The sequence below is a fragment of the Mirounga angustirostris genome, unplaced genomic scaffold (assembly GCF_029215605.1).
Source record: "Mirounga angustirostris isolate CCGP_5_RB_7025 unplaced genomic scaffold, mMirAng1.0.hap1 SCAF_8, whole genome shotgun sequence".
Taxonomy (NCBI): domain Eukaryota; kingdom Metazoa; phylum Chordata; class Mammalia; order Carnivora; family Phocidae; genus Mirounga; species Mirounga angustirostris.
The window spans coordinates 42464943-42753300 of record NW_026991716.1 but is presented as its reverse complement, the minus strand read 5'-3'; the positions used below and the strand labels follow the sequence as shown (position 1 = coordinate 42753300).

Here is a 288358-nt window from a genome sequence, read left to right as displayed (position 1 = left end):
TTGTAAGATTCCTCAGGCTCAGACCTGCTCTTCAATTTCTTTTGTGACTTTGTATTTAGCAAATGGTAGGTCCAGGGCAGAAATTTCATGAGATTGAATTGGAATTGTCTGCCCTAAAGGATTGGTCCCACTTTGGTCTTGCTCTGGGAAAAGGCAGCTCTCTGTCAAAGTGAGTCAGTCCCATGTAACATCCTACATGGAATTAAAGAAATTTTTAATCTCTGAATTTGTTGCACTGCCAACCCTATGTGTGCTATTATTTCCATAATTCTGCGTGTGACCAAATGTCCTTGACTTGACCTTGTGGGAATATGTAAACCATGAGATTCAAACAGGGATGTTTGTGGGAGGAGGGGATCATGTGATGTGGAACAATCTTTATTTGCAGTTCCCTGACTCAGGAGTGATTTCTGAGAAGTGGCAAGAGGTGACTCTGCAGAGAGCCTTGCCGGCCTCTACAAAGACAAGATTTTTTATGGGGATGACACTCTGCCAGCCTGACAGGAAATAGAAAACAAAGGGGCAGCTGACTCTAGGTCCCATCCTGACCAGCACCAGCTTTTTACAGGCTAGTTTTTATAATTTTTTTTTAAGATTTTATTTATTTATTTGATAGAGAACGGGAGAGAAAGTGAGAGAAAGCACAAGCAGGGGGAGCAGTAGAGGGAGAGGGAGAAGCAGGCTCCCCACCGAGCAGGGAGCCCAATGTGGGGCTCGATCCCAGGACCCCAGGATCATGACCTGAGCCGAAGGCAGATGCTTAACCGACTGAACCACCCAGGTGCCCCTACAGGCTAGTTTTTAGCATAAAGCTAAACTAAACTCTCCTTCAGGAGTTGAAAGCTGAGCTAAAGGAATACTGGAATGTCCCTCTGTATTGGAAGACCAAATTTACTTATTTTTATAATTAAAAACTAATTTTTAAAATGTATCAAAGAGCTTACAATTCACAATCTCAATGCACACTTTTTTCATTGAAAACTATCTGACCCTCCCCAAGTTTATCTATTTTATAAGCATACATGATCAGTATTGGGGTTTGTTCAAAGAAATATGTATTATTTTCAAAGAATAGGAAAAAGGCAGTGAAGTACAGGGGGTTTAGGAAAGTTCCTTAAGCTTTGGAGAATATTTCAACCTTGCTCTTCAAATGGGGTACCCAGATAGCTTCATGTTCAACCTCAAGGTCATTACGTGTACACATTGCTTTAAGTCAGAAAAGATGAGGGCTCTTTGGGTTGAGGTCAGGGTTGGGATAGGGTAGGGAGAAATTCTGGGCATCCACAGCTGTAGGAAGTGCTTGTTCTCTGTTAATTTTGTTTACTTAAGAGGAGAAAAAGAAGTCCACATGTCTCTTTGAAGCCCTGTGGGACTGTTTTCACTGTGAGCACACAGAGAAAGCCCGTGATTGTTCCTGGAATGCTGGTCTCACCATTTATTGTCCTTGGATTAAAGCCTGCTTTGCATTTGGGATAAAGATTCATTCATTCCTGTGCCAAGAAATAAAGAATTCTATTGTCTTCCTGCCCAAATTGTTCCGAGACAATCTTTTTCTGAGACCGACAAGCCCAGATAGCATCTTGCTTGGCTCCTTGATCTGGTCTCCAGAGGAGATGTTGTGCCCTTTTTTGTCAGAGCTTTTCCACCACAGTACCGTTACACAGAGCAGACCTGTTTCCCTTGGTCCTAGGAGGCTTGCTCCTTTCCCAAGGATCCTTGACAACCTCTGGGCATTGCCAAACCAGACTTAACTATAATTCTCCACCATAAGAACTGTTGTGTCACTTGAATAGACAGAGTGATGATGAGCCCTTGGTGGCTGCTAACTCGATCCACAGGGAGAAATGAGTGTAACTTTTTTGCAGGCTGTGACATGTTTCATCCCAGAATAGTCCTTGATTATCCACAAGAATAAAGGCTGATTTAATTAAAATGAACCTAGAAGTGTGAAAAATAAAGGGCAAAGAAATTCGAAATAAGCTGGTTATCTCTTTGGAGGAAAACCAACCCAGGTGGGCCTAAACAAATTCCTTTTTCATGTCTCACAGAATGTTCTTGTTCATTTAGAGGGTTTAATTCCAATCATCATGACAGTGGTCATTTGTCACTTCTACATCTGCCCTCCTAAACCTTCCTCACTCCCCTCAAGCCTTCCTCTGTCAGCAAACCTACTGGTCCCCGACCTGTGAGAGAAGGTTACTCTGTTCCCCACCACACACCTCTCTCCCTTCCTCCAGTTTCAGACAAAGGCAGTCGTTTCCCAGTGTACTGCTGGTCCCTCCTCTTGTGCTCTTCATCCAAACGGTCTTCTCCAGGAGCTTGCGCCAAGTTATTTCTGCTCTGTATTGTCCTATCCTTTTCTCTGTGAACTGGTCTGTTCCCGTGTCCCATGAAAACGTTCAGGTCTCTCTTTTACAAACATTCTCTCCTAACCTGTGTCTTTCTCCCCTTCTTACCCCAATCCCTCCCTTTCTCTTCCCTTCCCTTTCCAGATAAGATCTTAAAAAAGATCCTTTATATTTGACATTTGTACTTCTAACTACATTAAGCTACTATACTTTTCATGACTGTGGTTTCCACTTTAAACCCTCAACCTCCCCTACGACGACAACTTTCCCCGGCCCAGCCCACAATTCCAATAAAATGGTCCAGTATAGAGCACTCGACACTAATTGCTAGAGGCAAAGGACTCCTTTTAGCCTCACCTTGTTTGACTTTTATATAACACTTTTCTCCATTAATCACTCTTTTCTTCTTGAGATTCTGCTCTTGGTTTCCATGACACCAGCACCTTCTAATTCTTCTCTCTCCAATGATTCCTCTCCACCCCCATCCTCAAATGCTGATGTCCCTTACAATCCCTGGGTTTTGCCCCTACTTACTCTTTTCTGGTAATTTCTTCCATGTCCATGGTTCCACCTTCTGCCTGTGTACTGAATACCCCCATATTTATATCCCCACCCTCAGACTTTTACCCTAAGTTCCAACTGCTTCCTTCAAGATTCTCTTCCCCTGGATGTCACATATAGGCAGCTCAAACTCAAAATAGCCAAAATTGCACTTATCTTTACTATAAAGCCAGTTCTTCCTTCTCTACTCCCATCCAGGAAATGATAGTACCGTCCACCTATTTACTCAAGTCAGAATCCTGTGTGTGGAGACGTCATCCTAGTTTCCTCTCTTTCTATCACTTCTATAGCCAACCAGTTGCCAGTCTTGTAGACTGGACCTCCTCAGCATCTGTGATATGTCTCTGTTGCTCTCCTTTATCCTAGCTCTTGACTTCCCTGGATTATTAAAATGTTCTTGCTTTCAGTTTTTCCCTCCACAGTCTATCTCTCACAAAGCAACTGAAGGGAACTTCCTTCAATAGCTCCATAGCTGGACCATCCATCAATAGGATGAGGTCCATACTCCTTAGTGGGCCCAATAAAGCTGGATGTCATGTCAGCCTAGGTTCCTGCAGGTTCACCTCTCACCTCTACCTTTTGTATTCCACTCCCCACACAGACACGTGCTATACATACACTTTTCTCACCTTGTCCAATGCTCTTTCTTCTCGTACTTTCCTTACTCATTTCCTTACTTGTCTGTTCTCTCTCCCTTCAACCCACTTCAGTGCCACATTATCTACACAGCTGTTTTAAGACCCCATGCCAGGTTTATTCCACCTCTGAATACTAGGAGGCTTTTCTTGACTCATTCCCATCTCCTACCTCCAGGTACAACAGTTCTTCCTCTGAGTCTTGTGGCGCTCTGTACATTCTTCATCCATGGAATCTCTAGCCCTTTATTACCAATGTTGTGTTGGCACTTACTATAGTGCCCAAACTGAATCAATGTTTCTTTGAATGAATGAATGAATGAATGAATAAACTCTTACCATTTCTAGCTGGACAAGTGTAACTTACAAATCTCAAGTATTAACAATGGATGAGTTTTCCCATAGAGGATAAATCTGCAATGAGAAAGGAAATAAAGCCATTTGGCTTATCCAGTATCTTTAATAATCAAGAATATGGATTTTCTCTTGTTTAGCATTTCTGAAGTGTTTACTGAGTGTTAGGTAGCTAAAAACATACGCTGCTGTTAGTCAAAATTAAAACGGCTCTGTCAGGGTAAATGCTTTTACTGTTCTTCAATATTTTAAAAACAAAATGAGTTTTTGGTTAAAGAACACTTTAGCAATTTGAATTTCAAAGTTTTGCAAATGGATTTGTATTTGACTTTTCTGTACTAGCAACACAGCTAATTTGAATATGGACTGTGCTATTTTACTTTCTGCAAGCACAAGTTCACTCACTGGTAGCTGTGAGGAGCACATCCTCAGGTCTACCTACGTAGAATATTTGCCTACAGATGGCAGAGGAAAGACACATCATGCCTACTATTATTTACTGAGCATTTACTCTGCACTCAGCAGCTTCTACCTATCATTTCATGTAATCTTTACAACCACCTATGGATGCAGGGGTTCATTTATAAAAGAAGAAACTGAGACTCTACGTATACCATCCAGTAGAAGGATTCCTGCCTAGCAGTGGATCTTTAGCAAAGGATTTTGGTGATGTCTTTGTACAGAGTAGAGTAAGGAGGCATGGGGGCTTGTTTGTGACTCCTTGCCAACTACTGGCCTCTAGTACCGGCCAATCATCCTGAGTCTTCCTCTAGCCTGAAACTTTCATCCTTCTACAACCATCCAGCATAAAGACCTAGTTGTATCATTCTGCCGTGATTCTTACCTCACTAGTTTTCACGCTCCCTGACTGCGTAGGTGTGAGTTTGTTTCATTCTCTCAAATTCAACACCTCTGAAATTCAACTGGAGCCAGATGCTGTTTTCAAGATCAGATACTAATCTTCCAATCTTATAAACTAATCTATGTTAACAAGTAACTGGAGGAGGGTTAGAGAATCTCTGTCTTTCCCATCCATATTGAAAATTCATAGTAATTGTGTTCTTGAAACCATGTCATCCTGTGCTAGTGTTGTTTACCCAAAAGATGAGTCTTAGGTAAATTTCAAGGCATGAAGTGGGAAAGGGTCATGTCACAGCTGGCTTGAAGATATGCAGTTTTAGGAAAGTATGAGGGCTTGAGTTGGGAAAAAGCCTCAAATTAGCTAGAACAGTGCTCTCCAATAGAAATATAATGTTAGCCCCGTAGTTACATATGTAATTTAAAGCTTTCTAGGAGCCAAAGAAAGAAAGAAAGAGGTGAACTTAATTTTAATAACATACTTTAGCCTAATTGATTTAAAGTACTGTTATTTCAATATATAATCATTATAAAAAGCATGAGATATTTTACAATTATTTAGTACCAAGCCTTTGAAATCTGGTGTGTATTTTACATCCTGGACTAGCCACATTTCAAGTGCTCTATAGCTGGAGGCTCCCTATTGGATAACACAGCTCTAGAATCCCAGGGTAGAAAGAAAACTCAAAGTTATCAAATCCTTCAACTCTTCGAGGGCTGAAATCCATGGGGAGCTTCTAGGCTAAGTGAACACATCTAGTAACAGAACTGCTTCTCAACATTTGGATGCTCTTACCTCTAGCAAGTTTTTGGACTCTGATCTCCCAAGTTTAGAGAGAACAAACCTAATACCCCTTTCATAGGAGAATGTTTCAACTATCTTGGGAAGACCAATGTGATCCCTGAGTTTGTTCTTTTGGGAAGCTTTACTAATGTTTTCAACTGCCCTCTGTGTGAAATGGATTTCCAGAGTCAGAGGGCATAGGACATGATTATCTCTTAAGTGCTTTCCAGCTCAAATGTTCTATGTCTCCAAATATTTAGCTGCCAACTTAAAGACTCTGTATATAGTAGAAGTGAAAAACTTCAAAGGAAGAAATAAGCCAAGTAAATTGATGAGTCATGTGTTCCTGTCCACATGTTACGGGACCTAGAACCAATTGAAAGGGAAAATTGTGATGTTTCTATGTAAGTTCATAGCTGCCTCTTGCTATAGTTCTTAACCCTCCGTGTGATATATTTTTCTCTGTTGGATCACTATAGCCCTTCACCTGGTCTACCACTTGATCTCTCCCTATGCTATCTACATATTAGAGCCCAACTCCAAATATCTCAGAAAATAATCTGTGAGTAGTCATTTATTAGTGTGAATTCAAGATAGTGAGTTTCTCTCCTAAGGATAATTGCAATTAAAACCTTATCTCTAATTATAGGTACTGGAGAGGCAGGAACCTTTCTCATTCATGAAATCATTGGTAAAGATTCAGCTATACCTTATTTTAAGCCAAAGATTATATTTAGGTCTTTGGTTCATCTTATAGCTAGAACAAATAGCATGACTTAAGCAGAACATAACTTCTTCCTTCACTTTATCTAGGACTCTTATCTATTTATTCAACAGATGATAGATTATAAAAGCGTCACCACCCTCAGATTATGGTAAGTACAGCAGAAAGAACTCAGTGAAGAACTTGGGATGGATTTGCCCAAATTCTTCATTGCTACTGGAGAAACAATTCACATTATTATGGTGAACACAAAGATGGAGGGGCCTTGGAGTTGGAAACAGGAATCACATGGTCCCTTATCCTAAAGGAAATAGTGGTAAAATTTTGCCAAATACATAAAGTATATACTTTGTTTTTTTTGTAAAATTGATGAATTCAGAACAATTTAACACATAAATTCAGGGAAGTCATATGAAAGCATTTATTAAATTTGATCATAAAATCTTTTTGATAATACAGTTTCCTAAAGGACTTTTTTTTTTTAAGTTTTTATTTATTTATTTGACAGCAAGAGACACAGTGAGAGAGGGAACACAAGCGGGGGGGTGGGAGAGGGAGAAGCAGGCTCCTCGCTGAGCAGGGAGCCCGATGCGGGGCTTGATCCCAGGACCCTGGAATCATGACCTGAGCTGAAGGCAGACTCTTAACGACTGAGCCACCCAGGTGCCCCCCTAAAGGACTTTAAGAGATAACTTAATTTACAAAACACAATTTACCTTTTCAGAAACACGTTTTTTGAGGAGATTTAGACCTACCATTAGTACCTATTTGTATATGTTCTTACATCCCAGAATTAACATTCAGAACGCTCCAGCCAACCATCTCAACATCAGGAAGTTTTTGAAAAACAGTCCAAGAAGGCAGAGATGTAAATAAAGGGAGCTGGAGAATACTTCTGAAAGAGAAAGGATATGATAAAAATAAGGCAAAAGGATTTATTCCTTTATTCTCCAGCCCTTTTCCAGAAGGGAAAAAAAAAAGGATGGTGATAAATAACACTCTTGGATTGGGTTTTCCAAAGATGGCCACAACATCTCCCTTTCTACATGCCTTTCTATAATGTGACCTTGTTATGCCCTCATCAACAGGTGGAGTCTAATTCCCCTCTGCTTGAATGTAGATTGGTGTTATGACTCATTTGGAACCCACAGAACTGGTAGAAGTCAGTTTGCATAAATTTTATTTGTTGTTTGCTTTCTTAAAAACTTATTTACCTTGCATTGCTGCATGATGTGTACATTTGCTTTCTTTAAATTAACTTTTTATTTTGATATAATTGTAGAATCATATATGGTTTCAGGAAACAGTAGAGAGTTCCAGTATACTGTTACTCCTAATGATAATTGTAAACATATTGTAATTGTAATTTTATGTAAACATATTGTAATTGTAAACATAATTGTAAACATATTGCAAAACTACAGTTCAGTACAGATATTGACATTGATACAGTCAAGATACAGGACATTTCTATCACCACAAGGATCACTAATGTTGCCTTTTATAGTCACATCTATTTCCTTCCCATCCACACCCCCTTCTTAAGCCCTGAAAACCACTCATCTGTTCTCCATTTCTATAATTGTGACGTTTCAAGGATGTTATATAAATAGAATTATATGGTATATATGGTATATGGTATATAATCTTCTAGGAAATTCACTCAGAGGATATTGCAGGTATCTATAGTTTGGTTCTTTTCACTGCTGAGGAGTATTTCATGGTAGGATGCAAACAGTTAGTTTAACCATTCAGCTGTTGAAGGACATCTGAGATGTTTCCAGTTTGGGGCTCTTATGAATAAAGCTGCTGTGAACATTCATGTACAGCTTTTTGTGTGAACATATGTTCAATACAATTGCTAGTATATAGAAATACAATTGATTTTACATGGGGATTCTGCAAATTTGCTAAATGTACATATTAGTTCAAACAGTTGTGGGGTGTGTGTGTGTGTGTGTGTGCGTGCGTGTGTGTGTATTTTAGTTTCTTTGGGCTTTTCTATGTAGGCAATGATGTTATCTACAAATAGGGACAGCTTTATTTCTTAATTTCTGGTCTGTATACCTTTTATTTCCTTTATTGCCTTTTTGCATTGGCTAGAACTTCCAGCATCATGCTAGCAAGAGTGATGAGAGTGGATATCCTTGCCCTGTTTCTGATCTTAGGACAAAAGCACCATTTTTCCCTATTAAGCCTAATGTTAGCTGTAGGCATTTTGTAGATGTTCTTTACCAAACTGAGGAAATTTCTTTTTATTTATAGTTTTCTAAGAGGTTTAATTTCTTTTTATCATGAATAGATGTTGAATTTTAACATGTTTTTCTGCATCCATTGATGATCATTTGATTTTTCTTCTTTCACTTGTTAATATGGTAGGTTACACTGATTGGTTTTTCAATATTGAACTAGTCTGGCATTCTAGGAATAAGCTTCACCTGGTCATGGTATATAATACTTTTTATATATTGTTACACTTTATTTGCTAATATTTTGTTAAGGATTTTTGTCTATATTCATGACGGATATTAATCTATAATTCTTTTTTAATTCTGTGTTTGTCTTGTTTTGGTATCTGTGTAATGCTATCTCTATTAAACAAACTGAGAAGTGTTCACTCCTCTTCCATTTCTTGGAAGAGACTCTGTAGAATTTATGTTAATTCTTCTTTAAACGTTTAGTAGAATTCTCCAGTGAAATCATCTAGATCTGGAGACTTTTTTTTTGTGTTGGTGGTGGTGGTCTAAATTACAAATCCAATTTCCTTAATAGTTATAGGGCTATTCAAATTGTCTATTTCAAATTGGGTGAGTAGTGATTTTTTGAGAAATGATCCATTTCTTCTAAGTTGTCAACTTTATGTGTATAGTGTTTGTAGTGTTATATTATTATTCTTTTATTACTTTTATTATTCTTTTAGTATCTGCACTGATATCCCCTGTTTCATTCCTAGTATTGGTAATTTATGTCTTCTCATTTTTTAAATCAGTCTTGCTACAGGTTTGTTAGTTTTTTGATCTTATCAGAGAACCAGATCTTTGTTTCACTGACATTATTATTTTTGTTTTTAGTTCCATTGATCTATGCTCTTATCTTTATTATTTCCCTCCTTACAATTGCTTTAGTTTATTTTGCTTTTCTTTTCCTAGATTTTTGAGATGGGAGCTTAGAATATTGATTTGTGATTTTTCCACTTTTCTAAGGTATGCATTTACTGCTATAACATTCTCTGCATCGCTCTCACTCTGTCCCACAAGTTTTGACATGTTATCTTCTTATTTTTATTCAGTTTAGTGTATTCTTTTATTCCCTTGATAACTCCCTTTTTGGACCATGGATTGTTTCAAGATATATTGTTAGGTTACCAGAAGTTTGGAGATTTTCTTGTAATTTTTCTGTTTTTGGTTTCTAGTTTGATTACAATGTGGTAGGAGAGAATTTTTTGTATGATTTCAATTATTCTGAATTTTTTGAGATTTGCCCTATTGTTCAGGATATGGGTTATCTTTGTGTATGTTCTATGGGCACCTGAAAAATGTATATCCTACTGTTGTGGAGTGGAGTGCTTTACAAATTTTGATTAGATCCTGTTGGTTGATAGTGTTGTGTTCTTCTTTATCCTTGTTGCCCTTCTGTCTAGTTGTCCTATCAGTTGCTAAGTAAAGGATGTTGAAATCTCCAGCTATAATTGTGAATTTGTCCATTTCTCCTTTCAGTTCTTGCATCACATACTTTGTAGCTCTGTTCTTTGGTCCCTATACATTTAAGATTGCTGTTTTCTGGGTGGATTAAAATTTTATCTTCTTGTAATTCTCTTCTCTGTCCTTGATAATTTCTTTTCTCTGAATTTTACCTTATCTGATATTAATATAGACACTGCTGCTTTTTATTTTGCTTAATATTTCTATAATATACATTCCTTTACTTTCAACCTGTCTCTACAATTATATTTTGAAGTCAGTTTCTTGTAGCTAGGACATAGTTGGGTCATGATTCTTACTACATTCTGCCAATCTCTGTCTTTTGTTTGTTGTTTTCAGACCATTTATATTTAAGTTAATATATTGCTATGAGAGGGTTTAAGCCTACCATTTTATTTTTGGTTTTCTGTTTATTCTCTGCCTTATCATTTCTGTTTTCTTTTTTCCTGCCTTCCTTTGGGTTACTTGAATATTTTTATAATTCTATTTTTAGTTATTTATGGTGTTTTTGACTGTGTCTCTTTGTAGATCTTTTTTAGTGATTGTGTTAGGTGTATATATACATAACACACTCGACTCACTTGTTGGAGTTAAGTGTGGAAGCTCTACTGCTTTTTATGTCTCTTTACCCACTGCCGTTTATAATTGTCTCAAATATTTCCTCTATACACATTTAGAACTACATTAAATAACAGTATAGTCTTTGTTTCAACATTAAAATATAATTTAGAAAACTCAAAAGAAGAAAAGTCTATTGTATTTATGCATATTTTTGCTACCAGATTCTTTCTTCCTTTTTGATGCTCCAAAGTTCCTTATTTGATTGTTTTCTTTCTATTTAGAGACTTTCTTTTAGCCTTTCTTTTAGCCATTCTTTCAGGGTAGGACTGCTATTGATAAATTTTCTTAGTTTTCTTTCATCTGAGAACGTCTTGATTTGCTCTTCATTCTTAAGGATATATATATATATATATATTTTTTGGATATAAAATACTTTTCTTTCAATACTTGAAAAATGTCTCCTTCTGGTCTCATCGTCTCTGATGAGAAATCAACTGTCATTTAATTGTTTCTCACCGTAGGTAAAATATCATTTTTCTCTAACTGCTTTTAAGGTTTTTTTCTATGTCTTTGGTTTTTAGATATTTGAATTTGATGTGCCTTGGTGTGGATTTCTCTGGATTAATCCTATTTATGATTTGCTCAACTTCTTTAATTTGTAAATTTATGTCATTTGTCAAATTTGGAAAGTTTTCTGTCATTATTATTTTAAGTACTTTTTCAGCCTTGCCTGCTTTCTCCTCTCCTTCTGAGACTTCAATGACTCCAATGAATATTAAATCTTTTATTATAATCCCACAGGTCCCTGAGGTTCTGTTCATTGTTTTTCCAGTCTATTTTCTCTTTGCTGTTCAGATTTGGTAATTTCTATTGTTCTATTCTCAAATTCATTGATTCTTTCCCCTGTGCCTTCTATTTTACTGTTGAACTCATACTTTGAGTTTTTTCCCCAGTCTTATTGAGAAATAATGGACATACATCACTGTAGAAGTTTAAGGCATACAGCATGATAGTTTGATTTACAAGTATTGTGAAATAATTACCTCAAAAAATTCAGCTTGCATCCATTTTCTTATATAGATACAATAAAAAGAAAAAAGAGAAAAAGGAAAAAAAATTTTTACTTATGATGAGAACTCAGGATTTATTCTCTTAATTTTTCCTGTATATCATATAGCAGTGTTAGCTGCAGTCCTCTTGTAGTACATTACATCCCTAGTACTTATTTATCTTATACATTGTGTTTTTATTTTCCTTATTTTACTTCTCCATTCTAAGATTTCCATTTGCTCCTTCTTTATATCTTCTATTGTTTTGCTGAGACTTTTTTTTCCTTTTTCATTTATTTTAAGCATGTTTGTAACTGCTCATTGAAACATTGTTATTATAGCTGCTTTAAAATATTTGTCAGATAATTCTAACATCTCTGTCATCTTAATGTTGGAATCTATTGTTTTTTTTTTAAATTTACTTTATGATCTTCCCAGTTCCTGATATAACAAATGATTGACTACTGAAACCTCGACATTTTGAGCATTATATTACGAAAAAATAGAACTTATTTAAACTTTCTGTTTTAGCTGCCCTTTTCTGACACTGTTCTGGCAGAAAAGAGGAGCCCCTCATTATTGCCCTGTAGGTGTAGAAGTCCAGGTTCCCCACTTGGTTTTTGCTGACACTCAGTGAGGGGCTCCTTGTTATTCTGGTTCCACATTAAGCTACCACTGATACCTCCCTGGCTGACGGGGGTAGGATTGCCTTGTTCCTGTTTCCAATGTGGCCTCTACTGTCACCATGGAGGGGGATGGTCTCATTACAATTGGGCACTGGTGAAAGTCCTGACTCTATACTATACTTCCTCTGACACACCCCCTACAAGAGTAAGTAAGCAATGCCTCATTACTGCCACTACCCATGTGTCTCTACTGACACCAGTGGGAGAGGGAACAGGACTTATACTACCAGGCAGGAATGTCCCAGTTCCCTACTCAGCTTTCTCTGACACCACCTTGGCAGGAGGTCTTGGGTTCCTCATTATAGCCTGGTGACAGTGGAAGACTAGGCTCCCCATTTTGCCTTTGCTGGCATGGATTTGAGGTAGGACCCGTTTTTCTGTTGTATTTGTCTGCAACAGAATGATCATTGTTTAAAGGTTTTCTGTCTTGTTAGTTTGCCCTTTTCCTGGGGCTTTCCTTGGGGCTTTTTGTGATTGCATCTGTTAGCATTCCTGGATTACCCCCTTCTTTGGCTCCATGTCTGGGATATATGAAACAAAAAGAAAACACAAGGGATTCACAACATGTCATATTTTGGGTCCGGAGGTCCCTAGTGTGTCTGCCTTCTTCTCTTCACCTTTCAGGGCCTCCTTATGTTTGTTTTATGTGTATTATCCAGGATTTCTAGTTGCATAATGCTATGGACTGAGTGTTGTATCCCTCCACATTCATATGTTAAAACCCTAATCCCCAATGCAATGGTATTTGAAGATGGAGCTTTTAGAGGTAATTAGGTCATGAAGGTGGAGCCCTCATGATGGGATTAGTGCCCTTATACAAAGAGACACAAGACAGCTGGTTTCCTCTCTCTTTCTGCCATGTGAGGATACAGTAAGAAAAAAAAAAAGTGTCCATCTGCAAACCAGGAAAAGTGTTCTCACCATGTACCAAATTGGCCAACAACTTGATCTTGGACTTCCCAGATTCCAGATCTCTAAGAAATAAACTTCTGTGTTTAAGCCATCAAGTCTATGGTACTTTTATTATAGAAGCCCAAGCTGACTAAGACACATGACTTTTGAGGCTAGGTCAGAAAAGGCTGTGCATCTTCTGCCCGACTATCTTGAAATGCTTGCTCCATCTACTCTGAGTCCACCATATGGGGTGGCCACAAGTAGACACTCCAGTCAACCTTCACAGCTGAGCTCCCAGCCAACAGCCAGTATCAAATGTTAGCCATGGAAGTGAGCTTTCTTGCCTGTCCAGCCCAGGCAAGCCTTCTGATGCTTGCAGCCCTAGATAATAATATCTAATTGCAAGTGACTGAGAGAATTACTCAGAATTACTCAGCTGCACCATTTCTGAAATCTTTGTTCACAAACACATGAGTAAAATAATTGCTTATTTTTTATACCTCTAAGTTTTGGGGTAATTGGATGGACAGCAATAACAACCAGAACACTACTTTATAGAAGGAAAAATTGAAGCAATGGAGATTATTTGACTTTCTCAAAGGTCTTTGGCAGTTGTTTTCTATTGCTGCTAAAACAAATTACCCCAAGTCTAATGACTTAACACTCATTTATTATCTCACAGTTCTATAGGTTAGAAGTCTGATATGGGTCTTACTGTGTTAAATTCAAGGTTTTGACAGGGGTTAGGGCCTGGACATCTCCAGGGTGAAAGTGGGACATTATTCTGCCTACCACAGCAGTCAACTAGAAAGGAAACTAGAACTCAGATATACTAGCTCTCACCATTTGTGTCTACCAATTTCTGTAGGGCAGAGTTAAATAACCTCCTTAAGTTCTTTCCAGTCAAAGTTTCTTAAATATACCCTCCTGATATTTTCTGCCATCTCCCAGAATGACCTGTGATTAAGCCCAAGGCCATAAATTAAGAAGAAACAAGGTTGTGTTCCGAATACAAAGACTTTCCTTCCTGTGGCTCTCTTTCACTGTTAACCTGTCTCCCTCCTTCCAGAGTGTTTCTGAGTATTTAGAAGGATCTGGCCATTCAGTATGTAACAATAGATTGGGAACAAGGAGGAGGAGAGAGGGAGAGGGGGAAGGGGAAGTGATGGGATGGGAAAGGAGAAGAGGAAAAGGAAAATGACTGGAGAATGGAGACGGAATGGAAGAAGAAAAGAAGAAGAAGAAGAAAGTCATAGCACAGGGAGGTAGGGAGGTGAGAGAACAGCCAGCTGATAGCAAGTTATGGATCTACTATTTGCACATCTACCCAGCATGTACGATAAGAGGCACAGACACACTGAGTGGACATAGGGCCCATGCTAGCCTTTACAGAGCCTTTGTTAAAATCAGAAAAGGCAGGCTGTCTAGGCAGATGTGGCACATGATTTGGCAAGTGGAGACCAGGCTGAGTTTCAGCCCTGACTGTGCCAGGTGTCTTTGGGAAGACATAACCTACATAGCTGTAAGCAGTGCCCTGATAATGGCCTCCACAGACAGCTGCCTGCCCACTGTGTGTGTGAGGTACAGCATTGGCATTGGGCTGCTGGCCACTCTCACCAGGGACCTTCTCCAGGATTGTCTAAGGAAGACCTGGAGGCAGACAGGCCTTGCCTGGTTACAGATTAGATCAGAACTCTTCAATCATAAATCACTTCCTTCTCCAGCCAAAAGAAGTCCCCAGTCCCCTCTTCTGTCTGTTTGTCATTCTTCCTGGAGAGTAGTCACAAGGTCAGTATTAAAGAAAGTCGAGAATTAGAGAAGCAGGCTGTCTCTCCAGAATCCTCCCCATTTACAAGAGGTCTAAATGGCAGGGCCTGTTTGGTCCTAGCTGAGACAGCAGCCAGAAGGAGGGGTGGCCGTTGAGGCAGGAAGGAAGAATAATGTTGTTGTTTAATACTGCCCAGCTCAGCAGATGAAAGCCTGCAGGCCTTTGGCTGAAGATAGCACAGAAGGGGACAGGCAGAGCCAAACTTCAATCATTCCTCATCAGTGTTTACATCAATGAGCCCTGGGCACTGCCCTGCTGGCAGCCTGGGTTCTAGTAGCTATTGGCGCATGGCCTGACCGAAGAGAGTCCAGATTTTGGAGGGATTGGAGGGAAGTAAGAACAACATGTCCTGTTCACTTGGAGGGTATGGAGGCCTCTAGAGAGGCCAGATGTACAGGTCACCTGGCTTTGGGGTGATGTACCCTCCCAGACCCAGCACATGTGTGCCAGGAGAATCTCAGATTGGAGGTGAAAGAGGCCTTACAATTAGGATATGGTTCAGCTTTCTGACTTTAGCTAGGGGAAATGGGATCCTGTCCATTTTATAGGTAAGCAACCAAACCTGGCCTTACTTTAGGATATATGACTAGTCAGTAGATTGAAGGGGAAAGAGGGTAAGGTAGAAATGCAGTCTTTGGTCCCCACTGCTCCCCTCTTGGGAACACCCTGGCAACCTGGCCAACCTGGAACAGCATGAGCAACACTCTGGAAATAGTGCTTGCCTGTTTGCCCCTTATGCCCCAACTCCTTTGTAGGAATTGCCAGAGTCTAATAAGCCTATTATCCAAGGCTTAAGTGGGGGCTGTTGATTATTTAAGGGAAGTCATGGAAAAGAGAACTTGATGCAAGCTTTTAATTCTCTGTAGGACTCGATGAGATGGAGAAGAAGGAAATGGACATTCATTTGAGGAAGCCTCATTTTTTTAAGCATTTATTCTATGCTAGTTGTTAGCAAAGTACTCTGCATATATTGTTTCCATTTAATCTGTGCAGCAACCCTCTGAGGGAGGCATGAATTGAAGTAGGTTTATGGATGAGTTTAGGGGGTGAAATGCTTTATTTAGCATCGTCAGCCGATGAAGTGGAATTGGCTTCAAAACCAGCAGTTGTCCCCCTGAGCCCCTATTCTTAACCCCTGCACTATCTGCTTCTCATGGTGGAATAGGAGAGACAAGAGGGAGTTCTGGAAAGAAATGGGGAGTGGATTTGATTGGCAGAATGGGTGCAATCTACATACATTTTCTATGCTCAGACATGGGTTAGGTGCTCAGTACTTCTTTGGGCATCTGCTGATCTAACACTTAGCTATTATATTAATGTTATAGAAAATTCGGCTGTAACAACATAAATGAGACCCCCCCAAATTTAGTTTCATATGATGGAGGGTCAGTTCACTGTAATGTTAGTGAAATGACCTGGTTGAGTCTGCTCATCACCCAGCAGCCTTATTAGACCCAAATTCCTGTTATGATGGGTGAGGAACACTATTATTGTTTATTTGTCCATATCCTTTATTAATTTGTATGTCCCCCAAGGGTAGGGATTGCTAGCATTTAGCTCAGTAAAGTCCCTCAGTAATTAAAGAAACTCTCTCCAGTTCCCTCAGTCCTCTCAAGAAGTTCTCAAGGTGAGTTAGTTAAATCAAATTATTTTGTGGTAATCATTTCACAATATACATATATATCAAGTCATCACATTTTACACTTTAAACTTACACAATGATATATGTCAATTATATCTCAATAGAGCTGGAAAAAAGAACAAAGAAAAAAAACTTCAGTGATATGATTTTGAATAAAGTTACAAAACAGCTAGACTCAAGGCTCCTATTGTCTCCTCAAATGGTCAAACTCCTTTTAAGAATTTAAAGCGGTCATTTAAATTTATGTTCTGGGACCCAGAGAAAATCTCTGAAGTGGCATTTCTTTTAACCAATGGGTCCAGAAACTTTTATGCATTGCACAGATGGGGGAACTTCATCCTCTGAAATATCCCAAGACTGGTAAAGTTTACTTTAAACCATATACTTAAAGTCTCATGATTTCTAAATTTGGACAGAGAAGCATTAAGGCATGATTCAAAGATAAATAAGGAAAAGCTCAGGAACCCAAGGTGGACAGACCTAATTTCCAGAGTCAGCTTTTCCACTGATTCCGTGACTTTGAATGAGCTGGCTAACCTTTCAAAGCCTTCGTTTCATCATTATAAAATAGAAGAAAAAAATAGAACCCATCACAGGTGGTGTTGTGAAATTTAATTGAGAAAATACATGCAAAGTATTTCCTGGAACTAGTGTGTTCCATAAACGTGAAATTAGGAGGTGAAATAAGCAGAATTACCTTGGTTATTTCCATTCAAAGATTATTTGTGTCTGCTAGGAAGGGGTAGGTGGCACAGGGGGTGGGTGGTTAGGGGAAGCACTGTGGTCTGTTTGTTGTGGGACAACACAGGGAGAAGCTGCTTCAGCAGATTCCATGAGTCAGTGCGGGGAATTGTACAGGTATTGTTGTGCCTGAATGAAATTCACTGCTGAATTTCACCATTAAGGTGGAGCCTCACATTTTCTCTGATTGGCTGTTTTCCTTGTTTCTTAATATAGAAACCTGTTCTGTGAATCATTACACCTCTTTTCCAAAGACCTGAAATAGTCTACTCTCAGAATAAAGTTTCTTCTCTTTCCCTTGGATTTTGTTTCTTGTATCTAGTAGGCAAGCCAATACTTTAAAGTGCCTTAATGTCGGGAAGGACTGACATTAATAATTCTCAGTGTATTCCGCCTACCCAAGTATTCACTCTGAAAAGATGTTGCCCTTGGAGACCTCTTGAAATGTTGGGTCATGGTAAACACAGTATTGATGCTTGTTCAATGAACCTGAAGTGTCCAGATGTTGTTCTAGCTAGTCAGTTGTTGGGGAGGTTGGATTTAATATAGGATTCTTCATGTATTATGTGTCCAATTACCTGACAGCTACCAAGGTCAAAGGAGTTATCTGTGGGATCTGGGTGGCTAAAGTGATCCAGATGAAGTGTCAGAAATTTTCCATACCCTTGACAAAGGATGGCAGCTCTTGATGTCCTGATGGTTTTTGGGCAATGCCCAATATCTCATTGATTTTTATCTATTTCTGGTTGGTTAAATAGATGAGTCTCAACAAAAAAAGTACAATATTATGATTTTTGAAGAATGTGATAGAAATCATGTAGAGGCCCATAAGAGTAGCATGAAAAATCCAGAACAACATGGGTTGGACCATCTATGTTTATGGCTAGTTAGCTTGTAATGAGAATGAGGGTGTTTTTGGATGAGATTAACATTTGAGTTGATAGACTGAATAGAGCAAATTGCCTGAATGGAACAAAAATACTGACCTTCCTGTGAAGAGAGAGAACACTGCCATCTGAATGATTGAGTGGGGACATTGGTCTTTTCCAGGCCTCAGATTTAGACTCTTCCTGGATCTTGGATCTTGAATTTGCCAGCTTTCAGACTGGAACCCACACCATTGGCTCCCCTAGTTCTTAGGGCTTCAGTTTTGGACTGGAACTACACATCAGTTTGCTTAGGTCTCCATGGCAGACCTTTGACTTCTCAGCCTCCCTAATCACGCGAGCCAATCCCTTACAATAAATCTCTTTCTATCTATGTATATATATATAGATAGCCTATTGGTCCTATTTCTGTGGAGAACCCCACTAATAATACACTTGGTAAATTAAACATGCTTTTGTTTTTGTTTATTCTGTTCAAGCATTTGATGAGTCATTTAAATTTGCTTTCCCACTTTAAGTAACTGCATCTCAAACTCTGGCCTGCTGCCTAACTGTGAGCTGCTGTTATGAGAGGGAACTAGAAAAAAGAATATAGGTTTATAAAGATAAATTTATACTATCCCCTAAAATCCTCTATGTGGGTTTATGTGGCTTTTTCTTTAAAAGTTTTTGTTAAAAAGTTTTGTATATGATAAATTATAAATCAGGTCTCCAGTTTGCAAAGTGTGAGTGTGAGAATGTGTTTGATCAAGTTTATGAATAAAGGCTTACAGAATATGTGAAAGAAGCATTAAATTTGAGAATACTCCACATAAGAGTCTGCTTTGAGGTCTGAAAATTAGAGTTGAGTCAAGTTAAAAGAAGTCTTTTAAGAGAGGTTGTCACTAATCAGTACCAATGCTTGCCTGGGCACTGAACACATATTTCAAAAGAAAGGTTTTGGATTTATTCTTCATCATTGGCAGTACCCTCCCCCACCATGCCTTGCAAGGCAGAGGAACTGCCAAGGTGAGGAAGAGGTGGAAGGAAGAGGAACAAAAAAAGGGGGGTAACAAAGATAGATGGATAATTAAGCATGCTCTGACCCTGTTTCCATTTCATCTATGTGCAGGAAAATAGAAGCTGTCTGCAAATGCACATATCCCAAGGCCATAAAGAAGGAGCAGCAACAACCATAAATAGCCAGAGCAGCAAAACTGAGTGTATTTTTTCGGTCTCCCTGTCTTCTTTCCTCTCCCCTGCCACCTTTTCTTTATGAGAGAAATTTATTTCTTTTTAAAGGTGTTATCTTTTTTTACCCATTTATCCTAGAAGCTCCTTTTTGCAATTTCATGGCAAACTTGCAATGGAACATCATCCTGGAGTGGAAATATTTCTCAACATCAGGTTAATTTTGTTTTGTATTTTAATGATACATGTGAGCATGCACACATACCTCACAAGCCTTGGACGTAACTAAAAAATTCTCTTTTGTGTTCTTTAGTACATTTGGAAGGTTTCTTCATATTGATCTTGTATATTTGTTGGAATCATTCCCTACTATTTTGTTTGAACAAGTAGAAAATCAAGCCATATTCTTAATTATGGGAGCTCAACATTCAAAAGATTAATTATCCTCAAGTTTACCTCTACATCTAACATCTCAATAAATATATTAATAGATTTTGGGGGTGCCTGGGTGGCTCAGTCAGTTAAGTGTCTGCCTTCAGCTAAGATCATGATCTCAGGGTCCTGGGATCGAGCTCTGAGTTGGGCTCCCTGCTGAGTGGGGAGTCTGCTTCGCCCTCTCCCTCTGCCCTTCCCCTGCTCCTGTGTGCTCTCTTTCTCCCAAATAAATAAATAAAATCTTTAAAATAAATAGATTTTGAAGGAGGTAGTGTTTGTTGGATGGAGAGACCCACAAGCTGATTTTAAAGTCTATATGGAAAAATTATTCTAAGGTTTATATAAAAATTAGAAAGAAAAAAATTTGAAGAGGAAGAATGAGGAGAATTATTATATTGGATATGAAAATGTATCATGAAGCTACAGCAAATAGTGTTGAGCTTGTTCTTGAGTAAACACAGATGAATGAAAAGGACAACAAAGTCCGTAAATAGACCTCAAGACACATAGGAATTTCATATTTAATTAAAGTGACATCTCAAAACAATGAGGAAAAGATAGCTTTTTCAATCAGTGGTGCTGGAACAAATAGTTAGATAACTGAAAAAAAGCAGTAATTAGCAACGATTTGTCTGCTACTGGCCCGCTTATACTACATATTCCAAGAAAACAACGACTGGTTCTCAAGCAGGAGTAAAACAGAGGAAAAATAAGAACAAAAATTCCAGACAGAAGACCCAACTAATTCCTACCTCTAACTAGTAAAATATATAACCGAGATGGACTTTGAGTGATTAGGACCAATTACAACTAAGCCTCCTGACAAGGAACAAGTCCGGGTATGGCCATCAAACCTGGTTGCTTAAACAACTGATTAATGTGGTTCTAAGTAAATCCTTTCAGTTGGAAAAAATTGCTCAGGCAAAAGAGACCAAAGGTGTGCCTGTCCCCATGAAGCTTGAGTCCCTCAAGGTATCTGCCTGGAAAAGAATTGGGGGGGGGGGGCGCATAGCTATTGGCACCAAAAGTTCTGTATCCAGTTCCAAAGTGGGTGGGGGGGATGGGTTTCCCCCACATGTCCAAGCAATTCTTGGACACCAGCTGGGTGACTTACAATTTAACTCAATTCTGACATTGTTTATCTGGAGATAGCACCAGATTCCGTAGGTTAAGGGCTAGTTCCACAGATTGCCCCCCCCCATCCCCCACTTCAGATGCCAATTGCAGCTCCAGGTTGTTACATGTCCTTCTGAACGACTGGCTATAAATCAGAGGTTCCCTTGACTCCCTCCTTGGGTTTGTGCAATTTGCTAGAGTGGCTTATAGGACTCAGAGAAACATTTTACTTACTGGATTACCAATTTATTATAAAAGGAGATTACTGAGGACCTGCCAGCTGGAACAGATAGATGGCTGGAGCCCTCTCCCAGTGTGCTACTGTCCCCAAATTGCCACATGTTTACCAAGCTGGGAGCTCTCTGAAACCTGTTCTTTTGGATTTTTATGCAGGTTTCATTACACAGGCATGACTGATAAAATCATTGCCATTGGTGATTGATTCAACCTCCAGCACCTATCCCTTCCCGGAAGGGGTGAGCCTAAACGTTTCAATCCTTCAATCACTTAGTTGGTTCTCCTGGCAACCAGCGCCCTCATCCTTAGGTGCTAAACAAAAATCATCTCCTTAACATGTTATGAGACAATTTTACCACATTCATTACTTAGGAAATTCCAAGGGTTTTAAGAGCTCTGTGCCAGAAACAGGGACCAAGACCAAATACATGTTTCTTATTATTAGTCACACTATAAGAAGCACATAGAGCTAACTGGAATAAAATCGATAAAAAAGCAACTATGTTTTTAAGAGAGTTGCCCTGTCAGGAGAGCCACTGTTATATTAAAAGGGATTCTAGCTTCTTTGCCTAAAGCCACAGCTTGGTCAGCACCTTACCTGCCATCCAGCTTCACACAAAGGCTTCACTGCATCCCATCTACCACCTCTCTTCTTTTCCAATAAATTTCCTTGCTTCCCATCCGCCAGACGGGAAGCAAATGCTACTTTCAGATTTCTCTTAGGAAAGCATTTGTCCCACTCTTGGTACCCATTTCTGTATTAACTTAAGTTAATTTACACTATAGTAACAATTTCAGAATTTCAGTTGCTTAAAACAAAGAAAAAAATTTATGTTTTGAACATATAACACATTTTAAACAAATATAATCCACCACATCTATTGATGGACTTTTATACTGTTTTCAATTTTCACATATGGCAAATAATTCTGCCCTGGATATATGTGTATAGATATGTATTTGAATGATATATTTGTATCATTTTGCACATGAGCAAGCTTATTTGTAGGTTATATTTCTAGAAAGACAGGCATACTTTGGAGATCCTACCAGTTTGGTTCCTTACACCGCAATAAAGTGAAGAGAGCAATAAAGCAAGTCAAATGAAAATTCTGGTTTCCCAGTGCATAGAAAAGTTACGTTTACACTGTACTGTAGTCTACTAAGTGTGCAATAATACTATGTCTAAAGAAATCGTACATACCTTAATGAAAAAGTACTTTATTGCTAAAAATTGTTAACCATCATCTGAGTTTTCAGCCAGTTGTAATCACTGATCACAAACCACCGTAACAAATACAATAATAATGAAAAAGTTTGAAATACTGTGAGAATTAACCAAAATGTGACACAGAGACATGAAATGAGCAAATGCTGTCTGGAAAAATGGCGCTGACAGATTTGCTTGATTCAGGGTTGCCACAAACCTTCAACTTGTAAAAAATGCATTATCTGTGGAGCACAACAAAGGGAAGTGCAATAGAACGATGGATGCCTGTAGAATGGCCAAAGGATATGTGCATTTTAAAATTTGATACAGAATCACTAGTTTGTACACCCAACAGCTGTATATAAGACTGTCTGTTTCCCTCTACCTACAAAAATATTATCAATTCTTTTGTTTTTTTTCCCACCTGAGAGGAGAAAACTAATTTTTCATCATTTTCATATATCTTAGAACTATTTGTGTCCTGTTTTTGGTTTATTCCTGTTTGTCCATTTGTCTCTTTGATTGTGTTCTTTTTTTTTATTGATTTATAAGAACTAATTACATATTCAAGAAGAGTCATCTATGATATAAATAAAAAATATTTTTCCCATTACTTACTTATATTTGGATGCTGTTGTATTTTTTTGCCATGAAGAATTTTTTCCCTCTTTTTATGTAGTCATATACCAACCTGTGTGATGTCTGAGTTATGATCTTTCTTTATAAAAGGTCTTTTTCATAAATGAACACATTATTTAAAGAATACAATGGAAATAACTTTTTTGTTTTCTTCTAGTATTTGTAGTTTCATATTTTGTTTTGAAATTTGTCATACAGATGAAATTAATTTTGATGTAAGGGGTGAGGGAGGGATACATTCAATCTCTAAATGGTAATAATAGTGAAGACCTTTGTAGGTGCTGATTTGTTGGCTGTGGAGCAAGGCATAGTAGAAACTAATTTTCCAATTAGTATATTCTTGTAATTCTGACTTTTGTACCCCGTTCATATGAATCTACCTTAGTTTCATTGAAATAAGTATGTTCTTTGTTGTTATGAAACAAGAAACAAGGAAGTAAGCAGCCCCTACTCATATCCAGTTAAATATCACCCTACAGGAATATGGAAACAATGTTGTCAGATCTTCTCAGTTTTCAAAAGAAGCTGAAATCTGGATTTTCATGTGAAATCCCCAGATGTTTAAATGTTAGCAACTAATTCAGAGTTTTAAAAACACCACATGGGCCAAGCAAAACACATCTGCAGGCCAGATGGGACCCACAGGGTGCCAGTCTGAGACCTGTGGTTTAGACATTTATTCTCACCCTTGGGGATTCATTTAAGTGCCTTTTCTATGGGCCACTGGAACATAGTGTGGTCAGCCCTTATCACAATGTATTTTAACTGATTGTGCTGGCCTAGTCTTTCTATTAAGCTACAAGGCCCTTGAAGGCAGTATATATAGATTTTGAGGTCCCCATGGCCTGGGAGTGTCTTGTACCTAGTCGATATTTAACACGATTGCTTGTTGAATGAATAAATGGGTGAATGCATGAACTCAGCTTGCATCTGAACAAAGTGGCTCAGGGTCTAAGAGGTTACCTGATTCAGACCATTCCTTCTTTTTCCTCCCTTCTCATCAAGTGCCCCAGTTCAGCCTCATGGCAACTAAATCTCTGTACCCTACAGGGATTTTGTCAACAGGTGGCCTCTTCCATGGATGTGAGTCTTGGCCACTAGGTGTCTCCCTTTGCTTGAAGGACATTCTGAAGCCCTGGGGTCAATTGGCGGTTTGCTAAACAGAAACAAAACACTTAGGCAAAAAAGAACGTCTTAATCTCAGGCCACATCTTCAGATGTTTGTCCTCGTGAGAAAGTTGAGTACAGCCACAATGTCAGAGCAAAAATGCCCAGGCACAGAATCAGATTTATTTTGTTCTGGGAGAGTCTCCCCTGGGGGACTGAGTGACAGTCTGTTGGGTTTTAGCCTCTAATCCCGCAGACCGTTGACTGTTCTTCTGGAGCTTTGTTTGTGTTCCTTTTTTCTGCTGCTATCGGCCAGTGGAGAAGTGTGTCTTACTGTTAAGGGTCTGGGGTTCTAGCACCTGCATCGTAAAAGCAGGACTCTTGTAAACTGTATCAGATGGGGACGCCTGGGTGGCTCAGTCGTTAAGCGTCTGCCTTCGGCTCAGGTCATGATCCCAGGATCCTGGGATCGAGCCCCGCATCGGGCTCTGTGCTGGGCAGGAAGCCTGCTTCTCCCTCTCCCACTCCCCCTGCTTGTGTTCCCTCTCTCGCTGTCTCTCTCTCTGTCAAAAAATAAATAAAATCTAAAAACAAACAAAAAACTGTATCAGATGGGGCTTCACTGAGGCTGCCCTGACGCGCATGCGCGGTTTCCCACGTCACGTGACTTCAGGGGCACGTGTTCCGTTGCCTGGCCGGTGCCTTCCCTGCCACCCCAGGAAGGTCCTCCGAGCTTAAACAGGACGGTGCTTGATGTTGCATAATTCTCACTTTGAAGACAGGCAGAGTGAAAAAAAAGCAAAGTTCATTGCTTTCGTAGTCCATGCTTTCTCTCTCGGTGTTAGCTCTGGCATTCAGATACCGTATGCTCTGAACCAATGAAAGGCGATGGTGGAATTTTGCCTGGCCCTGCTAACTTTGGCCCTTGGATTTTAGTGACACTGGAAGCTTCCTTGTTCAATGAAATGGAGATGCGCATTCTATAGGGCTTTGGTGGCTCTGCAATTTACTACGAAAGGTTAAGACGATAAGGATGCTATGTCTCATTAGCACCTAAGACATAGTGTCACCTTTGTCTTTTCTTTGGTTATTTTTGGAAGTGTTGGATACTCCTGTTTGCATTTCTCATCTGTCTTTGAGAAGCAGCAGAGACAGGTTAACAGATCACAGACTTTGAAAGCAGGCTGGGTTGGTGCCCTGGCCCATCATTTACTTAACTGCTCTGTACCTCCATTTCCTCACCTGGGAAATGGGGTTGATAGTGGTAATGCTTCGCAGGTTGCTGGGAGTATAAAAGCACATGGACACTGCTCAGAACAGTACTTGGAACTTAGTAAGTGCTTAGTAAATGTGAGCTGTTACTACGTGCTTGATCATTGATCTCTGGTTTTCCGCCCAGGCCAGAGTTCATGTGTGTAGATTGTTACACTTCTCTCTGATACCAATGGGGAAATACTTCCTATAGTTTTGTGAACTCTCCCTCTGTTTATTTGAATGTACTTTAAGGCTAAGTAGTATTACAATTATTATTAAATACCACTCCCCCAACAGTTTCTCATAACTCCCTTCAACTAAGCTTTATCCTCAAATAGCTTAGTAATTCCCTGCCCACCTCTCTTTAAGTCCTAGTTCTGAGTGTTAAGAGACTATATCTGTTTTGATAAAATCTTATCATATAAGTTAGGAAAACTTTTTCACTATAATTTATATTTTACACTCAACCCTTCTTCTTTCTACTGTTCCATTCAGGGTTTTAAAATATATAGACCTGAAATATCTTTCTTTCTTTCTTTCTTTCTTTCTTTCTTTCTTTCTTTCTTTCTTTCTTTCTTTCTTTCTTTCTTTCTTTCTTTTTTTCTTTCTTTCTTTCTTTCTTTTTTTCTTTCTTTCTTTCTTTCAGAAAGAGAATAAGAGTGATTGGGGGGAGGGGCAGAGGGAGAAGGGGAGAGAGAGAATCTTAAGCAGGCTCCATACCCACAACCCTGAGATCATGACCTGAGCCAAAATCAGGAGTTGGATGCTTAACTGACTGAACCACCCAGGCGCCCCATACCTGAAATATATTTTTTAGGATTTTATTTATTTGAGAGAGTAAGCCAGAGAGAGACAGAGAGAGCATGAGTGGGGGAGGAGCAGAGGAAGAGGGAGAAGCAGACTCCCATTGAGCAGGAAGCCCCATGCAGGACTTGATCCCAGGACCCTGGGATCATGACCTGAGCCAAAGGCAGATACTTAACCGACTGAGCCACCCACGGGCCCCTGAAGTATTTTTTTTTTTAAAGATTTTTATTTATTTAATTACATATTTGAGACAGAGAGTGAGTGTGAACAGGGGTGGGGGAAGAGCAGAAGGAGAGGGACAAGCAGACTCTGTGCTGAGCACAGAGCCCGATGTGGGGCTTGATCCCCTGACCCCAAGATCATGACCTGAGCCGAAATCAAGAGTTGGACGCTCAACTGACTGAGCCCCCCCAGGGACCCCTGAAATATTTCTTACTGCATTGAATCATTTCACACTATGAAATGAAGCCACCTGAAACAGCTCAGGGCCTATCTCACCCTTGAGTCACCATATCATTCAGGGCGACCAATTGTGTTTGCAGCCCCCAGATTAGAGCTTCTCTAAGGCCGAGGGCAAAGAATGCCTAGCACCTATGATGGATACACACTGTCCTCCAGAGTCCTCTCTAGGCTCACCTACTGACCTCATTTAGATATTGCTTCACACCCAGTGATAAGATGGGATGAGATTTAGAAAACGAGTTCCAATACCATGATTCTGTTTGCCAGCTCCTTTCTCCAGGGCCTCAGGTTGTTGCTGTTTATTCCTATGACTCTGCTTTTTCACTGGGAAGCCAAGCCATCGGACTGTTCAGGAAACCAACACAAACAAACAGATGACATGGCAGGTCTCAAAGTGCTCCCTCAGCCTCTGGTCTTCCTCCTTGTTCTCTTGGGCATCTATAGGATTCTGGACCCGGCCTAGTGAAGGAAGCTCAGTGGTCAAGATTACCAGAGAAGAAATGTAAAGTAGACCAGATGGACCAAAACACATTTGTTTAGCTGCCTTTGTATGCTCAGGTGAACACCTTGTTCCTGCTTCACAGGTGAGTGTGTGTGAGATTTCGTAGCAGAAGGAGAATTACAATTACGCCAGAGGAGCAAGGCTTCCTCAACTCTGCCTTCACAGAAGGTCAGCTCTTCTTGGGCACAGAACAATGATATGTCACAGTGCCACCACTGTGCTCAAAATCCATGCTGCTTTCTTTTGCTTTCTGTCCTCTGCAGAGACTGGAGAGCCCCATAACCTGACCAGGCAGTATTGAGAAATTCAGCATCGCATGTGTTAGCAGATCATTAAGAGGAAGCTAGAAGAGGTGAGTAAGTGGCTTACTGGTGAGTCATCAGTAATTCAAAAGTACACCCTATTTGTGAAACAACATAAATATTGGGCATACACTATGATCTCCTTCCATTAAATATGGAATTAACAAACTATTAACTATATTCATTTGTTTGGATTCAGATTTTCCCCCAAACCAATGTGCCCAAGAAATTATTGATGTCTATTGTTTGCCTAATTTTCTACTATCTGCTAGGATGTTTTTGGTCTAATAAGAAACTATAGGGATCCTTCAGTTCCTTGAGCCATAGGTCAACCCCTAGGAAGTAACTGGGCTTTACAATACAATGAGCTGGAGGTCAGTAACAGAGCTTCCGTGTGAGCTTCAAGCCCTCCCCACATGAAGCTCCACAGTGACTGGCCATTTCGTCTGCCTTACTCCTTCCCTTTATCCCTGTCCAATTCGACAACCACTTTTCTCCCTAAGTTGTCAGTAGATTATTAGTCCCATTTTATAAACACATTCTCACTAAGGTATCAGTGACTTCTGTGCTCCTGCAGCACTATACTTTAATATAGATAATGGGAAAAGAGCAGCACTGAACTGAAAAGATAGCATCTAATCCTAGGACTTCAGACATTGGATCAACTGAGTGAAGTCCTTCCGGAAGCTTTCCACTCTTGTATTTGGTCTCCACTTACAATTGGTGGATCAGGAAAGGGGCATAACCCTGCAGAAAGGGCACAGAGGAGAATGGGATTAACTTGATTAAATTATGAGGTCAGCTCTATTCTACCCAGGCTGGTGGGGGACAAAGGCTGGTTGATGCCTTTGAACAGTTAGGGATGGTCAAGTAGGCCTTGTTCTCTTGACAACTTTTCGCTGGACCAGATTTTGACTTGATCATGAAGAACTGTGTCAAAGACCAAGTGGCTCAGCTGGTGTTAGAAACAAGAGGGTCACATTGTGATTGGGCCTTCTTGGCACAAAAGGTCTTCAACATGAAATTATGGGCTCCAATTTTATTAGGAGTATTGTTCACTGTATAAAAGATATTTCTATTAGAATTTAGTACTCTGAAGATCATTTTCTCCCATTTTCTCCTTCCTAAGAAGATGAATGTTTCCTCTTTTGTGGTAAGAACAATGTACCTGATTAGCTTCCCCTTTTCTTTCTTTCTTTCTTCCGTCCGTTCTTTCTTTCTTCCGTCCGTTCTTTCTTTCTTTTTCTTTCTTTCTTTCTTTCTTTCTTTCTTTCTTTCTTTCTTTCTTTCTTTCTTTCTTTCTTTCTTTCTCTCTTTCTCAAAGATTTTATTTATTTGACAGAGAGAGAGAGAGCATAAGCAGGGGGAGAGGCATAAGGAGAGAGAGAGGAAGAAGCAGGCTCCCCGCTGAGCAGGGAGCCCGATGTGGGGCTCGATCCCAGGACCCTGGGATCAAGACCTGAGCTGAAGGCAGACGCTTAACCACTGAGCCACCCAGGCACCCCCCCCCCCCCTTTTCTTTAAATGCTAGGAAGCTTTGCTCCTAAAGTGATGTTTCAAATTTAGAAAATAGTGTAGATACCTCATAGGTTTTTATTTGCATTCTTTTTCTTAATTGACACTCTACTTTTATAGCTTCCCTTTTTGTAGTTTGTGTAGTTTATATAGAATTTTATAGGTTGCGTTTCCTTATTTCTATTCTTTTTTTTAAGGAATTTATTTATTTATTTGACAGAGAGAAAGAGCGAGCACAAGCTGGGGGAGGAGCAGAAGCAGAGGGAGAAGCAGGCTCCCTGCCGAGCAGAGAGCCCGAGGCGGGGCTCCATCCCAGGACCCTGGGATCATGACCTGAGCCTAAGGCAGATGCTTAACGACTGAGCCACCCAGGCGCCCTCCCTACTTCTATTCTAATATAGTTTTTTTAGTGCACTGGCATTGTGAGCCACCTCAAGTCATTTGCAAAACAGGGAGTGGCTTAAGACCACTTCAAGTCATTTGTAATACAGTGTTAGTTTTCTAACCAGATGGGTCCTTAGGAAGGAAAGAAACATTTATTAAAAAGTTAAAAAGGTTTAGTTCTAGGTTTTCTAAGGACAAAGAATGTACAGAAAGCATTCACCTTTAGCATGTACGCTGTTCTGTTTCGCTGGCCCCCATTCTGTATTATCCCACCAGTAGGTCTGAGCTTCCTTTGTCTGGAAAATAACCAAGTTGGTTCTTCAGCTTTGAGTGAGAAAGAAAAGGAAGAATAATATGGACCCCTCCCTTCACTCCCTTGGAATTGCCCACCTCCCCCAATTGAATGATACATGAAGGTCTCGTTCCTCCCGCTTTATGGGGTATGACCAGGGGTGTCCTGAGGCTGAACCCAAAAGCTTGACAGAGCGGCATTTTGTAGCAGACAGATCTAGGGCAGAAGTGTTCTGCATTCCCCTAGAGCATTTTTCTCCCACTTTCCTTTTGTGGTTTCAGAAATCTGTGTATGTTGGTGGTAAGAATCATTAGGTCTTGGACTCAGAGCTCCTTCCTCATACCAGCCTGGTAGTGACTTCAAGTGGGAGGGAGAGTCAGCAGCAAAGTATTTCTCTTTTCCTTCTTGAAGGGGGTGTGTCCTAGGCTTGTTTGCCTACAAGGGCAGCCGTGTGAACCAGGATTTGCATAGGTATCAGTGGACCTGCATGAATGCCCCTGGGCCGCTGTGCAGATATTAATTAGCCATGTCTTTCCAAACAGCATTAAGAAGTGATTGAACTGCAAGTACACTGGAGGAAGGGCTCCCAGAGGCTGTGAAGATAGGAATCACCAGGTAAGCCTGAAATCTGTGATTTGATTCCTTAGGATATGTATTACTGTCACCAGTACGATCTGTTAATTTGAGATAATTTCCCCTAACCCTGGGGAAAACTCTGATTTCAAGATCCCATTTCCTGAAAAAGGTTAAATAAAGGAACAGAGAATGGAAAAAGCAATGAGCAGAGACAAGAGAGTTCATCCTCTTGGTGCCTGTATTAATTGAGATGATTTGCTGATTCGCAGACTCCAAGTTCCCTGACTCAAAGCACACACCTCTCTCTATGGATTACAACCCAGGACCCCCTATTCTTCAGGTGTGCCTGGGAGGTAGATTCACTGGAATAAAGAAGGTGCCACCAGGGATACGTGTTAAAAATATCAATTTCATGACTTCCACTGGTCAGTAACATATTAGCTTTAGCAATCTCTTAAAATAAAAATATGTTTGAGCAGATTAAGTTTATTTTCACTTTAAGATGAATTCATAATTAAGCTTTGCCTGAACCAGCGTAAATCTGGGAAATACTTCCCAACTTAACTCCCTCCTTGGACTTAGAAAAACCGAAAAATTGACCTTTAAAATCATTTCCCCGCTCCTTCTCCCTAATAAATATAAAGTGATACACTGTATTTTCTGACTGACAGTCCTTGAAAATTGGCAATTTTTCTTTTCCCTTTTTCTTTTGTTTTCTTTTCCTTCCTTCCTTCTTTCTTTCTTCTTTCCTTCCTTCCTTCCTTTCTTTTTTTTAGAAAAATCTATTTATGTAAACCCGATATCCTAGATAGATGATGGGAAGTTACTGAAGAAAATACAGAAAGAAGGTCAAATTGGAAGAGATGTGGAGAAATGATGTCTGTGGCTTTTCCATGACAATATCCATTAAAGGAATCCTGATAATAACACACATAGGTGGGAAATTAGAGATAGGAAAGAAATAATAAAAATAGATAAACATATATTCTATAATTTATTTGAATATTAGCAGAGCCTTTTATGGTTTTTTTCTGTAGTAGAGCCACTGCTAATTATCCAACCATAACCAAAATTAAAAACAGTCTTATAAAAATGGCCACAAAAATAATACTTTATTCAACTATTAGCAAATATTATAACTTTGAGCACATTATTTAGCTTTTCGTGCTCTGGTTACTTAATTTGCAGAATGGTGGCAATAAGCATTAAGATTTAAAATAAGATTTAAAATACATGTATGCATGTTGAGGCTTCTCAGGTTGACTTGTAAACCCTTCTGTTTCGTGCACAGCCACAAATTGATGGGAATTGTTGTTGACATGTGTCATAGGTATGCATGTCCTACTCTCTAAAAAGAGAGTAAATTTCTTTAATTTTTTTTTTTCAAGTAGGGATAGGGTTCCCATCATAGGATTTATCTCTTGTTGTGCTGAAGGCAAGCGGAACATCAGACTTTTGCATCCATACACCCTCTGATGTCATTCATTCCACAATTAAAGGAATGCAACTATTCTCCTAGAAAAAAATAAATGAGCACATTCATTTAAACTAGGGTATAAGTGACTGATTTTAGCACTTTGGTTGGGAGCGAGGGCAAACTGTTAGCAGCAAGAGGGTCCTGGGTATTGATGGGTGTCACCAGTGGTAGGGGAGTGTCACGAGGGGAAAGAGCTCAGAAGGTGGACTAGTGGCATCCTTGGGACAATGTCACTGAATTCTCAGTTTTTCTGAACGCCACTCCTTAATGAAACCATGTTCCACCCAATCTAAACATGTATTTGCAACTTTAACAATATTCTACCTTGTTCTCTTTCTAAAGTTCTTTGGCAGGAAATACCCATAGCTACAGAAAAGGGGAAACCCTGTTCCCAAACACATCACGGAGTTTGAGTTGTGTGTGAGCAGGGAAGCGCTCACAGGATGTCAGGGTCTCCACAGTTCGAGATGAGCTAGATACCTGGTCTTAGCAGCTGTGAAAATAATCTAGAAACTTGGAGGGATAGTGCAAAAGGTCTATAGCATCATGGCCTGACACGTCCTCTCTGACACGCCCTGCAGGTTCCAGGCTTGCTGAAATCCACAACCGTGGTACCCAAACCCGTAGGGAAGCGAGGCTCTCTTACCCCCCCACCCCCGCACAAACGACAGAGCATCTCAGAGGCTCCTGTCTGATGGCAGGTGGAAACCCAGAATTCTGAGATGTTGAAAATGAAAATCCATAAGAATTAATAAGTATGAAAATGCCCTGGCATTTCATGGCATTCATTCAGTCGGTTGAATAAATGATATGTAAACAGAACAGCAGTGAGGTATGTAGCCCTCAAACTGTGCAAACTGGAGTTAAATCTTGTTGATGGGGGTTCTCAGGCCCCCGTGGGGTCTCTGTGTCTTCAGTGCAAATGCCCATTTTTAATCTCTGAGGCCCACAAACCTCGGAAACTCTAGTTTTTCATTTTGTTTTAAATAAAGTGTTTTAAAATAAAGACTTCAAATAAAGTCTAAGATAATTTCCTTGTTTGCTTACTTAAAAAGTCAAGCCAGAAGAAAAAATATAAATGGCTAATAAACATCTGAAAAAAAGAAGGCATAATCTTAGGGATAATCAAAGACATGGAAATTAAAACTATTAGACAAAAATTTTGCCTATCAATTTGGCAAACATTAAAAAAGGTGCTGGGGACAGTGTGATAAAACTTGTTGCTTTTTTATCATAAGATAAAATAACAAAACTGAATGTAAAAGTTCCTTTATTGTTTAGGGATAAGCAGGTGTTTACTATAAATTTACAGTATTAGGTAGCTTGTCACAATGGAACAGATCCATACCTGCAAAGTTTTGGGTAAAGAGACTTTGTATTAAGCAGATTATATTTTCCATGAAAGCCCTGCATACTTGTGTTTGCAGTTTAGCCCAGTTTTGCTTGAAGACTTCCCTGTGCTTAATCTCTTAGAGAATCAGGCTAATTGTTTCTCATAAGAAACTTAATGTTATATTTCTTAGGCATATAACACTCTACTATGTTGTTGACCAAAATTCCAATTAAACAAGTAAGTAGGAGCAGAAAAGACACAGCAGAAGAATTTACAAATATTTAAGTCAGATTTTAATTATATATTGAAGGTGGCCTTTAAAACTAATAAAGAATTATCAAGGAGTCTTGCTAAAAGAATGGTTTAGTCAAGAAACGTAGTTGGGATAACTGGTTGTTCCTTTGGAGGAAAATGAAAGTAAATGCTTATTTCATACCAAAACCTAAAGTAACTCCAGAAGGATTAAAAGTTTAAACACATTTTAAAATTAAAGAAGGTTTAGAAGAAAATATATAAGAATATTTTTACACTCATTCTATAAAAAAGATTTTTGAACGTGACTCCTAGTTTAAAATACATAATGGAAAAGAGTGACAGATGTGATTTCATGAGCTCTTGTGCAGAACATAGAAAGTTAAAAAAATTTTAACAGAATTTATAACAGAAGTGACAAAGAGCTAATATCCATGTTATATAAAAGTTCCAAAGAAGCAGTTCTTAAGAAAAAGTAAACATTCCAATAGGAAAACTATGGGGAGGGCATTTTAACCACCTTTTGAACCGGCACTTTACTCTGACCTGGAAAAATCCCAGTTTTCCCAGAATTAAGGATGCCCAAGAAGAAGCTTAACAGAAGGAACGTTTGAGGGCAGATTGTAGGAGTCCAAATAACGCATTTGCCGCCATAATGCGTGTGCTTTTTATCTGAACATAGTGTGGGGCCTGGGAGGTTCTGGAATATGGACTGACATAATATTTGTGGGATAGGTGGAATGCCAGGAAGCTGGTTCTTTGTCTAGAAGAATCATTTGGGGAATATGTTTGGCAAACTTGCTTTTACTCATTAGGAAGTTATGATGAAAATACTGTTACTAGGCATTGGGAAACAAAGAATGAATGTTCTTTGGTATATTTGAAATAATTAAGATTTATCAGTCTAAGCATTGAATGAAAGTTGGATATCAGTTTTACTCTTATTTAAAAAGGTACCCAAGAAGAGCTTGTAGCATTTTTAATCTGACCATTCACATAAGAAGATGCCACAAAGCTTGTTCTCTGGTTCTTTCCAATAGGCCTGATAAAGTGTTTTTTCATCCTTAGACACTGACAACACTCACATTTGCTAGGAGGATAGCTTTGAAACGTATATTATTCTTTTTCCTGAACAAAGAAAGCTTATTTGTAAGGAACTCAGATGGACATCAAATTAACAATCCAGGACCTTATTAAAATCATCTCCCAAGCAACAAAATGCACTGGCTCAGAGTCCAAGAGAAATATTAGATTCTTCGGGGAGAGAAATTGAGAGAAATAGTTGATACATTCTTTTTATTTAGAATTTAGGTCTACCCTTCTCATTTTCTGCAAGCATGAAACAGAAATAATCCCCACTTTATTTACAAGATTGCCAAAATAACCAAATCAATGCATAGGAGAGCATTTAGTAAATTACAAAGAATTTTTCTTATTTCTTATTATGTAACCATCACTTCCCTCAAGTGCTATTCAAGTACTTTTTCAAGGGAACAATCTAAGAGGAAGTTCAAATTCCGTGGGTTTTTACCTGCTCTAAGTAAGCAGAGTCATGTGGGGAAGATGGGAAATAAACCTGATCTGGGGATTCCCGGAAGGCTGGGTCCCTACTGCTGAGCCAAAGGCTTGGCTGAAAGAAACAGCTTGGCACCTTCTCTGGAATGCCATTAATCGTCCTTTAAGGCCTTGGTGCTGATGTTGGCTCTACTGAACCATAAATGACAGGAGAAAATCTTCAGTTACAAGTGGTTGGGAAAGAGCCAAGCCCCGAGGCTGGCGGTCAGGCTCTTACAACGGGACTGAGCTGGACTCGTCTGTGGGAAATGAACTCTACCAGGACATCGGAAGAAGTATTGGGTGATGAGCTAAGAACAACAGATCATCCTGTATCTTTGCTGAGATACAAAGTACAGAGGAAAAAGCTTTAAAAAGCCCAGAATCTTTGTTAGTGGGGAGCACACAGCCGTGCTAGGCTGACAGCACCAGCAACATGAGAAATGCTCTGCAGCCAAAGTTCCCATGAGTGGGAAAGGACACACAGACTTGTAAAAACTGTTTCTCAATTTTTGGATCCAAGAGGATCCGACGAAGAGGTAGGGTCACGCACTGGACTCTGAAGGGACATCCATTTAAGGAAATATTGCAAGGTTTAAAATAGGGAACAAAGAGACCCCAGCCACCCAGCAGTTGGTTTCAAAAGTGGGTCTGGGTCACTGCTTTTGGAGTTTCCCTTAATGGGCGGAGCTAATGTGTATGAATGCCCGGCCTGACTGTGCTGTGAACCACCCGTGCCTGGCACAGTGCCTGGGAAATTGGAGGCTCTCAATATTCAGTGGTTGAACAAATTAGGGTTTAGCAGATTGGTAAAGCGTCCTGGGAAGGAATGACGGAGCTAAGTCATTCCTTTTGTCTCTTCCAGCCTTATGATTTTAGGATTCTCAAAAATCACACCTCTCTTCTCAACCCAAGGACTTCATTCTTAGTAGGTGCTCAGCCAATCTCAACAGATGTTCCAGAATTATAATAACCAGTTTGAGGAGGAAACAGGTATAAAGCCCAATAAAACATGTTAATCATTCCCAGCTTAGATTTGATGACCAACAGACACTAAAGAAAAGAATAATTAAATAAATAATACCCAAAGAGAAACTGGGAAATGGGCATATAACAATAGAATCTGAATGTGAGTGGATCTGAGCTCACCTTATCCTATATTGCTTATTTTATAGAAGAGGAAACTGAATTCCAGCATGGTTTGTTTTTTTCTTTAACTTTCGTAAGTTCTGACAGATAAAAAACAAACCTGGGGTTAGATTCTAATTCATCTAGCTCTTTTCCATTATGCTGATACAACAGAAGCCACTAAAAACATGCTAAAATGTAAAATATCTGCTTCAAATTGTACTGTGCACACATATTTATGTAGATACTCACTGAGATTTTAGATAACTTTAAATTGTAGTTCTTCCAGAAGAAGTGTGTCTAGCTCAAGATTCACCGCACCTCCCAATATTTTTCTAGCTGTGAATTGGTTTTCTTCTTTGTCCCCACCTACCTTTTCACCTGACCGCTACCAGATCTGCTTACTTAAAGGAGAACAAAGAAACTCGTTTCAAAGGCAAAAGGCCCAAGGATTCCTCCATAAAGATAGATCCCAATGAAAATGTTACCAGGGGCGCCTGGGTGGCTCAGTTGGTTGGGCGACTGCCTTTGGCTCAGGTCATGATCCTGGAGTCCCTGGATCGAGTCCCGCATCGGGCTCCCTGCTCGGTGGGGAGTCTGCTCCTCCCTCTGACCCTCCTCCCTCTCATGCTCTCTGTCTCTCATTCTCTCTGTCTCAAATAAATAAATAAAATCTTAAAAAAAAAAGAAAATGTTACCAAAACTTTATAAAATAAAAGGTGAAATAAAACCAAGGCTTTACAGGCCCTCTGCTGGTAAAACAATCAGTTCTGTTTGAGTCATGATGTCCTTCAGATCCTAACTGGAGATGGGCTGTTTTCCATTAGTGTGTGCACGTGTGTGTGTGTGTGTGTGTGTGGTATGCACGTGTGCCCATGTGAGTCCAAGACAGAGAGGAGGGAGACAACTCTACTGGGAATTCTTCTATTTATAGAGGAAGAAACAATCCCCTAAATATTGGTGCCAGGAAAGCAGCCCAAGTGTGCAACAGTGTCTAAGATTAGAATGTTGCTAAAAATGCTGGCAAGTATAGGAGTGAGCAGTTCCAACTCAGAACCGCTGTTGATAAGGTGACAACTGTGGACATAAATAAATAATATTTGGAACCCATAAAGACGTAACTGGAAGAATGGAGAGACAATGGACAGCCTTCTCTAGAGGCGTAGTAGCAAATCCTAATGATTGTTCTCTGCAAACTGAAGGACAGGGATTATCAGGAATGAATTCACTTGAATGAATTCAGGGAAGTGAGGGGGGTTCTACCATGGCCAAGCCTTCCCACTGCAGCTGGTGCCAACACAGCTGTGGGTCAGGCATCATCAGCCCCCAGCTGCTGCAGAACGAGTGATGCAAACGCACATACTCTGATGTCAACAACAGCTCCTTGTCTATGCCAGGGGCACATAGATTCTGAGAAGGTTTTAATAATAAGGACCTTTTCAGCTTGGAAAGGAAGTGCTGAAAACACCATGAGGGTTGCCTCTAGTAAAGTCAGAGTTAGGTGGGATGTAAGGTTACCCTAGACACACATACACACACACACACACACACAGAGTATTTCTTGACATCCACACTGTCTAGGACTCTCTTTTGAGTCAGATAATTCAGTTACTGTAACAATGTATTTTTATCACCTTGAGGCTGGGGTCCATCCTTCCATTTACATTGTGGTGGCCATTGACCCGGGAGTACTTTTTATTTGATAAGTTAATTTGACTCACAATTGAAGGCAAATTCTGACACAATTCAGTAAGTAACTATAAATAGTGGTGATGAAATTAAAATATTAGTAATGCTAGCATTAATTGCTAACCATAATTGAGGCTTACCACCTGCCAGGCATTGTTCTGGGTACTTTACATGCAATAATGCATTCAAATCTCCTAAGAACCTCTGAATTAATACTATTTCCTCCATATGATAGATTAGTAAACTGAGGTATGGAAAGCCTGAGAAAATGTCAGAGGGCATCTACTTGATAAATGTCAAAGCTGGTCCCTGAACCCTGGGCAATCTAGCCACAGTGCTTGGGTCCCATGTACCTTGAGATACCATTTTCCCACCTTTGACTAGTGCCAAATAGAGGATGCCCAGGTAAATCTGAATTTCAGAAAAACAACAAATAATTATGGGCAATGAATAGTGTCTCAAATACTGTGTGGCACATACTGAATATTAAAAAATTAGTCATTATTTATCTGAAATTGAGTCTTCCAACCTTATCCCAGAAGGGGGTGTATGTACCAAGGAAGCAAAGAAAACATTTTGATTAGTTTGAGCTTTGGTCCCAAACCCCAGAGTAGAATTCAAATCACAGGTTTGGCCTCAGCACCAAACTCCTGTTTCCTATCCCAGAACCAGTCTAGAATAACAACTCTTAAACCTGCCTGGAGGTCAGCATCCCTGGCTGGGCCTGGCCTGTCTAAGGTTTAGTAGGATTTAGGGTGGGAGGGGGGCACCTGTATTTTCTAATGAGCTTCCAAATATATTCTTTTCTCTCCCTCCTCTTCCTCCCCCACCCTGTCCCTCTCTTCCTCCTCCTTTTTTTTTTATCAAAATCTTTTTTTTTTTAAGATTTTATTTATTTGACAGAGAGAGACACAGCGAGAGAGGGAACACAGGCATGGGGAGTGGAAGAGGGAGAAGCAGGCTGCCCGCTGGGCAGGGAGCCCGAAGCGGGGCTCGATCCCAGGACCCTGGGATCATGACCTGAGCTGAAGGCAGACGCTTAACGACTGAACCACTCAGGCATCCCTTCCTCCTCCTTTTTTAAAGTCCAGCTATTCATGATTGGCCTACGGAGCAGTGACTGGGGATCACAGGTCTGAAACCCTGACTGTAAGTAACAATTTACCATTTCTAGCAAATCTAAGGAGACAGCCCGGAATATACCCACCACATGGGAGGAAGAGGGGAAAAGAGGCCAAGAGTATGACAGAGAGTTTCCTCACAATGCCCAGGCTGTCATCCAGGCCTTCTTGATTTGGGTTTGCAGCCTCAAGCCTGGACAACATGAGGGAGAAAGATTTTTTCAGAGAGAGAGATATTGAGAGAAATGATTGAGAGAAAGAGCCGTAAAAGGGCCAGGCCTTCCATTTAGAAGCAGGCCCTGGCTCGAGGAGAGCGTAGGTCACACCCACATGCATGGTGACTGTTTCCCTCTTTGAAAGGTCCAGCACTAAAGACCATGGTCCAAACAGTGCTCAGTGTCAGGAACTGACATTAAATAGTTTTCCCTGGAAGTAGAGAAAAAGAATGGGGTTGGAAAGAGACAAGCTTCCTCTGCAATGTGGCTGCACTCAAAGAAGGTACTGGTAAATTAATTTAGTAGGATGTGACAATTTACCAAAACAAAAACTAAAAACCCTCCACCCAATAAAATAAAGACAAATAGTTATATTACAAAGCTGTAGTGATAAAAACAGTGTGGTACTGGCACCAAAAACAACAACAAAAAAAGACACATAGATCAATGGAACAGAATAGAAAACACAGAAATGAACCCACAACCATATGGTCAATTAATCTTTGACAAAACAGGAAAGAATATCCAATGGGAAAAAGACAGTCTCTTCAACAAATGGTGCTGGGAAAACTGGACAGCCACAGGCAGAATGAAACTGGACCACTTTCTTATACCATACATGAAAATAAATTCAAAATGGATTAAAGATCTAAATGTGAGATAGGAAACTGTAAAAATCCTTGAGGAGAACACAGGAAGTAACTTTTTCGACATCAGCCATAGCAGCTTCTTTCTAGATATGTCTCTTTAGGCAAGGGAAATAAAAGCAAAAATTAAGTATTGGGACTTCATCAAAATAAAAAGCTTCTGCACAGTGAAGGAAACAATCAACAAAACTCAAAGGCAACCTATGGAATGGGAGAAGATATTTGCAAATGACATACCTGATAAAGGGTTAGTATCCAAAAAATATAAAGAACTTCTAAAACTCAACACCCCAGAAATGAATAATCCAATTAAAAAATGGGCAGAAGACATGAGTAGCCATTTTTCCAAATAAGACATATAGATGACCAACAGACACATGAAAAGATGCTCAACATCACTCACCATCAAGGAAATGCAAATCAAACTACGAGATATCACCTCATACCTATCAGAATGGCTAAAATCAACTATATAGGAAACAAGAGACGTTGGCGAGGATGTGGAGAAAGGGCAACCCTCTTACACTGCTGGTGGGAATGCAAACTGGTGCAGCCATTCTGAAAAACAGTATGGAGGTTCCTAAAGTTAAAAATAGAACTACCCAGGGGCGCCTGGGTGGCTCAATCAGTTAAGCATCCAACTCTTGGTTTCAGCTCAGGTTATGATCTCAGGGTCACAACATCAAGCCCCGCATCAGGCTCCACACTCAGCACGGAGTCTGCTTGAGATTCTCTCTCTCTCTCTCTCTGCCCCTCTGCCTGCTCTCTCTCTCTCTCTCATAAAATAAATAAATAAAATCTTAAAAAATATATAACTACCCTACAATCCAGAAATTACACTACTAGGTATTTACCCAAAGAATACAAAATACTAATTCAATGGGATACATGCACGCCGATGTTCATACCAACATTATCTACAATAGCCAAATTATGGAAACAGACCAAGTGTCCATTGACTGATGAATGGATTAGGAAGATAAAAGAATATAAAAGAATGAAATCTTGCCATTTGCAATGACATGGATGGAGATGGAGAGTATTATGCTAAGCTGAAATAAGTCAGTCAGAGAAAGACATACCATATGATTTCACTCATATGTGGAATTTAAGGAATAAAACAAATGAGCAAAGGGGAAAAAAGAGAGAGAGGCAAACCAAGAAACAGATTCTTAACTATAGAGAACAAACGGATGGTTACCAGAGGGGAGGTGGGTGGGGGATGGGGAAATAGGTGATGGGGATGAAGGACTGGGTGTTGTAAGGAAGTGCTGAATCACTATATTGTACACCTGAAACTAATATTACACTGTACATTAACTAACTGGAGTTTGAATAAAAACTTGAAAAAAAACCAAGTAGAAATATCTAAGGGCACATCTCAGAAATAATTAAGCTCTGTTTCACGTAATTGTTCTGTTATTTAACCCTTCTGTTATTTATACATACACACTGATACATTTTATTATATGTGTGTGTATATATGCACATGTTATAAAATATATTTCTTTTTATGGGTCCTGATCAAAATGTTTGAAAAACACTGCTCTATGGATAAATGTCCATCACTTTTGGAAAGCACAGAGCTGGCTAGAGGAAATAGGACCCAGAGCAGATGAGTTTTGAGAAGCAAGATCTAGAAGAACAATCTGGAGCACAGGCTGTGCCCAAAGTTAAATCCGTAGATTTTTGAAGGAGCTCTGGCAAGCAGGAAGGTAGGGACAGGAGAGGACTATTCACCTAAGGGGTGAAGGGAAACACAAAAGTTGTATGTGTTTCATTGCTTACTTTTCATGCTTCCCTAGAAAGCCCTGGAAAGGGTCTCTGCTGACATGTAGGCCACGTTAGTGGTAGTCTTTACCCTGTCTCTAACATCTTTTTTCTTTTCTTGCAGATCAGAGAACAAAGTGTGGGGCAGTGCTGTCAGGCATGGCAGGGTTTTATGAGGGTTAAGGTATACCTGGGAAACAAGGGGAGGCCTGGAAGGAAGGGTCCAGCTCTGTGTTTTCTATGCTGCTAACCGAGGGCACTTATTTTAATGGTGGGTTAGTGAGTTTGGGAATTAGAGTTTTTCATCGTTTCCCATGGAGATGTGAAAGAACGTGGAGAGGCCATAGGGACGTATTCCTTCATTTCTGGCATTGCTGTCCAGTACAACTTTTCAAAAAGTGTGGTTAAAACCCTACATAACGCAGAATGTGCCATCTTAACCATTATTAAGTGTGCAGTTTCAGTAGTGTGAAGTATATTCACATCAGATCTCTGGAACTTTTTTGTCTGGCAACACTGAAACCTATATCCATTAAATAACAAGTCCCTGTTTTTCCTCTCCTCCAAGCACTTGGCAACCACCATTCTACTTTCTATTTCTATGATCTTGACTTCTTTAGATACTTCATAGAAGTGGAATCATACAAGATTCGTCTTTTTCCAATCGGCTTCTTTTTTTTAATCTAATGCCCTTGAGGTTTATCCATGTTGTATCATGTGACAGGATTTCCTTCTATTTTAAGGCTGAATGCTATTCCATGCCTAATAAAACTTCTGGCAATAATGGAAGTGTTCTGGGCCGCCTGGGTGGCTCAGTCACTTGAGTGTCTGGCTCTTGATTTTGGCTTAGGTCATGATCTCAGGGTTGTGAGATCGAGCCCTGTGTCCAGGTCCCCACTCAGTGCGGAGTCTGCTTGAGACTCTCTCTTTCCTCTCCCTGTATCCCTCCCCCTGTGCACTCTTTCTCTCTCTAAATAATAAATAAATATTTTAAAAAAATAATGGAAGTGTTCTGCATCTACACTGCCTGACATTGGTAGCCACTAGCTACATGTGGTTATTGAGCACTTGAAATGTGGCTGGTGTGACTGAGAAATTTCATTTCATTTCATTTCATTTCATTTCATTTCATTTTATTGTAATTAAAATGAAAATTTAGATTGCCACATGTATCCAGTGGCTACTGTATTGGACAGAACAGTTCTAACTTACTGTGATATTTTTTGTTGATACCAAATAACCTGGGGGTACATGATTAATTTTGTGACCATGACTATGTGCTGAATTTTGTCCAAATTATTCTGACATAAGCATGAATTGAGGATAATTTGTTGATATTTACATCAACTATAAAGAAAGGAATCTGCTGGGTTGGTTCATTATTATTTTTATGCTTAAACACTCTGATTCTATCCTTATATTCATGGTTCTAAGGATCTTTGGTTATTTTAATGCTTGTTTTTACTGAGATGAAAAGGAAACGGTGAAATATAAAAAGGCTGGATGTTAAATGCATTTGGTTGCAAAGTTAAGCAAGTCGTGATTTTAAAATAGCCTCTGTTTAGTCAAATGTGATCATTGAGAAGAGAGCTCTCGATCAGTTTTCTAGGCAGTTTGTAAAGATGGAAACTTACTACTTCTGCTACCGGAGTGGAAGTAATGGTATCTCAGGCTACGTAGACAAAGTGGAAAAATCATCAACCACTCAGGCTTCTGATCCGCTCAGTTAGCCCTACCGCTGTGTACATTCTTCAATTTTGGCTTGAATGACTTATTTTTGTGCCTCAGCCTTGCATGGTACATCCGTTGTCTAGCCACAGACTGTGGCCCCAGTTGTTTACATTGAGTCTGGGAGAAGGAGCGAGGCCAGCTGAAGATGCAAGTCCACATGCTCTGGCTCATCTCTTTCTTCACCCTCATTGAAGGCCAGGAAGATTTCCTGGGGGTGAGTTGGCATATGCCCCGTTTTCCCTCTCTACCACCACTCTTCTCTCCCTCTGCACTTTGAAAACCCGTCACTCTCTCAGCCACTGGAACTACATAATTTAATAGACTTGGAATCAGAAGTCCTGGGTTCTTGTCTCAACATGATCCACATTAGCTATGTGTAGCCTTGGACAAACAGTTTCATCTCTTGAAATTTAAGAGGACCTAACTGCAAAATAAGGAACTGAGCCATCATAGAGATCTCTTCTAGCTCAGTACATTCCTTTCTATGGTTTCTTTGACCAAGGAAAGGCATAAAAATTGGCATGGTCAATCCTTGGACTCTCTTCCCTAACTACACTCACTTTCTTGACGCTTTCATCTAGGATCATGGTTTTAATGTTCTCTATATTCTGATGGCTCCCAAATTTACATCTGCATCTTGACCTTCTCCCCTGAACTCTACACCCACCTATCTACTATCTCTGTGGTATCTCCAGTTGGGTGTTGAATAGGCCCCTTAACCTAATATGTCCAAAACTAAATTCTTGATTTTTTTCCCTCACCAAACCTGCTTCTCCTTTCCCATCTCAGCAAGTGATATCATTGTTCTTCCGGATGGTTGGGCAAAAAACTGATTTTCATGTTTGACTCTTCCCATAATCCCTATCTAAACCATTGGCTCTTGTTTTGTTTTGCTTTGCTTTATCTTTAAAATACACCCAGAATTCAAACATTTCTCACTACCTCTATGGCTACCACCTTGATCCACACCTTCAGTATCTCTCACAGTATGTCTCACCTGAGTTATTCAATAATTCCTGAGATGCTCTCATTGCTTCTGTGCTTATCTATTCCTAACATGGCTGCAGGATTGAGCCTTCCAAAAAGTAAAGTAGAGCACTGTCACCTCTGTTCAGAACTCTCTGGTGGGTTCCCATCTCACTCAAGTGAAAACTAAGCTGTTGCCCTATAAAGATCTACACAGCCTACCTCCTTGGAGATACTCTCTGATCTCACTGCCTGTCCCTCTCCCCTTACCCACTCCACTGAGCCACTCTGGCCTCCTCACTCTGTCCTCACATGCCAGGCATATTCTTACCCCAGGGCTATTACACTGCCAGGAAAGTTCTTTCTCCCGGGATCCTCACTTCCTCACCTCCTTCAGGGTTGTGTTCAAAAGTTGCCTAAGGGAGGCCTTCCCTAGCCACCTCTCCACCATCCCTGACTTGGATTTTAGATCCATAATTTCAGTTCATCTGGGAGAGCCAACAAGGCCTAAGAAGTACATCTTTACAGAACCCTTCCATAATTATTCTTGTTTTCTTTCAAACAGAGAAATGAAGGCATCAAAACAAAAAGAGGACTCAGTGTGAATAAGAAAAAACATCCAGGTGAGTCTCCCTTAGGGAGTGTGGTGCAGTAGACCTTGGTGCCAAGGGACCAAGGTTCCAACCTCAGTGGTGTTTCTGACTGGTTGTATGATCTTAAACACACTATTAAACACGTTGAATCTGGGAAATGAGAATAATTGCAATCCGTACAAGCAAAACATTTGTGAAGATTAAATACATAAAAGCATAGTATCCTGCACCATACCTGGCAAGTAGCTATTCCATACTCTTCTTTTCCTTCCTTATCTTAATCCTAACAGTGTTAATTAGTGGGCACAGCCCTTAGTCTAGGAATAGGTTGTGTTCTGAAATTTAATTTGTTGTTCTGATGTTTCAAGCACTGACTATATTTCCTCATGGAGACAATGATACACATAGATGGTTGTTAGGCTCCTGTATCAGCCCACAAAAGCCTTTCTCCAGGGCAGTGATCTGTCATACAACAGTGTGCTAATAGTGTCATTGACCTTACCACCACTCAATCCTGCAATTCTCCAGAAAATGAAATAAAAATTCAACTTGGAATGCCATGAAAACATTTTTCCTGACAGTAAAAATACAGTTAGTATTTAGTGAGCTGTTCCTAGGTGCCAGGCACTATTTTAAGTGCATTAGATGAATTAAATCCTCACAATGACCCTCTGATTTAGGCACAATGGTCATCTTTATTTTACAGATGGTGAAATTAAGACACACGGCTAGGGGGCAGGAGGAATGATTCAAACCTAGTTAGTCTGGCTCCAGAACCAGTGCCATAAGCCTCTGACACTGACTGTTCCCCCCACCCCACCCCACCCCCCGACTTCTTAACTGCTTGGGCAGTGGGAGCAGGAGTCCCCTTAGCTTTCCCTACTTAGTGTGGTTCCCAAGACCTGGGACAGAGGTTCCAGCCTGCAAGGAGAGGGAAGAGTACAAGGCGGGGCTGAGACTCTATGCAGTGAGATTGTGGAAGTTATGGCAGACAGGAAGCTCTTGTCCATGTTCTGGGACATGTCAGACTCAGCCAACTTCCTGCTACCTTCTTGACTGCTTTCTGAAAAGTCTAGGGATTAATCTGCTGGTTTCCTTCTCTATAAATTTCCCTTCTGCCTGGCTCCCTGGGCCCCTAAGGAATGGGAGAGTCTCAGAGAAGCTCCCCATCTCATCTGTCCCTGCAGAAAGCATGGATGTCTTGAGAAATCTGAGACTTCTAAGAGATTTCACTGCCAGTGGCAATCAAAGGAGACCCAGGATAAAAGGATATTCACCTCTTCCCTCTTTTTCTCTAAGGTCCTTACATTCCTAATCTGGGGTGCATAGATGAGCTTGGGACAGTCTGGAAACACCATGAAATCTTGCACTATGTTTTATGTGAATGTGCCTAAATGAGTTCTGGGAGGGAGACTACTCCTAGGATTCATAGTCTCCTGAGCCCAGAACACATAACAGCCTCTCCTTAGGGAAACAAAAGGTGCTGCTCAGGAGTGATAAGGCAGAGACGAGGATGCAGAAAGCCTCAAGTAAGGTTTGGTTTGGTTTTGCTTTTGCATTTGCATTTCATATAAGGTACTCAAAGTTGGCTAATTATTGAAACCTCTTCATAGGAGAAAAAAGGGCTCTTTGGAGAGGAAAGTGTGAGACTGGGGGTTTTATACTGAACATCCTTCAAGGAGACTGGAGCTGGGAAAGCAAGAGGGAAGAGTGACTAGGATTTTCTCACCTCTTCTCCCTTGGGTCCTGAGGCGTGAAACTTGACCTTGGATGTGTCCTGAGGAACTGTGTAAAGTCAGGAAGGTGATTGATGCCAGGATGGGTCAGGGAGAGCGGGAGCAGCTGTCCTGGCAGGATGGGAGAATAGACATAGGTCAGGCACATGTGGGGCTATCTGCAAGTGTTCCTCTGGAGGCTCATTTTTACTTAATGTCTGGATGAGCAGAAGTCAGTAACAAGCCATGTGGCATAGCCCAGCACCCCTAGACGACATGTGACAAACACTTCCTGGTGGTTTCCTTGGCAATATTTCTCTCCCAGACTGAAAAAGGAGGCTCCTGACTATCTTCCTCTCTTTAGGCCCAGTCCAGGAGTATGAGCTGCTGCTTCAGATGGCCTATAGAGATTCCAGGGAGAAGAGAGACTTGAAGAATTTTCTGAAGCTTCTGAAGCCTCCATCATTATGGTTACAGGAACCAATGAAGATTATTAGAGCAAAGGCCACTACATGTAAATCTGCCCTCTGGGGACTGGGAGTGGAAGGGGGAAGGTGGGCAGCAGTTGGGATAGGTTAAGTTATGCTATGGAGACAATCATCCCCACAATATGTGTGGCTTGAAAGAACACATGTGTTATTTCTTCTTCATGCTACATCTTTATTGCAGGTTGGCAGCAGGGTTGTGTTGGTGTGGTCACTTGGGAATCCAGGCTAATGAATCACACACTATCTCAAATGTACCCAGTTGGAGCCCAAAAGAAATAGAATATTCAAGGGTTTCACATTGGTAGTTGAAGTCTCCAACTTAGAAGTGACACACATTAATTCTGCTCATAACTTATTGACCCCAACTGGTTTCATGGCCCCATTCAACCTCAGGAGGCCAGGATATGTCATCCTACTATGTGTCCAGAAAACAGCTAGAAGTAATTGACAAACAGCACTAATGATTACAATGCTGGGTTTCAGAGATGTTAAATGATTTGTTTAAAGCGGTAGTTCTTAAAGTGTGGTGCCCACATTAGCACCAGCAGCAGTATCAGGGATCTTAATGGAAAAGCAAAGGCCCCATCCCAGACTTACTGAATCAGAAACTTTGGGATGAGACCCTCCAGGTGATTCTGACACATGACAAAGTTTGAGAATCATTCACTATATATCATAATGCATATTTTCACAAAGATGTCTGGTGACTTCATCCCAATTTTTTGGTCTATTATAAAGGATGCCTTTTAATGGGTGTTTTAGGTCAGTCAGTAGGGAATGAGCACACAGAATTGGCTGATGGAATTTTTCTTCATGACTCTCAAGAAAAGAAAAAGTCTCTCAGTGTTTGCCATCTTGCTTATGGGACCTACCCAAGAATGGTGATAGGTGGATGGGAGGAGCTTCCAGTAAAATAGTGGAAAAATACCTTCTAGAACTCTCTTAAATAACTGTCAGGTTAACACACCCTCTTCTGCTTCTCTTTCCCATTCCAAGGGCTATCTACTGGGCATCCATCCTTCTTTTGGATGGTTGACCCAGCCACTTGATTTTATGTTTGCTAAGTGTCTGGTATCAGGCTCAGAATCTATTGAGTTGGACATATCCTTACCTTAAACCTATTGCCATCCTAGTTTTATCCTTCTAGCTCTTGATGAGCACACTTGGTTCAGATTCTAAGTCAGAGCCAAGGGTGAGAACTCAGCGTTGGTCAGTTTATAAACCAGATCCTATGAGACCAAGCCCTGTTTTTTTGTGCAGACTGTGGCAACCAGAATGGGGTTTTGCACTGTGCCTGTGAGGATGGCTACACCTGGTTTTCTCCCTCATGCCTTGATCCTCACAAATGCTACCTTCACACGGCTGGAGGGCTCCAGAGCTGTCATTGTCATCTCAACAACTTCACCCAGAGCATCAATTTCTGTGAAAGACCAAGTAAGCACAGAAGGGTACTAAGAGGAGAGCTCTGGTGGGGGTGGGGGGAGGGGGGCCCTCGGCCCAACATGGCACAGGGAGGGAACTCTAGCTCCTCACCCATGTGTTAACTCTTTGTCTCCCTGAACAGAACTAGTGTTTGCAGGGTCATCAAAGGACAAGACAATATACCCCACTAGACCTAGCTAGACACAGGGAGAGCTTCACAAGTACAGAAAATTCAGAAATGTGAGTTGATGATCACTTCAACCTTCATCCAGCTCAGCTCTGCAATTCTGTGATTTTATCGAGATTGAGGGGGATTCATGAAAATCTCAAGTAGGGGAACTGCTTGAGTAAATACAGTTTTTTTTTTTTTCCTGCCTTCTTTTCATGGCTTTTGCCAACATCAATTTCCAGAAAAGAGAAGTCTAGAGAGCAGGGAGGAACACAGGGTGATTATACTGAAATGTATGTTCTAGATGGCCAACAAGTATGTGTACTGAATGCATCACCAAAACAAAAGAGAAGTTAAAGGTCTAGCTTAGGAAACCAGTGGAAGCTGAGGGAGCTAAATTTCCTTAGGTTTATGATCAGTGGATGAAGAAGTGAGCCAAATGATGTGGGCTCCAGGGCTCAAAGGACTTTAGGAAGTTTCCTCAGAGACGACTCCAGTTATCTTGAAGCTCTGGATTCTGGTAGAGCTGTGCAAAGAGAGGGAGAAACTGAAATAACCCAGCTTTCCTGGGCATTCCTGGCTCCCCTTCCCAGGACCATGCCAATTCGCGATGGCCACACGTATTTATTGAACACCATCTTTATACCCAGATCTGAGGCAAATTCTGGGAGGACACAATGAAGCATTTCTCTTTCTCTGAATTAGCAGCCTAGCTGGGGAGGCTAGGCTGTAATACAAGAAAGAAGACAGTGTAATTTCTTCAACAAATTTGAATGAAAGCCTACCTTTTGAAAGGTGGTCTGTGTCTGATGCATCTTGAGGAGATACAAAGATGGATCAGACAGGGATTACACTCACAAGGGTCTCCCCAAAGTGGAGTGGGGACATACAAACATAAATGCTCACAAACAGATATGTGGGTACAAGAGGTTGTAAAGGGATATGAAAAGAATACTGTAGGAATTTAGAGGAGGGAAAGAATCTTTGCATTTGGAGATCAGGGGAGGTCTTGCAAAGGAGGTACATTTGACTAAGCCCTGAATGAAGGATAATCGGGGTTTGTCCATATGAAAATGGGCAACAACCTGTCCCAGCACAGAAAAGCACCAGCGATGGGCAAGCAAGGGGTATATTGGAATTAGCAAGTAGTGTTTTATTGTTTTTTTTCTTTTTTAAAAATTTTTCATAAGGACGGTGTTTGAGCTCAAAGCCTAGATGGGCACACATTTCAGTGTTAAGTGACTGCCTTTCTTAACCACATGTGGGGGGCACGCATTTACCTACTTATAAGGTTGTCTTGATCACCAGCACCTTCTCATTATATTCCAAATCCACACCTGAGAAGTCTAGTTCTGTGTATGCTTCCTATATTATTTTAGGTGAGCATTCATTACAAGAAGAAATTGAAATACTGCTGTTGAATAGATGGGCTTCAAATGTACTTCTGTAATTTTATGCTGTAATAAATTCAAGTGAGTAATTTTTATGTCTATAAACCTCTTTTTATTTCCCATAGAGGTTTGGGGCACTTTCAAAATTAATGAAAGCTTTGCCAAAGACCTTTTGAATTCATCTTCTCCTTCATACTCCAAATATGCCACTGGAATTGAAATTCAAGTAAGCACTTTCTACTTACTACATAAGAAATTGTTGGCTAAACATAAGTTCAGATGTTTTCAATTCAGCATGTTTATTTAATACATATTCTTTTTTTTTTAATTTTTTATTCTTATGTTAATCCCCATACATTACATCATTAGTTTTAGATGAAGTGTTCCATGATTCTTTTTTTTTTTAAGATTTTATTTATTTATTTGAGAGAGAATGAGAGAGAGCACATGAGAGGAGGGAGGGTCAGAGGGAGAAGCAAACTCCCCGCCGAGCAGGGAGCCCGATGCGGGACTCGATCCCGGGACTCCAGGATCATGACCTGAGCCGAAGGCAGTCGCCTAACCAACTGAGCCACCCAGGCGCCCATTTAATACATATTCTTAATTATTAACGTTCAATGAGTTATTACAGAGCAGTTAATCGCATTGCCCACAACTGATGTATGTTGAACATTTTCTTTCTGGGAGAGTTTTAGCAGTTGATTTCTTTCAATTTCTCTTGTGTTCACTTTTGCTCATTTATGTGAGTCATATTCTAGCAAGGATTCTTGGTTATTTTCTGTTTTTTATTTGTCAAAAGAAAATTTTTCATGCTCTAGGCTCAATTGTCAGCATTTGGGATTCGTTCCATAAAGAAGCCTCACTTATTAGGGGCTAAAAAGAATTACTGAGCAAAATTCTGGACTGTGTAATGAAGTCTCAGAAAAACTAAATCAGTGTCCATCTGCCTAGGATGTTGGTTCAGGTGTCATTTTCACTGAAGCCATACCCACAAATACTTTCCAGATAGATTCAGTTTAAATGCACATGGAAATGTATGGCTTATTTTTGTGAAGGAGGAAACAGATTTTGGATACATTTATATTATCTGGCACCCAATACCCTATTCTAAGCCATTGGTTCTTCCATCTTTATTTGCAAACTCAAAATAAATGACTGTGTGTGTGTGTGTGTGTGTGTGTACAATTCTTAACTGTCATTTGAACTGTATTTGTATAATATGCAACTAACTACCTGCTGTGGTATCTCTTTTCTTTCTCCAGTGGTTCTGTTGGTTTATTTATTATCTGCATCAATTTTTTTTTTGCTAAAATATCTTTCTTGTATGGGGACAAAGATCAACATATTGCCTCTTTTTCTCTTTGTAAGCTTAAAGAAGCATTCAAAAGAATTCAAAATTTTGAGTCAGTTCGTGTCACCCAATTTCGGTAAGTAACACAATGACCTTAGAAGGGCATCCCCAGAGGGCCGCCTGGGTGGTTCAGTTGCTTGAATGCCCGCCTCTTGATTTCAGCTCAGATCATGATCTCAGGGTCCTGAGATGGAGCCCTGCACTGGGCTCTGAGCTCAGCAGGGAATCTGCTTGAAATTCTCTCTCTCCCTCTCCCTCTTCCCCTCTCCTTTCATGCTCTCTTTCTCTCTAAAATAAACAAGTAAAAATTAAAAAAAAAAAAAGAACGACATCTCCAGAATTGTGCAGCTATCCTGCAGAATGCCTAGTGCAGTTCCCAAATGACCTTGACAAAAAGCAGGGAAGAACTGGTCTTTCTAGTAGGATTCTTACTAAAACTGGACAAAAGTCTGTGGTGCTTCTTAAAGTCAGAAGAGGAAATTTAAAAGTTGAATGGCGTTCTCCAAGCTATAGATCAGAGTCTGGAACTGCAGACCCACAGTTGCAGAACTTGGGATGAAGCAGGAGATCATGGTATGCATGTAAGGGAAGGGATGAGGGGTGGAGGTGAGGGTTGTGGGTTGCAGAGGAATGGTTTTTCTCTGTCCACAAGCACAGGGGGGTATGATAAAAAGTTGTATAATTGGGAGCCATGAGGGGACCCTAAGGTAAACTTATATTTTTATGTAGATATGTATGCACCATAGCTCAAAACCCAGTAGGCATTGTCTACAGCAAATAAAGAGATATTTAGTAAATTATCCTTTTGCTTATGCTTTCATTCCAAAAGTTATTTGGTTAGTTAGCCATGTGTGCATTGATTACTATTAATGGTCTACTTGATAGAGGAAGTGGCTTAGAGGTCAGAGAACTTGACTTCTTATATATATATATTTTTTTTTTCACAGTTAACTTAAGGAACAGCTATAGGAAATTTTCAACAGCATTGCTATAAATATACTGTCCTGGATATTATCCTTCCAGTTATCTCATGTTCTTATATAAAGGCCCATGTGTATAATTTTCTTTATAATTCAATGCTAGAAAAAACACTGCTTTTTTCTTATACCAAGGTCTATATAATGAATTATATTTTCCTTTCTGACTTTGCAGTCACTGAATGCATAGACAAACTTGAAACTCAATCACAGTAATTTTTGTATTCAATATTCTTATTTTTCTTTACCTTTGTCCTGGTTTTCCATTTATAGTTCTAATGCATATTTCATTCCATATATCTTATGAGCTGTCTCCAATAATTTGTAGATAAAATTATAAAGTAGGCATAAGTCTATAAATTACAATTATTTAGGTTTTACTCTTTATGTATATGATTTAAAGTAAATCTTAATCTCTTAGTGTCTCAATTTACTTCTCTGTTGAACAGGACTGTTAAAGCCTGAGGAATCTGATTTAATTCATTAAGTCAAATGAAATAATAGGCAGGACAATATTTTGTAAACAATGTTTTGTTGATAGAAGAGCCATATCAATGCAAAGACACTATGACTCTCACTACATAAAAGAGTATTTGGATTTATTCAAACATCGTGAGTGGTAGTTCAATGTAGTGGATAAGAATTTGTTATTTGGGGGCGCCTGGGTGGCTCAGTCGTTAAGCGTCTGCCTTCGGCTCAGGTCATGATCCCAGGGTCCTGGGCTCGAGTCCCGCATGGGGCTCCCTGCTCAGCGGGAAGCCTGCTTCTCCCTCTCCCACTCCCCCTGCTTGTGTTTCCTCTCTCACTGTCTCTCTCTGTGTGTTGAAAAATAAATAAAATCTTTAAAAAAAAAAAAGAATTTGTTATTTGGAACATCAGAGATTCTAATCCATCAGTTAATAATTAATAATTACCTGACCCAACTTCTCTTTGGGACTCTAGCTCCCTTATCTACAAAATGGGGACAATACAATGTTTACCTCATGGCATTATTGCAGGATTTACTTAATATATGTGATTTCACTAGTTTTCATGACTTCAAACACCATGTGTACACTGATGGTTTCTAAATTTATTACTTGACCTTGGCCTCTCTCATAAAGTCCAAACCTAAATATTTAGTCCAAACCTAAATATCCAACTGCCTGTTAACATCTCCACTTGATTTTCTAGTAGGCATTGAAACATTATGTGTCCAAAACAGGGGTCCTCCAACTTTTCTCCTTAAAAACTTTAAGCTACTTCTCCCACTGCTGTGTCCATCCCAGTTACAGTGATGCTAGTCTTCCAGTTGCACACATCCAAACTCGGAGTCATCCTTTGTAATAATTTTTTATTGAGGTATAATTTACATACAGTGATAGCTCAAGCCTTATGTGTACGGTTTCATAAGCTTTGACAAATGCTTGTACCAGCCACCTTTTAATGAGACAGAACATTTTTATCACCCCAAAAGTTCCCTTTTGCTCCTTTTCAGCCAATTCCATGCCCACCCCCTACCTCCCACCAGAAATCACCACTGCTCTTATTTCTATCATTGTAGGTTAGTTTTGTCTATTCTAGAACTTCATATAAATGGAATCACCCAGTGTGTAGTTTTTGTGTGTGTCTGGCTTCTTTCCCTCAGCATAATGTCTTTGAGAGTCATCCTTGTTTTTCTGAGTGTCAGGGGTTCCTTCCTTTTGTTGTTGTTGTTTTTTTAAGATTTATTTATTTATTTTAGAAAGAGAGAGCAAGAGAGAGCGAGAGGGGGTTGTGGGAGAGGGGCGGAGGGAGAGGGAGATAGTCTTAAGCAGACTGCCCACTGAACGCAGAGCCCATTTGGGGCTCGATTTCACAACCCTGAGATCACGACCTGAGCTGAAACCAAGAGTCAACACTCAACAACTGAGCCACCCAAGTGCCCCCAGGGAGGGGGGTGGTGGTTCCTTCCTTTTTATTGCCCAGTGCTATTCCATTGTATGAATACACTGCAATTTGTTTTTCCATCCCTTGCAGTCTTTCTTGACTGGTTCCTTTCTCCATTCCCAGCAATCTTCATAATTCCTATGGCTCAGTCTTCAAGTACAACCTGACTACTCCCCACAGGCACTGCTGCCAAGTTCAAGCTACCATCACCTCTTTCCTGATGGGTCCGCCTGTTTCCCTGCTTGCCTCCCTTCGGTTCATTCTCTGCAGCAGCCAGAGTGACGCTCTGAAGCAATAAACCTGAGCATACCACTAACTTTTACTAAAGAAAGAAACCTTTTAATAAAAATAAAGTTCAAACTCTAAGGCCCTACCCAATCGGCTCCTGGCTACTTACCTAGTATCATCTCCTACCATTTCTCTCCTGCTCATTGAAACTTAGTTATGATGAAATCAAATAATTTATTTTTCTCTTCTAACTTAAACTGATTTCATTGAACTCAATTTATTCTCCCCAGGAAAATTCAAACCCACATTGAAGCCTTTCAGTATTGAGAAGCAACTCTGGTTCTTGACCTGGCAGTTAGTCTTTAACTTTGTCTAACTCATAGGCATTTTCCTGCCTCAGGACCTTCACAAATGCTGGCATGCTACACCGATGTTCTTTGTAACACAAGCCTTTTCTTCTCATGGTTTGGGCCTCAGCTTTCACCCTCTGCACAGAAAAGCCTTTTCTGACCAGCCTTATTTAAAGTGGGCCTCATTGGGACACCTGGGTGTCTCAGTAGGTTAAGCGTCAGACTCTTGTTTTCGCCTCAGGTCATGATCTCATTGGTATTGAGATCAAGCCCTGCCTCGGTATCTGCACTCAGCTGGGAGTCTGCTGGAGATTCTCTCCCACTGCCCCTCCCTCTACTCATGCATGCGTGCTCTCTCTCTGTAAAATAAATAAATAAACGACTAAATCTTTAAAAAAATAAAGTGGGCCTCATCTCCACCTGCTATTCTTATCACTGCATCTGTCCCTCATAACACTTAACTAAATTTATATATATTTTATATACAATTATATTATTACTTATATGTGGTGGTTACTGGTTTCTTATTTGCCTTTTCTTCTCCCCTAGAATGTAAGCTCCATGAAGGCAAGGACCATATCTATTTGATGTGTTCCTTTGGACCCAGTGACATGCCTACACACAGCAGGCCCTGAGTGACTGACTGAATGAATCTCATTTTTCTTTCCACATAGTCATTATAGAGATGAAAGCATCATGGCCGGATTTGAAGTCGTGGGTTCCAGCAGCACATCTGAGCTGCTGTCAGCCATCGAACAGGTGGCTGAGAAGGTGAAGGCAGGCCTTCGCAAGCTGTTCCTGCTGGAAGACGGCTCTTTCAGAGTATTTGGAAAAGGTAATTCTGAATTCCCATCCCCCGCTGAGGTTACAGGGATCCTCTACTTAGTAGCTCATTTGTGTCTTCAGGAAGTAGACTGGACATGTTTCTGATACAGAATTGTTCTAAGACTGATTTTTAGAAGACAGAGGCAGCTGTTTTCCCCCCAACTCCCACCATGATGAAACTCCATTTCAGCTGCCTGTTTCAGATCCTTGCGGACCAGCCATGTGGTCTCCAGCTCCCAGGGTAACATTGTGGAACACTGACTTCTCAGCAGGTTCTGATGGAAATCACTCAGCAAGAGTGTACTGCGACACATGCTGAAAGAGCCCTGGGGCTGACATGTTCCTAAATCATAATCCAAGGAACCCAAGAAAGAATGCATGTATCTAGATCTTTAACACACACACACACACACCCACACACACCCACACACTCCACTACTTTTCTTCAGATTTTTTTCCTCTTTCTTTTTTACATTCAATCTTAAGCCTCTTGTACCTGGATATGTGCCACTTTCAATAACATTTATTCAACAATACTTATTAAGTGCCGAAAGTGTCTTGGCACTTAGGACACAGTACTGGGAAAAACAAGCAAACATCAAAGCCCTGGAGGATCTTCCATTCAGGGTTTCCTTCTCCTGGTCCCAGTCATGGTCAGAATATACTACTTGAGGGGCGCCTGGGTGGCTCAGTTGGTTAAGCGACTGCCTTCGGCTCAGGTCATGATCCTGGAGTCCCGGGATCGAGTCCCACATCGGGCTTCCTGCTCGGCGGGGGGTCTGCTTCCCCCTCTGCCCTCTTCCCTCTCGTGCTCTCTCTCATTCTCTCTCTCTCAAATAAATAAATAAAATCTTAAAAAAAAAAAAAAAGAATATACTACTTGAGGGCCAGCTGCAAGCATAACTATTGGCTGGTCACAATGTGAAAAGCTTTTACAAAGGGTAAAAAGTAGGATGTGTCACCCTAAAATGGTGTAAACATATCATTATTGCTTTGTTCCATAGCTGCTTGCAGATCTTCTGATTTTCTAACATTTCCTGTAAACTCTTTCCTGAGAGTGATCATACCTTGTTTTTGTTTTTTTTTTCCACCTGATGCTTATTAGTTTATAGCTCACTAAAAGCAAAATTGTTGGCACAGGTCAGACACCTGAGGGCAAGGAGAGGCCTTGGGGAGGGCATCAGAGAGGAGAAAGGGTACTGAGAAGAATGAAGCTGGGCATCAAGGACAAATTTTTACTCCTGACTTTTGCCTGGGTTTTGTCTCTGAAAATATGACTTCTAAAGCACTGCTGTATACTTTACGTAGAGTGCCAGGATATTTATACATTTTTCCTTTTTGTTTCCATTTTTTTTTCCCCAGCCCAGTGTAACAGCATTGTCTTTGGATTTGGGTCCAGGAATGATGAGTATGTTGTTCCCTGTAGCAGCGGCTACACTGGAAACATTACAGCCAGGTGCCAGCCCTCTGGGTGGCAGATCCTCAGGGAGATGTGTGTGCACTCTCAGCTGGAAGAACTGAAGAAGGTAAAGCATCTCTGTCTTGTGTTTTAAGTTTCACTGTGGGCATCTCTCAGTGACATGGCTAGGTGGAGAATAATAAATCAGTTTGTCTCATTGGTCAGTGCACAGAAGTCAAGGGTATATCAGACCCTGGAAAACATAGGCAGTGTTGGCATGAGTAGCAGAGTCTAGCTAGAAGCCAAGAGAGTCAGAAAAAGTCAGAGTTGATGGTTCTAGTGGGGAGGGAACTACAGAGGAATGAATCAGTGCTGAAGACGTCTATGATAGATGGCAAAACAGCAACTAAGCTGGTCTTAGAAGTCCCGAAAGCCTGGGAAACAAAGATCCAAGTAGAGGTGTGAGTCAGAAGCTGTAAACTCAGTACAAGTAAGGATGTATACATGTCAGAAATCTGGGCAGGGAGTGGGTCAGCCAGAGATGAACCATATACAATGACCGAACTACCTTGGATCTTAAGGGTCATCTGGCTTATCAACCTGTTTTTATAGATCAGGTGATGAAAGACTAAGAGGCTAATGGTCCCTCTGGTAGCAATAGTGTTGAACTAGAAACAGTCACTTGATTTCCAGTGCAGAACTATCACCTCCACATGATGTTTTCTTAGGAAGGTTCAAGTTCTTAAGGCAAGACAGATACAAAAATGGAAGTGGTGGTGAGGAATTTGAACTCAAGTCAGGAAAAAGAGGGACTCTGAGACCAGTTCACAGACATTGTTCTGCAAATGGATGTCCAGATTGAGCAGAACTTCTCTCCCAGCCAGAGACCCTACTACTGTAGATGAAACTCAGAATGGTATTTCTGAGCTTTCTGAGGTTTACTGCTCCCTTTCTGAGGTTTTTCATCTGTAAACTGGGTGGGGGAGATTGGACCAGATAGCTTCTGGAGTCCATCCTTGCTCTTGCTTTCTTTGCCTCGGTTCCGGACATGGACCATAGCTGGGACTAGTGCAACCCAGATATGAGGGCAGGCAGATCCCATGTGCTATGAGCAGAGAATACCACTGTCAGCTGAGAAGAGCAAAAAGAAAAACAGATGAGGGGCGCCTGGGTGTCTCAGTTGGTTAAGTGTCCAACTCTTGATTTCAGCTCAGGTCATGATCTCAGGGGCATGAGACTGAGCTCCCGTCAGGCTCTCTCTCCCTCTCCTTCTGCTCCTCCCCACCCCTCTCATGCTCACACTCTCTCTCAAAAAAAAAAGGAAAACAGATGGGATCTGGTTCCTGGGTTGACTTGTTTTGAATGGAAAGGAATATCCCTATTTGGCTGCCTTCCAAGATAGCTCAGTGTAGTGGAAGCAGAGAGGAACCTCAAGGAAGCAAAACTCCAAACCCAATGACAAAGTGTGGTCAGATCTCCATGTATCTTCTCATTCCACAAGGATTTCTCAGCAGAGTATAGTGGATATAACAGGACTTAGTACCAGTAGACCCTACCTTTCCACTTCTTAGCTGGGTACTGTTTGGAAAGTCACCAAATCTCACCGAATATCACTTTCTGTATAATTAGGATAATAATTTATATGAAACACAAGCATTTCATTGTTCTGTGGAACTTAACCATTTTTATTCCTAGAATTTCAGTGTGATCACAGGCAATGCCACCGAGACAGCTGTGTCATCCTTGGTGCAAAATCTTTCCGTCGTGATTCAGCAAAACCCCTCAACCACAGCTGGCAATCTGGCTTCAGTGGTGTCAATTCTGGACAACGCCTTGTCCCTGTTACTGGAGAACCATTTCAAGGTGTCCAATTCCACAATGGAGGTATGGTCTGTGCTTATAGGACTCCCTTTAGAGGCTCAATCTCTCAGGAGGAATGACAAAAGCCCGAGTTGAAGTCTCACTAATGGGAAAAGAATGAAGGGTTATGGAACAATCGTTGTGTGAGCCTTATTGCCACCTCCACAGTGTACCAAAAACTCATGGAATCAATTATGTGAGTTCAAAGCAAGAGGGAGCCACCTCTAGGCAGGCTTAGAGGAGGGGTGAGCATCTGCACCAAATGACACTGTATGACACAGGTTCCCACTGTTTAATGTCTTTGCAGTTGTCTTTTCTGTGGCTATGAGCTCTGACTTTAATAGTGTATATTTTAAGAACTTCCTCTTTTCGACTGGAGAATTCATGATTTAGTTGGGTATTTAAAAGTTAGCTTAAATTTTATGCAAATAAAACTTGCTTAACTAAGAAATGCAAATAGGCAAAAAAAAAATGATATCGTAATCTGGTCACCCTAGAGTAGCCACTGCTTGCATTTTAGGTATCATCTCAGTGCCTAGAAAATGAAAAGTAACACATAGCAGGCGCTCAATAAATATTTGTTAAATAAAAGTCCTTCCAAACATTTTGGACGTGTGCATTTTATATGTTAAAGTGTATAATATTTTTGCAAAAGTGGATTTTAGAATTACACTGTTACATATCACATGATTATACTTTAGCTATATAAGTTGACATTATGTCAGAGATGACATTAAATGTAAATAAGTTAAAACGCTGTGAATCAAAGAGAAGATGCTCAAATTTGTTTTGTTTTGTTTTTTTCAAAAGCCTGACCTTGTGTTGTTTACAAGAAACCAACTAAAACAAAATGACGCAGAAAGTCTAAAAATAAAATGAAGGGCACAAACAGAGCAGGCAAACAGAAACCAAAAGAAGGCAGAGGTTAGAGGGCAGCAAAAGAAACATGCTATGGGATTCGGGGCCAGAAGCCACAGAGGGCTCATTTAGGGTAAGACTCGGTCAGAGTGATGATGCCTGGGGCAGAATGCCTGGGAACCAGAGCTCTAAGCCAGAGACAGGACCCTGTTGGGGAAAGCAACACATTTCAAGGACTTGTTTGGAAAAGGAATCTCTTAAACTAAGACTGACTCTTAAAACCCACAACAGTTCCATGTTTCTCAGTCACTTGTCCGGTGCTTAAGGATTTTTGCTTTATAGTCTCTTCTTTTGCTTTATATTCTCTTCTATTAATTCATAAATCCACATGAATTACAACTTGAATGTCCATGACAGGAATTTAGAACTTCCGATGTTAGCGAAACAAACATAATGTTGGAAAGCAGTTGAGAATAATGTCTCACTCTCTGAGCCTAAGCCTGAACAGTGAGACAGGCATGTTTGTCTTCTCTGAGGAAGGAAGTTGGCCCTGATGCAGTGCACATCACAGGATTCTTTCTCAGCTATGCTGGAACCCCAGTGTGCATAGGAATGCCCTGGGGAGATCACTCTGCAACTTATATGATTCCGCTGACCCAAGTTTCTTAACCCAAAGCTTTCTCTTCCACTGTACAGAGTGACTAAACTGATTTTCGCCGATGAGTTTGCTGTGGTCCTCATCTGGGCCAACTCTCTGGGCAATTGTGCTGACCCTAATACTAATGACAAGCCCCTCCTAGTGCTCTGACCTGCTTATTCAAAACACAAACTGACTTTCATCCTTGTATTTCAGGATGTCATCAATATAGCTGACCACATCCTGAATTCAACATCAATAACCAACTGGACAGTGTTACTGCAGGAAGAACAGCATGCCAGCTCACAGTTACTGAAGACACTGGAAAACATCAGTAGCCTCGTACCTCCAACAGCTCTGCCTCTGAATTTTTCTAGGGAATTCATTAACTGGGAAGGTATTCCTGCGTCCCAAAGCCAACTCAAGATGGGTTACAACTATCAGACCGAAATGCTCCCCCCAAATGCCTCCATTCCCGTCAGAGGCCATGTGTTAATTAAGTCAGACCAATTCCGGTGGCCCCTTCCAGAAACTATTATCAGCATGACCTCGTTGACCCTGGGGAATATCCTATCCGTTACCAAAAATGGAAATGCGCAGGTCAATGGGCCCATAATATCCACGATTATTCAAAACTATTCCATAAATGAGATTTTCCTGATTTTTTCCAAGATAGAGTCAAATCTGAGCCAGCCTTATTGTGTGTTTTGGGATTTCAGTGGTTTGCAGTGGAACAATGCAGGCTGCCACCTGGTGAATGAAACTCCAGACACGGTGATGTGCCGATGTACTCACCTGACCTCCTTCTCCGTACTGATGTCACCCCTTGTCCCCCTTGCCATCATCCCCGTGGTGAAATGGATCACCTTTGTGGGACTGGGCATCTCCATTGGAAGTCTCACCTTATGCCTGATCATTGAAGCTCTATTTTGGAAGCAGGTCAAGAAAAACCAAACCTCCTACACACGTCATGTTTGCATGGTGAACATAGCCCTGTGCCTCCTGATTGCTGATGTTTGTTTTCTTGTCGCTGCCCCTGGAGGCTCCAGCGTAAACCTTCCCGGAGTCTGTATAGCTGCAGTGTTCTTCATGCACTTTTTCTACCTCTCCTTGTTCTTTTGGATGCTCACGCTCAGCATCCTGCTGGCGTATCGGATCCTCCTCGTGTTCCATCACATGGCCATGCCTTCAATGATGGCTGTCGGCTTCTGCCTGGGCTATGGGTGCCCTCTGGTCATATCTGTCATCACGATTGCAGTCACACAGCCAAGCAATGACTACAAAAGGAAAGACGCGTGTTGGCTTAACTGGTCTGATGGGAGCAAACCCCTCTTGGCCTTTGCTGTTCCTGCACTGACTGTTGTGGCTGTGAATTTGGTGGTGGTGTTCTTAGTTCTCACGAAGCTCTGGAGGCCCACTGTTGGAGAAAGACCCGGTCAGGAGAACAGGGTCACTATTGTCCGCATGGGGAAGAGCCTTCTCATCCTGACCCCTCTGCTGGGGCTCACCTGGGGCTTTGGCATAGGAACAATAGTGAACAACCGGAATCCGGCTTGGCATGTTATTTTTGCATTACTCAATGCATTCCAGGTGAGAACAATAAGAATAGCTTTTTTTTTTTTTTTAAGAATGACTTCTTATATCATCAGGTGACTGGAATCATTAGAGAGAACTGAGGTTGGTAACACCACTCTGGAGGCTATCACGTCTCCCCACCTCCAGCAGGCCTGTAACCAACAATGTCTGGCAACAGTGAATAGAAAATAAATACATAAACAGACAGCAGGATCCGTATTTTCCAGCAGTTATTCTCATACTGAAGTAGAATATTAGGCTTCTTCAGGAATCCATCCTAGGATTATAAACATTTGAGTTCATAGAGCTAATATTAGTGCCTCTTGATGCCAATCTAGTCCTCTTTCTCTTGGGCAGACCTCTGCAAAAGCACACAGGGAAATGGAAAGAACTCAGGAGTGCTTGTTGACTCTGAATGGTGTGCAAGAAGTCTCTGGAGCACAACAGAGCAGGATCTGGCAAACTGTAGCCAGCTCTGTTTTTGTCAATAAAGTTTTATTGGACCACAGCCATGCCCATTTGTGTAGATACGGTCTGTGGCTGCTTTCTTTACCCTGACAAAGTTGAGCAGTTCCACCTGTACGACCTGCAGAGCCTAAAACATGACCTATCTGGCTCTTTGCAGAAAAAGTTTGCCTACATCTGCTGCAAAGCATGGGTTTTACATTCCGTAATCAAAAAGTGTTCAGAGAGTAGGTGGACAAAGTAATCTTTAGGTTTCCCTGAGTCTGGAAGAGAGCCTTTAATCTTGGTTCAATGAAAGTTTGCTGGTCACCTCTGCACAGTGATTCAGGGCAGGGGTGGTTAAACGTTTGAGCTGTGGAGTTAAATAGGTCTGGGCCCAAATATGTCACGTTATCAACTGTGACCTCTAAAAAATTACTTAATGTCTCTTTCAGTTCTCTCATCTGTTAGACAGGGATAATATTATTACCTATATCATAAAGTAAATTAAATGACATAATTTAGCTCTCAGCACAGTGCCTGGCATGTAGGAAGTGCTAATCTGTCTTCTAAAAGCATATTGAATGGAGCACTGGGTGTTATACGCAAACAATGAATCATGGAACACTACATCAAAAACTAGTGATGTAATGTATGGTGATTAAAATAATAAAATAAAATTAAAAAAAATAAAAGCAGCTGGTTCTACACCTACATCAGCACACCAGTGAACGTTTCGGTGGTAGGTACGGATGGCAAACCCCGGGAGCACGTGCCTAATGGTAGCAGGTGTAGGGAGCTTCTGCCTAGAGCAGGTCCATGGTGAAATGCTGTGGGAACAGGCATCCACTGAGGGTGTTCTGACTGGGAGGAAGATCTCCAGGTCTAAGAAAGCCTCTGCCAAGAGTTCCCCAAGGGCTGGACTTGATGGAAAGGGTGCAGATATAGGTCCTCTGCTTAGGGTTGGACCTCAGTGCCTGCTGCCGTCACAGATTTACGTGCACTTAGTAAATGTTTATTTAATGCCTGCTCTAAAGAAAGACTAAGCCATAGAAGCAAATGGAAATTATTTGTTTGGCGTTTAGGATGACACGAAGGGGAAAAGAAAGCTCCCCATGCATTTAAAACCTTATTCACTCATTTATTTGTTTATACCTTCAACAAAAACATTTTTTTTTTTTTGAGTGCTTTCTTTGTGTTACGCCAGGCATGGTGGAGTCAGCCTGTGTCCTTGCCTTCGAGGAGTCCACAGTAGGGAGACAGGCAAGAAACCAATGTTGGGTGATAGAATAGTATTACACAGCAATGCTTTCTTCTCTGAAGAAGAAAAGACCACATAGGTGATTTATTCCTTTTTTTTTTTTTTTAAGGGTTTTTTCATCTTATGTTTTGGAATGCTCTTGGACAGTAAGGTAGGTGTGTTGATTTCTCTCTTCACCTCCTTCTTCTAATCCAGGCATCCAGCCCTTCCCCTTCACTTCTAGGCTCTTACTTACATATAAGAGGTGAGACCATGGGTACTCTTGTCATCAAATTCTATAATTTTATAAAAGCCAGACTCAGTGAAAACACTCACTGTTGATAGGAAAACTATATAGAACTAATCACAAATATATAATGTGCTGATAAGAAAACAATATAGAGCTAATCACAACATATAATCTAAACATTATAGAAAAAAGGGAAATTGTTCTTACTTTTCATTTTGCTACTTTAATCTATGGTTTGGCAATCATCAAAGAGCAAAAATACTTTCTGGAGGAGTGGATTCCCTTTTGGTCTTTTATTAAACGCATTCATTTACATAGAATACGCTGAAAGATGTATCTACTTCTACATTTCTGGAGTTTTATATGGTAAATATAAATAGCCTTTAACATTAAATAAAATCTCTAATGAAGGATGACCAATATAAGGAAAAGATGATAGAAAAAATTTATATAAACTTGTTTCATTATTTTTCCCAAGCGTTGAGCAATTCTGTTGAGAGAGGGAAAGACAGTAAGCAAACTAAGTGATAGAGACTTTGTTTTTAATAAGAAGATAAGAAGATTTTATACTTAGCACAATTGTAGCACATACACAAAATCCCTTTTTACAAAGAAGCAATTTGCTGTTCTTGATTGGACTGAATAATTCTCTCAATGGCACTATTCACATGGTTAGGAAACTCTTTACTTCAGAGATAAATTTTAATTTAGCAATTATTGCCAATTACTATTGTCTAGAATCTGAATTACTATGGCTTTTGGTACTGTTTTTGTTTAAATCTAGATTTGTTTATAGGTAAACAAACAAATAAAAGAAATCTTTTCATCAGATAGCCATGCTGATGGTCTAGTAAGTGCTTCCAGGAAATACCTCTATTAAGTAACATTCCCAATCTGCAGTTTTGTTCTGGATTTGTCTATTATGATTGTATATGTGCCTCTCCTCAATATTTCTTTGTTGCCTTCTAGATGCGACAATTGCTGTTCAGCAAACTGTCTCCTTTAAGCTCTTGGAAGCAAGCGTCCAAGGTAATTAGCTCCTTCTTCTATAGGTCTGATGCAGGAAGTTCTGGTTTTACACTTTTCTCTGTGTGCAGTCCCACAGCGAGCCCACTTTTGTGTTACCCTCTAAGCCTCCGTCACCATTTTATTTAGTCTTTCTGGTGTGTGCCCAGCACAGGGTCGCTACTCATAAAGTTGAGTGAGTGAGAAAATGACCCAGGGAACGAGTGAACGAGAAGCCATGGGAAGGGGCAAAGATGCTCAAGCATTGAGGTCTGTGCGTGCTGTGGTGGGCAAATGCCTTTGAACCATATCATTTGCTTTAGTCGGACTTGCCTTCCAACATCTAAAGTCAGTGAGAACCTTTTCTCTGCCTGACTTTCTGGACCTCCTGTAGATTATTTTACCTTCGCAAAAGGAAAGGGTGAAATCTTGGTTAACTTATAATATGCGAGGGGCGCCTGGGTGGCTCAGTCGTTAAACTTCTGCCTTCGGCTCAGGTCATGATCCTGGGGTCCTGGGATCAAGCCCCTCATCGGGCTCCCTGCTCGGTGGGAGGCCTGCTTCTCCCTCTCCCATTCCCCCTGCTTGTGCTCCTGCTCTCGCTCTCTCTCTGTCAAATAAATAAATAAAATCTTAAAAAAAAAAAAAAACAACTTATAATATGTGAGATGTTCTCTGAGTTTTCCCTCTTCAGCTGGCATAACTGACTCAGACCCTTGCAACTTGAGCTCCTAAATCTACCAACTGAGACATTTGGATGGAGACAGAGGATTTCTGTTTCTTTCTTTGCCATGAAAGTGCAGTCCATTGAAGGAGAGTAGAGTTAGCAACAAAAGCCCTCGTGTTCATATTTTGTATTTTCGAAGTTGATTTAGACCTCTGCCCTTCAGCAAAACACTGAAGGCCTTTCAGAAGGAGCTCTAAGGCAGAGATTTCTGGGTCTGATAAAAGCCAACTGACTTAAGTGCCTGAAAAGCTACATGGTGTTTAGAGATTTTTACAAGGGACAGTATAATCTTTTGAAATAATAATTTTTAAAAAGTGAGGAAATTAACGTTTGACCTTAAAAATTTTCTCTGGGTCTGCATTTCCTAGTATGGGGCTCTGCTGTGAATTAGGGAGCAGTGGCCCCATCGCCCGCAGACCTGCCCTGTTATTTCTGACTCGGTAACCGATTGGCTGAGTGATCTTAGGAGATGGTACCATTCGGTTTTCATTTTTTTCAACTGTGGACATTAACTGTTGGACTAGTTCTCAAAGCAGAAGTTCTGACTTTCTGTGATTTGTGAGTTTATGTCTTGAAGAACTAAAATCTCTTGAACTGGAGAATGTGAAACTAATAAATCAGTCACTATGCTTAAGAAAAGGAGGGAACCACAGCCTATGTGACTGCAGTATAGAAAGACCTGTTGTTAATAAAGTGAGACACGACACCCCCCACCCTGCCAGGAAGTGAGGGTTTTTCTCATTTGAAAACCAAAGAGAGAAAAACACCCCAAAGTAAATTAAAACAAGAACAAAAGTAAGGATGCCCGACAGTGTTTTTTCTCTCCGTTTCTAATGTAAACTGTTGACACTTTTCTTTGCATCTTCTGGATTTGTACTCCTTTCCCCATGTCATTTTTAAATCAGATGACAAAAATGGGACTTTGTTTTCAGGTTAGGTGGCTCATTTGCGTTAAAATAAATGTATATTTGGCAAAAGAGAAGATGGGTGTTTGTAATTTTTTGAGGGAGTTTGAGTGTAAAGCAGGAAACCAAATTACAGCGGTTGAGGAAGGAGAAGGTGAGGAAGAGATACCTCAGTGGGAATGTTCCTGTCAAGAAACTTGTTGTTAGAGAAAAGAGAGTGAGGGTGGAAACCAGACGCAGACTTGGGACCAGCAGCGACGGTACAGCTGAGTCATGAGGATGTGAGCAAGTCCATCTGCCGGGAGGGATGAGCCAGCAAAGAGAGTCTGAGAGAGTCTGAAGACAAATGGGGGTTGTGGGGGGAGGAATGGCTGAGGGAAGAGGATTCCTGGAAAGGCAGATGGAGTGGCTGGACTGAAAATGGAGGGATCAGCCTCTTCCCCGGACATAGGAAGCATCAGTCTGATGGCAGATAGAGCAACGTGTGCAGATTGAGTCACGTTGTGAGACAATTCAGACCTGGATACCTTTTTGTTTTGTTTTGTTTTAAAGTAGGAGAAAAGGCTATCCACTAAAAGATGGGAAAATGGATGGTAAAATAGAGGTCTTAAAAGGGTAGTGAAAAATTGGGTTGTTGGATGAAGGGAATTAAAGAAGCCAAAAATGTTCTCCACAAGGACCATCCCTCAAGCCACCGTGACACTGTGTGGACCTACAGTGTGGTTTCTCTCAAAATCCTCTCCCTGCTGGAGGCTCAGGGCCCCTTCCTGGCCATTCCATTGTCCCTGGCCGCGTTCTCTGTAACTCTCCATCGAGAGACAGACACTGGTGGCCCCTACTGATTCTCTCTCCAGAGAGAAGAGATTTATTTATTAATGGTTCCAATGACTCAGGTCTTGTTATTTGACCAGCAGCTTAGCCCCATGTCTGAAGAGGCTGCTTTTCCCCAGACTGTGTAGAGTCCCTGAGTGTGTTGCAATCTAAGATTCTTCTCTCCAAATGGGGCGGGATGCAGTTTTAAATGCAATGATAACAACTGTAGAATTTTTCTTTAGGGTTATAGTATATGTTTCCTGAGTTCTGAATTCTAGAAAATCAGTTATTTTGCTTTGGAACTTTTGGACATTTCTCATTCCTGTCTCTATGATAATTTTTTCCCCCAGGGCTCAGTGTGGGGTAGCCATTTATATATTTCAGTGAAAATCAGGAGCTATCACCGGGCTGTCCACTGCATATAACAAGAGCCTATTTCTCCTGTCTTGATTTAGCTTCCTCATGACATCGACTATGGCAGGAAATAGAAGCTAATTCTTTCCAATATTCCTAGTGTCTAGCACACAGCGGTACTCAATAGGAGATGTGAAATTAATGAATAAACCGATTAACAGGTGGACAAAGACACAATGTATCTTAAACTTCTACCTTTCCCCATAAGTACATGTTTTTTATTTAAGTATTTTATTTCCATTAGATAATTCAGTTTTCAAAATTTGGAACTCCGTTTAGCCTCTGTTCCAGGTACTAAAAGATTATTCACAAAGGGATTTGAATGCTAAGATGAATGAGAATAAGGCGAAGTTTTATTTGAGACCATTTTTATAGAACTATTGTTTTTTTCTCAATGGGCTCCTCTTTTAGAGAGAAATGTGTGAACCAAAGAAATGTAAGCATGGGCGTGCAAAAAGGTAATGCTTTCCTTAAAACTGCTTTCTAGTTTGTTGTTAAAAGTTGTGAGAATAAACAGGAACACAAGATTCACTTAGAAATACACTCTTAGGCATTTTAAATAGATAAAAGCCAGAGGAAGGGTAAGAAAGGAGTACTCTAATTTCTTGAAAAGAGAATAGGGCACCACATAAGTGAAGTAAAGAATCGCTAATGACATTAAGATGTTGGGAAATGCAGAGCATGACTAAAAGAATACTACTAATGTCCCAACGACTTGTTTTTCTTTGATGCAGCAAGACTCATCAGATGTACCTGCCAAACCCAAATTCCCAAGACCTTTCAACCCATTGCAGAGCAAAGGTGAGTTAACAGTAAGCCAGATGTCAATAAAAAGTGGAAGAATGTGAATATATCATATGAGGAAAACTGAAGGGCTACTTTTAAATTTATTTTTATTTATTTTTTATTATTTGAGGGAGAGAGTGCACAAGTAGGGGGGAGGGGGCAGAGGGAGAGGGAGAAACAGACTCCTCGCTGAGCAGGGAGCCTGATGCGGGACTCAGTTCCAGGACCCTGGGATCATGACCTAAGCTGAAGGCAGACACTTGACCAACTGAACCACCCAGGCACTCCCAAAAGTCTACTGTTTTGTTTGTTTTTTTTTAATTTAATTTTATTATGTTATGTTAGTCACCATTCATTACATCATTAGTTTTTGATGTAGTGTTCCATGATTCCTTATTTGCATATAACACCCAGTGCTCCATTCAATATGTGCCCTCTTTAATACCCATCACCAGGCTAACCCATCCCCCCACCTCTCTCCCCTCTAGAACCCTCAGTTTGTTTCTCAGAGTCCATAGTCTCTCATGGTTCATCTCTGCCTCTGATGTCCCCCCTCCATTTTTCCCTGAAAGTCTACTGTTAAAAACCTCATGTGAGAAGTGCAGTAGAATCAGTTGGCCATGTTTCTGGAGCTCATCTGGATGGTGCTCAGGGCTGATAGACCATGGTCGGGAAGTTGATGCTCATGGAGACCACTATTGTCCCTTTTAATTTCATCACAAATGGCAGCCATTTCCTCACTTAGACATTCTATAAATCGGTGACATTGATCATTGGGGTCATGAGGTGCAGGAATGTGGTTAGACGAACACCAATTGTGTCTTGACTGGAGAGTTACCCTTCTTGTGCCAGCTGCTGAGCAGTGGGCATGGGCCAGGTATTTATCCCCAACAGACATACCCTCTCAAATGTTCCCGCCACGGAAGAAGCCACCAGCTGCTATGCGTGAGAAAGCACTCTCCCCTCCACCTGTGACATGCATTGTTTTTATGCTCATGTATTGGCTGTTGTTAAAGTCGATGATATTCAGCTCCTGGAAGACTGCTATGTAAGCATTGCAAATAGTTGCCCTATGCCTGGAGGAGAAGAGTGGAGCATGGGAGGTGAGGAAGAGTCCCTGCATTACAATTCAAGCTGAAGTCATCTTTAAGTGCCCAAGTTCCATTTCAGGTTAAATTATGTTAATATCTTTATTAAAGCAGGGAAATGGGCCTCTCATTTTAGATTGCAAGCAAAATTATTTGACTTCTAAAATAAAGTTCAAGGTTCTGAACTTGAAAAGGCACTTGCCTCCCAAAATGTTCAGCATGCTCACCCAGAAGACATGGGTCCCGTTATCACTGTCACCAACCAGCCTGAGTGCTTTTTACAAACGTCTTAACTTTTTGGATATTTGTCCTTCATCAGTAAAATGAAAAACGAAGAGACCACGAAATTTCCTTCTAGCAATAACATTTTATGATCTCAAATCTACTTTATCTCATTTCCCAGCATTACCTGAAAGATGTGATGGTTCTCTTCTCAAATGAGAGATGTCTGACAAATGCAGGTCTCTTTGGCATTAATGAAATACTGTCAACCAATTGCCTCCTGTAGCCTTCCCATCTTCCCAGAACTGGCCAGAGTTGTAAGGAGTTGCACAGGCTTATTTTCATTTTGGTCTCATGCTTGATTCCAACATAGAAACAGTAACTCTTATCCTCTCTTTCCTCTCTTAGGCATTTATACATTTTCTCATACTGGAGAATCCTCAGACGACATCATGCTAACTCAGTTTTTATCATCTGAATAAGGCTGCGAACCATAAAATCAAGAAAAAATTTTTGGTGCAACTTGACATTTAGAGCTAAATGTCAGTGAAAAAATTAGCTCAATCTTAAATGGAATTTTCTGATTTAGGAGTCTGGAATAAAATAAGAAGGTTTCAGCAGCTTCATCACTGCTCTTTGTATCTTCAGTTAAATGGAATGATTTATTTCCATGTGGTTTGATTCAAAGGAATTGCTTCATAAGTGTAGAAAAGTAGGTTTTATTGGAAATTGCGTCAGTGGTACCAGCTTTTCACTGCCACAAACTATGAGTTCCTTTCTTATAAAATAGCATTATTCATGTGGCATTTCCAGTTATCTGAACTGGAGTAAGAAAACTGCATAAAAATCACCTTAGATAAATTGATGGACCATGTGTGCTTTCTATCAAAAAGTCATTGGTGCAAATTTCCTAGAGAAAGGGCATTTCCCTCCCAATTTTTCAGTTGAATTACATGCTTTTTCTCGCCTTTTAGGTTTAGTCACTTAATTTTGAAATTTAATCAGAAATAAAATAAGAAATTCCATTTCAGACAGCTTTGTAGGCATTAGTTGGGATGTATAATAATATGATTTCATAGGTAATGCAGTCTTTTTCTGCTTTCATCTGGTCTGCAGTCCAGTGAAGTGAGGTGTCCAGGCTGATCTAGAGCAGAGATGAGGAAACAGATGTTCAGAGAGGTGGGGTGACTTGTGGAGATTGGGAAGCCAGTAAAGGGGTACTGGGGACTTTTAGGATTCTGGGTTCCTAGTCCAGTTCTACAGCCCAGAATAGCCTTTGGAAATCACCTGCAATCCTAACAACATTTATAAGGTCAGAAATGAGATTCATTACTCCCAGAATTCTCTCTATGTAAGAGACAAATTGAAGGAGATTTTGGTTGTCACCTTCCAGGGAGCTACCCTAACACATCCTGGTTTTCTTTGATAACCACTGTAAGTACTTTTGGGATTCTTTGCATGTATAGCCAGCACCACTGTTAGATGAGACACAGAACAGCAGGTGGATAGACACCACATGAAGTGACATTTCCTTTCTATACTTTTACCCCTTGGGCTCACCTGAGTTTCAACCCTGACTATTGGGCCCAGAAGAGCTGAGCCTTGTGATCCATCCCCACTTCCAGAAATCTTAGAAATCCTAGAAATCTGCACAGGTAGTGTTTCAAGCAAGTGTCCACTATTCTAAGTGCCTTGCCTGTATTAACTCATTTAAACTCTGTAATAAGCTTGTGAATGGGGAACATTAGTGCCCCTGCTCTACAGTTGCAGAAGCAAAGGCACAAAGAGGTTAAAGAATGTGAGCAGGGCAACATGTGGTGAATGGCAGTGTCAGGACAGTAGCTGTGGATGTTGAATTATAATGGGAAACAGGTTATATAAGTCAGACTAGAAGGAAATGGCATTGTTTATGTACTTGTAATTAAAATCCTACACTCTTTGGTCTGTAGAATCCTCTAGCGGTCTTGCATCATCTAGTTCCTATTTGACATGTAGCCCTGATGGCCTGAGTCTCAGCAGCCTGTGATTACAAAATGAAGTCATGTCCACTTTTAATGTCTCTCTATAGAAGTATATTAACTCAGACTGCCATAAGAAACTACCACCACTGAGTGGTTTAAACAACAGAAATTCATTTTCTCACAGTTCTGGAGGCTAGGACATCCAAGATCAAGCTGTCTTCAGGGTTATTTTCTGATGAGACCACTCTTCCTCATAGACTGCCACCTTCTTGCTGTGTCCTCACATGGCCTCTTCTCTGTATGTATGTAAATAGAGGTATCTGGTGTCTCCTCTTCTTTTATAAGAACACCAATCCTGTCAGATGAGAACCCCACTCTGATCACCTCATTGAACCTTAATTGCCTCCTAAATGGCCTTATCTCCAAATACAGGCACATTGGAGGTTAGGGCTTCAGCATACAAACTTTGCAGAGACACAGTTCAGTCCATAACAAGTAGCTAGAGTTCTTATTTGTCTGTTTAATTGAAATTAGGGTCTTTCAACAAGTCCTCCCAGTTATTTCTTGAAGTCCCCAAGGGAGTGATGAAGGACAACCTCACAGGTTCCCCGCACATGACTTCACAGGCTGTGTACTGAAGAGGGTGACATTCTCAGACCTGCACTATTAATGGTTCTACCGAAAGTGGTCTAGGCCATAATCTGCACAGTCATTTGTGGTGACCCTGACTAGGGCCACCCACCTTGGCCTCCTTTCCTGGTTCTGGTACATTCACAGTTGCTGCTTACAGAATCTCTTTGGTGAAGCATCAGCCCCACACCTCACTCTCTCATGGACATGCCAATGCCCATGCCAAGAGTTCTGATCCTAGATGTCTCTAAGGCTCCCGACGCTCATGGCATCAGACTGGCTCAGGGTAGCTTCCTCCCAGTCTCTGCCTCACTTTGCCTGTGTATACCAACAGTCAACAGTTCTTTTAGGCTAGATGAGTCTGATGTGAGTGCCAGCACTTAGTGAAGAGCAAGCCCATAGAGGTCAAACTCCAGGCTGGACAGTCCCTGCCCCACATTCTTTCACTCTTCTCCTGCTGACAAGAGAGGAGATGTGGTTGCATTTTCATGATGCCCATTTGGAGTCACTGCTGGAGGACGGCAACAGAGTATGTGAATTTGTGCCAACCATTTGGTACTCAGGCAAGGCTGTTTACCACAACATGTCCTACTCAGGACAGTGCATCTGAATTCAGTCCCATGGACACATTGAACGTTCAGTGGGCATGTTCAAGTAGAACAGAGAACAGATTTCTGAATGGGCTATTTTGAGAGTTATAAAGTCTTAAGTAACTGTTAGCCTCCCAACATGAATAGCCTTCATACTATTCAAATAAAAAGAGCAAGGGGGAACTTCTAGTTAATGGTGGTGGATGAAATAGGCATACATACAGCAAATGAAAATGTAAGGTTCCATGTGGCACCAAGACGCAACACATGTGAAATCCTAAAATGAAATATTCAAAGGAAATGATGGGGGACCAGTAGACGGTTTCATACTCCACAGAGATATACAAATCAAAAGAATTTTTTGAGAATTTCCTTGGAGAAGGCTGCTCTATGAACCTCCTCAACTACTCCAAAAGGTGAGAGAAGAAGAAATGCTTGTCCCCTGACCTCAAACTTAACGAAAGATTTCTACTCCTTCTATTAGATCACATGGCTGACTGGGGGGAGGGAAGGGGGGTTCTGATTCTTGCCTGGAACTCTGGCCACAGCTCTGGTAGTGGGGCCCTGAATGGTCTCTGCCTAAGTTTTGGCAGGGTGAAGCATGTCTGTGTGCTTCCCACACACATGGTGGATGGTGAGACCAGCAAGCAAGAGAGAGACAATATGGGTTTGTCTTGGGTACTATGTGATATAGGGCCACCCAAAGTGGTGGAGGTGGAGCAGCAAGAAGCTAGAGATGAAACCAGATTAGGAGATGAGGAAGGAGCCACAAGTGAGCACCTGCAGTACAGATGAATTTGCATGAGTTAAAGGAATTACATGTGAGAGAGGTCAGGGATATAGAATTTCTGAAGAGTTCCTGAATGCACCTTCCCTTATTATCCAGAAAGACCTGACACCGTGTGAAGGCAACCCCATCTTGTAATACAAACATCTCTTCCCTGGACTTGAGGGAAAGGAGGTCAGAAACCTCAGTGCCCAAGATGGGGTAGAAGGAGAATAAGAAAAGCTAAGCAAAAATGTCCATCAGCAAAGATGTGCCAGTGCAAGCAGCCAAACCAAAACAGGACTCAGCTGGGGGAGCAGAGAAATTTAATGCCAAGTTATTTGTAGTTATTACTATTACATGAGATTGGGCATCCTAATCACCAAACTGAGAGCATGTTGGCTATTGAAAGTGACCACAATGCTGCTTTTGCTGGAGTATGTTGGAGTAATATCTGGAACATATCTGGCGGGAAGGAAAAGTTTTCCCACTGAATGAATTTTATAAGGATGATGAGGGACAAAAAAAAAAGTGTGTTTGATCACATGTAATATGCTGTATTTATCTAACCCATTGATTACACACAACATTCACCTCAGCTCCTTTCCCAAATGCTCTTAAAAATGATAAAAAGAGTCAGAAAGAGTAAGACATTTTGCAATATTTGCTATTGCTGAATTTAAAAATTGCTACAAACTTAGGAGTTTAAAACAACAGACATTTATTATCTCACAGTTTCAATGGACCAGGAGTCCAGGTGCAGCTAACTGGGTCCTCTGCTCAGGGTCTCACAATCAAGGGCTGCATTTTCAACTGGAGGCTTGATTGGGGAACTCCAACTTCTTCAGTTTGTTGACAGAATTCATTTTCTTGTAGTTGTGGGAATGAGAACCTTGATTTTTTGCTGACTCTTGGCTAGAGGTTACCCTGAGACCCTAGAGGCCATCTATACTTCCCTGCCACATGGGATTCTCCAATATGACCAATTATGCCCTTAAGCCTGCAAAAGGAGTCTCTTACTGCAGTCTGCTTTTAAGACAGAATATGACATGAGGTAATCAAGGGAGTGACATCTCATACTTTTACCATATTCTACTGCTGGAAGTAAGTCACAGGTCCTGGCCACACTCAGGAGATGGTAGGTGAAAACAGACCCACAGTTATGTTTGTGTCCCTCAAAATTCATGTGTTAATACCTAACCCCTCCAGCTGATAGTAGTAGGAAGTGGGGCCTGGGATCATGACCTGAGCCAAAGGCAGACGCTTAACTGATTGAGCCACCCAGGTGCCCCGGGACTAGTGTTCCTATAAAAGACTCCATAGAGCTCCCCAATCCCTTCCATCAAGTGTGAACAAAGCCCAAAGTTGGCAGTCTGCATCTTCCAAGAGGGCCTTCGCCAGAACCTGACAATATTGGCATCATGATCTTGGACTTACAGCCTTCAGAACTATGGGAAATAAATGTTGTTTATAAGGCACTCAGTCTATGGTATTTGGTTACAGCAGCCTGAACCAACTAAGACAACATCATTGTGAAATTTCAGGTCACAGAAGCAAAAAAGAAGATCCAAACATTTTCAGAGAAAAAAAAAGTTTTATGTAACAGGTCAAAATCAGAATATTATCAAACTCTTCACAGTTACATTGTCAGCTAGATAACAATGGAGAATGGTTTCAAAATATTGAGAAAAAATTATTGCAACCCAGAAACAACTAAGTGGGAGGAAGAAATAAGATTTCTTCAGACACAGAAATTCTCCATAAATTTTCCTGCAATTCTTCCTTTCCCAAAAGCTCTTGGGAAATAGACTATACCAAATGTGGCAACAAGCCCAGAAAGAAAAAGACTTGGGACCCCAGAAACGAAAGATGCAAAGATGCATTGGAAGAGAGAGCAGGGAGAGCATCCAGGGTGGCAGTAAAAGAACTTGCTACCTGGACAATAGCCTGGGGCAGATCCAGGCTGGATCTGTAGGGAGATTGCTCAAGAAGATGAAAATAATAGGACACCTAATACATCCGAGTGTTATTTAGAAGAGATTTATGTACCTGGGGGTGGGTTGGGATGAATTTTTGATGAGAACACAGAAATCCAAACAAGTGGAAAAAAAAAAACAAACAAGTGTTACATCTAACAGAAACAAAATGTGCCAAAAAGAAAAAGTAATTAAACAAACTACCTAGCTCTGCTATGAATAGAGTATATAGGATACCAATCATGCAAAGTGATTTTGTTATAACTGACATAATAACAATATAAGTATTCGGGAAGATAGAGAATAGGATGTCTATTTGGGGGGATGGCAGAAGAGATCTAAATCTTCTTTCTTTGTGTTTGAAAATCAATAAAACTGAGAAACCAAGAAGCAACACTATAATCATGATACTTAGAAATATGGAAATAACTATCACAAGGATAAGCTAAAGCAGTTAACAGAGATTTTCCCTGAGAGCAGGAAATTATAGTTTTTTGAGTCTTGAAACCATATCCATGTAACCGTGGTTAAATATAAATAAATGTGGTGTGTGTGTGTGTAAATTGGAGAGGGCATGGGATATCTTAACGTTGGAAGTCCCCTTGATTCATTTCCTTGAACTCAGAGGCCCCAGGACTGTCCAAGCTCATGTGGCTTTGGCCCGTTGTTTCAGGTCTTCAAGATGCCTATGAGACCTCCAATTTGAGATGTCAAGTTGGCCACTGGGTATACTAGTCTACTGGGCTAAAGATGGTGCTTAAAGATATGGGACCTGATGAAATCACCTAGTGAGTACAGGGCAGAAGTGAAGAGGTCCAAGCACTGAGCCTGGGCACCTCATCATCTAAAGGTAGGGAGAGGAGGAAGATCCAGGAAAGGGGAATGAGAAGGAGCAGCCTGTGAAGTAGGAGGGAACCCAGGAGAATGAGGCATCTCAGAAACTAAGAAAAGCATTTCAAGAGAGATTTCAAGGATGCAAGAGACAAGGAAGATAAAGACCCTGACTTGCTCATTCCCATCTTGTATCAAGATATAAGAATATAATCAGCATGCAGAATAAGAAATCCCACTGTTGGAAAGTTTCACACTGAATATATAGAACGGAATGATGTTTAGACTTTGCCTGGCCTTATATTGGATCAGCTCTTCTAGATCTGTACCTAGCAATTTTAGAAAGATTAATTTTCTCCAAGTTTTCCTGTTGCTTTCGGAACAAATAAAGGGGCTGAGGAATAGTCATTCTGTAGCACCTAGAAGGTTTCTCAGACTGATGCAGATTTTGGCAAGATTCCCAAATCTGTGTCCTTTCGAGTGATTCTTAAGTGGAAAGACAAATTGTCTTTTGTTAAGAAGGCAGCGGGGCTCACCATAATACATGTGAATTGTGTAAGACTGATGGATCACAGACCTGTACCTCTGAAACAAATAATACATTATATGTTAAAAAAAAAGAAGAAGATAGTAGGAAGGGAAAAATGAAGGGGGGGCAATCGGAGGTGGAGAAGAACCATGAGAGACTATGGACTCTGAGAAACAAACTGAGGGTTCTAGAGGGGAGGGGGGTGGGAGGATGGGTTAGCCTGGTGATGGGTATTAAAGAGAACACATTCTGCATGGAGCACTGGGTGTTATACGCAAACAATGAATCATGGAACACTACATCAAAAACTAATGATGTAATGTATGGGGATTAACATAACATAATAATAATAAAAAAAAGAAGGTGGCGGCGGCAGCGGGGCTGTGCTGTACTTACCTTTATCAAACTTCAGGGGGCGGACTCTGACCAAGAAATAATCCTGGACAAATGGCTCAAAGCTTAAATACACCTGACATGCACTTTGGAATCTGGGGGAATAAAAGACATTTTAATCCAACTACTCTAATTAGGAACAATTTACAGTGTTTCTGCTGTGTTTTGAACAGTAAAAGAGATTAGGGAGCTAAGAACATAATAGCTCTGTTTTGAGATGGCAAACAATACCTCCATTTTCTGGGTTTATGCCCAAGGGTGCTGGTGAATAGTGAAGGCTGCCTGCTTTCCTTTTTTTTTTTTTTTTTAAATTTTTTTATTGTTATGTTAATCCCCATACGTTACATCATTAGTTTTAGATGTAGTGTTCCATGATTCATTGTTTGTGCATAACACCCAGTGCTCCATGCAGAACGTGCCCTCTTTAATACCCATCACCAGGCTAACCCATCCTCCCACCCCCACCCCTCTAGAACCCTCAGTCTGTTTTTCAGAGTCCATCGTGTCTCATGGTTTGTCTCCCCTTCTGATTCCTCCCCCTTCATTCTTCCCCTCCTGCTATCTTTTTTTTTTTCTTAACATATATTGCATTATTTGTTTCAGAGGTACAGATCTGAGATTCAACAGTCTTGCACAATTCACAGCGCTTACCAGAGCACATACCCTCCCCAGTGTCTATCACCCAGTCACCCCATCCCTCCCACCCCATCTCCCACTCCAGCAACCCTCAGTTTGTTTCCTGCGATTAAGAATTCCTCATATCAGTGAGGTCATATGATACATGTCTTTCTCTGTTTGACTTATTTCGCTCAGCATAATACCCTCCAGTTCCATCCACATCGTTGCAAATGGCAAGATCTCATTCCTTTTGATGGCTGCAAAATATTCCATTGTATATATATACCACATCTTCGTCTTTTTGTTTTGTTTTGTTTTTAGTTCTCTCTTTTTTTCATTCTTATGTTAATCCCCATACATTACATCATTAGTTTTAGATGTAGTGTTCCATGATTCATTGTTTGTGCATAACACCCAGAGCTCCATGCAGAACGTGCCCTCTTCAATACCCATCACCAGGCTAACCCATCCTCCCACCCCCCTCCCCTCTAGAACCCTCAGTTTGTTTTTCAGAGTCCATCGTCTCTCATGGTTCGTCTACCCCTCCGATTTCCCCCCCTTCATTCTTCCCCTCCTGCTACCTTCTTCTTCTTCTTCTTTTTTTTTTCTTAATATATATTGCATTATTTGTTTCAGAGGTACAGATCTGAGATTCAACAGTCTTGCACAATTCACAGTGCTTACCAGAGCACATACCCTCCCCAGTGTCTATCACCCAGTCACCCCATCCCTCCCACCCCACCCCCCACTCCAGCAACCCTCAGTTTGTTTCCTGCGATTAAGAATTCCTCATATCAGTGAGGTCATATGATACATGTCTTTCTCTGTTTGACTTATTTCGCTCAGCATAATACCCTCCAGTTCCATCCACGTCGTTGCAAATGGCAAGATCTCATTCCTTTTGATGGCTGCATAATATTCCATTGTATATATATACCACATCTTCTTTATCCATTCATCTGTCGATGGACATCTTGGCTCTTTCCACACTTTGGCTATTGTGGACATTGCTGCTATAAACATCGGGGTGCACGTACCCCTTTGGATCCCTACTTTTGTATCTTTGGGGTAAATACCCAGTAGTGCAATTGCTGGATCATATGGTAGCTCTATTTTCAACTTTTTGAGGAACCTCCATACTGTTTTCCAGAGTGGCTGCACCAGCTTACATTCCCACCAACAGTGTAGGAGGGTTCCCCTTTCTCCGCATCCCCGCCAACATCTGTCGTTTCCTGACTTGTTAATTTTAGCCAGTCTGACTGGTGTGAGGTGGTATCTCATTGAGGTTTTGATTTGGATTTCCCTGATGCCGAGCGATGTTGAGCACTTTTTCATGTGTCTGTTGGCCATTTGGATGTCTTCTTTGGAAAAATGTCTGTTCATGTCTTCTGCCCATTTCTTGATTGGATTCTTTGTTCTTTGGGTGTTGAGTTTGATGAGTTCTTTATAGATTTTGGATACTAGCCCTTTATCTGATATGTCATTTGCAAATATCTTCTCCCATTCTGTCGGTTGTCTTTTGGTTTTGTTGACTGTTTCCTTTGCTTTGCAAAAGCTTTTTATCTTGATGAAGTCCCAATAGTTCATTTTTGCCCTTGCTTCCCTTGCCTTTGGCGATATTTCTAGGAAGAAGTTGCTTTGTCTGAGGCCAAAGAGGTTGCTGCCTGTGTTCTCCTTTAGGATTTTGATGGACTCCTGTCTCACATTGAGGTCTTTCAACCATTTGGAGTCTATTTTTGTGTGTGGTGTAAGGAAATGGTCCAGTTTCATTCTTCTGCATGTGGCTGTCCAATTTTCCCAACACCATTTGTTGAAGAGACTGTCTTTTTTCCATTGGACATTCTTTCCTGCTTTGTTAAAGATGAGTTGACCATAGAGTTGAGGGACCATTTCTGGGCTCTCTATTCTGTTCCATTGATCTATGTGTCTGTTTTTGTGCCAGTACCATACTGTCTTGATGATGACAGCTTTGTAATAGAGCTGGAAGTCCGGAATTGTAATGCCGCCAGCTTTGCTTTTCTTTTTCAACATTCCTCTGGCTATTCGGGGTCTTTTCTGGTTCCATACAAATTTTAGGATTATTTGTTCCATTTCTTTGAAAAAAGTGGATGGTATTTTGATGGGGATTGCATTGAATGTGTAGATTGCTCTAGGTAGCATTGACATCTTCACAATATTTGTTCTTCCAATCCATGAGCATGGAACGTTTTTCCATTTCTTCGTGTCTTCCTCAATTTCTTTCATGAGTATTTTATAGTTTTCTGAGTACAGATTTTTGCCTCTTTGGTTAGATTTATTCCTAGGTATCTTAATGGTTTTGGGTGTCATTGTAAATGAGATCGACTCCTTAATTTCTCTTTCTTCTGTCTTGTTGTTGGTGTATAGGAATGCCACTGACTTCTGTGCATTGATTTTATATCCTGCCACTTTACCGAATTCCTGTATGAGTTCTAGCAGTTTTGGGGTGGAGTCTTTGGGGTTTTCCACATAAAGTATCATATCATCTGCAAAGAGTGAGAGTTTGACTTCTTCTTTGCCGATTTGGATGCCTTTTATTTCTTTTTGTTGTCTGATTGCTATGGTTAGGAGAAGGCTGCCTGCTTCTAAGCCAAGCAGGAATTAGCCATGGCTGGCTCGAGATTTCCACCTGATAGAAAGGCTGTATTTTATTTAAATTTGGACTGCATCCATGGGATATCTTTAGGTGCTTGGGCAAATACAGAGTTAATTCAAGCACATGGTAGAAAATAGACTGGGAATGTTCTGGATTTTTTGGATTCATCTCTTCCTTTGGGAGGAAGCAGTTTAGCAAATTTTATCATTTTGTCAGATATGAGCCATGCACTCCGTGACTGAGCTATCCACTCTTTACAGATTCCATTTTGTACCCAACGTCCTAGGGGCAGAGAGAACAAAATAACACAAACATCAAACTGACTGTATTTAGAGCCGGGATTTACTAGGCCCTCAAAACTTCCTCAGGAAGGGCACTCCTCAGCCCTCACCTTACTGATAACGCTCGCCTTAGCACTCAGCTTGCTATGAAGAAAGGGTGGAAGAGGGAGAAGAAACTAGCAAGCTTTCGATATCCAGTTTCTGTGCTAGACTCAGCATAGATGATCTCCTTTGATCCTCAAAACAACACAGTAAGTTATATATCATTTCCCCCTCTGTAGAAGGAAGTGGGGGCTCAGGGTCTGGGTGACCTGCCTGTGGTGAGAACGAACACGGAGGGAGGAGAATCTGCTCCAAGGTGCCCTACTCTGCCTCACTTCCCTTGTTCAGAAAGCCTCCCGGCCTCCATCCACACAAGCCGCAATGGCGCCTGATACTTTATGAAGAGATTTACCCCTTTGGGATAAATATTGGGCCCCTGAGGCCATCTTTTAGAAGGATACCATGGTACCAAGATACCATGATGTTGTTTATCCAGAAACTTTAGTCCAGATTCTTCTGATCACTTGAGCAAGGTTGGGGGAAGGGCTGGGACTTGAGAAACAACCAAAACCATGAGCGATGGGGGAAGAGTCCCCTGTTCACAGATGACAACGAATTTTCCCAGAATGGGTCTACATTTCACCTGGCTTGATCCCAACCAACTGGGCTAGTTACGTTTCCTTGATGGCGTCCTGGGACGGATGTGGAGGGTTGTCTCTGGGAAGGAGTCCTTATGAGGCTTAGCCTCCAGATGCCTCAGGCATTTCTCTGAGCTTCGGTTTCCCATCAGTAAAACCACAGAGCTGTATTCATTAGATAAGCTTAGACAACCCTGCCAGTCCTGCCTTTCTCTGATTCTGTGTCTCTTCACAAGTCACAGGCTGAAAGAAGAGAAATTTATCACCAAAGAGTACCAGTCCAAGTGGGTTTGGCAGGATCTTATCTAGCTGGGTAGGAATCATAGATAAAGCATTGCCAACAGCTACATTTATGCCAACCAGATGGGAGGCAACACCCCTTTGGAATTCTGACCTGATGCTTGAAACCAGAGCAGAGGAGCACCCCAGTGTGATGTGTTGCCAAGTGACACATTGCTTTTGTGGATAAGGTTTCCTGGTTCTTAGATGTCAGCCATGTCCCCCAATAGGGTAGGAGCAAGGCAGCTGTGAATTCCATGACATTGTGCTGCTGGGCACCGCCAAGGACAACTCTTTGAGGCATGAGAGCTTCGCTGGCCCTGGCGATAATATGGGTTTGTTTTCCTGAAGTTGCCTGGGTCCGGGAGCCAGCCCCACCTGTCCTCTGCTTCACCTGACTGGGGAGACTGTTACATGGCCTCCCTCCCCATCAATTTTAAAAAGGAATAAAAACGAAGTCGCAGTAATGAAATCATTTCCAGAATTTATGTTGACAATTGTTTACACATCAAAGTCTGCCATGACATGAAGTGCCCAAGTCCTGCTTTCTCTCAGACCAGAGCGGTGATTCTCCAAGCGTTATCTCCAACCAGCAGCATCAGCATGACCAGGAACTTGTTAGAAATGTCAATTGTTGGACCCACCCCAGACCTCCTAAAGCAGAAACTCTGGAGTGGGGCCCAGGGACTTATGTTTTAACAAGCCCCGCAGGTGACTCTGATGCACACTCAGATTTGGGAACCACTGACTTCGAGGACTCAGAGAGGAAATGTTCCAGATTGAGGCTGGAGATTAGCATTCCCAGGCTCTGGAACCTCCCCTTATGTGGGAGTGTAGGTCATGAGAATGAGGATTTTTTTTCAATTTTATTTTCTATTGCCAACACTTCTGAACAGAGAAGTGTTTAATGCTGGATGGCAGGATTCTGGATAATGTAATATAACTGTTAAGAAAGAAAGGGTTTGAGGTCTGGCTCTAACACTTACTAATTTTATTAACTTGTTACATTCTTAAACCTGTTATTTCATCTGAAAGCAAAGGTAATAACTCGATGTAAAGTTAATGCTGGGAGCACATGAGAAAAGCTGAAAATTCGTGGTTTTTTTTTTTTTTTTAAGGTTTATTTATTTGAGAGCAAGAGAGATAGAGGGTGCGTGCACAAGTCGGGGGAGGGGCAGAGGGAGAGAACCTCCAAGCAGACTCCTAGATGAGAGCAAAGTCGGAGGCAGGGCCTGATCCCACAACCCATGAGATCATGACCTGAGCTGAAACCAAGAGTCAGAGGCTCATGGGATTGAACCGCCGAGGCACCCAGAGAAGCTGAAAGTTTTTAGCATGCTGCCTGGTATTTGCTAAACATCCAACAAATGGTGGCTATTAATGGCATTTATAATGCTAATGTTAATAATGAAGCATGGATTCCATATGACATTGTTATTGCATCAAAACAGTGCACTGGGAGGAAAGATGCACTCTTCAGGAACCATAGACAAAGCTTCAGATCTCAGTTCTGCTACTGACCACCTAAGACAGGTTATCTTATCTCTCTTTATTTGTAAAATGGGAAAGATCCAGGGTCACTGGAAGGCTCAAATGAAGTCCATAAAACAGCTTGTTTAGTGCTGCACACTAGAGGTGTTAAATTTTCTTTTTCCTTCCTTCCCCAAATTTTAAGAGTATGAAGATCACTGTGCCAGGGATTTAATCAAGCAAAATATTTGTATTGGGACATTCTATCAGGATGGTATAGAAAATACTTGTTTAAAAGGGAGGGGAGGCCATCTGAAGTGTCTGCCTTAGGCTGGCTCAGGTCATGATCTCAGGGTCCTGGGATGGAGCCCCCCATTGGGCTCCCTGCTCAGCGGGAGGCCTGCTTCTCCCTCTGACTGCCACTCCTCCTGCTTGTGCTCTCTCTCTCTCTCTCTGTCAAATAAATAAATAAAACCTTTAAAAATATAAAAGGGAGGGGAAAGACCAGAGGAGGCCATGAAGGAGAGGGACCCATTACGTGTATTTCTTTTTCTTATTCATTATCCTATAGAAAAATTTAATGACCCTTGATTTGTCGAAAGAAAAAATCCCTAGGCAAAAGAAAGCTTTTAAAAAGAAGAATACCAAACAGTTACAAACCAAAAGGAAGTTCTAATGATTTTATTTTGCTAACATAAAACAGACTTCAAAAGTGTATCAAAGAGCATTACTTTAACTTCTAGTTAGGATTCCGAATGTGCGGTGCTCTCAGTTTCCTAAATTACAAGATCTTTCTAGCTCATCTCTCCCTCTGCCTTTTGTTTTCTGCTTTAAGGAAAACCAACCAGCAGCCTCAGATATCTTTTTCTGGGCTCTCTTGTTTTCTACCCATCCCCACCCCTGCAAAAGGTGCGCATTGTCCTCACCCTGGCATGGTAGGTGCTGGGAAGGGTTTTGTAGCCAGTAATACACACTTGATTGAGTGTTGAAATGAACCAAACTACATTCCAAGTATAAGCATGAGATGTATGGGAGGTGTGACTATGAGGTAGTGAGATTGGCTCTTTGTTCCCCAAAAAGGAATTTTAACTTGTATTTATTCGTTCAGTTGAGGACGTTTAGTATGGTGGCCAAAAGTACAGAATCTGGACTCCACATTTGCACTAAATTCTACTCAGCAACGTGTGCCTGGCAAGTGATTCAGTTCCTCCAAGGCCTCAGTTTCCTCGATGGTGAAGTTGAGGCGGTGATGTTACCTGCCCACAGGGTAATTAAGAAAATTAAATAAAATAGTGCATGTAGCAAAATTCATGGAACATAGTATGTGTTCAGTATATGTTAACTCTTCTTACTTTTAGCTTTTATTTTATTATAAATATAAAAAGTATATAAGATAGAAAGTAAAAAATCCTTTCCTTATTATACTTTTGCCCCCCCCCCCAAGTCCCCCATCCTTTCAAGAAAGAATCATTGTTAAAGATTTGGGATATATTTTTTAAGACTAACCTTGCCCACAAATGGGACCCACTGTATATATTCTCCCTTGTAAGTTTACATTTAATGTTTATTTCAAAAATTCACATAAAAGAAGTTTGGAAATTTTCTATGAGATTGAACTAGATATGAAATACAGAGGGAATAGATCTTATAAGTTTAGAATTTTAGAGTTTTACCTAATTTTCAAAATAAAAACTGCCTTGTTTTATATGGCTACTTATATCCATAAAAATTGTCTGGATGACTTTTATTTTCTCAAAAACTTCACACCCCCCTCAAAGCTGCTGATTTTGTCATCATAGCAGATATTCAGAAGATTGTGATGCTGACCCTGAAGATAACTCCAACAGAAGTGTTAACTCCACATACAAACACACCCTCTTCCTCCTCCCATCTCCATGCCAGCCCAGTAGTGCAATGAAGTCCCAATTCAATATATTAACTCTGGGATTCCCCCTCCAGTGCAGCTGATAAACCAATTTCACATGTAAAAAAACATAGCAGACATAGATGTGGGCACTGAGCAACTTTGATCAAGATCTGACATCATCTGCACCTTGGCAGGGGCCAGCAACTTTTACTGCCAAGAGGTGAGACTTCATTACTGAATTCCAGCTTTTTCTTTGCAAATGCTTCTTCTGGATAAAGTACAGTATTCGTGTGCTCAGTTATCTTACGACATTTCCAGGAGGAGGTAGTGGGAGCAGGAAATCCAGGATAAGGCGCTCATGGGCACACACACACATGCACACACCCCACTTTAAGATATAGCTCTGCCTCCTGGTTGGACATGTGCCTAGGTACAGGTAGATTTTCCTTGTGCCGCTACTGACTCGATGTTCATGGTTATCATCTCCACCTTGTCCAGAAAGAGTCCACTCAAATCAACTTATTAAAGATCAGCACCATTTAGACTCAGTAAGCCTTCTATTGCAAATCTTCTGCGTCCCATTTACATGACTCAGCACAAGATTCTTTACACAGAGAATGCGACTTAATTATAATTATCCTCTCAGTTCTATAGATGAGGAAACAGAGACCAAGTTTACCTAGAAAGTAACAAAAGTGAGATTTAAGCTCAGAAACTCTCTCACTCCAAAACCCTTGTTCTTTCTGCTCCCAAACTACTCAAGATCCAAGAATCACTGAAACACGGGTAAGAGAGAGATTACCGAGATGCCTTCTGATATCTATCACCTTATTCTACTTTGGTTAATGTCTTTCTGTCAACTGTTGATTTAGCCCTAGCAAGAAATGTCATCATTTAACCACATAAAACACTGACCACAGAATTCATAGTTGGTGGTCTTCTGTTGGGTCTACCTACATCCTTCACGGATGTGTAGCCACGCCAGGCATCACAGGCTCCAATTTTGGCTTCCCCAACCTTACCTCCCACAATCCTTGGACCGACAAGAACATCAAGAAGGTTGAATGTCCTCTGAGGAGCGTGAGGTCACACTCGCAGGAAGCCAGGCTTCCAGGCTGAATTTCCTGAATAGGAAGATAACTATGGTTCTTTCCTCTCCCAGTGGAGGAGTCAAAAGGCGGGTCACTGAGAAGCCCTAGGAAATACTCCATGTTCATTCTCTGCCCTTTTCCCTGGATCCTGGGCACAGGGGAGACCTGCCAGCAAACAAAGGAAAAACAAACACATATGTGAAAATCCGTTTTTGGGTGTTGGAAAGCATGAAGCCATGAGTGGGAGGAAAAAAAGCCAAAAGAGGGAGAGAACATTGATTTATATTCCTACTGCTGCTGAGAGTATGTTGTGGAGAAATCATAAAAGGTTTCATATTCCTAGAAGAAAACAAAGTGCAGACATTGAAGGTTACTGTATGGAGGGCATGATCTTTTCCTGAAGGGCTTGTGAGACCACAGAAGAAGAAAGAGATGCATACTGGGGAGTCTCTTTATTTCCTTCTATGTGTCAGAAGTAAAAGGTCTGGTTGGAAGGAGTGGAGAGCATGAGGGTTTGAGGACAGTGTCATTTTCAGAAAACACTGAAATATCAGTTACCCTTAGTTTTAGGATAAGGAATAAAACATGGTCTCTTTTTTATTTTCATCTTATGAATTGACATATCAACTCATTCCATGTTTTCTTAGTTGGGGCATTTCTTCCTTCTGAATATATTCCGTAAATCTTGGGACAGATCCTTTCTTTGTGTTTAATTGAAGCTAAATTGGGAATTTGACTAGATTTGAAGCTATTATGCACAATAAACTCTACCACACAGACTCAGTCCTCAGAGTGCACACATGACACAGGAAAAATAAATAACTGACTCGTTTGTAAAGGGCTGCATACTTTTGTGACCTTTGTTAACACTGGTAGTCATGCAAACTTTGGAATGAGCAATCAAACTTCATTCTTCTGGGCCTGGGTGTGGAGTAGGTCAGCTTAGAAAAGGACATTTACTTTCATGCACTTCTGAAGGGAAGAGAAAGAACATTCTTTGAGGGTTGTTTTTTTTTTTAACCTTTACTCTAATGGAGAAATGGTCTGTGTTTTTAGCAGACACTACTGAGACCAGTCCATTCGGGAAAACAAACATAGCACTCACTCTGCAGGTTTCTAAAGATGGTTTTGCTTGGAAGTATACAAACCTGAGACTCCCTGTGAGCCTTTCCAAGATTCACTCATTCATCTACTCAACAAAAGTATGCTGGGCTCCTGTTATGGGCCAAGCACTGTTGTAGGTATCAGGGATATAATAGTGAGCAAGATGAACAAGGCAGGTGAGGTTCCTGTCCATATGGAACCTATGTGTTGCTCACCCATCCTGTCTTTCCACATGATTGCCAACCCATTGCAAGCCTACAGCTTCGCAGCTTGCCTGGTCAGTTTCTTGCTGTCTCCTAGCCTCTGCCATCTTGCAAGGTGTTATTTTTATGGATTTGGAATACGTAGGCCCCATCAGTAAATAACATAACCACTCACCATGTGGTTTCACTCGCCTAAAAAGCCCAGCCAGTCTCTTCCACCGTGGCAAATCTCCCTGGCTCTTCATGGTGTAGGTGGCACCCATATCCTGCGTGAGGACATTCCTGCTGCTCATGCCTCTGTCAGCTCCCCTCTCCTCTGAACCTTGTAATACTCAAGTAGCCACCAAGATGTTACAGGGGGTTATTTATTGCATTCCTTTCCTATCATTTGCTGTTCTTCGTTTCCTTTAATCTTGTTTCACCCGCTAGGTTACTCACTCCTTCACAGCAACGACTGTGCTTTATTCTTTGTTGGTAGCTAGCCCATTGTATTAGATTTGCATATGAATTCTATACACTTGAAATATATCTTTTCATTTGCTAATTAAAGTCTTTTGATGATTGAGTTATGTTCTGAATCATTCACACATATATCCATTTAACATATTCTGAGTTCCTGTTAATGTCCAAAGTGATGTGGTGCTGGGGGAGGATAGAAAGGAAATTGTCAACACAATGTATGCCCTTGAGGAGTTCATATTTTCCAAAATGAGTCAAGAAAGGCCAAGGAACTATTCAACAATATTGAAATTAAAAATAACCCCATGTCGTAATTCTTGGTTCTGGTTATCAAGTTGCGTGTGTGTATGTACGTATGTATGTGTGTGAGTGTGCCTTCATGAGTGTGTGTGGTGCATATTACACTTGGTTGATAAGAAGAAAGGCTACTTTGCCCTATTTTGGACAACTTTTATTTATGTTAAAATTGTCTACAAGAACACCAGGTGACTGGATAAAAGCTAAAAATGATTCAGTTGATCATTAGATGCTGGAAGTGTAGAAAAGAATCAGCTAGAAGATTGACCTATATTCTTTCAACACTAGCCAACTAATCTGTGGACTAGTCCTAAGTAATTATCCATTCACAGATATTTCCCTCTTCAAGCAACTGATCAAAATGGTTTTGCTTTCTGTATTATTTGTAAATCTGGTGTAGGAAAAAAAGCTCTGCGTGTGGCAGAAAAAAATATGGTCAAGGAGATGAAGAAAGTGAGACCCTTTCATTTAATGTGGCTATATATCTACTTCAACACTCTGCGATCCAGAGTCACTCACACCTCCCTGTTCTTCTTTTAAACACGCAGATGCATGCTTCAAGCAGCTTTTTGGTATTTTCCCATCTCACTTCTCTCCACTGTTTGCCAAGCCCTTCAGGACAAGCCAAAATGAAAAGCATTTCCTTCTTGGTGGTTGGTTGGTCTGTGGACCTGTGTTTGCATGCATTTGTGTGTGCGCTGCCTGGCTTGTAGATAGAGATTTCCCCCACGCCCCTGGGCTTTGAATGGAGCAGAAAGGTGGAACTTGTTTTTGAACTTAGCAATAACAATGCTGACTTTTGGAGTGCTTAAGAAAACCCCTAACACTGCATGGAAACAGCTGACTTAAATATTAAACACAGCAGCTGTGATAGTCATTAGAAATGGTGCCAAAGAAAATTTTAAGGGTCCTAGAACCAAATCATATTGGGGGTCGAGGCAGATCTGTGTATAGGGGGAGGGATATTTTATTTCCTCAAGTCTTATAGTCTTTTTTTCTGGTGTTATGGTATTTTCCACTTTGTGTCTCTCTGTTATACTTGTATATATTAAAGAATATTTATCATTTATTCCTTCAATCAATCACTTATGTTGTTGGAAAAAAAAAAAACATGTATTTTTATTTTGTTCTATCTTGTCATTGTTTTGTTTTGCTTGCTTCGCTCCAAAACAAACAGCAAAGTCAGAAGTGGTGCCTGGTAAACCACTGTGAAATCAGTGAAGATAAAATGTGGGAACCCTGGCCTCACTTGAGATGTCTGCTGCAAACGTCCGTCCTGCCTTCCTAATGGCTTGGATAGCAATGTAATGCGCCTTTGAACATGAGAATTGAAAGGAGGGCAAGAGGTCAAACTCCAAAGTAAATAGAATGGAAATAGAATTCAGATTCTGTGTCCATAAGGTGACAGACACTTGAGTCCCCATCCTAATATTACATCCTGGGATCTGGTTGTGGCTTGGAAGCTATAGCATGGGATCCGTGGAAGAATGACTGTTCTATTGTAAATGCCCTACCTCTATGGCTCAGCTAGAGTAACCTCTCAACTATTTTCTAAGTTTCTAGATTGGAACATGCTGGAGCACTTGGGTTTTCGTGGGGTGAGAACAAACCTTTGTCATTATGTGGTAGCTTATCCTTTATATGTTTCTTTCTGTCACCAGATTCCCAGCCTTTTGGATGTAAGATTGAATATATGGCTCACTCACCTGTATAGCCCCTGGTCCTAACACAAATTCTGTAAGGTTTGTTCAGCAAATTAAAAGATTAAATTTAAGAGGCAGAGAAACAGAGAATTCTTACCAAGAAACTCTCTTCTCTGTACAACTGACTTTCCAAGGTAAATTTCCATTCTTAGACTTTAGACATTGACACAAGGCCTGGTATGGCGATAAAGGTAATAGGAAGGAAGGAGAAGTCTTTGTTATCCTGTAAGGAAATGCAAAACTTGAATGGGAGAATAAAAAAATACATTTCATGGAAACTGAATGTGGGCAACTGAAAAAATCATTAATGCAGAAGAATGTAAATAAAGCCCAGGTGAGCTAAAAGACATCACATACATACAAGCACACACACACACACACACAATTTAGAAGATATACACAAGACTATGCTCTGCAAATATCCCCATGTCATAAGTAGGTTTCAAAACATAATTTTAATGAGTTGCATGCTCTTCCATCACGTTGTTGTACTGTATTTAATAATTTAACCAACCCCTCATTTGCAGGGCTCTGTAGTAATGAATTAATCTTACCCAAAGAGAGGTTTGGCTTTTACTTTGGCTACTGGGAGATATTCTCTTGGCCTTTGGAATGTCCTGCCTGATAAGAGTGTCTTTGTTTACCTTGGGGATTTGTGCCACACTGCGCAGTCTAAGAATGTGATTTATGACAGAGGCTTTAGGGCCATGTCGCCTCTGTTTTACTTCCAGAGGGGCTGAACATGAAGTAGGATGTGCCAAACTGTCACACAAGCAGTCAGTCATGTATTTATGCTTGAGCCCCAATAAAAATTCCAGACATTCAAGAATCAGGAGGCCTTCTCTAGTTGGCAATACTTTGTCATATTATCACACATTGTTGCCAGGGGATTTCACGCTGACCATGATTCTACTGGAAGGAGACAAATGATGCTTCATATTTGGAATTTTCTGGAACTCTGCCCTATGGTTTTCACCTGTATTCTTTCATTATAATAAACCATTACCATAAGTATAACAGTTTTTGGTGAATTCTGTGAATCTTAGTGAATTATCAAAACTGAAGGTGGCCTTAAGAATCCCCAAACTCTACAGTTGGCATCAGAAGTGAGGATGATTTTGTGGACTGTACTCCCTAATTTCACAGGAGCATTCATATTTCCCTTTAAGTTGTCAATTATTTTTAAACGAAACATGGATTTAAAATAGCATTTTGTAGAATAAAGGAAAAATTACATTAGGTATACATCATTTGTAACATGTATTAGAGAGGTAAAATGTGTTATAATACAGTTCTTAGAATTAGGAAAATAAGCCAAATTGTTTCAATTTTTGTAATGTAAATAATATAGTAATATATAGGATGCACATCTGTTTGTATCTTTCATCATTTCCTTTCATTAGGTTCACGAAAATAGAATTAATGAGGTAAAATACCTGGGCATCAAACTTGAAAAAGTGGAAGCATTTGGAAGTGTAGCATGAGATAGGGAAGAGAGGGAAGGCTTTCCACATGGGCCAAGGAGAAAAGGCAAATGCATCGAGGCAGGGAGGCATAAGATTCTTTTGGAGGTCAGTAAGAGAATAATCTGGGCTGCACAAATGAAAGCTTGGACAAGTGAGTATTTGAGGAAAAGGATTAAGAAGGTGACTGCCATTGTGACAGGGCTTCCAACAGTCTAGCTGCCATGGAACCTCATTGCACAAAGGATTTGAGGGAGCTGAAACTCCTATAAAAGGTTAAGTTTAAAAGTTGATTATTCCAGAGCATGCAGAGGAAGTCAATAGCAAGCAGATTATATGTCATATGGTCAGAATCTAGACTCAGAGCCTTCTTTTTTCTAAGATTTTATTTATTTGTTTATTTGAGAGAGAGAGAACATGTGAGAGAGTGGTGGGGAGAGGAGCAGAGGGAGAGGGAGACAGAGAATCTCAAGCAGACTCCTCACTGAGCACGAGCCCAACATGGGGCTTGATCCCAGACCCTGACATCATGACCTGAGCAAAAATCAAGAGTTGAATGCTCAACTAACTGAGCCACGCAGGCACCCCAGAGCCTTCTTAAGTATTTGATACTTAATATAAGGGTACCTACTAAGACCTCAAAAGTCTTATAGTACTTATGCACAATTTGAAACAATGCTAGTCTTTCTTCTGAAAATTAATAGTAAGAAAATTGGTCTAAGCTTTCCCATGAGAATGTATTAACAGTTTTTTTTGTTGTTGTTTATTTACAGATAGAGAGAGAGTGAGTGAGACCGTGGGGTGGGAGGGGCAGAGGGAGAGAGAGAGTGGTTTTTTTAGATTTATTTATTTATTTTGGCAGTGAGGGGCAGAGGGAGAGGGAGAGAGATAATCTCAAGCAGACTCCCACTGAGCATGGAGCTCGGCACAGGGCTTGATCTCACAACCCTGAGATCATGACCTGAGCCAAAATCAAGAGTCAGATGCTTAACCAACTGAGCCACCCAGGTGTCCTGTATTAACACTTTTAATGGAAGCTTCCAACTGACTCCTCAGCTCCCAGGATAGACTCTTGCACACAGCAGGTACTTGATAAATGTTATGTCAAAAAATAAATGGATGGACAGATGGATAAACGGATGGAAGCTATCATCCAAATTGTAAGCATGGTATCAGGGAGAACATATTCACCTTCCAAAAGTATAGTGTTCAAATATTGTGAGATTTCCAAAGATTCTTTTCTAGATAATTTGAGAAGATTGATGGAAATTACTATATTTAAGAGAAAATGCTCAATGGGCCTAGAAAGGGATGGGAAAAGATGTGAGGCTTCCCTGTGATTTCATTCATTTCCAAGGATAATTCCCTGTTCGCTACCAATGTAGTCCAGAAAACAATTCTCTTCTCTAAGTACTCCCATCAGGGCCAGCTTCACTGGTGTGTGAACTGTAAGTTGCACAGAGTCCTACATTTTGAAGGGCCCATGAATGGATCAATGCTCTGCTATCACTGTCTTGAAATTCTTTGAACAAGGAGTCCACATTTTCATTTTGCACTGGGCTAGGCAAATGATGCACCAGGTCCTGGCTCCCACTGAGAGGTGATTTCCCAAAGAGGAACTGAAAAGCTGTCAACAGTGGCTAATTGCTAAAAAACATTTCAAAGTTGGTGTAACCACCTGAAGAAACAAATAGCATCTTAACAAAGCAGTTTTCTTTACTCACACTAACACTTCAAAATTTACTAAAGAGGTTTTTTTTTCAGTGACCTCCCTGTCTTATCTCTTCATATCTGAATGATTTTCACTTTGTGTTTCTCTAGTCTGCCTTCTCCTGCCTTCTTAGATCATTAAGCCAGAGGTTTTTAAGCATGGTCCAGTGATTAGAGTTTCTGAGAAGTCTTTGAGGTCAAATCTATTTTCAACATAACATTAAAATATAATTTGCCTTTTTTACTCTCATTTTCTTGTATTCATATGATGAGATTTTCCAAAGGCTGAATACAGAAGTAAATATGAGGATCCAGCTATCTTCTATTAAACACAAAGAGGTTTGCAAAAATGTAAACCAATGCCACTCTTGTCACTCAATTTGTTTTTGTTCTGGAATGCGCAATTATTTTTCATAAAAATGTTATTTTTGTTAACATGTGATGGGTAGATTATTGCCATTTTAAATGATTTACCAAAATGAAGAACAAAACTGGAGGTATCACAATCCTAGATTTCAAGATATGCTACAAAGTTGTAGTAATCAAAACAGTATGGTACTGATACAAAACAGACACATAGATCAGTGGAATGGAATGAAAGCCCAGAAATAAACCCATGATTATATGGTCAATTAATGTACAACAAAGGAGGCAAGAATATGCAGTAGGAAAAAGTCTCTTCAACAAGTGATGTTGGGAAAAACTGGACAGCTACATGCAAAATAATGAAACTGGACCACTTTCTTTAAACCATACACAAAAATAAACTCAAAATAGATTAAAGATCTCAATGTATTACTTGAAGCCATGAAAATCCTCGAAGAGAACACAGGCAGTAATTTCTCTGACATTGGACGTAGCTAAATTTTTCTAGATATGCCTCCCAGGCAAGGGAAACAAAAGCAAAAATAAACCATTGGGACTATATCAAAATAAAAATCTTCTGCACAGCAAAGAAAACGATCAACAAAACAAGAAAACAACCTACTGAATGGGAGAAGATATTTGCAAATGACATATCCGATAAAGGATTAGTATCCAAAGTATATAAAGAACTTATATAACTCAACACCAAAAAATAATCCAATTAAAAATGGGCAGAAAACATGAACAGATATTTTTCCAAGGAAGACAAACAGATGACAAATAGACACATGAAGAATGAGTTAAAGACAGTCCTACCTTTCCAGCCCAAGAACTGGAGGAATAGACATGCTATTAGCAAAAGGGCTAACATCAGAGGAAGTGGCTTCATTAACACATTCAGAATAGGCTGAAATGTTAGCATTGCAGGCAAAATCATTTTAAAGGAGGACATTTGGTCTCTGCAAAGAAATAGAACTACCACTGTAAAAGCTTATAATTTTTGCCTTAGTCCTTCTTGATAATTTAAGTGGCATGACAAAATGGCTTTTGTCTTCCAAACATATTTATTTACAGATATAAATTTTAAAATCAAGTCCAGTTGTTTCTTCTTCCATGAAGCTTTAGCTGATCCTTTCAACCAGAGGATACCTCCTCACAAGGGAAATGCAAATGAAAACCACAGTGAGATATCACCTCACGCCTGTGAAACAAGTATTGGCAAGGATGAGGCGAAAAGGAACCCTCATGCACACTAGTGAAGATACTGTGGAAAACAGTATGGAGGTTCCTCAAAAAATTAAAAATAGAATTACCATATGATCCAGTAATTCTACTGCTTGGTATTTGCTTATTCAAAAAGATACATGCACCCCTATGTTTATTGTAACATTGTTTACAATAGCCAAATTATGGAAGCAGCCCAACTGTCTATCCATAGGTGAATGGATAAAGAAGATGTGGCATGCATATATATACATATATATATATGACATTATATATAATGGAACATTACTCAGCCATAAAAGAAAATGAAATCTTGCCATTTGCAACATGGACGGATCTAGAGGGTATTATGTTAAGTGCAGTAAGTCAGTCAGAGAAAGACAAATACTATTTGATTTCACTCACGTTGAGGGATGGGTGAAACAGGTGAAGGAGATTAAGAGTACACTTATCATGATGAGCACTGAGTAATGTGTAGAATTGTGGAATCACTATATTGTACACCTGAAGCTAAGATAATACTGCATGTTAATTATACTGAAATTAAAAAAATAAAATGAGATAAAATAAAATGAATTACCAAATATATTTTTTCCATTTCAGATTTAATTCCTAAAATGGTTAATATTAATAAACATTAAGAGTATAAGAACATAAGCACAAACAAAGGCTCTAATTTTTAATGTCAGGAATTCCTGAGACAAGTGTGAGAAGCACTAGTTTCAACAAAAGAAATGTTTCCAGCAAAACTTGATAGGAGAAAATGTATCTTATCACAATGCTTCATTTGGACTGATAGACCTCTTTATTTGCACTGTTAGCATTATGGGGGGAAAAAACTCACTCAATTGAGCTTTCCAGATGAGTGACTTATTAAGCACTTCCTCACTCATGGGCTAGAGAATAAAAATGTCATTGGCAGACTGTACTCTTCCAGGAAGGTGGAACCCTGAGAGCCAGGAAGAGACAGCCAGACCACATTTGGAATACAGGTCGAGTTTAAAGTGCTCCTACTTTGTGCTCCTAAGTAACCAGGGAGAAAATTATCTTCTTAGGCATGTGAGCCCCTTAACCCTAGACCTCAGTCTCAAGGGAAAACTGTGTCTCCTCTTTTGTTTTCAGGCTCAGCTCTCTCTTGCTTTTTGAATATATTTCAAAGGGTTTGAGAAGTGATGGCTATGAGGGCTGCGGGCAGAACACAACTGCTTTTTTTTTTTTTTTTGGAAGTAATAGCCATTTATTCAATTAAAAAAAACCCTATTTTTTTATTATGTTATGTTAATCACCATACATTACATCATTAGTTTTTGATGTAGTGTTCCATGATTCATTGTTTGCGTATAACACTCAGTGCTCCATGCAGTACGTGCCCTCCTTAATACCCATCACTGGGCTAACCCATCCCCCACCCCTCTCCCCTCTAGAACCCCCTCAGTTTGTTTCTCAGAGTCCATAGTCTCTCATGAGAACACAACTGCTTGTATAAGAAAGTGATACAGCCTTGAGTTTCCCAATTTGCTTAGGCACAACAGCATGGTCCAAATGCCATCACTTACTAACTGTGAGGCTGAATATGGGCAAGTGCTTAACTTTTTAGATCCTCAATGAAAATGTATCTATCCATGCCCATCTTGAAAATTGGCAATGAGCATTTAAGTAAGAAAATACATTATACGTGAAGTGCTTACCAATGTCTGCTTTGCAATATATTATAACCATTATAATTGTAATCATTTATATTAAAAGAATATATAGAGCATGGTTCTTCATTTTATATCCAAAAATATGTTATTCCATACTGCAGGAAACCTGTTCTTAGTATGTTTCAAAAAAAAAAAAGAAGTATGATGTCTCTAAGTCTATTTAAAAAGTAAGTAGGGGCACCTGGGTGGCTCAGTTGGTTAAGCATCCGACTCTTGATTTCAGCTCAGGTCATGATCTCATGGTTGTAGGATCAAGCCCTGTGTTGGGCTCTGTGCTAGTGTGGAGTCTGCTTCAGATTCTCTCTCCCTCTCCCTCTCATTTACTCTGTCTCTCTCAAATAAATAAATAAATAAAATCTTTTTAAAAAGTAAATAATAACTATAATGATAATTACAGTCAAAAGTATTGAGCACCTACTACGTGCTAGAAACTGGTATAAGGACTTTTACATATATTAACTCATTTAGTCTTCACAACAATTCCATAGAGAGGTTTATAGTGCTTATCCCCATTTTATGGATGAAGCTGAGGCACGGAGTGGCCTAGAAACTTCCTCAATGTCACATGTGCAGTAAATGGCAGAGGCGGATTCCCCCGATGGGCAGCCCTCTTCCTACTGTCTACACAATTCAGTCCACGGTCTTGGTTTTGCGTTCCTCCTAGGGAAAAAAAAAACAACTTTCTGAAGTCAGGAACTGTGCCTTACATTTCTCTTACCGCTTACAAAATTGAAGGTGCTGTACACAATATCTGTTCTTGAATAATGGACTCTGTCTTGATGTTATATTCAAATTATAATTTAGGAGAAAAATCTGACTTTCAAAGAATTATGTTTAGTAGCCTTAATAAGAAATTATCAAACCTAAACTTGGGAATCTTTAAGATTCCCCCTTCCATACTTTGTCCATATATTTCTCACAAGCCCACTCTATTAGGATTCTAGTTTATTCCACCTCTGAATTTTGCTCACCATCATGATGCACATTCCTCTCTTTTTGAATTTTTTTTTTGTGGTCTCATTTCCTGCTAACTTTGTATTCTCTGTACCCATTGAACAAGATAATCAACAGCTCCCAAATAATAGCTGACATTTCTTCTGAAATAAAAGCAACTGAACCATCTTTCAGACAGAAAAAAAACAGCCTTTATGTTTTCAGCCATGGGCACCTACTTCTTTGAAAGCTTAGTTCTCTTTGAGTGTTTACCATCCTATCTTTTCAAACTTCCTTTAGAAGAACTCAATTATTGGCAGTGTTGTCCTTCTTAAAGCAATGTTGCTTTTCCCAGTTCTTGAAAATCAGCCCTTACAGTTTCAGTAAAACTATCTTTCTCTCCAACAGCTTGTTCCTGGGAGACTTGCTTCAAAGTATCAGGATGAACCAGTTTCATCAGAAGGTGGCAGGGCCTTCTCTTATTGAATTCAAGGTTCAGGGACTGTAGTGCTGGGCTTAAGTCTGAGAGGGAAGGTTCTCTTGTGATTTTTTATCGAAAAACAGAGGATCCAATCCTCATAATGGGATTTTAGAACTTGACCTTTTATTATATTTTCTTTCCCCTCTTTATAAATAGAATTATTCATCCTATCCACAAAGCACTTGCTTGTCTGCTCCATCAATTCATCAATTTTGAAGTAGGTAAGTGAGAGGGTTGACGTCAGTTGCCTTGGTCATTCTCATTTGTCTTTGGGGTGGCAAAAGAATAAAATATCTAAATTATCCCACATCTTTTATTTTTCTTCCAGTTGAAACCATCCCCAATTCATCTTACTTACATTTTTTCCCTTCACACTCTAATGACTAGCATAAGGGTTATTACCTTCACCGGGATGCCTGATGGTCATTCAGTCAGCATGTACATACATTTAAATATAGTCAAAATTAACTTTGAAAAATACCTTCATGAGACATAGACAGCTATGTAAAAGCCCATATTGACAGGTCAGACTGGGACAAACATGACACAGTGTCACAGTGAGTCCAACATGGCCCGTGATCTCTCAGGGTTAGACATGATGGCTGTGTCCTAGCTGGGATCAGGTGCAGTAGCTGACTTGCATTCAGGGGCTATAGGATATGAGTAATATGTATCTCTTAATCCTAAAGACACACACAATATGGCAAGAGTCATACTCAGTGTCAGAGAAACACGGGCACTGAGCAACCGGAGGAAGTGACCAACTCAAATCTGCCTTCTCCAGACCCTATCCTTGCTTTTGGTGAAAACTGGGACAAGAATATAAATAGAGGCCCACAGAACATATGTCTCTATATTTTGAAGTTATAAATCAAGCAAACAAATTGTCAAATAAAATGTATTTCATCTTTCTTCCTTGACCAGTAGACTTTCATAATAATGGTGTGGAGGGAGGGAGGGGTGCCTGGATGGCTCAGTCAGTTAAGCATCTGCCTCTTGACTCTTGATTTCAGCCCAGGTCATGATCTCAGGGTCTTGAGATCAAGCCCTATGTTGGGCTCCACACTTGGTGTGGAGCCTGCTTGGGATTCTCTCTCTTCCCCCCCCCTCTGCCCCTTCCCTACCTTGCTCACACACTCTCTCTAAAAAAAAAAAAAAAAACAAAACAAAACAAAAAAAACCCTGCATGGACAGGCATCTTTCAGACTCCTTAAAGTTTTGTGCCAGAGTGTGGCAGTGAAGGGAGAGGTCATCCTCCAGCCACATCGCTCCTTAGGGCTGAAGGGACAAGCTCCTCCAGAACCCATGACCCATACTCTCTAGACTTCACTATAGCAATCCAGGATCCTAGAACTCCTTACTAAAGACCTCAGCCTGGTTTTCTGGGCCTGTGTAGGCTTTGCCCCTAGAATGGATTGTACCACTGGTATGCAGATTCCTAACCCCACACGGTGACCAGGCATGTATGGTTAGAGTCTAGATATGTTAACCTGGATGTTTATACCCATATGTGTGAGACCCCTTGTGGAGCAGGAGGGGGCCAGGAGCATGAGGTGGAGGAGGTCACTCCTGCTCAGATCTAGGGGCTCCTGTACCTCTCTGACTTACTAGGAAGCCTCCGTCAATTGAGTGGGGTGGCAGTTAGAATCCCCTCAACTGTTTAAATTATTTCTCTCTCTCTTTTTTTTTTTAATTCCTCTGAGGATAGTGTATAGTTGAATCAGTGTAACTTTAATAGTTAGATGTGCTACAGATGCCCATCTGACTGGGCTGAGGGTACAAAAGTGGTGCTGGTGGAGTCTGAGGTATAGGGAACCTCCCACAGTCTGACTGGGAGGGCTGAGGTGTTTCCTTATATCCAGACTCTAGGCAAATGGCTTCTACTGCCATATCCTATGGAGGAATCTGTGATTCTTTCATGATCTCAAACACCAAGTAGGATCCTCCTCTTATATTTCCTTTCTCAGGAAATGTCTCCATCATTGGTCTCCTCACTCCTACCACCTCAGGCTTGGTCTTCAGCTCCTTCCTCTTCCTCACCATGCTCTCTCCCCACCAGTCTATTAGCATATCCTTCTGCCACCCACGTATTTCTCACACCTGCCCCCTCCTCTTTATCTGCACTGCAACCACCAGTTCAAAGGGCCCTGGAGATAAATGTACAAAGCCTGGTATGGTGTAAGCCCCAAGTGCTCCAGGTGAGCTCTGGGTCTTGCTGGCTGTCCCCATAGTGGTCAAGGATTGAAGAACAGTTCAAGGTTGTAAGGTTCTTGCTTTGTTCCATTGTCCTTTACAGGTGTGTTGTACTGTTGTTTCTGCAAATATTTTGTATTATGTCAGAACTGTGTGATGGAGTCATGTGTAACTCACACAAGATAATAATTGACTCTAGACTGTTAAGATTTTTAATTTTATATTGAACATTATAGGTCATGCTCTCTCAGAACCCCTTTCCTCAAACTAAGAATGTTGCGTAAGAGAAAACAGCTTTCCTTTCCTAATTTTTACAAAGTTCCCAATGTATCTGTGAATCTACTCTTTCATAACTTACTTTTCTGGGACTGATATGTATGTGGAAAATCAATTTTGTGTCAGTCACAGCTATATTTCCTGATGGCTTGGGTAAATATTTGCCTTCATGTTTCAGAGGGGTAGGAGCAAAGTGTTGAAATAAATGTATCACTTGCCTTTGATGTGAATTGCCTTAGTAAATCTCAAAATGTTTGCTTTCTTGAGGCAGGGACTTCTCAGTTTGGTCAGGTGATTCATATCTTATCAGGAGGTGTCTGTACTTTTGGGGGAAATAAGAACATTGGAGAAAATAGCCACATTGGTGAAACAAGAATGATATTTATGAGGAATGAATTAATTATCCTCCATTAACACATGTCATATTTATGGCTTTGCAAGACAATTAGCTTTAGGGAAAAAGATTACTTCCACTTTTCTCAGGCTCAGGCTTTGTTCTTTCTTTTCTCTTTCTAGAGGACAGAATGTCCCTCAGCATGAAAACAAGCGGACCAGGTAGCCCAAATATCTTAGAATATTCCCATTTAAACAAACAGGAACAAACATCCTTAGGGAGGTTTTCTCTAGTTTGATGTTGGAGTTCCGGTTGAGATTTTTCAAACAGAAATTTTGAAAACAAATATACTCCACAATCTCCTACCCCTGAAAAGCAGTAGTCATTCCTTTTTCTGCAGGTGTTTTCATGCCCACAAAAACTGAGATCTTTTCCTGAATCAGCAATTAGATTATTAATTATCCTTGTGTGTGTTCTTTCGGAGTCATGGTCTCCCTAAACTGGAGATGCTAGTAATCAGTAGTGACAGGCATAAGTGTGTACGTGAATATAGACATGGAACGGGAGGAGACATGAAACTGCTCTGTACATTCAAAATTCTGGATTCTAGTCCAGTTTCTGTCCTCTGGGAGCAATGTATCTTAAAACCAGTCATTCCAACTCTCTGAGGTCCAGTCTTCCCACCTTTACAACTAGAGAGATGAACTAGATTAAGCTCATCAAATATACTGCACACATGCTGTCCCTTCTCCTCCTACATCCTTGCGAGATACAGGTAATCCATCACCGATCTCTTTACAAACCACTATCCTTGACTTTGTAATACAGTCCTTCTCAATTAAATGCTATAGGCAACTGCTACCAATTGAGTAATTGGGTAGACCTGGTATGCTTAAGATGTGACCCATTTATTACTTCAAGGCTAGATATTATTTAATGGCTTTTTCAATCCAGGATCCTATTTTCTTGTGTTACCAGAATAAATCTTAGGAAAAATTTTAGTATATGCTATGGAAATTTTAGTGTATTATTTAAATTTAAGGAATAGTATGCAGAGTGAAGGAAATTTAAAAAAATGCCGGTTCAGTGGGTGGATGGATGGAATTCTCACTTTCCATTTACAAATCTATTTGCTTTTTGAAAATTAGCTTATTAATACCTAACTTGATTAACTTACAGATGCTCTGAGCATCATTTGTATATGGAAATATTTTGGGATCTCTTTTTTTGAGTTTTTATTTTAAGTCCAGTTGGTAACAAATAATGTTATATTAGTTTCAGGTGTATAATATGGTGATTCAACACTTCCATACATCATCCTTGGTCCATCATGACAAGTGCACTCCTTAATCCCCATCACGTATTTCACCCATCCTCCCACCCACCTCCCTTCTGGTAACCCTCAGTTTGTTCTCAGTAGTTAAGTGTCTGTTTTTTGGTTTCTCTCTCTCTCTCTTTTTTCCTTTGCTCTTTTGTTTTGTTTCTTAAATTCCACATATGAGTGAAATCAGATGGTATTTGTCTTTCTCTGACCGACTTATTTCACTTAGCATTATACTCCTTAGCTCCATCCATGTCATTGCAAATGACAAGACTTCATTCTTTTTTATGGCCGAATAATATTCCATATATCTATATATCTATATATACATATAGATATATCTATATATCTGTATCTAAAATCAATGGATACTTGGGCTCCTTCCATATCTTGACTATTGTAAATAATTCTGCTATAAACATAAGGGTGCATGTATTCCTTTGAATTAGTGTTTTTGTATTCTTTAGGTAAATATCCAGTAGTATGATTGCTGGACTGTAGGGCTGTTTTATTTTTAACTTTTTGAGAAAACTCCATACTGTTTTCCAGAGTGGCTGTACCAGTTTGCATTCCCACCAACAGTGCACAAGTGTTCCTTTTTCTCCACATCCTTGCCAACACCTGTTGTTTCTTGTGTTGTTGATTTTAGCCATTCTGACAGGCATGCGGTGATAATTTATTGTAGTTTTAATTTGCATTTCCCTGATGGTAAGTGATTATGAACATTTTTTCATGTGTCTGTTAGCCAACTGGATGTCTTCTTTGGAGAAATGTCTGTTCATGTCTTCTGCCCATTTTTAGAATGGATTATTTGTTTTTTGAGTGTTGAGATTCGTAAGTTCTTTATGTATTTTGGATCCTAACCCTTTATCCAATATGGCATTTGCAAATATTGGGATCTCTTAAATGAGATAGAATTATAAGGTATTACTGTTATCTTACCCTCAGATTTGGAGGACTGTAAATCTGTAATAATTCATCTCCACTTCTCTTCGCTTTTTGTAATGTTGAAGGAAAGACAGCTCTAAGTCATTTCTGCTTACAACTTACAAGTACCCTAATACATTAGGCTAAAAAGTTTGTCTACAGATCTGGATTTGAAGCATTACTCATACAATGGGGAGCTGTGAAGAGAGATTGCCTTCAATTCCTCAGAAGAAGTTCTATTAGAGCCAAAAATTTCTGGATATTCCAGACAAAGAAAAATTTTTCATTAAAAATTTAATCTGAATAGATATTAAAATAGGCTCATTTAGAAGAGGAAGCTTCTATAAATCTCTGTTTAATTTAATTTAGCAAATTTTTGATGATGCTGTTAGTATATATAGTATCATGTTAGGGAAACAGCAGAGATAAAGAATAGAAAGACCAAGACTTCGACCACAAGAAGTTCATAGTTTAGTAAGGGGAATAAGAGAAGTAATCAGACAACAAAGCAAGAAGAATGTCTTTCCCAGAGAAGACTAGGAGATTCAAGAGGGAGGTATCCTCTGGTTGAAAGGATCAGCTAAAGCTTCATGGAAGAAGAAACAACTGGACTTGATTTTAAAAGAATGTATAAGATATCCACAACTGAAAATCAGGCTGAGATTTTGAAGAATTAGTGTGGTACCAATGCATGGTTTGACTTGAATAGGAGAGAGCCTGGGAGAAGGGTACACAATTTAGAAACCTATTTAGAAGTCTACAGGTGAAGTAATGATGGCTAAACTAGGGAAGTGTTAGCAAGGACCAAAAGGCAGAGAACAGATAGGAAGGACATTGCTGAGCTAAGACTGCCAGGACTTGGTAACTGACATCCATCATGAGATGAAGGAGAGGAATGAGTTAAAGACAGCCCTACCTTTCCAGCCCAAGAACTGGAGGAATAGACATGCTATTAGCAAAAGGGCTAACATCAGAGGAAGTGGCTTCATTAACACATTCAGAATAGGCTGAAATGTTAGCATTGCAGGCAAAATCATTTTAAAGGTGGAGATTTGGTCTCTGCAAAGAAATAGAACTACCACTGTAAAAACTTATAATTTTTGCCTTAGTCCTTCTTGATAATTTAAGTGGCATGACAAAATGGCTTTTGTCTTCCAAACATATTTATTTACAGATATAAATATTGGAATGGATGCTAATGCACTCAATGAGAGGTGTCCTTTAAAATTTTAATTTAAAGGTATCTTTGCATGAAGGTTTCTGGGCATTTTAATAAAACCAATAAAACCTCTGCCTTCTATCTATCTGGTTTTTTTTTTAAGATTTTATTTATTTATTTATTTATTTAAGAGAGAACACATGGAGGGAGGGCGGGGGGGAGAGGAGGGAGAGGGACAAAAGGGACAAAACCTGTGCTGAGCACAGAGCCCAACATGGGGCTTGATCTCAGGACCCTGAGATCATGACCTGAACGGAAATCAAGAGTCAGATGCTTAACTGACTGAGCCACCCAGGTGCCCCTCTAATCGGTTTTTATAATGTAAGTTCAAAAACAGTGTTTTGATATTACTGGTGCATGTTGCGCAATCCATTTTCAAGGTCAGCTTTGGCCAATGAAGATATCTGTGGCTGGAAATTCTTAGGCTCTCAAAAAAAAAAAAAGAACATAAACAATGCAACTCCCCCAAAAGCAAATAGCAATTATTGTAACTAAAAAAACAAAAAAAGATTGAATAAATGGAAAACAATTGCTAATATTTAATCACTGAAATTGACCATTAGGCATTGGGTGATATTATTAAAAGAATAATGTTGTGTCCAATATTCATCCAAGCATAATGATATTTTTGTGGCAATAACAGAATAATATTTACAGAAAACACTGGAATATTTTTAGGTTAAGCAGAAATGATTTTGAAATTTGATGCTAAACTGGACAAACAGATAAAAAACACAGATAAAAAATAATTAAACAAATGATCACTATCTAGAATGGAAAATTTTAAAAGGGATTGCTAATTATGAGTAATAAAATAGGAATATTTAAAACATAAAATTTTAAAGTATGCATACCTCGGGTCAACTAGATTATATAATGATAAAAGTCTTCTTGTACACCTACATTTATCATACAAATTATGAAAGACCAATGGATGAAAAAATAAAGAAGTCAAAATTTGTAAGTATTTTGATGGTTTTTGCATCTTGTGTAATAAGTGAGAGTTCTGGCTTTTATAAAAAGCTGAAAAAACAAATTTCAATTATGGGCATTGATTTAAAACTTTGTTGAGGGGTGTCTGGGTGGCTCAGGGGGGTGAGCATCTGACTCTTGATTTTGGCTCAGGTCATGATCTCAGAGTGGTGGGATCCAGCCCCGTGTCAGGCTCCACGCTGGGCCTGGACCTGCTTGGGATTCTCTCCCTCTTCCTCTGCTCTTCCTTCCTCCCCAAAAAAGTTTGTTGAGAATTGTATTCAGGTGAAGAAAAGCATATCATCCAGTGTTCAATGTAGTTTGAGTTTGTTACCAGGAGACAAAGCATCAACTTGTGGATAACAATGGCATTCTATGGAACAACAAAAAAATTACATACATTATTGTCCATATCCATTTCCAAAAGATGGAAAATGGAAGAAACCAATGTCAAATTTGGCTGTGCAACCATCCCTAGACACGTAATGGCAAGGCTGACGGTATGCTGTTAAGCAGTAAGATTTAATTTAGACAAAATATCAGATGGATAGGAGAGTTAAGTGAAACAACAAAAGAGCTTCAAATAAACTGCAAACCATGGTCTTCAGCAGAAAATTCAGGTAATTTTGAACATGAGCTGCCCCCATTGTTTTGTTATTTGGAATGAACTTTGTCTATTCGGTATGAACAGTTGGGTAAAATTTTATAGAAAGAGAAGATCAGAGTTGGGCCATTTCACTTATAAAAGGGTCACAAATGTTTTTTAAAAGTTTTAAGGAAAAAGTGTTTCTGTTAGTCAAAAGAAACTGCATGTGACCTGTACAGAAAAGTGACCTTCCAATAAAATATAAGTTAATTAAGTAAGGAAACAAAAACATGTATATGAATATAAAGAAGATTTATGTACAAATAATTCCAAAAGAAACTCCTGTAAGGATGATTTTCTGGTCATTATGGATCAAGGTATGCTCCCTACCAAAGAGAGATTTGAACAAATGCAGCAACATCGTGCTGTTTTTAGTTTTTTTCACATTATGTCAGCTTTGAAACACTTGAAAGGAAATGAAATGTAAAAATATCATATGGATCTAAATTCGAGTTTGTGAGATGGTTAAAACTGCAATATGTGATATGATAAAATTTTTATGATAAAATTAAACTATCTTACAGTATTTTCTGTGACAACACTAATTTCTTCTACATGATATCATAATATTTGAAAAAGACACGTAAAGTTCATGGTCATTTCCCAATCTAAATATTTCTTTAAGACATTTTGTTATAATTCTAGCGTTACCTCCCACACAGAGCGAAAGCATTATTCAATCCAATTCTAATCTAAGTGTTGCCCTGAGGTATCTTATAGATAGGATTTATATCTATAATCAGTTGATCTTAAGTACAGGAGATTATCCTCGATAATCTGGGTGGGCCTGATTCTATCAGTTGAAAGTCCTTTAGAACAGAATTGAGATTTCCTGAGAAAGAAGAAATTCTGCCTGGGGACTGCAGTGTCAGAGTTTAGCCTATTCTTCTTGACCACAGGCTGGAACAGATCTCAGACTTACCTAGCCGGCTTCCACAATTGCATAAACCAAATTTTGCAGTAAATTTCTTAATACATATCTCCATCTGGTTCTCTTTTGCTGGTGAGGCCCTGATTGATACAGTTAGCTTAATTTATAATTTTTAGATATTGAAACATAGAGGATGTGGCTCTCCATATGTATTCGTGCTCAGCCCTTATAGGTATAAGCGATTGGCCCTTCTCCCCAAAATGTCTTCTCCAAATTTGACTTGAAATAGCTACTTTTCCTCTTCTTTTTATCGTCTATTTACTCTATCTGGTCTTTTTTGCCCACCAGTAGGATTTTGACCATTCCATTGAAAATCTACGCATCTCAAGCTCCTCTCTGACCTCCACCCATGTCTAGCTTTACCCAGTACTCGGGTGAGCCCAGCAGCCAATGTTCCAGAATTACTGCTCCTCAGAGGTGAGTGATGGGTGGGCAGCAGATCATCTTGCAAGCTAATTTCATTGCTCACTTGTAAACTAGGTATGAACAGTGAGGCTCTTCCTGTTCATTCATTAACTTTCAGCTCCTAATACTATTTTGCCTTCCTCTCTACCAACTCTTTAGCAAAGACACTTGAAGAATTGGGCCTTCTCCTTTCTTCGATGTCAACAGCCTTGAGCTGAGGACCTTCAGGCCACCTGCGTGTGGAACTGGGGAAGAAAAGTAAAGGCTGTTAAAGCTCCAAGGGCCAACCTTCCCCAGGTGTGCAGGACTCTGGTTGGTGCCTGGGGCCTGTTCATTGTCTTGCCCACATGCTCCCTTAATTTGGGTGACTCTCTTGGAACTGGCCAGACCTGGAACTTTGCCAGACCTTTGACCACTCACCTACCTCTATCCTCCTCATCAATTTTGAATGCTTGTTGGGTCTTGGTTCTTTTCTCCAGACCTATGCCCTCATGGTTCCAATTTTTTTTAAATCAGTCTGTCCATCTGTGCCTGCCCTCCCCAGCACTGTGCCTCCAGCTCCTGAGTCTTGATGCTTCATGGGCTCCCTGAGAGGTATGGTGAAGGGATTGCAGAAAGAGTAGGTCAGATAAGCATAGTCAGTAACATTAACAAATTAATATTTCCTCAAACTCCATGTGTACCTAAGAAATCATCAGTGCAATTCTTGATAAAGGAAATTTGTCTTGCGTTTCAGTCAGAATAATACATTTTTTAAAAAATAGCCCTATCATACTTTTTAAATAATAGAATTATTATTTCAACTACTAGCAAATGTATTTTCTATGGTTATTACTTTTTGAGCTATAGCAGTGATGTTTACTATAATATTTTTGAAATTTTTATACACTTAAAATGAAAGATTAATAAAGATCAATATTTATGAACATATCAATGTCTTTCATGGATGTAGAGGGCTGGGGGAAGTGGGATGGCTGAGAGTTTTGTTCCTATCAGGGTTTGATGCAGAGTCTCTAATAATGACAAGGGATCGTAAGATATAAAATGTGGAGAGTCCCTGCCCTTGAATTTCTGCCCCCTGTAATTAGGGATGTTTTATTTTGTTCATTTTGACACCTAAAAGAAAACTTGTCAGAATGGTAAAAATAAAAGCAGTGAAGAGAAATACTAGTATCAAGGAAAAGTGAAGCCAAACTTTCCAAGTAAAATTTAAAGCGACTAGAATTATCTCCCCAAATGGTTCGTCTCTCCCCTCTATTTGGACCAGCTCCTCTCAAACATCAGACTTCAGTGTAAAAATCTGTTTTATCCCAAATTACTGACTTTCTGCACAATTTTATTATTAATATTGTAATTAATTTTTGTGCTTATTTTCCTTTGCCTAAGAACAATTACATAGGCTGTGGGGGTCATTTCGGGAAGCCACGGGTTCACATACTTAGTCATTCTTTCCTTAATTTACTTATTCAATATTTACTGTGAGAGCCAAAAATAACTACATTTTTAAAGCACAGCTGAGTGACCATGAGTAAGTTACATAACCTCTCTGAGCTTTAGTTTCCTGTCAAAGAGGGAAGTCCTCATACTCACCTTTCAGAGTTGATACTGGAATTAAATGAAATATCATTCAGTCTAGCATCGCCTCTGGTACTTGATAAACACTCAACAAACGGTAGCAATTATTGTTGTTGTTATTTTAGGAATTCTGTTTTTTTTTTGTTTTGTTTTGTTTTTTTTTCAAAAAATACATTCTGCATATCCAAATTAATGACAAAGTTTTGGAAGAGAACATTTTTGTGACTTCTAAACTGTCTTACCCACATTTTTATCTTCTTTTCATATGGGAATATGGGGAGGAAAATTGAGAAAAGAGTAGGTAGTAATTCTTGCCAGAGTACATTAAAGTTGTATTCAAACTCTCAATGAGGTCAACGTTCTAAGTTTAGGGGTTTCTAAACTTAAATAGTTATGAAATGATTTAATCGCTTCAACTGTGAGCTGTTTGAGTCTCCAGTGCTGGGAACAAAACCTGACAAGGAGACTGGAATCGGATTGTCTAATCTTTGATGGTGTCGACAGATTTTTCTCCCTAAGGTAGCCGGGATGATTAGGAACAAAGCCTGTTAAATGAATATTCTGTGTGATTCTCAGAGAGGAATAAAGAACACGTTTTTATAAATTCTTGTTGATTTGAAGAATTAATAGCTGGGGAAATTATTTTCTGTGAAAAGAAATGACAGCTTATTGAGGCAGAGAGAATGGGAGTCATCCCCTGGGAATGAACTGAAACATTAGCTGTGCGGCCATGTCAACAATGATAAACCAAAGGAAATGGTTTCAACCAATTGCTGCCCACACCCTGACATGAGGGTTCAGTCCAGGGGGAACTTAGTGGCAGCTTACTTTTCCTACATTTCTCATTCCAGAAAAAAAAGTGGGGGTGCTGAGGGAGAATACTTCATGTCATTTCCTAGACATTCAGTATTTAGAGAATACATTTTGTAATCTAGGCCAAGTAAAGAGGCAGTGAATTCTGGAAATCACACAGAACTTTCAAGACCTTGCTGAATTTCATTTCTGTGCACTATTCTATTTCCCAGCTTTGGGTCATCTGCAACCATGAAAAAGAGGCCTTTAAGTTTTTCTAATCATTGATAAAAATCAGCCCTTCCTTCTCTTTATCCATCCTCAAAGGCCTTCTGTCCTCATGCGTTCTGTCATTCTCTGTCTTATCTATTTCTTCAATAAGTATGTAGCACAAAGAACGATATGAAGCTGGTAAAAGATACAGTCAAGATGCTAACAATATAGTATAAACGATAAGCCATGCATATACCAGGAAGATGAGCTAGACACAGGTGAGGAAAAAAAGAAAATGTTGCTATTTAAATCGATAAAAGTCCTATAGTCTTCTAAGGGAGTAGCATAAAGATGGATGCTATTTTATTTTATTTTTTTAAAGATTTAATTATTTATTTGAAGGGAGAGGGGCAGAGGGAGAGGGACTGAGCAAGGAGCCTGACGTGGGGCTCAATCTCAGGACCCTGAGATCATGATCTGACTCAAAATCAAGAGTCAGATGCTTAACTGACTGTGCCACCCAGGCGCCCCAAGATGGACGCTATCTTAGAAGATACCTCCCTTAGGTCAGTTTGAAGGCGAAAGCTGAACCCTCCTGGGCATTTGGAAGAGTGGGTGCAAAACTAAGAAGAGAGATAAACTGCTCTGCAACATGGCATGAGAAGAATGAGGAATTTTCACAGAAGTGAGAGGAGGGGACCCAAGGGAAGGAGAAGAGGGAGCTGCCAGGAAGCTCTGGGACAGAAGAAGAGTCGGAGCATATGATGTAGATGGAGGCTTCAGGAGAACATTGGCTAGAAAAATTCCCTGTGGAGTGGTGGCAGAGGGACTTTAGGACCTTGCCTCCAGTAATCAATGTAAGTTGTTTTCTGGGCTTTGATGTAACTACCCTCTCCCTTTTCTCAGACCTTCAAAAAATCTGTCTGACCCAAAGACTTATACTAATGGGGTTTGGGGAAAATGAAGGATGTGGGGTTCAAAGGCAGGAACCAAGAGCAATGTCTTGGCAACAAACCATTTTGTGTTGGTTCCAGCCCAGCCTCCAGCAAGGATGGCTCAGATGAACTCAACTCTCCCTCCTGCACACCTTCCTTGAAGATCCCAAAGGAATGGGAGGGGGGAGGGCTGGGTTTTGGTGGATTTCCCACATAACATGGGAAGGAAAGTCCAGCCATTCTTTTGGAATCATATAGAAGAGGCTGAAATCATCCCACAGAATTGTTTCTAATGGAATGGATTAATCTGTCACTGTGTTAATATGTTCACTTGGCATATGGTAAGCACTCAATGAGGTTTTGGTATTATTATTTCTATTATTTGAATAGCTGCTTTGCGAAACCATAAATAAATATTATACAAGACAAGGTAGAACTACTAAAGTGACACAGGCAATATGGGTTCCAGGACTTTAGTGATGGGAGAGATTACTTTTGGCCTCATTTATTAGAGAGAGATGTGTGAAGGGGCTGGACATCATGCTGGGCATGTGGACTTGTTTGAGAATAAGGGATGACTTCAGCTGGAAGACTAGCTCTCTACAGAAGGGAAAAGACAAGGCTTGTGGGAGATTCTTTGGGGTCTGGAGCCAATAGTTAAGTACAGAAAAGCAGAAGTTGCATTGGAAAGGCAGAATGGGCATAGACTGGGAGGGTTTGGAATGGCAATCTACAGAGTAAAGCCTCTTGTTAGGCGGTTTGTGTATGCTGTGCACGGCGCAGGTGTCATGGGAAGAACGGAATATCAAAATCATCACTTTAAGGGAAGGAACCTGACAGCAGGTGCCAATGGCTGGGAGGAGGGAGTCCAGGGAAGGAAAGACTGACGATAATTTCTCAGGAGTTCAGGGTGGAAAAGATAAATACAAGCATGGAGAGATGGCAGTGGACATGCAAAGAAAGAGGCATATGGGAAAGATGTGTCAAAGTAATAATCAGCAGGTTCTGGAAACTGACTTGGGTTCGGGCAAAGGATGGGAGCTAAGAAAAAGAAGGTGGAAGGAAAGCTAATTATCACACCCCAGATTTGAACCTAAAGATCTAGAAGAACGGTGGCATGGACAGGACAAAGTGTGTGAAATACTTGGGGGAAAGGCCCTTACTTGAAGAGGAATAAGGAAAAGTTAGACCAGGAGGGAGTACGTGGGAGGTCCGAAGATGGGGCCTCCAGGTGGTACAGAGGCAAGGGAAGAAGAGAGAGGAGGTTCAAGACATGTCAAAAGTTTCGAGATGAAAAAGATGAGATCTGAGAAAAGCCCTCATTAGCCTAAAGACATTGGTGACTTTAAAGAGGGTGATTTAGAGAGAGAGAGGCTTGTGGAGCTTCACAGAGAGGAAGAAGAGGCTGGGTGATTATCAATTGGTTTTGTCATAAGTTTGGGTGCAAATGGAAGGGAAAAGTTAGGACGGTAATTCAAGAGTAGGCAGAGCTAAGGTAAGGTTTGTTACTGAAGTGTTTGTGGAGTAAGAAGTATGGACATATGTTCAAGCACAGCGATTAAGGAGTAAGTACAAAACGAGAGACTACAGGTACTGGAAGAGGGTATGACGGGGGCAGATCTCAAGAGCACAAGTAGGCTGAGTCCTGCAAATCTTTGCCAAGCAGCTCTGAGGATCCAGCTGTGGCCCTCAGTCAGTCACAGAGAGAGCAGAGAAGATGGATAGGTAAGTGCCCCCATCCCAGTGCATGGTGGGATGTCACAAAAGAAAAATATGATGAAAAGTTGGCAAAGAAAGTATTTAAATAGTTATTCATGACCTCTCTCTCTCTCTCCCTCCCTCTCAAAGAAAAAAAGTAAAATAAAATTTAAAAAAGGGGGCACCTGGCAGGGGGCTCCGTTGGTTAGGCATCCAACTCTTGATTTAGGCTCAGGATGATGATCTCAGGGTCATGAGATTGAGCCCCTAATTGGGCTCTGCCCTGGGCAAGGAACCTGCTTAAGATTCTCTCTCTCCTTCTCCCTCTGCCCCTTCTCCCTGCTCTCCCTCTCTCAAATAAATAAATAAATAAATAAATAAATAAATAAATAAATAGCTATCCATGGTATCTAAATTTGATAGGAAAGTAAGAGTAATTTGAAGTAGCTGGAGGCTAAGAAAGGGGGTGTAGAAGAACTGAGGCAGACACCCAATGGAAGTGAGGAATAGGAGGTAAAATGGTGTGTCCCCCCACCAAATTCAAACTTAGAATCATCTGTTTTGAAATCAGAGCAGTTCCAGATGTAAGCAACACAGGGTGGCAGCTCTTATGGAAACACAGGGTAGTTTGCTAAAGGGCTGTGTCCGTCATTGGCGTGCAGGAGCTCCCAGGAAATGAGAGGCCGGAGTCTAGAACGTGGGCACACGGAAATTACAGAGAGGGATTGCAGAGTCAAGAGTGTGAGCCAGGGGCGCCTGGGTGGCTCAGTTGGTTAAGCGACTGCCTTCGGCTCAGGTCATGATCCTGGAGTCCCGGGATCGAGTCCCGCATCGGGCTCCCTGCTCGGCAGGGAGTCTGCTTCTCCCTCTGACCCTCCTCCCTCTCATGCTCTCTGTCTCTCATTCTCTCTGTCTCAAATAAATAAATAAAATCTTTAAAAAAAAAAAAAAAAAAAAAAGAGTGTGAGCCAGGAGCCAGGCTTCAAAGAACAGTGGAAGAGAGAAGAGTGAGGGATGAGTATGGCAGGAATGAAGGGATAACAGGGAGAGGGGAGGATTTGTGCCTGGGGGGCAGGCATGGTGACCAGGAGGACACCCAGAGAGATAAGAAAGGGATCTGGAGGCAGAGGCTCTGGAGAACGGAGGAGGCCTTAACCCAAGCCTGAGCTGTGCTTGCTGCTGGGTCACAGAAATGCCTCAGGGGAAACTAGCCAGGGTGTGGAGATCCAAGAAGGCCTGCCTCCACAGGGGCTGTGACGTCATCACAGTAGTCTCCTGGACCACAAGCTGTTCCCCTCAGTCACATCTTTAAAGAGACCTGGTCTCTGTTTGTTTATTCACTTTTCCATCTCAGATGTTGAATGGCAAGGCTGGAAGTGAGTCTGAAACAAGAACCACCCCTTAACTCACAGGAAAGTCAGAGGGTAGAGAAATTTAGGACGTTTCCACAAAGCCATACTTTTCTCCTCTGTCTCTACAACTAGAAAAAAAAAGTCCTCAGTGTATTCTCAACTCACATTGGTTTGTTGCTAAAATTCCCCCAACCAAACCAACCAACTAAACCAAATAGTATTTGTAATCAGATGCAGAATGCCTACGTTTAATTTTTTAAAACAAGGTCTGCTTTACAACATCCAAATAAAATAATTTCTTTTTCAGACTTCCTAATATATATACATTTTTAAAGCCAGTTGTTTGGGGGAAGTTTTTAGATATATTCATTGAGGCTCCACAGGTTCACTCATATGGAAGAGCATGCTCAGTAGAGGATGCCGAGCTGTCAGGCAACATGCAGGACCCTGGGATATACCGGCCCTGAAGGGACCCTTGAGGAGACAAGGTTTCATTTCATATGGAAGAAGTGAGCAAATCTGACCTCAAGCCAAGGATAGCAATGCCATTTTTAAAAAAGACTTTATTTATTTATGAGAGAGAGAGAGAGAGCACAAGCAGGGGGCGGGGCAGAGAGAGAAGCAGACCATCCCAGGACCCTGGGATCATGACCTCAGCTGAAGGCAGACGTTTAACCGATTGAGCCACCCAGGCACTCCAGGCAATGCCATTTCATTCAAGGTTAAAGATAATTATGATTTTCTCTAGAGTTCTTCTCCTAATAACTTTTTTCTCCTACCTCAGTTGCAGGTGGAGGCTGTGAAAAGAATGTGTTTAGTCTATGACACTTGAGTAATATTTTAGTGACTTTGCTTTCTTCTCTTTTTAAAAGACAAACTATACAGAAGAACAATCATCTGTATTATGTGTCATATAAAATTAAATTTAGTGGTATTTTGCCATTTTTGTTTCTTTTTTTATACCAAAGACACAGCATAACATGAAAAAATCTTGTTTATTCCCTGCTTAGTCCTCTTCCATACCTTCCTTCTTCTGGACTACATTGTGTATTTTTTCATTATTTATCATTTGTACATATGTTTCTTCAACTGCCTTTTTGTACTCTGGTTGGTTTTTTTCCCCACTTTTTAAAATATTATTCATCCATGTTGGTACATACAGACCTAAGGCACTATTCCTATAATAATGCTGATTTTTAAATCAATTTCCCAGACTGATTACACGTATGTGTTTCTTTGGATTCTAACTATTAATAATAAAGAGTGATGCAACTGAATATGCTCACCTTTCTGCTTGTATATACAGGCAAGTGTTTTTCTAGAATGCATATAGTGACCAGAATTTTGAACTCTCCTGGATACTGCCAAATTGCTCTCCAAAGTGATTTATCAAATAACACTCAGCGTTGTGAGAGTTCCCAATTCTCCACAAAACACTCAGTAGTGCATGAGAATTCCTAGTTCCCCTGAACACTTGGACTTTACGTCTTTCTTCCTTCCTTTCTGTCAACACCTGTATCTTCTGGGGAGGATTATGATGGTGGTCTTACTTAAGATGAGCTTTCTTTTTTTCCCAAGAACAATCCTACTGATGTTTCTTGCATATGCTCCTTCTTTGACAGATTTGGTATAATGGAAAACACATTTCCTTTTTATCTCTCCATGAAATACTGGAGGTCACAGAACTCCTTAGTAGTCACCTCTTTGTGCTCCATCTTCAATGACAAATGTGATGTTGGTAGTTGGCAAAGAGAAAAACAGCTAATGGAACAAGACTAGCCTCACCTCTAATGTAGGTGGAGCCAAAGCTGTCAGGACAGATTCTCCCTTCCAAAGGCCCTTAGAACTCCTGCAGAAAGAGCTGCATGTTTACAGTGAGTGATCTCTGAGCATCTAACAGATCACATTTGTTCTGTTACTTGCCATGACTGTTTATACTTTTCATGATTCCTTCCAAATCAGGAATCATCCTTCTCAGAAAAACATCCGAACTTCCACATTGGGCTGTTAGGTGTGTTATTTTTTCCCCTACAAATAATGGAACTAATAACATTCATTTCTGGAGTAAAATCAAAAAACAAAGCAAAACAAAACAAAAGCCTTTATGTTTACTTGCTTATCTGATGCCAAGAATTTTAAGCAGCAGACTGAACTAACTGACCAGACCATTCCTTAAAGATAAATTATTTTATGCCTTTGATATTACAAATCTATATTGCAGGTTACAGCAATTAAGAAATATAACAAATATTAAAATTAAAGAGAAACCAAATCACACAAACATATTGCTATCTTCTGTTCTTTTCCTGGCAAAGTGCCACAGACCCCTTTGTTGAAGGGTTTGCTATAGCTGATTGATAGTGAGATATTTCTGGATGGTTGTCTATGCAGCTAGAATTTCTGAAAATACTGTTATTTTTTTTTTAAAGATTTTATTTATTTATTTGAGAGAGAGAGCATGAGCAGGGAGGAGGAGCAGGGGGAGAGGGAGAAGCAGGCTCCCCGCTGAGCAGGGAGCTCCACTCAGGGCCCGATCTCAGGATCATGACCTGAGCCAAAGGTAGATGCTTAACTGACCGAGACACCCAGGCGCCCCCTGAAAATACTGTTTTAAAGAACTATTAAATAGGGGCACCTGGGTGGCTCAGTTGGTTAAGCGACTGCTTTCGGCTCAGGTCATGATCCCGGAGTCCCTGGATCGAGTCCCGCATCGAGTCCCGCATCGGGCTCCCTGCTCGGCAGGGAGCCTGCTTCTCCCTCTGACCCTCCCCCCTCTCATGCTCTCTCTCTCTCTCATTCTCTCTCTCAAATAAATAAATAAAATCTTTAAAAAAAAATAAAAATAAAGAACTATTAAATACCTGAAATATACGCCTTTTGCTTAGTAAGGTCTTCTCATCTCCAAAGTACTAGTTTCTAAGAGTCCAAACTTTGGCACTTTTACTCTGCCTGGTGAACTCGTGTCCAGCTCTGGCTTCCTACGGTCCCATTTGGGACTTTGCCTGTACTTCTGCCCTCACGGAGATGCTGTACTCTCCTAATTGTCCTGCTGAGGCAGTTCTGTTATTTACTTTGACAGTCAACATGCTTCTTTTGTTTTCCGTTTATATTTTACATCTCAGGGAATATATACAACTAAGCAAAATATTGAAGGAAACAGAATTCTGTCACTACAAAGTCCCAATACAACTTACTGTATTCACTGATTGTCACCTGATTCCTGTCAAAAGATCATTTTCCAAATTTTGAGGGGTGCCTGAGTGGCTCAGTCATTAAGCGTCTGCCTTCAGCTCAGGTCATGATCCCAGGGTCCTGGGATTGAGCCCCACATCAGGCTCCCTGCTCTGCGGGAAGCCTGCTTCTCCCTCTCCCGCTCCCCCTGCTTGTGTTCCCTCTCTCGCTGTGTCTTTCTCTGTCAAATAAATAAATAAAATCTTTAAAAAAAAAAAATCATTTTCCAAAAGGTGAAATCATCATTCTCATACAAATATAAAATGAACCTGTGACAAAGATTTTATTTAACTCCATAATTAATGAAGGGATGATAAGATGTTAAAAGTGGGTCAAAGACAAATCTCAAAAGTAGATAATATTTACTACATAGGCCATCGGGAATACTAAACTGAATTTGCTAATAAATACAAAACTAATATCCTATAGAGAGCTAAAATGTAAGGCTTCGGATAATCATTTCTATGGGGTGGAAATCAACGGTCTTTATTAGAGAAAATTAATTTGTATTTCTGTGAAAGAGAATCATTTGCATTACTATGTATCTGTATCTTTCAGAACTATAAAATAGCCTAGCAAAGATAATGACAGGTATAGACCCTTACAGAGTCAGTTCCTTCTAAAGGGTATGGTAGACGGCACTTGACATTCTGTGACAGTCATCTTTTCCCACTTTAAATAAAGTCTCTCACTATTTTATTTATATTTCTATTTTTTTTTCTAAGATTTTATTTATTTACTTGAGAGAGCGCCCACATAGGGGGAGGGGCAGAGGGAGAGGGAGAGTCCCAGGCAGACTCCCTGCTGAGCACAGAGCCCAACAACGCGGGGCTGGATCCCAGGACCCTGAGATAATGACCTGAGCCGAAACCAAGAGTTGGATGCTTACCTGACTGAGCCACCCAGGTGCCCTGACAATTCTGTTTTTAATGGAAGTAATACTCATTAATTAGAAACAAAACTGAGGCACTACAAAGAAAATTAATACTATTGGTCTGATACATCTTTCCTTTATTATAGATACATGTGTATATGAAATTTCAATTAATTGCCCCAAACTAGATATTCAAAATCCAGCATATTTAGGTTATTTTTATAGATGTTAGATTATGGATCTGTTACCGTAGTTTGTACTCTAATCAGACGACATCAGCGGGGGCTTCTCAGACAAATGCAGCCCTTACACATGCACAAAGGGACTTGTTGGTGCAGAGGAACCACGAGAAACAACCAGAACACACGCTCAGCAATTCTAGTAGAAACACTGCCGTACAAGTGTTCGAAAACATGACAAAAAATGTTTCCAAATCCAAACAAACCTCAGAACTTGATTTGTGTTGTAACAGCAGCACTGTGGCATGTCCCTTGTCCCCCTCATGCCTCTTGATTTTTAGAAAACACGGTTTGGCTTATGAGGGAGCTGAGAAAGGGAGCGTGGAGCCTGTCTTGGGTGCTCGGCTTCTGGATGAAATGCTGGCCTACCCTGTCATTTTCCTGCTGTCTTCTCCGCCCCATTCTTTTCCAGCTTCTACTGGATCCCTGCGCCTTTTCTCACCTCACCCGTCCTTCCTTGCCTCCCTTTCTTGCTCCCATATTCCCCTCCTGGCCCTCTTTCCTCTTCTTTCTCCCACCCGCATCATCTTCTCTCCCTCTCTCTCATCGCCTCCAGCATCTTCCCATTTTCCTTCTCCCTTACTAACTTTGCTCCTCCTGCCTGGCCTGTGTAAAGCTTCATTCTTCAGAATAGAGGTCATTTCCTCCCCACAATATAGCCCCGTGAGAACGGGGAGGGACAGCACATGACAAACTGGCATTTTAACAGATATTGACCAAGAGCACTGAGGTATCACCAGTGAAACTGCTCCATTCTGCCAGGGTTTAAACTGTAAAACCTTCATGACGATCTTCGGTTTTCCTCCGAGTCCTATGTGTTTCCCTTTGCCTAAAAGGGGGCAGTGTCTCCTGCTAACACGGAACTTGCACGAAGCCCATCCTCCCGGGGCCCTAGGTCCAGGTGGAAGCAAACACAGTCCATGACTTCACCAAGTTTACGGCTCAGCGGCAGGCCGGGGATGGCGGGTGCGTCTTCATCACTTTGAGAGAAGCATGGTTTGCTGAGGAAGAAAAGCAAGGGGGTCCCGGGAATCAGAAAAAATTTTAACTGAAGGACTTGAGCTTTGAAGGATTGGGGGTCGGGGGGGGGAGGGCATTCTTCAGAGAACGATTCCCAGCAGTGGGGAAAGGTCGGGGAGGAGGTGAGAAGGGGGCAAGGGGGCTGGTGGGCTTGAGGTGAGGTGAGAGAGGCTAGCCAGCACCCGGTGCTGAAGGGGCTGGAAGCCATGCGGAAGAGTTTGGCCTTGGGTCCTAGGTCACAGAGAGATTTTAAGCATGTGAATCATATCATGAGGACTACATTTGAGAGAAATTGTTCTGAAGGCAGGGAGGAGAACAGATTGGAGGTGAGCCAAAGGTCTACAAGAAGACCACCGGTGTGATATGTTTGTGGTCCAGGCCTGCTCACACCCCCAACCCAGCACTTTCTGCCCCCCTTGCACAAGCTTTTAGGTGCACTGCATTGGAGCGCTCACCGTCACCTCTCCGGACAAAATGTCGACAGTCCCAGCCTCTTAATAACTCAGCTGGTTAAAACCATGCACCCATAATTCCAACCTTCTTCCTATAGCTTCATGGGTATGGAAGCCGTGCAGTTGCATAGAGCCTGTATTAAAAGGGTCCTCATACTTGGTTTAATGTTCTGCTGTCACCATCTTGAAATCCTAACTTGTGGATGAGTGGCCTTGCATTTTCATTTTTTTGCACTGAGTCCCGCAAATTATGGAGGGGGCCCTGCTTCCAGCAATCTACGGATGGTAGCCTGTAGATAATTCTTTCAACCCTAAGGCAAAATGGCCTGAAGACTTCAGCAGTTGTCCCAAGATGAGGCACAGAATGTCACCAGCATTTCCAAAGACAGAAAGGAGAGAGTCTTTCCCTGTGATGGCAAACAGACTCTTCCAGGCCTGCTCTGACCTGCCTTTCTTCAGTGGCTCTGTAACACGACATCTGGACTGTGGCCAGAAAATGCTTCAGCCCAGTGGGAGAGGACGAGGACATCCTTGACTTTTGCAGAGTTAAGCACCTGGAGAAATTTCAGCAAGAAAGCACTTGGTGAAAGGTAAACCTAGCTGGCCCATCAGCTCCTTGTCTGCTGCTCTGCTCATTCACATTTTCATGGGTCTTAGCATGTTTATTCTCCTCTTTCCAGTGGCCAAAGGGCAAGTTTAAATTTCTTATTTCCTCTAGGGAGCCTGGAGAAAGGCTACAGCCACCAAATACAGGAAATCATGTGGAGAGGATCTCTTATTTATTACGGTTCCCATTATTACTTCCCCTCCCCCAGCCTCCGCCCCCACCTCCAGCCACACTGTGTCTTCCAGCTTTTTCCTGCAGCACAGAAGAGAAGGCAGTTCACCTCTGCTCCCTGAGGTCTGTGTGAGCCCTGAGGATCTGAAGTCTGGTCTTGTGAAACCCCACCCTCCTGTGGTTGTGTGACTGAATGGGAGGCCCTTGAGTGTCACCTCACCTAAGAGGTTCTTGGGAAGATCTCCAGTACTGGGCAAAATTTTAGGAGGCTGCAAACCACAGAAGAGAAAGGTAGGTCCCTGAATTATTTTGTTCTGTCTTGATGAGAATCAAGCTGCTCTGAAGTAGATGTGTGTGTCCATATGGCTTCTCTAGTTGGCTGCGGGTTTTCAACACGTGTGTCTTGTTGAGATTTACTGATTACTGGACTGTGAGAAAAAATTGTGAGCAGGGAGGTGACATTTGGGTTTTTTGAATTTGAACATCTTTGGATAAAGAATGCTAACTAGCATGGTACGTAATACATGAAGCCGATTCTTATTTTCTTTGGAGGGCAAATATTAGAAGTTACATGTTTTTGGCTTCTGCATAAGGGGAAAAAGCTTACTGCCTGCTTTTTCTTTTCAAACATAGACCCCTACCATGATTTTTTTAAAATTTATTTCTAAGGTGTGCTTGTTTTGTTTTGTTTTGTTTGTTTGCTTTTATTTTTTTATTTTTATTTTATTTATTTATTTGTTTATTTTTTTGAGTTAAGAATGTACCAGAGTTCACAGAGGATTTTCTCACAGAAATAGAAATAGGCGTTTCTAATTTGGAGTACCTATAAGTTATAAGTAAACGAACAAGCATTCTGTTCAGGATCTGGTGGACTTCCATGTTAATTTTCCATGTTTGAAAATATGAAACAATTGCTCTCTCTGCGGTTTCCTGAAATTAAATGTGAATAGTGACAATGTCTATTAAGTGATGGCCGAGAGGCTGATTTTATTTATTCTGTTATGATACCTGGCTGCCGGGATGGTGCTCACCCCTTAGCTGGTGGCTTTCGTTGGTCGCTATTGAGAATCAAGATGATACGTCAACTGAGACCTGGAGAGGGGTCAAGGACAAATTTATTCAAATAACAGGACAAATTTCTCTGGATTATTTTTTTACCTTTTCTGTTTGTATTGTTTCATTTTGGTCTTCACAACTAGCCCTTCCTCTGGGAGAAAAGTTTTATGGTGGCTTCACAGAATCTCAGCCAGTTTACAGCCATTTATTGAATATTGGCTATTCCTCCCAAGCTTATTTAGTTCAGATGCTCATAATTTCTTGCCACTTATGAATTCTAGCTTAGCACAGTCTCTCTCCCTTCCGTCCTCCACATCCTACTACAGGGTTCTTGAGAAAATGCAATTCTGATCATGTCACTCTCCTCAGTGAAATATGTCCTCTGCATTCCATTGCTTACATCCTTGCTACTTAAAGAGCAGTCTGTTCTGGGACCAGCTGCATCACACATCACTTGGGATCTTGTTAGAGATGCAATTCTCCATTCCCTTCCCAGACTTAGTGGATCTGTATTTGAATCTCCCCCCGCCCACGTCCCTGGGGGATTCATACGCACGTTAAAGTTTGAGAAGCCCCAACTTAAGGAAGGCAGACAAGACCTTCTAAGTTTGTCCTTTTTCATCCCATCCAGCCTTACGTCTGACCACCTGTCTTTCTGGCTATACTGAACACCTTCTCTTCCCCAAGATGTGAGACTTCTAATGCCTACCTACATCTCTGTGTGCTGTTCTCCCTGTTCAGGAGGCCACCATTCATCTTCTCCCCTCAACTTCCATTGCAGCCTGACTAGTTACCTCTTTATCCCCTCATCCAGTCTACCTCAGACCAAGGGTCTCTCAAGTCTATGCTTTATGGCACTTGGTGAAATGCTTCTGTCATAGCCCTTAGCACATTATATTATGACTGCTATGCTTATTTTCATCTGTGAGGGTTATTGGGCTTTTATTTCTGAATCTAGAGCTCTTGAAGCAATGCCAGGTGCACAGCATGTGCTCAATCAGTGTTTATTGAATTCATGAAGAAATGAATGAACAAATGAATGGATATATTGACTAAAGAGCCCAAATTAATTACCAGACTGAGATCTATGGTTGGAAGTTTTCCAAGGAGATTGCCAATCCTCATAATATTTTCCCAGACTGTCTTTTATGAGACTTTGTTGGATTTTTTTCACCAAGTATTTTGAGTACTCACTGTATGCCATACCTTTCAGAGTCTTTTTTTTTTTTTCAGAGAGAGAGAGCACACACGTGAGTGGGGGTGCAGGGGGCAGAGAGAGGGAGAGAGAGAATCTTAAGTAGGATCCATGCTCAGCATGGAACCCAATGTGGGTCTTGATCTCATGACCCTGAGATCATGACCTGAGCCAAAATCAAGAGTTGGACGCTTAACCAACTGAGCCACCAGGCACCCCCAGAATCTATTTCTTTATGGGTAGCCCCTCCCATTAGGTGTTTCTCGACCAGTGCCCCTCCTGTCCACCACTCTAAGTCAGAGACTTACTCATTTTTCAGCAACTATGTACTGAGAACCTGACACATACCAGACACTGTGCTATGTGGTTGGGGTATGATGGCAAATGACACAGATGTGAGTACTGCCTCCATGAAGCTCCCCTTACAGAGAACACATTCTTTATCATCCTCTATCCCTCTTCTCCCTAAAAGGTGTTAAGGAAAACTGAAGTCTGATCTCTAACAAATATTGGCACATCCAGGTAAAGGCATTGGGCACTAGAAGGCAGTGTGATTTAGCAGAAAGAAAGTTGGATTGTACTTTGGGGCCCCGATTTAGTCCTGTACCTGGAACTCAGTTGCCATGTGAATGAGGGTGGGGCCACGTCTGTTCTCTGAACTTTGATTTTTCTCTAATGATGAGCAGGATACAGAGCTATAAGGAAGAGAAGCTCCTGCCTTCATGAGCACATAGAGAAGATGATGCCTAAGGAGTCTCTGCACTCACCTTCTCTCATGCTGCATGGTTATTTGAAAGGCACTGCTGTGTAGTACTGAGTCAAGCTGACAAAGAAGAGATCTTAAGGGAGTCATTGCATTATTCTGCCAAGTGCTCAGCCAGCAAGCACAGTGTGGCAAAGGCTCCTGGGAGCAGTGCCCTGCAGCATGAAGAGACCTACTTGACATTAGCTGTTGGGTATAGAGCTGGTTGAAGTAAGGCAGCTAAGGAAAGAGACTGTGTCATCCTCAGGCAATCTCTGTCTTTGGAAAGCAGCCAGAAGAAGGGAAGAATGCAGCTCTACCAAGTAGTACAGGACAAATCGAAAAGCTTCACGACATATAGCCAGTCCCTGACCCTCACTGTGGCAGAGCTACAAAGATTTCTTTTTTCTTTTTCCACCTAAAGATTTGTGTCTTAACCAGATGTCACCTAGAACCAAATGTTGGGCAGGGCGTGGTATATGTTGTCCCCATGCTTGGTGCACCCATGGGGCTCATGGACAGCTGGGAGGAAACCAATACCTTCTCTTTGTTCTGCAGACACAACCACCAGCTTAGTCTGAAGCAAACTGCTTGGGCAATCCCAGGTAACGACTCTTTCCATCTTCAAGCCCTCCTGTCTTGCTCCCTCATCATCTGGAGCTTCCAAAGGAAATGCACCCTAGACCTCCTGGATTCCTTCTTGCTTCCTGTTACTCATGCATCTCTTTGCCTCCATACTTCCTCCACACCCACCTTGTCGATAGTCGCCTTTAAGCAGCCAGTGTTTTCTGCTGGTCATTTCCTAACCTTCCAAATTAACATTACTCTCTATTAGTAAGCACAAGTTGTAGCAACAAAAGGGAGGTCAGCCTGCATATGAGGTTTCTAATGACCTCCTGCCAATCTTACAATGTACCTGAGATCAACCTTGGCTGTACCTGGTCAACATTTCTTTTTTAATCAGAGGCATGGGGTGGGCTAGAAAGAGGAAGACCTGGTTTTGAATCTTCATTCTGCCACTTCCTTTCATAAGTAGCTGTATCTTGTCAAGTCTTGGTTTCATTTCTGGAAATGCAGATAATCTTTAGCACACAAGGTCGTAGAGATTAATTAGCTTCAGTACCTAATGTGTTGCCTCAAGACCTACATCAGCTCTTAAAAGAGGAGGCTGGCCAACATGGTGAAAATGAGAAAGTTGTCATTTGCAGACTCGTTGAAAGAATCAGGAGATATTTGAAGTAAAAAGTTGGTCTCGTAGCCCATGGAAGTTGCCTTCAAATATTTAAAGATCGCTCCGTGTGGGAAAAGAAGTCAACAGAAGATTGATGAGTGGAAATTATAGGGTAACAGGTTTTAGTTCAATGTGTGGAAGGATTTACCCACCATCGGGACTGTCTAAAACCGGGTGAGCTGCCTTGCGATGTGGTGAACGCCCTGTCCCAGGCAGTGTGCCAGCACCCTGCTAGCCCATGGCCGGGGTGTTCCCGAAGGGATGCCCGCACTGGGTGGAGTCCGGGTGATGACCTCTAGGTCCTTCCCGCTCAAAGCTACCAGGAGTCTTGTGACGTCAGGTTCCCAACCCAAACCACCAAAGGAGGGTTACAAAAAAAAAAAAAAAAAATCATCAGGCTGTAGAGTGATTGTGGCTGCATTTGTACGAGCGTGCCCAATGTATCTGCAGCGATCATTTCTAAATAGGGTCTTTGCCACAACAATAGAGCTACAGTGGACTTCCAGGAAAAGCAAAAAAGAAATGAGAACAATGAGGTGGGAAAAGTTCACCCCAAACCACTCTTCTTGGGTTACTCTTTAACTAGATTGTGGGTTCCTTCTTGTGCGGCAAACACGTTCATATTTGATGGAAAATTGCCACATTTTGGTACATTTTCTACCAAACTAGGTTCAGGCAAGTAACAGCAAGACTCAGAGCTTTGTAACTCTATGGATATGTATTCTTAGCTATTCAGAAGTCTAATTTTTATTTTTATTTTATTTATTTTTTTTTTTTAAAGATTTTATTTATTTGACAGAGAGAGACACAGTGAGAGAGGGAACACAGCAGGAGGAGAGGGAGAGGGAGAAGCAGGCTTCCCGCCAAGCAGGGAGCCCAATGTGGGGCTCGGTCCCAGGACCCTGGGACCATGACCTGAGCTGAAGGCAGACGCTTAACGACTGAGCCACCCAGGCGCCCCAGAAATCTAATTTTTAAAAGTGCAAAATAAATGGTGCCACTCTCCTCTAAATTGCAGGGACCATGAGCGGGATACATGATTCTTGTGGAGAGAGGAGAGCTGGCTGGGACTGTCTGCCGGCTCTGAGCTGAGGTCTTCAGCCATCATTCCCACCCACCTTTCCTTTCCTGCTAAATGAGCTAGTTGATCACAGCCTCTCTGCCAGTTAAGGACCTGGAGACTTAGAGTAGGGAGAATTTAGCTCAGGTGGGTCCTAGGTGCATCATCTATTGCTGGGCTACCCCGGGCTTCTTTGCTAATAATTTAGCCTTCTGGACTCAGAAGAACTGGCTGATCATGTGTTTTTGAAATCTCACATCTTCTGCAGTCGCTTGGGCAACAAGTCGGTATGCCATGCTCACTTCAGTCTTGTTTTAGAATCCCAGAGCAAAAGAGCAGTGGTCGTTTCCACAGAAATGGGTATCAGCAAATGCTACACTTTGTCAAAGCCAACCGGAACTGTGATATATTTTATTCTCCAGGTTTACTTACCTAGGCTTGTTCTCTTAAAAACAAAGTTAAAAAAAATCCATTTGAAATATAGTCAACTGTGCATGGCAAAATCATAGAAACCCATGCAGACCAGTGTGTTTATTTTTAGATGCACATCAGCTTGGCCAGCATAGCAAAGCAACTGTCTAATGTCCAAACTATGGCCCTGGGAATTTCCTCTAACAAAGCTGTGTTTCCGTGCATTGTTACAGTACAAAGGGCAGGAGGCCTGAGTGGAAGGCTCATGGTAACCCCGCCCAGAGAGAGATCTGGAACCTGTCATTCCCTCAGTCTACATGGTCCTGAGTGCCGGGGTCAACATGGAGGTCGCCCGCCAGCTCTGGGCAGATGCAAATGAGTAGACATGTATGATTATTTCATCTAAAAATATCCTGGAGACCAGTGATGGCATTTCAAAAATAAAAGCTCAGCTATCTATTGACAGCCAAGGATCTAATCCTCACCCGTGCCGTGAAGTGGATTCTGTTCTAACCCAGAAACAGGGATGTCATTCAAAGATCCTGCATTTGACCACAATTATTAAAGGGGTTGTCAAGCATTTTGTAGTATAAAAGCATCCATTGACGTACATACAGCCACATACACACACACACACACGCACGCGCGCGCACACACACACACAGAGCAGGTATCAGACATTTATCTGAATCTCCCGGATCTTTGCTATTATCCTAGGTCAGTATCTGTTCCTTGATTTATTTATATAAGAAATGGGTGCGACAAACCTCATGTCCTATTAGTTTTGGGGAGAAATAAGGTACAATATTACAAATAAACTGACTCAAACTAGACTTCTGCGAAAAGTTTTGCATTTGGGACCTAATATGCTTTGAGCACCTTACAAGAAATTGCTGTCAAAATAGTCACCATTAAGTCTCTGGGGATTTTCGTTGTTGTTGTTTTGGGGGTTGCTTTTTTGTTTTTATTTGTTTGATCTTTTATTATTATTTTTTTCTGCCACTGCAGAAAAAGAAGCCTAATCTGTTACCTTATTGGCAGATTTGCTCATTGAGTTGTCTTGTCTTTGTCAAGCTGTCCCTACCACTGGGGAAGGTTACTGCATCAGTAGTCAAGGTTGCAACACTCAGGGCTGTATCTGGGGGTCACTGTGGAAGATGAAGGGGTAGGTGTCAGGTCAGCATGTGGCGGCCCCTACCCACTGTGTGTAGGGTCTGCGACCTGCATTCCAGCAGCCCTGTGTGGGGTTGGGGCCCCTGCACGACCAAAGGCCCGAGGGACCAGGGGACTGCCCTTACACATGGCAGGCCTGAGCTGGGACTGTGGGACTCTGCTAGTAGGTGGATGTCCAGCCCCCTTCAGGTCTGCAGATGCAGGAAAAGGTGTTCTAGCCCTTTGGTGAAAATGCGAGAATGTTGTTAAAAACGCCTTTATGGATTGTTTTGTTTGCAAGTGTTTATTATCAGACACCCCTCAGGGGTTCACAGGGCAGGTTGCGAATGTCCGAAGTAGGGCCTGGGAATTTCCTTCTACTAAGGCCCTGCTTCCTCTCTTTGTTAGTCCTCAGAGAACAAGTGGAAGCATTACTAGACATCCTGACTTAACCCTTTCTCCTGTCCACCACTCCCGTGTCCCCACATCACAGAACAATCACACTTCCAGCCTGTTAAGAAGCAGAGAGATTTCGGGGTGTGTGCACTTGCAGATTTATGTGTGTGTGCATGTATGTGTCGTGTGTGTGTGTGTGTGTGTGTGTTGGTGAGGAAGAAATAGATAATAAAGCATAAAGCATGGCATTTTAAAAGCTTTCATTCAGTATCATAACATGCACCTAATTTTTCCTGGTTTAGACCAGGAAAAATTTGTACTTTCTTTACTATATATGCTTTCCTATGAAAAAGGCTGACCCAGTTTTAGTTCCCTGTCCCCAGGGCAGGACACTTCTAGAATGATAGTTGCTGTTCTCATTTGGGATCCACTTATTGCTTAACGTGGGGCACCATGAGTTGAAGATCTTCTAATCAACCCAGTGGTTTATTGACCTTATGCTACATACCTAAACTCTACTGGGCACCAAGGGGAAACAGAAGTTCTGCCTGCAAGAAACGTCAAGAATATATAACATTTACACATATATACAGACACACACTCATGCGTTATAAGTGAGGATGCAAAGAAGCCAGATAACTGTATAGTCTAAGTCTGGGCCGATCAGAAGAGATACATGAACCCTCACCCGGCTGGAGACTCTAATATCCCCAGAGACATTTTCACAGTGTCTGCACTGTCCACAAATCTCCAAGCACCAGCATGACTGAGTGCATGAATGCACATAGACACACGTACATGCAATCTTGCACACACACACACACATCACTCCCAGGAGAGACCTTTGCCTTCCCAGAGGAAATAACTCCCTTGCTTTCTCACACCAACTCCATGAAAGGATCAGCTTCAACACCATCTCTTCCTCCTCTTTCCTGTCTGAAGAGATGACCTTTCCCACATCCAGAGCTCAGCTCTCCTCGCCATCCACGCCCCCCCTTCCCCTATGATCCTCTCTGTCTTGTTTCTCATATTCCTCATATCAGTGAGATCATATGATAATTGTCTTTCTCTGAATGACTTATTTCGCTTAGCATAATACCCTCTAGTTCCATCCACGTCATTGCAAATGGCAAGATTTCATTTTTTTTTTGATAGCTGCATAATATTCCATTGTATATATATATACCACATCTTCTTTATCCATTCATCTGCTGATGGACATCTAGGCTTTTTCCATAGTTTGGCTATTGTGGACATTGTTGCTATAAACATCGGGGTGCATGTGGTCCTTCAGATCACTACATTTGTATCTTTGCAGTAAGTACCCAGTAGTACAATTGCTGGATCGTACGGTAGCTCTATTTTCAACTTTTTGAGGAACCTCCATACTGTTTTCCAGAGTGGCTGCACCAGCTAGCATTCCCACCAACGGTGTAGGAGGGTTCCCCTTTCTTCGCATCCTCATCAACATCTGTCATTTCCTGACTTGTTAATTTTAGCCCTTCTGACTGGTGTGAGGTGGTATCTCATTGAGGTTTTGATTTGGATTTCCCTGATGCCGAGCGATGTTGAGCACTTTTTCATGTGTCTGTTGGCCATTTGGATGTCTTCTTTGGAAAAATGTCTGTTCATGTCTTCTGCCCATTTCTTGATTGGATTCTTTGTTCTTTGGGTGTTGAGTTTGATGAGTTCTTTATAGATTTTGGATACTAGCCCTTTATCTGATATGTCATTTGCAAATATCTTCTCCCATTCTTTCGGTTGTCTTTTGGTTTTGTTGACTGTTTCCTTTGCTGTGCAAAAGCTTTTTATCTTGATGAAGTCTCAATGGTTCATTTTTGCCCTTGCTTCCCTTGCCTTTGGTGATGTTTCTAGGAAGAAGTTGCTGCGGCTGAGGTCGAAGAGGTTGCTGCCTGTGTTCTCCTCAAGGATTTTGATGGATTCCTGTCTCACATTTAGGTCATTCATCCATTTTGAATCTTTTTGTGTGTGTGGTGTAAGGAACTTGTACAGTTTCATTCTTCTGCATGTGGCTGTCCAACCTTCCCAACACCATTTGTTGAAGAGACCGTCTTTTTCCATTGGACATTCTTTCTTGCCACTGATTTCTGTGCATTGATTTTATATCCTGCCACTTTACTGAATTCCTGTATGAGTTCTAGCAGTTTTGGGGTGGAGTCTTTTGGGTTTTCCACATAAAGTATCATATCAGCTGCAAAGAGTGAGAGTTTGACTTCTTCTTTGCCAATTTGGATGCCTTTGATTTCTTTTTGTTGTCTGATTGTGGTGGCTAGGACTTCTAATACTATGTTGAATAGCAGTGGTGATAGTGGACATCCCTGACATGTTCCTGACCTTAGGGGAAACCTCTCAGTTTTTCCCCATTGAGAATGATATTCGCTGTGGGTTTTTCATAGATGGCTTTTATGATATTGAGGTATGTACCCTCGATCCCTATACTCTGAAAAGTTTTGATCAAGAAAGGATGCTGTACTTTGTCAAATGCTTTTTCTGCATCTATTGAGAGGATCATATGGTTCTTGTTCTTTCTTTTATTAATGAGATTGTATCACATTGATTGATTTGCAGATGTTGAGCCAAACTTGCAGCCCAGGAATAAATCCCACTTGGTCATGGTGAATAATCCTTTTAATGTACTGTTGGCTCCTATTGGCTAGTATTTTGGTGAGAATTTTTGCATCCGTGTTCATCAAGGATATTGGTCCCTGGTAATTGGTAATTCTCCTTCTTGATGGGGTCTTTATCTGGTTTTGGGATCAAGGTGATGCTGGCCTCATAAAATGAGTTTGGAAGTTTTCCTTCCATTTCTACTTTTTGGAACAGTTTCAGAAGAATAGGTATTAATTCTTCTTTGAATGTTTGGTAGAATTCCCCTGGGAAGCCATCTGGCCCTGGGCTCTTGTTTGTTGGGAGATTTTAAATTACTGCTTCAATTTCCTTACTGGTTATGGGTCTGTTCAGGTTTTCTATTTCTTCCTGGTTCAGTTTTGGTAGTTTATATGTCTATAGGAATGCATCCTTTTCTTCTAGATTATCTAATTTGCTGGCATATAGTTGCTCATAATATGTTCTTATAATTGTTGTATTTCTTTGGTGTTGGTTATGATCTCTCCTCTTTCACTCATGATTTTATTTATTTGGGTCCTTTCTCTTTTCTTTATGATAAGTCTTGCCAGGGGTTTATCAATCTCATTCATTCTTTCAAAGAACAAGCTCCTAGTTTCATTGATCTGTTCTACTGTTCTATTGGTTTCTATTTCACTGATTTCTGCTCTGATCTTTATTATTTCTCTTCTCCTCCTGGGTTTAGGCTTTATTTGCTGTTCTTTCTCCAGCTCCTTTAGGTGTAGGTTAGGTTGTGTATTTGAGACCTTTCTTGTTTCTTGAGCAGAGCCAATTTTAAATGTCACCCAATGACTTCCTTTTGAGGGCCCCCCATCCATGTGCAGAACTCACCTCTCTTCTAGCGGTTCTCACAGCACTTCCCCAAGCCTCTGTTAGAGGTCTTGTGTATTTGTATTCACAGCAATTGCTCACATGTACGTTCTCCCTGGAGGCACGGATGCCATCTTATTCATCTTTGTATTCCTAGCCCCTGGCATGGTACCTGGCACAGCAGGTTTTCAATCAATGTTTGATAAAAAATTGGGAATGTAAAAGTGTCCTTTCACAGACATTTTGGTAAGCTTATCCCTGAGCTTGAATAACAATTGTACTGTTTTGCAATGGATGTCTTAGGAAGCTTTGATTTCAATATAATTTTTAAAAATATTTATTTACTTATTTGAGAGAGAGAGGAGGGGAGGGGCAGAGGAAGAGGGAGAGAGAGAATCTCCAGCAAACTCTTCTTTGAGTGTGGAGCACAACGCAGGTCTCAATCCCAGGACCCCGAGATCATGACCTGAGCTGAAATTAAGAGTCAGACACTCAATCGACTGAGCCACCCAGGCGCCCCTGATTTTAATATAATTTTTAAAGTTAAGCTGTGCACATTTAGAATACTAACAATACTTCACTTTTTCCAAAAATTGAAATCACAATTCTTAACACTTCCTATTTGAGTTTTTAATCCCTGTTTAAGTGACAACTTGGACTTCACGTTGAATTTAAATTTCCCCTCAGGGAGAATTTCTGAATGTGTCATGAATAACAGTGTATTTTCATGCACCTGAAATGGGGTGGCCGTGTTGGCGCAGGACTGATAGTTTGTCAAGGTCGCCGCTTCACTGGGAAGCTGGCATTACAGAAACTGCACCTGCAGATCACTGGAAGCCAGAGTTTGGCTTGCAAAGGTGTCTGCAGGAGGACTGTGGAGGCCACAGCAGAAGGAGCCTGAGCCCTGAGTCAGTGCAGAATCCAGCTGACCTGCTGTCTTCCAGGGGCGTGCAGGGCAGGACAGCGCTTCGAAGACAGAGCCTGAGGCTCACCCAGCTCTGCATCCTCCCTGAGGCCAGGAAGAGAGAATGGGTGAACTGCTCTTTATTTTGAAGAATCTCCTCCCTTTAAGATCTCTATGCTGGGTTTTTGTGATAACGTGTGTAAAATATTAGCACAGGAGAACTAGCCACTGCCTGCAGACAAACGGACTGGAGCACTGATCAAAATGCTGATTGCCAGGCTCCACCTGGACCCATTCCCACCTGTGTGTGCAGACAGGTGGGAATGGGGTAGGGAAGGGGCCAGTCTGTAGAGTACGGGCTTTTCAAACAGCACATGAGATGGTGCTTCCAAGGTCTGATGCACACTGAGCTGTGGGTAAGTCACAATATTTAGAAAATATCTGCCAGCTTGTGTTGAGAAAAGTGTTTACACTGGTGGAGTAAGGGGCCCCTCCCTGCATTCCTCTGGGTAGGTTAATAGTTTTGCTATCTGGACTCATCTTTGCAGGGACCGTCTTCCTGCCAAAGTTGTAACCCTTCTCTGAGCCACACATTTGGAGGAGAATCCTACACAGCTTTGTACCATCGCTCACACCATCATGTGTTTAACTCTTGGTGGGTTTATGTCTGGGCATCTTGTCTTAGAGCACAGTAGAGTGCAGTGACAGGAGCTGGGTTCGGGGTTCAGATTCTGCCTCAAATTCTTCAATTTGTTTGCCCTCCAATCTGTATAGTTTTTAAACGAGGCTAGGCAAATTGATGGGCTGTTCTAAGCCTCCCTCTCTCAGATGGGAATAACTAAGTAGTTCATAGATTGTTGTGAAAATTAAATGACACCGTGCATGAACAATTTCTTAAAGAGCACTCAGCCTAGACCCTGTGGCAGAGTTGGTTCTCCCCCAGAGACAGCAATTAATAATAACAACAAAAAATATCATCGACACTAGCAACTGAGGAACAGAGAGATTAAATAATTTGCCCAAATTTACATAGGTAGTAAGTGGTAGAACTTGGACTTGAACCCAGGTACTCTGGTGCCAGAGCCCATGCTCTTAACCTCTTATAGCACCTCCGATCCTGTGCCATCTCGATGATTCATTCATAACAAACATTGAGCACAAGCCTACTCTGTGCCCAACACTGTGCTAGGTGCCAAGCACTCCACAGTAGACAGATGGAGTCCTGCTTTGGGGGTGAGAGTGGGGAAAAGGGGATCACAAATAGACCATTCCAGCGCAGTTCAGTAAGGGCTTTGACAGAGGGCAGTGAGGGGCAGAGGTGTACACACAACTAGAGGGAGTCAGAGGTGGCTTCTTGCAGAGAATGACCCTGACTTGGACCTTGAAGGACAATGGGAGTTAGACAAGTGAAAATGGAGGAAGGAGGCTGTTCTGGGCAGAGGCTGGAGAACACAGTGCTTGCAGGGCACTGAGGGGGCTCAAAGGGAGAGAGGAAGGTAAGGACAAAGTGGCAGAGGGAGGTGAAGCTGGATAGGTAGGCAGAAGCCCTAACGATTAAGGCTTTTAGCTGAAGGCAACTGTGTCATTTTGAGACCAGGAGAGACTCTCTATGAACTAAGCCAGCAGCTCCCCTACCTGTCAATGCTTCTCTAAATATACGTGGAGCTTTTGATTCAACAGACCCTAGGCCTGGGGACCAGGCAACAGTATTTTTCTCAAAAAAAAATCATGCTCTATCTCAGTGGTTATTAAACTTTTATGTGCCTCAGAATCACCTCTGGAGAGTTTGTTTTAACACTGATCACTGGGCCCACCCCCAGGACTTTAGAACCTGGAGGTCTGGGTGGTCTCAAGAATTGGAATTTCTAGCAAATTCCTGGGTGGTGTTTGTGCTACTGGTCTGTGGTCCTGCAGAGCAGAATTTATGATCATATAGCCAAGAACTTAGACCAAATTATTTATTTGGGTGATTCTTTTTTTAAATTTTTTTATTTAAATTCAATTTAGTTAACATATAGTGTTTTATTAGTTTCAGAGGTAGAGTTTAGTGATTCATCAGTTGCATATAACACCCAGTGCTCATCACATCACATGCCCTCCTTAATGTCTATCACCCAGCTACCCCATCTCCCCACCCCTTCCCCTTCAGCAACCCTCAGTTCCTTCCCTATAGTTAAGAGTCTCTTAATGGTTTGCCTCCCTCTCTGTTTTCATCTTGTTTTATTTTTCCTTCCCTTCCCCTATGTTCATTTGTTTTGTGTGATTCTTTTTTTTTTTTTTTAAGGAAAGGTTTGTTTTTTTTTTTTTAAAGACGTTATTCATTTATTTGTCAGAGAGAGAGAGAGAGCACACGTGCACGCACACAAGCAGGGGAGCGGCAGGCAGAGGGAGAGGGAGAAGCAGGCTCCCCATTGAGCAAGGAGCCCAATGCGGGACTTGGTCCCAGGACCCTGGGATAAAGACCTGAGCGAAAGCAGACACTTAACGAACTGAGCCACCCAGGCGTCCTTGTTTTGTGGGATTCTTAAGCTGCATTAAATTTTGAAAATTCCTGTAAGGGGCGCCTGGGTGGCTCAGTTGGTTGAGCGACTGCCTTCGGCTCAGGTCATGATCCTGGAGTCCCGGGATCGAGTCCCGCATCGGGCTCCCTGCTCGGCAGGGAGTCTGCTTCTCCCTCTGACCCTCCTCCCTCTCATGCTCTCTGTATCTCATTCTCTCTGTCTCAAATAAATAAATAAAATCTTTAAAAAAAAAAAGAAAGAAAATTCCTGTAAGGAAGAATGACTAAATCTCTTACTTTCTTTTCTCTAATGCTCCTTTAACTTGTGAATATTTCTGTAGTTGAAGAAAATTTAATCCAAATATTCCCGAAATTCTGTTTGATTTTGATCTGTAAGTGGTCAAAATATGGTGACTTGTAGGTTTCATTGGAATTTCAAAAATCAACCCTTTGAAACTTCTGTTTGCAAAGCAGGAAGTCACTGTTGTCCAGAGCAAACACTTACGTTAAGGGTTTGCCCCTTTGGAGGGCTTTAGAGCCTCAGCTTTTTTTTCTTTTTTTCTCTACCTTTTAAAACAGTTTGAATCTGAGTCTTTACGGAATGGGCTGTGAATGTGGAAATAGGTGATTGGTGTCTTTGAGTGCGGCCAGCTGGTTAAGGCCAACATATATCCCAATGGTTGTTATTTCCTCCTTGATAGATAAGGCAGGAAGAAGCTGGGAAATGCAGTCACCTCAAACAAAGGAGGAGTGAAAGGATGGTTGGAGAAGAAAGGATCCTGGAAGCTTCATGTTCCTTTTCGCTTACCAAAAAAAAAAAAAAAAAATCTACCTTTTTAAATGTCATGGTCATAAACATAATTTTTCATAGCAAAGATTTAGAAGAAAAAGATTGATGTGATAAATAGCAACTGGCCAAATTAACAATTATTAACATGAGTGATGGATCAAAGTGAGGCTCCCAGGAGCAGAAATAAATTCAAATCACAAAAAAACAAGTTTCTGTGAGGGTTTGATGACCCATCCAGTAGCTTAAATTCCTCTATCTATGGTGTTAAGATAAAGAAACACCATTCTGAATATCTGGGAGCATCTGGACATCCTCATTCATCCAAAGCAGATTCAATTCCATTAACAGTCTCTGTTGCGTTATAGAAGAAATGGGCTAAACATACATTTTAGGATTTTTTCGATACTATCCAATTTTGCCCCTTAGTTTACCAATGAAATAAATTAGTGGAGCTCTGCATTCCATATCCTCACAACAAAATTCAACATTTAATGAAAGTCACCTTTGAGGGGTGCCTGGGTACCTCAGTCGTTAAGCATCTGACTTCAGCTCTGGTCATGATCCCAGGGTCCTGGGATCGAGCCCCGCATCAGGCTCCCTGCTCCATGGGGCCTTGCTTCTCCCTCTCCCACTCCCTCTGCTTGTGCTTGCACTCTCTTTCTATATCTCTCTCTGTCAAATAAATAAATAAAATCTTAAAAAAAAGTCACCTTTGAGTTTTGAGATGATGAGTTCAAAGAGAAGTTACTAAAAATAATTGAAATTAACAGTAATTGTATAAAAAGGAAATAAGCAGAAAATGACTTTCATTGAACCCAAGAAACAGTACATTTGTATTAACTTGCTCTTTCCCCTCATTTATTTAATTTCCACATAGGGATTTTAATTGAAGTCCCCCAGATTTATCAATTTGGTTGCTGCTCAGTTGCTCTGAGCCTCCACAAGCTCACGGGGCAGCCAGTGCCCTCCCATTTCCTGATGTCCCCATCACACCTTTGAGCTACCTCGGTTCCAGCCCCTACAAGCATTCAATCCAGACAGTTGGAGCTTGACCAGTCAACACCTATTAAAGCAAAACTTCCACCCCTACAGGTAGAAAAGATTCACATATACACACACACGCACACACACACTTTAATGCCTTTACTCTGCTTTATGTTGCTACATAGCATTTTTGCTCATCTGATATATATTTAACTTATTTGCTTATTGTCTATATTACTGGCAGAAATGACGGTGTCAAACACTAACTGAAAAACTGTAGGCATTTAAGTCAACAGGGCACGAGCAGGCATGCAGAAGCCCGTGGTTGCCTCCCCCAGGGCACAGAGGGGCAAGAAGGTTGATGTTGGGGTGTCAGAGGAGCCTGGCAAGATCTGCTGCTGGGGTAGAAGGAGTTCCCCAGAACTGGGGGGAGAGTGGAGGAACACAGCCACCACCCAAACCGCAGCCTGGAAGGAAGAGAGGAAGCAAATACCTGGCTCCCTGTTCTTTCCATCCTGCAGTCTCCTTCTGGCATCTCCCACCTTCCCATTCTTCTCATCGCCCTCCAAGATGACAAGGCCCTGTAGGATGTGGGTTCAGCCTCCTGGGCACAGAGCAGGGGAGAGAACCCCAACTAGAATGTAAACTCCTAGGGGACAGTTGTTTTAGTTACTGCTTATCTCCAGGGGGTAGGATAGTGTCTGGAGCACTGGTTTTCATCAGTATTTGCTGAATGAATGAATGATGCATGATTTAGAAGAAGAAACATACGAAAAGAGGATTTGGGTAACATAGAGTGTATGAGGCAAATCCACATACCATTGTTATTATCATATTTAAATCCATCCTTGCTCATAATGCCTTCATGGGAAGGGATATTTTGAGGGGCAGGCAGACCTGGAAGAAAAGAATGAGAGGATACCTGGCATCTGATCCCACACATATTATACTAGTAAGTTATCCAGAAGTTCACTTTATACATTTCTAAAATCTTGCTCACCGCACTGCTGGGTTTGACGAACGATAGATGGCCCCCGGTGATGTCCAAGCCAGCAGCACAACTACCACGGTCTGAAGGCAGTGCTCTGGGATCCACAGATGCTAGAGTCCAGGGAGGTTTCGGCCCCCAGACAACCCCACCCCAGTAAGGACACGGGGCCTCGGACACGAGGCAGTTCTGGGTTCCATCCTCTCCAGATCAGCTCTGAAACGGAGTTTCTTCTCTTTCTCTCTCTCTTTTTTATAATTTAAATTCAATTAGCCAACTTATAGTACATCATTAGTTTCAGATGTAGAGTTCAATAATTTATCAGTTGCATGTAACACCAGTGATCATTACATCACGTGCCGCCCTTAATGCTCATCACCCAGTTATCCCATCCCCCCACCTCCTCCCCTCCAGCAACCCTCAGTTTGTTTCCTATAGTCAGGACTCTCTCATGATTTCTCTCCCTCTCTGATGGCTTCCCATCAGTTTTCCCTCCCTTCCCCTATGGTCCTCCGTGCTATTTCTAATATTCCACATATGAGTGAAAGCATGTGATAATTGTCTTTCTCTGCTTGACTTGTTTAGCGTAATACCCTCCAGTTCCATTCATGTAGATGTAAATGGCAAGATTTATGTATATATACCACATGAGATGGAGTTTCTGTCTGTAAAATGGGACAACAATGTCTCCTCCTTCTTGGAGTTGCGGAGGCTCACTCAGGGCTTGACCCCCACTGCCTGACAGGGTGTAAACAGTAGTGCCCAGAAGGATCATTTCTTGTGCAAGACATAGTCTTTAATCTTGAGAGTGGAAAGTGGAAGGTGCTGCAGAAGCTCTGCTTTCTATGCTGGAGCCATTCCCAAGCCTTCTTGATTAGAGAGGGGGTCAGGAGGTAATAGGACAGCTGGCCCCGGAGGATGGCTTCACCCCCAGCCCCAAGCAGGGCTTCCTGCTTCCTTCCTTCAAGTCAAGTGAGGCTAAAGCCGGTTTCCCTTCTGACCCCTGGTCAGAGCCACGCACCACATTCTTTTTTTTTCAGATGGCCTGGGGGGGCTCAGAGCTGTGCTGAGAAAGAGGAGTGTGTGGCCCTTCCTTCCTCTGGCCGGGGAGCAGTCTCCAGATGGAGCTGAAGTGAGGAGCATGTGGGGGCCTCGGGGAAGGGGGAAAGGCGAAGTCAGCTTCCCTCGGAGGAGATGGGAAATGCCTTAGTGAGTCTTGGGATTCACATGGACTTCCTTCTCCAGCTCTCCCCTACTTCTCTTTGTAGTGGCTTCCTCCACCCCCTTTGGGTCTATATCCCTGAAAGGACTGCTCCCAGGTTAAACAGATGAGGCTAGTGAATGAAGAGAAAAGGAGCAATCCTCAGATACCAAGGTCTCCCAGTCTTGGGTGAGGAGTTTGCAAGAGACCCTTTGGACTTGGGGGCCCCGAGGGTGGCATGTGGAGACACCCCCTAGTTGCAGGCAATAAGGTGGTACACAATCTGTAGAGAATTTAAAATCAATAATAAAACCAGTTATCACCACATGGTAGCAATTCCAAACACTGTCAGTGACAAAATACTCTTCCTAAAATAATCTTTTGTTGGTCTAACTTCTAAACAAGGGCTGCCATCACTGGTGAATTTCATTAATATAAGCTCTTAATGATCATATTTTTATTCCTTATTTTTAAATAAAGATTGTATTCTACATAAAAGTTAATTTACTAAACTCTCAGTCGTATCGTGACTCCTGACGCAAAGGGACTCAGCTGCACGTGCTTGTTTCCTTGTAAGTGTCTGAGCTTCTTTGAAGTGTCTCTAGCTCCTGGGCATGACATGTCCCCACATTTGAACAGAGACTAAAAATAAACAAGGTTAGCACGGTGGTTGTACAGACAAAGAAGCTGAATGGAGTTGCTTCAACTCTGTTATGCTATGGGACCACATGGAGTTTTTATTTATGTTTAAAATTTTAAAACGGTGAAGGTGTTGCCTGGGTGGCTCAGTTAGTTAAGCATCCAACTTTTCAATTTCAGCTCAGGTCATGATCTCAGGGTCCTGGAATCGAGCCCTACAATGGGCTCTGAGCTCAGCGAGCAGTCTGCTTGGGATTATCTTCCTCTCCCTACTCAGGTGCTCTCTGTCTCTCTCTGTCTCTCTCTCTCTCAAATAAATAAATAAATAAATTTTTAAAAAGATTTTTAAAAAATAAATAAATACATAAAATTTAAAACAGTGAAGTAGAGTACGACCTGCAAATTATACTCTTTTCATTTGGCAGACACAAAATTTACCTCCCCCTTAAATGTTTTATTGAATTTTAATTTTTTTAAAGATTTTATTTATTTATTTGTCAGAGAGAGAGCGAGCACAAGCAGGGAGAGCGGCAGACAGAGGAAGAAACAGGCCCCTGCTGAGCAAGGAGCCCGATGCGGGACTCGATCCCAGAACCCTGGCTTCATGACTGGAACTGAAGGCAGACGCCCAACTGACGGAGCCATCCAGGCATCCCTGAATTTTAATATTTTAAAGTGCAATGTTTTCTCTTTTAGCTGTTTTAAATCTGAATAATTTAATCAAGAAAATAAAGATTATTACTGAAAATAATGTTCTCATATACAAGAGGGAGGCGTTAGTAAGAGATCTAGTGCAGATGTCAAATATGCTAGACACCTCCATGGTCCAGAATTCCCTGCCCTGACTGCCACCTTCTTCATTCTGATTTTGCAATGCAAAGAAGTAGGAGTGTGTGTGTATGTGTGTGTGTGTGTGTGTGTTAGTGGGTTTAGGGAACCAATTCTCTCTTTCAGTCATTTCTTGGTTCCTGGAAAATTTCGTTTTAAACATACAAGTATACTCAAATATTGTTCCTGTTAGTGCATATAAATAACCCCTGGGCAGGTACCTGATGTAGAGGTGACTCTAGCACTTGAGAAGAGACAATATGGGAGCATTTCTAACTGACTAGTAAGTGATCCAAGGGCCAGAGGTCATTCATAAGAGTGCCCATATTTAGTGAGAGCTCAGCAGGTTCAAATAAATAGTCCCAGACAAAAGTACACTGAAGTGTATACACACAGTCACGTAAAGCACAAAGGCCCGATCTTGATGGCCCTAACGAAAATGGAAAGTTGAACAGCATTAGAGGAATTCAGGAAAAGACTAAAAATAATACGTGGTTTTCCCTCTGTTAATGTTCCAGGTCAAATGAAGCAAACTTAAGGGGTGTGGGCCTGGAATAATCATGTAATTGTTGATATGTAGCTGTGTTCTGTGTGCTATGTTATCAGGTCTAAAAATAGTTTAATGGTCCCTAGAGGCAGACTTTAATTTGTAGAAGGCAATGTAGTTAGGAGAGGTCTTGAACTTGGAAACTTGGATCCCTCGTTGTCCTGGGACGGGCTATTGGATCTGTGGAGGGATGGGCAACTTTCATGAAACACACAAAACAGGATGACCGTGTGCCCGACAGTAGGCCATTTCAAAGGGCAGAAGCAACCACCATGAACATCGTTCCCCTGATCTCTTACACATTTATTTCTGAAAAACCCAAAAAGTACAGTCTAGAATCCAGAGCACCTTGCTTTTGGGTTTACCAACTCAACTACCAGGCCGACTAGAAGCTCAGACAGACTCTGAGTTTGCCATAATGGTATGGGAAATGGGAACAGATCAGTGAGTAAACAGGGTGCCAAAACGATGCCATATCCACGGCTTAGATTTGGGGAGACAAGAATTCAGTAAATCTACACATAAGCCACTCAAAGTGAACAACTAATGCTTTTCCCAACATTAAAACAAAAAAGCTTTGAATAGGAGCCATTTTCCTGAGTAATACAGGCACTATCTGGGAATTATGTGCCCTTAACATTTTCTTTAAAAGTAATTTACTACAGGGAAGCGTGGGTGGCTCAGTCAATTAAGCGGCCATCTCATGATTTCAGCTCAGGTCGTGATCTCAGGGTTCTGGGATTGAGCCCCGTGTCGGGCTCCCTGCTCAGCACTGTCTGTTTGTCACTCTTCCTTCCTCTCTGCTCCTCCCCTCGCTCATGCTCTCTCTCTCTCTCTCAAATAAATAAATAAAATCTTTTTTTAAAAAAAGTTATTCACTACAGGTAATTTAAAATGTGGTGTTCTTGGTCTAACAAGATATTGCTAAGTGTGGAGTATATGGGTTCCCCAAAGCTCAGTCATGAGCTCTGTTGTTTTTTCAGCATTCCACGTCTCTATGCTTTTCAGAGACACATTCTTCCTTTCCCTAGGGATTTTAACTTAAAAAGTTTTAATTAATTTTTATTTGTGCTTCATTTTCCATTCTCACCACTGCTGCCCCCAATTTTATGCTTCTCCTCAACGGGGCTGAGTTTCAGAGCCTTTGTTGTTCTTCATAGACATAGGCGTCAGCCAGTCTTTCTGATTTCTTTCTCAAGCAAACACTGTCATTGTGCCTGACATATTATGTATTCTTGAAAGGACATTTAAAAAGAATGCATTCTTCTTTTGAAGAATTGAGAGAAGTGTTAGTCCAGGGACATAATTGTTAGATGTGATGTAGGAGCCAGGAGTAGCGACTCTGGACGAGGTGAGATGTACACTTGTGTGGGAGACAAATGGGGGGCAAGTTGTCACAAAGTGGCCTTCTCTGGCTGACCAGAGCTGATATTGGCCTATTAGTGTTACCTCCATATTGCAGGTCTTGGCAATTTTATTGAGCCTCTCTTATGTGCCAGGGATTTCTAGCTATATTTCCGAAATTACTTCCACTCTTTGGCCAAGATGGTGGAGTTCCTTCCCGTCCATCCATGTACGGGGACTCCTGTAACCCTATTAACAAGCAGGACGCCATGCAGGGGGGCATTAGTGTGCACGGTGTATTAGCAAAACCATGCTGTGATCTTGCTTTTGGAAGTACTGGATTCCCCTCATGGTGTGTATCTAGCCAGCTAAAAAAGGGATAAGAATAAAACCACTCTCCCCTTGATCCATTTATTCATTAAACAAGTATTAATTGAACACCTACTATGTTCCTTTTCACTGTTACCTAGTATTTTAGTTCATATTATCTTTTATAATCCCATTTCCCAGTTAGTAATTTTTAACTAATTTTTTTAAGAGAGAGAGAGAGAGAATGTGTAAGTAGGGGAAGGGGCAGGGGGAGAGAGAGAATCTTAAGCAGGTTCCATGCTCAGTGTGAAGCCTGATGTGGGGCTCCATCCCACAACACTTAGACCATGACCTTAGATGAAATCAAGAGTGGGATGCTTAATCAAATGAGCTACCCAGGCACTCTAGTGAATAATTTTTAAAACTAGTAGTTTAAAAATAGTTTTTAAACTTTCAGTTCTTTTTTTTTTTTAAAGATTTTATTTACTTATTTTGACAGAGAGAGATAAACAGCGAGAGAGGGAACACAAGCAGGGGGAGAGGGAGAAGCAGGCTTCCCGCGGAGCAGGGAACCCAATGAGGGGCTCGATCCCAGGACCCTGGGATCACGACCTGAGCCAAAAGCAGACGCCTAATGACTGAGCCACCCAGGTGCCCCATAAACTTTCAGTTCTTGAGTGTTCAATTTCCTGCTTTCTTAAATATATCCCTAACCCAGGTTCATGGATGCAATATGAATAAAAATTAGGGAGTCCGTGAATTTGAATGAGAAATTACCTTTATTTTCACTAACCCCCATTATAATTTAGGACTTCCTTTAATTAGGAACTTAGGCAAAAAACCAGCACAGTATTAGCTGTACCTATGACTTTGTCACCAAGAGAAATCCCAGGTACTTTAATATCACATTACTAGGTTGCAGATCCTCAAACTCCAGTTTATTAAATTTATTAAATTAAAATTGTGTGGTTATTAAACCTGCCTCATTAACTCTTTTAATTGAATACATTAACAAAGAAGTAAATATATTACTAAGCCCCATTATGTTTTGATACTTTGGTAACTATATTGCAATGTCATTATTTTCCTTTGTAATCTGTGTATTTTGTTTTATGCATTTAAAAACGTAATTCTGAGAAGGATCGATAGTCTTCACCAGATGGCCAAAGGAGTCCATGGCACAAAAAATTTTTACCCTATTTCACAAGTGCTTTCAGCCAGAGTCAGTGAAATACAAACTTTTTCAGTCTTTATATGTCTAAAAATATCTTTATTTTGCTCTTGTCCATGAATGTTCTTCCAAATATGGTGCCAGATGATGTCACCCTGGAAAAAAACACAGGTGAGAAAGGACGGTGGGATCGATCCTACACCAAATGTGGGGCATGCCAACTTTTAAAGATCAGAAAGAGGAAGAAAGGCCATGAAGGAGATGGAGAAGAGGAACCGGGGATGGGGGGTGGAGGGCGGTAGGAAGAACATCATAAGACTGGATGCCACAGAAGCCAGAAAAATATGAGATTTCAAGGAGGAAGTGGCCAACTCTGTCCAGGGGTGCTGCAGGGTCAAGGAAGGTGAGAACAGCAAATGGACCATTGACCGTGGTGACGTGGAAACCATGGTGAGCTTTGTGCAGTACAGTTGACCCTTGAACAACATGGATTTGAACTGCATGGGTCCATTTACATGGACACTTTTTGAGAAATACAGTATGTAATTGTAAATCTATTTTCTTCTCCATATGATTTTCTTAATAGCATTTTCTTTTCTCTAGCTTACTTTATTGTAAGAATACAGCATATAATACATACAACATACAAAATATGTGTTAATCAGCTATTTATGTAATCGGTAAGGCTTTTAGTCAAGAGTAGACTACTACTAGTTAAGTTTGGGGGGAGTCAAAAGTTATTTGTGGATTTTCAACTGAGCAGGGGGTCAGTGCCCCTAACCTTCACATTGTAAAAGGTCAGCTGTCCTGGTGGAGGAAGACTGGTTTAACTGACGTAGGGACCAGAGAAGAAGAGTGAGAATATGGAACACAAACCTATGTATTCAGCTCTTTGCTCAAGTTTTGCTGTAATGGGGAGCAGGAAAACACTACAGTCAATGGAGACAGAGAGAGAGAGATATGTCAAAGCAAGGCTTGTAAAGAGAGTTTCTGGAGCATGTTTGTGTGCTGCTGGGACTGATCCATTGCTGAGGAAGTAAGAGGAAATGGGACCCAGAGCCAAGTGGAGGAAGAGGTGGGCCAGCAGGAGGAGCAGGGACACGTCTTCTCAAACCAAAGGGAGGGCCAAAGAGGGCAGTGCAGATGCAAGAGGGGGTTGAAAGTTTGTGTGTAGGAGGATGAGCGTTCCCATTTGATTGATTCTGTTTTCTCAGTGAAGTATGAGGCAAGGCTACTGCAAAGAATGAGGAGAGAAGAGAAGGTATGAAATGGTCATTCTGAGGAGTGAAAAAAGTAACATAAATAATGGGACTGTCAGGGGCGCCTGGGTGGCTCAGCTGGTTAAGCGACTGCCTTCGGCTCAGGTCATGATCCCGGAGTCCCGGGATCGAGTCCCACGTCAGGCTCCCTGCTCAGCAGGGAGTCTGCTTCTCCCTCTGACCCTCCTCCCTCTCATGCTCTCTGTCTCTCATTCTCTCGCGCGCAAATAAATAAAATCTTAAAAAAAAAATTAAAAAAAAATAATGGGATTGTCAGGCTATGTGACTGTAGCAATTCCACCAACAATTAGCAGGATGTTGTCTGTGAGCTGTAGGTCTGCTCCCAGACACGATAAGAACTGCCCTTTGACATACTCTCCCCATATTCCCCACTTTTCTCTAGCCTCATTGCCCTCCTGTTATCTTGACTCTCTTCCATATAAAAGCTTCTTTGAGGACTTAAACTAATTCATGCTTCTATATAACTCATTGGAAATAGACAATATGTCACCTTTTCAGAGGCTTTTGAGTCAGAATAGGGCTGTGCCTTCACTTAAAGCGATTTGTCTCCAAAAGTGTAATTTTAGGCATTAGGGGCAAATGGATGTAGGTTTTTCCGTTCTTTCTCAAATCCTGCCACAAAGGTGACAGCCTATCCTACCGATGTCACCTGGCCCCATATTTTTCAGACCATCATGATGCCATTCGCTACACTTACAGTTTAGCTACATTCCAACATGTTAGAATTATGTAACTTTCTTCCATGAAGGAATATAGGCGCTGGAAACATTGGGCTACTTTATGATTTAGGGCATCATTTCAGGCACTAGTTAAGTTGTGAACCGAACATCCTAAAGAAACGTCTACAGGTTTAACACAAATTTAATATCGCCTCTTTCTCTACTCAGAAATCACCACTCCATCCTGCCATTAGGTACAGGGATAAGCACCCTAACTGTACTGGGCAGTTGTCTCAATTTAGAGGTAAGAGGAGAGATATAGCTGCACAGTATCCTGTGGGGGCGGGGTGGGGACAGGCACCAGGGCACAATGTTGAAAGTCCTGCATGGGAAGACAAAAGGTCTAAATTCCAGTTCTGGCTCTGACACTGATGGTGCTGTGACCTTGGTTGCCTCCCAGTGTCCCTCTGCCACTAGAGAGCTAGAATGAATGATCACTGGGCCCCCATAGTATAACACTCTTTGATTCTTACTTTTATCCTGGCATGAATGACTCCTCAAACTCATATTTATTTAGTGGTTTTGGCATCATGGCTGTTCACTAATCAACTTGATAAAACGCGAGGGAGAAAATACCTCTGTAATCAGAGGCAAACATGGGGGATATTTTCTTTCGGGGTCAGAAGTGCTGCAGCCCTGAAAACAGTAGAGAGCAATGGAATATAGATGGGAATTGCCCTTATGGGGACAGGGTTTTGCAAGCCCAAACTCGGGGCCGCCACATGTTTGTAGAAGACGCTCTCTGTTACCTGAGATGTCCGATATCTGCTGATGCAGATCAGATGCACAACAAAGGAGCAGAGATTGGAACAGGAGTGGCCACCCAGTATGCATGGACAGAAGATGTGCACTTTAGAGGAAATGCAGCTTCCTTCTAAATAGATTCCTGCCAAGACCAAGATAAGAAGGAATACACATGTCCTCAAATAACCTGCTCTTCCCCATGATGCTGACAGAAGTGTGGGGGGAAGGACTGAAGGAGGAGGAGTCAATGACAAATTTGGTCAATCAGTGACTGACGTCATGTCCATCAGAGCTGCAGCATGTGGATGACATATGTCATACTGTGGGCATCAGCAAGCACTTCCTGTTATATGAATAGCATGTCTCCTGTGAGAACTGAAGGTGGAACCTGAAGGCTGGGGATGACTCACAGGCCATTGATGGTCAACCCTCCCCAAGGAAAGGTCAATAAAGGTCAAAAGAGGGCTGCTAATGATACCTCTATGGAGCCATGTCCTAAATCTGCCTCCATTTCCCCCATGTGCTGTCTTTCCCTCTTCTGGGAAAATGTAGGGGAGGTAATCCTGGGTATGGAGTCCAAAACAAGGTTCCATATGGGGTGTGCTTTGGATTTCTGACAGAAGCCAGAGCCATCTCTGGGAGCATAAAAAGGCGAGTACAATGAGGCTGTCAACTCTATCTAACTGGTGCGAAAGATGGAAGCTTTGGGATCTTCCATAGCAAAGTAATATAACTCTCTGGAGGATATAGACACAGAGAAGGTGTAATAACTCTGTTTATCTATTGGTGGAATGGGCCCAGTAACAGCAAGTGCAGATTAAACCTGAGAGGCCCCAGCCGAGTGTAAATATAATCAACTCCAATTAGCAGAGACGCTGCCAAGATATACACACAAAAGATAAGAATAAGACCATTTGTATACTATAAAACTGCCCAATTATTTGTTGGTTCCTTCCTTGCATAAGGACAGGTCAGTGCCAGAGGGGAATTTTCCTGGCCTTGATATAGAAACACCAAAAGAGAGCTGACTCTGGGCCACAGGGGGTCAAAAGGGTTACTAACATCTGGTTGTAGATTAAAAAAACCAGGGCTGACCCTGCCAAGACGTGAAGGTGGGAGGGTTTTGCAAGTTGAGCCGTTATGCACTTTTGTACATACTTTGGCCGTGTATATACGAATGCTGTGGCTTTCACAACTTTGTGTGTCACACTTCCAAATACTCTTCTTTAGTGAACAAACTAGGCATCCCTGTCCTCAAGGAGCTTACATGCTAGGTGAGAGGGATGGGAGGTGGAAACAGACAATAAACAAAGCAAATAAGTACATTATTGTGCATGAGAGATCATATGTGATATGGGAGAAAAAGAGTCAGGGATGGCAAATTGGGAAATGTGAAATATGGCAGTCAGCAAAGGCCTCACTAAGAAAGCATTGTTTGGACAAAGTTGGGAATGAGGTGAGGGAGGGAGGCACAAGGATATCTGGGCAAAGAGTATTCCAGGCAGTGCAAAGACTCTGAGATGGAATTGTGCCTGGCTTGCAAGGAGGCCAGCATGGCTGGAGCAATGTGAGCAAAGCGGGAGAGAAGTAGAAGAGGAATCGAAGGAAGAAACAGTGGGAGGAGCAGAGGTGTAGGGGTGTAGGCGTTGCAGAACACTGAAGGCCCTTGAACTTTGACTGTGTGAGGTGGGAGCACAGGAGGGCTGAGTATAGGTGGACATCACAGCGTACTTTTTATGAGGACCATTCTAACTGTAGTCTTGCACAGAGACCAGTTAGAGGCCACGATAATAATGCAGCCAAGAGATAATGATGGCTTGATGAGAATAATAGTAGTGGCAGGCGTAAGAAATGCCCAATCATGCATACATTTGGAAGGTAGAGATGATAGGATTTGATGACAAATTATAGAGTGTGCGAGGGAGAGCTCAAGGATGACTCTTTGAGTTGTGGTCTGGGCAACCTGGAAGGATGGCCATGCCCTTTACTAAGATGGGAGAGATGGTTGGAAGAGCTAGTTTGGGAGGGCAGATCATGATTTTAGTTTTGGTTACATTCAGTTTGAGATCCTACTGAATATCCAAGTGGAAATGTCAAGTAGGCAGCTGGTATACAGGTCAGGAATTCAGGAGAGAGGTCCATGATAGAGGAGTGCATTTGGAAGTTATCCTCACAAAGATTGAAACCAGGCTGGAGCTCACCTGAGAAATTAGTATCAACAAAGAAGAGTTGGACCACGCCAGTGTTAAGAGGGGGAGCCAGCAATGGATGAGATGGAGCAGTTTCATTTTCTTTTTGCTTTTATTGATCACCTTCTATATGCCAGCATTGTACTAGTTGCTAGCATATAATAAATAAGACTAGTTCCTGCCCTCAAGCTGCTTACCCTGAATTCATTAAGATAATCATTTGGATGCAGTGTGGTAACTGCAAAAAGACATAGACCTGGAATTATGGGTCCAGGGAGAAGGAACTTGTCCCAGGCTGGGAGGGATAGGAGGGTCCTTGGATGAAATAACACCTATAACTTAGAAGGAGACTAAAAGTTACCTAGGTGAGCAAGAGGGAAGGGCTGGGCAGTGAAACAGCCTGGAGCATGCTGGAAATATGTGTTAATTTGGTGCCAACATTTCTGCCTGAGAAAACAGCTCTGTACGGAATGAGGTGATACCCTCAAGTCCTAAGAGACACGTCGTGCCTGTAAACACATATAACATGACTGGTGAATTAGTTACTCTGAATGCACCACCGCAGTCTGTTTGGAGAAGCTTGGGTTTGACCTGCCACCGACTCCAACATCTTAGAATCCAGGAGAAGGGCCTCTGTCATAGCCACTGGAAGCCTTAGCCACAATAGGGCAAAGTCTCCCCATCAGCAGCTAATTCTGGTTTGCAGCCGAGACCATATGGTGGTTCCATTTTTTATTTGTCTTTGTTTTCATTGTAAAGTGAGTGGGACAAGCACAGAGTGTTCCTAGCAACAAACAGGACTGTGGGTGAGAGAGGAATTGCTCTTCAGGGAAGCGAAGGGACAGCCACCTTGACAATGCCCCGTTCCGTGTCAGAGAGCCAACTGCGCCCACAGCCCACCCACAACCCAACCCAAGCAGGAAATCTTAGAGCAGAGCATTTTAAAAGAAGCATTTACTCCTGGAGCTCACTCTGACCACGGGGTGTTTCTTCAGGTAAGACCTTGGTATTTACAAAAAGAGTAACAAAAAGACTTGGATATCAAGCTCCCCGCCATTGTTATTTTTGTAAATATCCAAGTCCAGCTCCCAGCCATTGTTACTCTTTTTGTAAGTACCAAGGTCTGCAAATTTCCCTTTATCCTGGAGTGAGCTAACTGGCCCCCTGGCATTTAGTTCTATCCTACAATTACTTTCCAAAGCGGTCAGCCGGCAAAATTCTTTTAGTGTCTTTTACTACCACATTAATGTCTGGTGTCCTCCTGGTTTTTCTTCATTCCTCCCCAACACAGCTGGTGTCATTTATCTACGTTTATCCTAATCCACTCAAGTTACTCCCAAAAGAACCAATCTCATGACAAAGACAAGATATATTTCAAAGGCATCTTCAAAGGGCCAATCTCGGCTGAACTAGAGGCAGACCTGGCAGAAAGCAAAGGCGAAGACACTGCCAAATCCACACAGGCAGCTGTATTATTACCACAAAAATTTTCTTTCCACAGAGTTAACAATAGCCAACACTTAGACCTGCTCCCTATATGCCAGGCACTGTTACAAGCATTTTAATCTTCACGGCAACACTGAGGTAGGTACTATTATTACTCTGATTTTACAGATGAGGAAACTGAGGCACAGAAAGATGAAATAACCTGTTCAAGTTCCACGGAGCTACTGGTGGGCAGATCTGGAGTCCATACTCTCAACCCCAGGCTCCTCAGGGTTTTCGAGACGTAGGTGCTTTTCCACTACTTATATTTCATATTATAGATTCTTAATGTAAGAGAGAATCTGGGATATCTTTGTCCATTTCCTATAGAAAAACTTAATACCTCAAATATCTAGCATGGGAAATTATTTTGGAATATTTTAGAATATGATTTAAGCCATCTGGCTCTGTGTGTATGTGTTTTAATGCTCTGCCTGATACTTTTTTAGGCCAAGAGTAGTATTTTATATAGACTCAAAAGATTTATTCTTCATGGTGATTCACCACGTTACTATTTTTAGCTTTTAGCTACAAATAACAGAAACCCCAACTGGAACTGGTTTACATAATAAGGACTTTTACTGTGCCTCTAATGGTAAATCCAGAGGTAATGTGCATCCACAACCAGCCTCACGTCCAAGCACGCCCTGCCGCCCAGCAGGGAGAATGAGATCAGCGTGCTTTAGACCAATCACGATTAGCTCAGGCCCTAGGGAGCAAGTTGCCTTCCCTGAGTTCCCCAGCCAGACTCGGGCTGGCAGCAAGGAGAAGTGGAGAGTCAGCTGGGTGGGCAAATACCACATCTCCCAGTGATGATGTTGCAGGATTTCTCTGCCTTCGGTGCCCATGGGTCTTGGTCACACCGCTTTGAAGAATGAAGAGGTAGACCAGACGAAGAGTGGTGGGCAGCAAAGCAGAGTCTATTGAGCAAGAGTATAAAGCTCCCGGAGAAGGAGGGGGGCCCAAGAGGATTGCCCCTGGAGTTTTTAGTTTAGGAGTTTTTATGAGCTCTTTTGCAGAACTATCTTAAGCAATCAGGGTGTGCTGAGTCATGCCAATCAGGGCTTTGGCCATGTATCTGTCTACCTCTTAGGTTCATGTCCACGTGCTGATGGCCTTTTTTTGCTGACATCTGGGGGGCTTAGGTCTTAACTGCCCCTGGCCCGTGATATTGACAAATGCCTTGTGGTTAACTGTCTTATTTTAGGCCGTTTTGCAGAAGTCATTTCTGCAAAGGCTGCAGAACAGAATGCTAGTGTGGTCCTGTCTAAGCTGCAAAACAGGATGTCAGTGCTGTTTTATTTTAGCTGTCCTGATTCCATATTTTCTTGTTGGGGACCCTGGCCCTGACTGCCTAACTGTCCAACCAAGTCCTAACCACGGCATGGAATGGACTAGAGAGTACAGTTGAGAATCAGCACCGAGAAGTTAGAATGATATTGTAAAGTTTCACCCTCTTTTTTGTCAAAATTCTTAACTTCTGTCACAAGCCTGAGTACCACTGGCAGTTGTCAACATGCCTAAGGGTGATAGCTTTGACCGGATGGGAAGGTGGGCGAAAAGGAGAGTTGGTGTGGAAAAGGACAAGAGTATGAGCTTGTAGGATTAGAGCCCAGGTCCCCAGAGTCACAAACAGTTCTTGAGCTCCTTCTCTATGCACGCTCACACTGGAACCTGTAAACTCAGCAGGACTGTAATCCACTTTCACACATAGTAAAACCAAGTCTCAGGGAAGCGTTGTAATGTGTAAAAGGCTACATAAATAAAAACCCCGTGGGACTACAGTTTGAATCCCTACAGTCTGACGCTGGAGTCCTTGCTCTGATATTATAAGGGTTTCTCTAAATACGGTCTGGGGATTGCCTGCATCAGACTCACCTGGAGCACTTACTCACAGTGCAGATTCCTGGGCTCCAGGCCTCATTCATTAACCTCTCTGTGGGGACGAGGTCCAGAGTAGGAAACTGATCATTGCCCACACTAACATGTAAGAACCAGTGAATGATAATCTATTCCTTCTCATCTGTGTTCTGACCTTGGGCAAGTCACTGTTTCTCCTTGGGTCCCAGTTTCCTGACTTGTAAAACGAGAATGGGTAGGTAGGTCACTTCCAGCTCAAAAACTCTGATCATAATTCATCTTTAAACCCAGCAACCTGACTGCAGCTTGCCAACTGGCCCTTTTCCATGTATCTTCTTATCTTTAAATATTATTAGTGTTGTTATCAAGATGATATTTTAAGCATCACAGCATTTGAGGCATAAATATCCATAGAGTTTTCCTAGAAATCTGAGAGAACCAGCTGTCCCCTTCATGTGGCAGATTTGAAGTGCAGCTCTCTCTAAAGCCCAGGGCAAGGACTAATGACAGCTTTAGGACTTCTCATACTTGGGGGAATTTTTTTTTTTTTAATTCTCTGACTTCTCGACACTGCCAGAGATGAGGACTCATCATTGTTTTCCTTCCACTATGAAAACACAATCTAATTTAGCGAACATCTTTCGAAGGTTTTTTTTTTTTTTAAAGATTTTATTTATTTGAGACAGAGAGAATGAGAAACAGAGAGCATGAGAGGGAGGAGGATCAGAGGGAGAAGCAGACTCCCTGCCAAGCAGGGAGCCCGATGCGGGACTCGATCCCGGGACTCCAGGATCATGACCTGAGCCGAAGGCAGTCGCTTAACCAACTGAGCCACCCAGGCGCCTGATCTTTCGAAGGTTTAAACAAGGCATCTTACACCACTCCTTAGCTCTAACCCATTTGGGGTTTGCTTTGGTTTCATTTTCCTGATTTTTTCTTTGGTGAAAGAAAAGCAAGGACCAGGAGCATTGACCAAACAAGTCTGGCCACTCAATGGAGAGGTTTCTAGATAAGGAGGATCTGAAGGACTTCCCATGGGCGTAAGGGAAATCACACACGCCATCCGGGGAAGAGGAGCAGGAAATCACTTCTTGTTTTTCAAACAGAAGCAAGCCTCTCACGGTTGGCGCTGTGAGGCTCGGAGGACCACAGCAGGGGAGGCGTGGGACAGGGGTGAGGCTGAGCTTGGCACGGAACTGCCAGTCCTGCCTGAGCCCTCACAATGAATCCTGCTTGGCTTTGTCTTCATCGGGTGTAGGTTTTCTTGGAGACCGCGGGGCAAATGGCCTCCTAGTGGAAACCTGGATGGTTTTAGGCATCTGATCAGAGCAGAAGGCAGCCTGGGGACTGCGGTGCTGGACAGGTAACATGTCTTCTCCTGCTGTGGTTCACCTCCCTCTGTAGGAAGACCTCAGGGGCACCTCAGTCAGTTCAATACTCCTTTTAAGGCAATGCCCAGTTTTGATCCTCTGCCTGATTTTCTTTTGTGTGGCTGCGATATGTATGTTTCCAGCGTAAAGTACATTTGGTCAAGAGCATTGTGCAGGCTGTTGGTCAAGCTGATGAGATTGTCTTTAGGGAGACTGAGTATCATGCAACCACTTGGCATCTTTTAAGGGTTTTCTCTATAATAAAGAGAGCTTTCTTTTTTTCTCCTTTCTTTCTTTCTTTTGTTTCTTTTCTTTTCTTTTCTTTGTTTTTCTTTTCTTTTCTTTCTCAATGAATTTTCCTATCTCTGAGCCAGAAAATACCATAAAGACCAGAGGATTCGTGAATGCTGCCGTGAGTGTTTCCATGGCCAGGCAGCCATGTTGCGGTTGTGTTGACGAAGCAAGAGGCTACACCGCGCACTCTCTCAGCTCCCAGGCAGTCACCGGTGCAAGGGGTGATCTCCAAAATGTTCAGTTGTCACCTCTCACCCATGACCGAGAGGAAGGGTTTACGGTCAGGGCTAGGAAGCAAGTCAAGAAAAGTGCTGGCTTTAGGAGCTGGGCAGACTTGTCTTGAGCATTCTAGAAGGAGGAAAGGCTCTCTGAAGTGTGGCTTGCTTAAGCCATGTTTTCTTATGCTTTTTAGGAAGCCAGACCATGCCACTTAGCTGGCACTCAGGTTTTCCTTTCATAAAGGGTTCAGGTTTTTGGTCTTTCATTTCTCAATTATACCAGTAGCACAGGAATATATTCCTACTGTCATAGAATATCTCACACTCTCCAGTACCCACTCTTTTCTTCTCCTCCCCCCAGTTATCCCATCAATAGTGTGCTGTGCATCTTTCTGTCTTCTCAGCTCTCAGGATAAGCCAGGGCACAGAGTACAGTAAATTCTCATTGTCAGATTCATTTACCCATCTTTAACAGCACCTTCTCGCACTAAAAGATAAAATGACACATGGGGATGTGAACAGCTCTTTTAGCACTTAGAAAAGTCTGAAAGAGTTTTACTCATTTTTATCATTATTACTTTTATGTTGATTTTGGCTTTGGCAAGTAATATTAATAATAGTTCCCCACGGATTAAACTCTAGATTTCCCAACTGGAGGTTTGGTCCTCTCTCGAAGGCCATCAAAGGCAGCCTTGTTTTGGAAATGAAAGAAGAAAAAGAAAGGAAAGGAAGGGAAGAGGAGGGTAGGGGAAGGGAGGAGAAGAGAAATGAGAGGAGAGGAGAGGAGAGGAGAGGAAAGAAGAGGAAAGGAAAGAAAAAGGAAAGGAAAGGAAAGGAACGGAAAATGAATTAGATAGATGGATGAATGGATAGCTAGCTAGCTAACTAGAAGCTAGTTAGATTAAGTGGTTGGTCCAGGGAAGATAGGATGAGGGTGGGAGAGATTCCTTTTTTATTTCATGGATGATAAATTTTTTTTAACAGATAAGTTCACTTTCTACCTCTTTTAACCTTCTGTAAAAGAGTGACCTTTCATTTTTGAGAATGTTATGAGACAAATGTTATGAGACAAATGAAGAAGAAAAAGTCACTATGAACAAGTTGGTATAGGTCATGGAGAGACGGTTTGGAAGGAAGCTACAAACAGGCACTGTCAAATCCAAGAATAATTACAAAATACTTTCAGTTGTATTTCCTTGGCCTTTCCAAGTTTTCTCTATCCCAAACTAGAAGGCCACTTGGCCCTGCTGATTTTGGATATTCTGTAGTGCTTTTTGAGCATCCTGTTGAATTTGCTTGCCTGGATCCCTCTCCCAGTCGTGGTTAATCCAATTAATCACTTCACTGTACTGCATGGCAGTAGCCCTGGCAGAGACTGCCTCTTCTTTCACCCCATCACAGGGGAAGCAGATGTCTTATCTCATTTTATGGAACACAAAAAATGGAAGGTTCAGAGATCAAGTGGTTTGCCCAGCATCACACAATGGATCTTTTGGGGGCACCAAGATAAGAAAAAAACCCAGGTCTCTGGCTTTCCTACCCCATTTTTGGGCAGTAATGTGAGGCTAGGAGGCATGAGGAATAGAGAATTAACGTGATTGGTTGGATCCTGTCAGCTTTGTAGCAACATGGATTCCCAGTTTTGCTGGAATTCTATAGATAGATGAAGCTATTGCCCGGACCAGATTTTTTGCAGATTCCAGCACTTGCTGTCCATTAGTATCACCCCAGAAATTAACAACAACAACAACAACAAAAAACAATGCCTAGACACATCCCTGGAGCAACTAAATCAGAATCTCTGGGCATGGCATATATATATTTTTTTATTCTCTGAAGTGACTCTTTTATATAGCTAGGGTTGCGAACCACTGAGTCCTAAATGGAAGGGAGGAAGTGGCTAATGGGAGAAGCAGAAGCAATCCTTGTTCATGTGCCTGGGAAGTCGGGGTCGGGAGTGCCAGCAGCTGTGAGTACATGAGCAACGTGTGTTAGGATTCTGGCTTCCGCTGCCTGTGACAGGAGCAGACCCATCTCACACCTGCATGTGAGAATGCAGAGTTTTCCAGCTCCCCGACAATGGCAATGCCACACCCCTGACTTCTCTGCAGATACACTGGCTTGCTGTTCCTTGCCGAATTTTCAAAACCAGATTAGATGTTTTAGGTAAACAGGATGTGCTCTTCTAGTGCCAAATGATTAGGGGGGCCATCCGTTTTATTCCATGTCACTTTAACACATGTGTCCCAATCCCCAGAAAAAAAGGGAAGGCCGAAATACCAATTATCCTTTGCATGACCCGCCACTTTCTGGATTGATCTATGGATGGATAGACAATAAATCAGGGTTGTTTTTAAATCATAAAACGTGCCCCTAGAATCCTCTCCCCTCCCCACTGACATCTCTCAATATAGTTCAAGCTAGTGTGGCTCCTCCATGTCATGCTTGTGTCCTGTATAGAGAGTGCTAGGAGGGGCTCTCTCAGCTTACTTCCATGTCCCCGGTGCCCATGAGTTTCGGCATATAGTAGATACTACAGGAAGGCTTGATGACCAAAACATCTGCATGGGCTTTGGGTATGCTATGAATTCACAAGTTACTTACGCACTCGGCATTTCAACTCATATTGCATGATTCCAGTCCTGAAGGTTCAATAACTGACATCTTGCCTATTTCCTAAAAATCATCCCCCAAGTGAAACCTTCAAAGGCACAGTTTGGTGGAAGCATCTGTTCTGGGTAGACTTGCTAAGTGCTATGGAATTACCAAGGCAGAGAATCTTTTCCTTTAGTTAGCTTGCACTCTTTTTTTTTTTTCCTTAAAGATTTTATTTATTTATTTGAGAGAGAGAGAGAGAGCATGAGCTGGGGGAGAGGCAGAGGCAGGCTTCCCGCTGAGCAGGGAGCCCGATGTAGGGCTCAATCCCAGGACCCTAGGATCATGACCCGAGCCAAAGGCAGATGCTTAAACAACTGAGCCACACAGGTGCCCAAGTTAGCTTACACTCTTAATAGGAGGCAACACACAGGCATTGGGAATCTTAATAATAACTGGTAATATTTGCTGAGTGTTTATCACGTGCCATGCTGCTCCGTGCTTTACCGAAGTTGTTAGCTCAGTTAGTTGTTCCAATAACCTATACATCGGGTGCTATTATGGTGGCTGTTTTATGGATGAAGGGACACACAGTTGTAAGTTGCCCAAGGCACACAACACCGGCAACTACTATAGTTGGCAGTCTGGCTTAAGAGTCATGCCTAATGACTATGCTATGCTAGTACACTCACAAGGGCACTGCAGAAACATGCACACGATGGAGACAAGCAGGGTAGTCAGGAGAAAGATGCATCTCTGGAGGAGACAAGAAAAGCGGCAGTATGGTATAAAGATTAGGAGTCCAGACTTTGGCAACAGACTTAACTATTTTACCATGTGACCTGGGGTGTTTTATTTAATTTACTCATGCCTCAGTTTCTTCATCCGTAAAATGGGGACCTTGATAGTCCTACCAATATAGGATTTAAGGATTAAATGAGCCAAGCGCTCGCAGAGTGCTTAGTCTAATGCCTGGCCTGTAGCAAGAGCTTGATAAATGAGAGCAGTTGTTGCTGTTACTAAGGAAATAGCAAGACCCGAAATGAGTAAAGCTCAGAAAGGAGGACTAGGACATTTCAGTTGCCAAGAATGGTTTGAGAAGGAGCTGAGAGGCAGCAATCCATTCGACCAATATTTATGGTTAATATTTATGACACATTTTGCAGAAGAAGGCACAATGAAGGCTTGTGAGTGGTCAGCCCACTCTGTATCCAAGTGTAGTGGAAGAAAAGTGTGGCAGGGCTGGGTTCACATTTAGGTTGTGGCGATCATGCTCGCCAGGTGAAGGAGCCCAAATAGTCCCCGGTCACTTGAGAACGTTTGAAGAATTTGAATGTGGTAGACAGCAATCTATGGAAAACAGCATTCTAGGCAAATGCATTTGCTGATGGTGTGTTGGGTTATTGAGCAGGTGGGGGAAGGAGTGAGGAAGTCCATTCAAGAGATGGCTGCAATCATCCAGGTGTGGGGTGATCATGTCCAAACCAGGGTGGTGGCCAGGGGACAGCAGGCGGCAGCAGAGACAATGACAGGACTCAGTGGCTGGTTGAATTGCTGCTCCCAATCCTGCTTACTACCTGTGGCGTGAAACCAGAGAGCGAGGCTAGCCGTTGGCAAATCTGGGAAGAGCTGGGTTAGGAGGTAGCAGGGGACAGAAGAATGACAATCAGTCTTGGGTGAGCTGAATTTTGACCCAGGTGAGAATAGTATGGTTGGGGAGCCGCTCCTGATATGTAACAAAGAGATCAGGGTGGAAATAAAGCTTTGGGAATTCTCACGTAACTTGATAACGAAAAATATGGATGTGGGCAAGCTCCCTAAGAGAGAGGGTGTCAAGGGGGATGAACAAAGGACCCAGGACAGTTTCTGGCAGGCCCATGATGGGGCTGTTGTGGATGAGAAATCATGGGAGGAGGAGGGAAAGGAGTAAAAATTGGAGTGATAAGAGACCCAGGAGGAAGGGGGTCGGGTGCCACAAAGGAAGAGGCACTAAGTGACTTCAGAAACCAAGAACCCAGGGAGGAGAAGGACTCTTGAAGAATAGCATTGACGAATATCAGACTGTTCAGATTAAAGAAATCTTGGAGTGTTCATGACTTCTCAGGATATGTATTTTTGGGGAAAAGAATAGCTTTTCATTTTGAGTCGCACGCACACCTTATTCTTGAAGTCTAACAATCCCTGGAGGGGGGAATGAAAATTTCAGAGAAATGAAGTCACTGGCCAAAGATAGCAATGCCTTGTCTTAGGAGATGGAGGGGGTAAGGGCTCCTGAAAGCAGGAGACACAGAGGGCTAAGGTGGCCCTGCCAATTCTTAAAATGTTGGAATATTTTAAAACATGTTGTAAATTGCTGCCTTGAGCCCCTGGAATGCCCAGCGTGGCCCCCGCCCACCTCCACCTCAGCCACCTGGCCTGCAGACCCTCCCGCAGACGCCCTCACGATCCAGAATGACAGCCTCCAGGCCTCTGCATAGTGACCAGAGACTCTTCCAATTGGTCCATTATTATTATGGTTAATACTCCAGTATTCTTTTGCCTCTCACTTGCTGGAGGGTAGAACCACAGAACTGTAAGGCTTGCACCCATTCCCAAGCCCTCTGATGCTCTATCCAGCACAACAGCCAACCACAGGGCTACCCTCCCTCGAAACTGGAATGCACCCCTGGCATTGTTTTGCCGGGGCTTAGGGAAACCCCTCCACATGGTAAATGAAAGTAGCAAGATAGATGAGATAAGGGCCGAGTTAGGAACTTCATGTTTTCATAAAGATGGCAATCTTTTGCTTAAAGGTTAAAACCCTCCAGGGATTTACAACAAGGGAAGAAGTATAAAAGGTTATCAACGCTGCACACATGTGCAGTGTGTTTTGGAAAACTTGACCCCATTGTGTACAAACAAATGTTCCTCTGTAATCTGAGAGTTCTGAGCCACCCTGACACAATGTTGTTGCAGGACCTTAGTTCAAGGCAAGGGAAAATTAAATAGAAAAAAAATTTTCAAGGCAGTCCTTTAATTGGCATTGTGGTTCGTGTTCGTGTTAAATAAATATTTAGCTTATCGTTCTGCATGTGCGAGGGATGAATCATCTAATTAAATAATGTCAGCAAAGATAAGTCTTATCACCTCTGCAGCTGAAAATACAGATCTATGAGGGCAGGCTCTTAAAGTTATACCTGAGGATTTTTAATCTGTAGTTCTACAATTCGGGAGGGAGGTTACCGATGGCACCCTGTGTCTCACGGAGATGAGCGAAGAGTGCTAATCCCAGAAAGATTTGCAATAGGAGCCCTCCTGAAATCTGGTATTACCATTTAGTATCTACCATCAAAAGGAATCTGCTTTGAATTATTCTCCAGTCGTAGAATGATGCATGTTTATATCTAATTTCAGTCTCTCGCCTACTATTTTGATCAGAAGTACATGTTTAAAAGAATAGTTACGTGAATATGTAGTCTGTACCCAGAACGTGCAAAGCAGGGAATAGGGAGACACGCCAGTGGCTTCTTTGAAAGGGGACAGTAGCTTGTCTTACTTAGCCAGTCACAGGCCAAGCTTTAGTAGGAGGCATTGTTCCCCTTGATAGAGTCCTCGCGTGCAACACAATTAGCTCCTTTCTTAAAAAGAAAGTCACACACATAACATCACTACTGAGTGTGACGGGAAAGCACAGCAGGTTACATTTGGGAAAAATCTCCACTCTCTCTTCCATCTTGCAACCAAATTTCTTAAGTTCTATACACTCACTGTCTCCATGCTCTCATCTCTCACTCACTGGACAACTGCCCAGTGCAGTGCAATGTGATTTCCTCCCCACTCACTCCAAGGAGAGTCCTCTTGCTGAGAACACATCATGTGTCCAAATCCTATGGGCAATCTCAGCCCCCTTCGTATGGTCCTTTCAGCACCGCTAGACATAATTGACCACGTTCTGCTTCTTGAAACCTGACTTTCCCTGGTTCCAGACTCTCTTCTAGCCCTGTTCCTTCCTGCCTCTCTGGTCTTTCACTCCCAGACGTCTTGGCTCAATCATCTTCTTTGACAGGACCTCTGGTTGTTGGAATTCTGTGGGCCTCAGCCCTAGGCTGTCACTCTACTCTGCTGGCTTCCTAATCGATCTTACTACTCCTGTGGTTGCAATTACTGTGCCTGCCCTGGCTTCTGCTCACCTCAGTAGCCCTCCCATATCCATCCCCTGCTTCCTTTTGGCATTCCAGCCACTCCAGTCCATTTGCAGCTCATTGAATGTGCCATGCATTTTTTTTCTACCTCAGGGCCTTTGCACAAGATCTTCCTTCTGCCTGGAACCCTCACCCTCCTCTCCATCTGACCTCTCTTTTGTTTTCAGCTAATTCCAACTCACACTTCAGATTTCAGCCCCATTAAATACTTCCTCCAGGATACTGTCCACAGATCCCCAGGACTAGGTCATGTCCCTCTCTTGATAGGCTTTATTAGACAGTTCAGCACAGTGGTTAAAAGGGCCTCTGCAGTTACATTTCTCTGGTTCACATTCTGGCTCTGCCACTTACTACCTGTGTGATTTGGAGCAAAATATTTAACCATTCTGTGGCTCAGTTCATTTCATGTCATACTGTTCATTAGCTATCATACTAAACCCCTTGCACTGGAATTGCTGTGAACGTTAAAAGATTTAATACAGTCAATGCTCAGCTTGGTGCCCGGCACATAGTAAGTGCTCAACCACGGATTACTGTTCTGATTACTCTCCTTGGTCACACTTTCACGGTCATAGTGAAACAATGAATTGTGTCACTGATTCTTCAATTGCTTATCTCTTCCATTAGACTCTAAGCTCCATGGAGATGGGGATCATTCTCTCGTTTTCTGTTGCTTCCTCTGCACGCAGCTGAGTGCCTGGCACTTAGCAGAGCTTAATAAACATGCAGTGAATGAATGGAGAAATGGATACATGAGTAAGGGAATAAATATAATTGCTCCATGATGTACTTAGAACAATAAATACAATACAAGGAGGAAGGTTAAGGGCCTAGATTAAGAGCAGGTGTTCGGAGGAAGTAGAGACTATTTATAGCTGAACAGAACAAGGACCCTCCAGCCAGGAGGCTGTATTTTGCCTTGTCGTTGAAGGACGGGTAGAATTTGAATATGCGGTGATTTTCCTGAGTCCCAGGGGCAGGGAAAGATGGAGATTACCAAACCAAGTAAATGGCAGGATTATTTTGGTTTTGTCAAACACTGAAGAATAGTTTGACAATAGTAACTGCCCCTCCCCACTTCCAGGATTAATTCTCAAAGATTAGTTTTTGCATTTTTACTTTTGCATGAACACTGGAAAATCCCTTACCCTATTTTCAATTATGAAAAATCAACCCCCTTCGGTGGTGAAAATCTCTTTGATCCTTATTACATATGCTTGCTCTGGAATATAAAATCCAGGTCATGGAAGGCCTTGAGTATCAATGAAAGCAATTGTTTCTATTCTAAAAGCAATGGGGAGCTGAACAGGGAATAGCATGTTAGAAGGGTGCTTCTGGAAGATTAATCCTGCATCCATGTAGACCATGGGGCAGGAGGGAAAGAATGGAAGCCATTACAACGGTGCACGTGAGGGACAATGAAGGCCTGAACCGTGTCGTAAGTCAGAGGTGGGTGGGATAAATACAAAAGAGAGTTATGGTTAGGCTCAGAAGTCTAAGTGAGGTTACCTTGCCTTTGAAATAAACGTGAGAAATTTTAGACTCTTTGAACGGTAATGGGACTTCCGAGGCCAGCTCCCATACTGAGTGCAGTCAATTCTCTACCTTTGCTGGTAACACAGTTGAGACCCTGAAAGATAAAGGGACTGGCCCCAGATCACACAACTGGTTAGTGGCAGAGTGAGGCTAGAACTCATAGTTCCAGTTGCCTAATCCAGTGTCCATATAGAGAAAGTTTTCCATTTATTCATGTTGCTATCCCACCAGGAAGGCCTTGTAACCCAAAGGGTACCCCTAGTGGAATAGACTGCTTAGCTTATAATTTTGCCACTCCTGCCTGTCAGCTGTGTGGTCTTGGTGAGTTGCTCCTCCTTTTAGCTTTCCACTTCTGCCGCTGAAAAGTGGAGAGAATTGAGTGGTCCCACAGGATCATCGAGGGGGTTACATGACATAATCCTTGGAGAGAGCTTAGCGTCATGCCTGGAACAGAGTGAGCACCTCATAAATTACAGGAATCTATACTTGTCATCATCATCTTTGATGACAATTACTATCCACATTCTTATCAGAAATGGCTTGCCTGACTGGAGGACATCATTATTATCTAGAATTTTAAGAATGCTCAGTTGGCCTCCTGAGTCCTGACTTTGAGGCTGACAGCCCTTGCTAGGCCTCAGTTTTCTCATCCGAAAAACTAGTGGGTGTGGGGAGTGGGGCAGTGCTGGAACTAGAGATGAATTCTAATTTGTTTTCCAATTCAGACAGTGTGTGTTTATGCTCTGTTCGGATACACCAATAATTCAGTTTTCATAAAGGCATACTCAGAATAAGCACTCAATAGATGTTGAGCAGTAGACAAGAGGGTCATACTCACCCTTTTTAAATAAAAAGTAGGGGGGTATCATTTTTATTGCATTCTAATTAGTTTTCCAGGGCTGCCATAACAAAGTCCCACAGACTGGGTGGTATAAACAACAGAAATCTATTCTCTCACAGTCCTGGAGGTTAGAATTGGAGATCAATACATCAGCAGGGGTGATTTCTTCAGAGGCCTCTCTCCTGGGCTGGTAGATTGTCATCTTCCTCTGGGATCTTCCCATGGTCCTTCCTCTGTGTCTGTCCGTGTCCTAGTCTCCTCTTCTTATAAGGCCACTGGTCATATGGGATGAGGGCCCCCTGTAATGACCCCATTTTAACTTAATTACCTTTGTAAAGACCTATCTTCAAATAAGATCACATTCTGAGGTACTGAGGGTATCAATTTTGGAGGGACACAGCTCAGCCCACAACAAATTACAATGATGACCAGGCCCTTTTGTGCTTCGTGGGCATGATCTCCAATGTCTGTAGCAATGCTACAGGGCGGGTGCTGTCATCCTCGTCATTCCTATCAGCAGACAGAGGCTCGTTGGCGCGAAGTGTCTCACCATGGTTAGTGGTGAAGCTTGAATCAGAACACAAGCCCATTTCGCTTCAAAGCTGATGCTCCTTCCACTCCAGTCTACTACAGGAAGGAGGGAATCACCTGAGCCCTAATGCCACCACATTCTTTCCAAGTCACAGCAAAAATAGCTCTGCCTTCTTTGGGGCCAGTCATTGTTTGGGAGAACAATGCCCTCCTGGGGACCATGGCTGAGCCTATGTCACGGTGGTTGGGCAAGCTGCTCAAGGGAACTCCCACGAGGGGCACAAGGGACTGCTAAACCTCACCCTTTCGGCTCCTTTGTTCCCTCTGCTGATGCTGTTCTCCTTCTCCTGAGGTTCTCTTTTCTTTCACCATTACACATGAAAGCATCGCTCCTCCTTTAGAGTCTGGCCACGGACCCTGGTCACTCCCAAACTCACCCCACTTTCCCCCCATCCTCAGCTCCAGGCATGCTTATCACCTGCACACTGTGGCTCACTTGGGAGACAGGCCCACTTGGGGGTGAATCTGGCTCTGTTCCTTACTAGCTGTGTGTCCTAGGTGAATTCAGCAACCTCTCTGGGCCTTTGTTTTCTCGTCTATGAATTAGGATAAAAATACCTACATCACAGGGCCATTGTGAGAGGCAGACTAAGTGAGTTAACCTATTTAACTGCACTTAGCACCGTGCTTGGTATATAGTAGACATTCAATACATAGTGGTTTTTACGTTGATGTTTTTCAGTCTATGTTTGGCGCCTTTCCAATGAGACTGAGAGCTTCTTGGGGGCAAGGACCATGACTCATTTCAATTTGTGATGGCAGAGCACAATTTTGGGGCTGTAGAAAACACTGTATTTGTCAGCGCCTAAGTGTGCAACATATTTGAGGCATGAAATACAATCTCAAGTAACAGCCTCTGCTATTGGATTTTATCAGAAACTATTGAGTAGCGGGTGTCTGGGTGGCTCAGTCTCTTAAGCATCTTGATTTTGGCTCAGGTCATGATCTCAGGGTCCTGAGATCAAGCCCCACATTGGGCTCCATGCTGAGCATGGAGCCTGCTTAAGATACTCTTTTTTTCTCTCTCTGCCCGTCCCCACTCCCGCGGGTGCGTGCTCTCTTTCTCTCTCAAAGCAAACAAACAAACATCACCTCGGAGCCCACACTTCCATTAATCCATCATTTATTCACCGCTGACTGATTGCTTCCTAAATGCATCCCCTCAAGCTTCTGTTTCTACATGGTTTCTTTAGTAGAAAGAGCTATAGGCTGGTGATGGAAGGTATTAGAGTGCAGGGGAATGTGGAAGGAGCAATAGATTGCTGAAAATACAGGTCTGCAGACCTCAGACTTCCCTATGCATGAGAAACAGCTTGGGTGGATATAGAATTTTGGCTCCCATCCCCCAGAAGTTCTAATTTAATTGCTCTAGGGTGATTTTAAAACAACAAACAAGCAAATGGAAAAAAGAAAAATAAGAAACTCCCCAGGTGATGGTTCTGGTGTGCAGTCAGGGATAAGAACCCCGGGAGAAGATGATGCACAAATACCCCAGGGGACTTTTTTCTTTAGGCAATGCTAAGGGGAGGGACCGCGTGCTAGGCTAAAGTAGGGAGCAGAGCCCTGAGCAGGAGGCAGGAGGAGGCACCAGCTCGGAGACTGAGCAAGTGTGGGTTCACATTGTCACCTCGCCTTCCTCCTCCCCAAGAGGAGCCAGGAAAGTATCTAGGCTAAGAGTCCCCAGGGGAGAGGGGCTAAGGATACCAGAGGGCCTGAAAAGGCAGAGCTGTGTAGAGCTTAGGAAATAAATCATTTCCAGAATGAATCCCACAATTGCCCTACTTAGATGGAGCTGGAAATCACAACTTGATGATAACACTGGGGCACCAGACCTCACAGTCGTGGCCATTTTGTGAATATGCTTCTAACCTTGCAAAGGCATGCGAGCTCATTTGCTCCTCTTCACCGCGAAGCCCCCCCCCGCCCCGCCCCCCACCTTGCCAATAAAGTCTGGGCAGGTCAGGCCTGATGGAGGGTTTCCAGGAGAGCAGTTGATTTGGAGCGCTGGTGGTACCTAAGATCCAGGAGAACAGTTCCCTGGTCTGTTTCAGGCCAGGTTCACGATGGCGGTCCTGACGCATAATCACTCTGCAGGAGACTGTCATTATAAGATTGCTTCAAGGAAGCCAGACCCCCACCCTGCAAATGCAGTGCTGCTGGGAACCCTGAGGACTTATTCCTGGCATTTGATGTCGGGACGCTTGATTTCCCTCTCCCTGTCTTCTAACTTCACAGACAGGAAAATAGAGCCAGAGAAGATCCGGAAGTTGCTCATCACCCCGGGGTTTGTACTGTGCATGAGATCATATTTCCCAGCTTTTTCTAAGACAGAGCTGGCTCATTCATGCTGGTGAGTTTTAGTAGAGAATATCCACGATTTAAAATTTAACAAAAGAAAGAAATTGAGAACGACATCAGATAATTTTCTTTCTTCTCTGCCTGTTTGTCTCTGTGTTTCTTGGCAGTTGTCTGCCATTTAATCCAGGAATGCAGAGTGAATATGAACTTCAAAGGGATTTACAATTAAAGGGACCCTCCTGAAGATATATTGCGTTGAATCTGGGGTTCTACTCCCTGCCTTTAATTGGGTGAATTTGGATTTTTTTTTTTCACCATTAGCCAAGTTAAACAGCCTCCATTGGCTCCTCATGGATGAGAATAGCTGTGAGCTGAGGGTTAATGAAAGATTACTGATATAGGTAAAGGCAGTTTGTCTTCAGGTATCTCCCAAAATGTAGGAATCCAAAAGCTGCACTGATCTCAGTTGGTGTCACTGTTCTGATTGGCCAGGCCAAAGGTATGACAAAACAAACTGGTTGTCAAATATTTTTAATATTACCTTTCCATCAACATGGTAGCATTCTTCTTTCAAGTGGAGAACCCACCCTTACCCTTACTGTGGAAGCAATGACTGGGTCCCTGTTCTCATTCTCCTGCATCCAGAGAACATTCCCTTCCCCACAGTGGGGTTCCCGCTACATCTCTATTGACTTGTGAGTTTGTTGTCACTAAGCAGGTCAACAGAGAGAAGAGTGTTAATTTCATCAAGAACTGTCCCTAGGGAAGCTGCAGGAAGATGGAGACAGTGGGCAGTATTGGCCATTGGCCTAGATACCAAAAGGACCAGACATGGCCATTTGGGGACATTATAATTCTTGCTAATTCTGACCCCAAGGCCACCACTGGGAAATGGTGGAAAGGATATAGAGTTAGCTCTAGTCCCTCTAACACCTGGGTCCCTCCCTGGCTGTCACAGGTCAAGGGAGGCTCATTAACCATTCAGTTACTACATCTCATCCCCTAGATTAACTGCCTCTATTTGGAAGCAGCTAGTCGAGTGCACTAAGGTGGGGTCTGAAAAGGTTAAATTCTCTCCTAAGTACCCAATTCATCCCACGAGCAGCTGTTATCACCAGGCTCAGTCTGCTCAATATCTACAAAAGCCTGTTCCCTTTGAACAAAGAATCAGTTGCTACGATTGCCGTACAGCAGATGCATCTGGTTGGGATATCTATTCTCGTAACCCAAATTGCAAAGCATTTTCCAAAAGCCATTGAGTTGCAGAATTTTAAAAATGTATTTTGATTGCCAGATCTGCAAATTGGGTCAGTTTTCCAGGGCCTTATGCTTCCCTTTTTTCCACTGGGGAAGAGAAAAAGAAGGCAGCCAGCAGCTGGTGATTGGAACACAATTCTCCCTGGCATGTAAGTCTTGGCTACCATCTGTGTGTAATCCTGGCCACGGTCCCCTGGCATTCGCTGCAACGCCTGGGCCGAGGCCTGCCCTTCCTGATGGCTGCCCTCTGGATTCCACTAACAACCAGCATGAAACACTGCTGCTTGCACCCCTGTGGCTCTTCATGGTTTTTAATCATCTGAGCTTCAGGAAAGTCTGTGAGAAAATAAGAGAAGGTATAACTATCCCCGTTTCTCAGATGGGGAATATCAGGCTCAGCGAAGATGCGTGACTTACCCAAGGATACACAGCTTATGGTGATCTTGGATCTTAATCTGTATCTTCTGCCTCTTGATCTACTACTCTTTTCACGAAAACTCACGGCCGTAAAAAAGTCAGTGAGGAAAGGAATCTGTACGAAGTGGTTTGTCTGGGTCCTCAGACCCGAGTGGGTTGGAATGATGCAATCTGATACTCGACTTTTTAAAAGCAGCAATGAGGGCGCCTGGGTGGCTCAGTTGGTTAAGCGACTGCCTTCGGCTCAGGTCGTGATCCTGGAGTCCTGGGATCGAGTCCCGCATCGGGCTCCCTGCTCGGCGGGGAGTCTGCTTCTCCCTCTGACCTTCCTCCTTCTCATGCTCTCTGTCTCTCATTCTCTCTCTCGCAAATAAATAAAATCTTAAAAAAAAAAAAAAAATTTAAAAGCAGCAATGATTAATCGAGTCACCAAAAAACTTCATCTTAATCACCCAGCATTATAAAGAGGTAGCTATCAAAAATCAGTGCGTAAGATGGGACACATTATATGAATATTCCATGTTATGCACTCTATTACTATAAAAGACTATAAAATACAACATATTTTTGTGACTAAGTCCAGGATTTTTCATACTAATGAGTCATAGCCCATTAATATGCATCATAAAGTCAATTTTAATGGGTTGTTACCAGAATTAGAAACAAAAATAGGGTAAGATAGGATAGGATCGAATTGAAAAAATCAGAATGTGATGTATGTAGCAAAGGTAAGTATTGTCCTCTGAATCCTTCTGCTTATTTATTATGTGTACTGGATCACGATGTTTGAAGTATTTCTTGCTCAGTGGTCTTTCTCTTTTTCCTGCTCTGCCCCCTCCCCTCTTTCTCCTTTCTCTTTCGTTCCCTCTCTACTTCTCTAAGTATATAGGAAAGGTACCCAAACATCTGCTACCTTTGTCCTCCGTACAGGGCCATCCCCAACCGCCATCCTTCCCAACCTGATCATTTACTCAGCCCCAGGTCTGGAGCAGAGACTGTTCTCTACAGCTGATACCTTCATGCTCCTTCCGTTCTCCTCTTTTTGTTGTGTGACCTTCGAAACGAGGTTTGCTAGTTCTCTCTATGTTTGATAAACAGATTCTATCTCTAAACTATCATATTTACATTTCAGGCAAAGCAACTCAATCCTAAAGAAATGAAATCCCCAAGGAGAACCACATTGTGCTTCATGATTATTGTGATTTATTTTTCCCAAGCTACATTGAACTTGAATTTAGAGTCTATTGTTCATCCCTTGGTGAGTACACCCATGTCTGCTATATTTTTCCTTGTCAAATTTTTCTGATTTCCTGGGAATGTCACAGACAGAAATTGCTTAAAAAAAATTTTTTAGGGCCTTTGAGAAAATGTTGCAAATGTAGGGGAGGGGGTGAACATATACGGATATCAGTGTGTCTACCGGGCTACCACTTAGCATACTCTGACATCAGTGGTGGTCAAGGGAACATCCCCCAGCCTCCCACCTTAACTAAATGGCCACCTTTAAGTCTGAAACTCCACTCTGAAGCTGACAACAATGACTAAAAGGCAGATTGTGAGGACTGGGCAGGATGCGCGTTCTCAAAGGATTCATTTAAACTTGAGCTTCAGGGAGCGCCTGGGTGGCTCAGTGGTTAAGCCTCTGCCTTTGGCTCGGGTCATGATCCCAGAGTCCTGGGATCGAGCCCCGCATCAGGCTCCCTGCTCAGCAGAGAGTTGGCTTCTTCCTCTCCCACTCCCCCTGGTTGTGTTCCCTTTCTCGCTGTCTATCAAATAAATAAATAAATAAAAATAAATAAACTTGAGCATCAGACTAGAACACATTTCAGAAGGTGTGTGTGTGTGTGTGTGTCACAATCACAGACTGATAGAGTTCAAGGTGCCATAGATGTCATTTAAACTTTTTGCTGACAGATTATAAAATGGTTTTGTTTTGGCTTTGGGAAGTTCATAGGAGATTAGCTTAACGAAAGAGGGTGATAAATACTCCCTTACTCCTTATAAGAATTATTACCTATTCTTTCCTGGGGCCACCCCAGGCACCAGAGACAGGGCATGTTCCTGGTTATGAAATCTTGGGAAACTGATGGAATCCTGTGTCTCCGTTTCTTCACTTGCAAAATAATGATAATAGTGCTGATTTCCTGATTGCTAGAAGAATTAGATCAGTTAATATTTGTGAGACGCCTTAGAATAGTGCCTGGCACACAAGTTTTTTGCTATTATTATTTATTTGTCCCACTGTAATGGCATCTTTTGCTACCAATTTTTAAAAAAGATATCTAAGTGCTATTTTATTCTGTCACTATTATTGGTGCTTTATTGGTACTTTTTGGCATTATAGAATGTCACTTTTTGCTCTGCTTTGTACTTTTTAATTTCAATTCTTTGTCATCTATTCCGAGGATCAATCCTGGTTTTTTTGGTAAGATAGTTATTTATTTATTTACTTATGTAGAGCGCGAGCAGGGGGAGGGACAAAGGGAGAGGGAGAGAGAATCTCAAGCAGACACTGCACTCAGTCCCAACTCGGGGCTCGATCTCATGATCCTGAGATCATGACCTGAGCAGAGACCAAGAGTCCGACGCTCAATGGACTGAGCCACCCAGACGCCTCCAATTCTGTTTTTATATTTGTGTTTGCCTGATCTTTGTTCGTTGTTTTTTGTTTAGGCTTTAATATAGCACTTTGTGTTAATGGTTTTCTTATAAACAACATGTGCTTGAAGTTTTTTTTTTCTTTTAAACCAAACCTGAGTAAATCTGACTTTGATTAGGGGAGCATAAATGTATTCACATTTAATGTCATATATAAGAAGCTTGATCTTACTTTCAGGAATTTCTTTTATGACTTCATGCACTTCCTTCCTCTTTTCTGTTTTCGGATCTTTCATTTGACCTCGGCTTTCTTTGTCTTTTTCATTATTTCTCTCATGACTCGGGAGCTATATACCGTGTGTCTCTTCTCCCAAACTCCAGTGTGGGCTTCACCTTGTGTGACCATATGCGGCAACTTGCTCAGATACATAGGAGAGAAACACACTTCCTGTGAATCCGCAGGGTCAGTGTAGAGCTCTAGTTACTCAGGCCTGTGGGGTGAAAGCTTGAGCATGAGATGATCTCAGCGGTGGGATCGGTTGTACCTCTGTTCCAGACATGGCTGCAACTGTGCCCTCCCGCTATGCCAGTGTGGTCCTCCCTGTGGTGACCCTTACAAAGCCCTTCCATCTGCCTGGGGCCAGAGGCTGGTCCAGGGATCAACCAGTGACTTCCCAAAGCTGCTGGTGGAGTTCAGACTCCATCTTCCTGGAAACTCCCACCACAACCCCAAAGGGCCCCACTTTTCCTCTCTAGATCTGCCTTTGAGATGCAATATCTTCATACAACCCCAAGACAGAAGACCCCCTCATTAGAGAGATGAACTTGAACCTGCCTCATCAGCTTATCCTGCCCTAAGCTGCTGCTCAGTTCCCAAGGCTGACCTTCCACCATTTTAAATGCAACGTGTGGTAATGAGCTTTTAAAAACTTGTGGTAAACATGCACACAATTTACCATCTTAACCATTTTTAAGTATAGAGTTCAGTAGTCTTAAATAGATCCACATTACCATACAACACATCTGCAGAACTTTCTCACCTTGCAAAACTGAAAATCAGGGGCACCTGGGTGGCTCAGTTGGTTTAGCGTCTGCCTTTGGCTCAGGTCATGATCCCAGGGTCCTGGGATCGAGCCCCGCATTGGGCTCCCTGCTCAGCGGTGAGCCTGCTTCTCCCTCTCCCTCTCCCCCTGCTTGTATTCCCTCTCTCACTATCCCTGTCGCTATTTCTCTCTCACAAATAAATAAATAAAATCTTTAAAAAAATTCCTGAAAATCAATACCTATTGAACAACAACTTCTCATTTCTCCCTTCCCCCAACTCCTGGCAACCTCTATTCTACTTTCTCTCTATGACTTCGACTACTTTAAGCCCCTCATATAAGTAGAATCATACAGTGTTTGCCCTTACATGACTGATTTCACTTAGCATAATGTCCTAAAAATTTACCTATGTGGTAATAAGCATGAGAATTTCCTTCCTTTCTTAAGTCTGAATAATGATCCATTGTACGTATATCCCACGTTTTGTTTATCCATTATCCATTCATGGACACTTGGGCTGCTTTCTAGACTATTCTGAATAATAATGCAGCTCTGAGCATGCACGCACAAATATAGGGTGGCGGGCTTTAAAAGTGTGGCAATGTACCTTCTCAAACTTCAGTGTGTGCATTAACCCATCTGCACACCGTATTAAGATGCAGATTTCAACTCAGGAAGTCTGGGGTGGGGCCTAGATGTGGCCTTTCTGACAGGCTGCCCTTGTTCTTGCTCCAGTGATGGCAAGGCTGTGGACCCTCACCCTCAGCATCATGGCTGAGTCTGAAGCCCGGCTCTGTTAGCTTTGGAAATTTCTTCATCAAGTTTCTTCATCTCCCTGACCCTGTCTCTTCTACATACTGTGAGAATAAATAGTATCTCCTTCACTGGTTTGTTGTGAGGGTTAGACGTTCTCATACACGAACGTACGCACAGTGACTAGCACAGAGCAAGAACTTCGTATTTGGGGAGTTACTTTCACTGTGTTAGTACAAATAAACCTGGGTTAGTATGCCTTTGTGAGGAGACATCCTGCCGAGAGCTTTGCTGAGACAATTATCTAACCGGAGGCAAAGATGGTAAATCGGGGATTCCAAGAAAAAGAGGAGTGAGTGACAGGGCCTTGGTGAGGAGGAGTGAGATCTGGCAACCTCCGGGGGCTTTCCGTGACCACCTTGCTTGTCATCCTGTTCCCTGGGATTATGTTTTCTACCCATAAAATGCCACCTCTCATTCCTGATGGATTGTCCATGCCCACCTCAGGCCCCCTCTCCACCCCCCATACACAATTATTTGAAAGTCATCATGTCCAGGGGCGCCTGGGTGGCTCAGTTGGTTAAGCGACTGACTTCGGCTCAGGTCATGATCCTGGAGTCCCGGGATCGAGTCCCGCATCGGGCTCCCTGCTCGGCGGGGAGTCTGCTTCTCCCTCTGACCCTCCTCCCTCTCATGCTCTCTGTCTCTCATTCTCTCTGTCTCAAATAAATAAATAAAATCTTTAAAAAAAAAGAAAGTCATCATGTCCAAAAGGCGGGGCATTTCCTGGAATTGGTGACCTTGGGTCTTCCAGCTGAGACTTGGCCATAAGGAAATCCCCTTTGGACAGAGGTGGCCATTGTCCTCAGCTACTCATCTGGGTACCTCTACGTGGACAAGTAGAGGGAGGCCCCCTGGAGTTTCTGTTTTCTTGTCTGAAGTACATACTTCATTTGGCAAGACCTATGCTCCCCTGTGAGTTCTCCTCAGCACCCAATGTTTAAGAGAAAAGGCAAGTGCTAGAGTCACAAAGGTCCCTGAACTGAGGTCACATGAGGACTCAGAAGGGCAAGGATGGCCTCTGGTGAGCCCCACGCTGGCTGGACACACACGACTGCCAGAAACTGTCCAAGCCTCCGGTGTGCCTCAGGACATTACCTTCCATAATGTAAGACACTGAGCCTGAGAGTGAGTGAATGACTTTTCCAACTACGAAGCAGAGGAGGTGCTGGGATTTGGGGCTGGGTAAGACTAGCATTTGCCTTGTTGAACTCCAGGCCCCATGACCTGGCAGCCCCTCTTTTTGTACCTTCTCAAATCTGGCAGGGCCAAGGGTATTCACCATCATCACCACCACCACTAGGGAACTCATCAGAGACTTGATCGCTTTCAGTGTTTTTCCTCCATTTTCCCCAAAGGTTGCAGGGCTTAAAATAAACAAATAGGTTATTCTCACAAGAAGATGTGCATCCTTACTGGACAACAGGGGCACTAGGTGATAGAGCTGCAGGAGTGCACTTTGCAGAGATGTCCCCTGACACTGACAGATAATCACCATCAGGATGCAGAAAATAGCTAAAAAGTAGCATTTCTTGAAAGATGGCCTCATGTTCAAAAGGCGGTGAAGAGTGGATGAAGAAGCCTTCCTGGTGGCTCCCCCACTCCCTGCCCCTGGCCCCCAGGGAGGATGGATGCAGGAATGCAGCGGAAGACCCTTTCCTTCTGCCTAGGCACAGAGCCAAAGCAGGCTCCAGGGGAAGCTGGATAGGAACAAGCCCTATGCATTGACTTTGCTCCTTCTTGGTTCCTGTGTATTTAAGTATGGCTAAAATAAGCCCACTGCAAACAAAATAGCATTTGGGCTTCTAAAATTCCAATCGTCATGCATCATTCCTCTTTTTGTTGCTTCAGGAACATTTATGAACTGTCAGGTACACGGCCCCTCTACAGATTCTTATGGATGTAAAAACTGTCATCGAAAGGAAGGAGGGGATAGGAGGAGGCAACAGAGAAAGAGAAAGGGTACTGGGTAAGAGACACTGGGGCACTGAGACAGACCCAGTTTCCTGGGGTATCTCCTGATAAGATCACTCCTTGCCTGTATGGACAAGTGCAGACTCTGGAGCCAGGCTAACTGAGTCTGAGTCCTGGTTCTGCCCTTAAAGGCTGTGTGAGCTTAGACAAGTCATTTAACTTCCCTGCAACTGTGCTTTCTCATCAGTGAAATGTGGGTAATAATAGTGTCTATGTCTTAGACAGTCATGAGGATTAAATACCTAAGCACACATCAAGTACTTAACAGTGCCTGGCACAGAGGTATTGGATATCTCTCAAGAATTATTATTTTGGGGGCTTCTGGTTGGCTCAGTCGATTAAGCATCTGCCTTTGGCTCAGGTCATGATCTGAGGGTCCTGGGATCGAGTCCTGCATTGGGGTCTCTGCTCAGCAGGGAGCCTGCTTCTCCCTCTCCCTCTGCCACTACCCCCTGCTTGTACACTGTTTCTCTCAAATAAATAAATAAATAAATAAAATCCTTAAAAAGAGAATTATTATTTTTATCATTGTTATGATGAGAGATAACTAGAAACTAATGGTAGACATCACAGATGGTAGAACGAGCTCAGACTCAGGTGGTGTTCATAAGTATTTTTGGAGTTCGTGGTAAGGGACACACCCCAAAGGGTAGGGGATATCTGGCTCTTCTATTGAACCTTGAAGGGAGTTTGCATTGAGAAGCACATCCTAGCAGAGATGAGCTAGGAAGCCCAGGTCAGGTCAAGGTCTGGTTACCAGCTGCAGAATTGGCAGTAATCCTAATAGCAAAGCCAGTCAAAGTCAGTTCTTAAACAAAGAAGTTGCATGATACCAGGGGAAGAGCTTCATAGAGACGAAGTAAATGGCAGTGTTTGGACAAAGCGGTCCATGTGAATGGTGCCCCCAGAACAGTGTGATGCTTGGTCCCAGAATAGCACTTACTATGTTACCAGAATATTCTCAGTGCTTTACATTTGTTAATCATTTGATCTTTCTGACAACCTCGTGAGGTAACCTATTTTTATCCCTACATTATAGAGGAGTGCTGCAGCACAGAGAGGTTAAATAACTTGCCCCAGGTCACACAGCCATTTTATAGCAGAGCTAGGATGAACTCAATGCCTGCAGAGTCCTTGCTCTTAACTATTATCCTATATGATACAATTCAACTTTATTAGAGACTAACTATGTGTCACATGACAGTTCATTTAATTCTCATAAACGTTCTATGGGGCCACTAATATTATTCTATTTTACTGAAAAGAGAACTGAGGCTCAGAGAGAAGTTCCTGAAGGTCACATAGCTTGTACCCAGCCTTGTACTCAGGCAGTCCAACTCTAGAGCTAGCTCTCACAGCCCCTGCCACAGGAAGCAGCAATAGAACCATCCAGGAGAAAAAGGACCAAAGGAGGAGAAAATGATTTCTAAGCATGCACAATCTAAACAGCTAATGCCACAGAAAGATTGGGGTGGGGACAGGCTGAGTGCTTGTCTAAAAGGTCACTGGAATGACTCAGTCTGAGGCAGAGAGCACAAGTTAAGAACACCATAATTATTTGTATTTCTTGACCTGACTCAAACTGCAGGAACTTGCAGAGACTTAGATATGGTGATCTAGGGCTTGGCTCCTGGGTCTAGAGAGTGGTCTCTAAAACGTGAACACCAGTGCACATTATAGAGTACCTGCCATCCACAGGGCACGATGGTGCTCACTGGGATCCGAAGCCCTCAGCTCAGCTCTGACATTTCGGGGCATGTGAGCAGAAAGCCATGGAGAAAAGGCATCTCTAATGCTGATAGTTTCCTAAAACATTCTTTCAGATTCTCCGTGAACATGAACCAGCAGGGAAGGAGCTACTAAGGCAAAAACGAGCAGGTATGTAACCTCTTTGCTTGGCAGTTTCTTCTAGCAAGTCTGATCAAATGACATTTGCTGTAACTTTTCAAAGCCTGCGATCCACGTAATTCAGTCTCCAGGCGCATCAAGTTTTGATTTCTAGAAGTAATTACAAGGGAACTCCATTCCCTACTCTACCTTGTAACATTTGGTGGATCTTAGCAACACATTAGCCCCTCACTTCCCCCCTCACCTCTCTCCGCAGATCCTGAAGAGTCTGTTCCCAATGGCTCTCTCCTCAGCTCCCTACTTCCTCATGGTAATCCTTCAAAAACACCAATCTGATTCCACTATTTCCTTGCATAAAATCTTTTACGGGCTCCCAGTTGCCTTGAAGAGAAAATCCAATCACCTGCTCGAGTCTTACCAGATGCTGCATGATCTTCCCACTTGTTCTCCTTCTGTTTCCTTTCACATGGTTGCTGCCCCACCCACCACCCCACTTTGTTGTCTGGGGGACTCCAACCTAAGTCTCCATTCACTTGGACTCCTGCCATGTAAGGCTTTCCATTGATGCCCCAGACAGGGAGGGGTTGCTTCTCTGGGTTCCCACTGCCCTTGTTACATTCCCAGAGCATAACATTTGTCTCAATGCATTATAATTATTTTACTTCCTGTTTGTCATCCCCAGGAGACAGGAGTTCTCTCGAGCCCTCTTCATCCCTGTAGCCTGGCATCGAGCCCAGTTTCTCAGTAAATGAGTGAACAAATAAAGAGAGTGTATGTCCCTGTCACAGCTGCCCCTTTGTGAGTTGAGGATACGTTCCTATCGCGAAAAGTCCTCTGCCTTAGTGTCTGTACCAACTCTGGAGAAGGTAGAACTTCTTAACCTTTAGGGTTATGACTGAATCATGTCCAAGCATGCCGTGGCTTGGTCTGTTCAGTTTTGTGGTCCACAAGGGTCAAGAAGCTGCCAAAGATAGCGGGCTTTCCCTTAGGCCAGCATAAACGTGTCCATCCATTAGAGCCTTCCAGAAGGGCAACCAGCTCCAACTTTGCCCATTGCTTGAAATGACAATTTGATCATATTTTATTGAGGTCTCAAAATGTTCATTGGAAGGGCGTACTTTCATTTTTTTCTTCTTTTGCCTTTCTTTTCTTTCTTTTCTGCTTTAGCTTTGTTTTATATCCTTACAGACCCTCGCTCTCCCACTCCCCTCCTTCCCTGAAGCGATCCAAAGCACACAGACAGCACTTTCCGTGCTTTTAAACAAGCATCAGGACATCGACTCCAGTCCCTGAGTCCTCTTGCAGGCTGTGATAGGAACAGAGCTGGAGATGTCCCTGTTCGGTATTCTGAAAGACTTTTCTTTTTAAAATCAGACTATTTGTGGGTGAGTTCTAGCTCCAGGCTTCTGCCAGGCTCTTGCTGGCCTCAGACTTCCAGCTTCCTCGGGGACAGTTGGTGACTGTAGAGTTATAAAAGGAACGTCTTCCTGTCCTTCCGGGCCCGGCTGCTTATGACCCATGGTGACATTGTTAGAGGTTAGCTTTTGGGAAGGAAACCACTTCTACATCTAAGGATTTGACGCTCCCAAATTTTCCAGATGTGCTTTCATTAAAAACAATCATAATGATGATAAATTACCATAAAAACCTGTTTTCCATTTATTATACACAGTCCTCTGTGCTCTTGGCCTCTGGAGTCATTTTGGAAGTGTTAATCACTCAAGCCATCATCTTCAGAAGATGGATTGGCTTTGGTACTTTTACAAAATCACCAAAGAAATGGCCATGGAAAGAGCCAGGCGCTAGACCACACAGAGCTGGGATGTAAGTTGCAATACACAGCGCCACTCTCCAGGAAAGCCATGAAAGAAACCAACAGAAGAGTTACATTCAGCAGATGTCTTACGGAGGTGTCTGTGTTCTGCTCACTGTATTAGTTAATTGAGGCGATAGGATTAAGCTTTGATTTTCAGGGTGATATCTCCTTTCACATATATATTCATCCCCTCCTTCTGGGGACTTAATGCCAGAAAGGGACAAAGTTTCCAAGAGAAAGAGGATTCTCAAAAGGAATGTCCTTTTGAGGCACTGGATCAGATCTTTAGGGTTTGGGATCGAATCATCTTTAAAAGTAGGGTCAACACTCGTTTATGCTCAGAGCACTTATGGACTTCTTCCTAAGTTACTTTGGTCAGCTATATAGCTTCACTGGGCCCTTGGTACACACACACGTACATATATGTATATTATACATATATCACATACATATCACATGCACAGACACAGACATACATATGCATACAAATATATATATGAGTTATTACTTTACAAGGTTGTTAAGATTAAATAACATTATGTATATATTATTTAATTGTTATTAGGGTTATCTAGAGGTTTATTTGATTTTGGATTGTTTTTTTTTTAATTAGAAACACAGATTTATTTATAAAAATAACATTGCATTTGAAAGAGCCTGAAATATTCCGGGTACAGAGAAAGTCCCATATAACCACTGAAGGCAGGAGGAGGAATGCCATAAGATGCAAGTTAGTGTTTTTGGAAAACTATTTCAGAATTCTATTGGGGAAGAGAAGTCTGCACAAAAGCCCAGAAGCCAGAGGCCAGAATCAGGGTGGATCTGCCAGTTAGAGCAGAGAGGCTTCTGGGGAGCAGAGGGAAATAAGAATGGGACAAAGCATCCAGTTATGTCCCGATTACACTAGGAGGTGGATTCTCGATCATCTGAAAGGCTGGCACAGAGGAGGAACTGATGGAAACCGTCTGAAGTGGCCGAGTGAAGAAGTCAGCGTTTGGGAGTCCAGCGAGGAGGCTCAGCAGCGTGGACCATCACTGGCCCTGGCCCCTCGAGGGAAATAGGAAAGGAGAAAGGGAACGCTTGTGAAAGATACTACAAGAAGTGGATCAAAAGGACTTGGAGACAGCTTTGACGTGGGGTGAAGGGTAGCAGTGATCCTTGTGACACTCTGTGAGCTCACAGACCTGGGCGTCTGGGGGATGTGGAGACCAGAGGTAGAACCCGGAGTTGGAATGGAAATCTTATCTTGGAGGTTTGCCAATAAACTCCAAATTTAGTCTTAAGGGTAATCTTCCTAGGCGGGTGAGAGCAGAAGTTTCTTATTGGTTAGCAGTAACTCAAATGTGTTCTCTAGGTCACTTTGTGAAGTTGTCCATGCCAGGTTTCCGAGCTTCGTTGGGAATGTTCTTGGGCCCTGGGCGGAAGTCCTCATGGGTTCTTCTTTGGCTTCAAAAGGAATGGCTGATAGACTTATTTTCGAGAAAGGGAGATCTGGGTGTCCTATCCTTGTGCTGGAGGCGCTTAATGTTCATACTTACCTAGTGAGAGAATTGGGTTGTTGGCTGCCAGTGTGGGGATCTCGATCTTTCTGCAGAACTGGCAGCCTCAGCATGTGCTGGCCCTTCTTCATCCAGGTCCAGGAAATGCTGTGCATTTTCCAGGTTGAGGAACAGATTTGGGGGTTTTTGCGGCCTTAATCTTCCTTATGATAGTATGTGGCATTTAGTGTACTAAGCAGGTGGAGATGGTAGCCGAGAAAGATGACAAGGTGCTCTCAGCCTGGTGTCTGGGTTTGGTTTTAGGATTGACCTTCCGTGTGTTGGGAGTGCTTCTTGCTTTTAATTTCTGATCAGTGTGGTGTGTCTGTTTAACCATCTCAAAGGTGAGACCTGATTGGAATAGCATTAGCTTTTCTTGACCTACCAGCAGACATCTGCATGTCATATAACCATCACATTTATCATAATTCATATTCTTATTTCTTCCTGCTATTTCAGACTGGTTACTGTAAGCTAGACAATTTGCTAGGGGTCTCCACATCAACTTCCTAGCATCAGTTCTGCAAAAAATATATTACCGCTGTTTTACAGATGGCAAAGTGTGGCTCACAAGGTTAAATGGCTTGCCCAGGAAAGAAGGTATTCCACCCCACCTCACTCTGGCTCCAGAATCCATGCTCGTGGTGCAGAGTTCTAGTTTTCAACACGTGTTTCTGGCTCTTGCCCGTGAGATTCCAGTCCGTGATTATTAGAACAGCTTTGTAGGGTAAAGAGTAAGGAGCACTGCCTTCATCTTAGCAGGAAAAATTCTTTTCCTGGGACTGACTTTGATGACTTGGGTATATGACAAACTAGTAGAATTGATTACTTTCTCCAGGCTTTACAGCCCAGTGTTCCATGACACACTGTGCCGCCCATGCTCCCCTCCATTGACACCTGCCAGTGATCCCCAGCCTGGGCTTCTGGTAGTTTTCCCCTTGCCTGAACATGATCCTCTGACTATCTGCTGACAATGGTACAATAGGATACAGGTGCTACTGTCAAATTTCTACCTACTAGAACATACTAAGAAACAAGTGGAAGAACAGGCATCTTTTTTTTTTTTTTACACATACAAATGTTTATTAGCAAACAGGAACTAAGACAGTTTTGCAACCTAGAACAGGCATCTTTTAATATTTACCTGCTACAGGACTAAGGGTGAGAACAACAGAGCCAAATCTTCAGTGATAAAGAAGCCTTGTCCCTTTGGGGCAACAGAAAAATCACATCAACCTCGTTTGTCTTGCGTGAAGTCAGCAGGCTTCGTTCTTTTGCAGGTGGGAGATTAATTTACACATAGACTTAGGCTCCAACTTCTGAGAAGCCAAAATTCCCATTAGAGTGGCCCGGCAAAAATAAAATTGTTTGCTTAAACAGCTGTGCTTAAGACCCAGAACTACTTGTCTCAGTTTGTGGCCAACTTTCCAGAAATGTCTCTTTAAGATAAGTGCAGTGTGGCGGGCAGCGATTTCTGGGAAAGGAGAGGGGAAATCCTGGCTGGTCTGTGTCTCTGGGCCTGCCTATAGGCTCCGTCCGTGACACGGATGACACCTGGAATGTGCTGGGGGCACCGGTGAGTCAGAAAAGTTCAGGCAAACAACACCAGGCCACAGGAGCCCGAGAAAAAGCAAACACGTTAAACTCTGGAATCAGATGGTCCGGAGGCAGCCGAGGAGGAGCACGGAAGGGCCTCTTGGGGACACATTCACACAGAGGTGCGAAAACCTCCCTCTGTTCCTCCTGAGTCCCTTGTAGCCTGGAGCAAGACCAGGAACATCATTCTCCCCAGCTCTGAAGTCCTCGGATTTGGGAGAGGCCAGGCGAGCAGGATTTGGCATTTTTTATCCCAAACTGTGGGCGGAGTGTGCCTCTGGTCCCATCCACAGGCGGGTCACACTGACACCTGAGCAGCTGAGCTACTTTCCTTAAAGTCAGACCCTCGCCCTGCGGCCGTACAGGGACGGGAGGCCCGGTGGCAGCTCCGTGTGTCTTGCCTGTGGGGCTGAGACACTGGAGACGAGAAGGAATGACCCGGATCGGGAGGGGCATCTTCTTGCTGTTCCTCCGACGAGCTGTGGAAATCCGCTGTCTCAGGGCTTTTGTGCTTATTTTCTCTTCCTGGGGGAGTAGTCCCCTAATATCCACAGGGCAACTCCTCATTTCATTTGCATCTTTGCTCAGCTTTTACTGCTTTAGAAAGGTCTTGTCTAACCATTCTACAAAAAAATCCCTCAACATGCCTGCAGCTCTGTTTTCTTACCCTGCTTTATTGTCTCCATGTCCTTCAGAACTGCCCGACACTGAAGTTTCAACTTACTTTTACCTCCCGCATGAAGATGGACGATCCATGGAAGTAGAGCTTTGCCTCTTTTATTTACCCCATGTCCCCAGCACCTGGCACAATGCCTCAATAAACAGTAAAGTTACTGTGAATCAATAAATCAATAAATGAAAGCACAAGTGAATAAACCTAGCAAGACAATGTCAAAATCCATGAGTGCCATGGATTTTCTTCTCTAGTGGAGGTCCCACACCCATACCGGTCTCTAGGGAAAAGTGTCGTTCAGGTGGAAGGTTATTCTGAAACTTCTTTAGAAGTTGAAAAACATAAAAAGTAGATGAGGGGAAGAGGTTCTTGGAGGCTGGTACTTTCATTACAGTTGCACAAATCCCCTAGAAGAGAATTTGTTAAAGTCACAGGAAGTGATGTTACGTATGTTAAGCTTTTGGCTCAGCTCCTTGTAAGGTCTCACCGGAAGGACCGCCTTGGTTTCAGTGGGGAATGAGGACATCGGTGAATCACCATGTGCTTCCCAGGCACATGTTTGTCCTGCAATTATGTCTGAAAAGAACACAGAGAAGTGGGCTCAGAGATGAGCAGTAGGAATGGCACTCAGGCAGGGGCGGATGCCACGCTGGGGTCAGAACCTGGGATGCAACAGTGCAGATGATGAAGTGGGGGACATGGGATTGTTATTGACTTCACTCTTCTAAAAAGCCCTACCGTCTAGGATATCCTGTTTACATTCATGGGAGGAGATAGACTGCCTACGGCAAAGAGAATCTTGGAGTTGAATCCACTGGAGGGTATAAGCATGGCTGCATTAATTTTCAGGAAAAAGAATGCGCTCCAAGGCAGACATTCCTTGTAAATATCATGCAGCCACCCTCCTCACAGATATTCCCAGCAGGCCCCATACCGTGTCTAGAGTTAGGATCACATAAATTAAGATTAACAGTTCTTCCAGGAAGCTTGTTTTCATCACAGAATCATTGGAGAATCAGAAAGAAAACAGGAAATTTGAGGCATTGCCATGGTATCATGACAGACTGTGCTTCTGCACTGGGTTTTAAAAGTCACTTTGTTCTACTTATAAGTACATTTTTATAAGCAGGAAATATACCTTAAGATATATTCTTAATTTTAAGAAATTGGCAAAGACTTTTTTTTCACAGTTTGAGTTAATTGCAGCAAGTTGAATGATGCATGTCAGAATGAAATAATTCTCAGGAAGATTGATGAATAAAACCAACCTTCTAAGACATAGTTTATCACTATAAGTAAACAGATATTACAGCTTTCTACAACAAAAATTTATTCATTGGCATTTCCCATCACAAACTTACTCTATTTTAGTGCTTCTCATCAATATTCCTTGGGAAATTTTAAACAAATCTGGCAATATTGTGGGAAAATTCTTTGCCCTTTTAGAAAACAGACCTAGAATTTTAATTTATGGCAAAATATACATCATACTTCCAGATTTGACTTAAATTTTCTCTCTTAAATTTTAAAATAATAGTTTTGTAAGTATTCACTAACCTTTTCCTTATTTGACTGACAAGATAGAATAAGCCACAACTTGTCTTCTCAATTCATCTGTGTAAAAAATTCTCCTAGTCTTTGAAGGTTCATCATGAGCTATGAAACTAGCCCTTGGCTTCTGCTCCTGTTATGTATTTCAGCCAAGAATGAGCCGAAGATTCTGGCAGTGACAGAAAGGTGAATGTGTAGCCCCCTCAGGAGGGTCACAATTTTAAAAAGAACTGACTGGGCACACATTTATTATGTGGTGAGCTCCATGCCAGATGGAGTAAAGCCATGAGAACTGAAAGAAATAGTTCCTGCCCTTGAGAAGCTTGCAACTAGTGAACCAGACATGATGTAATACAGAAAACTATGAAAGAATATTCTGGTATATACTGTATATTGTCTGGCTTGCCTGTGGTGGGTATGTGTTGGACATCAAATGCATCTAGGATGCCAGTCAATCAGCCTGGAGACAATTTGGAAAGGCAATGAAGAGCTGGGGATTTGTGAATTTTGCTTTCATTGAGTACCTATCATGTTCTGGACACCAGAGATACCCAGTAAGAACTAAGAGCCCATGCTGTGTGCGTAGGCGAAGAGCAAAAGGGAATTAACTGGATGACTTTTCCCGGAGGTCTTCAAGCCATGCATAGTACAGATCTCAAAATGCACGCATGTCAAGTGAATGGTGTTGGAAACACACTGACTCATTCCTCTGAGTCAGGACCATGGCTTTATTGTTTAGACTGTTGCCAAGGTCCCCCTGCTAGGTCTCCCTGCTTCTATTCTTGCCCCTTCCGGTCCAGTTTCAACACAGCAATCCTTGACCTTGGACACCAAGGAGGGTGAGAGAACGGAGAGGAAGGACAAGTCTTGAACTTAGCCTGTGAATCTCTCAAATGGCCAGAGACCACTACACTGAGACCAGACAAATCGGTTGCCTTCCTCCATTAAATGGTAAAGTTATGGGGCACCTGGGTGGCGCAGTTGGTTAAGCATCCAACTCTTGGTCTCGGCTCAGATCCTGAGATCAGGGTCCTGAGATCAGGGTCATGAGATCGAGCCCCGTATCGGGCTCTGCACTCAACTCGGAGTCTGTTTAAGATTTTTCTCTCTCTCTCTCTCGCTTTCTCTATGCCCCTCACCCCCACTTTCTCTCTCTCTCTCTCTCTCAAATAAATAAATAAATCTTTAAAAGTAAATAAATAAATAAATAAATAGTAAAGTCAGAGGGAACACCATGAAGGGGATGTTTGGTGGTATAAACTGACAAGCTTCTTTTTCTCTAAAAAGGTTCATTAGAAATCCCTTAAGGTTGACATGTCCAGCATTCACATAGTCCCATTACTGCCTTTAAATGTTGAACTGTCCGCCATGGTCCCTCTCTGCCACCCACAGTGAGTTCTCACAGCTTCCTGTGCTTTCCTTTCAGTAGCCTCAAGTAGCCCAGCAGCTGAAGAGTACATCGTTGATGTGGAGATCAGTTTTGAAAATGCCTCCTTCCTGGAGCCTATCAAAGCTTACTTGCACAGCCTCAGTTTCCCAATTCAAGGGAATAGCACTGACCAAGCCACCAACATTTTAAACATTGAGGTGACAACAGGTGAGTCAAAGACCCATTGCTTCAGAACAGAGGGTGGGGTATATCAGGAGAAAGGCTGTCTGCACTCCTTACTATTAGAGCAGATTGTACTTAGTCGGCAAGTGAAATGACCCAAAAAGGCCTGAGGTATGATTTTATGACTTCATAGCATTCCAGAATGAAGCCCCTATTGGCAAACTCTGCAGCCAGTTTCCTTATTTCAAATGGTGGCCAAATGTTTGCTTGGTGGTTTGTGTATTGGTTGTCACAAAATATGTCCCAAGATACTGCCAGGTCCTTCATGACCAACTATGGGGTTCCATTCCTCTGGGTAATCAGTGGGTACAGCAAGGACTGGTTCAGGTATTAATAAGTGGCAAGTTCCCTTCATTCTGGCATCATAGGTCAAGAAATAGGAACCAGGTACATGCCTGGATTGGAAGCAAGACATAATATAGAAACCCCCAGGCTATGGGATTGGACTTCCTGGTCACTGCCTCCCTTTTGAGGTTATGCTAGGTGTCCTACTTCTCAGACACCATCACCTGGAAAGCTATAATAGGGGACTTCCCCCTTGTCCTAAACAAAGTTATTGTCTTGCAGGCACTAACAGATGTTGGATTTTATGATTCTAAAATGGAGGCAAGCATAAAATTCTTGTTTTTCAAAAATTTTTTTGAATTCTCAAATTTCAAATAGTCATCAATATCATCTATGCATTCCAATTTTTTATTCTTAATATACACTAGCAGAACCTGAAATGGTTGCTTCATAGCTCCTTTTGGGTGCCACTTCCCGCCAATGCTGAAGAACAGAACTGCATCAGTGTTCATGGATTCAGTAGAGCTTGGGTGTCCCTCCTATTTTGGGAACAGTGATTTGATGGCTTTCCTGTGGGTAGTCATTCTGTGGGCCTTTGCCTAGGAGCTGATTCTTAGAATAGACAGGTCCCAGTGTTATGACTTTGATTGAATTTTAGGAATAAATTCAAAACACTCTGTTTTCAGAGCATTTTCCAATGTCCCCAGTGGGATTAGTGACTGTTTTGGTTGTTCACCTTTGACTAGAAATGTAAAAGGCAGAGTCATATTTGTACTCTGTATTTGTTATCTTTTGCTGCTTAACAAAGTAGCCCAAAACTTAGCATCTTAAAACAATAAACATTTATTGTATCATATAGTTTCTGAAGGCCAGAAATTCAGGAGGAGCTTATCTGGGTGGCTCAGGCTCAGGTTATATGAGGTTGTAGCCAAGCTGTCAGCCAGAGTGGCAATCCTCTAAAGGCTCGACTGGGGCTGGAAAATCCACTTTGAAGCCCATTCATGTGGTTGTTGGCAGGACTCAGCTCCTTAGTAGCTGTTGGGTGGAGACTTTTGTTCCTCACTATGTCAGTCTCTCCATGACATGTCCTTATGCAGGGGCAGCTGGCTGCCCCCATAGCAAATGATGAAAGAGAAGAAGAGAGAGAGAGAGAAAGAGAGATCACAGAGGAAAGCCAGTGTCTTTTATATCCTAATCTCAGAGATGATATATCATCACTTCTGCCATATTCTGTTGGTCGCACAGACTAAGCCTAGTACAGTATGAGAGGGAGTTACAAAAGGGTGTCAATACTCAGAACCAGGGGTGGACAGGGGCCATCCTGGAAACTGGCTACCGTACACTTCATGTCCAGGAATCTGTTCATCGTGGTATCATTGTAGGCATCCCCTAAGATAGTCAAAGCCATCATCCTTTAGGTGGCCGTGCCTGATAGCATGGTGAGGCGTAATGGGAATCACGTGAATCTCATGTAATACTGTTGAACTTCCCAGAGGGCGATATGGAGTCAAGCTAGGATTTTCTGCAAGTGTAAATACTTACAGTCTATAAATGTAAAGATGGTGACCACCTTCTCTCTCCTTGCTGTTCTGGTTAATGCTAGTCTGCAGACCTACTGGGAATGAAATCTGGTGCTCCTGTGAGACAGGCTACAGGTGGCCTCAGGAAAAGTGCCTCCCAAATCTCACTTGTCAAGAGCATGACAGTGTCCCTGCAGGGCATCACTGTGGTTGCCTTAAAGGACTACCTCCCAAGGGACCTTTCTGCCAGCTCCAAGGAGGTAAATAACTGTTCATTAAATGTTTCTTTGTTGAGTGGCTATTTGATATCAACTCAAGCAAATGTTTCTCCGTCCTGTGTGTATTCACTTGCTAACATGAGATTTTAAAATGTTGCCCTGCGTTTTTTCAGCAGATGTTACCCTAAGAATGTCAGTCAGACTCAATGTGGGCTTTCAAGAAGACCTCAAGAACACTTCCTCTGCTCTCTATAGGTCCTACAAGACTGACTTGGAAATAGCGGTAGGTTTTGGCCCCGGGAACCTCTTAACCAACAAGCTTTGGGCTGAACTGAATCTGTTGCATTTACAGTGGATAAATTGCTTGGATTTGTCAGAATTTATGAATGTGGACATCAAAATTATTCCTATACCTCTGGGATGATGAATTAAGAAGTACTCAAATCAAGCAGTGTTCGGGGGATGATTTGACATCATCTTGACCTATAGGAGGAACTTCTTCCCAGGATAGAGTTGATTCAGAGAAGATTTGGTGGCATCAACTCACTGAATCCTATTCAAAGGTCCAAGAACCTGGTCTAGAAGTGCCTGATGGTGCATTTCTATTTGTTTTCACAAACCGCCTGGATGAAGCCCCTAACATCTTCTGGGCAGATCAGCCTAAGGCTGGTACTGAGGGTTTCAAACCATTCTATGTTAAAGGTACCGACGCATTCTCAATTACGACAGATTTAAATTGACTCATATAAAAATAAAGAATATCCCCTGGGTGTTAATTGTGTGCCAGACACTATTCTAAGTGCTTTACATTGGATTAATTCATCTGAGCCTAAATGCTTTGCTCAAATTAGCTCATTTGGAGTAGAGCTTCCCAATTGGTGCTACAAATTATTACAGGTGGGTTGAAATGATGACTTCCCTTAGTTTTCTGGGCGGCCAAGCCCCTGCCTCAGGCCAGGAGCGCCTCCACTTACCCTTCTATACTACAGAAATCATTTTCATTTCCATGGGTGCCATGCTGAAATGCTGAAGAGCTCTTGGACATCTGATTTCCATATCTGGCATGTAATAGTTCTGCACAGCACGAGAAGCTACCAGACACACACACACACACACACACAGCACACTCCATTATATACCTTGGAGGAAAGAGAGAATGGCCTATTAATCTCTGGATCCCACCCATCCATGTACCTGGCACAGTGCTCTGCACCCACAGTGCTTTGCATATAACATCTGCCTGCAGATGTGACTTGAATCAAAATAAGTCTCCTGTGGCTCGGTATTCAGAGAAACCTCCCCATTTTCTTTGCTAGGCATCTCCTTGAGTAACATTTTTTGCACATGTAATCTGGTGTTTGCTTCTTGGAGAACCCAGCCTGCAATAGGCAGACGGGAATTACTTCTTCAAAGATCTGCCTGGGCCAGCACTATTAAAATATATAGGAGAAGGGTTTGGCTGGGGTCATAAAGAATATGTGCTTTTTACTTGGCTTTAAATCTTTTGACTTATCTCTCACTGGACCTTGATACGATGACACTTGTCTTACTTTGTTTTCCAGTTCTGGAAAGGTTACAGTATTTTACCAGGCTTCAAATTGGTGACTGTGACAGGGTTCAGGTAAGAAGCTGTAATCGGGGGGTGCCTGGGTGGCTCAGTTGGTTAAGCATCTGCCTTCGGCTCAGGTCATGATCCCAGGGTCCTGGGATCAAGCCCCGCATTGGGCTCCCTGCTCTGCAGGAAGCCAGCTTCTCCCTCTCCTTCTTCCACTCCCCCTGCTTGTGCTCTCGCTCTCTCTCACCCAAATAAATAAATAAAATTTTGAAAAAAAAAAAAAAGAAAAAGAAGCTGTAATCGGGTCATTTCTACCCAATGGCAGAGAACAATACGTTAGAGAAGGAGAAAAAGCCCATTAGGGGGGCATCATGTGGGCACACAGCAGGAACACTCTGGTAGAAGTGAAGACAATACCAGGTTGCTGGGGCTTAAAGAGGGAGACAATGCTGAGAAAAGAAACTTGTTCCCTAGAGATGTACCTACTTAGATGGAAAGTGAGCAAAAGCCTTGTGTTTATTCTGTGCATGCAAGAATTTTGCAAACAGATACGGGGTAAGTTTGCAGTCTGGCGAGTTCTGAGATACAAAAATGAAATAATGTCATGCATGATGCCTTTATTCAAGCAAAGTCGTCCGCCAGCCACAAGTACACGCTGCTGTGTGGACGGCTCCCCCTGGAGTTGGGCACCGTGGCGGCCATGAGCGGGTTAGCACAGGGTTTCAAAAAGTTAGTTGCCAATTTTACGAATAAAGAATGTTCAGAGAAACATTCAGGCTTTTGGCTACCCTTGACATTCAGCGTATCTGGTAACCCTGGGCCAGCATGGCCGTGTGACAATAGTCTCTGTGTTGTGCCTGCCACCCTATGACCAGCTTCTGTGATTCACTCCACTCATTCCTGTCTGGCTGTTTTGTTCATTTATGTCGCCTGTCTGCAGCCGTTTGAGTGTGTGAGCCCTGCCTCGGGCTTTCAACTAGAGCTTAATAACAGGTTGATTAGAGTGAACCGTTGAAGATAGAACTGCCCAGGCTGTTCCTGCCATTTTGTTTCTCCCGTGCAAATACACCATAAGGATCTAGACTCTTCCAGGTCAGTCACTGCCTTACTGAACAGAGTGGTCTCCATCCAGGCCCGGAAGTGTGGTTGTGACATATGAGGTCAAGACGACAACACCATCACCCGAATTAATGCATAAAGCAAACGAGCAAGTAATGCAGAACCTTAATCAGACCTACAAAATGGACTACAGCTCCTTTCAAGCAGTTACTAGCAGTAAGTAGGACATCTGCTCATTTTTCCTGTACGTGGATTTTATTTAGATAAAATAATGGTATTTATCATTATGCTTAAAACTAGGAAATTCCATTACAATGTCCTCCATGGACAGAGACTGTATTGTTCCCGACACAGAGACTTATGTGCCCACCGCCCCCTCCCCATCGGAGGTGCTGGTGCAGAACCTCCCAACCAGGCTAATGTCACTGCAGTTGGGAGGGGGCATTGCAGGGGAGAGAGATTTGACCAGAGGGTCACAGAGCCATCTGGGTTTATGGATTCTTAATAAAAAATTAGAAGGTCCCAAACACCCAAAAACTACCATTGTGGTGGGGGTTGGGATATTCATGAAATGCATTGATATTAAACAATTGATAATGTTATTTTAGAGCAGTAGTTCTCGAAGTGTGGCCCCCAGACCAACGGCATCAGCTCCACCTGGAAACTTGTTAGAAAGATAGATTCTTAGGGCCACCCCAGACCCATCGCCCCAGGGCGATCGGTGTTTCGACAAGCCCTCCAGGTGGTTCTGATGCACGGGAAAGTTTGAGAACCGCTGCTTGGGATCACATAGAGCAGTGATAAAATCCTGGGGTGTTAGATGTTCTCCCCCATTTTACAAATGGGTACAGAGTTGTGTTCTGTTGTGTCATTAGGTGGGTGGACCTATTATTACTTGGGAAATAGCCAGCTGGGCAGAGATTTGGCTGGTGGATGTTCTAGCTAACTCCAGTCCATGGTTCCAGACTCAAGGTGATTCCTCCTTGGAGGGACACTGTCCCCCAGCAGGGAGGGCTCTGAAAGGACTGTTTGAGGCATACCTGGGAGAAAGGGCACCCCTTCTCAAGGGTTAAGCCATCCTTACAATAGGTTTATAAGTTTTGTCTTTACATTCTCTGGTATTGTTAGACACCAGATCATTTTTAAAAACAAAATATTGAAAGGTACATACATAATTATAAGAAGGTGCTACAACATAAGCAAGAGAAAAAGCAAAATAAAAATTCAGAATACGTTAAGACAGCAACACAGGTGAAAACTGGAAAATTAAAGGAAGGGGAGTAAGTGGCCTAAAAGTGTGGGCTCCCATGGAAGGCACCCAGCAATGCTACTCCCTCCTGACCCCCAACACCACCCCCAAGCAACACATGTTTTACCCCGAAAAATTCCTTATGTTTATGGTTCTGACGGTGTAGGTGAACATCAGGCTCCAGTCTAGGTAAGCTTCGGTTGTGATTACTCCTCCCCCCAAATTTCAGTTGTGTTGAGGATAGTCAACCATTTAAAGGAGTCAGTATCTAGCAGTGTTACTGATCAGCGGCTGTCAGTCCAGAAACATGCTGCTGACAGTAAGGTTCCCAAAAGTGCTTTGGAGTTTGTGGCTTCTCCTTCCAAAGAGCAATGAAGTCACTGTGAATGGAGCTCAACACCATTTCTGCAGAGCATCTGCATCCATCTCTGCAACCATCTCCTTGGAAGACCAGAATGATCCTGTGATATGCACAGCTTCCAAGCAATAAACAGGAACGTAGCTCCCCCATCATCCTGCTCTCCATAGCGTCACTGCTATTTACCTAGAGTATAAATACCCAAAAGGTCAAGAGATTGGGTTTTGTTTTGCTTTAATTATAATTCTACTGGGGGGCAGAGAAGAGGAAGAGAACAAGAAAGAAAAAAAGCTGAATGAATGAATTGGTAGCAGAAAGTTATTTTAAATCTTTATGAAATACCAAGGGCACAGGGCAATCAATGTTCAGAATATTTCCATTTATTTGGTTGTGTATTTATCCTCAAAATAATTAATGTTTGATTAATTAGCAGGGGCGCTTAACCAGAATGTCCCTTTCTCTCATCACTGCCCATAAATTCATGGTCAATTCCATATAACCACATGATACCCGTGGTCTTACTAATCATTATTGTTAGCCACAGTGATGATGAAGAGAGACACATTGTTATTGTATCTTTTCTGTGTTAAGCCCAGCGTGTTACACAAATTGTGTCCTCACGTATCCTGTGAGATGGGTACTGTTATCTGCATTTTATAGGGAAGGAATTAGAAGCAGAGGGAGGGTAAATAATTTGCTCAAGAACACATAGTAAGCAACATAAGTCTGTATGACTTCTGAGTCAGTTCGCTACATTAAATATTCCCAGGAGGTCTTGTTTCTTAACAGTTGGGTATGATATTTTAAAATCGTCTTTAATTCAGGAGCCTAAAAAAAGTGATAAGAAATATTTAGATCCCTTGGTACTTTGACTAGAACATCAGAGCTCCTGAAATTAATTTTACGGTATTGTGATCCCACGTTGACAATATGGGGAGAGTCTGGCCTGAGCATGGAGCTCATGCAAAACAACTCTCATAGAGCTTCCCTTATCCAGCACCTCTGATTTCCTCAATGTGTGGAATTCATGAAGGATGTACAATAAGAAACACAGCTTAAAGGGGAAAAACGCACGTTGTGTAAACAAAGGACAACCATAAACACAAAAAGCAAATGTTGTGTTTTATTTCTATCTGTGAAATGACTTAATGCCATGGTTCTCCAGATTTGTACCATGAAAACAATAATAGCTGCTATTCCCCCAAATCACCTCTCCGTAGCTCTCACTGCTCCTGTTTTCCAGACAATGAGCTGAGGCTCAGAGAGGCTAAGTAAATTCCCTAGGGCCACACAGCTGTGTGTGGCACAGAACCAGGATTCAAATCTGGACCTGTGTGTCTATAACGTTCTCCTTCCTAAGGGCCCATGGATATGAAGTCTTTAAAAAAAATTCTTAATTCTTAACAGACTTTATTACAAGAAATTATTTTTCCCATTTAAAGTTCACCAAAAACATACAACAGAGCTTTCAGTGGTACAAAATACCCGTTATTGTCAAGAGGCGGTTGATATTATTGAGTCATTAGCAAAGAAACTTGAGGTTTAAATGAGTTGGTGTGACTTTTTTATAAACAAGTGAGCGTTTTTCTACCAGACTATGTGAAATACTGAAAATAGCTTTGGAATCCATATCACTACCAATGAGACCAATTAAGCGTGCACAGACTCCAAACTGAAAGCCTTGTCCCCGGTATCTGGCAGGTGGAGGCTCTTTGGGCCTCAGACACCAGCTGTCTGGGGATGGAAGGAGGAGGACGCGTTGCCTCCTTCTAGAAGCACTACAGCCCCGTGTGGTGGGGGGTGCCCGCTGGGTAGTCTTAATTCCATTCCTTTGCTCTGGGATCTTAATACCTTTCCTTTGGGTTTCCAGATGAAACGAAGTTCACCATCATACCAGAAATCATTTTTGAAGGGGACACGGTAAATCTGGTGTGTGAAAATGAAGTTTTGTCCTCTAACGTGTCCTGGCACCATGTCGAAAGGCGCTCTGACTTGCAGAACAGCAGCAGATTCTCGGTCTACAGCACCGTGCTCAACAACGTGACCTCAATATCGAGCCTCACGATTTACAACATCACTCCGGGCGATGCAGGTGGGTTTCCATCCAAGAACAGGTGCGGGGAAAGGAACAGAGAGCTTATAAAGAAGCAAGCCTTGGAATATATATACATAGTGTTTTCCTCTTTGAAAAGAAGTCACTGGCCTCAACTTTTCGAAATTAAAAGTGAATCCCATGGCATATGAGTAAGCAAATATATCCTTGGAGACAAAAACAGATTTCCACATTTACCAAGGGCTTTTGAGTTGGAAATGGAGACAAAAATCCGTCTTTTGTTTTTAATCTTTAAAAAATTTTAAACAGCTTTGTTGAGATAGAATTGACATATAATAAGCTGTACATATTTAAAGGGTGCCGTTTAGTAAGTTTTGACATATGTGTGCACTTGTGAAACTTCCACCCTCCTCGGGAGAGTGAACATATCGTTTCCATCACCCTCCACGTGCAGGTTTCTCGGATTCCCTTGTAATCTCTCCCACCTCCCACTCTCCCTCCCAACACCCACAGAAGCAGAAGTTTTACACCTGACACTCTAGAATCTAATAACCCCATTGTAACCCAGATGTCAGCAAGGGGCATCTCTTTTTCCCTGACAGAGAAGTTGGGTTGCAGACACATGGGTCCTGTTACATCTTTGTGGATTCTGATTTGGCCGCAGAGTTAAATAGAATCCCAAAATCATTCATGACCTTCTAATTCTCCAAGGCTTTCCAATTTTTCCTTTCTACCCCTTTCATCACCACACCTTTTTTCTTAACAGCAAAGACTGAGATTTCTGCTCCTTCCTTAGAACATCTCTCTACTCATTAACTTGTGGCATCAGAAATGACCTGCGTTGACCTTCTGCACTTCCTGAATGTCTCTTTAGGTTTGTTTAGAGCAGGTCTTGGATGCTTTTGAAAACGATGCTTCGGGAAGTACTGTCACGACACATGAGATGAGGCTATCATTCTTCTAAGGAATTCCATATATGTAACAAGAAAAAATGCAATTGTAGGGACACCTGGGTGGTGCAGTCGGTTGAGCATCCGACTCTTGGTTTTGACTCCGGTCGTGATCTCGGGGTCTTGAGATGGAGCCCTGTGTCAGGCTCTGTGCTCAGCGAGGAGTCTGCTGGAGATTCTCTGTTTCCCTCTCCCTCTGCCCCCACCCCCGCCCGGCTCGTTTGAACGCGCGCTCTCTCTCTCTCAAATAAACAAATAAATCTTTTTTAAAAAAATATATTTGTGTATTCTATGCAGGTGAATATATTTGCAAGCTGACATTAGATATTTTTGAATATGAGTCCAGAAAAAAAATAGATGTCATGCCCATCCGAATTTTGGCAACTGAAGAAATGAAGGTGACGTGCGACAACAATCCTGTATCTTTGAACTGCTGCAGTGAGATTAATGTTAATTGGAGCGCGATAGAATGGAAGCAGGAGGGGAAAATAAACATTCCAGGTAAGAATGTCAGATGCCCTTTTGCATATACGTTTTTGCCTTTTGGCCAAGTAAAAATGGGAGATGCACTGGGTGGGAGAGGAAATGTCAGATGGCTGTTTTTTCCCAAACTTCAGACTATAAAAACATAACTAGTCTTGATGTCAGCTCCAACTTAGCTATTCTAGAACAACATTCCAAAAATATATGCATACAGATGTCATGCTTGGGTTGTAGACAAGATCCTGGCTGGGATGACCTGATGACTGAGGCCCACAGTATCTCCTGCCTGTAGAAAACCTGGCCCCCCACCTTCCTTCTCTCATCATCTTCGACAAAGAGCTAAGGATGAGGTCATTGGCTTTGCTTTGGAGTCTGACTCGGAACTTCTCTTTCTGTGTCTCTTCTTTTGGTGTCTGTCATTCTCACGTCTCTGCCTCTGTCCTATATCCTTCTGTATTACCTAATTCTGTGTCTTTGGGGTTTTTGTTTTGTTTTGCTTTTTTATTTCTCAGTGTAGAACCGTTTGTCTCTTAATCGTTCCGTGTCAATTTCTGATCTTGCTTAGCTTCCTTTTAGATCTGAGATATTACTGGAAATTCTCCAGCCCCCCATTTATACTGATGAATGATAATAATAATAAATTAAAAGAGCAATACTGATTCATTTTTGTGTAACAGTGTATGATTAACCAATGTTTTAAAAATATGTTATCACTCTTGATCACATTTAACCCTGATCGCAAGTTTGAAGCTGGAATTTCTTTCCTCCAATTTGCAAATAAGGAAATTGAGGTCTAAACTGACTTATCTGAGGTTGTCAAAAAGGAAAAGAAAGAAAAAGAGAGACTCTGATTATGCAAGGCCAGTGTTTGCCTTGGCAAAACTCTGTTAGCCATGCCTAAGGAACCGTGCTGGTGCGGGCTGATCTGGAAAAGTTTGTTCTGGAGCGGGAGACTTTTTTGTCTAGAAACTTCACATAACAAGATCCAGTCCTTCCCTTAAGAAATGGCAGCGTTGGGGCGCCTGGGTGGCTCAGTTGGTTAAGCGACTGCCTTCGGCTCAGGTCATGATCCTGGAGTCCCAGGATCGAGTCCCGCATCGGGCTCCCTGCTCGGCAGGGAGTCTGCTTCTCCCTCTGACCCTCCTCCCTCTCATGCTCTCTGTCTCTCATTCTCTCTGTCTCAAATAAATAAATAAAATCTTAAAAAAAAAATTAAAAAAAAAAAGAAATGACAGCGTTATGTGTTCATCTTTACACTAAAAAAATAAAGTAAAATGTGGGTACATCGGTGCGGCAAAGCTTTATGGTTCAGTCTTTGCTATCAGACTATATTAGGTTATAAAAAAAATAAAATAATGATTAATTTACGTGCCACTTGTCCTGAGCCCGTCTATTTGCAAGGCACATTTCACCTGCTGCATCTGTATTTTACTTTAAATACTCCAAAGAATGGGAGAGGCATCTGGTAACTGTTGAAAATGTTGACACCTGATACATTTAGTCACTGCCTTGATTTTTCAGGATGAGGAGGTGTAGGCACACTGGAGAAGCTGCCAGATGGGAGAAAGACCTTGCAAATTTCCCTTGGTACTGACTTAATGTACTTTGAGCTCCGAGAGCTGAAAGCCTAGCCCTCTGGCAGAGGAACCAGGAAGTCTGCAGTACAGATGCTCAGGGACCTCTCTGTGGCCACCACGGCTTCAGACATTCCTAATGCCCAGTGCAGGTGACCCGGCTACAGAACAATGGATTTCCTGCCACAGGGCTCGCCGCCTGGGGACCCGCACCGTCCATTCATTCTCTGATGAACTTAGCCTCTGCCCTCGGCACCTTGCCTTCCTCCTCCCCTTGCAGTCCCCGCTCTGAATCTCTCTCTCTCTCTCTCTCTCTCTCTCAAATTCCACGATTCCTTTAGCACCCATTGTTCCATATCAGTAGGAGACAATCGAGCAAAATAATTCACTCCAAAGCATGAGGAACTGAATGGACCACCTCCTCTCAGAAACAGACCCATTTCGTTTTCAAAACACAAGGGAGAAGACAGAGAGAAGGTAACCAGCAGTGGTAGGATTTCTAGCGTGAAGAGGGTGGTCTTTTTCGAATAGGGAGGGGCTTCCTGGAGTGTTTCAACTCTTCGGGGCAGCAGCTAATGACATAGATGGCAATGGTCTGAAATAATAGTATCAGTAGTAGTAATGGTAGAGGTGGTAATAGTTACTATTATTAGTGCAGCATCTGCCCAGCCTGGTGTAGGACTAGCTAGCTTCGCCTGCACGGAAATGCATTGACAAACTGGGGGAAACTACCAGCAGCAGAGTTTATAGTCTCACTGTAGCCGTTATGTGGTGTGATGATAAAAACTAATGGAGCCTTAATTCCCTCCTTGCCCACAGGTTAGAGCAGTTCCCAAATGAGTTCAGAAACTTCTTCGTGGCCCTGCCTACCACACTCCAGTGGCCCATGATCACGCGGAGTATTCATAAAACAACTGAATCTCTACAAGAGGGGGCCAGTTCCCTCTTGGCTGTGACTTTGGGTGACAGGAGAGGGAACACCTTCAAACTCCGCGGTCCCCTTACTTGTGTCTTTTCTTCCTGATCACCCCACTGAAATGCTTAAGCATACGTCACCGTGTGTGCCTGCGTCCTGTCCCAAATGCTTTTGTTTTGGTTGGGTTTGGTTTGGGGGTTTTTTTGCAGCCAAACAGGGCATCAGTCAGATATAAAGGGAGACCGGCTGTTTTTCTTTACTGAGTAGAAATCAGCCTGTGGCTTTGGAGTCCCTTGATGAAGTGCCCCTAGAGGTAGGCAGGCTTCAGGGTCTGAGGTGAGCCCTAAGTAGAGAAGCAGCTGGAAGTGGTCCATAGCATCCTGAAGGCTGGTCTCCATCCTGGGTCACCCCAGGTGAGGGTCACCCCCGGGGTTTATTAAACAGACCAGCTCTCAGGGCTCTACCCTCGAGCAACCGCGCCAGGATCTCTGCATTAGGGCTCCAGGTGATGCAGTTTCAAGTGCGGTCCGTGAGCCAACCGCCAAGAAAGAACTCTTGAGTCGTTTTTGGTGCTAAAATGCGGTTTTATTGAAGCACGGGGACAGGACCCCTGCGCAGGAATTGCTGCACTGTGGTTGTGAGGAGCACTTGATTATATACTCTGGAGTTGGGGGAAGTAAAGACAAAGGAAGTTTCCAAAAGTATTTTCATATGTTAGAGAAGACTTACAGGATCCTGGAGCCCTGACTATTGTCAAGCTAAGGTGTTTTTTTTCCTCTAGCAAGGCATTAACATTAAGATTGGGAGTTCCTGGAGGAAGGGTATACTCTGCCTGCCTCAAGTTTTGTCCATGGGCTGCAGGTTATATGGAAATCTAACTTTATCTGCATTTCTTTTGCCTTTGTTCTCCACATCACAGGCGGTGGCGTATTTTCTTAAATTTCACAGCAGATTTTATTGGGCAGAGGGGCGTGAGGACCATGCATTTAGTCCAGCTCTTCATTGTACACATGAGACACTGAGGCTTTCTGTGCATGGCCCAGGATCTCCCTGACAGGAGCTAGGGGTGCCCCGCCCCAGCCTTGTTCTTTCTCCTCCTGGGTGTTTCTCTGCGTGTTCCTAATGAGCCACGGCTAAATCCGATTTTAAATAGTGATTCCTCTACTTGTGGGAATGCCCATGGAATTGTACAAAAGAAAAAAAAAAAGGAACGTGAGCCAAGTGCTCTCCAGGAAGACAATACTTAGTCCTGAAAAGCCACATCACGGCTCTGCCACGGGCGTGCCCAGCTGGGTCACCTCACTGATCCCACTTTTGTCTGTTAAATAGTGATAATGGTACCCATTTTTGCAAAGCTTTTGTGGGGAGAAAAAAAACCATGATGATAAATGTAAACATTTAAGACAGAGTTGAATACACTGAGTCTGCCACAAGAACTGTTTTCTGATAATGATGATACCTTTAAAACCCATCCCCTCACTTTTCCACAGTGTGGTGGCAAATCTTCTGTGGAGAGTATCTAGCCTTGAGAAGCAAACTTGTGATCACATGTCATCTCTTCTCCAGAAAGCCCAACACCAATTTACTAGCTGCATTCAGTACCTTCTAGAGCAGGACCCTGAGGGGCAGAGCCCCGGGGTGCTGGGGTGCTGGGGTACTAGATGAAGTGCAATGTGAATGCTGCCAATCAGAGATCTTGCTTTTGTTTTCCGAGTTTACCATCTCTTTGGAGGCTTTCTGGACCTACAAGTGTCAGCCTCACAGAACAATGTAGCCCCCCCATTCCCCCCACCCCCACTGTTTGTCTCCTGAACAGCAAGCCACAGATTCTGTGCTTTTGTTTGAACCAGTGGTTTTCTGACTTCACTGTACAAATCTTTTTTCAAGCAAAACCTCAGCTTCAGCACTAGTGACATTTGGGGCTGGATAATTCTTTGCTGAGGGGAGCTGTTCTGGGCATTGTAGGATGTTTATCGGCATCCTTGGCCTCTGTTCACTAGATACCAGTAGAACCCCCACTTGTAACAATCAGTACTGTCTCTGAAGAATGCCAAATATCCCCCAGGAGGACAAAACCACTCTGGTCAAGAACCAAAGTCTGATATGCAAAGCAGGCCATAGTGGAGCCACTTGAGTTGTGAATGGGATTAGGGGCTTTTTACCCTCCCCCTCCCCACCCAGCTCCAGCTCCCGAAGCAGGCTACTGGAACACCACATCCTCCAAGGGGTACTGAGTCACACATACAACCGCACCCCAGAACACTCCAGCCACCATTTCTGTCTTTCAAGACCTAGAGCAAACCTCTGTTCCTCTCTGAAGTCTTCCCTAGTCTCTCAAAGAAAACTCCCCTCCTTCACCCTCCATACTGTATTGAGTGGCTTAGAGGTTTCCTCTCTACTATGCATTATCATTTCTTCTGTACGTCTCTCTATATTATTCATTCTGAAAACTCATTGTCTTGCACATCAGTTTGACGGTAAAGCTGGGCCTCAAAAGATAAGTAAGCATCAACGGGAAGAAGAAGGAAGAAGGCTTCTTTCTCCTTTCAATAATAATGGTTTAAATAATCTGACATCTTTTTTCCTTGCAGTTGAAATCATATCCAAACACCTTACTTCTCTCTCTCTCTTTTTTTTAAAATTTTTTATTTTTCCTGCCCCAGCGACCATCACTAATGGTCTGTGTGAGGGGCCGGCCCAACCAGGTGCCGTTCTAAGTGTCCCTGTATCTTAACTCCTTTGACCTGACTACGATCCGGGGTTATAGCTATGATTAGTCGTCCCCATTTTCCATGTGGAGAAACTGAAGCACAGAGCAGTTGAGTGACTTTTCCAACCCTACCCCACTAGTAAGTGGTAGTTTGGGATCTGCAGCGAGGCAACCTGGCTCCCAAGTCTGCAGACCTAACCACCGTACAATCCTCCCTCTCCAAAGAGAAGAAATCGGATTTAAATAATGACTCCTTTTCACTGATGGGACCTCTTTGCCCCTAAATCGAATAGTCAGCCAAATGTGACAGTAAAAGAACTACTTATGTCATTGCAGGCAACCCTGAAACTGACCTAGAGTCCGGCTGCAGCAGGTACACCCTCAGGGCGGACGGGACTCAGTGTCCCAGCGGGTCGGCTGGAACAACGGTTGTCTATGCGTGCGAGTTCGTCAGCAGCCACGGGGCCAGAGGCAGCAAGAACATAGAAGTGACATTCACCTCTGTGGGTAAGGACTCCTTCACTACGATCTTTAGCCTTGCACCTCAAGCCAGGGCTGTCAATCCCCTGGGAATATCTCTGAGCTAGCGGGAGCGTGGCTGGGGTCAATCACAAGTGGGCGACAGAGGGGGATGTCCCTCTTGCCCATTTGAATTCAGAGGAAGCCTTTAGAAGAAAGAAGGATAGGGCTGGGGACCCAGGGCTGCAGGGAAGGGAAGGTCCTCCTGGCACTGAGAAGGCACTCTCGGATTAGTTCTGTTTAAGCATTGAATTTATGTCGAGGGTGATGCCCCCAATTTTCCCCTTTCCTCCCGTGATCCCATCCTCCCTTGCACGCCAGTAGCCTGGCGCACGGCCCACCACCAGCCGGCGAAGACCCGCTCTGCCCTCCTCCCCTCCCACTCCACCTCTTCTAGAGAGAACGCTGCAGGAAGCTTTAATAATCAGATACTTTGTGGTCATTTTACAGTTGCCTTGAGTGTTTTTTAATCTTTTTGACTAAAAGCTTTCGAATGAGTTAGGCCTCTTTTCAAAAGTGTCATTTCTTCTCCTCATGTAATAAAACATTCTGACTTCACCCCGTCTGCAAAAATGGGACACTCACACGTGTTGTTTTTCTCCCCATCTTACAAAAAAATGAACTACTCAGGTCAATCATCCGACGCCCTTGAACAATTTGGAGAAAGGCTCATATCAACGCTACCGATGACTCTTGTTCACACTTGCTACTCTCATGACTTAGCGTTTTTACAAAGATCAAGATGATGCTTACCTGAAAACATTATCACCATAGACGAGCTAGTGGGTCTTTCGAGCAATTTGCAACTTTCTGTAGTGAGAGCAGTTGTACACTTCAGGTTTCGACTCAGAGTTGTATTGATTAGGTGGGCTTTTGGTTGTCATAGAAACGTGTTTAGCCTTCACTGAAAACCACTGGTCCGGTAGTTTGGACCTCGTCTGAGAATCAAGAGGAGCAGATTCAGGGTTCCATGAGCCTCTCCCTTTCCACTCTCAGAAACCACCCAACCTTAGAAAGGCATCTCTACACCAGATCCCTACAGCCAGTGAGGCCCATGGGAGGGGCACAGCAATCCATGCTTATGCGACCGGGGGACTGTATCTGGACATTGGGATCCCAGCTTCTAAGGGGCACTATGGAAAGGCCTGATTTCTATTGGTTGTGACGAAGGGCAAGATTTGACACTGTTGGGAAGAGCAGGCTGACGTCAGTGGGCTCAAGGCATGAAACTGTTCACCCCTAGGAGATAAAAGGGAATGGCATTTTGAAAAATCAATGACATGCTCAAAGAGGGGTAGAAAGATAGAAGCAGAGGCCAGAAAAAGTGAACTGTTCCTATAAGCTCTTACCTTTGTAAGGGTCTTGTTAACATTTTTGATGAATAATTCCTCATGAACGTATGAGGACATTCTCATAAGGAGGAGTAAATGTAGAGAGACTTAGAGTTAAGGTGCCTATCCCTCCCAGTCTGCCTGAGACAGTCCTGGTATAATTATTTGGGCAATACATTCTACCATTCCTGTACTTCAAATGTTGTTCCAGAAATCACTCTTTGGCTTAGTAAGTATTGACTGTGTACTGTGCTAAGTCCTGGGGAATGCAAAGACACAGAAAAGAGAGTCCTGCTCTTGAGGGGTTCACATGTTTATGAAGAAGAGATATAGAAAGAGAGAAATTAAAATACAACGTGGTATTATTTAAAACGTGTTTTAAAAGAGTAGAGAATGGCATTGTTACAAGAACAGAGCCATTTGGCACGGAAAAGGTTGGAGGGGAGCTTGGGTTAAGTCAACAGCCCTAAGTTTGCAACCTTCTGCCCTGCCAATCATCAGGAGATAATCCCAGCCACAAAGGGGAAGTGCACGAGTTCCCAAGGCAGGAGATGGAAATGAGTACAGTTGAGAGCACCACCGGGAACAGCGTAGAAACAAAGAAAGCCCAGGAGCCGCAAGGTACCCATCCCACATTGACACCAGTGGAGTCAGGACGGCCCATGCTCTCTGCCTCTGTCTTAAATTTCACTCCTGTGTCGATGTCACCAGAACGACTAAACCTTGTGCTTGTTGTTGGTTTTTCTTTTGTCCGTTCTGTGTGCGTTCTTTCAGCCAACCTAACAATAACCCCGGACCCAATTTCTGTTTCTGAGGGACAAAACTTTTCCATAAAGTGCATCAGCGATGTGAGTAACTATGATGAGGTTTACTGGAACACTTCTGCTGGAATTAAAATACACCAAAAGTTTTATACCACGAGGAGGTCTGCTGCTGGAGCAGAGTCGGTGCTGAGAGTGAAGATCGCGACCCGGGAATGGAACGGTAGGTGCGAGACCCCAGACCCTCTGCTGCCATGCTGCCCCGGGGCCCCTGGGAACACCCTGTAAGAGGGACCATCTCTGCAGGGGCTGCCCCGGGATGTGCCTGCGCCACCACACTTCATGCAAGAGCTCTTTAGGGGAAGGTGTCGCAATCTCCATTGTACAGATGTGGAAATAGAGGCTCAGAGAGAATAACAAATGCTCCCAGGCTCCTGCATCTCAAGGTGCAGAGTCAGGACTGGAACTGGGTTCTCCGATTCAGGAACCTGTGCTCTTGCCATGAAGTTAAGAGGATTGTTTTGCTGTTTATTTTTAAAGATGTATTTATTTATTTTAGAGAGAGAGAGAGAGCACAAGCGGGAGGGGCAGGGAATGGGAGAGAGAATCCCAAGCAGACTCCCCACTGAGTGCGGAGCCCCACGCCGGGTTTGATCTCACGACCTAGAGTGGGACACCAAGAGTCGGACACTTGCCTAACTAAGCCACCCAGGCACCCCAAGAGGATCATTTTTAAAAGTAGTTTTACCAGACTTTTAGGACTTTTTCACCCAGTTGTGATATTAAAAAAATCTAGGTAAAGGATTTATATGCCTGCTTCCAAAGAAAGGAACACTTGTATTTTGTATTTATCTCTATACGTTATTCATGTTGGAAAGAAATTTGGAGGGAAAAAAAGGATTTGATAGAATTGCTGCAATAATAACTGACATGTATTGAGCCCTTCATATGTGATAGGCATCATGCTAAGTGTTTGAGTGGGTTAGTTCATTTAAAACAATAAACCTAGAGGACAGTGGGGGTTATTAGTGTCCCCATTTTACAGGTGAAGAAACTGAGGCCCAGTGAGGGTAAGTAAAATATCTGAGGTTATACACCTGGTAAATGGCAGAGCCAGGGTGAAATGGAGACTGTCTGGCCAACCCTTGACCACTTCACTCTGAAGGCTTTCATTAACTATAAGTTAAATCAGTCCAGGTCCTACGAGTCCTAGGTCTTTATTTGTTCATATAAGGCCTAGGCAACATTATAGAAATAACTAGTCACTCTGTGGCTGGCCTTGGCTGGGGGCATTTTTAAAACCACCTCACTTGGTAGCATACAGTCAGAAGATGAAGTATTTTTCTCCCGTGCTGGGCTTACACATACTCTGTCCAATTGCTCTTTCCTCCTGAGGAGCCATAACTGAGGAGGAGCCGTAACGTTTCCAGGAGCATAAACTCTTTAACAGTCCCATACTCGGGCACTAAGAAAAATCCGTTCTCATCTAAATTAACTACACTTTTATTTATATTGAAGCTACATTTCCATTCCTCCCAACAGAAAGAGAAGGAGGTTTGTTCTCTGTCCTTGTTCTACCTGTTTTCCCTCTGGCTAAGTTGCTGCTCTGGTTCCTCCAGAGCTGGGGCAAAGAGAAGGAATGTAGAGAAAGTCAAAGGGTCTTACTCAACTGTAGGTGCCGTTATAATCTTCCTGTACTGTCCCCATGGCAGCTGTTCAGGTGGTGGCTCATCCTCTGATGGACCCTTGCATAAAGACCACTGGGATAAGGTCCTCTCTAGAAGCTTGACCCAAAGACCGCGCTCAGCCTACTCTGCCTCACCAAGCATGGGTGCACAGGCTACTCTTGCTGAAGCCTTTCCTCTGTCCTCCAGAAAGGCCAGCCAGCCTCTCATCTTTAGACTTTACTAAATGGGAGTCAGACATTAGACATCCAACTCTGGGGTCCACAGGGGAAGCTCTCTCAAGGATTTCAGCCTACCCCTTCCACATGCTTTGATGGTGTGATGGTGCCCGGGAACCGGAATGTCTACTCACTTACAGATGGAGTGAGGGAACGTCCCACCACCACAGAGCTCCAGCTGGCTGGCAACTGTCTTCGAAGAACTCCTCAGCCCAGCACACACCAAAAGTCCCATTTTCCCCCCTGGGTTAATGAAAGAGCCTTGGAGTAAGTGTTGGGAACCTGGTTTGAAATGCAATTCCTGGGATGCCTGGCTGGCTCAGCTGGTAGAGCATGCAACTCTTGATCTTGGGGTCTGGAGTTCAAGCCCCACGTAGGGTGTAGAGATTATTTAAATAAATAAATAAATATTTTTTAAAAAAAAAAAAAAGGAAAGAAATACAATTCCACACCTAACAGGCTGTGTAACTTTAGATAAGCCACTTAATTTTACTTAAAAGTAAGTGAATATTTAGGCAATGGGTTAGTCCTTCAGATACATAGATAACCCGGAAGGAGAGTTGATCAAACATGTTCTCGTCCAGTGTCCAAGAAGGTGTGATGTGCCCTTGCCCATGCTTGACAGGGAAAAGTAAGCCTCTTCTTAAACTTCCTAGCCAATGCTTTTTGGAGCAGTGATCACATTCTATCTCATTTTTATTTCCTTCCACACAGGAACCTATCATTGCATATTTAGATATAAGAATTCGTATAGTGTTGCGACGAAAGATGTGACCGTTCACCCACTGCCCCTAGAGCCAGACATCATGGTGGATCCTCTGGAGGCTACAGTTGCATGCAAAGGTTCCCATCACTTCAGGTGCTGCATTGAGGAGGATGAAGACTACAAAGTAACTTTCCAAATGGATTCCTTATCCTTTCTTGCCGGTAAGACACTAATTGCTGTATTGTGAGGACATATTTCATTCATGTGGAGTCTTAAAACAGCGGTAAACAGACATGAGGATTGCATCAGAGAGAGAATGTAACAGAGGGAACCTCATGAACTTTTATTATCTTCTGTTTTGTTATGTGGCCGTGGCTTGTGGGTTTGTGGCAGAATTTGAGGGTCTGTGAGGGTGGAGCCCATGGGTTTTAGTGGAAGCTGTCGAAGACAGTGTTAAGACATCTCCACAGGCCTTCTGCTTCCTCAGTGTATCAGGTATTCTGGTGGTCCCTCCCTCCGTGCTATGAATCAGCATGCTATAAAAACACCACAGAAATCCTTTTAAATGCACAGCTGAGCATCCAAGAAAGTGAGAGAAATACCCAAGGGCCAAAAACATAAAGAAAAAGAAAAATAGAAATGCTTTAGCTACTGCTGGGGCTTTTCTGAGGGCATCGACCAGTATGAGAAACCCAGAACCTTGGGGTTTTTTTACTAAAGATTTTATTCATTTATTTGAGAGAGAGCTAGAGAGACAGCACAAGCAGGGGGAGGGGCAGAGGAAGAGGGAGAAGCAGACTCCCGGCTGAGCAGGGAGCCTGACGTGGGATTTGCGCCCAGGACCCCGGGATCATGACCTGAGCCAAAGTCAGATGCTTACCTCACTGAGCCACCAGGCGTCCCAGAACCTTGGGTTTTAAGGCTCTGAAGGGCATGAAAGAAAGGCCTTGTTCCCTATGCAGTGATTAAGGCACCCCATGTCACCAGCACAATGTCAGGACCCTCAAAGGGTGACATGCTCACTCAGGAAGAGGATAAGTAGAAAAACAAAATTTGTCTGCCAGAGTTAAGAGCTTGGCCTCATCTCCAGGTGGACAAAAATTTCCCCAGAGAATTACAACTGTCCTGCCCTCACTCAGGTTTGGGTTTGAATTTATATTGCCTCCATGGCCCGGGACTCCAAGCTGAGGAGTAACTAACGTAAAGTGGTCCATGAGTAACACCCAATGGTACCTGGCCAAAAAAAAAAAAAAAAAAAAAAAAAAAATTCGAATCCTCTAAGGTAGAATGTACCTCAATCCAGATACCTCAGGATTCCTACAGATTAAGGTGAACCTAATATGAGCTCACAACTCCAAATCTCAACACAGAGACACCTTCATGAGGGATTTACAAGCTTATTCATTCTTTGAACAACCATTTGTGGGGACACACTCAATGCAAAACACCATAGTAGGCAATGAAAAGGGGACACAAGAGTTGGGGCACATGTATTACTATCTAGCTGGAAGGGCTCATGTCATAAAGGATGATTCATGTAATGTTAAGTTTCCAAAATGAGCAATGCAGATCAAAAGAACACTGGAAGTTCAGAAAAGCAGGAGCCAGTAGAGATGAGGATTTAGAGAAGGCTGGGTGATAGGAGGATATAGAATCCATCCCAGTACTGGAGTATTTAAGCATTTCAACATTCCATGTTTAACATGCATGCATTCAGTGCTCTGTATGTGCCAAATACTGAGCTAGGCATTGGGAGATACAATGATAAATAGGACCAGGTACCTTCTCTCTAAGACTTTATGGTCTAATGGAGGAGACAGACCCATAAAAAGGTGATGCTAACCCAATGAGGTGAAGGCAGGACAGGAAAAATGCACAGGGCATGATGGGATTTGGATAGGCAGAGGGAGGAGAGGGATGATGAAAGGCATTCGGATTGTCCAAACTGTACGGGGAACAGATTTGGAGTCATGAATGGTGGAGGTAAATGTTAGGCGAGCACCGGGTAAGTGTGGGCTGACTTACTTCTTGGCTGGGGCATTTTTAAAACCACATCAGAAATGAATGTGGCACATGCCTTGGAAAAGTTTGGACACATTATCCATAGTGGATCAGTTTAACAAAATGTGTGCTTTGGAGACTCATCTTGTGACTTGATTCTTTTAATAATTCTATCTCAGAAAAAGAAGTTAAAGGAAAGCAAGTGTGTTACAAATACAATTTCATGGCAAGCTCAGTTTCCAGGTGTCCAAAAAAGCTGGACATATTTTGTCACTTTACCAATGCTGCTAATAATTCAGTCCGGAGCTCATCTATGAAGCTTAACCTGGTTCCTGGTAAGAGCATTTGAATTTTTTTTTTAAATGTGATAGTCATGAGCAGGGATTCATTTATTCATTCACTCCCTCATGCATCCCTTCAATAAATAGATGTTGAGCACCTTCATGTGGCAAGCCTTGGGCTAAGGGTAGAGGGTCTGGAAAACAACAATAACAACAACAACAACAACAGCTAAGCCATGGGGATTAGCCTCAGGTGTAGGGGAAAGATGGGTGTGATAAAAAATGTGATCACATCTAATGTGGTAAGGGCTGAACTAGAGACCGTGTGGGCAGGCAGAAGAGGCTGCCGGGTTTCACTCTGCTGGTGATAGTGCGGAGGAAGTAATCAAGAAAGTCTTGCGGATGAAGCCCTATTTCTGAGGAGTCGGAGAGGCAAAGCACTGGACTGGGCAGTGCATAGTGTCTTTATGAGGCTGAGACCCCTTTGAGGTTTCAGCCAAGGAAGGGTGTCCCCACTAGACAGGGCTACATGAAAAGAATTAATCTAAAAAGTAAGGCAACCATCTTTCCCATCCTTTGTCATGACTGAGCCAATATCCCCCCGCATAATATTTTCAAGGTAGGAGGTCATGGTTTATGGCCCTTTCTGTAATAGCCCAGGACCAAGAGCTCTCCTCAGGAGCAGCAGAGAGGCAAGTGAATAAAGGGTGGTCCTGGGCTTCCACCAGAAGCAAACCCCTCCTCCAGAAATCTTGTCTGTAATAGGACCTCTGATATCCGAAGGATTCATGGCTCTATCACAACTCATGTTTGGGTTTACTGAATGATTTGTGGTATATGAGAATATGTGTTGGTAACTGAGCCCTGGACACCAAGGTAGGAAGCAATTTAGAGTTCCTTGTCTCTCTGAGTTACTGTCTCCTGACCCTACAAAGAACACCTCTTCTGGAGGCAGCCAAGACCACTTCTTCACTGTCCCTCACGCCGCCATCTTCACCCATTTATCTTTGTTCTTCTCTTTCCTCATACGAGGTCTGATTCCTCTTCCTTTTCCTAGTAAGAAATTACTTACGTACTTCAAGATTTTATACAATGATTGAGAACTCAATTAATGTTAAATTTGTAAGTTGGTGAGAAAGGGATCTTATCACCAGAGAATCAAGGTCCCCGGAAGATCAGAGATTCTGCAACAAATGTCATTTTCCCATTCAGATCTGGTCTTGAATAGACATGAAATAGAGTCACCTCTAAGGGAAGCCAGAAGGAACAAACATTTACAAATATTGCTTAGAATATTCAGGTCATGGGTACCTGGAATTCCCATTATTAATTATATGTGTGAATTAAGGCAGTGCTTCTCAACCTTGGCTGCATGCTGGAATCACCGGGGAAAGTTAAAAACACAGCCAATGCCTAAATCCCAGCCCCGAGGGGTTCTTATTTGTTTGGGCTGGAGTAAACCAGGACATTGGTATTTTCTGAGCTCCCCAGGTGATTCAAATATGCTGGAGTTGAGAATCCCTTGGATTAAGGCATTTTGTCCCTGAGATTCCTGGTAACCTGATTATCTCTTATCTGGCTGAGCACACATTAAACTCTCGTGATTTTTTCTGTGGGTTAGATTTTACAGGCAGCAGCAGAGAGAATATTCTCAGGGATTAGAGGTGGGGATGAGGCATAGAGGAAATAAATTCTGTTAGGAAAAGCAAGTGCAGGTGAAAGTCAGATTTGTGTCAAAAGCACTAAAAGGGGCTTTGGAAAATCAGGTGTGAAATAAAGAAAGTGGGTAACTCTGAAAAGGTCACAGAAACTAAAGAGAAAAATAAATTCAAACAGCAACAAACAGCTAGGCCAGACCCTATTTTGACTATCTTTTCTCCTCCTTTCAAATTGTCCCTTTTATTTCCGTGTTTCCAATGCAGGAGAGAAGATCATGTGCCGAGATCCCACAATAGGTGTTGGGGAGCCTGGGAAAGTCATCCAGAAACTATGCCAGTTCTCAAACGTACCCAGCGGCCCTGGAGGTCCCACTGGCGGGGTCATGACTTACAAATGTGTAGGCTCCCACTGGGAGGTGAAGAAAAATGACTGCATCTCTGCCCCAATAAATAGTCTGCTCCAGCTGGCCAAGGTGATCCTTAAATCTTTGACTCCGAGCTCTTGGTGGGGAGGTGGGTCTAGCTTATCCATATTTTTCAGCAAATGGGCCTCGGGCTGGTTTGTGTTGCTCCCAAAGCTACTTTTATTTATTTATTTCCAAAGAAGACGCAATCCTAGAAATGCTTTACATTTTACTTAAGTACAAATGTGGAGACAACAAAATATGTATTCTACTCTGGGACCAGCTGTATACCTTGACCTTGACTTCTCAGTGCCTTGTTCCTATTACCTCCAAGGTGCAGGTGGAATTATCTTCTCTTACCACTCTCCTTTGAATAATCTGGGTATCAAGCAAGTAGCTCTAATCTTTTCACAAGGAGGAGATACATAAAAAATACGGTTCACCAGTGCAAAAAAAAAAAAAATATATGCTTGGGCTTTATGCTTCTATAGGTCTGAGATTTCTTCCATCTTTAGAGGGAACCTTTAGTTATGAATGATGGTACTAGCCTGCCTCTCTTACCTAGAAGAGAGGTTCCTGCCACGTACTAGGGGAGAATTCCTTTCTTTTCTTCGTGGGAAAATAAATAAATGTTACCTCATACTTAAGTTGTCGAGAGTAGGGACTCCTAAAATGCCATGAGTTATAATAAATAAATACTGAAGAGGCAACTGGTAGACTTATAGTTAATGACATTGTTAGACAAGTGGTTCCAAATTCTCTCACCCTTGGAAGAAGAATTAAGGAAAAGGAGTGATATTGATTTGTGTCTCATCTAATTATCTTCTGTCTCTCCTCTTGTCTTACACTAAATTCATTAAGATACCTACTAGGTGCAAAGCATTATTGTAGTTGCTAGAGGACATAATCCAGTTGGGTAGTTCTATACACATTGATTTTGCTTAGGATAATCAGGAAGCTCTGCTTGAAAAACTTGGCCTCTGAGTTGGACCTTGATGAGGATGCATCAGTGATATGAATTTTCCTAATTGAGAAAGATAGAAATACTATAATTTGAACTCAACGTTGGGCCCTGGTCCCAACTCTAGATACCTAGATACATTTTCAGTGGAAACGGGGCCTGTTGGTCTATCAGATTTATCCATTCAACATATATTTATTGAATACCTACTATGTGCCAATTTATGACTTATACTATGTTAGGCATTATACTATATCAGATGGAATATAACATGTTTCAAATTGCTAAGGAGCTTATAATTTAATTGGAGAGATATTGAAATTAAAACACAAGCTGACATTGGTAGAAATGTCATGAATGTGAAGTATGTTAAATAACAAACACTTACAGGGGCGTCTGGGTGGCGCAGTCCATTAAGCATCTGACTCTTGGTTTTGGCTCTGGCCCTGATCTCAGGGTCGTAAGACTGAGCCCCACATTGGGCTCCACACTGAGCACGAGGCTGCTTGAGATTCTCTCTCTCCCTTTGCCCCTCCAGCTCGTGCTCTCTCTCTCTCTCTCTAAAATAAATAAGTAAATCTTATTAAAAAAAAATAACAAACATTTAGGCAGTCAGAGGAAGAAACTCCGATGTGTTGGAATACTCATCAAAGTTCTTTATGGAGGAGGTCGAATTGGAGTTCATTCTCTAATTTTAAGTGGGGATTAGATAATTAGGAAACAGAAGTGGGATCATTATAGATAGGGTGACCATATAATTTGCCATCCGAACCGGGACACATTTTGAAAATAAAAGAGGGTGCTAGTAATAATGACATTGGGCCAGCAGATATAAAGCAGAACTGTCCCAGGAAGATTGGGATGGAGAGTCACCCTTCTAACGGTCAGCAAAGTAAGTGATGAGAAAAAGCAGAGTAGCAAATGTGCTTCCATACAGACCATCAAGGGATAATTTTACTCAATTTTAATCTAGTTCTCTAGGAATCACATCTCCTTTCCTTTTCCTTTAGCCATCAGATTGATATGTGTTTTACTATTCCCCTTCTACCTGTGAAGTCTTATTCTATTCTGAATAGCACACAGATTAAACGAAGAGATAAGTTATCTTATAGGATATATTTATAGGAGTGGAGAAAAAAAAGAAACCACAGATGTAAGAAATTTTCCTCATGGGTAGATCAACAGGATTTGATGACATACTGACTGGCAAGTTTTTTGTTTGTCTGTTTGTGTTGGCTTTTGTTTTCCTAGGATTTGATCAAGAGCCCCTGTCAGGATACGAAGCTCCCCACATACCTGAAGGATCTTTCTGTCAGCACAGGCAAGGTGAAACATGAAGTCAGCTCATTTCCTGGGAGCCTGGGAGCCATCATTAACATCCTAGATTTGCTCTCAACAGTTCCAACCCAAGTGAATTCAGAAATGATGACGGTGAGTTGGTTTAGACCTTACAGGAGCTTTGGGTCTCCTCTTTTCACCCGTTGGGACTTGTAGTCAAAAAACGCAACTCGTCCCCATTGCAGCTCCTTCTTTGTCTTCTCTAGAGCAATACTCTGGATTTTAGGGTCACATAGCATGCTTTGTGCTTTGTTAGCTATGGCTTTTAAGGTCACAGAGGGTGTTTCTAATATTCATTTGGGGATCTTAAAAAGATTTATTTAGTGAATCTCCGTCTTAGTTTCTTCATTAAAGTAGAATGTATTCTTACCTGCTTTCTAAGAAAACCAGGAATGAAAGGTTTTCAGAATATTATGTATAAGGTGGGATTCTCAGTGGTCTAGCACTAACCATGAACTCTGAGGCACTCAGCGTTCTGAGAGGAGTCACCCAGAATTCAAATGAAGAGTTCAAATGATGAGACTTTAATGAAAGGATATTTACAGAGGTCAAGCCAGGGATAAAAAAGAAAAAAAAAAAAAATAGAAGCCAGTACTACCCTGAGGACTAAAGGGGAAAGGAGAGGAAAGAATGTACCTACAGCAGAGGGAGAATGAAACCTTGGAGAAGGGATTGCTAGCAGGAGCAACAGAACTATCACCGAAGATGTGCTGAAGATGGTATCTGGGTATAGGGGGTGAGGGGATGACTGCGGTGGGTCATAGGAAAATATATTTCAACTTCTTTCTCCTCCTACCCTCTCATCTCCTGCCAGTGCTTCCCAGTGGCCAAACACAGGCAGAGGCTCCTGGCAAGCAGCTTGGGGAACAAGAGTCCAAGGAGGTTATGTGGACCTCCTATGGCGAGTGTAACAGATTCCCATACTGTGGGTGGCTTACCATGACAGGAACTTATTCTCTCATGGTTCTCAAAGCTAGAAGTCTGAAATCAAGGTGTCTGCCAGACCACGTTCCTTCCCAAGTCTCCAGGGGAGACTTTCTCTGCCTTGTCCAGCTCCATGTAGTTCCAGCACTCTTTGGCTTGTGGCTGCCTCAGGACACCCTCTGCCTTTGTCTTCACGTGGTCTCCTCCTCTCCATTTATCTTCTCCTCTTCTGTCCTTCATAAGGATACTTGACATTGGATTTAGGGCCCACCTAGGTAATCTGGGATGATTTCCTCTCAAGATCCTTAACTTAATTACAACTACAAAGACCTTTTCTCAAAATAAGGTCACATTCACAGGGTCTGGGTATTAGGACATGTTCTTTTGGGGACCACCATTCAAGAAACTACAAGGCTCATAGTTTCAGATTGAACAAAACAAGGCAAAGGAGGGCAAAGAAATTACAATGAGAGAAAGTCCAAATGGAAAATGAGAAGCCCAAGTTTATGGGAGAGAAAATCAAAATGTTTAGCAAAAAGAAAAAAAAGGAATGATGCCTTTGCCAGCAATTTGGTGTTCAGCATTAGAGAGGGTCTTTTGAAACAACTTCACCCTTGCTGGTGAAGTATCACTCTTTACAGGCTTGAGATTTAAAATAAAATAAAACAGTGAGTACATATCTCTCCCAGCCTGCTGAATTGGCCTTGGCGGTGGGGGGGGCGGGGCGCAGTACTTGGTCAATGTTTGATGAGGTCTCGTAGCCTTGGGGATGCATCCTCTGCTAACTCCCTGCCGTAAGAAGGAGGGACACAGATCCCCATAGCCTGTGATGCCTCATTTTTCTCTTCTCTTTTCCTCTTACCCATGCAACCAGTTTCCATGGAGATGTTACTTTTTCTCTCTTTTATGATTGAAAGAATTTGGTTGGTTTGACCCCATGCCATGTCAATTACAGAACGTTCTCTCTACGGTTAACACCATCCTCAGCAAGCCCATGTTGAGTACCTGGAAGGTGTTCCAACAGCAACAGACCAACCAGAGCTCACAGCTCCTGGATTCAGTAGAAAGATTTTCCCGAGCATTACAGTCTGAAGATAGCACTTTTTTGTCTATCAACCAAACGAATGTGCAGATGAGGAGCATGGTAATAAAACCTGGCCCTCCAAAAACCTACAAACAGAACTTTGTTTTCTCGGACTTGGACCTCTGGGGCAATGTGGCCATTGACAAGTGCGAGCTGGGAAGCCTGCAGTGGGGTTCGTCTGTTGTCACTGTCGCTTTCCCAACTCTTAAAACCATCCTCACTCAGGATGGGCAAGAAAAGAACGTTGCAAACAGCTTAGTGATGACGACTACTGTCAGCCACAATATAACCCTGCCATTCCGGATTTCGATGACTTTTAAGAACATCAACCCTTCAGGTGGAGTACCACAGTGTGTCTTCTGGAATTTCAACCTTGCCAACTACACAGGGGGGTGGGATAGTAGTGGGTGTTATGTGAACAGAGTCGATGGGGACAGTGTCTCCTGCATCTGTGACCACCTCACATCGTTCTCCATCCTCATGTCCCCTGACTCTCCATACCCTGGTTCCCTCCTGGAAATACTACTGGATATCATTTCCTACATTGGGTTGTGCTTTTCCATCTTGAGCTTAGCAGCCTGTCTAGTGGTGGAAGCCGTGGTGTGGAAATCAGTAACCAAGAATCGGACTTCCTATATGCGCCACATCTGCATAGTGAACATTGCCGCCTCCCTTCTGGTGGCTGACATCTGGTTCATTGTGGCCGCTGCCATCCACGACCATTTTTACCCTCTCAACGAGACAGCCTGTGTGGCCGCCACCTTCTTCATCCACTTCTTCTACCTCAGCGTCTTTTTCTGGATGCTGACTCTGGGCCTCATGCTCTTCTACCGCCTGGTTTTCATCCTGCATGACACAAGCAAGTCCATTCAGAAGACTATTGCATTTTCTCTTGGCTATGGCTGCCCTCTTGTCATCTCAGTCATCACAGTAGGGGCCACCCAGCCCCAAGAAGTCTACACCAGGAAGAATGCCTGCTGGCTCAACTGGGAGGATACTAAGGCCCTGCTGGCCTTCGTCATCCCAGCGCTGATCATCGTGGTAGTGAACATGACCATCACAGTTGTGGTCATCTCCAAGATCCTGAGACCTTCCATTGGAGACAAGCCAAGCAAGCAGGAGAAGAGTAGCCTGTTTCAGATCAGCAAGAGCATTGGGGTCCTCACGCCACTCTTGGGGCTCACCTGGGGCTTTGGCCTTGCCACTGTGTTCCAAGGAAGCAATGCTGTGTTCCATATTATATTTACACTACTCAATGCCTTTCAGGTAAGTTCTGCAGGGCAGGGTTCTCAGGAAGTATCTGAACTGGTGGGAAAAATTAATGATAGAAACACAAACAGGGGTAGGAATGGGGAAGGATTTTAGTTCAGAGGAGGCCCTAGCCCTAAAGAGGGGGAATTACAAGAACTCAGTGAGATAGAAGGGACACATTCCTCTGCTCCCATGGAACCTCATACCTCTTATCACCTGCATTATAATTTAGCTGCATGCATGAGTCACTTCGAAAGGCCCTGATAATACAAGTAAGAGGAAAGTCCCTTCTCTACACAGGATTTTGCTATTTACCCAACATTATCATGATGCCACTTATTATCTCCTAAATGAAAATACCACTATTAAACCACATCATTTCTCCACTTAATTTCCACAAGCATTAAATGAGCTCTATCTTTGTGAATTCAGGGATAGCATTTGTCTTCTTTACCACTCTATCCCTAATAGTACCTAAAAAAGACTTTGGCACAGAGTAGGTGCTCGATAACCGTCTGGTAAATAAAATGAATGCCATGAACCACATAGTATGTTCTCTAGGAACATTTGCTGAAGAATGAGAGAAAGAATGCCCTACGTAAGGTAGACATTCTGCTCTATTTTACTAAAATGAAAAAGACACACTCATTGTTCTCTTGTAGCACATAACGAACTATAATACAAGCCACATTGTTAGAAGAGCTTTAGCAGAGGTACAGGCAGCAAGGAAGGGAATGCTTAATTCTGATTCAGCCAGCAGGTGGGTGGTAAGCATGGGCTCCCATGAACTGGCAAGGAGGAGAAATTGAGACACGGTCCCAGATGCTCATGCCAAGGCCACACAAATCCTAACTTCTGCTACTGGGTCCATGGCTTCAAACTATAAGGCTCATGCCTAATGAAGTGTATAGCATGACTTGACTACAAGGGACTGATTATTTCACCCCAGGCCCCAGGTTCTCATCACAATGACGTGAGCACTACTGTAGACAGAAAAGGTGCATTCGACAGCTCAACCAGCAGGCCCTCCAGTCCACGAGGAGGCAAGGAGAAGGAAATAGAATAATATCCTTCTCACATGATAACATTTAAGGTCCCCTGGTGTGGACCTACTGCATTCCTTTTAACATTATTATCCCCTGGACTCATTCCATAAATACAGATATGGGAGAGGTAGTACAAATTCAATGCCTGGTTGACAATATTTCTTGGTTTGCTGGGCAATAGAATATGAATAAAATGTCCTTCTTCCCAATTCTTTTTTTCAGGGATTATTCATTTTACTCTTTGGCTGCCTCTGGGATCAGAAGGTAAGAACAATGACAGTTTCATGCTTCTAGAAAAGTCGACAGTGATTGCAGCATATTGAACTTACGATGGCTTCTTTTAAACAATTGTAGGTCCAGGAAGCGTTGCTAAAGAAGTTTTCACTGTCAAGATGGTCTTCGCAGCACTCAAAGGTCAGTGTTCCTTTTGTAGAGATTTTTGAAAACCCCTCTCTCTCCACACCCACGTTCAGCATAGATTATTATTCCACTGTTTTTGCTTTGTACCCGATTCTGCCTATTAAAGTCAGCCACAGAACTTCCATTAAGATGCTGTCCCACATCTTTAAATAGGGATCAGATAGCACAGATAATACCAATTGGAGGCCAAAAACCAAAATTCAAGGGGAAAAAAGAAATCTTCTGGGGAAATTTAAGGCACTAGAGAATACAATGTGAGGAATAATGATGAATAGATCTTCTGTAGTTCATTTTGGAAAATAACTATTGCACTCAAACGTATTTGACTGTCGTCACATGTCAGAAGATACCAAACCCTATTGAACAGTAAAACATGTATTTGAAAGTTATTTTCCTAAATCCGATGTGAATCCAGTGTTTCAAAGTGACTCTCCTACTTGATTTGTTTGAAGTAGAAATTCACGCTCCACCAGGCTCTCACTTTCAAGTGGACTGAGAGATGCAGGCACTGAGTAGAGGGCAGCAAATGTGTCATCCTACAAAAAACAGGACTTTGGTTTAACATTTGCTTTGTAACTTTCTTCTCTTTTTTAGTCAACATCCCTAGGTTCATCAACACCTGTATTTTCTATGAGTTCTCCAATATCAAGAAGATTTAACAATTTGTTTGGTAAAACAGGTACGTAGTGACTTCTAGGTCCCTCCTAGTGCACTTACCTTGGGTTGACTCAAACAGATTTGCCCTGATGGGGGATCTCACACCCCTACCTTCCCACTCCCCCCTTTAAGGCATTTATCAGCAATAGCCTCATTTGGATCAGAGGTCAAATACAGGAGCTTGCTTACATTTTCCCAAGCCACCAGGAGGCTGGTACAGAGGGCAACTGCCTTTGGTGGGCAACTAATAATAACTTAAGGATAAGATTTGGAGAATCTAGACAAGCCTGCAGAGAGCTGTCTATCAAAACTGTATCAACTACAAAAATGAGAACTGTAAATTGCTGGCTTTGTCAAACACAGAGTTCTCTGCTATTCATGTTTGTTTTTTTGGTTTTTTTTTTTTTTTTAGATTTTATTTATTTACTTTTGAGAGAGACAGAGAGAGAGTATACAAGCAGGGAGGGAGCAGCAGGCAGAGGGAGAAGCAGGCTCCCCGCTGCAGGACTCGATCCCAGGACCCTGAGATCATGACCTGAGTCGAAGGCAGACGCTTAACCAACTGAGCCACCCAGGCGCCCTCTTTGCTATTCAAGTTAAATAGGAATAGGAAAGTCATGTTTATGGGTTAAGGTGTAGCAAAAAATAGATTTAGAAAGCTCTACTATAAGATCACATGCTATGGGTTCCCTCCCTTTTTTTTCTTTCCTTTTTCTTTTTCTTTTTCTTTTTTTTTTTGAGTGTGCTTGTGGTGCACATTGATATTTATAAAACTGTGCATATATATAGGAGGAATCACAGAAGTTATCCATTCTATTAGGAACATGCACAGCTAAGTCGCTACCTTGGAGGTATAAAATAAATAATGTTAATGATTTTGGGCAACAGGTCTCAGCTAACCTGGCAAGTTGAAACCTATTCCCACCATCCCTCCACACCCAGGAAAATAAGCACCAGAACTGCTTCCATCTTCTTGACAATGAACAAATCTCACAAAGGCAGAATCTAGAAATGTGTCAATATTCCAGAATAAGGCTTTTCCTATAAAATCAAATTCGGAGAATGCCTATCAGTTGTTAAAACTCCAGAGGACTTGGTGTCTGGGGCTTTGATTTGATGCATTACTCATGAAAGTGGAGGGTCTATCCTTTTGCCTTGGAACGTCCCTGCTTGGGCCTGCTGTGAAATGATCCAACCTTCAGGGTACGGTACCACCATGGCACTTGGCCGGCATGTCACTAGAATGTGCTGACCATTTGCATCCAAGTGAAAACTCTACAAAATGAGTCTACGGAATCAGAATTATGAAATCTAAGGGCAATAAAATGGGTTCTTTGCTTCAGAGTCAGTCCAGTTGAAGATGGAGTTAGGGCTCTGCTCCTGAGGTCCCAAGGCCTGAGATTTCCAGTCACTGCCATTTGACAGCCTCTCGAGGGTTGTTAATGAGGCTCCGTGTTGGCCTGCTTGAGGTCCCATAATCACTGTAACTTTGGTTTATGTTGTCAGCAGCCCCAAAGGGCCCCCCAGGCAGTGATGGAAACCTTGTTAGCAGTGGCAGCTCACCAATCTGATGGTAGGGTGGGCACTGTGTCCTTTCCTTGCCCAGCACTCCGCCCCCACTTGCCCCATGCTCAGTCCCTGCCTCCTGCTGACGCCGGCCCCTGGGGTTGCACCGTGGCTGCCCACCCCCCCCCCCCACCCCGCTGCACCTTTGTTGGCATCCCTTGACCTCTGCTTCTTTCCCGGTCCTGCCTTTTCTTCCCTTGTATTGTACTCCTTTCTTTCCTTTTCCCCCTTTCCTCCCCTCACCTTCCAGCTCAGCCTCTGGGCCCCTCCCAGGAGCTTCCCCCAAGTCACGCCCATCCAAGGGGACCAGGGAGCTTCCCTCACGCCGACGTCCCCAGGCCCGTGCATGTGGTGGCTGCCCGTGTTCACGTTCTCCCTGTCCTATGTAGAAATCCGGCTGCTGGTTTGATGGGAAGTAGTTAGTGCTTGTCTTGTCGGCTGCCACGCATGCTTGAGAACAACGGCTTTGTTTGTTCTCTGGCCCTTCTGGGTCTTGGGAGCGGGGCAGGCATGGGTTTGTTTCCAGGAGTGGCCGAGCTTACCTGGCTCTCAAGGGAGAGCCCCCCTCGGGGCCACATCACGAGAGGGGCACGCCACAGTGATCGTGAGGTCTTGCACGTAAGCCTGAGCTGCTGTTCTGTTTTTCAGGAACGTACAATGTTTCCACCCCAGAAGCAACCAGCTCATCCCTGGAAAACACATCCAGTGCTTACTCCTTGCTGAACTAAGAACAGGAAAAACGACCTATGTGACTTCTTTAAAGGACAGTGGATATGCTCGGAAAAAAAAAATCCTTTCAAAGCCGTGGGTAAAATGTTTTCTCTGCAGGCTTCCTGGAGCAGATGCTGAAGAGCCTCTTTCATTAGGGAAAAGAAGCTTTCTTTCATAAAGACAGACTAAACGTAATTGTTAAGTTTATTTGCTGCCCCAGCCCCCACCTCTTGTGTGATACTAAATGTGTACAGTATTTAAGTGAGACTCAAGTACCCGGAGGCCCAACTTCCCTGTCTACATTGTAAAATAGAATTTCAAAGAGACATTTTTACTTTTCACACGTTGGGCACAAAAATAAGCTTTGATTAACATAATAAGCACAAGGCTAGTACCCAGGAAATACTTCAGTGAACTCTCAGAAGGAAGGACACAGGAAAAAAAAATATAGAGAAAAACAATTAAGAACCACATTTTAAAAATTTCCATGTTAACATAATTATTCTGATACTGCAACATGGAGAATATAAAAATGGCTCAAAAACAGAAACTGAAATAAATCATGGAGAAAGTTTGGTATTTTCTTGGTATTTTCTTAGCTACAAGAGAACATTTTTTTAGAAAGGCAGTGGGAAGAGATTGGGAGGAAATTGTAACATCAGGATGCTTTCAAGTGGATAATAATATTTACAAGAAATTCATGGAAGGAGATATAATTCTCCTGATGCTAAACACACACACACATGCTGGTGCACGTGAAGTTTTGAGCTCAGGGGAGGGAGCAGGCAGAGGAAATGGGATAGCCGTGCTTTATCAGATCTAAGCAGATCCAACTGCTAGTTACATTTTTTACCGTTTATCAGAAAAGCCTTATCTTTTGGTATGTTCCACTTTTTGAAGGCAAAAAAAATATATTTTTTTATATGCACCACTTGCCAAATGTGACATAAGGTGATATGAATGTGATATATTGTACTGGAAACAGATCCCGACTGTCGTGTATTATATTTAACAGCTTTAACCAGGTACTTCCCTGTGCATCATAGAATAGATTTTCATAATCTTATGGCGTTATTTATCACTGTTGTTGCTACTGTGGATTTAGTGGCCCTTGGTGTGTGGTCTAGCTCCCTATGTATTAGCTCTTTCAGTCCCTAAGTTCCAAGACCAATATACGGTAAGAGTTTTGTATTGTCTAATTTGTGTTTATTCCAACCACTCGGAAATCCTCTGAAATGAAATGTTACAGTTGGCTACTCTATGCTCCCAATAACACTTGACCTTGATGAGCAGATGGTGGAGCTTTCCCCGAGGATTTGGTTCTCTGTGAATTATGTGCATATGTGTGTGTGTGTGCATTTCATAAAAATACAAATATTTATTAAAATTGCATCCATATTAAAGTTAAGCATGTGCTGTAGCCACAGCAACCATACATTCCAAATTGAAGTCTGATCCCAGAGACACAGTGAAACGGAATAAAAATGTGGGGCTACTTGAGGAATGTGGGCCGTGGGGTCTTCGTAAGGACTGAGAACCAGCAAGGATCCAACCATCAGGAAGGTGGGACAGACGAGGCTGCGATGTAGCAACCTTTTATTTATTGAGTTTCGAAAGAGTTTTCTTTCACTATTTTAACTCTTTAACCTCTCTTTTTTTCATTTTTTATTTTCAAATTCTACTCCTGCCTCTCTTTTCTTCAGGGGGAGAAACGGGTGGGGCAGATAGAAGTCCTAGTAGTGTTTCAAGTAAATGCGCTCTTCGTTTCTACCCGTTCACAGACAACGTAGACATCTACTCCCACGCTTGCCAGGAAATTGTCACAAAGGAAATGATTAAGCTATAAAATTCTCCAAGGATGGTCAGCTTTGGGCAGAACTCAGTACCGAGGAGACAGAGCCAGAGGCTAGGTTGGAGGATAAATGGGATGAGAATTAGAGGTTCGAGAGAGAACGGCTTTGACAAATCTGATTCCTGGAATAATCTCAGGGACAACAGAGGCGAGGTTACACAGTACAATGTGTGAGCCTGGCCAGGGTGACATGATGGGCCAAAGAAAGCATAGCACCCAGCAGGGGCTCCAAACCAACAATGGGACAAGGAACACTGAACTTCCAGCCACAACAGTAGGGGTCCTTTGGGAATCATTGTGCTGTGAAGGCAACCTCTCTAATGGCAGGAACCTTCGCAGCATTCATAGGATGTGGATTTGGCCCTTTGCCCTCGTGCATTAACTAAGGCACGTTCCCTTACCCCCAGCACACACACATGCACACATATGTGTGCACGTGCTTTCTAGCTTTCAAGCCACAACACCAGATCCAAATTCCAGAAAGCCTATGAAAACAAAAACTTAGAGACATACTTGCTGGTGTTCTGCTCAACTGCAAGGTACATAGTTCAACCACTGCTGTTGGCCAAGAATATCTTAAAATAAAAAATAGAATTCAATATTGTAAAAGAGAGTGGTCCGTGAATCTGTGAACTCCGTGAAAGCAGGAACCCTGCCTGGTCCTGTGTTCACTAGTTCTCAATCAACAATGATTGCAAGGCAATCCCCCTTCTGAGGAAAAGGAGGAAGGAATGTCAGCTCTGATGTTGGTACAAAGTGACATGTGTGGTCTGCCCTGCTTGCAAAGTGCCCAGGGCTTCCCCATGTGCCTGACCTCTCAGTGGGTAAAGTCAGTTCCATGGGCCAAAACTTAACTTGCATTAAAGGACTTCTATTAAGTCAGTTTCTTGCAAAGGGATCTGTGCTAATGCTTCAGAGCTTGTGAGGTGAGAGCATTCACAAAGGAGCAATTAATCTAAGCTACAGAAATATTCTCTGGGAATACTGTTAAGTCCAGTGTAACACACCATGTCCTGAAGGAGTTGCGTCTGCCACCCTCCTCCCCATTTCTTATATATGGAGAAAGAGGTAAATAAAGACCCACGGGGTTTTCAGGATACAAGCTGCTAAGGCCAGAAATTAAGAAACACTAGGAAATCCTAGCCTTTTGTAGTTTGTTTAGAGAACTTCAGAGAGATCAGTGTTGGAAGGTCAAAAAAAAAAAAAAAAAAGTGGCATGGGGATGAGAAAGATCATAGCGACCAGGAAGTGCAGACGCAGGGGAGGGAGTTATCTGGGGTGAGAGGAGCAGAAAGTCACAACCACTGGGGAAGACAAAAGGAAACAAGTATGGTCCCAGAAATCCAGTGTAGATGGAATGCATTTGATTTGTGGCACGTGAAGGGGATATCAGACAGAATCCCAAAGGGAGCCGTGACCCAGGCCAATGGAAGTCTGATTCCTTGAGTGTCCAAAATAAAGGAGGGGCTTACAGTGGATGTTATCTTTCTTAGGTATTTTTTAATTTTTTTTTTATTTTTTAATTTTTATTTTTTTTATTCATGAGAGTCAGAGAGTAAGAGAGAGAGAGAGGCAGAGGCAGAGGAAGAGGGAGAAGCAGGCTCCCCGCTTAGCAGGGAGCCCGATGTGGGACTCGATCCCAGGACCCCGGGATCATGACCTGAGCCGAAGGCAGACGCTTAACCATCTGAGCCACCCAGGTGCCCTCTTAGGTGTTTTTTAAAAAGTCAATGAAAATAGTGTCTCATCATTTGAAAGACGTTAGCTTTGGAATGAGATGCTATAGGTTTCTAACAGTATGACTTGGGATATTAAATCATGTCGCAAGAGTACGCCAGCATACAGCTCTGCGTCCTGTCCATGCTTATAACAATAAAATACCTAGCGAGATCTCATGAAGCTTTCTTTATATAAATTGTCTGCTCTTTTGTAAATAGGCCAGCACTGCTCTTTTAGGCTTCCTGACCCGAAATCCAACCAGCATTTAACACCCTTCCCCTCACAGCGAATGGTGGCTTCTGTTCTCCAGGTGTGGTGGGGGGCGGGGGCACCAGAAGCTCCCGGCTGAGCTCAGTTGGCTGAGGGCACTGATGCCTTTCCTCGCACCATCCACACTCCCATGCAGCATGTGAAGCCTGGAAGCTTACAGAGGGTTGAAACGAGGGACCTTGAAGCAATGCTTTCAGGACCTAACTGTCTGGGAAACAAATAAACAAGTATCTTTTCTAACATTTGTGTGTGGCTTGGTTGGAATTTTCACGGACGGCTGAAAACAGAGCCCTGTGAGTTCTGTTAGCAACAGATTATTTCTGCAACGTGGGCCCATATTTCCTGTTTTCATATTCTATAGCTGAGTAACATGTTATCACAAACTTAGAGGCTTAACACTGCACCCACTTATGAGCGCATGGTTTCTGGGGTCAGAAATCTGGGCATGGCTTCACTGGGTCCTCTGCTCAGGGTCTGGCCAGGTGGAACTCAGGCTAGCAGCTGTGGATTCATCTGAAAGCTGAGCTCCCCCTCCGTGCTTATTGGTTGTCGGGCAGAATTCTATTCTTTGTAGGTATAGGACAGAGGCCCTCATTACCTAGAGGTGTCCTGCCATCCCCTGCCGTGTGACCTTTTCTACAATGTGGTCCTTTGCTTTTTTAAAGTCAGCAGGAGAAATTCCGTGCTGCTTTGAATCTCTGACTTCTTCAGTTTCTGATCCTAGACCCTCTTGTAAAGGACTCACCTGATTAGGTCAGGCCCATCCAGGATAATCACCCTTGTGATGAACTCGAAGCCAGGTGATTAGGGGCCTTGATTACATCAGCAGATTGTGATGTAAGGTGAAGACCTTGGCCATATAATATATTCTACTCCCGGCAGTGATGTATTTACAGATCCTGCCCACAGTTAATGGGAGAGGATTATACAGGCTATTGCATCAGATTGTTTAAACAAACAACATTAAGGACGCAGCGCTGCTCTGTAGATTGTGTCTGAGGCATTCGCTGTGGCTTTGTGGCCTGTAAACATTTCTTTATCCACAGCACTAATCACACTGAAAAGGGGCTCTCCGGCAGTACCACGGATAAAGCTCGCGTGGTGCAACTAATGTAGCGTTACCTCTGTCTAGTGACTATGCAAATGTGAAAGAAGTCACCTTTCCCGAGGGGATGGCTTCCAGCTCTGTGGGGCTTCGGGGAAAGGGTGCTATTTGGCAAGGCCTGATGTGTCCAGATGAAAAGAGGCTCACCAACGCCAGGGCCCACAACCTTCCCCAGCGTGGTGAGTGTCTGGGGTGCGGGTAGAGGGAGTCCAGGAGCTGATGTTCCCTTGACGCTGGGGCCAACGGATCAGAGACCTAAGCAGACAGGTGCCAGCCAGTCTTCCACACGTTTGTACCCCTGACCGTCGGGTCCTTAAAAATAAAGTCAATATGCTCCTCCTATGCTGGGCACTTCTCATCCTTTAAGCGTTCCCGTGAAATGTTGCAGTCTGCAGCCTGCAGCCCGCAGGTCACGCCCGGGGCTGGGAACAGCTCCTCCTCGACAGACCCACACACCCTTCGAATGCTCGCCTGGGTCACAGGAGCCTGTCTGGACTTTTCTGCTCTTTTGCACCGATTTTTTTCCCCCCTTTGTAAGATAACACATACATCATTCAGAAGGAAGAGGTTTATTTTTGTATTTTGAAGACATTCCCTCCTGGCTTTATAAAGTTTATACTTTCTTCATATAAACAGGAAGAAAAGAGTGCTTCCCATGAACACTTTATGTTAACACGAAGGCAGCTTTCTTTGAACTATTTGGTAACGCTGTGTAAGCTGCATGGTCTAGAGGAATGAGAATGTGAGTCCCGTGCTTTTAAATTTTGAGGTAGCCACATTAGAAAAAAAGTAAATCAGTAAAACTAATTGCAGTAACACTTCTATGTAACCAAGTTTATCCAAAATATTAACATTTCCAGATGTAATTAATGTAAACTTATTAATGAGACATCGTACACTCCTTTCCTTTTTCTTTGTCCTAAGTGTTGGAATTCCTGTGTGTATTTTATGCTAACCAAACACCTCCGTTGTCCAGCCACATTTCAAGTGTTCAATAGCCACACGTATCTAGAGATTTTATTTATTTATTTGACAGAGAGAGACAGAGCGAGAGAGGGAACACAAGCAGGGGGAGTGGCAGAGGGAGAAGCAGGCTTCCCACTGAGCAGGGAGCCCGATGTGGGGCTCGATCCCAGGACCCTGGGATCATGACCTGAGCCGAAGGCAGACGCTTAACGAGTGAGCCCCCCAGGCGCCCCTGCACAACAGAGATTTAGAGTATCAACCAGTGACAAATGCTTTCTGCCATTCTGCCTTCTGTATACTGACAGCAGGGTAGGAGAATGAATTTAAAACAAGGTCTGTACCACATCATCCTCGCTGGTCTGTGCAGAGACCCTACATATACTGGGGGGCAGGGGGGCAGGGGTAGAAATCCATAAGGCCACAAATACCTCTCTTCCATATGACTCCTGCCACCCTAAGCAGGCTTGAAAGCCACAGTGTTCAAAATTCTCCTCTGAGATTTCTGACAAGCATGGGGCATTTGCCCCCGCAAATCACAGTTCCACATCTTCCCCAGGAAGGAGGAAGTGTCTGGAATCACCATCAGCCTTCTTTCTTGGAGAATGAGCTTGCGGTCTCAGCAGTGCGGTATGGCGGAAAGAACATGGCTCCTGCCTGGAACAGAAAGATACTTTCCCTCACTCACCTGAGCCTTTCCCCACACCTCTCTGGTCTTTGCTTTGCTCACCTAAAAAATAGAGATCATTCAAATTCCCACTCAAGGCTGTTGTCAGGCTCAAAAAGCACAGTTTACACAAACGGGTTTTGTAAACTGTCAAGTATTATGCAAACAAAAGATTATTTCCAATATCTCTTTGAAAGGCAGATAGATGCTGACCACAGAAAGCCGTCAGGGGCATTAAGCTCTGGTGACCCCAGTGGGATTCCTGGGCATCGAGGGGGTCATCAGGAGGACACTGGATCAGGAAGGGGAGGACACAGTTCGTCAGGCACCTATGAGGAAATGAGGCAGTCCTAAACAACTTACCGACTCTGCAGATTTCCTTCAAGCCCATCTTGTGTGTAACAACATGACTTTTCTTACAGGACCCCAAAGCCCATCTGCAGACATGCCTCCACACAGACCCGCTGCACTTCCTGCAAGAGTCCAACCGTTTTCTTTGCCTCAGAATCTGGGTCACAGGTCAGGACTCAGCCCCTTGCACACACAGCCCAGAGGGGGCATAGGGGACCCCCGCTGTCCCATGAGTATAGGGAGGACTGACAGAGGCCCAGGCCTGTCCCACAACCCCAGGGGCTATTCAGAAGCCCTCCAGGATGGGGGTGCCCCTGCGGATCAACTTCCAGCTGCAATGACTTCTGGGCCCTTTGAGCCCCAGCCTGGAGATCAGATGGTCCTGGAGGATGACAATTTGGGAAGCAGGAAAGTTTTGCAAGTGTGATTAAAGGGTTCCCCGGGGAGGCCTGCTCTGAGGAAGGCTTTCCCGGCATCAAATGGGTCCACGTGGCAGAGTGCCAGGTGCCCCTTTCTTCCAGGGCAGGCAGCCAGCAGCAGCGTCCGACTACAGCTCTGCCCCTGTGGACACTCATAGCGGCAGGTGCCAAGCAGCGGGCTTTGAGAGAATGGAACCGGCTCCCTGGGCCAGGCCTGTGAGGTATCCACCCCTTTTCTCTGTTCCCATCAGTGATTCTGCAGGGTGGGGCAGTCAGAAAGCACCTGATAAGTTCCCATTTACCAACCTCAGGGGTTAGGGTTCTATCCACTCGACGCCCTGCCCCCCCCACACACACCATCTTTCCTTACGTCTTGCATAGATGGATACCTAAGTTTATCCTCTAGCACATTCTAGAGAGGAAACCAATTCTCCTAAGTTTTCTGCGCTCAGTGACTATAAGCAGACAGAACAAGAGGGGAGACATGAGGGGCACAATCCCAGAAGCCTGCCCTGTGCCAGACCCCCCGTTCTTTCTCTCCGAATACCATTTTCCTGTGGGGCCCACGATTCAGCTAAAGTCATCTTCCTGTTTTCCAGACACCCATTCTTAACCTTTTCCCTTTAAACTTTGAGACGAGGAGTCACAAGGCCCCCCGCGTTCCCTCTGCACAAAAGGGCAGCGGGTCGGGGAGACGTGCGACCGTGCAAGGCCCGCGGTCTCCCTTCTTTCATGCAGAGCCAAGTCCCAACGAGGTTTGCCGGCGACCGCTACAAACGAAACAGAACCAACCCAGGAGCCCAGGGGGGGAAAGGGCGTTTTCTCAGCATGAAAAGCAACAGGAACTATTTGGGCAAGTCATGGGAAGACGGCTGTTAGAGCCCACTTCCCTCGCTCGGCAGCACGATCCAGGAGCCTCTGCGGGCCCTGCCTTCTTGGAAGCCACTGTAATTGGTACCATCCTGCATCCTCCCTCCTGCCCCCCAGCCTCCGCCCCCGGGCTGCAGTGGGACGAGGTGTCTGATTTGGATTCACCGGGGAAGAATCGCACATCCACTCACTGTTTTTCTGGAGCAGCGAGCGGTTCCCAGGCCCCGAGGAGCTCTCTCACAGCTGTCCCAGTCAAAGCGGAAGCGACAGGAGTCTCCAGCTGGGCCACTGAGTGACAGCTAGCGGGGGCGCGGGGCTTCCCTCGCCGGGCCCGCCGGCTTCTCCTGAGGCTCGATCGCCACCTTGTGGTCATCGGAGGGAGCGCCGCCTCTGGGTCCCACGTCCAAGGCGGCCCAGCACTCAGGCCGCTGATGTGCCTGGTGGGCGAGGTGCAGGGAAGTAATTTGGTGCGAAGGTGGGCTCGAGGCCTACTAGATGACAGAGACCAGGAATGCAAGAATCACCCTCACTCCCTGCCTCCTGACACTTTTTACGCTATGGTCCTTGCAGGGCCAGTGGTATTGCTCTTCCACTTACCGGAGGTCTATCAAGTGTTCTCAGAGTGTTGGTTGTCATTTAAACACACACGAGAAAAGTAGGATTTCTCCGCAACGAAGTACGTGTCTAACGTAGTGTTTAAACACAAGTGAAGAACTGGAACATTCGTCCTACTACGCTTGGCTACGTGGTAATTGCCCTGGTGACGTGCAGCCTGAAAAGCCAGAAAGCTTTGAGGAGGTATGGGGAGAGCGGACATTTTAGCCACACGGTTCAAGTGTGCATGATGGATTTGCAGGCAGGTGTACACTTCTGAGATATACTTGCCAGGATAGCTCCCTCCTTCTGTTTCTTTCCTCTCTTACTGACCGAATCTTATTTACAGATCCAGAGGCAAAGCTAAAGGCAGCCCCCCCACCCCTGGCCCCAAATCACCAGGTTTCCCCATTCCAGACGGGAGTCTGGAAGGTAGTTTGAGGAAGCAAAATGGGTGCCTTCCGTGTGTCATAGGGCCTTAAACACTTTCTCCATCAATGCACCTTCCAAAGGATGAACTAGGATGGACCCCTTCCTTAGGATGGGAAACTATTACTGCCAAGCTGGGTTTTCATTTTCAATCCACGCTGAACCCGCAGCTGTCCCAGGGCTGTCTGACACACCAGCCCACCCTGAGGTCAGCTGGGAAGTTTCTAGTCGAGGCTCTGGATACGCACTCAAGAGGAGGCTGCTGGCTTTGCTAGCCAAAATGTGATCCAAGAAGACCCAGTAGAAGTAAACAGTACCCACAGCCAAGAAAGGCTGATCCTTGGGGCAGAGGGACATGCTGACCTGCCTTGTGTCATGGGCAGACAGCTTCTGAACGTGCGAGAATATCATATGCTTTGGGATACCCCTCCTCCCCTCCCCTCCCCTCCCAAAGAATAGCTCTGTCACCTTCTCCCTTATATTGGACATCCATTCTAACAGAAAACCAAATCTCAAGGAGAGAGGAGGTTTACTATGCAAAAACTTCTGGGAGAGAGGTGCACAGCAAATGAAATAAAAATTTACCCTCCAGTGAAAATGGCTGATAACAATGTAACTAGGCCAACATTAACTGAGCTCTTTACCATGTGTTTGGTGCCTGTCCTAAGCTCTTCATGCATATAATCTCATTTAAGCCTTACAGCAACCCCGGGTTAAGTAGATGTTCTTTTTTATTTTACAGATGAGTAAACTAAGCACAGAGAAGTTAATAACTTGCTGAGGGTCACACAGCTCAGGAATGGTAGAGCCAGGTGCTGAAAGCAGACGGTCTCACCTGGCATGTGTGCATGTCCACACCTCACTCTGTTGCTCCTTCATGCAGTCTGATGCACGTATCGTCTGATGGGGGGGGCAGTTCTGAGTACACAGATTGAGCGAGGGAGACACAGTGATGGGAAGAGTGGAGAAGGTAAAGCATCTCAGTGTCACTTTATGATTTCACATAGGGGCAGTCCAGAACACAATGGCCGGTGGTCTGGGCATTCTTGGGGGTTGGTCCACTTCCCTCTTCCATATCTGATGGAGCATGAAAGGACTCCCACTGTGTTGCTTTAGTGAAAGTAGACCTCACATTAGCCCCCTACTTGATCCCCAAATGGAGCAGCCTGAGTGCACCTGCCATTTTAATCTTTCCTCTTCATTCAAATGAGTTTCCACGAGGTCCCCATCGCCAGTGGTATTACTCTTCCACTTGCCGGAGGTCTATCAAGCGTTCTCAGAGTGTTGGATGTCATTTAAACACACACGAGAAAAGTAGGATTTCTCCGCAACAAAGTACATGTCTAACGTGGTGTTTATTTTATTTATTTATTTTTTAAGATTTTATTTATTTATTTGACAGAGAGAGAGACAGCGAGAGAGGGAACACAAGCAGGCGGAGTGGGAGAGGGAGAAGCAGGCTTCCCGCCGAGCAGGGAGCCCGATGTGGGGCTCGATCCCAGGACCCTGAGATCATGACCTGAGCTGAAGGCAGTCGCTTAACCAACTGAGCCACCCAGGCGCCCCTAACGTGGTGTTTAAACACAAGTGAAGAACTGGAACATTCGTCCTACTACGCTTGGCTCCGTGGTGATTGCCCTGGTGACGTGCAGCCTGATGCAGCAGCTGATCTGCTAAGTGAATTATCTGGATGCTCTGCTTCATTCTGCATGGGTGAGAGCATCGCGCTGTCTTCAACACTGATTGACAGCCAGTTTAGGGAGCAAAGAGGGGTGATCCCACTTTTCTACTCTCCTTTTACTCTCTTGACCAGACAGAAATCTTTAACATGTTACTGATGATTTCCATTGAGCTGTTGCATCACACTTGGGTAAAACTGTCGTAAATCTGTCTAGGCCTGAGGGACTCTGTGCCACGCAGAGCCACGTCTCAGTCCGTGCTGGGGTTGCAGAACCAGCTCCAGGCCAAATTGTGAAAGGTGGAGAGAGATGGGTCTTGTCTTCACTATCTTGTCCCACCTGACCTTTTGATCTGTCTCCTACATACACTAATGTGCATGTACGTGTGCGAGCCCCCCCCCCACACACATACACACACGCACAGGAACCCTGTTGGGCTGCTTTACCCATGTCAAATCTCTTCTTTCATTTCTTTTTTTATCTTTATTTTTATTAAAAATCAATTAACATACAGTGTATCATGAGTTTCAGATGTAGAGGTCAGTGATTCATCAGTTGCATATAACACCCAGTGCTCATTACACCACGTGCCCTCCTTAATGCCCATCACCCAGTTACCCCTCCCATCGCCCCCTCCCCTCCAGCAACCCTCAGTTTGTTTCCTATGATTAAGAATCTTATGGTTTGCCTCCCTCTCTGATTTCATCTTATTTTATTTTTCCTTCCCTTCCCCTATGTTCACCTGTTTTGTTTCTTCAATTCCATATATGAATGAAATCATATGAGATCTCTCTTTCTCTGACTGACTTATTTCACTTAGCATAATACCCTCTAGTTCATCCACATCATTGCAAATGGTAAGATTTCATTCTTTTTGATGACTGAGTAATATTCCGTCATGTGTATATACCACATCTTCTTTATCCATTCATCTGTCGATGGACATCTGGGCTCTTTCCATAGTTCGGCCATTGTGGACATTGCTGCTATAAACATTGGGGTGCACATGTCCCTTCGAATCACTGTGTATCTTTTGGATAAATACCTAACAGTACAATTTCTGGATGGTAGGGTAGTTCTAATTTTAACTTTTTGAGAAACCTCCATACTGTTTTCCAGAGTGGCTGCACCAGCTTGCCTTCCCACCAACAGTGTAGGAGGGTTCCCCTTTCTCCACATCCTCACCAACATCTGTCATTTCCTGACTTGTTGATTTTCACCATTCTAACCGGTGTGAGGTGGTGTCTCATTGTGGTTCTGATCTGTATTTCCTTGTCTTCTGTCATTTCTTCCATATCAGTATTCATTAGAGATTGCTACCATCCCACCCCACTGTCTCCCATCCCCTACCCATTAGGGTTTGTGATAGTTCACTAAACAGTACTCATAGTTAAACACAATACCTATCCTTGAAAATTAATTTTGCTTGAAGATTTTGGAAAAATATATTATGTTTATATAACTAACATAGGAAAGCTCTTTTAGCCATAGTTGTAAATACACGGAAATGTGAGTTGGTGACTAATTAGACATCAAATGATATTTGTAATAAAGAAAACCAAGCAAAAAAGATCTTCACATCATGTTAGATGTTGATTAGCTTACACTGCATATCCCTTCCACCCCCCAGGCCACTCACTGGTCTTATTAAGCTTCCCTGGTAGCCAAAAGGGGACAATAGATTCTCCTATTAAATGGACCTTTGACCTGGCTGCAGCATTCATTCTCTCTAGAATCTGCTCACTTTACTCAAATATCTGAGTAGAACCTCAGGATCCCTAGATTTCCCTCAAGCCATAAAAATGGAAGACATAATTCATCAGAAAGGAGGAGCTCGAGAAGAGAAGGTGTTTGGCTATAATTTACTTGCAGAGATACATCAATATCATATTACAATGGACACAGTATTCAGGTCCACTATAATCCAGAGCTAGAGGAGGTTAGATGCTTGTCAAAGTACTCTGCAACATTCCCACAGTCATTAGCACTGAGGGGCAAAAGTCTGTGCTGCAGAAATATCCAAAGCAAAAACTTTTCAATATTGCTATCCCAAACCACACCAGAGGGTTTTCATTAGTTTAGAGGATGCTAGAAGTCATCTTTGCATTAGTACACTGGAATTATCAAACAGCTATAGGTACAAAACACTGGCAGGCCCAGTGAGCTAACTTTGGAGGAGAAAGCTTAGATTACAATTCAGTTTGATTCTGATCTCCCTCACTTGCTAGAATATTCCACTGGTTGATCCGGTTGGGCCAGTGGTTCTCAACCAGGATGACTTTGGCCCCCGAGGGACATTTGGCAACATCTAGAGACATTTTTAGTTTTTGTAACCAGGGAGGTGGCTCTGCTGGTGTCTAGTGAGGCAGAGGCCAGGATGCTGCTAACATCCTATAGGACACAGCACAACACCCACGACAAGGAATATCTAGTTCAAAATGTCAGTAGTGCCCAGGTTGAGAGAGTGCCCAGGTTGTGTTCCTGGCCTTCAGATTATTTGTTTGCACATGCCTTGGGTGAACCTTTAATCCAAGATGTTTGTTGGAAAGCAAAATCACAGAGCAGAGACTTTATTACATTTACAAAATAGGTTAGGTGACTTTTGTGGGGCTTGATAGATAAGAAATATGTTAATGTTCATTGTGACTTTTGAGGTAGGGGGATATGAGTCCCACCCACTTCTACTATCACAGGCTCCAGATAGTACTAAAGAATGTGACATTCGAGAATGGCCAGATTGGCTCAGGCCAGTTCAGAAGGAAACGAGCCAGAAGAGGAAAGGGAGAAGGATAAGGGATAGGGTGTAGGGGGGAAATGTGAGACATTTTCAGACTTTCAAACTACTCTGACTCCTTCCCACTCTGTTGACCAAGCACCCAGATACAGAGAAAATTTCCTGCTTTTTCACGTCGCTCATCTAAATCCCAAATCCCACAATGCCTAGAGATGATGAAATGGGTATTTCTCTGTCTCTCTCCCAACATGAATGCCTACTTTTCCATCACCACCCCAACACCTCAGAAGAATAAAGTACTCCTCCTGGAATGATTGAGAACTTCAGGCTCAAAGAAAAGCTAAATGTGATGTCCCATCCACGATGTGCCGGATTCTTAATCAATCAATCAACAGAAATGACAATCAGCCATCAACAGAGATGTTCCTAGGGAGTAGGTGTGCTGCTGGATCTGAGAACCTACAGAGAAATAGCAAAATATTTGACCCTCAGTCTGGGACCTTCTGACCATTGTTTGACTATATTTAATTTATAATTTACCAGATCAAAAACTTAGGTTACTCTTGATACTTGAGCTTCTGCTACTTCCAGAGGGAATTCACATGTACAAACAATGTTGTCCTTGGTTAGGAATGGGGCCTCTCCCTCTGAACTAGACCACGTCTAAGCCAGGCATGGCCCAGAGCACATTTCTTTCTAATAAAATGAAAGAAAACAACGATAGTATTTGGAGTCTGGAGCCTGGAGCTCCCTTCTAAAGTGAAACACTGAGAAACTGTGGAGGGCATGACCTTCTCCAGGCCTAGCTGGGAAGGCAGTGTGGGTTTGCAGGCTGTGAAACCCATGGAGAAAAAGCTGTCTATTTTCAATTTGGTCTTGGGAGACAGGAGTGTAGGCTGGGGGCTGGATAGTGTCTCATCTAATCTGAAAATTAAACAGTAGCATTTGTGTGCATTTGGCTCTAAAATATGTTCTTACCCATTATCCCATTTTATTACCCTGCCACCCTGGACATGTTAAAGTGGGGTGTGAGGAGGTGGTTAACTGCTACTTCCCTTTGACAGATTCGGGAACTAAGACCAAGAGCTTATGTGATTTTACTAAAATTGCTCAGCTGGTTAGATGCACCTGGCTGGCATACCTGACTTCCAGACCCATTTTCCATCGGAGCAGGTGGTGCCCGTAAACCAGCCCTCCAGCAGGTACCGATGACCTCAGGCTGGAGAGTCAGTCCCCAAGGGGTGTTGTTTCCACCTGCTACAAACTCTCCTCACACCTTCACATGCAATGGATTCTTCTTAACCCATCCTGTTATTTCCAGAATGGCCAGAAAGTGTGTACTTAGGAAGCTGGTACCCTTAAAGCTGGGGACCACTCAGGCTCCTTGAAACATACTCTGTTATTAAACATCCAGAGCCAGCTCTTTGTGGAGCCTGAACCAACTGGGGATGGGAATCCTAGATTTCCTTTGACTTGATCTGTCTTGGAACTTCCTTGCCCCAGATAGTTTCATCTCCTTAGGAACTGTGGAAAGAAAGTGTGTCTAACTGCTTTAAAACTTTCTTCTACTAGCTCCTGTCAGTTTGTTAACATCATAATTTTATACTGGAATAGTATATAAAATATGCTTTAGACTTAAAAAGATCTGAGGAAGAGCTTTGGACAACTCTTCTACACACACACACACACACACAAACACAAAGCTGGACACACAGAAGGTACTGACTAAATATTTATTGAATTTATAAAGATCTATTTTTACAATCAGAGGAGAAGGAAAGCAAATGCCGCAAAGTCCTGCTGTAAGAAGGAATCTTTCCTCTAACACACAAGCCCTTAAAGAGTACTATTGTGTCTGATGAAAAACAAGTTTTTGATTTTAATATAAATGACATGTGGGTTTCATCACATATTTTATTTGCAGTAGAAATGAGAGTTTCTATAACTTAGTTCTTCATTCATTATCAGTTCATTCATTCACATTTATTGAGTTCCCACGATGGGCCAGCCAGGCACGCCTCGAAGCGAACATGGGAAACGCAGGCCTGCCCACCAGGAGCTTACAGTCGATGGGAAAGACAGTCGATTAAACAAGGGATTGAAATGAAGTGTAATGGGTACTGTCACAGAACACACGAGCTACATTCAGAGCAGGGTAACAGGACCATGTGGGGACGGGGGGAGGGAAGGGGGGGGCAGAAAAAACCAGAATGGTCACACAGGAGGCTGGAGGCTGCAGTCCTTGGAGGCCTGTTCAAAGCAAGGCTGATAAAAACCACCCCCAAACTGCGCGGAGGTCCAGAAAGGAAGGTCTGAGTAGAGAAGGTGCTTCTGTGATCTGGCTGATGTCAGGTCACTACTTTGGCTTTTGAGAAAGGATGGAGATGATGCTGAAGGTCAAGAAGATCACGCCGGCCGTGCCTCCGATCAGCAGGCCCAGGATGCTGCCGTGCACTTGCATGGCCTGACAATGCTCCCCCGTGTAGAAGAAAGCATGACTGGAGACACACCTGGGGGGGCGGGACAGAGGAGGGGTGTGGGAGGCACCCGAGCCTCCATTGCTTTGTACTACCAGCACCGACAGCCACAGGGGCAGGGGACCCTGACTGAGTGGCCCACATGCCTGACCCCGTTCCAAGGGCTTTATATGAGTCCATTCAATCTCCTAACAGCCCCAGGAGGGGGTGGTTATTACTATTCTCATAACCTCATTTTGCAATCCTTTATTTATATCCAGAGAGGTTAAATCATGGGCTCAAGGTCACACGGTTAGTCAGTGTTTCACACTTGAAGTCTAATCCCTGGAGGCCTGTCTCCAGACCAGGTGCCCTTGGCCCCATCCCGTGCGAGGCTCAGGAAGGAAGGTTTGGGGCATTTAAAGAATGTGTGGCCCATGAGGGTTCAGACTGCAAGTTACGAGGGAAATTCTTCAGATAGAGTCTGACCCCAACCATTAGCTGGGGCTCGAGAACTTCCAGACGGTATCCATTACAATGTTGCTGTAAGGTGAGGATCCTACCAGCTGTGTCCCAGGCCGCCCCGAAATCTGCGAGATCATGAGCACACTTCTTACTGCCTTGTTTGGGACACAGTCACACAGGGGCCGCCACACCTCGGGTTTGCTTGTTTGTGTTTTAATGTCATCTGGTGGGGAGATCAACTAATCTCAGACCCAAGGCATGGGGAGTGATGTTTCCTCACTTCTAGGGTAGCAATTCCAGCCTTCCTTTCAAACAACATTCTCATCGCAAAGTCTAACCACAGAGCCGAATGTGACAATCAGAAGTCACGGACTATTTTTACTCATTCTGGAACTATTTTACCTTCCTCATCACTAGCCTAGACATTGGCTTCTTAAAAATCAGTGTGTAATAGGGGCACTTGGGTGGCTTAGTCAGTTGAGCGCCTGCCTTCGGCTCAGGTCATGATCCCAGGGTCCTGGGATTGAGCCCCGCATCAGGCTCCCTGCTCAGCAGGGAGCCTGCTTCTCCCTCTCCCTCTGGTTCTCCCCCTGCTTGTGCATGTGCTCTCTCTCTTTTTCTGTCAAATAAATAAATAAAATTTTTATAAAAATCAGTGCATAATAGCAAGTTCGTTCAATTTTTCCCTGGCCTAGTCCCCTCCAAATACAGTTTAATGATATTCTCGAGGATTCCCTTAGAGGGGCTTATCCCACAAACTGCAGGTTTGTGGAAGAGGGATGCTTTGGTCGCGCAGAGGGTGATACACAAGTGGGAACCACTGGTCGTCCTGACTCTGAGGGTGAGGCTAGTTGGGGCACATATGGAAATCTGGCATCCAAGGCCCCATCGGCTGAGAGGTGCAGACCAATGGCTGTGGAGCCCTCAAGAAACAAGGAGGTCATTCTCAGATAGAAGGAACCAGCGCTCCTTGAAAAGTGCTTTATTCCAGGGCTGGGATGGGGGAAGTAAAAGATAAGCTGGGAGTATCCTGTGGTGCCAGAGAGTAAGACTGTGTTCATGAAACAGTGAGTGGGTGCTGAAAGGGTACAGCAGCCAATCTGGGAGAGCTCTCAAAGGCCAAGGCCAGGATGCCATGAGCTACAAAGGCAAGACTGACATTATGCAACTATGACCCAGAGAAGAAGGTAAATGTTTATGTGCCCTTCATGATATAAAGACATGCATGAATCCATGAATCAGGAGGAGTGGACCATTATTCTTTACATGAGAATTTCACTTACTGAACACGGAGGGAGTGGGGGAGATGGAAAATCACCACTGGCATATTTCAGAGCAACTGTGGCAACAAGTCCACCAAAGGATGATGACATAGTGGGTGAGGATTCGAAAAAAAGCAGGATGCCTGCATGGCCTCTGAATGTCTCTCCCAAGACATGTATTAACTGCAGAGTGAGGAATGGACACCCCGTGACCCGGTGATCAAGGTTACTATCACCGGTCTTAACTCCTCGGACATCACGTGCCCCTTGAATGACCCTCCAAGAGGGGCGTACCTCATCTTTGCCCTTCTTGCCAAAAATGTACGATCTCAGTATAACCATGAGAAAACATGAGACACACCCAAATGGAGGAACAATTTACAAAATAACTGAGCAGGACTCTTCAAAAGTGTCAAGGTAGTGAAAGAGGAGGGAACACTGAGGGGTTGTCCCAGCGTGAAGGAGGCTAAGGAGACGTGAAACTGAGTATAATGAAGGGCCCTGAATTAGATCCCGGAACAAAAAAAGGACATTGGTGAAAACAATGGAGAGACCTGAATGAGGTCTGTAGTTTAGCGAATGCTATTGTTAATTGCATTTAGTTGCATTAATGTTCATTTCTTGGCTTTGCTAATTGTGATATGGTTGTGTAAGATGTTAACATTCAGGAATGAGAAGCTCTGCAGTATTTTTGCAAATGTACCTGTAAATCTAAAATCATTTCAACATAAAAGCTTAAAAAAGAAGAAACAAAGTGGAGATTGAAAAGGACTCAGAAGAAATGTAGGTCTTTTGAGCCAAGCAGGCTAGTCCCTACCTCTGCCATTATTCTGCCAAATGAAACTGATGTTTCTGTCATCACGTATATTCTTTTACGAAATATTTTATGCAAACAACAAACATTATAAAAAGAAATATTAAATCTAGCAAACTGTGCAGACAGGCAGACTTGGATGCAAGTCTCAGCTCCGGTATTTGCCGTCGGAGAAATGTTAGACAAATTATTTAGCCTCTCTAAGCTTCAACTTCCTTATGCACCAAATGGGGAGAAGGAGGGTCCTATGTCACAGGGTGGCTGTCAGGAATAATTTAGATCATGCATGTATACTGCTCAGGAGAGCACATGATACATAGTAAGCAGTCAAAAACTATCAGATATTCTTATTACTATTATTAAAAACATAACTATAATCATAGTACAAAAGAACAAATAGATGATAGTAATAATAATTGATAATTAACAATACCACTGGCAGTCAGTAAAGATTTAAGCTTGGTCCCCAGTCCCACTGAGGCAGGTCATGCATTTCCTGGGCTAACAGCTCTGGAACATTTGTGAGCGCTGCAGTGGAGTTCAAAATCCCAACAACGTTCAAGATGTTGTTGACCACGTTCCAGAGGTAGGCAAGGGATGAAAGTCAAGATTTGGGAGATTTGGGGCCCCTCTGCCCCGGCAGGACCCCAGCTATGTCCTGACAGCATAAGCCAGCTGATGCAGAGCACAGCTTTGTGGAATCAAGGACAGCCATGTCCAGGTGGCCCTCTGAAGTAGTCATCACCCTAACCTGAGAGCGGTGTCTTTTACCAGGTTAAGCAAATGTTTAGCTCACCCCTGCTGACCTGCCCCCTGCCTCCCCCCAGCCACAGAGCCTACCTGCAGCTCGCCATCCCCTTCACGTTCACACAGATGCCTTCATTTTGGCAAGGATTCGGGTCACACGGATCTCTGAAGTACTGTGGCCAGTTGTGGTCTTCCAGAGGGCCTGTGTTCTCTACTGACCGCTTCTGTCGGCTGGGCTGCCCCTGGTCCAGGCTGCTGGGGAGCGCTTTCTCTAACAAGACCTTTCCCGAACCTTCTTCTGAGGCCTGCTGCTCCTGGTCCTGGAGAACAAGGCCTTGGGGAATCAGCCTTGTGTTTTGAGTTGGAACTTCAGTGTGGTTAAGGTAGGTGATATCTTGAGGAAATAGACAAAGGGCAGTGAGGAAGATCTGCAATTAACATCTGACTACACTTAACTTCCACTTCTGGAGAAAGTTCCCTGGTGGACTCCACGTTTAGTGACATGGAAAGGTGGTTTGAATCCAGCTGATTCTCATGTTAGCTATTTTTATTTTCAGAGTAATCCAATCACATTTTTATTTATTATAACTTAAAAAAAGAAGCAAAAAGCTAGCATGGATAGACTGATCAAAACTAAACTGAAGTTAGCAAATGGTCATATCTGATAAATTATCAAAAAAGATGACACCAAAGTTTTAGTTTCTCCCAAGACCAGTTAAAATAAAGATGTGAGTCCTTGAGCAATAGCTCTCCTAGAGCATATCTTTTTTTATTTTTTTTTAACCTGGTCCTCAAAAAAAAAAAAAAAAAAATCCCATCCTCCATGAGATGCTCAAAAATCAGTGCAAAATCAGCAGAAGCCCCAGAGCATAGGATTAGTTATTCAGGAAGATCTGCAAACATACCTTCAAAGTCCACAAAAAGTATAAGGTCGTCATTTTTAAGGAAGCTCTTCCTTCTTAGCATTTGGTGGGAGATGACACTACTCCAGCCCCAGTCAATGCTTCTAAAACAATCACAGTCCTTATCATAGGATCCCATGATGGATGGCCTGTCCCAGATGACGGAGTCATTTATTGCTACAAAGTAATAGGTAACATAACATCACATTACCTCTCTATACTTCACTCTCCAACCAGTCTTTAATGAGTATATAGAGCTTTGTTAGAAAAAAAAATATGTTGGAAAAAATCAGATTATTTATGCTTTCTAGGAGATTTAAAACTCAGAATTGGGAAGGGGGAGGGGCAGGAACCAGAGCTCTAAATGATCAAATTGTCCATTACTGAGTCACTTCCTCAGTGAAGATGAAGGGACAGTGAGAGCCTCTTCCTTTTAAGGCTTAAGGCTTTTCATGTGAAAAATAAAAAAGTCTGCCCATTTCTTTTTGATACGAGTTTATTTCATTAACATACTGACAGTCACTGATATTTTAGGAGTTAGCGCGTTAGTTCAGCACAGAGGCTAGCAAATTCTGAGTATTTGATAAATGATGGTCAGTATCTGTCTTCTCATTTAGACTGCGTTCAGTGAAGCAGGAACTGCCTGGCTGGCTTATATTCTAGGTACCTGTCACTGAGTTTGGCACAGTGAAAGCCCTTAATAAATGCTGGATAAGTGAATTTGGAAAAGAGAAGGGAGAAAAGATGACATTGAAAATGTGACTTAATATTCCAACATGACCATGTTCCTGATTTACCCAAGGAGGAAATGTGAGAGGAAGATTAATGTCTTGTATACAGATGGGAATCATATCCACCGGCCCTTTCGGGGTGAGCAGCAGATTTTAGAGCACCTACCTGAAGATGTCTGAGACTTGGAGGTAGTGAACACCATGCTTGAGGACATTCTATTCCTGGCATCAGGTTCCTGGTCGAGGATGGTCATTATCACCTGTCTGTTTTCCACTGGCCACTCCAGGATAGCATCATTCTCCCCACTGCACAGGTGAAAAGCAAGTCCCAAGTAGCCAGAGCTACTGGAGCTGAATCTGCCATTTGGGTATAAGGTCAACCCAAAACCATATCCCTCTGAATTGTAGAATCGAGGGCTCAGGAGCTTATTCCCTGGAACCGTGTTCTGAAGGACCTGGGAGAAATTCCGTATGGTCCAAACGCCTGCAGGGCATGGGGTTTCCGTCAGAGTGATATCATCCAGGTAAATTCCCCCATTTGAGTTCTGGGGGTCACCTTTTGTGCCCTGGAACATGTAGCGAAACTTCTTTTCTTCTCTGAGCATCACATGGGCAATTTTCCAATTTTGGTCCAAATCTCCTGAGGACAGAGAAGAAGGTTGGTGACAATTGCGGCCAACATGTATTAAGCATGACCTATGAGCCTGGTAGCATGCCAAGTGCTTTAAAGATTTTATTTGTTTACTTATTTATTTATTTGAGAGAGAAAGAGAGAGAGAGAGAGTGGGAGGAGAAGCAGAAGGAGAAGGACAAGCACCCTCTGTACTGAGTAAGACCCTGGGAGATCATGCCCTGGGCTGAAATCAAGAGTTGGACGCTTAACCGACTGAACCACCCAGGCGCCCTGCATGCCAAGTGCTTTATATGAATTATCTAATTTAACCCTCACAATATCCCTATGAGATAGGTACTGTTATAAACTGGTTAAGGAACTTTTCCACAGTCACATACTACAGAGGGAAAATAGCTATAGAAAGATATACTATGATTTATTTTAATATTCATATTCAAATCTTAATCAGAATTTGTTTTCCATTATTATTCAATTCCATAGGTTCTGTGTTTCCCCCGGGTTTCATGGTATAAATGCACCCCATTCCCTAATGTTTGCACTGAATACCCAAGTAATAGGCTGAACCATAAAAATAGTCATTTTGTAAACTCAAAGTCAAATAATGGTGATTTCATATGGTCCAAGCCATGACTTGATGCCAGAGAGATATATGGTGTGCTCTAGAGTGAGTGTTCACATACAGGACTAGTTGGATCTCCCCTATGCAATACTGACTCACCCACTAACATCCAATATTTTCTCTTCATATTATCTGAAGTCCCAACAAGTAGGGAATCCATCCTTTAAAATAATAATAATACAAAAAGAGTTACCACTATCCAGATATTCACATTCTAGTGAAAATTAGGTTTACTTGTTTTTTTTTCCCGAGACTGAGCTGGAAGTGAGAATTTTGGCTAAAGAGCTGAGATAAGAAGTTGAGAAAGATGTTCTCAAACATGGGGTCCAGTGCTTCACAGCATAAGAAACCAGAAAGGAGCTTGAGGGTCTAGAGCAGGAAGCCTCCAGGCCAGAGCAACTCATAATTCCTTAGAGATCTGCCCCTACTTTCATATTCTGACAGGGTGTATCTTAGCACTGGGCTCAGAAAGGAAAAGAAAAATGCTACATTCCAAGTGGGGATCCTGTTGGCTAAAATGAATTCAAACAGATGAGTGTTACTGAAGTTTAGTCTGAAATGCAATTGGCCAGAGGGCTTCAGAAGTATTTTTCCTCTTTCTGTGTGTTATAACCAGAAATCTACATACAGAGTTCCACTCCAGAAAACAGAACATTGTTAGATCTGTCCCTCAAAGTTGTCCTTAAAGAGAATGACTGAGAACAAAGAGAGATCAAGGCACTCTTCAGTCTTGGGAGAGCAGAGCTCAGGCCATGAGGTTAGGTTACCTACACATAGGGGAGAAGGGTGAGGAGAGCACATCGACCACATCTATAACCTATGAACTGATGTAAGTACTGTCTCCTGGGGACGGGACTGCAGTCATGTGGAGGACACATGGATCTGAGATGTAACGGGTGTCAGGATGTCTGGAATAGGGACAGACACACAAGATTTTTACTAATTTACTCAACAGGGCTAAACCATCTTCATATGGATTGTCACCTTGAGATTGAAATGTGGGAACATGGTACTGGAAGGAAGACCCGAGGTCCATTACCATGTAGGCAGAGACTCTCAGAGGGCACCTAGCTGTCATCCTGTTACAGAGCCTGGGCTGGATCACCCAACGGAAGAACCAAGCAGCGCTTGGAGATCTTGGAGGATAGGAGATTTATTTAATGCCGGCGGGCTCAGAGGAGAGTGGTCTCCAAAGGTGTGAGGCCTGAGCACAAACAAAGGGGGTAATTTATACACTCTTACTTCCACATACTTGGCACTTTTGGTGCATGCGCGAAGCAGGTCAGGGAGAAGAACGCGGATGATCCCCAGGGCAAGGACTGGGACTCTCTCACTGGCTCAGTCGGCCATCTTAGGACACAGATTTCCCTTATCAATCCCTCCATTTGATAAAGATGCTCCGTACATTTCAGCCAGAAAAGTGAACCCCTCAAAACCATTATCTGTAGTATTCCCAGGCAGCCCATGGAGGCCTGGGTAGAGGTGATTCAGACACCTGTTCTAAGGAGTGACCTCTAAGGAAGCCTCCACACTTCAAGAGCAGCAGGTTCTCCTAAAAGTACTCAAATGATGCTTCTTCTATCAAGACTCGTCTTAACTGAGAAATTCTTTGTTGAATTGAAAAAGAGGAATGTGTGTCTCTCCTTTTCTGGTTATGAATGAACCATCACCACCACAAAAGAATGTAAAAACTTAGCTTTATAACCCTGATCTCGACCTACACCTAGATTACCCTCAAATCCAAGTACCTCCCTTAGTATTTTAAGGTTTTCATGCTGACCCTCTTATAGAAATACATAAAATAACCCTTAGGAATATGTAAATGATGATAATGAAGTTAATACATACACACGTCCTAATTACCTCCAACTTTACAAGTAGGCTTCATGTTAGTTCAGTGTATTAAATAATGGTACTATAGTTTGGCTAATTGAATATAATAATAAATAAATAAATAAATAAATAAATAAATAAATAAATAAATGTATTCACTCGGTTTTTTGAAACAGGTGAAGAAACGCTTGTCAACTACTGAACCATTCTCTCTAGCAGCACCAGCTCCCGCTTCCCTTTTATTTCCAGCTCTACCCTCAAATCACCCATTTTCTCTGCCCTGGCTGTCTCCAGAGCTGTATTGAAATTTGGATTTCTATGTTCTGATTGCCTCTTACACAAGTATATTTCAGCCTAAATTCTCGATGCAGTTTCTGATTTCTGAGGGCTTAAAATATTCATGGAGGGGTTAAAATGTACCAGATGTTATGCTGGGCTCTTAGAAGAGGAGGAAGGGGGTGGAGGAAAAGCGAGGAAGAAGAGGGAGAGGAGGAGGAAGAGGAGAAGAAGAAACAAAGAGAGGGGAGGAAGCGAGCAAAGGAAGGGGAAAGGGAAGGAGAAGACGGAGCAAGATCCCAGACTTAAGCCAAAATCAGGCCCTGCACGAGTGTCTCTAGGTACCTTGGAAGGTCTGCACCTTGACCAGCTTGCGAACATTGCCAGTGCCGTCATCCCTCTTGACCCAGATGACCAGTTGATCTGAAGGGCTTCCTGTCATTTTATAGAAAAACTGCAGGCACTGCTGCTTCCTCTTTGGGTAGAGAATCCGAGACTCCAGCAGGGCTGCCTCTTTTGCCATCCCCGAGCTGGTGCTGAAGTGCATGAAGTAGCCGGCTCCTGTGGGGAGAGCAGCCCAATGATCCATCTCCACCGGTCCATACCCTGGTGTGTCCCGTGCTCCCGCAAAGTTACCCAGGCAACAAAAGCCAGAACTCTCCCGGGAAAAATGAAAAGAAGGTGGTGTGTCTTCTTTCAGTTTCCATGGACAGACTCCCTGGCGAAAGCCCCAGCTCTCCACTGCCTTTGTCCCTAAGTTAGTGAAATGTCTTCCTCTGACTTAAGGAGACACGGGCTTCAAGCAAAGTTTGATGAAATTTAGTGTCCTTGAGATGAATACTATTTTCCTCATTGGCTTTCTTGTTTCGAGACCCATTCCAAGGAAAAGAGCTCATCTCCTGGTTGTAGAACAGACTATGGGATTCCAATGTTTAGGGACTAGAATTTAAATATTCACAATGATAAGGGTTCGGTCTCACCCGTTCCTAGCCTGTTATTGGATGTATTATTGGTGGTGAAGAATCATCTTTACTGTGTCATAAGAAGGGGCATTCAAGGGGAGCCTGGGTGGCTCAGTCGTTAAGCGTCTGCCTTTGGCTCAGGTCATGATCCCAGGGTCCTGGGATCGAGCCCCGCATCGGGCTCCCTGCTCAGCCGGAAGCCTGCTTCTCCCTCTCCCACTCCCCCTGCTTGTGTTCCCTCTCTCGCTGTCTCTCTCTCTATCAAATAAGTAAATAAAATCTAAAAAGAAAGAAAGGAGAAAGAAAGAAAGAAAGAAAGAAAGAAAGAAAGAAAGAAAGAAAGAAAGAAAGAAAGAAAGAAAGAAAGAAAGAAAGAAAGAAAGAAAAAGAAAAAAAGACCACTGAAAAGGAGGGTGAAAAATGTCTAGGTTTGTAACCAAGCTGAGGTTTGCTCAACTCCTGTATCTCAGAACTCTCTCCCCGCAAATTAGCAGGCAGCTAAAGGAATATGTCATTTGGAAAATCAGCACATCACAGTGAAGCACAAAGAACAATTCTCGCATATAAAGAAGTCCTTTAAACTGTCCTACAGAATTCAACTTCTTACCAAAGTATCCACTCAAAATATCTCACAAAGTAGAAACGAAATGAGCATCTAGTGCAGTTCTAGGTACATTGGCAATATGGCTCTCTGCTTCATCCTGCCTCATATGTGGGGCATTGTACCTTCCACGATGGCAGCAAGCATAGTGTTTGAATAGCTTTAAAAATATCTAATGGCTTTAATATTATATCAGGAAAATGATATTTTCTTGCATGTTATTCTCAGTACTTGAACTTACTAGCTTGAGCTCTCGGCATTGTGAATTACTGAGTGCTTGGGTTAAATAAAACAAGAGCTCACACGGCTATGATCCTTGCTGAGGAATTCCACCCAGGTGTCCTCACGGGTAGGAAATGAAAGTCTAGTAACCCAGGCTTGGGAGTCGGGAGACCTGAATTCTTGCCCAGGCGCTGCTACTAATTCGAAGGTGTCCATTCATTCTCTCCTGGTTTCAGATGGGAGGTGGCTTCTATCCCGAGGGATCCTTTGTGCTCTTTGAGTCTAAACATCTACCTCAACACCACTGCTGCTCTCTAGCAGAGGGAAAGCACCACCATTAAATGTCTCCTGTGGAAGAAGCATAATGGCTGCTCAAGTTAACCTGGTAAAAATTTTCTAGATATTTCTTCTGGGGTATGGCCTTTTCCTTTCCTATTAAGGTGCTGGAACGCTGTTCTAACATGTTTCCCTCCTAAGACGGTCACTCTTCTGTTCAGCTGGAAATTGTATAGTAGCCTAGCAGCAAGCCCCCAGGAGAGATTTGATGAGATACTGTAAAGGAAGTCTAGAGGGAACTTCAGACTTAGATCACCCTTTGGACACATGAGATTATGTGTTTGATAATATGATGGGTGACAGAGACTTTCACCTTTTGCCAAGGCCGGAGGAAGAGCTGCAATCGTTTGTGACCTCTGACCCCAGTGGCCTGACATCTGGGTGACAAGCTGGGTCCCTTCTGTGAAGGAAATCCAACCAATTCACACAGGTAGGGATTGAGGGACTTTGTAACAGTCTAGTCTTTAAAAACTGATGATAATCTATAGGGTTGAGATTATTTCTGAGACAAGCACAACATAAAAGAATGCTAAAATAGAAATTTAAAAAAAAATGGAACCTCTAGACAGAAAGGGAAGATGGGAAAGAAATGGAGAGGGAGGTTGCCGGTCTGCAGCTAGAGGGTCTCCCTGCTTAGCTCCTTCCATCCTCACTGGTAAGTATCAACATCTTGGACCAGTCAGAGAGGCTTACAAAAGTAAAGACTTAAAAAAAGACACCAACAAAAACAGCTATCTGTGGTTAGAATCAGCAAGTGGTGGAGCCAGATTTCAAATACAGGTCTGTCTGATTTTATGGCTTTTTCACTATGCAAACCATGCATAAGAACTATCTGAAGCCGTGCCATTCAATATGGTGCTACCCAACATACATGACTACTAAGCACCTGCATGGTGGCCAGTCCAAACTGAGATGGGCTATAAGGGCAAACTATACACCAGCTTTCAAATACCAAGTATAAAAAGTGTGGAGTAGCTGATTAATAACTTTACTATTAATTACATGTCAAAATGCTAACATTTTGAATATACTGGGTTAAATAAAATGTATTGCTAAAAAGCATCTTGTTTCTTTTTTATGTGGCTTCTAGAAAATTTCACATTACGTCTGTGGCTTGCCTTATGGTTCTATTGGAGGGCACCGCTCTAGAGATGTTACCTTTATTTACAAAATCACGTCTTATCAACTATATGTCTGTATTAGTTTTGTCATCACTTAAATGCATCTTTCTTTTGCATTCCCAGAACCTGCATACTTTTTACTGAGTTAATAATTAAGATATGAGAAGTGCTCTTTGTGTTTGTTTGGCTTTCCAGTGTTTGATAACCAACATTACAATTGAGGCAAAACATGCAGGCTGCCATTCCCTAATTGAACCTGCTGAACCACCTCAGTGTGCTTACTTTCTGCCTTCACTCACCCGTGCATCGTCCCACCAACGTGTGATCCACTTGTCCAGACTGAGTGCTGTCCTCATGGACCCAGTCAGCATCATCCCTGGTACCCTGAATCATCCCACAGATGTTTGCCTTCTCAAAAGCACAGTGGTCCAAAAGTGTGTGAGTTTTGGCTGCAAATGATATTTTTGTCCCCTGGTTAAAAATTTAAGTCATCTTATTTCACATACCTAATGTCTTAAGCTAAAAAAGACCTCATTGTTTAGCTAGAGCACATTTGCTTGACTTTTCTCTAATGCAAATCCTGCTGCCACCCGTTACATCTTAGAACATCCAACATAGATGCAGCCCTACCCACCTCACAGAGTCAAATGATAAAAAGGTGCTATAAATGTCCACCAAGGAACCCTTCAGGTCGAGAAGGAGGTGCCTAGTAGATCTTTGTAGTTAGTAGATCTTCTGTACATACATACTGAACAGAATTTAAAAATGTGTCCCTGAAGACTAATAGGGTCATTTTAGAAAACATCCTGTCCCTGAACACTAGATGACTCTGGAACAACTAACCTGGGTAAGGAACTTTGCAGGATAAAAGACACTTTCCCTCTCCTGAGCTTTACATAAGGACGCACACTTCAAAAGGAAGCTGAAGAAGTTGGACAATTACAGCTCCTTACATCATCGGTCCAGTCCAATACTTTTACTTTGTAAAACACAACCACCTAATTAATTTTCATAACCATCCTGTAACAATTTTTGTTACTCTGGAGATAAACTAAGGTTCTGTGGTTTGTCCGGTTTCCTTAACTAGAACAGGACGGAATAGTGCAGGGAAATGTAGGGGAAACTGAAGGGCTGGGGAAAACCCTGTTGAGGTTTGTTTACCTACTTCTCAGACCCAGCAGTACTCACTGCAATTGTACATTCGGTTCAGCTTCTCCAAATCAGTGACACTGAAATCCAGACGCTGCCCAATGATGGTGTTAAACTCAGGGATCTTGGCCGTGATGGTAGGAGCAGTGTCATTCTTGTTAAATGAGAAAGGCTCATAGTGCATCAAAGACTCATAGTCATAGGGCATGTTGAGGTCTGTGATGACAGTGTCATCATAGGTGTCAAAGTTGTGTTTGAAACCTATCAGAAAGAGAATCCACAGGTCCCATTCAGTTATATGATTTCCTCTGTCCTGCCCTTTTTGACTAGATACTTAAGCAGAGACCCAGAAACCAAGAGAAAAGAAAAGAAAAGAAAAGAAAGAAAAGAAAAGAAAAGAAAAGAAAAAGAACGAACAGTTGATTTAAATATATATACATATTAAACATGTTTTGTAATTAGCATGATGTACATAAAATTAACACATATTATTAATTAATAGTAACAAATAATATTATGATATTAATTATATAACAGTATATACACTTCTAAAAATTAAAAATACATTTAAAAATAAATACAAAAAGACATGCTATAATTAATATATAAATTTTACCTACAAATTATTAAATATATGTATATGTTTAAATCAAAAATTTGTTTTACAAATAAATGAATAAATAAATAAATGTGTGTGTATGTACATGTATAAGTTTTTAAGGAAAACAAGATAAAATATCAAAGTGGAGGTAGGTATTCCAAATGGCAGGAAAAAGAATTTTTGAATTCAGGAAAATATTCAGGTTGATACATCTTGCTAATAGGCAAGTACCTCATCCACCAAAAGCTGTACCTGGCCAGGTCTTCCATGGGTTAGAAAAAGGAAATCCAAGGGGCAGAGGGAAAGGTAAACAGCTGCCCGGAAAGGGGTAACTTGTCAATCAAGACTCACACCTCTTTTCAGAAATAGCCTCATGGAGAGAAAAATAAAATAGGAAGAAGAAAATCGACTTTCCTTTCAAAATAGAAAAGGAAAATATTTTGATGAGATTAGCACAAGATTATATGTGCTGCAATGTGGAATGCTTAAATAAGAAACTAAACAGATGTTTTTTTAATCCACTAGCCATCAGGAATTTACTGTTTCAGTTGCAATAATGAGAAGTTCACAGATTTTTAATTTCCTTCTTAGGGAGTGACAGGAAAACTGGATGAGAATGCTCATGACTCCCTAATCATGACTTCCCATCTTCATGTTCTTCTTTTCTAGCTTCCCATCCAGTTGTTGTTGTTTTTTGGTTTTTGGGTTTTTTTTAATTTTTTTTTTTTAAGATTTTATTTATTTGCGAGAGAGAGAATGAGAGACAGAGAGCATGAGAGGGAGGAGGGTCAGAGGGAGAAGCAGACCCCCTGCTGAGCAGGGAGCCCGATGCGGGATTCGATCCTGGGACTCCGGGATCGTGACCTGAGTCGAAGGCAGTCTCTTAACCAACTGAGCCACCCAGGCGCCCCCCCCATCCAGTTGTTTTTAACAATTAGAGAGAAGAACATGTAACCACCTTGTGAAGACATCAACGCAGGTGCATTTAGGACTGAAGATGAGCCACACTACGTGCGCCAGTAGGTACTGGAGGGAGTCTCTAAATGCTTTTGGAAAAGCCAAAGAATCCTGTTGATCAAAACTTTGTTTTAACTGTAAAATGAGAATACCAATGCTTCATCTTCCCAAATCACGGGATTTCATGGAGATTGAACTTCAAAGGGATCAAAGCATATTCAAAGGTGGCACAGGACTGTATAAATAAATGACCCAAACAGGGAAGGGAAAAGTAACTCCTTCCAGAGCATTTGGTCCTAGGTTGTCCTACCCTAAGGGTAGAACAATAAAGCATACCCGGCCAGTGTGAGGACTAGGGCTTGGCCTGGGCTCTCCTGGTGACTCCTGGTGCAATCTTAAGAACAGCACATCCAGATTCACTGCATAGGTTTTCCCTAACTTTCACTAAAATCATCAGGTTAGAATAGATCATTTTATTCTTTATTATTCAGGGATTTTTATCAGAAGGCTTTACCAAATACATGTTTTGAATAATTTTTAAAAATTTTATGCAACGCATTTTTGCTGCGCCTACTGTCTACATACTGGGAGCTGTGCCCATTGGTGGTGGCCCCTGGAAGAGAATAGGACAGGCAAGGTCCTGCATTCAGGGAACTCGAAGCTGAGAGCCTTGAAAAGGAAGTGATATTGTAAACCAGAGGTCAAATCTTTTGTGTAAAGGATCAGATAGAAAATACTTTTGGCTTTGCAAGTCATGTGGTCTCCCACAATACTCAACTCTGTCACTGTAACACAAAAGCAGCCATAGAAAATATGCAAATAAATGGGCATGGCCCTGTTCCTGTGAAACTTTTTTTTTTTTTTAAGATTTTATTTATTTATTTGAGACGGAGAGAATGAGAGACAGAGAGCATGAGAGGGAGGAGGGTCAGAGGGAGAAGCAGACTCCCTGCCGAGCAGGGAGCCCGATGTGGGACTCAATCCCAGGACTCCAGGATCATGACCTGAGCCGAAGGCAGTTGCTTAACCAACTGAGCCACCCAGGCGCCCCCCCCCATGAAACTTTATTTACAAATGCAAGTGAATATGGCCCACAGGCTGTAGTTTGCAGACTCATGCTAGACCCCAGAAATTGAGGTCTTTCCTTGGTTAAAGAGAACAGATCCAGAAAACAGCATTCTGGCTTAAGAGATGGAGATGTATTTGGGGAGAGAACTATATTTTCAGTGCTGTATCTTCTTAGGTTGCAGGGTAAGCTTGTCATCAATTGAAGACAAGACGCAATAAACGTTATAAGTTACCCTGAGCAGTAATACTGCCCTTGCTTACCATCTTATTGATTTGACATCTCATTTGAGAACAGTTCTCCAGTGACAGCGGGCAATTTAGATATATGGAATTATACCTGATGAAAATATAGGTAGGAGATAAGCAACATATGTTGAGTAACTCATGCTCAACCAAGAACTGAGCAAGTCTGAAAATTACCTGGGCAAAAGCGTTGGCTCCCTCTGAGAAAAGGAACCTCATTTGGCTGAAAATCATTTTAAAAGCACTAATCATTGTGTTCTTCAAGACTTAAACATGTGAATGTTCTCTATATCCTTATTTAATGCTCAGCAGAACCAAGTTTATGTACAGGAAGGTAAGAAATCCAAGTCTCTAGGCAAATACAGACAAAGTCTAATAGTGCCCTGAGTCTTATAAGTGGAGATTAGGTCCTTTGACCAATGACCCCACTCTCCTTCCCCTCCTACACAGACCCAGTTATAACAGAATTACATCCAGGAGACAAATACATTAAATTTGATCTGCTATTTTATGTCTGGGTGAACACTTGCTAATACTTTTCTAGATTGGACTGGGAGGCAAAGAAGAATATTACTTGGCATCTAGCTCAGTGGTTGGGTGGTAGGATAGGTGGAGGTGTGTGTGTGGGGGGGGGTTCAATCCTGGTTGTATTAGGTTTTTACAAACCACATAGTTTTCCTCCTTTCCCCACCACTTCACATTCATAGACATATCAGAATATGAGGTAGTGGGAGGGACCCAGATCGAGAAACCCCTTAGATGATTTTGATATGATTAGCCATCCCTAACTCTACCTCATATGAGAACCATTGATCCACCGTACTTCAAAATGAGCTAGTTCTGGCAGAAGTCTTTTGGGGATTTGTATTTAATTTTATCGTATGACAAGATCTTATAATTCCCTAAAGGTAAAATTATTAGAGATGCACTCTATATATGAACCCATATATGAAACTGGAATCTAAATAAAGCAGATAATTCCAAGGCAATTATTTGCTTCGTGAAAGCCATGTATGGTAATAGTCAAGGCATTTTAATACATTAAGGTTTTATTAATCTATTGCTGCCAAAAATAATGTTTTTCTACTTCCTGAACTAATTCCTAGTTAAAAACTAGGTATTTTCAGAAATATAGTATTGACTTTTTAACTGTTCAATAAAAGTGTTTTACTCCCCCCCAAATAATTAAATAAAATCTTAAAAAAGGGGGGGATGGGAGCCCCTAGGTGGCTCAGTTGGTTAAATGTCTCCCTTCAGCTCAGGTCATAATCTCAGGGTCCTGGGATCAGCCCCAAGGCATTGGGCTCCCTGCTCAGAAGTGGGGAGCCTGCTTCTCCCTCTGCCCCTCCCCCTGCTCTTGCTCTCTCTCTCTCAAATAAATAAATAAAATCTTTCAAAAAGAAGTGTTTTAGTATACTCAAAAGCACTCTACTTAGTTGTCTGAAGCAACTAGGAAAGGTGATGTCCAAAGAAGTCTAAAGAAACATAGAAATTGTTAGAATAACACACCTGCATAACAATAAGTGAAATAAGACTGTATTATCCTTCTGCATACATTTGCTCGAGGCAGGAGAGAGGTACTTAGAAAGGAGGAAGGAGGAAGACAGTGGGAAGAAAGGCCAGTCAGTAAATTTTTATTAACTAGAACTCAGACTATCAGCCAGAATTAACACAATTGGGGCGACAATTTCAGATAAAATAATTCATTTTTGTTGTTGTTTTGTTTTGTTTTTAAACACCTATCATTGATTTGGTAAAGCACCAAAAAGGTTCTTGAGTATATATTAGGGTCATCGTACATTCAACTAAACTTCATGCAGACTCCTAGACCTACATGTGATCTCACATCCAGAAAAATGACTATGACATCCTCAGAGGATGTCAGTTGACTGTGGCAGGAAAATTAGATAGCATTTTAGATAGATTTTCAACAAAAATACTGAAACAAAGCAAAAGTTTCTGATTAACTTTCAGTTAACATTGAGTTAGCCAACATATTCCATTCCCTAAGGCCCTTTTCTGGGGTCAGTTATGATCAGATGAGCACAGCCCACAGCAAAGGCCAACAAATCATACCCATTTCCTATTCTGTGTTCCCAGCTGAAGCTTCTGTCCACACACAGATGTGGCCCGGACATCCCAGGGTTGGTCCCAGCAAGTGATAAAGATAACAGCAAATCCTACCCAAGTACCTTGGGTTTCTACACACCTGGAAGAATTTCATCCCACCAGATGTTCACATAGTCATCTCGGTCAGTTCTTGACTGCTCATGGTAAAGTCCCAAAGCATGGAGGATCTCATGTTCAATGATGGCCTTATAGTCACATCCCAGGCCAACAGAAAGGTTCTGTCCCACATGTTGATCGCCAACCTCAGACCAGCACCTTTAAAGAAGAGAAGAGGGAAATCTTCTCCTGAAGAACTCTCAAGTGGCTGTAATTCATAGGGTTCCAGAACACAAACTTGAAGGAAGTTAGGTTTGATTAAAAAAAGAAATTATCAATAGCATTCTCATAAGCTAATAGTTCAAAATAGGAGACTGGTTAAATGAGCAATATTTCCTGGAGGGAATAATAAGTAGGTTTTAGAACTGGTGGTCCATTATTGAAGTAATAATAGACTCAGAGGCAAATCAATCCTAAGAATGCACCAAGTAGAAAGACATAAAAATCAGCACTCTTTCTCACCTTCACAAACCCAAAGGGCATTCCACAGAATAACACTATCGCTTTTGTATCACAATATTAAGTTGTCTCTGGGTGGTGGCTGTGGTTGATTTAAATTTTCTCCTTTATACTGAAATGAATTTCCACAATTCTTATAATGAGCAGGTGTCAGTTTTATAATCGTGAAAAAGAACCTCATTAAAGAAGCAAGTCCATTTCTTTGGCTGTCAGCCGACGTGCAGCATTACGAAAGCACAGAGCTGGCTGCCTACCGTTTCTGAAGGGCTCCGGGCGAGAAGGACCCACAACTTCCCACAGAAAACAGTGGACTCAGGAACTGCTGGCCGATTCTCCAAATTCCTCATGGTGCAGCCTCTTGCCCCCTTTATTTCCCAACTCTTTTTTGTCTTTCTTCATAAATCCAGCTTTCCACGTCTAGTAAGCAAATCCGGAGCTTTCCACGAATTGTTTCCTTATCTGCTTTAAGGTGGGGAAGAGAATCTATACTCTAACCAGTGCTCAGCAGAATCAGAGATTTGCTCATACTTTTAAATGTGACTGATGCATTCCAAGTTCTTTGGTGATAATCACATTGTCTTACCTGCCATTGTTTTTCCCCCCGGAGACTGCTAATATCATATGCCTTCAAATGCTCATGGACTTGATTTATAGTCAAAGGCAGATCTTAATTATGTTCTAATAATATTTTAAGGTATAATTTACATACCATGAAATTCACCAATTTTAAGAATACAATCAATGATCTTTTGTAACTTCACTGAGCTATGCAAACATCACCGTGATCAATTTGCCCCTCTGACAGTGGCATTTCATTACCAAATTGGTTGACTGTGAAATATCCAAAATCCAGAGGAGCACTTACTATTTATCTTTTTTTTTTTTTTTTAAATCCCTCCTCCAGGGGCGCCTGGGTGGCTCAGTTGTTAAGCGTCTGCCTTCAGCTCAGGTCATGATCCCAGGGTCCTGGGATCGAGCCCCGCATCGGGCTCCCTGCTCAGCGGGAAGCCTGCTTCTCCCTCTCCCACTCCCCCTGCTTGTGTTCCCTCTCTCTCACTGTGTCTCTCTCTGTCAAATAAATAAATAAAATCTTTTAAAAAATTCAAAAAAATAAAAATAAAAATAAATCCCTCCTCCAATGGAAACGTGTAAGTTGCAAAAATGCCACAACTCTGCAGCTCTGAATCTTTTCCCTTGTCTTTCTAAAAGAGCCCAGTTAATGTCCCACTTCAGCGGGACCAGAACCCTGAAGGGTTTGGGGCACTTTACTGCAATTTATTTCCCCAGACCATCTTCTTTCCTCCCCTTTCTCTCCCCTAACTTAAATGTAAGAGAGACACCTCCTGGCCAAAGGCAATAAGAATCTGCCAGACTCAGGTTTTACAGCCAACGTCCCTCAAAGCTGACCTACCTCTTCCTCAAGTACTTGGGGATGGAGTTACAAACTGAAAAGAAGCCCCGAGAATTTTACTAGGAAAAAGAGAACTTTGGGAAAGTGATCACATTAGCTTCGTTCTATTTTTAAGAGGAAAAAAAAAAAGGAAAGAAAAAGTGGTAGCTAAAAATGGAAATAAAAGGGTTAAGAAAATGAACTTCTTTTTTTCCCCTGAAATCCTCAATAAATAATTAAAGGCTTTGGTACTTTCTTGAAGCACAAATGTTGCCAAGGGACAAGATGAAAAGGTCAAAAACAGAGAACCTCTAAAATCTGTGTTCTTGGCGAGGCCCAGGGTATACATTACATGTTTTTCCTTCACGTAAAAAGAAACTGTGCAAATGCTACCGGTTATCGCCACTTCCGTGACCCACAAGAACCTCAGGACATGTCCAGAAACACATTCACTATCTTACTACTAAAGTGGCAATATTCCCAAGCTCAGTGAATAAAGTTACCACTCACCAGTCAATGAATCAAAAAGCATAGAGACATCCTTTATTCCTCTTTCTTCTGAACCCCTCACATCAACTGACAACCAGCTTTTGAGAAGTCTCCGTGTTCTCATAGTTCTAAAATCTATTCCCTCTTCTTCATTTCAACTGCCTCTTCTTTACTGTGGGTCCCTTATTCTTTCTTTCCTTTTTTTTTTTGAAAATAAATACTTTATTTATTTATTTATTTTTAAAAGATTTTATTTATTTATTTGACAGAAAGAGAGAGACAGCGAGAGAGGGAACACAAGCAGGGGGAGTGGGAGAGGGAGAAGCAGGCTTCCCGCGGAGCAGGGAGCCCGATGCGGGGCTCGATCCCAGGACCCTGGGATCATGACCTGAGCCGAAGGCATACACTTAACCGACTGAGCCACCCAGGTGCCCCTCCCTTAGTCTTTCTGTCCTGGACAATTGGGACAATTCTTTCATTGGTCTCCTGTCACCAGTCTTGCCCACACATCAATTCTTTATCCACTGTTGCTAGAGTAATCTTTCTAAAATGGAAAACTGAACATATAATGAATCATGCCCTAAACGGTGGATTCCCTCACACATGGTTTATCTGTTACCAGGTTCCTGTTTATCGTCCTGGCTTCATGGCTCACCACTCTGCCCCTTTCATGCGAAGCTTCAGACACTCAGAACTGAATGAATTCTCCAAATAAGCCAGATTCATGTTTATGTTTGCTTTTTCCTTCTCTCTCTCTCTCTTCCTCTTCCTTCTTCTTCCTTCCCCTTTCTCTCTTGCTCTCCCTCTCTTCCCATCCCCCATTTTGTCCTTCCCTCTCCTCTGCCTCTGTGTCCTCTTATGGCCCATGGCACTCCCCTTACCATATATAACTATTTACTTGTTTTTTCTCCACCACCCCCAACTGCCAACTGTAAACTTTGTGAGATCTAAGACCATGTCTCAGGCTTCTTTGTATCTAGAGACTGGCACACTTCCTGGCACATAGTAGGTGAACATAAATTTCATTTTTAATAAAAGTCTGAGCCAAGAAAGCAACTACTCAAGTAAGAAAGGTACTTTACTTGTATCTAAGTGGTCATCACAATTATTTTTTTACTGCTGTTTTTTGCATTTTTTTTTTCTTAAGAAGCTAAATCATGTGCTAACTTCCTTCCTCATCTCTGTTATCCATCCATGATGAGGAAAAACACCGACAGAACTAGACAACGAAATCCAGGCAACACCTAGAGGCAGTGTGGAGAACTGCAGCAGGAGGAAATATGTCCAGGTGGGCCCTAAGGACACACACAGGCGGTCACAGCAGATGGTCGCTTTGCTTCCCAACCTCATCTAGCCCAGGTTGGTTGACATAAATACCACTGAAAAAAAGAGCTTATTTCTTGATATACCCTTTATTTCTCCTAGGAAATAAATAACAAAAAACTACATCTAGAACTTTTCAAAGAGGTCCAGCCAGCAAAGCGCCATAATTTAAACTAGTACTGTAAAAAAGGGTGTATAATTTATACTTTAATACACCTGACTTAAAAAATAAAGTACTGTTATTTAAAACATGACCTAAACCCAGGAAAAAAAATTGAAATAAATCTCATGGGGCGCATAAGTATCCAAACAACTCGTTCTCCATCTAGATCATTAAAAATGTTACAGACTTTAAACTCACAGAGAAAGATTTGATTTTGCTTTTAGTTTCTTTCCAGTTTCTTCTTTTGAAAGACATGTATCACTTTTATAAACAAAAGGGTGCATGATTACACACTCTGTAAAATTTCATCCTTACCCATCAAACTTCTGAAATATGATATATGAGCTTTCTCCTTCATAGGGCTTGAAATCCACACAGGACTTGAGGCGGAACATTTCAAAGGCATAAAGAATGGCTCCTTTGGCATTCAGTCCTGCAGAAATCAGTAAAAATATCAATGAGTATTACTTAGATCTTAGATAATATACATAACATAGTTGGAGAAAATCTTGCCCCCACATGAAATCCACAGAGGTCCATGATATATTTTTTGGTAGTAAGCAGATTCCTTGGAAACTAAAACTATAAAAGTAGTCATGTATATAAACATTAAGTGTAAACTTTAAATACATAATGTAAATATACCTACAAAATAAGAATACACTCATGTGTGTGTAGCTGAACAAAATTATAAACTAACTTCCTCATTTCCTCCCTTCCTCTTCCTTATTCAAGTGGAGATCCTGAGTGCAGTACCTCAGGAGAGTCACGCTGCAGAGCAGGAGACAGAAGTGACTGCAAGCCATTTCTGTCTTCTGTGTGAATAAAGCACCTGGAAAGAAGCAGTGAGAATGGTGTTTGCACCAGTCTAAAAAAATACCCCCTCTTGTTGGAGGAAGAGAGCAGAGTTTAGAGAGGTTTATGGGTTCTGGAAGCATAAGGAACACATATGATATGTTACCCTGCTTCCCTGCAAGACCCCTGGAGAGATGGCAAGACTACACAGGGAGCACTGGAAACAACCTTGGAAAAGATTGTTATAACTCAAACTTGGACCCAAAGCAGCAGAAGCCTAATGGACCCGAAGAGGCCAGAATGGTAGATGCTTAGTAACCTGTAGGTTAGGACCAGTGACCAAAGATCAAATGTCTTTACTTTCGCCTAACGTGCACATTGCCTGGCATTGCATGAGACAAGCATGCGGTGGGGAGGAAAGATACTCTAGAGGAACATAGATTACGTTTTACTTCGTATGCATTTTTTTTTTCCTCCCATCAACTGACTGAAGGTAGAGCTCTAAGTTAAAAATTAAACTGGTTATACAAAGTTAAATTATATTGGTTGTATATTTGATTTTGTGCATTCTCTCAAAGAGTTCATAATTCTTGACAGTTTACCAAGTACTTACCTTATGTTTTCCTGGCCCTTATTTCATTTAATAAACCACCAAGTTGGAGATTCCACAGTTTCAGATGTCATAAGATTATATTAAGATCATTAAATAAATAATCAACGGAATCATCAGTAAATTACTTGTGGAAACAACACAGATAACAAGAACAAGAGTATGCATTAGGCCCACTGAAGGACTTTCATGAAATTTTACCTATTCTTAGTGGCATCTATAATATGAATATTTGTACCCAAGACAGCTTAGTTGTCACAAAAGTTTAAGAAAAAAGACCAGAGATAATGTAACTGGGGCAAAATATTTGCAAAATACATATCTGACAAAAGACTTGTATCTAGAATATATAAAGAACTCCTACAACTCAAGGGAGAATAGATAAATACTAATTTTTTAAGTGAGCAAACTATTTAAACAGGTATTTCACAAAGGGAGACATACAAATGACCAATAAGTAAACAAAAAAGAAAGTGAAACAACAATAAGTAAACTAAAACAACAATTAAATGCCACTACATGTCCACCAGTATGGCTAAAATTAAAAAGAACAACAACAACGAATATTGGCAAGGATGTAGAGTAAATGAACTTTCATTCATTGTTCATGCAAGTTTGTAAAATGATACAAGCACTTTGAATGAGATCCAACACTAAACCTATGTCTATATTATAACCCAGCAATTTCACTTTAGATGCTTATATCAGAGACATTAGAAAAACTTATATTCAAAACAGACATGTACAAAAATGTTCGTACTAGCTTTATTCATAATAACTCAAGCATAGAATCAACCCAGGTGTCTATCAACAGGAGATCGGTTGAACAAGCCGTGATATACTGTATTCATGCAATGGAATGCCACTCAGTAATAAGAGGGAACAAATTACTGATGCACACAACAACGTTGGTGAATCTCAAAAACATTTTACTGAGTAATCAAAAAAAGCATAAAATATGATTCCATTTGTATGAAACTCTAGAACAGGCAAAACTCATCTATGATTAAAACAACAAAAAAGTTATTTCTGGAAGGGCGAGAGTACTATGAAAGAACATGGGAGAACTTTCTGGGATAATAAAAGTGCTCTGTATCTTAATAGGAGTTGTATGAATATTTTTACATTGTATAAGTGTAATGTATAAATTACAAGGTATATAAATATTTTAAAACTCATTGAACTGTACACTTAAGACTCCATGCATTTTACTCTATGTACATTTTACATAAAAAAGAATCATAAACAAACATTAAACTTTAGTTAAAGGTACACATGCTGCAGTAATTGGGGTAAAGCATACTGGTCCATGAAATTTACTTTGAAATGTATCAGAAATAGAATGTATTGATAGAAGGATAGAAAGATGGGCAGGTTGGATCGATAAGATAAAGCAAAAGTAGCAGAATGCTGTTTGTATAATGTAGGTAATGAGTATACGAGTGTTCACTGCACAATTCTTTTAGCTTTTTACATATTTAAAATTTTTCATAATAAAATGTGGAAAAGAAAAAGACCATAATTACAGCTTTAGATTTTTTTTTTTTTTTTTTTTTGAGACAGAGAGAATGAGAGAGAGAGAGCACATGAGAGGGGGGAGGGTCAGAGGGAGAAGCAGGCTCCTTGCTGAGCAAGGAGCCCGATGTGGGACTCGATCCAGGGACTCCAGGATCATGACCTGAGCCGAAGGCAGTCGCTTAACCAACTGAGCCACCCAGGCGCCCCCATAATTACAGCTTTAAAGAAGGAAAAAACCTGTTAAATTCTATTCCCAGTAAAAAATGTCCTTCAAAATGAAGGCAATAAAGAAGTTACTTTGGAGAGAGAAGAGAATTTGTCACCAACAGTTTTGTTCTACAAGAAATGCTAAAAAAAGGGGCACCTGGGTGGCTCAGTCAGTTAAGCATCCAGCTCTTGATCTAGCTCAGGTCTTGATCTCAGTGTTGTGAGTTCAAACCCCATGTTGGGCTCCATGCTGGTTATGGAGCCTACTTAAAAAAAAAAAAAAAAAAATTGCTAAAGGAAGTTCTTTAGGCTGAAGAGAAATGACACCACATAGGAACTCAGATCTCCAGGAAGAATGAACAGCACCAGAAACTGCAAGTATAAAAGTAAATATAAAGACTACTTTTCTTCATTAATTTTAAAAGAAAACTGATTAGAGCAAAAAGAAAAATGATAACACTATATTATGAGGTTTATAAAGTATATAGTTGAAAAGTATAAGCCAATAATAGCACAAAATAAAGGGGTATAAATGGAATTATAGTGTTGTAAAATGCTTACATTTTATGCAAAAGGGCACCATATTAAGTCTAAGTATACTGCACATGTTAAGGCTACAAACGGTAATCCCTACAGCAAAGCCTCACAAAATAATACAAAGAGATTGAGCTAAAAGCCACCACACGAACCAAATGAAATATTAAATTATTGGATTTAACCAAAAGAAGGCAGGAAAAGAATAAATAAAAGAAAAAATAGAAGACAATAACTGATAGTTCTAAATCAAACTATATCAATAATTACATTAAATGTGAATAGTTAAAGAGTTTAACACCTCTCTCTCAGTAACAGATAAAATATCTAGAAGCACTATCGACATTTGTAAATTTAAAAACACACTTCTAATTGACCCATGGATTTTAAAAAATTGCAACAGAAATTAGAATATATCTAAACTTTAATAAAGATACAACCATATCAAAATTTGTGGAAAACAGTAAAAGCAGAGCTTCAAATAAAATTTATAGCTTTAAATGCCATATTATAACATTATCTTATTAGAAAAATGAAGGTTTAAAATCAATGATATAAATTTCCACCTTTAATATAAAAAAAGAAGAGCATATTAAACTGGAATTCAGTAGAAGAAAGGAAATACTAAAGACAAGCAAAAAACAACAAAATAGAAAGCAGGGAAGAAAGAAAATTAACAAGTCAAAATTTACTTCTTTGAAAAGAATAATAAATCAATACACTGCTTAAAAAACAAAAACGAAACAAAACAAACAAAAAAGGAAAGTCACAGACTGGGAGAAAATATTCAAGATATCTATCTATCTATCTATCTATCTATCTCTGACAAAAGACTTCATCCATAATATATGAAGTTCTTCTACAAATAACAAAAAGACAAACACGATAAAAAAAAAAGCATGATGAGAGTTGAACAGACATTTCATAAAAGAACATACACAAATGGCCAATAGCACATGAAAATGTGGGAAATATCATTAGTCATTAGGAAAATGCGAATTAAAACCACAGTGAGATTCCATTTAAAACCACCAGAATGGCTACATTTAAAAAAGATTAATACCGCCAATGTTACTGAAAATGTGGAGCAAATGGGACATTGCTGCATTGCTAGTGAGAAGGGAAAATGGTATAGACACTTTGGAAAACTGCTTGACATTTTTTTACTAAAGGTAAATATATATCTGCCATATGATCAAGCAATTCTATTTCTAGACATTTGCTCAAGAAAATATATATATAAATATACATATATATGTATCTATCTCATGCAGACTTGTACAAGAATGATCATAGCAGCTTTCTTCATTATAAAAACCCAAACTTGATACAAACCAATGTCCATCAACTGAAAAATGGATAAATAATTGCCATATTCCTGAGGAATATTACTAAGTAGTAATAAAAAGAATTAACTACTGGTCTGCCACGATATGGAAAAACTTCAAAATCATGTTAAGCAAAAGAAGCCAGATACAAAGGAGTACATACTGAATGATTCCATTTATCTATAAATCAGGTAAAACTAATCTATAGGGGGGGGCGCCTGGGTGGCTCAGTTGGTTAAGCGACTGCCTTCGGCTCGGGTCATGATCCTAGAGTCCTGGGATCGAGTCCCGCATCGGGCTCCCTGTTCAGCAGGGAGTCTGCTTCTCCCTCTGACCCTCCCCCCTCTCATGTGCTCTCTCTCTCTCTCTCAAATAAATAAATAAAATCTTTAAAAAAAAAAAACTAATCTATAGGGGAAAAAATTAGAATGGTAGTGTCTTGGAGAGGGGTGTAGGGATTGGCTGGAAACAAGCACACAGGCAATTTCTGGAGTTACGGGATATTGGGTTACATAAGTTTATGTATATATCAAAGCCATTGACTTTTACAATGATTTGTATATTTTACTCTGTGTAGATTTAACTTTAATAAAAGAACTGTATACAAATATGAAACTCTAGGATGTTTGCTTTTTGCAATGGTATGGGCCCAGGCATCTGAACCTTTTTTTAACACTAACGGTGATTCTCATTTGGTGCTACTTGAGAACCACCACTGCGTCCTCACTGCTGCTACCTTATTTCAGGCCACCTGTCTTCTATCTTGCTTTCTTGATCTGTCACCAACTTACAGCTAAAGAGACCTTGCTACTCAAGCTGTGGCCAGCAGACCAAAAACGTCAGCATCCCCTGGGAGATTGTGCAGAATCTGAGACCCCACCCCGGATTTCACAAGATCCTCAGGGGAGCCTTATGCACATAAAAGTCTGAGAGGCACTGATTTAACGCCTCACAGAGGCATGGTGAAGCTTAAACCAAATATTAGGTGAAGGCACAGTGTCTGGAATAAATTGGTAATGCAGTAAAGCGTGCCTATGTCTTGATGGAATGGGGAATAGTGCAGGTGCACAGACAAGATGAAAAATTTTAATGGGGAAAAATATGCTCTCAAAAGTTGTTGTTTCTTAAATCACATTCCAATAAATATGGGTGCTCTGTAAATTTGCAAGTGTGCGGGCAACAATGGGGCGGGGTGGGGGTGGGGGAATAAAATCTCTTCTCAAACTCAACAACCAAAAAACAAATAATCAAGTCAAAAAATGGGCAGAAGACATGAACAGACACTTCTCCAAAGAAGACCTACAAACGGCTAACTGACACATGAAAAAATGTTCATCATCATTAGCCATCAGGGAAATTCAAATCAAAACCACGCTGAGATACCACTTTACACCAGTTAGAATGGCAGAAATTGACAAGGCAAGAAACAATAAATATTGGAGAGGTTGTGGAGAAAGGGGAACCCTCTTACACTGTTGATGGGAATGCAAGTTGGAACAGCCACTTTGGAAAACAGTGTGGAGGTGCCTCAAAAAATTAAAAATAGAGCTACCCTATGACCCAGCAATTGCACTACTGGGTATTTATCCCAAAGACACAGATGTAATGAAAAGAAGGGCCATATGCACCCCAATGTTCGTAGCAGCAATGTCCGCAATAGCCGAACTGTGGAAAGAGCCAAGATGCCCTTAAACAGACGAATGGATAAAGAAGATGTGGTCCATATATACAATGGAATATTACTCAGCCATCAGAAAGGATGAACACCCAACTTTTACATCAACATGAATGGGACTGGAGGAGATTATGCTAAGTGAAATAAGTCAAGCAGAGAAAGTCAATTATCATATGGTTTCACTTATTTGTGGAACATAAGGAATAGCATGGAGGACATTAGGAGAAGGAAGGGAAAAATGAAGGGGGGCGGAAATCGGAGGGAGAGACGAACCATGAGAGACTATGGACTCTGAGAAACAAACTGAGGGTTTTAGAGGGGAGGGGGTGGGGGGATGGGTTAGCCCAGTGATGGGTATTAAGGAGGGCACGTATTTTATGGAGCACTGGATGTTATACGAAAACAATGAATCGTGGATCACTACATCAAAAACTAATGATGTACTGTATGGTGACTAACAGAACATAATAATAATAAAATTAAAAAATAAATAAATAAAACCTCAAATTTCAAAAAAAATCACTGAGAACAACAGCATTTGTTTATAACTAGCTCTCCTCTAGAAAAGGGATCAGCACTGATAACAGTGATGGAAAATATTGAAACATAAACTCTATCTCCTGCGAGTGGGAGCAGCCTAACAGTGCATTAAGATTGAGCAAGCTTGTCCCCATTTCCCCTCTCCTCTGATCTTCCCCCATCCGTGTGGGATGGGCCTCGAAGGCTTTGCATCATCACGGCTGCTCAGCTGTCAGTCACCTGCTTGGGGTCAGCCAGTGTCCACACGTGGCTTTGAATATTTATTTATTTCCCCCAAGTATTATTTCCAACAATTACTGAACTATAACTTAACCAGTCTTCTATCTTGAGAGAGAAAAGAACTGAAATTATTAATACTGAGGAACAAGGACTCTGAGCATGTGAAATATAGACTTTTCTATTTCTCAAAAGTGTGGAATGTTTGTCTCATAACAAAAGGGGAAGCAATCAGTATGCTGAAAATATATTTAGTTTCACTTAAACAAAACTATTATTTAAAGCATAATTTTTTCGTGGTTGTGAAACCAAATAATGTTTCATTCTATTTTTGTTCTTTATGGTGTTTTTGGTTTTATTAACATGTTAATGTGGTCTGTACTTTTAAAAATTATTATTTGATACTCTGTAATTTTTAAAATTACTATTCGATGCACTGTATCTCAGACTCGTTAAGCAGCATTGGGTCAATATAATGTTATGACTTTCATTCCATGGGATAAAGAATTATCAGGGCTTGGAAACCCCCATATGCATTGGTGTTACTCCCAATCTGAAGCCAATGAACAGGAGTGGGGGTCAGTAGAAGAGTAAAATCTAAAACTCCTAATTAAAACAATTAATATTACCCAGATTGTCAGCCAGAATGTAAGGAATGGGGAACTTCCACCTGGTGTTAGGGTCTCTCAGGCCATTTCTGGAGTTCTGTGAAAACAAGGCAAAGACGAAAACAATGAATTGTGGATCACTACATCAAAAACAATGGAAGGTGAGTCCTCCAGGCCCCCTGACCTCCTCCTTCACTAAACTTTAACACCACAAACAACCTATCATACAATTCAAACAATAGCATTTGTATTCTGATTACAAAAGCAAAACAAGTTCATTACAGACAATTTGGAAACTTCAGAGAAATTATTAAGAACAAAACTTAAAAGATCTGAAATTTCCAAAAACTGAGATAGCCACTTTAAACATACTGGTGCATTTCCTTCTCTCATTCTTCACTTACTAGGAAAATTGGGTGAACAAGTAATGTGATAATTATAGATTCTTTTGTCCTGTGTGCTAATTTTTCATCTGTTTTTGTCATCATCAACCACAGTGGAAGCCCTTGTGGGTACAGATGATAGATTAGATTCTTTCATGTCCTCCACAGTGCCTAGCACAGGGCTGGACAAACAGAGCCTCCCAGTCATAAAAAACAGCCAGTTCTGAGGAATGTTACTGTGTCCTTGGCAGGTACTCACTCGCAGGAGGATGTCTCCTTGAAAGAGGTCCAAGCCCGCAGCTAGACATAGATTTAAAAAAAAAAAAAAAAAAGGAAGAAAGAAATATTTGAATGAGCATTACTAAAAGGCATTTCTCATAATAAAATTAATATTTTCCATTGTAAATCTTGCCTTGTTAATCTTTGGTTGAAGTCTTTTTGAAACAATGCAAAATTCTCTCTAATTGAGTAAATGTAAATAGCCCATCAATATCACGTATTATCACATCCTCTGTCTTCATTTTGGAATAAGAAACCTTGTCCAAGAATCTTAAAAGTAAGAAATGAGTTGGAAGAGATCTTTTGGATCATTGACTCCAAACCTCTCATGCTTTAAGGGGGCACAAGGGAGTCTTGAGACAGGAAGTAATGCACGCGAGGTGGTCAGCAGTTGAGTGGGCTTAAGAACTCCTGACTTCCTATCCAGGGCCCTTTCTGCTATTATTCCATCCTTCTTTGTGACTCTAGGTAAATGGGTTGGTTTTGCTCTGTCCCATGAAAAAACACTGGTACCCTCCGAAGCCAAGCTCAAGATAACGCCCTTGCAATAAAGACCAGGCAAATATGGATAGATCCACTCAAAAACTGTATCTCCAAATATCTGTTATCAGGAGCTTAGCATAATAAACTTTCCTCCCTTATGGTATTCCTTGATTCTGGCCACATAGTGTTTTTGCAAATAGAGTTCTTAAAAGGGAAGATCCTTGTGGGAAAAATTTATGAACATTTAAAAGAATGTCTCTTCTTATGACAATCTTCATGTTTGACAAACAGCCTTCCCTGTAAATCACAAAATACTTCAAACAGGGTCAGTGGATCATACTTCATTCTGAGAATAGCACCTGATTTACAGCTGGGAAATCAAGCTAGAGAGTTATCACCACAGCCTCACATGGTAACAGAGGTCTCATTTGGCAAAGCTGAGGGCTCATTCATGGTAAATGACCCCACTGGGGGTTTAGGTATTGGGAGAAGTCGTGGTTTCACTTGCTAATGACTAACTAAGGCATCGCGATCCCTTTCCCCATGCCCATATTTCTTAACTTCCATAAACCTAACCTATGAATATGATAGTGGCACAATTAAACAAAGACAAATAACATTGATATGACTGCCCCACGGGCAGTAGGAGCCAGGTATTGAATTGCTTTTTCAGTAGGGGTAATATGTGCCCGTCTATCCACACTCTGGCTCAGGCTTATCATGAACAAACACATGCATTTTCTGACACTGGCCTGGATTCGGGATAGAGGTGAGAGCTGGGCTCTTCTAGAGTGATATGAACAAGCTCATTCAGACCTTGGCCCCCAGGTTGGTCAGTGTAGATGGGCTCATGGAGGGTAAGAGAGTGCAGCAGTGGGTTGGGGGGGGACACTTCCCAAAGAAGCATATATCCATTAAAAATAAGCCTCAGGAAGGGTGCCTGGGTAGCCCAATTGGTTGGGCATCTGACTCTTGATTTCAGCTCAGGTCATGATCTCAGGATTGTGGGATCGATCCCCCTATCCAAGGAGCCCGCTTATGATTCTCTCTCTCCTTCTCTCTCCCTCTCTCTCTCTCCCTCTGCCCACCGCCCCCCCGCCCCCATTCACGTGGAAGAGTACATACGCACACTCTCTCTAAAGAATAAAAATTTAAAAAAAAATAAGCCTCAGGAGATTCTCTAACCAATTTGCTCAGGCAGCATATACTTATTAAGCACTTAATGTGTGCTAGACTTCGTTCTACATGCAAGGGATATAGCAGAGAATAAAACAAAGCCCTCAGGGAGGTGACATTCTTGACTGGGGAGGGAGGAGAGACAAACACATAAATGTTGAGTAGCAGATGGTATAACAAGCAATAATAATAATAAAAGAACAGTAGGGGAGAAAAGTGGTGAGGGGTAGGGAGTTTGATATTTTATAAAGGGCGGTCAGGGAAGGCCTCCCTGAGGAGGTGGCATTGAAGCAGAAATCTGATGGCGTGGGGAATAAAGGAAGAGTATGGAGGGCAAAGGCAACAGCAAATAGAAATGAGGCAAGGGGTGCCTGTGTGGCTCAGCAGGTTAAGCATCTGCTTTCAGCTCAGATCATGATCCCATGGTCCCCGCTAAGCCTGGAGCCTGCTTCTCTCTTCTCTCTCCCATCCTCTCTGACAAATAAATAAATAAAATCCTGAAAAAAGAAAAAAAAAAAAAGAGGCAGGAAAGCCTTGATGTCTTAGAGCAGCTTTCCAAACTTTAGCAAGAGAATCTCCTGATGGCTTGTTAAACCCAGACAGCTGAGCCCCACCCCCAGGATTTCTCAGTCAGCAAGTCTGGGGCAAGGTTCGAGAATTTTCACTTCTAACAAGTTCTCGGGTGATGCTGATGTTGCTGGTGGGGAGACCACACGTTGAGACTCACCTCTGTAGAGGAATAGCTAGGAGGTCAGGGTGGCTGGAGAACCCAAGAAAGTAGGGGAAAGAGCAGTAAGAAGTGAGATTAGATGGCTGGCCAGGGTCAGCTCATCTCAAACTTTCATGTGCAGGGAATCAGCAGGGGTCAGTCAACATGGAGGTGCTGATTCTGTAGGTCTGAGATGAGACTGAAGATGCTGCATTTCTAGAAAACTCTTAGGTGGTATAGGTGATACTGGCCTATGGAACACACCTTGGGAATCAAGGTTCTAGGGCTTTTGTTCTGTGTTGGACGAGATGTCAATCAGTACTGGCCAGTGTTGAATGACGAAGACTGGATAAGAGAAGTGACATGGCCTGAATCCTATCAGAAGGAGAGTTCCGTCCCCTCCGAGGAATAGCCTGTGTGGGGTGAGGGCAGAAAGGCAAGAGCAGTTACGAGGCTGAAAGAACCTGACCAGGCCAGATGGCTTAGAGAGGAATAGGAAAAGAGAAAGTGTTGAGAAGTCGCAACCCATGATACAATTTGATGGTAGATCTAACAGTATTTGCTGATAGACGGTGTGTACCTTGAGAGAAAGATAAGACTCAGAGGTTCTGATCCTTCAGATCTAGAAGGGGGAAATTGCTTTTACTGAAATGAAAAGACTGAAAGCAACAAATCTTGGGGTAGAAGGTTAAATTGTGAGGCATGGAGAGAAGACAGGGAAAAGGTGACAATTCCCTCTCTGTGATTTTTCCTGAATAGTTTTTGTGATATAGGATCTGGCTCTGTGGCCAACCCTAACAATCCTGGTAGCTGGGTTGGGATGACCTAAAAAAGAGAAAAAAACCCACATGGTAAAATTTCTTCATCAGAGTCACAGCTCAGAGGGATTGGTGGAGAAGAAGCATAAACAATGATTCTAAGGTAAAAGAATTCTTTGGTCTAGACAAATTAGGATGAGATCGTAAATCTCATTCTAGTCCCAGCCCTGCTTTAAACTACAGCAGATTCTCTCAAGTCCATATACCTTGATTGCCTGACACTAAACAGAGATAATTTTATGCCTGGCTCTGAAGTCTTGGGACCCATTCACCCATTTACCTTACCAAACTATTTCTATAAAACCATTTCAAGATTTTCCAATTATGTATCAATGAGCCTGCCTTCCCTGTAAATGAGAAAAAGCCACAGAAGTTCAACCCTTAGGTATGGGTCTTTTCAGTTGTGTAGGCTTCAAATAGCACTGAGCTCAGCGATCTGGGCAGGTCACCTGAACAACAAGGAAATTCCTGTCCCTTCCTGCAAAATGATAACAGTCCTTACTCTACTGCAGTATTTGACAAATAAACATGCAATTGATAGTAAAGCTTTTGTAGACCGTAAGCTGTTTAAGATCATGAATATCTCTGCTGCTTGCCAATCCTAACCAAAGATACCCAGAATGTAAAGGCTTCTCCCTCATCTTAGAAGCAGGATAAGAGAGAGAAAAGAGATGATAACCCAGCTTCTCTCTCCTCTCAGTAATGGACCAGATTGATGGAGTTCCTCAAGAAAAATGTTCGTAGACAAGACATTGAAATGGAAACATCTTTACACTCTTCCCTAAGTCCTGAGCAAACAGGTGTTAATTTATATGATGCACGAGTAGAAGGGCTAGGGTTTTCCCCCCACTAAATGTAACCTTAGGCATATACTACACATGTATACATACATACATATACATGTGTATATGTAGCAAGTGGAATAATCATCCACTTTTTTTTCACTCATTTCAAAATAGAAACAGGAAAACTGACATTTTTATAAACAAAAATCATGTGATGTACTTCTAGATCCATGGAGCACTCACTAGTTCCTCTAGAAAATTTGGTATAACCATCATTCTCTTTCCATATTTCCAGTTTTCAGAAACTCTGTAAATTCTAATGAAGCACCAATAGATATTTCTCCCCTAAAGTTACCCAGTACCCTATCATGAAAGCAAGAGCTTTACAGCAATTGGAGCATAAGATTTAAAATTATTTCAAAGCATTAATAAGGCAGAAATTGAACCCACCTAAGTTGATTTCTGAAATATCCTTCTGTTCATGAAACTCTTCATCATGTACTGTTAAAAGTAGGAAAAAAATTGTTACTGATCTTGCTGAACAAAAGAAAGAAAGTTCAGAAACACTCTGTGCATTTCAATTGATTCTTACCATTTCCTTTAGAGAGATGCTTAATCTGAAAGAAAATAAACATACAGAAAATACATAACACATACTAGAATTAATATTTCTAAATATCCAGAAGAGCAGAACTCTACTTACTGATACAGCTGCTATGTGGGCAAAAAACAAGGTGAAAGAGAGAACACAAGTGGATTTCGTCCAAACCATTGTTGCGAGTGAACAGACTCACCAAAGACACATTGTGATAAATACTTTTTGGACCTTGCCCTGGCTGTCATCTTAGAAACTTTGACCCTCACATATGTACCATGGCATTAAAAAAAAGTAACCAAAGAAAATGTCATTAACACTTTTAAGGGCAGATACCAAGTTTAACATAAAATCTCAAGCTCCCCAGATCTGGGAAATGTTTGAAAAGGTTAATACTGACATGAGCATATAAAAATCAGTAACATTTCTATACACCAGCCATAGCATTCCTCATCTGTTTCACAATAGAAATAAAAATAATCTATAAAATAACCATAAAGTACTTAAATCTAACAATGAATGAATAAACATTTTATGGAAATATTTTAAGGCAATTATCAAAGGACATAAAAAAGAAAAAAATGTATCAGTTCAAATAACAATGAAATGCCACCTCAAGCTCAGATTGGCATAAATGAAGAAGGCTGGCCATACCAAGTGTCAACAAGAATGTGAGGAAACGGAAAGTCTTACATACTGCTGGTAGACCAGCAATCTGATGCTATCTCGTAAGTTGAAATGTGCATAGTTTATAAGTTAAAAAGTCCACTTCCAGGTATATAGCCTAAAGAAATATACACATATGTACACAAAGTACCATATAACATTCATTGTGGTATTTTTTTGTAATAGGAAAGAACTAGAAAAATGTATTCATACTGGAAGAAAAAATGGGGTATATTCAGTCATGCACAGATAAATGTTCAACAATCAGTTCTCAGAGTGAACAAGCCTTCATGTGTAGTGTTTGCTGATTTCTAGGGTGTAAATGCCCCCACTGTGGTCAATTTCAAGCTACCAACATTATGTTACTGAATGCAGTGCTGGAGAGAGGTACTGCGTGTATTTATACACCCTCCAACTCTTGCATACAAGAGGTATGAGACTCTTTGGTGTCAGAGCAATCTTCAAGGTCCAGGGCTTGCCTATCTCCACCTCAGGCCTACTGTGGGGGCAGATGGGCCAGTCCTGTAGTCAGAAGAGCACTTGCTGTCAGAAAAGCATTTCCTGATGCAGAACATGGGACTTCCTGAGCTATAAAACTGGAGGCATGACAGCCAGGGGCCAGCCTTGGATGGACTGAGGAAATCTGTGATTGCTTCCTTTCCACTATAGGCACAGACTGGGAGGTTGTAAGACGGTGTAGAGAGCATCTCCCACACTCCCCAACCACGGGAAGCCACCAGTGTTCTCCAAAAGAACCTGAACTTGCCCAACGGCTAACATGGCTTACGTCAGCCAATACAATCTTAATGATTAAAAAATGGGTGGGGACAAACTTGAAAAAACATCAACTTCATGAGAATAATTGGCTCTGAGCATATGGGAGGAAAAGCCAGGAGACTTTTACTTCTTAAACATAATTAAAGGACTGAATATCTGTTCATTCTGGAGCCAGGAAGTAGGGGTTTAGGGCTTTGCTATTTTGTTTTCTAAAGAAAAGGGCAACACTCTTGCCTTGGTACCCCTCCTGCTAAATCTCAGATGTTAGTTCTTCAAAGAGGCAGTTGTGGGGCTGTTGAATTCTCTCCACTTTTCCCTGCCCCCTGATACGCTTTTATCTTTCCCTTCCTTCTTAAACTTACCTAAATGATATACTGTAACAACAGCCTTGGAGTCAGATGGACAGGAATTTAAATCCCACTTCTGCCATTGACTAGCTGGGCCATTTTGAGCACCTGCTTTCCTTATGTAAATTGGATAGTGGTACCTACTTAATGGGATTAGTATAAGGATTCAGTGAGATAACCTGCATAAAGCACAAGTACCAGAGACATAGGAAGCGTTCGGGCAACTATAGCTCTTTCTATCCACGCACACTGCCTTCTGGCAAAAGACAGGCAAGAACACAGTGCTCAGCATACTTCTTGCTCAGCCGAACGTCCACTGATGGGATCATAGGTCTTCCACAGACATAACCTGCCCCAGGTGATTTTCTTTTTTATGATCTTGACTCTGGGTGTTAATTAGTTACCAGTTATCTGCAATCCTAGGCACTTTATGTCCCGGGGTGTCCAATGAACAAGGCTGGAGTCTTAAGTCCTGGGTTTGAAGAGTTTATGGCTTTGCAGTTCCAAGATAGATTAGGCAGTCCACGGGGCAAGGACCAGGTTTTATTTTCTGTACCTGTCCCAGTGTCTAGGACACAATGGGCACTTAGTAATCATGCTGGATGAAATACAGTAAGCTATAATTTTCTTTGAAGCTATTAGATATAGTGGTTTGCTTTGATCTCAGTGAAGACATTTTACAAACTGACCAACTGAGGAAGTAGTATGAAGATTGGAAGAGAGAAGTCACTGGCAGGTGGGCAAAGGAAAGCCCTTTCCTGTTGTCAGGCAGGGTCCAGCCTCAGGCAGGCTCCTTTTCCATTGGAAAGGTGAGGCCAGGGGCGCCTGGGTGGCTCAGCCGTTAAGCGTCTGCCTTCGGCTCAGGTCATGATCTCAGGGTCCTGGGATCGAGCCCCGCATTGGGCTCCCTCCTCAGTGGGAAGCCTGCTTCTCCCTCTCCCACTCCCCCTGCTTGTGTTTCCTCTCTCTCTCTGTCTCTCTCCATCAAATAAAAAATAAAATCTTAAAAAATAAAAAAAAATTTTAAAAATTTTAAAAATTTAAAAAAATAAATAAAAGCTGAGGCCAGGACCCCCTCCAGGCTGGCAAAGTCCTATACCTCCAGGCTCTTCTCAGGATGTTCTCCCCCCTTGGCTTTGTCCACTTGCCACTTTCTGTTTCACTCACATGGCTTGCCCTGAACAGACAATCAGACCACCAGTGAACCTCTGACACAACCGCCTTTGCTGTTCCTTCGGGTGATCAACATTTAACAGGGGCTCAAAGGCATTTAGAACAAGAGTTGGCAAACTTTTTCTAAAGAGGGTCAAAGAGTAAATATTTTAGCCTTTGTGGGTCATACGGTCCTTGTAGCAACCATTTAACTCTACTGTTGGGGCAGGAGAGCAGCCGTAGATAATAACATAAAGGAATGAGCATGGCTGCATTCCAATAAAACTTTATTTACAAAAACAGATAAAGGGCCACAGTTTGCTGACTCCTGGGTTTTAGAGAACGGACACCCTAGGTGGCAGAGATTGGGATAACAATTATAACGGAAGTAGCAGCAGCTGCAACTGACATGTACGTAGTTTTTCCTGTGGGCCAGACACTGCTCTGAGCATTTAAAGTGTAATTATACGTTTAGTCCTCACAACAATTCTATTAGCAGGCACTACTATTATGCCCGCTTTAAAGATTAATAAACTGACACAGAAAGATTAAGAAACCTGCCCAAAGCCACATAACTCCTGGCAATGCTCCTAGAATACCACCTGAGAGGCAGCCTTCTCTACCTACAACTGGCCCCAGCAGCCCAGGGCTGAGGCCTCTGACACCAAGCTGCAACATGTAGGCCCCATATTCCATAGCATCCATCTCCAGCCATTTACTAAGAAGACTCAGCCCATAGGAAAACAGTTCTCAAGCTCTATAGTGTCTTTCAACATCCCCTGGAAAGTGTGGTAAAGTACAGATTCCTGGGCCTGGAATTTGGAAATTCTAATTCAAGTCAGGGCTGAGAGCCAGGAATCTACATTTTCAAAAAATACCCTCATGATTCCCATGCAGGTAGTCTATGGAATACACTGTGACGAACAGGGCTCTAGGGAGCTGATGTTAACCAGATGCTTCCACTCTGATTGTGCTTAGTAGTTAGCTTACCCCCAGTTCCCTTTTTATAAGAAAATCAGAAGATCATAGCAGCCTCCAGTTTCCTGGTGGGGACATATAAGACATTAAGAATTAGAAACATCTTCAGTACAGAAATCCACTTCAGAACACCTCTAGGAACAGCCTCTCTGGGGACCAGCTTGAAAACTCACATTTTTAACAAGCATGAGGGTGAATCCTACATGGAAAATGGGAGACCCACTGACCTTTGCAGGCAACTCTATTTTGCACTGCACCAAGACCAATTCCAGTGGCCTCCATTGGAAAGCCAAGCAGAGACTTTCTACTGTCCTGGGCACTGAGATACCCGAAAAGCTCCTCTCCATGTCCAGGTGGGCATTCAGTGGGTTTGGCTTCAGCTTTGCTTCCTTTATAGGACCTAAAGAACACATGGTGGCCCATATTTCATGCTGCGGGGAAGAATCAGACAAGAGGCTTACTTCATTGTTTGCCAATTCTTTTCCCACTTATTGAGCCCTTGTAGACTACTTGCCGTTGAAACAGACTCAGCAGAGAGCTACAGGATTGCCCCCTGATTTTAGGAAAAGTCTATAACCTCTGATAATTACAAGGGTCATCACTGCCCAAGAGGCCAAGTTCGACCATGGCATCTGGGAGGAAGACCAAACACATGGGAATTGTTGAGTAAAGGGAAGACACAGTTGGGAATGGGCTTTCCTTTGAAAGGAAATGTGATTCTAAAGAGAAAGAAGTCCAACTGTTTTCTACCGTGAAATGCCAAAACCAAAACAACTGAGCAATTAGTTTGATGTCTTTTATCCAAGGGAAAACAGTCCACAGATTTGGGGAGCACTGTGCCTCATAAGCAGTGGAGTGCTCTTCCCAAGGGATTTTTGGCAAGAAAGAGTTTTATAAAGCATTAGAAGCAGCAACGCAGAAACAGGGCATGATCAACTGGGGTGGCATATCTGACCTTATTTAGAAAGATCAAGGAGCGAGGAAATAAGTATAGAGCCCCGAGTTGGCTTGGCGTTTGGGGATTGGCTGACTGGATACACTGCCTTTCTGGTCAAGTGGAGCATTTACAGGATCACAGAAGTTCGGTTTACTGATGTGGCACCCTGAACAAGAGTGGCTCCATCTAGCCTTGGAAATTTATTTCAACACTACTGTCCCCGCAGTTAGGGTACAAAGAAGCAAGCTTAAATTGCAAAAGGGACATTTAATTATTAGCTACAAAGACCTTTCTGGTCATCTGAGGATTCTTGGACTCTTAAGCATTTTAAGGACTGAGACAGTGTTAGTCATAGAGAATAATGCCAAAGCTACAGGCTGGGGTGAGGCAAGCACCAACAGATGAAATTCTTCAGAGAGAGATGATGTTGGAGAAAGAATGGGTGAGGCTTGGTTTGGGGATTTTTCTTTGTCCTGGGAGAAGTCATTCAGTTTTGAGGTCATTTAATGGAAGCAAGATGATGGTAAGTCACACGTGTAACTTGATCCAGAAAACAAGAAAGCTAACCCTCTTAGAAAACAAATAGGAATTTGCAGCAGATTTTTTTCAGGCAAGTGGCCAGCAGCTCTGTTTAGGACCAGCTGCAATACCTGACACCTTAATAGAAATCTGAATTAGTACAGGGGGAAGGTAATGGGAGGGTTTGTATGGGGACATTATTGGAAATTCTAAAGGTCATTAGTCAAAGTAAGTAGACTAGCTAATAATGTGAGCACGTCTGCTCACATTCATAGGCTGAATTAAATCTGTAAACATAAATTTATCTTCTAATCACCAATGATGAGAGCAGGAAGACTACCGTGGCAGCCACTTTGCAAAACACACATGAGGACAGCTCTGCACAAACATGCAAGCAAGTATGCGAGTCACTGACGGCCTGTGAATGGATGGACTCAGTGACTCCACATAACAGGAAAGGAAGAACACTAGCCACCCTTGGGTTTTTCAGTTGAATTTCTGGGAAGAGCAGTTTGCTAACTGCCTACAAAGTTTCCTACCTTGAATGCCATTTCTTCTTATATAAATAATAGCAATTATTATGATAATAACCAGATGACCTATTAGGCACTGATGACCAGGCAGGCCCTGTGTAAGATGCTTTACATAAGCCATTTCATTAAATTCTCATAACAATCCCATAAGGTAAGAATTACTGGCCTCATTTTACAAGACTAAGCTCAGAGAGGTTGTGTATGGTACCCAGAACCTGAAAACTATCAAAATGAGTTTAATGATGTGGTTCTCTTTCCAGGGTAGTCTCCCTTCTCAGTTGACTAGCTAGACTGCCATATTGTGTTCATTCATTCATTTGTTCATTCATGCATTTGTCCACACATTTTTTCTTTAGCACATCCTCTGTGCCAGACATCATGTTAGGCATTGGGGAAATAGCCATGAATCAGACAGACACTCTCCCTGCCCTCATGGAGCTTAGATAGAGGTGAACATCATGGGAGAGTCAAACATCCCTCAACATGTTAGTAGATCCCAAAGTAAAGATGGATCAAAGGTAAATAGTTGAACAAATTGTGATGTATTCATAAATCACAATAGACTTCTAGTAGGATAAAATAGAATGCACAATAAAATACTGTCACCATGGAATACTACTAAGCAATAAAAAAAAAAAAAAACACTTGGACTACTGGCACACACAACATGGATAAATCTCAAAAGCATTATGCTAAGTTCTTAAAGTCAGATACAATACTATATGCTGTATGATTCCACTTATATCAAACACCGGAAAAGGCACAACTATAGTAATAGAATCCAATTCAGCAGTTGCCAGAGACCAAAGGGTGGGAGTAGAAGGAGACTGACTACCAAGGACAAAAAGAAACTTGTGAGGTAATGAAAATATTCTGTATCCTGTGTCAGTGGTCACGTAACTGTATAAATTGTCAAAAACCAAGGGATTGTATGCTTAAAATTGGTAGATTTTATTGTATGTACATTATATCTCAATAAAACGGACTTAAAAAAATCAGGAACTCTGGGGTCCACATCCGACCCTTCCACGAATGTACTGGATAACTGGAAAACATACTCAATCTATGTTTTGGTTTATTCTTTTATAATATGGGGCTAGTGGGACTTGTTCTGCCTCTTTTATTACTATGTCAAGAGAATTTTAAATATGGAGAAATGTGTTCCCATGTATCAAATGCTTTGTAAAGATGTACTTTAACTGTTATTGTTTCTGCACTGAGGACTATGCTATCTCCAAATTAGAGGCCTAGAATGAATTTAATTTCATAGGTTTCATAACAGCTTGGGTTTTGATCTTGTAAGAAGGGCAGCTTCTGAGGCTCAGACAGAATTTCATGGTCCTGGGTCCACATGTTTTAGAGAAGACCCAACCATCTGCTTTGGATTTGGACCATCAAGTGGCTGAGCAAATGGAAACATGTTCTGAAGCTTTTTCCCAGTTACCACACATCCCTACATGATTAACAAGTCCATGTCCCCTGTCTGGCCGGATGAGAGACAAATGCTGAGGGTGGATCCATGGATCCTGGTCACAAAACCAAATAAGCAATTGATGGCTGGCTGTATGTTTAGAAAAGCTCTTGATTCTTATCCAGGGATTTATCTCTTTACTGCCAGCTATTTTCCTGAAGAAACAGAAATGTTTTATTCTCAATTCTGAAAGCAATACTCATGCTACTCATTTTTATTTTATTTTATCTTATTTCATTTATTTTTCAGTTTAATATGTGACTAATTATTTTGCAGTTCCATGCACTAAGAAGGAACATGAGTAGCACAGAAACCCAGCTTGATATAGTGACCATCCAGCTGGTATTTGACCCACTTACGAAAACGCACTTGGGTCCATGGTGGACGCCAAGGAGAAAATCAAGAAAAACATTGCACATTTTTGTCCTCAAGGCCCTTAAGTTTAGCTTTTCATGGGAGTTCAGCCTTTTCATTTACTAGGTCAGGAAAAAAATGTAATAACATGCCCATTATGGAATATTTAATATTTAAAATTTAAAAATACATTAAAAAGAAAGAAAAATTACCACAAATCCCACTTTTTAAAAAAACTTATATATGTATATTTTATAATATAAATTTTTATTCACTTAAATTTTGACTATCAGGCCTTTCAAGGAAACAGTGAGTTAGCATGTCATCTATTTTTCCTAAATTATCTTCCTTGAGAATGTTTATCGGTGCTCAATCTTCCCTCAACAGGCTCCCACCAATGCACTGCCCCATCAAAAAAACTGGGGGCCCTCAAATGCTTCAGCTTTTTTAAAAATAATGTTTATTCAGTTTTCTTATAAACTTAATTTATGGTTATAAACTTAATTAGTAGTTTATTTTATAAACTTAGTAGTTATTCAATATGAAAAAACTTGAAAACACCATAGGAAAATGTTAACTTTAATCCCACTACCCAAAATAATCATTGTTAGCATCTTGGTATATGTCTTAGAATTTTCTCCATGCTTTTTTTTTTTTTTTCATACAAATGCTAGTTATATTACATTCATAACCTGCCTTATAAATGTTTCCCCATGTCAGTAGATATTCTTTAACAACATGCTTTTCAGGGGCTGCATATGATTCCACTGACTGGATATACTGGAGTTAACTTACCAAGTCTGTGTTGTGGATATAGAGGTTATTTTCGGTTGATTTTGCTTATCACAGTCAACGCTACAGTGAATATCTTTGCATTTGCAATTGTATGTACTTTAGGTTATTGCCTTAGAACAAATTCCAGTAAGTGAAATTGTGAATCGAATGTATTAAGCTGTTTTATTTTTGTTAAAGGAATGTAATTTTAAAATAATCTCTAATTTCCCCACCCTCTGAGAGCATGTCACAAAGGGGAAGGTGGTTTGAAGTCCTTCAGCCAAAGATCCTAAGAATGCAGAATTAACTCTTTAAGAGGGACACAGGATAAGACTTTTTAAGGCAGCATAGGGACATTCTGAACTCACCTGCTCCTGTAGACACACTGAATCTACAACTACATATGGATCAATTCCCTCTGAAAATGACTTAAAAACTAGCAGAACAGCTCCTCACAACAAACAGTAAAAGGGCTACCTCCAAATGGGTAGGAGTGACAGAGACAAGGTCTCACCTAAAACCCCACCCACAGTGTGGCAACCCACAATCAGGAGGGGTCTCACAAATTCAGAGCTTCTCCCTAAGAACTGAGGGGTTCCTGCCCCACATCAAGACACCCCAACCCTTGGGACCTGCAGTGGAGGGATGAGTCCCACAAAGTGTCTGACTCTGAAAACCAACGGGGGCTCACGCTCAGGAGGCACATTTCTTAAAGGGTTTGTGCACAGACTCACTCACCGCAGAGACAAGTGCAAAAGCAGCCAGACTACAATGTGAAGGAGATCCATTTGCTGATCTTAAAGCATCTTCCAGAGGAGCAGAGGTCTGCTGATACTCTCTGTAGGGATGGGGCACTGCCAGGAATCATTTTTGTGCTGTCCCTCTGCCTTGATATTGCTGGTGGGCGTGTGCTGGCCCTGCGCTCTCCCACAACCTTGATCAAGGTGGTGGGCATGTGCAGCCCACACAGGGGATGCTCCTTGATTGCTTGGCTCTGGTGGTAAAGCTGCTTGTGTTCCTGGGTCCCAAGGGACTGTAACTGTAATTACAGAGAGAGTTTTTGTGAGGCTAATACCCCCAGGGCACAACATAAGCAGCAGACTAAAAATATACCCCCTTTTCTACGAAAAAGGCCTCTATACTTGTCTTAGAGCTTCAGCCTAAGAGGTTGAATTCAGGTTTTCCAGATATCTAGAGGTTATGGAGGAGCTCTCAGGGAATACAGGCTGGGAAATGCCATGTTTGGGCTCTCCCTTGGCCTTGCTACAGCTCCTGGTATCTCCTAGAAAGGAGCTTTTCACCCAGGGGATGCCCGCAGAGCTCTGGTCTGGAGGCCAGCAGAGGTTACTACTGCAGTCCCACAGGACTGCATATATTTGCATACTTTATTTTTTTTATTTAATTTTATTATGTTATGTTAGTCACCATTCATTACATCATTAGTTTTTTTTTTTATTTTATTATGTTATGTTAATCCCCATACATTACATCATTACTTTTTGCTGTAGTGTTCAATGATTCATTGTTTGCATATAACACCCAGTGCTCCATTCAGTACGTGCCTTCTTTATTTATTTACTTATTTTTTATTATTATGTTATGTTAATCCCCATACATTACATCATTAGTTTTAGATGTAGTGTTCCATGATTCATTGTTTGCGTATAACACCCAGTGCTCCATTCAATACGTGCCCTCTTTAATAACCCATCACCAGACTAACCTATCCCAATGCTCTGGGGGCATCCCCTGGGTGAAAAGCTCCTTTTTGGGAGATACCAGGAGCTGTAGCAAGGCCAAGGGAGAGCAAAAACATGGCATTTCCCTGCCTGTATTCCCTGAGAGCTCCTCCATAACCTCTAGATATCTGGAAACCCACCCCCCTCCCCTCTAGAACCCTCAGTTTGTTTTTCAGAGTCCATCATCTCTCATGGTTCATCTCCCTCTCCAATTTCCCCCACTTCATACTTCCCCTCCTGCTATTTTCTTCTTTTTTTTAACATATAATGTATTATTTGTTTCAGAGGTACAGATCTTTGATTCAACAGTCTTGCACAATTCACAGCGCTCACCATAGCACATATCCTCCCCAATGTCTATCACCCAGCCACCCCATCCCTCCCACCCCCCCCACTCCAGCGACACTCAGTTTGTTTCCTGGGATTAAGAATTCCTCATATCAGTGAGGTCATATGATACATGTCTTTCTCTGATTGACTTATTTCCCTCAGCATAACACTCTCCAGTTCCATCCACGTCGTTGCAAATGGCAAGATCTCATTCCTTTTGATGGCTACATAATATTCCATTGTATATATGTACCACATCTTCTTTATCCATTCATCTGTCGATGGACATCTTGGCTCTTTCCACACTTTGGCTATTGTGGACATTGCTGCTATAAACATTGGGGTGCACGTACCCCTTCGGATCCCTACATTTGTATCTTTGGGGTAAATACCCAGTAATGCAATTGCTGGATCGTATGGTAGCTCTATTTTCAACTTTTTGAGGAACCTCCATATGGTTTTCCAGAGTGGCTGCACCAGCTTGCATTCCCACCAACAGTGTAGGAGGGTTCCCTTTTCTCCGCATCCCTGCCAACATCTGTCATTTCCTGACTTGTTAATTTTAGCCATTCTGACTGGTGTGAGGTGGTATCTCATTGAGGTTTTGATTTGGATTTCCCTGATGCCGAGCGATGTTGAGCACTTTTTCATGTGTCTGTTGGCCATTTGGATGTCTTCCTTGGAAAAATGTTTGTTCATGTCTTCTGCCCATTTCTTGATTGGATCATTTGTTCTTTGGGTGTTGAGTTTAAGAAGTTCTTTATAGATTTTGGATACTAGCCCTTTATGTGATATGTCATTTGCAAATATCTTCTCCCATTCTTTCTGTTGTCTTTTGGTTTTGTTGACTGTTTCCTTTGCTGTGCAAAAGCTTTTTTTTTTTTTTTTTTTAAAGATTTTTATTTATTTATTTGAGAGAGAGAGAGAATGAGAGACAGCACGAGAGGGGGGAGGGTCAGAGGGAGAAGCAGACTCCCCGCCGAGCAGGGAGCCCAATGCGGGACTCGATCCAGGGACTCCAGGATCATGACCTGAGCCGAAGGCAGTCGCTCAACCAACTGAGCCACCCAGGCGCCCCTGTGCAAAAGCTTTTTATCTTGATGAGGTCCCAATGGTTCATTTTTGCCCTTGCTTCCCTTGCCTTTGACGATGTTTCTAGGAAGAAATTGCTGCAGCTGCGGCCGAAGAGGTTGCTGCCTGTGTTCTCCTTTAGGATTTTGATGGACTCCTGTCTCACATTTAGGTCTTTTAGCCATGTGGAGTCAATTTTGTGTGTAGTGTAAGGAAATGGTCCAGTTTCATTCTTCTGCATGTGGCTGTCCAATTTTCCCAACACCATTTGTTGAAGAGACTGTCTTTTTTCCATTGGACATTCTTTCCTGCTTTGTCAAAGATTAGTTGATGATAGAGTTGAGGGTCCATTTCTGGGCTCTCTATTCTGTTCCATTGATCTATGTGTCTGTTTTTGTGCCAGTACCATACTGTCTTGATGATGAGAGCTTTGTAATAGAGCTGAAGTCCGGAATTGTGATGCCGCCAGCTTTGCTTTTCTTTTTCAACATTCCTCGGGCTATGCGGGGTCTTTTCTGGTTCCATACAAATTTTAGGATTATTTGTTCCATTTCTTTGAAAAAAGTGGATGGTATTTTGATGGGTATTGCATTGAATGTGTAGATTGCTCTAGGTAGCATTGACATCTTCACAATATTTGTTCTTCCAATCCGTGAGCATGGAATGTTTTTCCATTTCTTCGTGTCTTCCTCAATTTCTTTCATGAGTATTTTATAGTTTTCTGAGTACAGATTTTTGCCTCTTTGGTTAGATTTATTCCTAGGTATCTTAATGGTTTGGGGTGTCATTGTAAATGGGATCCACTCCTTAATTTCTCTTTCTTCTGTCTTGTTGTTGGTGTATAGGAATGCCACTGATTTCTGTGCATTGATTTTATATCCTGCCACTTTACTGAATTCCTGTATGAGTTCTAGCAGTTTTGGGGTGGAGTCTTTTGGGTTTTCCACATAAAGTATCATATCAGCGGCAAAGAGTAAGAGTTTGACTTCTTTGCCAATTTGGATGCCTTTGATTTCTTTTTGTTGTCTGATTGTGGTGGCTAGGACTTCTAATACTATGTTGAATAGCAGTGGTGATAGTGGACATCCCTGCCATGTTCCTGACCTTAGGGGGAAAGCTTTCAGTTTTTCTCCACTGAGAATGATATTCACTGTGGGTTTTTCATAGATGGCTTTTATGATATTGAGGTATGTACCTTCTTCCCTACACTCTGAAGAGTTTTGATCAAGAAAGGATGCTGTACTTTGTCAAATGCTTTTTCTGCATCTATTGAGAGGATCATATGGTTCTTGTTCTTTCTTTTATTAATGTATTGTATCACACTGACTGATTTGCGGATGTTGAACCTACCTTGCAGCCCAGGGATAAATCCCACTTGGTCATGGTGAATAATCTTTTTAATGTACTGTTGGGTCTTATTGGCTAGTATTTTGGTGAGAATTTTTGCATCCATGTTCATCAAGGATATTCGTCTGTAATTCTCCTTTTTGATGGGATCTTTGTCTGGTTTGGGGATCAAGGTAATGGTGGCCTCATAAAAGGAGTTTGGAAGTTTTCCTTCCATTTCTATTTTTTGGAACAGTGTCAGAAGTATAGGTATTAATTCTTCTTTAACTGTTTGGTAGAATTCCCCTGGGAAGCCATCTGACCCTGGGCTTTTGTTTTTTGGGAGATTTTTGATGACTGCTTCAATTTCCTTAGTGGTTATAGGTCTGTTCAGGTTTTCTATTTCTTCCTGGTTCAGTTTTGGTAGTTGATACATCTCTAGGAATGCATCCATTTCTTCCAGATTATCTAATTTGCTGGCATAGAGTTGCTCATAATATGTTCTTATAATTGTTTGTATTTCTTTGGTGTTGGTTGTGATCTCTCCTCTTTCATTCATGATTTTGTTGATTTGGGTCATTTCTCTTTTCTTTTTGATAAGTCTGGCCAGGGCTTTATCAATCTTGTTAATTCTTTCAAAGAACCAGCTCCTAGTTTCGTTGATCTGTTCTACTGTTCTTTTGGTTTCCATTTCATTGATTTCTGCTCTGATCTTTATTATTGCTCTTCTCCTGCTGGGTTTAAGCTTTATTTGCTCTTCTTTCTCCAGCTCCTTTAGTTGTAGGGGTAGGTTGTGTATTTGAGACCTTTCTTGTTTCTTGAGAAAGGCTTGTATTGCTATATACTTTCCTCTTAGGACTGCCTTTGCTGTATCCCAAAGATTTTGAACAGTTGTGTTTTCATTTTCATTTGTTTCCATGAATTTTTTTAATTCTTCTTTAATTTCCTGGTTGACCCATTCATTCTTTAGTAGGATGCTCTTTAGCCTCCATGTATTTGAGTTCTTTCTGACTTTCCTCTTGTGATTCAGTTCTAGTTTCAAAGCACTGTGGTCTGAAAATATGCAAAGAATGATCCCAATCTTGTGGTACCGGTTGAGACCTGATTTGTGACCTAAGATGTGATCTATTCTGGAGAATGTTCCATGGGGACTAGAGAAGAATGTGTATTCTGTTGCTTTGGGATGGAATGTTCTGAATATATCTGCGAAGTCCATTTGGTCCAGTGTGTCATTTAAAGTCTTTATTTCCTTGTTGATCTTTTGCTTAGACTATCTGTCCATTTCAGTGAGGGGGGGTGTTAAAGTCCCCCACTATTATTGTATTGTTGTCAGTGTGTTTATTTGCTTTTGTTATTAATTGCCTTATATAATTGGCTGCTCCCATGTTAGGGGCATAGATATTTCCAATTGTTAGATCTTCTTGTTGGATAGACCCTTTAAGTAGGATATAGTGTCCTTCCTCATCTCTTATTACAGTCTTTGGTATAAAATCTAATTTGCCTGATATAAGGATTGCCACCCCAGCTTTCTTTTGGTGTCCATTAGCATGGTAAATGGTTTTCCAACCCCTCACTTTCAATCTGGGGGTGTCTTTGGGTCTAAAATGAGCAGACAGCATATCGATGGGTCTTGTTTTTTTTATCCAATCTGATAGCCTGTGTCTTTTGATTGGGGCATTTAGCCTATTTACATTCAGGGTAGCTATTGAAAAATATGAATTTAGTGCCATTGTATTGCCTGTAAGGTGACTGTTACTGTATATTGTCTGTGTTCCTTTCTGGTCTATGTTGCTTTTAGGCTCTCTCTTTGCTTAGAGGACCCCTTTCAATATTTCTTATAGGGCTGGTTTCGTGTTTGCAAATTCCTTTAGTTTTTGTTTGTCCTGGAAGCATTTTCTCTCTCCTTCTATTTTCAATGACAGCCTAGCTGGATAGAGTATTCTTGGCTGCATATTTTTCTCATTTAGTGCTCTGAATATATCATGCCAGTCCTTTCTGGCCTGCCAGGTCTCTGTGGATAGGTCTTTTGCCAATCTCATATTTCTACCATTGTAGGTTACAGATCTCTTCTCCTGAGCTGCTTTCAGGATTTTCTCTTTGTCTATGAGACTCGTAAGTTTTACTATTAGATGTCGGGGTGTTGACCTATTTTTATTGATTTTGAAAGGGGTTCTCTGTGCCTCCTGGATTTTGATGCCTGTTTCCTTCCCCAAATTAGGGAAGTTCTCTGCTATAATTTGCTCCAATATACCTTCTGCCCCTCTCTCACTTTCTTCTTCTTTGGGGTTCCCAATTATCCTAATGTTATTTCGTCTTATGGTATTGCTTATCTCTCGAATTCTGCCCTCGTGATCCAGTAGTTGTTTATCTCTCTTTTTCTCAGCTTCTTTATTTTCCATCATTTGGTCTTCTATATCACTAATTCTCTCTTCTGCCTCATTTATCCTAGCAGTTAGAGCCTCCACTTTTGATTGCACCTCATTAATAGCCTTTTTGATTTTGACTTGGTTAGATTTTAGTTCTTTTATTTCTCCAGAAAGGGTTTCTCTAATAACTTCCATGCTTTTTTCAAGCCCAGCTAGTATCTTTAAAATCATCATTCTGAACTTTAGGTCCGACATCGTACTAATGTCTGTATTGAGTAGGCCCCTGGCAGTTGGTACTGCCTCTTGTTCTTTTTGTTGAGGTGATTTTTTCTGTCTTGTCATTTTGTCCAGAGGAGAATAGATGAATGAGAGAACAAAATGCTAACACAGTAACAACGTCCGCAGAAAATATACTCTAAACAAATCAGAAAAGACCTGAAACCAGGGGAAAAGAAAGAGAAAGAAAGAAAAAAGAAAAAGAAAAAGATAAAAACAAACCAAACAAAAAACAGAATATGATCAAATATGATCAGGCTGGTGCATAGATCAGTGCCACACACTAGATTTTGGGTGTATTTTATTTCCCCCCTTCATTTTTCCCTTCTTGCTATCTTCTTCTTCTTCTTCTTTTTTTTTTTTTTTTTTTTTAACATATAATGTATTATTTGTTTCAGAGGTACAGGTCTGTGATTCATCAGTCTTACACAATTCACAGTGCTCACCATATATATTTGCATACTTTAAAATCTTCTGCTAAGGTCTGGCTTCCAATCAACCCGAAACTAGGTGCTAACTGAGATACACCTTGCCCTCCCATTTGAAATATTGACAGGTCTTGGCACACCCTCAACAACTGGGACCTATCAAGAATAAATCAAACTGCTTAGACAATCCAAAGGTTTAAGACACCACCAAGAGCTAGGGCAAAGTGGAAAGATAAGTCTCACCTCTACAAGGTCACTCCTCGAAGAATGAGAGAGATGGCTGTTTTGCCTAATATATAGAAATAAACACAGACAAAATAGCAGAATGAGGAAACAGAGGAATATGTTCCAAATGAAAGAATTAGACGAAACCTCAGGAAAAAACCATAATGCAACAGAGATTAGCAATTTATCTGATAAATAGTTTAAAGTGATGGTCATAAAAATGTTTACTGAACTTGAGAGAAAAATGGATGAATACAGTGAGAACTTCAACTGAGATAGAAAATATGAGAAAGTAGCAAGCAGAAGACACAGAGCTGAAGAATCCAATAACCGAACCAAAAACTATGCTAGAAATGTTTATTAGCAGATGGATGAAGCAGAAGAAAGGATAAGTTACCTAGAATACAAGGCATTGTAACTCACCCAGAGCAGCAGAAAGAGAAAAAGAATTTAAAACAGCAAAGGTAGCTTAAGAAACCTATAGGAAAACGTCAAGCAGAATAACATTTGCATTATAGGGTTCCCAGAAGGACAAGAGAGAGAAAAAAGGGATAGAAAGCTTATCTGAAGAAATAATGCCTGAAAATTTTCCTCACTTGGGGAAGGAAACAGACATCCAGATCTAGGAATGCCAGAAAGTTCCAAATAAGATGAACCCAAAACAATTCACATCAGGACACATTATAATTAAAATGTTAAAAATTAAAGAGAGAATCTTAAAAGCAGCAAGAGATAAAAGCTTGTTACACACAAAGCAGCCCCCCATTAGATTATCAGCAGAGTTTTCAGCAGAGACTTTGCAGGGCAGAGGGAATGGTAGGATGTACTCAAAGTGCAGAAAGGGAAAAACTTCCAACTGAGAAGACTCTCCTTGGAAAGATTATCATTCAGAATTGAAGAAGAGATAGAGCTTTCTGGATAAACAAAAGCTAAAGGAGTTTATTACCATTAAACTGACCTTACAAGAAATGTTAAAGGGACTTCTTTTTTTTTTTTTTTTTAATTTATTTATTCATGAGAGAGAGACAGAGAGGCAGAGGCAGAGGGAGAAGCAGGCTCCCCATGGAGCAGGGAGCCCGATGTGGGACTCGATCCCAGGACCCTGGGATCATGACCTGAGCCGAAGGCAGACGCTTAACCGACTGAGCCACCCAGGCGTCCCTGTTAAAGGGACTTCTTTAAGTTGAAAAGAAAGGGCGTTAATTAGTAATAAGAAAATATATGAAAGTATAAATCTCACTGGCAAAGGTAAATATACAGTAGAAGTTGTGGATTAATCACTTACAAAGCTAGAATGAAAGCTAAAAGACAAAAGTAGTAAAAATAACTCTAACTACAATAATCAGCTAAGGGATACAAAAATATAAAGATGTAAAATGTGGCATCAAAAACATAAAATGGGGGATAAAAATATAGGGTTTTAGAATGTATTTAAACTTAAATCACTATCAACCTAAAATAGACTGCTATACACATAGGATGCAAGCCTCACGATAACCACAAAACAAAAACCTATAGTAGATACACAGAAGATAAGAAGAAAGGAATCTAAGCCTAATACTAAAGAAATCACTAAATCACAAGGGAAGAGAACAAGAGAAGAAAAGAACAGAGAGGAACTACAAAACAGGCAGAAAACAATGAACAAAATGGCAGTAAGTACATACCTATCAATAATTACTTTCCATGTAAATGCACTAAATTCTCTGATCAAAAGACAGAAAATGACTGAATGAATAAACAAACAAACAAAAACTCAAGATCCATCTATATGCTCCCTACAAGAGATGCCCTTCAGCTGTCAGAACACACACAGACTAAAAGCGAAGGGATGGAAAAAAGATGTTCCAAGCAAATGGAAATGAAAAGAAAGCTAGGGAAATTATACTGATATCAGACAAAATAAACTTTAAAACAAAGACTATAAAAAAGACATAGAAGGGCATTATATAATGATAAAGGGGTCAATGTAACAAGGGATATAAAATTTTAAATATTTATGCACCCATCATAGAAGCACCTAAACATATAAAGCAAATATTAACAGACGTAAGGGGGAGAAAGTGACAACAATACAATAATCATAGGGAACTTTAATATTCCACTTACATCAATGGATAGATCATCTAGAGAATCAATAAGGGAACATTGGCCATAAATGACACATTAGAATAGATGCACTTAATAGATAAGTACAGATTATTCCATCACAAAGCAGCAGAATACACATTCTTCTAAAGTGTATATGGAATGTTCTCCAGTGTAGATCACATGTTAGGACACAGTACAAGTCCCAATAAATTTAAAAAGACTGAAATCACATCAAGCATCTTTTCCAACCACAGTGATATGAAATTAGAAATCAATGACTAGAGAAAATTGAAAAATCACAAATATGTGATTAAACAACATGCTACTGAGCAATCAACCGGTTAATGAAGAAATC

General features: G+C 42.1%; 3 protein-coding genes and 2 long non-coding RNA genes across 14 annotated transcripts; 2 read left to right on the top strand and 3 right to left on the bottom strand.

Annotated features, from left to right (window-relative positions):
• The first annotated feature begins 43200 nt into the window (after positions 1 to 43200).
• On the top strand, positions 43201 to 70368 carry ADGRF1 (adhesion G protein-coupled receptor F1). The gene is made up of 14 exons (XM_045866002.3): positions 43201 to 43392; positions 44710 to 44767; positions 46817 to 46966; positions 48201 to 48374; positions 50048 to 50148; positions 51291 to 51349; positions 55420 to 55571; positions 56924 to 57087; positions 58656 to 58844; positions 60532 to 61905; positions 63705 to 63746; positions 64794 to 64853; positions 68423 to 68489; positions 70193 to 70368. The coding sequence occupies exons 1-14, from the start codon at positions 43324 to 43326 to the stop codon at positions 70264 to 70266; spliced, it is 2733 nt and encodes a 910-aa protein (XP_045721958.1). The 5' UTR covers positions 43201 to 43323; the 3' UTR covers positions 70267 to 70368.
• Positions 70369 to 120485: 50117 nt separating this feature from the next.
• Positions 120486 to 222764, top strand: ADGRF5 (adhesion G protein-coupled receptor F5). Of its 10 annotated transcripts, XM_045866991.3 has the most exons (23): positions 152511 to 152933; positions 168301 to 168426; positions 175421 to 175475; positions 184046 to 184216; positions 186120 to 186296; positions 186428 to 186537; positions 187817 to 187875; positions 188942 to 189084; positions 192346 to 192567; positions 193776 to 193979; positions 199498 to 199668; positions 201513 to 201632; positions 201786 to 201995; positions 204390 to 204602; positions 206562 to 206717; positions 208586 to 208794; positions 210938 to 211117; positions 212904 to 214298; positions 215552 to 215593; positions 215684 to 215743; positions 216344 to 216428; positions 217913 to 217979; positions 218621 to 222764. In XM_045866991.3, the coding sequence occupies exons 2-22, from the start codon at positions 168325 to 168327 to the stop codon at positions 217975 to 217977; spliced, it is 4149 nt and encodes a 1382-aa protein (XP_045722947.1). In that variant the 5' UTR covers positions 152511 to 152933; positions 168301 to 168324; the 3' UTR covers positions 217978 to 217979; positions 218621 to 222764. The 10 variants fall into 10 exon arrangements, with proteins under 10 accessions (XP_045722942.1, XP_045722947.1, XP_045722946.1 ...); XM_045866986.3 differs by lacking the exons at positions 152511 to 152933; positions 217913 to 217979 and adding an exon at positions 120486 to 120680; XM_045866990.3 differs by lacking the exon at positions 217913 to 217979 and having other exon boundaries at positions 184049 to 184216.
• Positions 213552 to 218634, bottom strand: LOC135365562 (uncharacterized). The gene is made up of 2 exons (XR_010413641.1): positions 218515 to 218634; positions 213552 to 216285 (listed from the first exon to the last, which is right to left on the bottom strand). It is a non-coding gene; the product is annotated as an uncharacterized LOC135365562 (long non-coding RNA).
• Positions 222765 to 224638: 1874 nt separating the features above from the next.
• Positions 224639 to 227196, bottom strand: LOC123836961 (uncharacterized). The gene is made up of 3 exons (XR_006789129.3): positions 227091 to 227196; positions 225623 to 225732; positions 224639 to 225249 (listed from the first exon to the last, which is right to left on the bottom strand). It is a non-coding gene; the product is annotated as an uncharacterized LOC123836961 (long non-coding RNA).
• A 7495-nt stretch (positions 227197 to 234691) lies between these two features.
• On the bottom strand, positions 234692 to 269820 carry MEP1A (meprin A subunit alpha). The gene is made up of 14 exons (XM_045866001.1): positions 269752 to 269820; positions 269641 to 269665; positions 269499 to 269549; positions 265058 to 265098; positions 264437 to 264512; positions 256700 to 256817; positions 252544 to 252719; positions 247505 to 247726; positions 246616 to 246765; positions 243420 to 243635; positions 239879 to 240352; positions 238985 to 239158; positions 238173 to 238473; positions 234692 to 234845 (listed from the first exon to the last, which is right to left on the bottom strand). Exons 1-14 carry the CDS (start codon positions 269818 to 269820, stop codon positions 234692 to 234694), a joined length of 2247 nt encoding a protein of 748 aa, XP_045721957.1.
• Between the last annotated feature and the right edge of the window lie 18538 nt (positions 269821 to 288358).

What these genes read in the sequence shown, in the direction of transcription:
- ADGRF1 (XM_045866002.3), top strand. Translation starts at nt 43,324, where the DNA reads ATGCAAGTCCACATGCTCTGGCTCATCTCTTTCTTCACCCTCATTGAA. An exon ending in GCCAGGAAGATTTCCTGGGG is followed by an intron (nt 43,393 to 44,709) that starts GTGAGTTGGCAT and finishes TCTTTCAAACAG; the next exon opens with AGAAATGAAGGCATCAAAAC. An exon ending in TAGAGCAAAGGCCACTACAT is followed by an intron (nt 46,967 to 48,200) that starts GTAAATCTGCCC and finishes TTTTTTGTGCAG; the next exon opens with ACTGTGGCAACCAGAATGGG.
- ADGRF5 (XM_045866986.3), top strand. Translation starts at nt 168,325, where the DNA reads ATGAAATCCCCAAGGAGAACCACATTGTGCTTCATGATTATTGTGATT. An exon ending in ACTAAGGCAAAAACGAGCAG is followed by an intron (nt 175,476 to 184,045) that starts GTATGTAACCTC and finishes CTTTCCTTTCAG; the next exon opens with TAGCCTCAAGTAGCCCAGCA. An exon ending in GAAGCTTAACCTGGTTCCTG is followed by an intron (nt 206,718 to 208,585) that starts GTAAGAGCATTT and finishes TTTCCAATGCAG; the next exon opens with GAGAGAAGATCATGTGCCGA.
- MEP1A (XM_045866001.1), bottom strand. Translation starts at nt 269,820, where the DNA reads ATGGTTTGGACGAAATCCACTTGTGTTCTCTCTTTCACCTTGTTTTTT. An exon ending in AAGGAGACATCCTCCTGCGA is followed by an intron (nt 264,513 to 265,057) that starts GTGAGTACCTGC and finishes TTGTTTTCACAG; the next exon opens with AACTCCAGAAATGGCCTGAG. An exon ending in ACTTTTTGTGGACTTTGAAG is followed by an intron (nt 238,474 to 238,984) that starts GTATGTTTGCAG and finishes TATTTCCTCAAG; the next exon opens with ATATCACCTACCTTAACCAC.